Below are 284,920 nucleotides of genomic sequence, written 5' to 3'. Positions count from 1 at the left end.
GGTTTCAGTGATGCTGGTGGAGATGGGGGTGGTGGGAGTGATGCTGATGGAGATGGGGGTGGTGGGAGTGATGCGGATGGAGATGGGGGTGGTGGGAGTGATGCGGATGGAGATGGGGGTGGTGGGAGTGATGCGGATGGAGATGGGGGTGGTGGCAGTGATGCGGATGGAGATGGGGGTGGTGGCAGTGATGCGGATGGAGATGGGGGTGGTGGCAGTGATGCAGATGGAGATGGGGGTGGTGGGAGTGATGCAGATGGAGATGGGGTTGGTGGGAGTGATGCTGATGGAGATGGGGGTGGTGGAGTGATGCGGATGGAGATGGGGGTGGTGGCAGTGATGTTGATGGAGATGCTGATTGGGTGGTGGGAGTGATGCGGATGGAGATGCTGATGTGGGTGGTACAGTAGAAACAGGGCTCCGTTCGGCTCTCAGCTGGTCTGGGGCTGCAGCCAGCTCCCTCCAAGCCCGGCCATGCAGCTCGCACTAGGTTCCAACCTCAGATCATCGTAGACACATCTGTGTTGATTTCCCAGGTGACGGGCCACCCGCTACCTATGTAGCCAGTAAATAAAGATGACAGCGAGCCCTTCCATGGCCACCCGCCCAAGGCTGTGGGAGGGCGCCGGGCCGGGATGCTCTAAAACTACAGATTGATTTAAGGAGCCTTTGCCATTTACTAGAAATTCACGTCAAATGGGAAGACTTATTGGGGGCCAGTGATTCTAAAACAATAAATACAGAAGGCGTGATGTCGAGACCCATCCCATACAAAACTGCCTGGGCTTCTAAAGGAAAAACAGAGAGAAAACCCACCACCTACGTGCCATCCCTCCCAGTCATTTATAAACACCCGGGCAAGCTGCGGTCCTAGCTGATTTTTACTCAGGGTTTCTACAGTTCTGTGAGAGTAAAAACAAAAACAACAAAAAAAATTTTTCTTGCGGTACTAGGGGTTGAACCCAGGGGCATATGTGTATTACTTCTGAGCTACATCCCAGCCCAATTTTATTCTTTATTTGGGAACCGGGTCTCACTAAGTTGCAGAGGGCCTCACTAAATAGCTGAGGCTGGCCGCGAACCGTGATCCTCCTGTCTCAGCCTCCCAAGTACTGGGATTACAAGCGTGCGCCCACATGCCTGGCAAAAATAAATAAAAATAAATTTAATTAATTAAGTAAAGTAAAATTTAATCTTTTATTAGTGCAAACAAAGAAGCCTAGGATTTTTTTTTTAATTGCCTAGAAACAAGGGTCAGAAGGTTACGAACTATGTGAGTGGCGGTCACCTCTCCCAGGGACTGGAAGTATAGTGCAATAACTGGAGCTTTCTGATAAGGAAAAGCACATTATCTTCCTTCCCAATTCCTGATTCACTTCATTCTTTTTTCCCCTTCGTAAGACTCTTTTTTGTTGCGTTCTAAGGCAGATAACGACTGTCATATACTAATTATCCTCAGGGAGAGGTTGGAAAAGGTCCAGAGCACACCCTCGGATCCGGAGCGGGACTTGCCAATGATTTCTGTGGATACATTTGGGGCTGATCTCACCCTCATCCTCCCTCCAGCACCATCAACATAATGAATGGCGCGACTCCTCTCTAGCCCTGCCGGCGTGCATAGCAAAAAGGAGCCGTAGCGGGGGATCCTTGCTTCTCTCTGATTAATGGGTAGTCGGGACTCAGAGCCCTCCCGTTGTTTTCTTTAGATTAGGAGGAAGTGTGCTAGAGAGGAGTGGAGGCCGAGGGGAAAGAGCCGACATTTTGGATCATGGTGGAAAGAGTCACTGTGGTTTAATTTTTTTTCTCACTGTTCGCTCCACAGACAGAAGGACTGGGCTGTTGAGAGCTTGGGCTTGGGGCGCGCTAGTCCTGGGCTGAGTTTTTGCTCGGCTAAGAGGGAAAGTCACGGAACCCCCTGCTTTAGTCAGCTCTGTGGTTGCTGTGGCCAGAATCCCCGACGGCTCAAGATGAGGAAAGGTTTATTCGGTCACTGTTTCTGAGGCTCGGTCCAGAGCCGACTGGCTTCGAGGCAGAAGCCGGAGTGGCAAGGTGTCGTGGAGGGATACCGCTCTCATGTTATGGTGCAGAAAGCAAAAAGACAAGAGTTAAGGGAGTCAGGAAATATATGGTCCCCAAGATCCCACCCCGGTGACCTGTCTACTCCCCACCTGTGAACCTTGCTGCTCCGGGGACACGCTTTCAACACAGGAGCCCTCGGGAGGACATTCCAAACTCCAACCGTAACACCTTCTTGGGCTCAGCCTCCTCTCCGGGAGATGGAGTCATGTAGCCCCCATCTCATGGGGTTGGTGCCAGGATTAAATACCATAACGCTGACAGCCGTTAGCAAAGGCTCTGCCTCCCACACGCCACTGTGCATATGATGCTGCTGGGACGGGTCTTCCTGGGTCCCCAGAAAGCCTGGTCAACCCCAAAAGGGGGCCGTTCAGACCAGCCCTGGTTAACTAGACACTAAAAGGTAGAAAGAGAAGAGCTGCCTGAGGATGAAGGACAGAGGAGATGTTTGCAGGTTAGTGCGGCCATGATTAAGAGAAGCCCTGGTGTACAGACACTTCTAGAAAGGGTAATGGAATTACAGCTCTCCGGGGTTGAACTCAGAATGGCCTTTAGAAATCTGGGGTCTGATTTTCTAAGGGGGTGTGGTAAGCTATGGCGAGTGATTACCCCCAGCTCAGACCGTCAAGCAGGATCGATCATTATAACTCCGCTGTTCTCCAAGTGTGATCCCAGCCACACCTACAAGTTAGAAGAACAGAGCCGGGCGTGGCGGCGCACGCTCGTCATCCCAGCATTCGGGAGGCTGAGACAGGAGGATCGCGGTTCACAGACAGCCTCAGCTATCTATTTATTTATTTAAAAAAAAATAGGGCTGAGGGTATAGCTCAGAGGTACAATGCCCCTGGGTTCCATCCACAGTACTGCAAAGAAGGAGGAGAAGGAGAGGAAGGAGGAGAAGGAGGAAGAGGAGGAAGAGGAGGAGGAGGAGAGGAGGAGGAGGAGGAGGAAGAGGAAGAGGAGGAGAAGGAGAAGGAGGAAGAAGAGGAGGAGGAAGCGGAGGAGGAGGAAGAGGAGGAGGAAGCGGAGGAGGAGGAAGAGGAGGAGGAGGAAGAGGAGGAGGAAGAGGAGGAGGAGGGGGAAGTGTTTCGCGCAAGAACACACAACCTAAACCTTGTAGATCTTTACAAACTGCAAGTCATTTGGGCCCACAAGGAGCTTCTAAATCTAAGTAGCCCGTCGGCCTATTATGAAAGGTCTTCTAGATACCGGTGCCAAATGCAGCTGAACCAACCTAATAGTGGGTTTATTTACTCTGTGGTGTCCTTTTACTAGAGATAAGCGCTAGGAATTAGAGTTGGCTTTTCATCCCTGCAAACAGGGTAGCCAAGAAAGAAAGCTGAAATGAAAGGTGTTAATCTTCTTACTCTCATCAAGCGGGCTCAGGCTCGGGAGCAAACCCGATTAAAGAGCTGTGTGAAGCCAGGCGTGGTGGCGCACGCTCGTCATCCCAATACTAGGGAGGCCGAGACAGGAGGATCGCAGGTTCGAGACCAACGTCAGCAACTTAGTGAGGCCCTCAGCAACTTAGTGGGACCTTGTTTCAAAGTAAAAAAATAAAATAGGGCTGGGGGGTGTAGCTCAATGGCAGAATGTCCCTGGGTTCAATCCCCAGTGCTGCTCACCCAGAGTTTTTTCTTTCCCTTTTCCAAAGGGATGCTACATAAAGGTCATACGTCATGGCTCCAACATCTTAAAGAAATGCCGTAGACGTGACCTTGGATTGCAGCTCTTGCTCGCTGGAGCGACGCTCTCCATTTTGCATTCTCTCTCTGGAGCCAGCACCTGTCTATTTAGTGCATGAACCAGTGAGCGAATATATAAAGCATCCTAAATACCGTTCAAGAATATCCTCTCTGGCCAGGCGCGGTGGCGCACGTTTGTAATCCCAGTACTTGGGAGGCTGAGACAGGAGGATCAGAGGTTCAAGTCCAGCTTCAGCGAGTCAGTGAGGCCCTCTGCAACTTATTGAGACTCTGTTTCAAAATTTAAAAATTATTTATCCCATTATGATGTATGAATACAGTGCACCAATAAAAAAATTTAATAAATAAATAAATAAAAATTAAATAGAGCTGGGGTGTGGAGCTCAGAGATAGGACGCTCCTGGGGTTCCACTCCCAGTAACACACACACACCCCGTAACACACACGCAAAATATCTGTTTAAAATGCCTGGAAAAGAGAGTCATTTTTTCCTCAGTAACCTGAACCAAATCTATAATAAGGAACTCACTCTTTTTCCTTCCTTCCTTCCTTCCTTCCTTCCTTCCTTCCTTCCTTCCTCTGTGCCTCCTTCCCCCCCCCCTCTCTCTCTCTCTCTCTTTCTTTCTCTTCCCTCTCCATATTGGGGATGGATGGACTTCAAGGCCATTCTGCCTCCAAACTATATTTTATTCCAATTTTTATTTCAATTTATTCCAATTCTTTTATTTCAATTTATTTATTTTTTTGTGGTAGTGGGGATGGAGCCCAGGGGCATCCTACCTCCAAGCTATACCCCCCCAGCCCTATTTTATATTCTTTATTTTGAAACAGGGTCTCCCTGAGTTGCAAAGGGCCTCACTTAGTAGCTGAGGCTGTCCGCGAACCGCGATCCTCCTGTCTCGGCCTCCCGAATGCTGGGATTACAGGTGTGCACCACCACGCCCGGCTACCCCTTTTTAAAGTACTAACAAACTCTGGACCACGTTCTCTGTTGAGAGTTTTCCAAGAAGTGTTTCATTTAATTTGCAAACGTGCTCTCAGCTGACGGTATCATTCTCTCCCTTTACGAGCGTATATACTGAGGTCAGAGAATAGGCACCCCCAGACAGTGTGCTTATGAGCAGAAATTAGAACACGCACCCCAAAGCCACCTGCTCGCGGGCAGAAACGCCATCTCTCATCTCTGGCCTAGGCTGACTCCAGTCAATGCTGCAGAATCCTCCATTTCCCTTTCTCTGGGGCTGGCGGGGCTCCGGTTGCTGAGCGGGAGCACTTCGTGGTGAGTCATGAATTCCCTCTCCTCCTCCTTCGCGGGGAGACTCAGCTGGGGGAAGACGCGTATGTCGACAGCCCGGCCTGCCCGTTCCCTCTATCCAGGGGATTTTCCTTTATCTCCTTTCAAGTGGGTGAAGTTTATCTCCATATTTCGGCTCTGCAGAATTCTTGCTCCACCAGACCTCTTTTTCTTTGGACAGAAAACCGGAAAGAGATACAAGATGCCGTCAGGAGGTGACGGTGCAGAAGACTCCACGTAGATAAACTCGAGAGGGGAGGTAGCGTTGTGTTTAGATTACGTATCAGACCGCATTCCCTGAAACTTGCCGTGTTAGGAGCTGCGGGCTGTTCCCTGATACTTGTTTTTCCTTCTTTTCTAGTAAAAGAGATCTAATTTTTAACTCGGTACCTGGCCAATAATAACCGAGACTTTTGCTTCGCAGAGTGGGGGCCACATAGTTGGGGCCATGGGCCTAAATTCCGGCCAAAAACCCATAAATGGAAGCATCGTAGGGCAGCTCCGCAAACTTTTCTTCAAAGCCTGTTGCCATGTTTCCTTTTTCTTCTCTTCTTTCTTGGTGGTGGGTGGAGCTGAGGCAGCCATCTTGGGCCATGGCGGCCTGTGAATGGAGTCCATACACCGTGAAGTAAGATACAGCAGCCTGGGTCCCTGGGGCCTTAGGGCCTTCACGGAAACCTCATGCTGTCTACCTCCAGATTTGGGCATGAGAGAGAGAAAGCGTAATCAGGTTTAATCTTGTGTACACCATTGCTACCTGGTTTGAGGTCAAACCTGATCCTGATTGACGCCCAGGCCAACAGCGCTCAGTAGCCCTCGGTGTTTATGGCCTGTGGGTCCGAGCATCACCGTTCCACCAGCCTCACGGTGGAAGCAGCTATTTGCCTTTGAAGGCCCGGGCCTCTGATGGAAAGAGGGGTTATTTCTCGAGGGCTGGGGAGTTACGTAATCAATAGATTAAATACGCAAAAACTGGCCGGGCGTGGTGGCGCACACTTGTAATCCCCGCGCTTGGGAGGCTGAGACAGGAGGATCGCGCAGGTTCGAAGCCAGCCTCAGCTACTTAGGCTCTCAGCAACTTAGTGAGACCCTGTTTTCAAATAAAATATAAAATAGGTCTGGGAGTATAGCCTGGAGGTAGAAAGCCTCTGGGTTCCACCCCCAGTACCAGAAATAAATAAATAAATACCCCAAAATGAAAAATAAAAGCTTCAATAGTCAGTTCCGCTGCTAAATAAAAGACAAGCAAGATAGTCACCTAGGATCTAGAGAAATAGCAAACAAAATATTACGTGAAACAGGCCAATCAGACGCAGAATGTGGAAACGAGCGAGTTGGCGTCACGAGATCTTTCTAGAACGACTCATTTCTGATCCCTGAGATGTGCGAGCCGGGCGAGAAAGCGTGTCCAGATTCCCCCTCGCCCTCCCCGTCCACCCTACACAAGAGCGAGTCTCTACCTGGGGTATCATAGAGGCATAGGTACCACGTCGCACAGTTCCTGTTTTTTAAAATTTCCTTTCTTGGCTGGGCACGGTGGCTCATGCCTGCCATCCTAGTGCTTGGGAGGCGGAGACAGGAGGACCACAGGTTCAAGGCCAGCCTCCCCTACGTAGTGAGACTTTGAGCCGTTTAGTAACACTCGCATCCAGATACCGCCTTGGCGCTCAGCGTCTCCCGCCTCCCTCCCAAAACCCAAACAAGCGCCCACCGTCCGGAACGGCCGACCAGCTCCTGCCGCGGCCAGCAGCTTCCTTTCTCCTCGCCCAGTTCCCTCCCCGAAAGGGAATATAAAACGTTTTTAAGGGCTGAGAACCTTCAAAACAAGCCATCATTTAGAAGTAATGGCTGCTTGTGCTAGGGACATAAATAAAACCCATGCCAAGCTGAAACACATAAGGTCTGTGTAAAAGCCTCTTCTCTCTACATGTCCCCGAAGATTAATTAAGGGCAGGACGACTCCTCCAGCTACACTGATTAAACGTATAGCTCAGGGTCAGGCTGGAAGTGATGCTTACGTACCTATACATGCAATGTGCCCGCAGTGATGGGTCTGTTTATTTTACTTGCGACAATATTTCTAGAGTTAAGTCATTGTTAATCTACGGCTGGCAGGAGGAGGGACCACCCAACTCTCCAGCCGGCAGGCCCGTCTCTTCTCAACTTGGCGGTATTACCATCTTCTCGCAATCGCGCAAGCTCCCTTAAAGCTCGGGATGGGCCAACATAACGCGGTCTGCAAGCCGGGCATGGTGGTGCGCGCCTGTGATCCCAGTGCTTGGGAGGCTGAAACAGGAAGATCACAGACTTGAGGCCAGCCTCCTCAGCTTAGCAAGACCCTTGGCAATGACTGAGACTGTGTTTCGAAGTAAAAATAAAATAAAATAGGGCCGGGGTGTTAGCGTGGTGGTAGAATGGCCCTGGGTTTAATCCCCAACTACCGATAAATAAATAAATAAATAAATAAATAAATAAATAAACAAACTACAGGCTGGGCGTGGTGGCGCACACTTGTAATCCTAGCATTTGGGAGGCTGAGACAGGAGGATCGTGGTTCTCAGACAACCGCAACTACTTAGTGAGGCCCTTTGCAACTCAGTTGAGACCCTGTTTCAAAATAAAAAGAATAAGCCGGGTGTTGTGGCGCACGCTTGTAATCCACGCGCTTGGGAGGCTGAGACAGGAGGATCCCACAGGTTCGAAGCCAGCCTCGGCTACTTAGTGAGGCTCCCAGCAACTTAGTGAGACCCTGTTTCCAATTAAAGTATAAAATAGGTCTGGGAGTATAGCCCGGAGGTAGAAAGCCTCTAGGTTCTACCCCCAGTACCACAAAAAAATTAAATTAAATTAAATTAAAATTAAAATAAAAAATAAATAAAAAGAATAAAAATTAGGACTGGGGTGTAGCTCGGAGGTAGAATGCCCCTGGGTTCCATCACCAGTCCTGCAAAAAATAAAAAATAAAAAATAAATTAATTAATTAATACACAAAGAGCTGGAGTACAACTTGGAGGTAGAAGGCCCCTGAGTTCATTTGCCATTATTACTAAAAATGGATATCACAGTCCGCACAAGAGCACCTGCTAAAAACCAGGCCCCAAGCTGGGCACGGTGGCGCACGCTTGTAACCTAGCATTTGAGACAGGAGGACCGCGGTTCGCGGCCAGCCTCAGCAACTTAGTGAGGCCCTCTGCATCTCAGTGAGACTCTGTTTCAAAGTAAAGAATAAAAAAATAGGGCTGGGGGTGGAGCTCGGAGGTAGAATGCACTGTCAAAAAAAAATTAAATTAAATTAAAAAAGAATAAAAGCCAGGCCCCGCACTCAGACCTCGGTTCCCTCCCATCCCACCCGCAGAGAATCGAGGGCGTCTCTCTCTCTCTCTCTCTGAACTTCTGTTTACACTTTCTACCTGTGGTCGGCTGCATTTTCCTGGAAGCTTTTTTGCTTTCTTTTGTGTGTGTGTGTGTGTGGTACTGAGGATGGAACCCAGGGGCTTTCTATTTCTGGGCTATACTCCCAGGCCTATTTTTAAAATTTTATTTGGAAACAGCGTCTCACTAAGTCACTGCATCTCACCGAATAGCTGAGGCTGGCTTCGAACCCGTGCGATCCTCCTGTCTCAGCCTCCCAAGCGTGGGGATTACAAGCGTGCGCCACCACGCCCGGCTTTCTAGAAGCCTTTTGGGAAGCAATAAACTCTTTCTGGAAACAGAGCTTCCACTGAGGCTGTGGCGGGCGTAGACCTACACTACAGAACCCCGGCCAGCCACAGGCGGGGCGCTGGGCTCCCAGGCTCAAGCCTCCCCTCTTCCAATCACCGTTCAAATCAAGCCTGCAGGAGACTGGGAAGGGAATATTTATTTCCCCTTCTCACAGGTAAGGGAAACCGAGTATCAGAGATCTGGGAAACTGTGGCTGCGTTCATACAGCTAGACGGGTGGAATCTGACTTCCACGCCCCGCTCTTTTGGGTACCAAGCTTGTACCCCGAGCTCTATCCCGCTGTCTCTGGGTCCACTCTGCTGCCCTGTGACAAGACCCCCGCGTGATCAGGGGCGGCCGAGTCCCATCTCTGGCCCTGTCAGAGCCCGGACACATTTGTGGGTTGTTAGCAAGCACAAGGTTTTTCGGCTGTTTCTCCTTGGCTGTTCTCTGGCCTTGGTTCTCAACCTTCGTCTGAGCCATGTTTATTAGTAAAACTCCTAGGAGGTTTTTAAGAAGCCGGTCATAGTTCCAGACTGACCACGCAGATCTAAAACAAGTTGGTTGACGCAGCGCTAAAGAAAACAGGCTCTAGCCAAGCATGGTGGCGCACGCTGGTTATCCCAGCATTCGGGAGGCTGAGGCCGGAGGATCGTGGTTCGAGCACAGCCTCAGCTACTTAGTGAGGCCCTCCGCAACTCAGTGAGACCCTGTTTCAAAATAAAGAATAAAAAATAGGGCAGGGGGTATAGCTCGGAGGTCGAATGCCTCTGGTTTCCATCCCCAGACCCACACAAAAAAAAAAAATTATAAAAAATAAAGAAAACAAGCTCTTTAGGGAGAGAGGAGGAGGAGCCAGGACCCAGCAGATCCGAGCAGGTGGGAGGCCGGGGTTCGGATCCACAAAGCACTTCCACTCTTGGATTCTTCTTCTCCATAAAGGATTAGTTAACTTGTGGGGCAGTAGGGAGTGCTAAAGGAGATCACCAAGGAAGGCCAGAAGAACGTCACATAATAGAGGCTCCATCGCTGGCAACCGGAGTCACCGCGGCGCCCCGCCTCACATTCTGTACATCACTGTTGATAACAGTGGTGCTGACTGGCCGTCTCTTGTCAGCCAGCTATATTCCAGGCACCGCTCTGAGCCCTTCATGTATCTTAAATCTTTTTTTGTTGTTATAGTTGCTATTGTTTAGTACTAGGGACTGAACCGCAGGGGCATTCTACCTCTGACCTACACCCTCCCCCCCAAAAAATAAGTGAGCTCACTCGAGCAGTTTTAAAGATGAAATGATGATGTCATGGTTGTCAGGACAACTGTGGACCAACCGTGGAAGAGCAAAGCCAAGCGTAACCGGCTCCGGTTCTGCCTCTCAACTCGCATCCGCACCCCAGGTCCAGCCATCACCCCAGTTACCCCCCAGACTTCAGCAGAGACCTGCCTGCTCGGGAAAGCCTTCCCGGGCCACCCCAGTCGTCGGGGTCTCTGGCCCCTCTGGGACACCGTAGCATCCTTCCCAGCTTTATAAGCCCCTTCTCCCTCCCCCTGTCCAATCTGTATTCCCCCCCCCAACCTCCAGAGCAGAATGGAGATCCAGCCGGAATCCCCAGAGTTCACCATTCTTCATGATGTTTAAGCACCCTAGTAAATACTTATAAAATTAAAATGGTACCTCTGGATACTATAAACTATGACTTTTTTTTTCTTTTATTTTTTGTTTTGTTTTGTTTTTTTTTTTTTTTGGTGGTGGTGGTACTGGGGATGGAACCCAGAGGCATTCTACCTCTGAGCCACACCGAAAGCCCTTATTATTATTTTTTGTTTGGTTGTTTATTTGGTTTTTTTGTTTGTTTGTTTTTTGGTTTTTTGCAGTACTGGGAATGGAACCCAGAGGCATTCTACCTCCGGGCTACACCCCCAGCCCTATTTTACTTTTTATTTACTTATTGCTATTATTATCATTATCATTACTGCATTACCGGGACTGGAACTCAGGGGCATTCTATCTCTGAGCTACACCCCAGCCCTGTTTTTTATTCTTTATTTTGAAACAGGGTCTCACTGAGTTGCAGAGGGCCTCATTAAGTAGCTGAGGCTGACTGCTAACCGGGATCCTCCTGTCTCGGCCTCCATAATGCTGGGATTGCAAGCATGCGCCACCACGCCCGGCTGTTGGTTTGTTTTTGAAACAGGGTCTCGCTAGGTTGCTGAGAGTTTCACTAAATTGCCGAGGCTGGTTGTGAGCCCGCGATCCTCCTGTCTCGGCCTCCCAAGTACTGGGATTCAAAATTATGAAACAAAATTCTTAAAGGTGAAGGCTCTCATGCTCTGGCAGGAATATAGACGACTGGGGGAGGGTACTGGCCAGTCTGTTTCTGTAGGTCACTTGTCCTAACAATGTGGGAGCGTGGAGAAGTCTTAACAGTCCTGGCTTTCAGGACATTCTTTTCCGTGATGATCCCAAATGGCTCTTCTGTCATTCACGTCATTCTGCTCTGTCTGGTTTTCTTGTGGAGAAAATGCTCAGGGGCGCAGTGATAATTATGATATCATCCTTGAGCTGTCTTCCCCCTGGATTTAATAACACTGGCTTCTTCAGGTTTTCCCCTATAAAAAACATCTATTAATTTTTATTGCTTTTTTCTTTTCTCTATATTACTCATATCTTAACTCTTAGGTTGAAACCTCGTAAGGAAAGGGAGGACGTCTGAGGTTCATATGCTAACCTTTATTCTCTAAGGGTTGAGGGACAGAAAATAAAACCTGATCCGTCCCACCTACAAAGTAAGGAATAAAATAAGGATTCAGTAAGTGGTCATTTGGTCATAGTTAGTCCATATATTCTTTTTTTGTTTTCAATGTAGTAGTAGTAGTAATAGGAATTAAATCCAGAAGTTTTCTACCTCTGGGCTGCACCCAGAGCTTTTATTGTATTATTATTATTGTTATTATTATTATTATTTATTATTATTATTATTAATATTATTATTATTATTATTATTATTATTTTGGTGGTACTGGGGTTCCTGGAAGCCCTTCTACCTCCAGGCTACACTCCCAGACCTATTTTATATTTTTATTTGGAAACAGGGTCTCTTAAGCCAGCGCGGCTGGCTTCGAACCTGCGCGATCCTCCTGTCACCACCTCCCAAGTGCGGGGATTACAAGTGTGCGCCACCACGCCCGGCCTCTATTTTATTTTATTATTTAATTTTATTATATGCTACTGAGGATTGAATCCAGGGGCATTCGGCCTCCAAGCTACACCCTCAGTTCTATTTTATTTTATTTTATTTTTTTCTTCAGTACTGGGGATAGAACCCAAGGGCATTCTACCTCTGAGCTATACCCCCAGCCCTATTTTTGTTGTTGTTGTTGTTGGGTTTTTTTTTTTTTTTTTGGTGGTACTGGGGTTCCTGGAAGCCCTTCTACTTTAGGGCTACACTCCCAGACCTATTTTATATTTTTATTTGGAAACGGGGTCTCCTAAACCAGCACATCTGGCTTCGAACCGGCTCGATCCTCCTGTCTCCGCCTCCCAAGCGCGGGGATTACAAGTGTGCACGCCCGGCCCCAGCCCTATTTTTTATTTTTTGTCTTGAAACAGGTCTCACTTAGTTTCTGAGGGCCTCGCTAAGTTGGTGGGGCTGGCCTTGAACCTGTGATCTTCCTGTCTCAGCCTCCCAAGTACTGGGAGGTTCCCATGCTGAGAGGCTGGGGATGTAGCTCAGTGGTTGAACACGAGCTTTGTATGTGGGAGGCCCTAGGTCTGATCTAGAACCACAAAAATAAGTGGAGAGAGAGAGAGAGAGAGAGAGAGAGAGAGAGAAAGAGAAAGAACGAACTTGTTTTTCTTTCCACAAAGTTCTAGAAGACAAAGATGATATATATCTTTGTTTGGCTTAAGCATAGACAGAAAGATGTCAGAATTCACTCTACATGTTTCTGAATGGTCCCATTTCAAATACTCTAACCTGGTGTCTTCATGAGTAGACACATAAATATCTTATCTATTTCCTAAATTTGGCCTCAAAATACATGGTCAGCCTCCGTAGGACGTCAGACCTCCGGGTGGGGATGTTCCTATCAGGAAGCCGGGCGGAGCGGAGGCCCCTCGAAAGCCAGAGGTCTGCTCCTCGACCCTAGGACGTCTTTGTGAGTAGATGCTACTTCTGTCACCTTTTACAGATAAGGAATTTAAGACCCAGAAACTTCCACGAAATGGCCCGGGGTGCGCGAGGCGGGGAGGCAGGGAATCCCACGAGCCTGTCTCATCTTAACTCTGTGTCCGGCTTCAGGCTCTGGAAGAGCTGATTGTTAGGTTGCACTCATGTTTAGGTTTCTTCCGTGTGTGTTTTCATAAATCACCTGACCTAGCGCCATACAAAGAACAGCTTCTCAACGGTCCCTCGACTTTGACCCTTTCCTACTGTGTGGGCAGCACCGTAAGGTGGATGCTCCGGCCAGCGCTCTGATGGTGTCTAGGGGAGCTTTGGACGCGCAGGTCCCCGGCAGCCAGGATGCCCTGGGCAGGATGGCAGATACAGCTCAGCGAAGCCTGTCTGTAGCCTCCTGCCTTCTAGAAAGTTCCCTGTAACCGGCTGAGAGGTACAGCATGTGGTTACTGTTCTGAGAAAAGGGGTGTATGCAAAAACCACTGACTGGGCTCCTAAGGAAACTCGCCTCTGGGGACAACACGCGTGGCCTGGCCGCCCCCTCGGCCTCTCCTCCTGTCCTGTCCTGACTGGAACGTTCAGTGTGCCGTCCGGAGGTGCTGTAAGTGTTTTGTGACCATGAGATCACACACCCCGAGAATAAAAGCCACCTGTTTATGATGCAGAGCAGAGAGAAAATCAGCTTGGGTCCCTCTGCGTTGCTCACGCTCCGTGGTCGACCTCGGAAGCCTGCCTCCAAAGCCTCTGTCTATCAGGGCAGGAAGATCACGTGCCGGCAATCTCCTGGTCTTTGGACTTCTTGTCACCGTTCCCTAGAAATACCAGCACGCTTGTGCACACGATGACACACACATATCTTTCGGTGGAAGCTTGCAACACCCTTAATGTCTGTGAGACAGGAGCCCGCACCCGGCACTTAACCAGATCCACACCCACCGCTCTACACAGATCCTTCTCGAAAACCCTGATATCAGGGAAGGAAGAGGGAAAACTTCTGCTGTCCCTCCAACACTACTTGGATATATCTTTAAGACACAGAACAGTTTGGCAGCACTATGAAGAAAATACACCAATTTTAGGGAGAGAGAAAGAGGAGGAGATTCAAAACTCAATTAGAATGAACTTAAAATGAACTAGAAGCCGGGCGTGGTGGCGCACGCTTGTCATCCCCGCGCTTGGGAGGCTGAGACAGGAGGATCGCATGGGTTCGAAGCCAGCCTCGGCTAATTAGTGAGACCCTGTTTCCAAATATAGTGGAAAAAAAAAAAAAAGGTCTGGGAGTACTGGGAGTATAGCCCAGAGGTAGAAAATCCCCTGGGTTCTACCCCCAGTACCACAAAAAATAAATAAATAAATAAATAAATAAATAAATAAATAAATAAATAAAATGAACTGGAGCTGGGAGTGGTGGTACACACTTGTAATCGCAGCATTTTGGAGGCGGACAGCCTCAGCTACTTAGTGAGGCCCTCTGCAACCCAGTGAGACCCTGTTTCCAAATAAAGAAGAAAAGCCTGGCGTGGTGGCGCACGCTTGTCATCCCCGCACTCGGGAGGCGGAGACAGGAGGATCGCGCAGGTTCGAAGCTAGCCCCGCGTGCTGGCTTAGGAGACCCTGTTTCCAAATAAAAATGCAAAAATAGGTCTGGGAGTGTAGCCCGGAGGTAGAAGGGCTTCCAGGAACCCCAGTACCACCAAAAAAAGAAAGAAAGAAAGAAAGAAAGAAAGAAAGAGAGAGAGAGAGAGAAAGAAAGAAAGAAAGAAAGAAAGAAAGAAAGAAAGAAAGAAAGAAAGAAGAAAAAAATAGGGCTGGGGGTGTAGCTTGGAGGTGGAATGCCCTGCGTGTTTTGTAGATAACGTTTTATCAGAATGCAGCCATGCCCATGTGATGCTTATAAACCACCATGCAGCCAGGCGTGGTGGCTCACGCTTGTCATCCCCACGCTTGGGAGGCAGAGACAGGAGGATGGCGCAGAGAAGCAGGGATGCCTGGCCTGCAGCCACAGTATGGATGCACCCTCGCTTGGGTCACGTCCCAGTCAGATGTCCCAGCCCCACCGGGGCCCCAGGTCCGGTCTGGAGGACGCCCTGGCTCCTGAGTTCTTAGTAGTCATGGGGGATGAAGGCCGCTGCGTGCCTGACCCCACGAGCCCGTCCCTGTGAGTGAAGAAGGAATAGAATCTAGGAAGTGAGGCGGACACTTAGAAAAACACCACAGCGCCCAGTGTAGAAGGTGAGCGGTCTTAAAAAGAAATAGGGCGGAGGCAGGGAGGCTGTTTTCCTTTCTCCTTTAGTGGCGCAGCCGCCCACCCCAGACCCTGCGGTCCCTGCTCTAAAACCACACCCAGACCTGCAGAAAAAATTAAGAGCAGGCTTCCGCCTCAGGAAGCCCATCCCGTTTGCTCCAGATCTTTCTAGTTTAAAGGTTGTCTCCTCCTTTCCTTCCTTGTATCACCCCCCCAAGATCTTTGGGGGTCTCCAGAGAAGAACTGGACTGTCCAGCTCACTCACAAGGCCCCCGGCTCCCATAACCACGTGGAAGGCGCCACCAGGCCCGAGGTGAGCAGCAGGAGATGGGGCAGAGGGCCCTGGATCACCTCCAGGTCCGGGGGGAAACGGCGGAGCTATAATTACCCGGGAGGATTTGAATGGAAGCGACTATTTTAGAACCTGAAAACATCTCCCCAGCATCCGTGGACTCACTTTCTGGAAAGTCCCTTTTATTTTTTTTTAAACCAACCTTGTGTCTTCATCATGCAGTTAGGATGTCTGTGGCGGGGACATTTCCTATCAGGAAGCCTCTCAGGAGAGAGAGGAAGGGAGAGAGAGAGAGAGAGAGAGAGAGAGAGAGAGAGAGAGGGGGGGGGGGAGGAAGAAAAGAAGAAGAAGAAGGAGGAGGAGGAGGAGGAGGAGGAGGAGGAGGAGAAGGAGGAGGAGGAGGAGGAAAGGAGAAGGAAAAGAGAAGGGTGAGACCGAGAAGAGAAAGGAAAGAAGGAAGAAGAAGAAGAAGAAGAAGAAGAAGAAGAAGAAGAAGAAGAAGAAGAAGAAGAGGAGGAGGAGGAGGAGGAGGAGGAGGAGGAGGAGGAGGAGGAGGAGGAGGAGGAGGAGGAGGAGAAAAGGGTGAGACAGAGAGAGAGAGGAGAGAAGGGAAAGAAAGAGAGAGAAGGAAAGGAGAGAAGAAGAGAAGAGAAGAGAGAACACAGCATGTGTGCCCAGGTTTACCACATTGGTTAATTGGGGTCCTGGCACTCCTAGCAGGCACCAAGAGCTTCTTAGACTCATTCCTTTGAATGCAGACCAGTGACTACTCTGCCCAAAGGGCATCTGAACAAGCCCTTCTCCCAAAACTCCCACAGCTCACAGAATGACATCCGGGGAAGTCAGGCCCTGGAGGAGTTATTCCCCACTCACAGATGGAGAAACATCTCCAGGTAGATCCAGGACCACAGAACCATCTCCAGGTAGAATACTACATACTAGGTGCACTCTGTTTAAGATTGGAATTTGCCAGGTGTCATGGCACACGCCTGTAATCCCAGTGCTTGGAAGGCTGAGACAGGAGGATCATGGTTCTCAGCCAGCCTTAGCTACTTAGTCCTTTGTAACTCAGTGAGACCTTGTTTCAAACTAAAGAAAAATAGGGCTGGGGGGTGGAGCTCAGAGGTAGAATGCCCCTGGTTCTATTTACAGTACCATTAAAAAAATAAAAAATGAAGGGCTGGAGGTGTTGCTCAGAGGTAGAATGTCCTGGGCTCAATCCCCAGCACCAAAAAGAAAAAGATTGGAATTTGATTATGTGGTTAGAAAACAAAAATGTTTAAAACTCAGGAGCGGATGGGAGGGGAACCCAACAGCAACTCAATGCCCATAAGTTGAAAATTTTTTGGCTGGAAATTGTTTTCTTTCAGAGTTTGGAATATGTTACTCCAAGCCCTTCTGGCTTTCATGACTTGGTTTGGGAAGTCTAGAGTGATTCTAATTGGCTTGCCTCTGAATGTCACTTGGCCCTTTGTTTTTGTTGCCATTAAGATTCTCTGCTTGGCTTCCACATTGGTCATTTTGACAATTATGTGGCGTGGGGATCCTCTTCTCCGATCCTGTCTAAAGGGAGTTCTATAAGTTTCCTGGACCTGTGTATCGACCTCTTGCTGTATGTTTGGAAAATTTTCTGCCATTACTTCCTTTAAGGGATTGTTGATCCCTTTGGTTTCACCTTATTTTCCTTCCTCTATTCCAATTATTCTTAGGTTAGCTCTCTTAAAATGGGCCCATATTTCTTCAGTGTCAAATTCCTGCTGTCGGATTTTTTTCCTAAGTTATAAACTATGCGTTCATTTTTTGGAGTGCTCATCTTCTAGGAGCGAGATTCTATTCTCCATGTGGTCTGATCGATTGATTTTAGTTTGAATCGAGGCCTTTACTTCAATGATTGCATCCTTTATTTCTTTTAGACTCTCTCTGAATTCTTTTCAAAGGTCCTGTATTATTTCTACAGTTATATTCCTGATTTGATCTTCTAGAGATCTCTGAATTTCTGTGTTATCAAGTTCTGATGTTGTGGGTTGTGGGCATTCATTGCTCCATTGTTATTCCTCTTTCCCATGATTTCAGAAGTTTTTGCCTTCTCTGGGTTCTTCCATGTGTCACTACAACTTCACTTAGAGTGCTCTGGATCTGGAGTCTGTGGTAATCTCATTCACCACTACTCCTTTCCTGGGTTGTATCGCAAAGTCTCAGACCCAGAGAGTTAATTGAGGCTGCATGAGACCATGGGGGTGCTGGGCTGGGCATTTTCCCATGGGGAGCTGCAACTAGGGTGTGGTATCTCTGCCACCACTTCTCCTTCAGTGGGTTGGACTTCAAAGTCTCAGACCTAGGGAGATTTTCAAAGCTGCGCAAGTCCCTGGGGTACGGTACTGGGATTTCTCCTTTAGGGGCCGCAATTTCACTCACGGTTGTTGAGTGCGTTGATCTGTAGCTGTCGCGGACTCCATGCCCTCGCTGCAGCCGCTGGCAATATGGCGCGAATGCCACACCTTTGGCCATCAGGCTGACGTATATCTTTTCTGGTTTTGAGCTCCATTCTGAGTCCCTGAAGGACGTGCTGAGCTTGGCCACTGGGAGTTTTAGACGTCCTTTGCGCTGAAAAAAAACTGCTGAATTACACCCAGATGATCCGCAGCTGCTCACTTCAGCTCCTTGTTTACCTTTCCTCTCTGGAGCCTGATGGGTTGTTGAGTGAGCCGGTCTGGAGCTGTCGCGGACGCGATGAGCTCACTGCCGCTGCTGGCAGTATGGTGTTACTGCCGTGCCCTCGGCCGTGAGGCTGGCATATTTCTTTTCTGGTTTTGAGCTCCGTTCTGAGTCCCTTTCTTCTCTGGAGCCTGGTACTGTGAGGGAAGATGACGCCGCCGGAATGTGGGCTGGTTTCTTTTCTGGTGTCTGGTTGTTCTTGTAGCCTTCTTTTTCTCTGTCCCTTGTATTTACATTTCTTATTTCTCTGCTGATGGTGTTTTCTGGTATGAAAAGTGCTGATTTTGTGGCAATAGAGATCGATTTTTAACGGGACTTGTAAACGCCGCTTTTCTCGGTCGCCATCTTCCCGGAAGTCCTCAATGCCCATAAGTTGAAATCAATGCTAAATAACAACCTGTAAAAGCACTGGTTCCCAAAAAGAAAGAACAAGTACCTAACACGAAGCGCTTGCGGCATGCCTGGAAACCAGAGGTCTGCTCCCTGCGCGTCACCATGGCAGTATTAAAAGGCTCTTGGATGCCGGGCGTGGTGGCGCATGCTTGTCATCCCCGCGCTTGGGAGGCAGAGACAGGAGGATCGATCGCGCAGGTTCGAAGCCAGCTGCACGCGCTGGCTTAGGAGACCCTATTTCCAAATAAAAATGTAAAAAATAGGTCTGGGAGTGTAGCCCGGAGATAGAAGGGCTTCCAGGAACCCCAGTACCACCAAAAAAAAAAAAAAAAAAAAAAAAAAAAGGCTCTTGGTGCACAGTTCTGTCATGTCATGTCACACATCTGATATGCAGAGCTTTAAAAAAACAAAACGTATTCCTATTTAGAATTTAAGCCTGACTAATGTACACATTACAACTCTTACCAAACTGCTCTTGGATTTAGCGTAAAAGCCATTTCTGACTAGCAGCAGAGCACACAGCCTCTGAATTGCAAGGGAAAAAAAAAAAGCCAAACTTATGATGTATCTACGTTCATAGCCACACAATTCACAGTTGCCGAACTATGGAACCAGCCAAGATGTCCATCAGCAGATGGATGGATTACAAAACGATGGGATACGTACACAGTGGAATTTGACTCGGCCGTAAAAAAGAACAAAATTACATCATTTGCAGGGAAATAGATGGAACTGGAGAACATTATGCTAAAGGAGATTAGTCAGTCACAAAAAGTAAGAAATTGGATGTTCTCCCTAATATGCAGAAGCTAGGGAGAAAATGGGTCATACGAAGAGGAGAAACCATAGATGAGCAAATAAGGCGACGTAACTGAGGGGATGGGAGGGGGAAGAGGGACATTCCCTACTGTACACGATGTACACTCCCAGACGCATCAAAGTCAGTCACTCAGCCAGACATGAGAAGGAGGAAGAGTTGGGAATTGGGGAAGGGCTAACTGAGTGATGTGGGCCATTGTTCCATCCCCAGTACCGCAAAAAAAAAAAAAAAAAAAAAAGATATACGACTACAATGCACCAATAAAAAAATTTTAAAAAGCAAGAAAAGGCCAAGAGCCAGCAATCACGTGAGCAGAGCATATCACAGGGCCACCTCGCTTCCTAAGGGCCCCGCCATTCAGCCACTGGTGAGTGCCGAGTCCCCGAACTCTGGGGCCTCCTGAGACCCGCCACCTTGCAGCACCACCACACCAGAAGTCCCCTTGTGCATGAGTGGTGCTGGGGACAAGTGGCCTCGAGATACAGCTGACCCCAGGCAGCACCCGCGGCCCGCACGCTCCTGCCGGTCCCAGCCAACTGCTAAGCGTTCGTCTGTGCCCACGATTATGTTCCAGTTTATTCTCCATACCATCCCAGCAGAACAGAAAACCCAGGAGCGTCAGGACTTTGTCCTCTTCCTCCCTTCCCACTTCTTCAAAGAGTGATAGCAAGTAAGCAGAAGCTAGATATTTAGGGAAAAGAAGAAAGGAGGGAGGGAGGGAGGGAGATCTCCCTTCTCCGTCTGTGTTTCCAAACTGGCACCATGGTGGTTCTCAGGTATGTCTATTGACTGGCAGCTGTTGATTAGAAAAAGGAATAATAAACAGGCATTGATTAGATGTACGCCTGTAATCTCAGGACTTGAGAGGCTGAGACAGGAGGATCGCAGGTGTTGAGGCTGCCTCAGCAACTCAGTGAGACCTTGAAACAGCAAGATCCTGTTTCAAGATAAAAAAATAAATAAATAAAAAGGGAGTTTTTAAGTATAGCTTAAATACTTAAATATGATTAAGACAGTATGTTTTGTGCTATGTATATTTTGCCACAAATGTTTTATTATCAGCTTGAACAGGAGATAATTATTATTCCACCCCCCTCTTTTTTGGTACTTGGGATTGAACCCAGGGGTTCTACCTCTGAGCTATACCTCCAGCCCCACTTTTTTGTTCTTTTGATAGTAATGGGGATGGAACTCTGGTGCATTTTACCTCCTGGCCAGACCCTCAGCAACTTAACAAGACCCTATTTCTAAAAATAGAAAGGTCTAGGGGTTAAGTCGGGCGTGGTGGCGCACACTTGTAATCCCAGCATTCGGGAGGCTAAGGCAGGAGGATCGCAGTTCGTGGCCAGCCTCAGCTACTTAGTGAGGCCCTCTGCAACTCAGTGAGACCCTGTTCAAATTAGAGAATAAACCGGGCGTGGTGGCACACGCTTGTAATCCCCGCGCTTGGGAGGCAGAGACAGGAGGATCGCGCAGGTTCAAAGCCAGCGTGCTGGCTTAAGAGACCCTGTTTCCAAAAATTAAAAAAAAAAATAGGTCTGGGAGTGTAGCCCGGAGGTAGATGGGTTTCCAGGAATCCCAGTACCACCAAAAAAAACAAAACAAACAAAAAAAAAAACCAACAACAACAAATTAGAGAATAAAAAATAGGCCCAGGGGTGTAGCTCGGAGGTTAAATGCCCTTGGGTTTCATCCTTAGACCTGCAAAAACAACAACAAAAAAAAAAGGTCTAGGGGTATAGCTTGGAGGTAGAATGCCCCTAGGTTCAATTCTCAGTAACACACACACACACACACACACACACACACACACACACACACAGTATAATGTAGTATAGTCTAGTAATTAAATAAAAATGTCAGCAGTCTCAATACCTACACCTCATTTGGTAGTTATGTCAAACACCTACATTTGAGATTCCACAGACAGGTCACTTGGCCAAAGGACCCTGGTGGCCCCGCTGTGCTGGGCTGAGACACTTCCTCCTGACTGACAGATGGAGCCAGAGCCTGAGAGGTCATCCCTAGTTCAAGGTCAACCCGGGAGCAGAGCGACCCCGGCATTCCCATCCTCCAGTATCAAATCCCAAGCCTGCCCATTGCACCGGCCCGCAAGATGACATTCCTGAGTGCCACAGGCTCGTTTTCCCATCTCTTTTTATTATCTGCTTTACTATTCAAAGTCATTCTATACTGAAATGAAATTTCTTCCTCCAACACTCATATAAATAAAATGGTCTTTAAAAAAAAAAAAAAGCCATGAATTTTGAAGGCCGCTTTCCTCCGAAAGCGGCCCCTGTGCCACCTGGCAGCCCGGGCCCAACTTCAGGAAATACAACTTAATTTAATGGGGTGCCAGGAATCGCACTTGGGACGAATCCAAGCATGTTAATATAGAGTTTCCGACCAGATGGCATCCGCTGGCTCCTCGGCCCAGCCTCGTGCTAGGCAGGGTTGCGTTTTTCAATCACTCGAGCAGTAACTAAAGAGGAGGTCATGGTTTTGATCCATGTAAGAGCCGGTTTCCCTTGCTCAAGCTCCGGGACGTTATGATTGGCGCAGGGCCACGGCAGCCCCATTTCAAGCTGCGGAGCCAAGCGGGGTGGATGGATCGGCACAAATCCATTGCCGGGAGCCAGGCATAAGAAGTCAAGTCGGGCCGGGCCTCCGCTCTTAGCCAAGGCCCCTGTGAAATCATCGAGCACGCCAGAGCACACGCTCTGGATCTCAGACAGTCTCGGATAAGTGAAGGGTGACAGGGGATGGTCCTAATTCATTGCTAATCGACTATTAATAATGAACCTCTGCAGGGCGTGGTGGCGCCCGCTTGTCATCCAGCATTGGGGAGGCTGAGACGGGAGGATCGCGGTTCGCAGACGGCCTCAGCTACTTAGTGAGGCCCTCTGCAACTCAGCGAGACCCTGTTTCAAAATAAAGAATACAAAATCAGGCTGGGGTGCATTCCATCCCCGGTACCAAAATAATAATAATAATAATAATAATAATAATAATAATAATAACAATAATAATGAGGAGGAGGAGGAGGAGCCTCTACTATAATCCTGGCACTGTTCTAAGTGGTATGGATATAGCAAGAATCCAAAGACCTATATAAGTTACAAAGATCAAATACCATTCTTGCCGGGTGTGGTGGCGCATGCCTGTAATCCCAGTACTTGGGAGACTGAGACAAAAGGATCGCAGGTTCGAGGCCAGCTTCAGCAACTTAGCAAGGCCCTCCGCAACTTAGACTGTTTCAAAATAAAAAATAAAAAAGGACTGGGGTTGTAGAATGCCCCTGGGTTTGAGCCCCAGTAACACAAATACACACACACACACACACACACACACACACACACACACACACACCATTCCTGCCTTTGGAATCCCCACATATAAAATTTAAAAATAGGTTAATTGTACACATTTGTGTATAAAGCATATAAAACACTGACTAGAGCCGGGCGTGGTGGCGCACGCTTGTAATCCCTGCGCTTGGGAGGCTGAAACAGGAGGATCATACCTGTTCAAAGCCAGACTCAGCTACTTAGTGAGGCTCTCAGCAACTTAGTGAGACCCTGTTTCCAAATAAAATATAAAAACAGGTCTGGTAGTATAGCCCGGAGGTAGAAAGCCCCTGGGTCCCATCCCCAGTACCACCAATAAATAATAAATAAATAAATAAATAAATAAATAAATAAATAAATAAATAAAACACTGACTAGCATTCTCTTAAGAGAATATAAAGCCAGGCGTGGTGGTGCACACCTGTAATCCCAGATCTGGGAGGCTGAGACAGGAGAATCGCAGGTTCAAGACCAACCTTGGAATTTAGTGAGACCCTTACAAACTGAGTGAGAACCTGGTTCAAAATTTAAAAAATAAAAAAGTGCTGGGAGTGTAGCTCAGAGGCAGAATGCCCTGTGCTCAATCCCCAGCACCACCAGGAAAAAAGAGCAAAAGAGGAAGAAAAAGAAAAGATGCTTAAGTGCTGAATACTGTGAGCTACTATTATTAAGAAATTTTCAAGCAGGGCGTGGTGGCGCACACTTGTAATCCCAGGACTTGCGAGGCCCGAGACAGGAGGATCGCAGGTTCAAGGCCAGCCTCGGCAACTTAGCAAGGCTCTCAGCAACTCAGACCCTGTTTCCAAGTAAGATATAAAATCAGGCTGGCAATGTAACCAGTGTAATTTAGAGGTAAAATGCCTCACGGTTCAATCCCCAGTACCAAAAAAAAGAAATATTGACATTTCTTCTAATGGAGCATTGGCCTTCTCTTTTTTTGTATACAAAAACAAGGGGTATACGCTTAGAAAACCCCAGAAGAACGGAAGCCTGTTTTCTTTGGTGTTGCTCGTGGGAAGGCAGGATTCATGTTGTCAGCGTGGCCGGGCGTGAGGATCTAAGGGTCGCCTTCGCTCCGTGCACGTGGGCCCAGCACGCACACTCTGTGCTCTCCGGGGGATCTGAGCAGAAGTACGTTCCGTCAGGTCATTTTTGTTTTTCAAAAGGTAAGTACCACTTGTAAGCTGTGAGAATCTAGGTCATGAGAAACTGGGTCGCTTTGAAGTTTTCCCTCGAAAGAGTTTTAAACTTTCCCACAGTAAAGTTTGTGTTAGAAAGAGCGGAGACAGCCTCCAGACGGAAGGCCGGCACACGGGACAGACAGACGCAGCCTCCTTCCCTCCCTGCCCTGGGGTCCCATCCGTTTGGAGGTATCAGCTCGGCTCGGGTGTTAGCTCATGAACTTAGGAGGCAGACCTGGCTCTCAGTTCTGGCTTGGAAAGTTTCTGATCGGAAGTTCCTGCAGGAGGTGGGCCAGTCTCTCAAATGGTATCTTCTTTGAGATGGGAAAAATATCCATTATACGTGAGAAATAGATAACCGCGTGTAAGAACCTTTGGCTGCAGGTTTTAGGCCTTAATGCCCTTAGATGGTAATTTTCGGCATAGACTGCGAGCTTCAAAACGCACCAAGCTTAAAATATACAAGAAGGACCAAAGCAGTATTCTAGCATCCGACGGGACCCTCCCAAGCGTGGCTTCTGCCTTCGCAAAGGGACGCGCGGGACCTGTAGCTATTTCAACGTCGCCAAACGTGTCATAAAATCCTCACTCGGCAACAAGGCGTTCGGACACCTGAATCCATTTAATCAGGGCCAAGCCTGAACCCTCAGACGGCAGTCTCGTCTTGTAAGAGTGCTTTTGGCTTCAAACCACTTCTGTTTCTGCGGGGAAGCAGAGGAAAACTACGTTTTAAAGTAATAACGGGCGTAAATAAGAATCTGTCCTTACAGGCCGTTTCTTTCTGTTTACCTGGCACCCTCGTGCTGAGCGCTCGCCAGGCACACCTCAACTGGCGCAGCTCTTGGAACTTGGTAACTATTAGAAAGTGGAAAGAAAGGTCTGTGGAGCCGCCATGTTTAAAGGCCGCGCGGTGCTGGGTGTGGTAGTGCCCACTTGTAATCTCAGGACGTGGGAGGCTGAGGCAGGAGCGTCGCAGGTTCGAGGCCGCCCCTGGCAACTGAGAAAGGCTCCGTTTCAAAAGAAAAAACAAATTAAAAGGGCTAGGGTAGAGCTTGGAGGTAGAATGTCTCTGGTATCAAAATAAACAGGTAAATAAGTGGCATCACGGGAAAGGAATCTCCCAGCCTCCAAATATTGGTATATATACATATATATTTTACGTAAATATATATGTAGCATATTAGAGTGTTTATAGTATTTTGGGGTGCCACTGTGTGGCATCCCCTGGTGAGAAAAATGGGAAGAGCAATCCCCAGGCACACCATTTTTGCATATCATTCCTTCATCCTGCGAACATACGTCTATCATGTATCTATCACGGTATGACGGGTGCTGATAAAGAGTAGGAATTAAAAGCCCTGTTCCTGCTTTCAAGGACTCCGTAGTCCAGTATGAGACAGACAACTAAGGTAAGATTAAAAATGTGCGGTTCCGAATCGTGACGAGAGAAGTGGCCTCCAAGCTCCACCCCCAGCCCGCTCTATATTTTTATTCTGAAACCAGGTCTCACTAAGTTGCTGAGGGTCTCACTCAGTTGCTAAAGCTGCTCACAAACCCGTGATCCTCCTGTCTCAGCCTCCCAAATATTGGGACTACAAGCGTGCACCACCGCACCCACCAAATTCAAATATCTGTAACGATGGAAGAAGAGAAAGATGAACATAGAGCGGGGATGGAGGGGGAGGTGTTAGATGTAACCTCAGGTTTCTGGCGCCATCGAAGATGGGGGTGCCATTTACTAAGGTGGGGGGGGGACTATAGAAGAAATCAGAGTTGTAATAGAAGAGAAATAACTCAGTTTTTTTTTTGGGGGGGGTCTTGGGGATTGAGTCTGAGCTACGCCCCCCAGCCCTTTATATTTTTCATTTTGAAACATGTTTCTCTAAGTTGCTAAGGTTGTCCTAGAACCTGCAATCCTCCTGTCTCAGCCTCCCAAGTAAGTACCAGGATAACAGGCATACATCTGGTTTGAGATGCCTTAGATATGGCCATGTGGAAATAGCAAATAAGTTGACTTTCTTTCTTTCTTTTTTTTTTTTTTTTTTTGGTGGTACTGGGGTTCCCAGAAACCCTTCTACGTCCGGGCTACACTCCCAGACCTATTTTTATACTTTTTTTATTTGGAAACAGGGTCTCTTAAGCCAGCACGGCTGGCTTTGAACCTGCGCGATCCTCCTGTCTCTGCCTCCCAAGCGCGGGGATTACAAGCGTGCGCCACCACGCCTGGCATAAATTGACTTTCTGAGCCTTGAATTCGCTCATATCATAAGAGTAACTGGATTATTGAGCAAATATTGCTACTAGGCATCACTGTAAGAATTTTTTGCATACCATTTTATCAACCCTATGGGTAGCAAAGGTTAACATTCATCCTTGGAAGTCCCTTGATTTATACATAAGTTGGCAAATTAAGGGCTAAGGGTATCATTCTAGTCCTCAAAATATTTTCAGTACAGGAAAACGTTTCTGAAAGCTACCAGTAATATTATACTTTTGCCAATCAAACAGAGTAAGTCAGTACCCTAAGGAGATCCCAACTCCCAGGTCATCAGAAGTTTTCAAAATTGTGTTTACCATGTGGGAAAAGCTTTCTTGGGTTTTCTGTTAGAAAATATCCTGAGCCGGGCGTGGTGGCGCACGCTTGTCATCCCCGCGCTTGGGAGGCGCAGACAGGAGGATCGCGCAGGTTCGAAGCCAGCCGCGCTGGCTTAGGAGACCCTGTTTCCAAAAATAAAATAAGTCTGGGACTGTAGCCCAGAGGTAGAAGGGCTTCCAGGAACCCCAGTACCACCAAAAAATAAATAAATAAATTATATATATATACTATTTTTCTTCTTCTGGTTTAGATAAAATAGCAGCATTTTTCCCCAAAGAGACCACTCTTTAAGGTGATCTTTAGAAACAGTTGAGCATTCCAAGACAGACTTCTGCCTTTTGTCTTTCCTGCTCAGCCACCCCACCCTCCATTTTTCTTAACCACACCGTACAGTGTCTTCCGCACGCTTTCCCGCTTTCCCACGTTCACAGATGCTGCTGCCTGTAGCCGGGAAGCCCGAAGGAACTGAGCAACTCCCTCCCGAGTGCTGTGACGGGCGGGCCAGTCTCTGCTAGTCGTGACAGGTGTCTGCGAGCAGTTTTGCTAATTGGGCCTGCGATACCCCTGTTACCGTGAGCCCCTGCGGTGTGAGGTTCCCCCTGGGCCTCAGCAAGGTGACGTTCCAGTTATAAATTCAGTCACAATATCAATTCCTGGTGGCGTATATTTGTAACGCAGGCCGGGCCTAGAGTTTTTTTGGTTTTTTGGTTTTTTTTGGTGGTACTAGGGGTGGAACCCAGAGGCTTTCTACCTCCGGGCTATACTTCCAGACCTTTTTTTTTATGTATATATTTTATTTGGAAACAGGGTCTCGCTAAATTGCCGAAAGCCTCGCTAAGTAGCTGAGGCTGGCTTCGAACCCGTGCGATCCTCCTGTCTCGGCCTCCCAAGTGCGGGGATTACAAGCGTGCGCCACCACGCCCGGCTTTGGGCCTAGAGTTTCAAGGTTGACACAAATCAAGTACTTTGTTCGGTGGACAGGATCTGCTCAGATGAGAGTCTGTGGAGACAGATGATCTCGTCTTGGTCTTGGGGGGCTTTCTTCCAGTTGTTTATCCCTCCCCCCGCCCCCAGAGCCCTAAGTCTGGGGACAACCTGGTCCTCATAAGCGTACTTTTTTCCTTCTCATTACTGAAGGTGCGCGTCCATCTGCAGCGGGAGAGATGCCATCCCAAGTCGCCCGCTGCAGTATGTTTTATGTTTTTTGTTGGGTTTTAGACTTCCAGATACCTTCGGAAAAATAAAATAAATAAATACAGGACTTGCAGAATTTCTGAACCCCGCACTCGGCTGGACCCCCTCCTCAGAGTCAAAGGCGTTTCCTGCCCCCCCCCTCATTACACAACTTCCTTTCTGTTCTGGCAGTGGCTTGGGATTCCCCGCCTCCCCAGGGGAGCAGGAGGTCAGGAAGCTTTGAGCAGGATGAAAAGGCCCAGCTTCGTGCTGGCCCGCAGGTCTCCATGACGGGCCCCGCCACGAGGTGGGTCCTGTGTGGTGGAAAGTGTCCCCTTCCCCACCCAGGCCCAGGTCTCTGCCACGTGGCAAGGACAGCTCATCAGAGAAACATTCGCTCCTCTCCACGTCCCCCAAAACACTGCTCACCCAGAGACCATCGACTGTACAATTTCACCTAAGATGCCCACAAAGTGGTCTCTGATGCCAACTTCAAAGTAGGGACTGTTTTAACTTGCAACGTTTTATTTATTTATTTATTTATTTATTTATTTATTTATTTACTTTTGCGATACTGAACCCCAGGGGCATTCTACCTCCAAGAGCTCCACCCCCAGCCCTATCTATTTTTCTTATTTATTTATTTATTTATTTATTTATTTATTTTATTGGTGCATTGTGATCATACATCACATGGGAATACAAGACTTGAGAGGATATACAAGCACACAGCATCCAATCAGCCCTCATCCAGCCCCCATCCCATTCCCTCCCCCTCCCTCCATCCCATGCTTGTTTGTTGATTAACTTTGATACATTTGTTTATGTACTTCCTGCGTTTTAAAGGGGCTCCATCCTCCCCTATTCCATACCCTCTGATTGGTCGCCTTAGTTGCTTCGCTATGCCCTATCTATTTTTCATTCTTTATTTTGAAACAGGCTCTCACTGAGTTGCAGAGGGCCTCGCTAAGTAACTGAGGCTGTCCGCAAACTGTGATACTCCGGTCTCAGCCTCCCAAATGCTGAGATGACAAGCGTGCGTCAACGCGCCCGGTTTGCAATATCTTCTTTATGGAGGAAAAATAACCTTCTTTATGGAAGGTAGTATTCATAGTATTTGCACTTCCACAAAAATAGATAATTGAGCCGGGCGTGGTGGCACACGCTTGTCATCCCAGCACTCGGGAGGCTGAGACCGGAGGATCGCGGTTCCCGGACAGCCTCAGCTACTTAGCGAGGCCCTCTACAACTCAGTGAGACCCTGTTTCAAAATCAAGAATAAAAAATTGGGCGGGGGGGGTGTAGCTCGGAGGTCGAATGCCTCTGGGTTTCATCCCCAGACCCGCCAAAAAAAAAAAAATAGATAATCGATTTTATTTATTTATTTATTTATTTGTATGGTACTGGGGATTGAACCCAACGATAGTCTACGTCTGAGCTACATCCCCAATCTTTTTTCTATTTATTATTTTTGGTACTGAGAACTGAACCCAGGAGCATTTTACCACCAAGAAAAAAAACCAAGCCTTTTTATTTTTATTGATTTTTTAATTTATTTTGAAACAGTCTTGCTAGTGACTGAGGGTCTCGCTGAATTGCTAAAGCCGACCTCAAACCTGTAATCCTCCTGTCTCAGCCTCCCGAGTTCTGGGATTAAAGGCGTGTACCACCGTGTCCTATAATAATAATTTCCCAATACACGAACATGCACAACGGCCACAGATTCACTAGAAATCTCACATTCTACTAATTGTAGGACTTATATCTCCTCTCCTTCTACTTCCTAACTCAAAATTTTAAATTGTGTAACTCCTGGTTTTGTGTCTCTACTAGTTACAACTGAATGATTTGCTACTCCTAGGACACCCTTGTCCAGTTACCTGTTTGGAAACTAGTCTGATTTAAGTCTTAGGACAGAACTAACCTTGACTGAGCTCAGCCTGTGACACCCAGCTCTATGCCCAGTACTTTTAACTCGCACTTAGCTCCTTTAACCGGTAACGCACAGTGAGCTCGCAGGCATTTCCACACTGGTGGTATATAATTATTTTTAATCGCCAAAGTAATGCACACAGCTGGGAATGGTGGTGTATGCTTATAATCCCAGTCCTTGGGAGGCTGAGATAGGAGGATGGCAGGTTAGAGGCCAGCCCTAGCAACTTAGTGAGGCCCTCTACACCTTAGTGAGACTGTTTTAAAATCTTAAGACATAGGACAGCCGGGCGTGGTGGCGCACGCTTGTCATCGCCGCGCTTGGGAGGCGGAGACAGGAGGATCGCGCAGGTTCGAAGCCAGCCGCGCTGGCGTAAGAGACCCTGTTTCCAAATAAAAATATATATAAAAATAGGTCTGGGAGTGTAGCCCAGAGGAAGAAGGGCTTCCAGGAACCCCAGTACCACCAAAAAAAAAAAAAAAAAAAAAAAAAAAGAGACATAGGACTTAGGATGTTGCTTAGAGGTTGAATAACTCCTTGGTTCAATCCGTAGGACAGTACAACAAATATATATATGTATGTGTGTGTGTGTGTGTGTGTGTGTGTGTGTGTGTGTGTGTGTGTAAAGTAATGCATGCTTATAAGAACATGTAGCAAGAATGAACATGAACTGGGGGAGGAGTTACAGACCCACACCTTAAGTAATCACTGTTGAGCCGGGCGTGGTGGCGCACGCTTGTAATCCCTGTGCTTGGGAGGCGGAGACAGGAGGATTGCACAGGTTCGAAGCCAGCCTTAGCTACTTAGTGAGGCTCTCAGCAACTTAGTGAGACCCTGTTTCCAAAAACAAAATATAAAATAGGTCTGGGAGTGTAGCCTAGAGGTAGAAAGTCCCTGGGTTCCACCTCTAGTACCACCAAAAAGGAAGGAAGGAAGGAAGGCAGGCAGGCAGGCAGGCAGGCAGGCAGGCAAAGTGGTACAGGTTAAAAAATCAAATCTTTTTAAACACGTATTTACTATTTCACTGTTTTACTGTCCCATAGTCCATGCATGATTATAAATTTTAGTAAGCATATTAAAATGCATTCAAATTAATAAATGGGTGAACTGGGTATGTCCTTCAGTGATAGAGAACTGGCCTAGCTGTGTGAGGCCCTGGGTTCCATCTCCAGCACCAAATGCAATGAAATAAAATAAAATAAATGTGGTAAACATATCTTCTCATTTTCCTTCCACCACACAAAAACAAAACTACTGAAACACAAATGTCATGAGTTCTGTATATACTTTTGTGTGTGTGTGTGGTACTAGAGAAGGTACCCAGGGGCGTTCTACCTCCAAGCTACACCCCCAGCCCTATTTTTTATTCTTTATTTTGAAAGAGGGTCTCACTGAGTTGCAGAGGGCCTCACTAAGTAGCTGAGGCTGTCCACGAACCGCGATCCTCAGGTCTCAGCCTCCGTAATGCTGGGATGACGAGCGTGCGCCACCACGCCCGGCTCTGTATACACTTTTAAAAGATAGCCAGAGGAGTTTGGGGAGAAACATGGGAAGGAGCCACATCCCTCTCCTCAAACACAGAACCATCACTCGTCACTGGCAGCAACTCGGGTGGGAATCGCTCTTTGGCCCAGCGTATGAGTTTGGTACAGCTGCTGTAACAAAAGAACACGGTGGACAGCAAAGACAAGCCGAGCTCTGCCTCCCCGTCCTGGAGGCTCAAGTCCAGGGCCACGTGCTGCAGCCTGGGTCTGTCCCAAGGCCTCTCTCCCTGGCTCACAGATGGCCGTCTTGTCACCGTGTCCCCACACGGCCTTTTCTCTCTCTGAGTGGACACATCTCCGTCTAAACTCCCTTTCACAAGGGCTGCGGCCTTACTGGCTGAGGGCCGGCTCACGCGCCCTCATTTGGCCCCGGCACCAAACCCAGGCACAGTCTGAGTTGCTGAGACCTCAGCGTCTGAATCTGGGGGAGACACAGTCTGGCCTCGGTCCCTTCCTCAAGAGTAGCAGTTCCATCTCCCCTTTCCCCTTCCCTTCTAGATGTCTGATTAACAAAGAATCTTCCTTTTAAAAGAAAGAAAAGAAAACCAGATGTGGCTTGTCTTTAATACTCACTCAGCCTACACCATCAAGAGAAAAAAAATAAAACCTTTTTTAAGTTTATTTTTTTATTTTTTTCATTTAAAGTATCAGATCACCACTGCATTGGGCAGGCGTTCAAATCTTGGGCAACATCTCAGAACAGCGAGGGCACAACTTTTGCACTAAATTCCTTTAAGAAACAACCCCAGACTTAACTGCAATTTCCAAAAAGGGGAGAGAGAGAAGAGAGGAGAGAGGAGAGAGGAGAGAGGAGAGAGGAGAGAGGAGAGAGGAGAGAGGAGAGAGGAGAGAGAGAGGAGAGAGGAGAGAGGAGAGGAGAGGAGAGAGGAGAGGAGAGGAGAGGAGAGGAGAGAGGGAGAGGGAGAGAAGAGAGAGAAGAGGAGAGGAGAAAGAGAAAGAGAAAGGGAGAGAGAAGAGAAGGGAAGGGGAAAGGAGAGGAGAGAGAGGAAAGAGAGAGGAGAGAGGGGAGAGGAGAGAGGAGAGGAGAGGAGAGGAGAGGAGAGGAGAGGAGAGGAGAGGAGAGGAGAGGAGAGGAGAGTTAAAGAAGGAAAGAAAATCTAGAGAAAAGAAGGAAGTCAAGACAGACAGGAACAGTCGTGGTGGCATAGCCTCTAAGCCCAGTACTTGTGAGGCTGAGACAGGAGCATTGCTGATTTCAAAGCAGCCTCAGCAACTTAGAGTCTGTTTCAAAATTTAAAGAAATAGAAAGGGCTGGGGGTACAGCTCAGAGGTAGGCCTGTCCTAAGTTCAATCCCCAGTATGAAAGAAGGAAAGAAAGAAAGAAAGAAAGAAAGAAAGAAAGAAAGAAAGAAAGAAAGAAAGAAAGAAAGAAAGAAAGAAAAGAGAATGCTAATAAAATAAAAATTAAAAAGCCACTGTACACCCCTGCAGCCATTCTTTTAAGCCAGCAGCCTCTACCATCCTTTGACAATCTCTGAATTGTCCCAGATGGGCCCCAGATTTAAAAAAAAAAACTATTTTTTTTGTCTTGGCACCTGATTACAGTGTTTCCTACTTCATGCAAACACCTAAAAACCTTCCCTGAGATGTATGCCTAATTCAAAAACACCAAGTGAAATAAAACCCTTAACTCTGTAGAAGGCCGTCGGTTGGACATGGCGCTGGTGCGGCGCCCCCTCTGCTTTGAGGAAATGGCCCCAGCCCTTCTGTGCCTCCATCTTTGCAAGAGACTCAGAGAGTTCATTTCCCTTTCTATATCTTTTTGTGAAATCTGATCCACTTTGTCAAAGGTTACCTCCCCGGGGGTTCCGGTTCCCTGGAGGATGGAGGGGGAAGTGGCAGACAGGTACCATTTTTTCTGTGTGTGGTGCTGGCTATTGAACCCAGGGGCACTCTACCTCCAAGCTACACCCAGCCCGATTTTTTATTCTTTATTTTGAAACATGCGCTCACTAAGTTGCGGAGGGCCTCGCTAAGTGGCTGAGGCTGGCTGCGAACCTATGATCCTCCTGTCTCAGCCTCCCAAATACTGGGATTACAAGCGTGCGCCACCCAGCCTCCCAAATACTGGGATTACAAGCATGTACCACCATGCCTGGCACCCCAAATTTATTTTTTTTTATTTTTATTTTTTTTTTGCAGTACTGGGAATGGAACCCAGGAGTATTCTACCTCTGAGCTACACCCCCAGCCCGTTTTTTTTATTCTTTATTTTTATTTATTTTTGTTTTATTTATTTATTTATTTTGTTGTACTCGGAATAGAACCCAGGGGCATTCTAACTCTGAGCTACACCCCCAGCCCGATTCTTTAGTCTTTATTATTTATTCATATTTATTTATTTATTTATTTATTTACTTAGTGGTACTGGGGATGGAGCCCAGGGGCATTCTACCTCCAAGCTCCACCCCAGCCCTATTTTTTATTCTTTATTTTTGAAACAGGGTCTCACTGAGTTGCCAAGGGCCTCACTAAGTAGCTGAGGCTGTCCTCAAACTGCGAGCCTCCTGTCTCAGCCTCCCAAACGCTGAGATGACAAGTGTGCGCCACCACGCCCGACTTAAATATATCCTTTCCTTATCCCATTTTACAGGTGAGACTGGAGGTTCAAAATTCAAGGTGTAGGCACAAGGACTAGTCCCGGTCATCGCACCCTGAGCACGTCCCATGAATCTGACCCAGCATCCCTTAACCCTCCAGGGCCAAGAACCGATGCAAACCAGGGTACAGTCGACTTCGGTTGACCTCCACCGGGAATTTCGTGGTCCATTACTCTGGGCTCTGGTGAACGGTTTTGTTCTTTTCTTTTAGAGAAGATACCCAGAAACTAAGTGAGGAAGTGAGAGAGAGAAAGAGAGAGAAATATCAATCTTCATCAGCGAGTTATTTCCTCCCGAGGGACTTTTTAATCATTATTGTAATGAGACGCTTTTCTTTTGCCAAAGTCTGAGCTAAGGTTGAGAGCCCAACTTTAACTGGAGAAAGAAAAAAAAAAAAAACATGCCTTAAAGAGGAGAGGTTGTAAATGACCCAACAGCCTGAGGATTCATGGTCCACTGCTTTCTTTTTTTTTTATTTCTCCAAGAGTTTCCTGATGAGCCACCTGGGATTACCTAGACTAATGCATATTTTTTGGGTTTACCCAAACCCTGAAGTTACAGGCGAGAGGAAATTTAATAAGCTGGGGGAGATGAATGCATTAGACAAATGTAATAAGATTTGTTCCGATGGTGGGTCAGGCAAGCTTATATGCTTTAATTGAAAATAATCTTTGCCGGGCGCGGTGGCGCACGCTTGTCATCCCCGCGCTCGGGAGGCCGAGACAGGAGGATCCCACGGGTCCGAAGCCAGCCTCAGCTACTGAGTGAGGCTCTCGGCAACTTAGTGAGACCCTGTTTCCAAATAAAATATAGAATAGGTCTGGGATTATAGCCTGGAGGTAGAAAGCCCCTGGGTACAGCCCCTAGTACAAAAAAAAAAAAAATCTTACAAATGAAGCCTGTAACTACATACAAGACCCACGCAGAAAACAGACGAATTTTAAGTTATATCCGATGGCGTATACTTATTTGTAGTGCGTGATATTTTTGGATATCTCTTTGGCTCCCCTTTAAAATCAGACTCAAAAAAACCGTCATCTTTATTGCTGAAGCTTTCCATGACACATTCCAGCTTTGTGCCTCTCTGTCCCCGATCTTCTTACCAAACTCTGTACTTCCTCTCCTGCCTTCTCTCCTTGTCTTTATTCGAAATATTGCTTCCACCTAGGAATCCTTCTCTATTCTTCCTTCTCTTTCTTATTTTTTTGATGGTACTGAGGGTGGAACCCAGAGGCTTTCTACCTCCAGGCTATACTCCCAGACCTTTTTTTTTAAATATATTTTTTATTTGGAAACAGGGTCTCACTAAGTTGCCGAGAGCCTCACTAAGCAGCTGAGGCTGGTTTCGAACCCGTGCGATCCTCCCGTCTCGGCCTCCCAAGCGCGGGGATTACAAGCGTGCCCACCACGCCCAGCCCTTCTCTTTCTTATTTTTATTTGTGTGTTGTATTTATATATCATCGTAAGGTTCAGAGTGACAGACACCCATGCACACAGTGCTTGGCGGGCTTCCTTCCGGCTCCCACCCCTCGGCCTCCCCTTCCCCATACGTAATATTAAAACTGTAGCCGGGCGTGATGGCGCACACTTGTCATCCCAGCCTTCAGAGGCTGAGACTGGAAGATCGTGGTTCTCGGACAGCCTCAGCTACTTAGGCCCTCTGCAACTTGTGAGACCCTGTTTCAAAATAAAGAATAAAAAATAGGGCTGGGAGCTGGGCGCGGTGGCACACGCTCATCATCCCCGCGCTTGGGAGGCAGAGACAGGAGGATCACGCGGGTTCGAAGCCAGCCGCGCGCGCTGGCTTAGGAGACCCTGTTTCCAAATAAAAATGTAAAAATAGGTCTGGGAGTGTAGCCCAGAGTTAGAAGGGCTTCCAGGAACCCCAGTACCACCAAAAAAAAAAAAAAAATAGGGCTGGGGGTGCAGCTCGGAGGTAGAATGCCCCTGGGTTCCATCCCCAGTACCGGAAAAAAAAAAAATTGCTATTGATAATGCCATATGTGCACAGAGCATCATTTAAACCATTTTCTTCATCCAAATCTCCCTTTCTCCCTCCCCACCACCCTCCCCAATCCCCTTCCTCTGTTCTACGGATTTCTCTCCTCCTTTATCCGAAGTCCTTTTTATTTTCCAATCTCTCTCTAGCTTCCACATATGAAAGAAAATACACATAAGGCCCCGGACCTTCTGAGACTGGCAGATCTCACTCAGCACAATGTCCTCTGGTTCCATCCAATTTCTGGCCAGTGTTGTCATTTTGTTCTTTATGGCTAAGTAAAATTCCATCATATATATATTCACGGTCTCATCATCCGTTCATCTATGGATGGATACCTAGGCTGGTTCCATAGTTTGGCTATTGTGAATTGTGCTATTATAAACACGGAAGCCGGGTGTGGTGGCACATGCTTGTAATCCTGGTGTTTAGGGAGGCCGAGAAGGGAGGATCGCAGGTTCGCAGCCAGCCTCAGCAACTTGTGAGGCTCTCAAGTTAACTCAGTGAGAGCCTGTTTCAAAATAAAGAATAAAAAACCAGGTTGGGAGTGGAGCTCAGGGGTAGAATGCCTCTGGGTTCTATCCCCAGTACCGAAAATAGAAATAAAAATAAAAAATAAACACAGAGCCGGGGGTGGTGGCGCATGCTTAGAATCCCAGCATTCGGGAGGCTGAGACAGGAAGATAGCGGTTCGAGGACAGCCTCAGCTATTTAGTGAGGCTCTTTGCAATTCAGTAAGACCCTGTTTCAAAATTTAAAAATAGGGTTTAGGGTGTAGCTTGGAGGTAGAGTGTCCCTGGGTTCCATCCCCAGTACCACAAAAAATAAATAAAATAAAATAAAATAAAGTAACATGGATAATGATGGATCACTATATCTTGGCTTCAGTTCCTTTGGAAAGATACCCAGGATGGTATGGCTGGGTCATATGGTGGTTCTGTTTGCAGTCTTTTGAGAAATCTCCACACGGATCTCCATCAAGACTATATCAATTAAAGTCCCACCAGAAGCATAAAAGGAACCCTATTTCCCCACAACCTCACCAGCATTTATGATTGTTTGTATTCTTGGTTGCTGCTGTTCTAGTTGGCATCTCGGGGTAGTTTTGATTTACATTTCTCAGATTGCTAATGATGTCGAACATTTTTTAGATATTTAGTATTTCTTCTTTGGAGAGGTATCTGTTCATTTCAGTGGCCCATTTTGGATTGGTGTGTGTGTGTGTGTGGTACTGGGGTTCCTGGTAGCCCTTTTACCTCCAAGCTATACTCCCAGACCGATTTTTTATATTTTTATTTGGAAACAGGGTCTCTTAAGCCAGCGCGGCTGGCTTCCAACCTGCGCGATCCTCCTGTCTCCGCCTCCCAAGCGCGGGGATGACAAGCGTGCGCCACCGCGCCCGGCTTATTTTTTATTTTGAAACAGGGTCTTGCTAGGTTTGTTGAGGGCCTTGCTAAGTTGCTGAGGCTGTCCTCAAACCTTCGATCCTCTTGTCTCAGCCTCCCAAGTAGTGGGATTGCAGGCCACCACCTCTGGCTTCATTCTTTTTAAACAGTTGAGTGGTTTTATATTGTTGACTGTTAGACATTTAACCAGACTCACTCTGATAAATGTTTACCTTTACCTTTTGCTATTCCAGACAACATAGCTGTGAATGACCCCGTAAACATAGTACTTTATTCACAGACAAGATACTGTGCATGTGAGTTACATTGCCAGGTTACTGTGTTCAAGGTTTTTTTTTTTTTTTTTTAGTGTTCTTGCAAATATTATCAAAAAGAGAAAAAGAAATAAGTGAGTGAGAGAAAGAAGAGAAAAAAAGGCAAAATTTGACAACTTAATGAGTCTGGTGGTTATTTATTAAATGGTAAAAATATCCTGGGATGCAATCCTTGAAGTTCCTGGGTGTTCCCCCCCCCCCTCCCACAATGTCCCTGGTCTGTTTAAGTATTTAAAAAGTTCAAAAGAGCCGGGCGTGGTGGCGCACGTGTGTCATCCCAGCATTCAGGAGGCTGAGACAGGAGGATCGCGGTTCGCGGACAGCCTCGGCTACTTAGTGGAAGCCCTTTGCAACTCAGTGAGAGCCTGTTTCAAAATAAAGAATAAAAAATAGGCCTGGGGGGTGTAGCTTGGAGATAGAATGTCCCTGGGTTTGTGCAGTCCTCAGTACTGGGGGGGGGGGGAGTTCAAAAGATCAGGGGCAGAGAAGAAAATAGATGCTAAAGTCCCAGTGGCGGCACCACCTGAATCCCACAGTAGCCCTGTATCATGGTCTGAAATCCTAAAGGGGAGGGAAGGTACCTCAGAACAAGAAGAGCTAAGCGTTGAAGCCCCAGAGGGCATGCTACACATTTTCTCTTCACAAATTCAAAATGAAAACATGTTTGGATATGGGAACTGATTTTCCAGACTCTAAATCATCTACAATTATTCAAAATTTTCAAAACCTAATTTTTCAAAACCTAATTTTTTTTTATGGTACAGGAGATTGAACCCAGGGGCATTCTACCTCCGAGCTACACCCCTGGCTCTAGTTTTTAATTCTTTATTTTGTAACAGGGTCTCACTACGTTGTGGCAGCCTCACTAAGTAGCGGAGGCTGTCCACGAACCCGCGATCCTCTTGTCTCAGCCTCCCAAGCACCGGGATTACAAGATGCGCCACCACCCCTGGCTTCAAAACGTAAATTTAACAGTGAATCTTTTCTTTTTATTTTATTTTATTTTTTCTAGAAGAAGTTGATTCCATTTACTTTAAGAAACCTTTTCTACAAGCATGCTGACATGGCCAGGTGCAGTGGTGCACACCTGGAATTCCAGTCCCGGGGAGGCTGAGATAGGATCACAGGTTTGAGGGCAGCCTCATCAAATTAGCAAGACCCTCGGCAACCTGGCAGCAATCTGTAGAGACTCTATTACAAAATTTAAAAGTAAAAGAGTAGGGAGTGTAGCTTGGAGATAGAATGCCCCTGGGTTCAATCCCCAGTGCAAAAGCAAAGGTATGGCTCAAGCCAACCTGTGCTTCGACTGGCGTCTCCATCGGTACCCGCAGACCCCCAAACCCAGCATCCTTTACCTGCTCTATGAGAGGCCAAGGTCTGAAAAATTTTAAATCTCAGTGACTTTTCAGAGCTGTGTTTTAGCACAGTACCTTGACTAAGTTACGACTCAAGGCTCTGGGGAAAGAAGCTATATCTCTGGAATGCTATTTTATTCTATTTATTTATTTTTGGTGGTACTGGGGGTGGAACCCACGGCTTTCTACCTCCGGGCTATACTCCCAGATCTATTTTCTTTTATATTTTATTTGGAAACAGGGTCTCACTAAGTTGCCGAGAGCCTCACTAAGTAGCTGAGGCTGGCTTCGAACCTGCGCGATCCTCCTGTCTCAGCCTCCCGAGCGCGGGGATGACAAGCGTGCGCCACCACGCCCAGCTGAAATGCTATTTTAAACACACTTGCTTTGCAGAAAAACTCACAGAGGAGTAATGACCAAGCAATTCTTCCCTCCCTTCCTCCCTTCCTTCCCTCCCTCCTTCCCTTCCTCCCTTCATTCCTTCCTTCCTTCCCTCCCTCCCTCCTCTCATCCCTTCACTCTAGTTCCTGCCCTCCTCTGGGTGTAGGAAGTGTGCCGGGAGGGACACTGCCTGTGGTTACCGAGTGGCGCGCTAACCCAGCAACCAGAAGGCGGTTTGAATGGTATTATCTGAGATTCCCTCACAAAGTAAAAAATGCTAGTGCATGCATACATTAGCTTCAGAGTTGACAGTAATCACTGACATTTGCAAATGACCTTTTAAAGTGTAAACGACTAAAACACTGTGGCAGTTAAACGTGTACATCATCCAAAGGTCTAATTTTTTTTATTTATTTACTTATTTATTTATTTACTTATTTATTTGCGGGTCTGGGGATGGAACCCAGGGGCATTCTACCTCCAAGCTACACCCCCCAGCCCTATTTATTATTCTTTATTTTGAAACCGGGTCTCACTGAGTTGCAAAGGGCCTCACTCAGTAGCCGAGGCTGTCCGCGAACCGCGATCCTCCCGTCTCAGCCTCCCGGAAGCTGGGATGACAAGCGTGCGCCACCACGCCCGGCTTACTTTTTATTTTAAAACAGGGTCTCACTAAGTTGCTGTAAGGGTCCCCAGAAAGCACAGTCCAGGGGTTCCCAGAAAGCACGTGTTGGACCCCGAATCCCGACGCACCAGTGTTGGGTGGTAGGCGAGAGGTACTGCGGCTAGGAGGAGAACTAATACCATTTTTGCAGGAGCCGATTCCTTGCAAAATGGGTCCTGGTCCCTTCCTCCGCTCCTTTTCCGCTCGCCCTGCACCGTGCGGTGCTCTCTGCCGCGTTACGACGCAGAAAGCAGCCCTTGTTAACAGCCTCGCCGTGCTCCCGGGCTTCTGGGTCCCCTGCACCGTGAGGAACTCGCTTCTCTGTCCGTGGCAAATAACTCGGCCTCTGGGATTCAACAGAGCCGCACGAGGGGAACCCAAACCAGCCCTGCGTGCTCTCTCTGTTCTTGTTTCATAACGAGGTTAAATATTTCAAGTTGTATTTTTTTTCTTTTATGGCCTGTGGACTTTGAGTCATAATCAAGAGGCCTTCCTTATGGTGCCGATAGAGTTTTTATCTTCTCCCATTTCCTCTGGGCTTCCTTTTCCTTTTTACATTCAATCCTTGATTCATTTGGTAGGGGCGACGTGTATGTTTAAATGAAGTGCGGGGCTCACCCCGCCGTGTGTCTGCGTGTGTAGTGTTTTGTTTATTTGTTTGTTTTGTCAGATAGCTACCAGGTCGTTTCCTTGGTAACGGCTGGATGGGGTGGCCTATGCTCCCAGTCTGTTTGAGAAACCATCTCTATCAGAAACCAAGTCCTCACAGAGCCATCTCTGGATTCCCTCGTCTCGTCCATCGGGCTCGCCCTGCACCCGCAGCCCAGCATTGCCCTACGTAATTATGGAAGGTTTACATTCTCTGTCAATATCTGCTACTGATGCTGGATTCTCCACCCTGCCCTTCACCTCATCCATCTTCCCAGAATAAAGCTTTGGATCGATACGTGTCACTCAAATAAAACAAAAATAACAGGGGGGAAAAAAAGTCAACCAACCAACCAGCCAAGCAAAAACACTGGTGCGTGTACCAGGATCCCAAGCATTTGATAAGCTATGGCAGGGAGAGGGGACGTCTTCGTGATCTTCACTCGTGAACTCGCACCTGCAGGGCCATCCTTAGTTTACAATATTATTCACATAGACCTGCGCATTCCTTTGTCGTGTCCGTAACAAGTGGTTTTTGTTGCCGCTGTCTGTGGGGTTTTGTTCATTCCTATTTGTCTGGTTGTCATTTGTTTATCAGGAAGCGCAATTCCTACCTTCTAAGTCGGGGACTCATTCTCAATCCCCACCCCACCCCACCATAACCTCGGTCATCATGTCCCGTCAATTCTCCATTTTTTTTTTTTTTTTTTTTTTTTTGGTGGTACTGGGGTTCCTGGAAGGCCTTCTACCTCCGGGCTACACTCCCAGACCTATTTTTTTTTTTTTTTTTTTTTTTTTTTTTTTTGGAAACAGGGTCTCCTAAGCCGGCACGGCTGGCTCCGAACCTGCGCCATCCTCCCGTCTCCGCCTCCCAAGCGCGGGGATGACAAGCGTGCGCCACCACGCCCGGCTTCAATTCTACCTTTAATGTGTATTTCAGATACGTCTGGTTCTTGTCAGCTCCACTCACACCACCCTCGTTCGACACACTTTGATTTCTCATCTGGAACCATGCCTTCGTTCCCTCAGCCACTCCGCAGCCAGAATGGTCTTTTTAAATGCAAAGACAAACATTTTCTTCTTCTGTTTCATGTTGCTCTGACAAAGTACCCGGGGCTGGGTGATCAGCGAAGCAAAGAGGTTTAGTTAGCTCACAGGGCTCACAACACGGCTCCAGCACGGGCCCAGCTTCTGGTGAAGGTCAGAGATGAGAGACTGTACAGGTGTGTGGGTCGGGGAAGGGAATCGCATGGCCGAAAAGGAAGGAAGAACGGAGAAGCCCGCTTGGTTTATCACAGCCCATTCTCGGTAACTCACCTCCTTTCATGGGAGCCACACACTGATCCCTTCCTAAGGGCGACTCTCTCTCTAGATCGGAAAAGCCCCACCGCCTCTCAGCACCGTTACCTGGGAGACCGAGCCTCAGCGCGGGTTTTGGCAGGGGCAGACCACCTCAGAGCCACCGTGAGCATTCCCTAGCCCCTGGCCTGGGATGTGGCTGTGGCCTCCCCTGGCCCCTGGCTGCTGCTGGCGGCTCCAGCCCCGCTCCAAACCCTTGCTTCCTCGTTCCCAGAGCTTCAGCCAGGATTCCTTGGGTTCTAGAGCACGCACACCACCCTCCTTCCCTAGCTCCCTTTAATCTGTTTTGAAGGACTCAGAACTGTGTTCAATTCTGGATTTGTTCATGGAATTGGTCTCACTAAGTTGCTGTAAGTCCTGCCGAGCTGCTGAGACTGGTCTCCAAGCTGTAAGCCTCTTGCCTCAGCCTCCCAAGTACTGAGATGACAGGTGTGCAGCACCATGCCTGGCTTCACTTTTCTATTTTTTAAGGCCTCTGCCACTCCTGGACCCAAGGACCAAAGTCTCTGATCAAGGAAGGAATCTCTTCTCTATGCCAACCTCCGCATCGCTGGAAAAGGGTACCAGAGAACACACAGAAGATCCTCAAGGCCCAGGTACATATTCAGAAATAAATAAGTTAGCCCCATAATGGTCTATAAGCACTGACTTGAAATTTTTTACATAGGTGAATTTGTGTTGACTACTAGCAGTCAGGCATGCCCACCACCACGTTGAGGGTGTTCCAAAGAAAATAATATCAGCAAACCCTTGCTTTTTTTTTTTTTTTTTTTTTTTTGTAGTACTAGGGATTGAACCCAGGGGCATTCTACCTCTGAGCTGCACCCCCAGCCCGATTTTATTTATTTTTTATTTATTTATTTTTGTGGGTCTAGGGGTGGAGCCCAGGGGCATTTGACCTCTGAGCTACACCCCCTGCCCTGTTTTTTATTCTTTATTTTTTTGAAACAGGGTCTCACTAAGTTGCTGAGGGCCTAAGTAGCTGAGGCTGTCCACGAACCGCGATCCTCCAGTCTCAGCCTCCCGAATGCTGGGATTACAAGCGTGCGCCACCACGCCCGGCTCCGATTTTATTTCTTATTTGGGCCTCACTGAATAACTGAGGCTGGAGGTGAATCTGAGTTCCTTCCGTCTCAGCCTCCCGAGTACTGGGATTACAAGCATGCACCAACCACCACACCCGGCTTAAACACTTGCTTTTTGTAAGTGTTCCTTCTGCATATAACTCCACAGCGGCTAAAGTTGATTCCAGCTACACAGCTGTGAACGCCACCAACAGGGACCGTCAGATCTATTCCTCGGGCGGAGAAAAAGAATAGCCACCGCAGAACTGATTATTTTGGCCAACGTCCGATAGGAACTTGACAAGACATTAATTCCCGGACTCATGTTTCAGGAAGCAACTAGTTTGTGTTGTTAATACAGCGATACCGCGGCTCTCCATGGTGGACACTCCCTTCCCAACTGGCACTAAGCTGGTGGCGCATGATCTCGTTACCACATCAGGTTGGTACAGGCGACACAGTAACATCTATGCACGTCTCAAATCCATGCACATCCGCTTACAGAATGGACGTCGTATCCCCTCCCAGCGGCCCCCCAGTCCCAGCCTGCTGCTCCTGCTGGTCACAGGAGCCCAGATGATTTGCAGACTTCTTTGAAAACTTCCTTTGCCGAGGGGGCCCACGTGAACTCATCCTGGGGATTCAATCTGTACAACAAGAAGGCAGGTGCTGTTTGTAGAAGCAAGGGCCACAGCCCAGCTTGAACAACACGGAGACCCTGGCCTGAATTTGGGGCAAAGAGGTTCTAAGAATGGGTGCGGCCAAGAGACCGCTGGAGAAAGACCAAAAATCAGCCTCTAGTAATGTGACTCTGTGCTCTGGGGTTCTAGCAAAGCATTCTTTTCTTTTCTCTTTCTTTCTTTCTTTCTTTCTTTCTTTCTTTCTTTCCTTCCTTCCTTCCTTCCTTCCTTCCTTCCTTCCTTTTTTTTTTTGCAGTACTGAGATTGAATCTGAGGCATTCTATCTCCAAACGACACCCTCAGCCCTATATTTTTTATTTATTTATTTATTTATTTATTTATTTATTTATTTATTTATTTTTGGTGGTACTGGGGTTCCTGGAATCCCTTCTACCTCCGTGCTACGCTCCCTGTAGAACTATTTTATACTTTTATTTGGAAACAGGGTCTCCTAAGCCAGTGAGGAGCTTCGAACCTGCACGATCCTCCTGTCTCCGCCTCCCAAGCGCGGGGATTACAAGCGTGCGCCACCACGCCTGGCTATTTTTTTTTTTTTATTCTTTATTTTGAGTCAGGGTCTCACTGAGTTGCAGAGGGCCTCACTAAGTAGCCGAGGCTGGCCGAGAACCTCGATCCTCCTGTCTCAGCCTCCCAAATGCTGGGATGACAAGCGTCTGGCTTAAGCATTCTTTTCTTTAACCCCAGCTGGACTGAGGTCCAGAATCCCACAGTGGCCACTGAACCCCTGAACCTCATTTCTGCTGCTCGATCTCAATTCTCCTGATATCTGAATTCTACTGGGCCTTTCGCTACTGGAAACTGCATCTGTGAGCTTCACAACTTAAACCTGATAAAACATAAAACAGCCTGGAGGCGCTATAATGTCGTAGATGAAGAGGGTCCTGGAACCCAAAAGCCAGGCTGGGCTACGGGCTCGCTGTGGGATTTGGTGCAAGTCACAAATCGCCTTTGTACACTTATTTCCTCCTCGGCACAGTGGAATTATCTGTCTCATTGGGTTGGCAGGAGGATCAAAACTAGTATTATATGTTGTTCCTGGAAGTGAGTATAATAATAAGTACTATTAGGCCAGAAAAGCTACTCAGCATTATTAGGAGAGGTGTTTAATTTAAAAATGACTTTTTTTTTTTTTTGGCTGGGTGTGGTATCGCACACTTGTAATCCCAGTTCTTGGGAGGCTGAGACAGGAGGATCCCAGGTTCAAGGACAGCCTCGGCAAGTAGTGAGATTCTCACCAACTTAGCAAGACCCTCTTTCAAAATAAAAACAAAATAGGGCTGGGGTGTAGTTCGGAGGAATAAGGCCCCTGGGTTCAATCCTCAGCACCACAAAAAAATAAATCAATAAAAATAAAAAATACAACCGGGCATGGTGGCTACGCTTGTAATTCCAGCATTTGAAAGGCTAAAACAGGAAGATCGTGGCTCAAGGCCGACCTCAGCTACTTAGTGAGGCCCTTTGCAACTCAGTGAGACCCTGTTTCAAAATAAAGAATAAAAAATAGGGCTGGGGGTGTAGCTCAGAGGTAGAATGCCCCTGGGTTCCATCCCCAGTACTGCAAATAATAATAATAAATAATAATAATAATAATAATAATAATAATAATAATAAGGCTGGGGGTATCATTCGGAGGTAGAATGCCCCTGGGTTCCATCCCCAGTACTGCAAATAATAATAATAATAATAATTAATAATAATAATAATAATAATAATAAGGCTGGGGGTATCATTCGGAGGTAGAATGCCCCTGGGTTCCATCCCCAGTACTGCAAATAATAATAATTAATAATAATAATAATAATAATAATAATAATAATAAATAGGGCTGGGGGTATCATTTGGAGGTAGAATGCCCCTGGGTTCCATCCCCAGTATTGCAAAAAAATATTGATGAAATAACTACTATGTAGTTATTGGAATATATTAGTTAAGAAGACAGACTTGTCCTTTTTAGATTTAAAAAGCCACCAGGAAACACCAGGAACCAAACTAGGACAGGAAATTCTAGGCTCAGGGGGACATTTGCTACATCTCAAGATACCCACGACTTATCCCATCCCATGAGCGCCCACCTCTAGCAAGCGTCTATGTCAAATGCACACCTGTCGAAAATAATGTCGTATTCTCACACAAGTGTATTGCTACCTAGCGTGGCCTTAGTGTAACAATGGTGTGGGACCCAGCTGGAGGCCCAGCCCTCCCGAATTCCATTTGTAGTGAAGATGTCGAACTCCAGACCGGAGGATCTCATTTTACAAGATACTAGAGGAACTGGGGTGTCGGTGTGATGGCACACTCCTGTGACCCCGGTACCTGGGAGGCCAAGACAGGAGGTTCAAGGCCTTACAGGTTCGAGGCCAGCTTCAGCAACTTAGTGAGACTCTCGGTAACTTAACGAGACCGTGTTTCAAATAAAAAAATAAGAAAAACTGAGCCGGGCATGGATGCACGCTTGTAACCCCGGTACTTGGGAGGCTGAGACGGGAGGATGGCAGGTTCGTGGCCAGCCTCGGCTATTTAGTGAGGCCTTCAGCAGTGTAGTGAGACCCTGTTTCAAAGTAAAAAATAAAATAGAGCTGGGGGGTATAGCTCAGAAGTAGAATGCTCCTGACTTCAATCCCTAGTACCAAAGAAAAGAAGGAATAAGAGGGAGAAGAAGAGAAGGAGGAGGAAGAGGAGGAAGAGAAGGAGGAAGAGGAGGAAAGGCTATCTTAAGGCTATTTAAGTATCCTAAGGATACTGTTTCAAGGTAAAAATAGCCGGGATTGTATCAGGCTCTGCAGTTTTGGCAACGCATTGACTATGGTGAGAAACAGCTGGAGAGAGACCCTGCTTTACAGATGTGCCAGGAGCTACCTAGACCCACCTGACGAAAGCCATTCAGAACCTTAGATTGAGCGCAAGAGAGACCGATGTCCTTACAGGTCACGTTTACGGGGCCGAGCAGAAAGGCTGGATGCCCAGGCTGCCGGGGATACTGCAGACACCGAGGCTGAAATCATCGCCGCAGAGACCCAGCTCCGCACAGCCTGGTCCTGGGGCGCCGGGCCAGTCACCCCGGGTCGCTCAGCCCTGTTTTGGTAAGTGAAACCCAAAATCCAGGCCTGCTCTCAGGATCAACCAGCTGGCACCAAATGGGAACGCTACAAAGAGAATCTAAGGGTGTAAAAGGAACCTGTGTTTGCGCACAATTTCGTCACATAAGGAAGAGAAGAAAGAACCGTAATGAATTATTATTATTATTATTATTATTATTATTATTATTATTATCATTATTGAGTGGGTATTTTAAACAGGGTCTCCCGAGGTTCCTGAAAGTCTTGCTAAGTTGCCGAGGCTGGTCTTGAACCTGTGATCCTCCTGTCTTGGCCTCCCAAGCACCGGGATTACAGGTGTGCACCACCACACTCAGCTCAGTGAATTTTCTTGAATAGCCACGATTTAATACCAGCCTTTAAAAACCTCAGCCCATTGCAGGCACCGTTTCCCATCTGTACGCTGTGTATGCAAAACCCCAGGGAAACAGACCATGGCAATGTGAACCGATTTCGGTTAGCAATTTCTTTGGGGAAGCCCAGCCTTCCCAAGCCATTTTTCCCACTACCATAAGAAATGTATGTATTACTATTTTCAGAATAACTGGCACTTTTAGCCTGTTGCTTTTGGGTTCGCAATGATGAGTATTGGGTATTTTTTTGTCTTTTGTTTTTTGGTCCTATGTGGTAGACTATCAAGCAACAGAGAGACCAGGTCTAGAACACTTGGGAAAATTCATATTTCAAATATGAAAATTCATATCTCTTGTTTAGCAAAAATTTATTTATTGATCAAATTGCCATACCCTTTCTTTCTTTCTTTCCTCCCTTCCTTCCTTTTTTTTTTTTTTCAGTACTAGGGATTGAACCCAGGGGCATTCTACCTCTGACCTACACCCCCAGCCCTATTTTTAATTCTTTTTTTTTTTTTTTTTCAGTACTGGGCATTCTACCTCCAAGCTACATCCCCATCCCTACTTCCCTACATTTTTTATTCTTTATTTTGAAACAGGGTCTCACTAAATTGCAGAGGGCCTCACAAAAATAGCCAAGGCTGGTCACAAACCTGTGACCCTCCTGTCTCAGCCTCCCGAGGACTGGGATTACAAGCATGGGCCACCACGCCGGCTTCTATTTTTAATTCTTTATTTTGTTTTATTTTATTTTATATTTATTTATTTATTTATTTATTTGCGGGTTTGGGGGTGAAACCCAGGGGCATTTGACCTCTGAGGTACACCCCCTGCCCTATTTTTTATTCTTTATTTTGAAACAGGGTCTCACTAAGTTGCAGAGGGCCTCGCTAAGTAGCTGAGGCTGTCCACGAACTACGATCCCCCGGTCTCAGCCTCCCGAATGCTGGGATGACAAGCGTGCGCCACCACGCCCGGCTATTTTTAATTCTTTATTTTGAAATAGGGTCTCACTAAGTTGCGGAGGGCCTTATTAAGTAGCCGAGGCTGGCTGCGAACCGGCGATCCCGCCTCCCAAAATATCTTTGCTTTTGAAATTAGCACACCCTCTCTCTCCCTGGGAGTTAAAGGGGAAAGGACTTTTATTTATTTATTTATTTATTTTTATTATTATTATTATTTTTTTTTTACTTTGGGTACTGGGAATGGAACCCAGGGCCTTTCTACCCCCCGGGGCTATACTACCAGATCTCTTTTGTACTTTTATTTGGAAACAGGGTCTCACTGAGTTGCGAGAGCCTCACTGAGTAGCTGAGGCTGGCCTTGAACCTGCGCCACCCTCCTGTCCCAGCCTCCCAAGCCCTGGGGATCACGAGCATGCACCACCAAGCCAGGTCAGGGGAAAAGGACTTTCAAAGCACATTCAGGATCAAACATTCAGTGTCCCTCTGTCCCTCTGTCTCACACCCAACCTCCCTCCCTTTCTCCCTGGCTTTCCAAAGCGCCACCCACGGCCCAGCGGGGAGGTCCGTGTCGGGGGTAGGCGTCCTCTGGAGGTAGGTGCGGGAGGTGGGGGTCCTTTGAAGTGCTCGGAGCCTCCCCCAGCATCCCGGGCGGAAGTGCCCGAGGTCCGCCACCTCTGGCCGGCCCGTCCCCTCCCCTGCGGGAGGAGTCCCCGCCCCTCCGCCGCCGGGCGCTGTTCCTAACCTTTTTTGGGCCGGGGACCAACGCGAACCTGCGGACCCTCTCTCCAGATGGGGGCAGACACTGGAGCCAAGCGCAGCTTTCAAATGTTGCGTAACTGGCCCGAGTCCACGGATTTGAGATCGGGGTCCGAAATGCAGAATTAAGAACCGGGCTCCAAGGCCCTGAGTTAGACTTTCACTGGGGGCCATTAAGTGGAAAGCGCGCGCGCTTAGCTCAGGTGCCAAATCTCCCCAGTGAGAGCCCGGGGCGGGGCGGGAAGGCGCTCCCAGCCTCGCTCCGGGCCGCTTTCACTCTTAAGAAATCCCCCCTCCCAAAAAAAAAAAAAGGGAGAGAGAGAGAGAGAGAAAGAAAAAAAAAAAGGCCGAGCCCGGAGTGCTAGGACTCCCTATGGCTGAGAGGAGGGTCGCAGGTTCAACACCCACCGGCCTCGGCAATTTAGCAAGACCCCCCCTCCCCCCATTTCAAAATCTCAAAACAGAAAAGTGCCGGGGGCTGTAGCTCGGAGGCAGAAAAGCCCTGGGAAGTAAGAAGGGAAGAAAGAAAGACAGACAGACAGGAAGATTGATTCCAAATACACCCCCCCCAAAAAAAAAGAATCCCCCAAAAAGAGAACTGGTAAGAGATGGCGACAGAAGAGAAAGGAAGAGGGAGGCGTGTAGGAAATAGAAAGGGGGTACAGTAGGAAGGGGAGGGGGACTGGACTTTTCCAGGAGGAGAGGTGGGGAGGGGCGGGCCTGCGGCGCCCCGGGGCGGGCGGGGGGAGGACTTTCTCCACTCCAGCTCCCGGGGGCAGGGAGGCTCCGCACACCCCAGGGATCACCATCCACACGGCCCCAGCCCAGCCCGGGAGGAGGGGACCGGTCTGCAGGAGGCGGGCGCGACCCGCTGCCTCCTCCCCTCCGCTCCTCCTAGGGGCGTGCACCCGGCTCCTCGAGCTCAGGACCGGCCCCCGCCCCCGGGCCCCCCATTCAAGAAGCCGCCCGGGGACCCGCGCCGGCACAGGGCGCCCGCCCCGCGCCCCCGCTGGACATTATGCCCCGGCAGGCGGCAGCCCTGCTCGGCCGAGCGCGGGCGGGCCCCTGAAGTCCCCGGGGCGGCTCGCTGCGGGCGGGGCCGCGGGGTGGGGGGCACCATGCAGTTTGTATCCTGGGCCACACTGCTCACGCTCCTGGTGCGGGACCTGGCGGAGATGGGCGGCCCCGACGCGGCCGCCGCCGTGCGCAAAGACAGGCTGCACCCGAGGCAAGGTAACGAGCCCCCCCCTGCACCCCGAGTTCCTAGAAAGAGCCCCCCCCCCGCCCGCCCTGCAGCCCGGGTCGCCCCGGCCCCTCTGCTGGGAGACGCCAGAAGCCAGTTCAGCCACCCCCAAGCCCGGGCTTCCACCCTGGTCTTCCATCGGGTCCTCCCCACGCCCCAAATTAAGATGACTGGGTTCCCGGAGTTGGGGGGGGGGCGCCAGATAGCGCCCGTTTTGCTTTATTTGATTTTTTTTTGGGGGGGTGTCCTGGGCTATCTCACAAAACTGGACTCTCTCATTGTCCGACTCCCAGCGGACGGCCCCCCTCCCTTAGTAGGTCTTAAGCAAGTATCTGTGCGCCCACCGACCCACGGACACCCCAGAAAGAGGGACAGACAGGATGGGCTCGGACGGGCTAGAAAAGAAGCCGGGGCCAACTGGCCGGCCAGCCCTGGAGGCTGAGCCGAGTGGAGGGAGGAGGGCGGTGGGGGCAGGGGCGCCCGGCCCCGACCCCCGACCCCCGACCCCCCACTTCTCTCCGCAGCCCGGCTTCTGGAGACCCTGAGCGACTACGAGATCGCGTCCCCCGTGCGCGTGGACGCGCTGGGAGAACCCTTCCCCACGAGCCAGCACTTCAAAAGGAGGGGCCGGAGGAGCACCGGGAGGAGCACCGACTCCGCTGACCCCCGGCCGGCGCCCTCCTCCCACTCCTCCTCCTCCTCCCGGGCGCACTACCGCCTGGCCGCCTTCGGCCAGCAGTTCCTCTTTAACCTCACCGCCCACGCCGGGTTTATCGCTCCGAGGTTCACCGTCACCCTGGTCGGGGAGCCCGGCCCCAACCAGACCGAGTTTTATTCCCAAGAGGAGGCGGCGGGACTCGGACACTGTTTCTACCGAGGGCACGTCAACTCCCAGGTGGAGCACGCGGCGGTCATCAGCCTCTGCTCGGGCATGGTAAGTGGGGGCGCGCGGGGCCGGGGACCCTGGCCGCAGCATCCTCCGCCGGACGCTCCCCGGGGCTCCTGCATTGGGGGGTTACTGGCTGGGTCCGATCGCCAGGACCCCGTGCGGTGCCCCCCACCCACCCCCCGGGCGTGGGGAGCCTGCTAGAGGCTGGGGTGCACTGCCCCCAACGCGGCGGCCTGGAAGAAGTCGCTTTCCAAACTCGGAGAAAGTTGCTGGGATTGTGGTTTCTTGCAACCCACCAACTTGGCCGCCGGGGAGCGGAGTCGGGGTGAGGGCTGACAGCCCCCCGCCGCGGGCGCCGGGGGTCTGGGTGGGTGGGGGGCTTCCTTCTGCCCCGGGGCACCTGACCCCCGCTCCCCGCGCGGTCTCGGGGGCCTCTGCACGCGCGGGGTCCTGCAACTGAACCGGACTGACAGGGCGCAGAAGAAGGATGGGCCTGGGCTCCGGGGGCGGGGACCGAGGGCGGAGCTGCCCGGGGCCGGGGGTGGAGGCTGAGCCAGTGGGGGTGCAGCGCGGTGCGACTCTGCACCCTGCTGGCGGGGTGGCCCGGGACGCCGGAGCCGTATTTCTTCTGTAACCCTGGTGGTGGGGGTCCAGAGAGTCGAGATGGGGGATCTCCGGCGCGCACTTCCCCAGGGAGGATGGGCAGGGCGGTCCCCTCCCGGCCGAGCCAAATCCGTGCGCACTTAGCACCCAGGTTGAGACCCGAACCCCAGCTCGGGTGACCCTTTCCCCCCAGGCACGCGCCCTCCCTCGCCCCCCGGGCATCTCCCCCCTCTTCTCGCTCTTCTGAAGGCCTAATGTAAGGTTCTGGCCCCCACGACGTGGGTCCTGGACCTTCCCCAGCAACGTGCGTTTCTGCCACGCGCGTGTGACGCAGAAACTTTCCCCGGGACCGGCTCTGCTGGCTCGCCCAGTGGGCTCTTAAGCCCAGGGTCCTCGAGCCGATTACTGCTCCCTCGAGGACCCCCCTTTCCCCGTTACCTTTTCCAAGCGGGGGGGGGGGTCTTGGGTACTCACCCCCAGGTGCTGGCTCAGCTGCACCCTTGGCGCGCCTGCACGTCTCGGCTTGGGTCGGGGGACCGCTCTTCAAAGGGGAGACCCATGCTTAGCTTGTAGACCGGGAAGGGGGAGGTCCACCCTGCTAGGGTGTGGGGAAGGGGGATGAGCCCCCGGCTCGACGCCCCAAGAATCTCCCCGCTGCATCGTCGTTGAGATTGCGGGGAGGCGGAGACCGCAGTTTGGCGAGGGGGAGGGGCGCGTGAGTCATCGCAGTCCCGAGACCCGGGGCCTGGAGAGTCCCGCAGGTCTTTAAAAGGGTCTGGGGTAGGGGAGCAGCAGTCCGGGCGTCAGTGTCCAGGGAGCATCCCAGCGCCTTCAGATCCCAAGGTAGCGACCCCGCCGGCCCATCTCCAGGACCCTAGGCGCGGGAGCGCTGCGTGCGCACGTCTAGTTTATAAACACTCCTTACTCCTCCTCCCGTCTCCGCCTCCCCACCCGCTGTATAAATATTTGGCTGCGTAGGACCTCGATTGCCATTGGCAGTCTTAGGGGGTAACGCACACGTGGTCTGTTTGGGAAACTGGGAAGCCGGGGTCTCCGAGTGTGGGGGTCCGCGTTTATATTGTTAAATTGTATTTAATTTGTCATGCTAAAGATATGCCCCGCGGGAGCTCGGTGTCTTCAGCCCTTAACCCATCCCCCACACACTCCCCCGTTGCTTTCCCTGGAAAACTTTTCTTTCCCCTTGAGAGGAGACTTTCCCCAACCATTTCTGTCCCCGTGGCCTCACTATGATTCTAATGCTTGACCCAGACAATCTCTCACTTTATAGACAGGCCCCCCAAATCAGTTATTCCTGAACTCCAGCCCTGGATGGCTTCCTACTTTCAAAAGTCCCTACCTTCTCTCTTCTCTCTTCTCTCTTCTCTCTTCTCTCTTCTCTCTTCTCTCTTCTCTCTTCTCTCTTCTCTCTTCTCTCTCTCTCTCTCTCTCTCTCTCTCTCCCTCTCTCCCTCTCTCCCTCTCTCCCTCTCTCCCTCTCTCTCATTTTTCCCTAAGAAATATTTCCATCAGGCATCTCTGATTTTTTTTTTTAATTCCCTATCGCACCAACCACTACCAGATTAGTGATGCCGGCACCTATCACCACCGGCTCAGGTGTTTCACAGAACTCTCTTGCTCTGGGGAACAACTCAAAGCTCTTCCATCCCAGATCACCCTTCCTTTAGCCTGCCTTTTCATCTCTTCCCCAGGAGGCCCCAGGGCCCTGCAGGGAGCCTCACCTCCTCTCCCAGCCCTCTTGAGGTCTCGCATCTGACGCAGGCTCATTATCCTTCACGTCTGAATTCCATACACTTAGTACAGATATTTGAATCAACCGTCACCTTAACTAAGAAAGGGTGACTCTGAGACCCAGCCCACTATTTGCGAATCAACAGCAAAATTCCTTTTGCCACCTGATTGCCGCCAGTTCTGTGAGCTGTGGCTGGGACTCAATAAGCACTTTATGTATGCCTTATTCCATCCAGATCTTCCCGTTCCTCTGGTAGGGAGACTGAGGCTTTGGGCTGCAGGCCTGCAGGGTTGGAATTCACCCTGTCTTGGCTAATGCTAGCTTGTGCCCCTAAAGAGAACTCTAGGGCTCTTTTATTTTTTTATTTTTTGTGGTGTTACTGGGGTTCCTGGAAGCCCTTCTACCTCCGGCCTACACTCCCAGACCTGTTTTATATTTTTGAAACAGGGTCTCTTACACCAGCGCGGCTGGCTTCGAACCTGCGCGATCCTCCTGTCTCCGCCTCCCAAGTGCGGGGATTCCAAGCGTGCGCCACCGCGCCCGGCTTTAGGGCTCTTTTATTTAAAGGACTGGACTACCATCAGAATCCTCAGTTTTAGAGTCAACACCAGCAGTGTCCAGCTTCCTCTGTAGCACTGAAGGGAGACTTAGTATCAACCACTTCTGCCTTGATTTCCCCATTTACCAATCACAGGTGGTGGTCCTCACCAGATACGTCCCCGGGCTCTTTCTTGGTTTTCATATTTCTGGTAGGTTTCGTGTGTTGTATTCTCCTCTGTCCTGAGCTCAGAGGACTCCAGAGTTGTATGTTACCAACAGACACAGGTGCCTGGGTGGCAATAAATGTATTTGCGAGCTTCTCCTCCAGTAACCAGCCACGCTGTCTCTTAGACCACATGAGATCTGTCTTCTAAAAACCAGAGCCTCCTGGATTATTTGGGAAACTGTTTTTAAAATATAGATTCTGATATCTGGGTGTGGTGATGCACTCTTGTCATCCCAGTACTTCACACACACACACACACACACACACACACACACACACACACACACGACTCTAGCCAGGCAGGGTGGTACATACCTATTATCTCAATACTTGGGAGGCTGAGAGACAGGAGAATTGCAGGTTCCAAAGCCAGCCTCAGTAACTAAGCAAAATTTTAAAAAAAAATTTTTTTAAGGCTGAAGGTATAGCTTGGAAGTAGAATGCCTCTGGGTTCTTACTGAATGCCCCAGTAAAACCAGTCGCAAGAAAAAGACCCAGATTGTGGACCTCAGCCATATACATTTTGAATCTTTGGAGATAGGATGGCACCCTAAATCCCATTTTTAAAAATAACTTCCCAGGCCATTTGGATGTCACCTGGTTTGGGGACCCCGCTTCGTAGCCTGTTGTTTCTGCTACCTTATCATGCGTGAGAATTCCTGGGGTGCTTATTGAAATATTGGGGCCTGAGCCCTACTCCAGAGATTTGGCTATAGTAGATCAGACTTGGGGCGCAGTCCTTTGAATTTCTGCTGCTGCTGCTGACCTTGACCTTCGGGGACAGTCGTTTCTCTTGTGGTCAGGGAAGGGTAGGAGCCTTCTGATGACTTTCTAGCGTGGGAAACCGGGCAGCGGAAGAATAGAAAAGGGCTGGATTTCTTCCCTTGGGTACCATCCCCTGGCGTAGCCGGGAGAGCGTCCCAGCATCCTGTGCGTCTTGCTTTGGGTGGTTCAAGCTTAGACTTCCTCGGTCCATTGGCAAAAATTGTTGGTACCTAAGGAAGGAAAGAGAAAGACCGACCCTTCTTTTGTGCTTAGAGTGACCGTGACCGGCAAAAGCAAGTTGAGTTGTGACCTGGTTGTTAAAAGGCCAACGCCGGCCACACCAGGGACCCCTGAGGGGTCTAAGCCCCTACCAGGCGCCTCGTCAAGCACTTTATTTGCATTCTTTCTTTGGAATCTGCACAACTGCCCTTTCCAGAAAGCATCTTTATCAATGAGATTGCAAACAAGCTGAATCTCAGTGCAGTTAAGAAACTCATCCGAGGTGGGCAGGCAGGTGCTAGGGACCCCCGTGGATGCTGAGGTTGACTGACTCCCAAACCTTGCACAATATTATCCTTTTGCAAAGGGGAAGGGCGACGAGAGGACCACGGGCCAGGGCTCCAGGCGACGCCATCCCGGGCGCATTGCGGCCACAGGTGCTTTCTGAATTTGCCCCAGTGACGGCGGCCCGCCGGTCCTCGGGAACTCACACTGGCGCCTCAATTTCCAGCCAACCCTGCGCTCTACACCTGTCCTCCTGGTGTGGTTGGGACTTGAGCGCCGGGGAGGAGACAGATTCAAACAGCAGGTGCAATGTGGGAAAAGCAAATCAAGATCAAAGATGCCGACGTGAAAAGAGAGAAAACGGGCCCCTTGGCCACCTCCATCGTTTTCAGTACAAGCGGCCCTCGAGGCCAGGGGCTCGATGGTGAGGGTTCTGCCTCCGCTTGGGATTCTCCCTGCTTTTCTTCCACCTGTTGGCCGGGCCATGTTGAGTCAACCTCTCGTCCCTCTTCTTTTCCAGCTGGGTACCTTCCGGTCCCATGATGGGGATTATTTTATTGAACCACTCTTGTCCGTGGATGAACAGGAGGATGAAGAGGAGCAGAACAAGCCCCACATTGTTTACAGGCACAGCGCCCCCCAGAGGGAGTCGTCGACTGGAAGCCGAGCCTGTGACACCTCAGGTATTTGCTTCTGGCTTCAGTCGGGACCTGACGGGTGAGACCATTGGTCCATGGGCCATGCTTGGAGGATGTAGCTCTTGGGAGCAGCATCTCTTAGAGGATGTAGCTATTGGGAGCAGCATCTCTTGGAGGATGTAGCTATTGGGAGCAGCATCTCTTGGAGGATGTAGCTATTGGGAGCAGCATCTCTTGGAGGATGTAGCGCTTGGAAGCGGCATCTCTTGGTTACCGACTTGTGAGCAATTGCACGGCTCCTCTTTGAAGCTGCCAGAATTTATGTCTAAGCTCGAGTGAGTTCTGGAGGCTTTCGTAGCCGTTTCTTTCATCCGCGGTTGCTTATATTTTCTTGGCATCTTCTGTTCATTGTGTTTTGGTTCTGTAGGGTTGTTGTTGGTGGTTTTTTTTTCATATCAAGTTGCAAAAATGTCTTAAAAATGGAATTCACAAGAACTTCTATGGGTCTGTGGGGATTTTCCCCAGCAGGTTCAGTTCTGCTAATGTCCTGTGGTTTCAGGAAAACAAAGGATAAACCCGGGAGTCGCACCGTCGGGGGTCAGTCAGATCCCTGCGTGCTAGACTCCTTTCTGTTCTGACCAGGTGGCTGCAGGCTTGGAGCTGGTGTGTCTGGCTGTTGTCAGGGATCCGTCACTCTGGGTACCTGGAAACGTTCATCTTGACTGTGTCCTCCATCTACGGTCTTACGGCCACCTCTCGCTGTCTCCTAAGCCTGGGTGCTTTCTCCCCAATGATAGGTTATTTTCAGAATCACCCCTCTTCCTGGACCCATGTTTTAAGCTGTTTGTTAAAAGTGCTTTGTAAATAATCTATGGACTTCCTGTTGCCAGAAGTATATGTTTTCCCTCTGTTCTTCGTTTTTTTAAAAAATTGCATTAAAGCCAGGTGTGGTGGCGCACGCTTGTAATCCCCGCGCTTGGGAGGCGGAGACAGGAGGATGGCGCAGGTTCGAAGCCAGCCGCACGCGCTGGCTTAGGAGACCCTGTTTCCAAATAAAAATGTAAAAATAGGTCTGGGAGTGTAGCCCAGAGGTAGAAGGGCTTCCAGGAACCCCAGTACCACCAAAAAAAAAAAAAAACCAAAAAAAAAATTGCATTAAGACGCAGGAGTTCTTTGCGGTATCACTAAACATCACCAAATTTCCAGACCCACGGGGAGTTTCCTCTTATGCTTATCAGAAGAGCGCTCGCATCATCTTTTGTTGGTACCAAGTTGTTCCTCGGGGTCAGCGCCTGGCATCCTCTTCCCTCTGAGAAGTATTATTTCCGAAGTGAATCCTGGGCCAGGTGCTTGGGAGGCTGAGGCAAGAGGCTTGTAGGTTGAAGGCCGGCCTCAGCCACTAACTCTCAGCAACCTAGGGAAACTCTGTTTCAATACAAAAACGAAAATGAAAACTGGGGATGGAGCTGGGAGGTAGAATGGCCCTGAGTTCAATCTCTAGTGCCACAAGTTAAACAAATAAATAAACAAAGCAAATTCATTTCATAAAAGAGCATGATAGCTGTTCCTTGTCTGGAAGGAGCCCAATCTCAGAGTGCAGGTTTTTGTTTTTTTTTTTTTTTTTTTTTTTTTTGCGGTATTGGGAGTAGAAACGAAACCAGGAGCACTCTACCTCTGAGCTACACCCCCAGCCCAGCCCTTTCTTTTACTTTTTATTTTTCGGTACTAGGGATGGAAGCCAGGGGCACTGTATCTCTGAGCTACACCTCCAGCACTATTTTTTAGTCTTTATTTTTTGAAACAGAGTCTCACTGAGTTGTGAAGGGCCTTGCTAAGTAGCCGAGGCCGTCCGCAAACTGTGATCTTTGTGTCTCCTCCTCCCAAATGCTGAGATTACAAGCATGCACCAACACGCCCAGCCCCCCAGCCCTATTTTTTATTCTTTATGTTGAAACAGTGAGTTGCAAAGGGCCACACTAAGTAGCTGAAGCTGGCCGGGAACTGCGATCCTCCTGTCTCAGCCTCCAGAATGCTGGGATGACAAGCGTGCGCCACCGCGCCCGGCTACCAGTTATTAAAGGCCTCTTTAATTAAAACTGGTACCTTTGGGAGAGGTCTGCCAACCGAGGGAAAAGGGACTGATGACCGAGCAGCAGAGGCAGGCAGTCAGCAGAGTTACGGTAGGCAGAGTCGCATGGCAGAGAGAAAGTGAGGGTATTTATCTTGAGGTGGAGGGTATTTATCTTCTGGTAGTGACGTGGGAACGCTGGTCCTCTCTCAACATCTGGAGTCTGCCCCCAGATGTTGGGAGTCTGGCAGCATCCCCACTCTGGCTTCCGGGTTCCGCCTCCTGTCCCTGCTGTGGGGTCTCATGGGGGAAGGGAGGGACCCGACCTATCACCTCCCAAGTACTGGATTACAACTGTGAGCCACCCCGCCCTGCTAAGGCTCATTTTAAAAAACATATCAACCAAGTTTGTGCACATATGATTTTCTGGACTTGAGGACAAGTTATCCTCAGATTCTGTAAAAAAAAAAAAATACAAGAAATGGAGAATTTAATTTTTTTGCACTCTCAGGGATTGAACTCAGGGACATTCTACCTCTGAGCTACACCCCCAGCCCAAGTTTTTATTTTGAAATAGGGTCTCACTAAGTTGCAGAGGGCCTCACTGAGTTGCTGAGGCTGACCTTGAACCCGCGATCCTTCTGCCTCAGCCTCCCAAGTACTCCCAGCTTGGAGCAGAGAATTTTAAGAGTAAAGGTAGAGAACACTCGATGGAAGATGCCTTAATTTTTCACAACGGCCTGTTTGCGTTTCAGTTCTTGTTGGAGCCCGCAAATGGCACCTCTCGGTCGCCTATGCCAACCCTTCGCCCTCCTCCTGGTCTGTTGCCAGAGACCAGTATGGCTCAGCCTCCCTCCGCCCTGTGAGATGAGTCGGGAGCCCCGCCGTGTTTGATTGGCTCTTCCGGGGGCTGCTGGACCACGCCACTCTGGTTTTCTTCCTCCAGCTGCTTCTGCGCCCCAGCTTTGAATCCAAATACCAGAGACTCAGAACAGTTGGAAAGAACCTTCCAGCAGGGCACAGTTCACCGGTCCCCTTAGAAGGGCACACCGGGGGTCTTAGATATCTCCACAACCAGGTGTCCGCCTCTGCAGAAAGTCAACATAGCTTTGGGGTGGGATAAGCCCCTTTGGCCAGAGAGAAAAAGGGCTGTCTACCAGAATTGACCTGTTCAACTTTGATACTAATAGCAAGGCGTCTCCACTAAACTTCTGGAGTGCCAGGGGTTGAGGGGAGGCTTTTACAGGTTTAGATTCTGCTAAAGCAAACCTCTCTCTCAGGCGAACGGGATGGAGCCAGAATCCGTGCTTTTATCATGCGAGCTCCGAGCGGTTCAGGGCAGCTCACTGGGAAAATCTCTGCTGAAAGTAGACTTAAGGCCGTCGTCACCATCCACCGCCTGACTCCTGCGTTCTCTGGACTTGACTTTCTGCGTCGATACTCCCTTCTTGTTTCTCGATGGATAATTGAGCGTTTGAGCACAACTTAGACAAAGAAAGATTTGTTTAGCTCACAGTTCAGAGATTTCAGGGGCCATTCCTTCATTGGCTGGCTCCCAGGCAGGAACCGGGGTGGCAGGGTTTCAGGGCGTGATGGTGGAGGTGGAGAAAGGGAGCGGCTGGGACATCGAGGGTCTCCAAGGCCCCGCCCGCCCCTGCCGCACCCTGCCTCTGGACCTGGCTGCGCTGGGGACCGTACTTTGAACACGTGACCTATTCACAGGTTGTTCTAAAAAGTGAGCTGGACTTTCTGGTAGGTCCTGGTAGGTCAGCGGAGGCAGGGAGAAGCCCGCTGATGTCCATTATGTTGCCGGGGCCTTGAAGACGCTGATGACCTCTTACTAAAATCTCTCCCCTGTCCTCCCATCTCAGCAAAATCAGCTTTTGTTTTTCTTGTTGTTCTTCTTCTTCTTACTAAAGAATTATATGTTCTTTGATCCACAAGCTTCTTTTTATTTTTTTTGTGGTGCTGGGGATGGAACCCAGGGGCATCCTATCTCTGAGAGATACCCTCAGTCCTATTTTTTATTCTTTATTTTGTTTTTTTTGTTTTGTTTGGTTTGGTGGTACTGGGGTTCCTGGAAGCCCTTCTACCCCCGGGCTACACTCCCAGACCTAATTTTTATATATATTTTTAAATTTATTTGGAAACAGGGTCTCTCAAGCCAGCGCGGCTGGCTTCGAACCTGCGCGATCCTCCTGTCTCCGCCTCCCAAGCGCGGGAATGACAAGCGTGCGCCGCCGCGCCCGGCTATTCTTTATTTTGAAACGGGGTCTCACTGAGTTGCAGAGGGCCTCACTAAGGAGCCGAGGCTGTCCGCGAACCGCGATCCTCCCGTCTCAGCCTCCCGATTGCCGGGATTACAAGCGTGCGCCACCACGCCCGGCTGCACAACCGCTACTTGTAAAGGAAGTAATTGAACTGTTGTGAAAACAAATTTGGGGGCCACGCTCATACTATCATAGCAGAAAAACAGAGAAAACCTAAGTGGAGGACCGTAGCACAGTAGATCAATTATGGTGTGAACCTATGACAAATTCCTATGCATAGATTATTAAAATATTTAAACTACTTAAAATAATGGCATAGATTTATGGAAATAAAGCAGATGATGGGCTAGTACGTGTGATAGGATCTTGCAGGGGGTTTTTTTGTTCGTTTTTGTGGTGCTGGGGATTGAACCCAGGGATATTTTGCTTCCGAGCAAAATATCCTTTTTATTATTTTTATTTATTTATTTATTATTTATTATTTTTATTATTACTTATCCTTTTTATTATTATTTATTATTTACCCTGAGTCCTTTTTATTTCTGAGTTTGAAACAGGAACTCACTGAGTTTCTGAGGCTGGCCTTGAATCCGCAGTCCTCCTGTCTCAGCCTCCCAAGTACTGGGATTCCAGGCACACGCCGCCACTACACCCGGCTGACCTCAGTTTCTAGGAATGATAAAGTGTGTATGTACGTGACTGTCTCACAAATCAATCAGACACAAAGGCGTCGGTACGTGAACAGTCATTATTCCTGGTTGCAGGGGACAGTTTTACTTTGGAAGCTCTGCGCCCTCTCCTGCTGTGACCCTTTTGCTCCGATTCTCTGATGTTTCCATAAATGAGAAGATACGGTGACGGGAGATGGAGTCACAGCCTGGGACCCCTGCCGCTTGCCGCTGGAGACCGGCAGCCCAGGTCCCTTGAACTAGAGACGGGCAGCCTGTCTGTGATCAGAATGAAGCAGTGTTCATAACCAGACAGGTTCAAATCCGACCTTGCAAGCTGGGCGTGGAGGCGCACACTTGTCATCCCAGCATTCGGGAGGCTGAGACGGGAGGATCGCGGTTCGCGGACAGCCTCAGCTACTTAGTGAGGCCCTCTGTCACTCAGTGAGACCCGGTTTCAAAGTAAAGACTAAAAAATCGGGCTGGGAGTGTAGCTCAGAGGTAGAATGCCCCTGGGTTCCATCCCCAGTACTGCAAAAATAAAATTAAAATTAAAGTTAAAGCCGGGTGTGGTGGCACACGCTTGTAATCCCCGCGCTTGGGAGGCAGAGACAGGAGGATCACGCTGGTTCGGAGCCAGCCGCGCTGGCTTAAGAGACCCTGTTTCCAAATAAAAATATAAAATAGGTCTGGGAGTGTAGCCCGGAGATAGAAGGGCTTCCAGGAACCCCAGTACCACAAAAAAAAAAAAAAAAAAAAAAAAAGTTAAAATTAGACTAAAAAATAGGGCTGGGAGTGTAGCTTGGAAATACAATTTAAAAAAATAAATCTGCCTTCTGTCTACTTGTTTTGGGCACCAAGAGGCCAAGCTGAGCCTCCGTCTCAGCCCAACTAAATAGCCTCCTGCCTGAGGCCTGGTTTTCAGATGCCCGTTTTTTGGTCTTCACTAAGCACCGGGGGGCCCTGTTTATTTCTTGAGTTCTTGTGTGCAGATAGGATCACTGCTGTTTGCTTCACATCCGTGATCACAGGCTGTACATCCATCCATACTGTCGACTAGGAATTCCTTGTCCTGTTTCACAGTTGGGAAACATGACAGCTCAGAGAGGTTGAGCCACTTGCCCGACGTCACACAGCTGGCAGGAACGGGCCCGAGCCTGGACTCCAGATCCATTGCTTTGTGCATGACGCTGTGGGCCAGGGTGCATGGGGACCGCGGATGGAAGCAGCCATCGAGAAAACTGTCTAAGAAGTTTCCAGAAGATCTTCTTGGACTGCCATCTCATTTGGAATCCCCGCAAGATCTGCGATGGCCGGCGTTTGTCGAGCCAGTATCCTGTGGCGGGCACGGTTCCGAGTGCTTCCCGCGGGTTAGACAGTGTCATTCTGAGACCCTGAAGTTGACTCATCCACAGTCCCTGCTAAGAGACCCTTTCCCATGACTCTTTGTCTACTTAGAGGGTTTTGCTGGTCTGTTTCTTGGTGGACTGGACTGTATTCATAGAAATTGTGTGTGTGGCCGGGCGCGGTGGCGCACGCTTGTCATCCCCGCGCTTGGGAGGCGGAGACAGGAGGATGGCGCAGGTTCGAAGCCAGCCGCGCTGGCTTAAGAGACCCTGTTTCCAAATAAAAATGTAAAAATGGGTCAGGGAGTGTAGCCCGGAGGGTTTCCAGGAACCACAGTACAACAACAACAACAACAACAACAACAAAAGGAAAGAAAGAAAGAAAGAAAGAAAGAAAGAGTGTGTGTGTGTGTGTGGTGCTGGGGATTGAACCCAGAGGCTTTCTACCTCTAAGCTACACCCCCAGGCCTCTTTTATTTTTACTTTACAACCGGGTCTCCCTAAGCTGCTGAGGCTGGCCTCGAACCTGCGATCCTCCTGTTCTAGCCTTCCAGTGCCCTGATTACAGGCATGTATCACAATACCCTGCCATATCATTTCCCTTGGCAGGTAGGATTTGGAAAAAAAAGAAAAGAGCAAAAAAGAGCCACCTGTGTGGAATGCGCTTTGTTTTGAGGGGGGCTGCCCGCACTTGAAATTCCCACCAAGCCGCCAGCGACTCCTGTCTCCAGAGGGCCGGCTGTTAGAGTCGCCTTGTTACTCATTAACCGCTTGGCTCCCATTAATAATGTAGCATCGATTCGCTGATTTGATTAGCTTTCCTGCCATTTGGGCCTGAATGGAGCCCAGGAGCCTCCTGCGGGGAGCGGGGGCCTCTCCGGGTCCATGGATGCCGTGGCGGGGCGGCTCGAGGGTCCTGCCTGGGCGCCGGCAGGCTGGGCCACCTCCTCCTTCTGCGGCCTCAGACCTGTTCCCTCAGTACAGGGGGGGAAAATTCAGGCTTAGGATTGCAGAACTCAACCCAGAACTGCCTGGCAGTTGAGAGATAAGGGTCCCATCTCTACTTTATTCTTTGGCCTTAATTTCTTTGACTCCCCTTTTTTTTATAATCAGATATTTTGTGTGCGTGTGGTACTGGGGTTCCTGGAAGCCCTTCTACCTCCGGGCTACACTCCCAGACCTATTTTTACATTTTTATTTGGAAACAGGGTCTCCTAAGCCAGCGCGCGCGGCTGGCTTCGAACCTGCGCGATCCTCCTGTCTCCGCCTCCCAAGCGCAGGGATTACAAGCGCGCGCCACCGCGCCCGGCTATAATCATATTTTTTTAAGAACACTATAGCCGGGTGTGGCGGCGCACGCTTGCCATCCCAGCATTCGGGAGGCTGAGACCGGAGGATCGCGGTTCGTGGACAGCCTCGGCTACTTAGTGAGGCCCTCTGCAACTCAGTGAGACCCGGTTTCAAAATAAAGAATAAAAAATAGGGCAGGGGGTGAGGTCAAACGCCCCTGGGTTCCATCCCCAGACCCGCTAAAAAAAGAAAGAACAATATATATATATATATCCTCCAGCCACTTTGTGTCAAATAAATAGAATAAGCAAGGGCCTCTGGTACCCATTGCAAAATATTAGAAAATGACTGTTTTCAGTAACCGAATTCTTGAACTTGTTTCTCTGGCTTGATCTTTATGACATTTATATAAAAATCCTGCTTTCCTTTATAAACAGAAAACATCGGTATTAATAGTGCACTGCTCCAATAAACTATTTGAAGGATAGTAAAACCGAAACTTCTAATACAGAAACTATTTCTCCTTTCATTTATTCACTTGGGTTTTTACTTTAATCTTGTTTTATAGAAACATTTTATTATGAACATCCTTAAGTAGGCATGAAAGCAGAGACATCAGTAAAATAGCCCCCAGAAGAAAGACATCCGTTAGCTTTTTTTTTTAATTAAAAAAAATTTTTTATACTACAGATTGAACCCAAGGGTATTCTACCTCCGAGCTATACTCCAGCCCAATTTTTGTTTTTTCTTTTGAAACAGGGTTTCACTAAGTTGCTGAGGCCTCCATCCTGCAATCCTCCTATCTCAGCCTCCCACGTACTTGGACTCCAGGTGTGCGCCCCCACGCCTACCTGAATTTTTTTCTTGTTGTTATCGTTGCTATTGTTAAAATTGCCGTTTTCATTCTAATTTTAGTCGGGCTTCCTGTGACTCTTTCTTTTCTAAGGTTTTAGGTTTTGCTTTATCTTTATTATGATACGCTCAAGCTGCCTTCGGAGGCCAGTCCCGAACCCCCGAACACAGAGCGGTTCCAGGGCCCATCGTCCCAGCAGCCGCCCAACCCCAGGGCCTTCCCAGTCTCCTGCCCATCAAATGCCAGGTGTGGAGGCACGGGCCTGAAATCCCAGTACTTGGGAGGCTGAGATAGGCGGATCCTAGGTTTGAGGCCGGCCTCGTCAACTTCGTGAGACTCTCAGCCTGTTTTAAATTTATTTATTTATTTATTTATTCATTTATTTATTTATGGTGGTGCTGGGGATGGAACCCAGGGGCATTCTACCCCAGAGCTACATTGCCAGCCCTATTTTTTTATTCTTTATTTTGAAACAGTCTCACCAAGCCTCTTCTGAGGGCAGCTCCCCAATGACCTAAACACCTCCCCCTAGGCTCCGCCTCTTAAAGGTAACACCACCTCCGTAACTGGCTTTGGTGGCTTTTTGCCCTTAATTAATCACTTTTATCTTATAAAAACATAGGATCATGTGCATTTTTCATTCCTAGAAGGAACTTTAGGAAGAACTTGTATTCTAGTTCCTCTCTCTATGAATAAAGAGGATCGAGGTCTTGTAATATTGGAACTAAGTCAAACAGCACCGTTGGATCTAAATTCCGAGTACTGTCTTCTGTCCGGGGCATAACACAAGGAAAGTCACCTGCGATCGGTTCCTGGGAGGTGATGTGCAAAAGAATGGCGGCAGGGAGGCTCACTAAGTTGCCGAGGGTCTCACTAAGTTGCCGAGGGTCTCAGTAAGTAGCGGAGGCCGTCCTCCAACCTGTGATCCTCCTGTCTCGGCATAAAAGTACCAAGATGACAGGCGCGCGCCACCGTGCCCAGACGTCTTGTTATATCTCTAGGAACGTTTCCGTCCGCGCCCCCGCCACCTCAGCAGGCCAGGACCCCATCCCTTCGCCAATCGTGTGGTTAAACACGTGTAAAGTGGCTTCGCGTCTGTAGGATTCCTCAGAGCTTTCAAACAGCTCACGTGCGTGCAGAGAGCTCCAGATGTGAAGGCTGTACGGAGCGTTTAGCAAACGGAGTCGGTTTGTGTTTATAAATATCTTCTGGCCCTCGTGATCCATAAACTGGTCTCACGGAAACCTTGTTCATAAAGGTTCAGGGCCGCCAAAAAGGGAGTCCCTGCAGCCGGCATGATGGCTCTGGGCCCTCAGTGAGCGGGAGCACGTGACCTGGAGCACTCACCTATTGATTGACAAGCCACAGCACATTTGCTTGGATTCCTCTTTCTTTCTTTCTTTCTTTCTTTCTTTCTTTCTTTCTTTCTTTCTTTCTTTCTCTCTCTCTCTCTTTCTCTTTTTTTTTGTGGCGGTAATAAAGATAGAACCCAGGGACATTCTACCTCTGAGCTATACTCCCAGACCTATTTTTTTTTAATATTTTATTTGGAAACAGGGTCTCACTGAGTTGCAGAGGGCCTCGCTAAGTAGCTGAGGCTGTCTGTGAACCGTGTCCTCCTGTCTCAGCCTCCCGAATGCTGGATGACTCGCGTGCTCCACTACGCCCAGCTCAAAATGGTTAGGGGATCCTTCCTGCGGGCCACACCCTGTGCTGAGGGAATTTAGCTTACTTTTATCTCTTTTCAGCTCCAAATTTCCCTGTGAGATCTTTACTCTTGCTGGATTTTGTTGTTATTATTGTTTGTTTGTTTTGGTACTGGGCATTGAACCCTGGAACAGTCTATCCAGTTACACTCCCAGCCCTGTTTGTTTGTTTGGGTTTTTTTGTTGTTGTTGTTGTTATTTTTTATTTTTATTTTTATTTTTTGGTGGTACTGGGGTTCCTGGAAGCCCTTCTACCTCCAGGCTACACTCCCAGACACCTATTTTTTATATTTTTATTTGGAAACAGGGTCTCTTAAGCCAGCGTGGCTGGCTTCGAACCTGCGCGATCCTTCTGCCTCCGCCTCCCAAGCGCGGGGATGACAAGCGTGCCCACCTCGCCCGGCAGCCCTTTTTGTTTTGATACAAGCTTTCGCTAACTTGCTGAGGCCGGCCCCGAACGTGCGATCCTCCCATCTCAGCCTCCCAAGTGCTGGGATTTCCAGGTGGGCACCACCACACCCGGCCGCTCTTATTAACCTCATTTTACAGAGAAGGAAACTGAGGCCTGAGGGGCAATAAATTGCCCCCAACGGGCAGCTGGAATGGAATGAGAACAGGCCTGAGAACCGGGTGCGTCTGGTCCCAGCGTCCAGCCGGGACTCCGGTCCAGCCTCCATCCCTCTCTCGGCTCACGGGAGCGCAGCAGACAGGCTCTAGAATCTTCCCTTTGACCCCGGCCCAGCTAGACCACGAGGTCACGGGTGGCTCCGTGCCTTCGGGAAATTCGGTTAAATTTTGATCAATCCTATGAGAGCGGGGAGCAATCATTAACTTGCCGGCGTCACCCGCTAACCTGAGCGACCGCGCCCAGCTCGCCCAGCTGGGAAACACTTGGGTGGAAAACACCAGGAAAACAGGGCCTGCCTGCTACTCTCTGAAATAATAATAATTCCAGTTCTTCAGTACTGTACTGGGTGTTCTATCCTGTCACGTGTGAATTAAGCTCATTGAAAACGTTTTTTACCACGCATCGCCAAGTAGTGTTTAGATTTATTTTTGGTTATGTGCCAGACCGCGGTGGTGTCCCCCTGAAATCTCAGCAACTAGGACGGCTGAGACCGGAGGATTGCAGGTTTGAGGCCAGCCTCAGCAACTGAAGGAGACCCTATCTCAAAATAAAAGAAAGTGGGGACATAGCTCAGTGGTAGTGGGTTCATTTGGTCCTCAGTACTAAAAAAAAAAATGGCTGTGGAGTCTCTTTTGAGTAATGATATCATCCTAAGTTTTTATAAAACTTTATTCTTTTATAAAAACATGTTTTATTCTTTTTTTAAAATTGGTCTTTTTACAATTCCCCTGAGCCAGTATCTTATATAAAATAGGCACTCAAGCAAATAATTTTAGGGCTAGGTGAGGTGGCGCACACTTGTAATCCCAGCATTTGGGAGCTGAGACAGGAGGATTGTGGTTTGAGGACAGCCTCAGCTACTTAGGCCCTTTGAAACTCAGTGAGACCCTATTTCAAAATAAAGAATAAAAAACAGGGCTGGGGGTGGAGCTCCGAAGTTAGAATGCCCCTTGGCTCCACCCTCAGTACCACAAAAAAAAAGAATTTTAAAATTTCAACTTATAATTTATAAGAAAATTCTATGTATAAGCTCTTAATTTCTCAATTATCCTTAAGGTGACAGAGGGAAGGGGTAATGAAACCCAGGGATATCCTACCTCTGAGCTACACCCCAGCCCTATTTTTTATTCTTTATTTTGAAACCGGGTCTCACTGAGTTGCCGAGGGCCTCACCAAGTAGCCGAGGCTGTCCGCGAACCGCGATCCTCCGGTCTCAGCCTCCCGAATGCTGGGATGACGAGCGTGCGCCACCACGCCCGGCTTGGCAACAAGTATTTATACGCCCATATAAATAAAAAGGGCTGGAGGTGTAGCTGAGAGGTAGAACATCCCCTGAATTCAATCACATACACACACACGCGCAGAAAGAAAAGAGCAAAGCAAGCTGAGGGCAGCTTGGCGCAGCCCCCTGGCCTCTGGCGGGCAGCCTCCGCCTCGTCCCGCAGGATGCTGAGGCCGGGCCCCGAAATTGAAGCCAGGCCTCTGCCCAGCGCCCCACTTCAGAGCGTAAACAACCTGTGTCCTGGAAGTCGCGATTCTAAGCCAGAAAACTGTTTGTAATCCATTTGCACAACTCACGCTACCTTAAATGGTTTCTTTTACTTCTTAACGTTGTGTAAAAATAGAAATAAAGATGGCGCCCTGGGCACTCATTCCAGGCGCTTGGCGCGTGTAGTAATAATTTCCTCAAGCCAACTCTATGGAACAGATTCTGGGTTTTTTCTACTTAAATAAAGAGTAGGGAGTGAGCCGACGTGCCCCGGGCCAAATAGGACTTGGATCTGGTCTCACGCCCTTTACCCGCTTTGTTACCAGAGCGCTGGCTGCTGGTGGCGGGGTGGGCATTACCACTTTCTTTGGGGACGGGGGGGGGGGGGGGGCAACAAGGTCAAAAGCCTTGACTCGGGTCCTTGGACGACCATGTTGGAACCGTCGTGCTCCTGATGTGAGCGGAATCGCACGAGTACCTGCCGGAGATTTTTTTTTTAAACATCCTGAATTTATTTACACACATATGTGTGGTTTCTATTGCCGAATAACCACACTCTTCTCCTAGGGCAAATGTGCCTTTGATTCCCAGAGAAAACAACGTGTTATTTTAGGATTCGAACTTGGCCAGGTGTCTCATAAAGCCATAAGTGAAGGGGATTAATTTTTAAAGACTTGTCAGAGACGGAGAGGCAGGAATGAATGATGTTCTGATTTCTACATGTGTTATTTGAACTTCAAGAAGAGGCCAGAAGATGGGCCGGCCCCTTTGGGAAACGATTTGATCGATCCTCAAAATGTTGAACAGGGTTGTTCCGTGACTCGGCGTTTCTACTTCTGTGTACGTATCCAAGAAATGGAAACCTACCCACCCAGGACCTTCCGCATTCCCGGAGCTTCCTTCGGTTGGGTCGGCCGATGTCCGCCCGTATGTTCACCAAAGGCAGCGTGGTGTGTTCCATACGGCACAGGATTTGGCAATAAAGAACAACAAAAGCTAGGTGTGGTGGCGCACACCTGTGATCCCAGCCCTTGGGAGGCTGAGGCAGGAGGGTTGTTGGCTCAAGGCCGGCCTCAGCAACTTGGCGAGACCCTATTTCTAAATAAAAGAGTAAAAGAGGGACAGGGGTGTAGCTCAGAGGTAGAATTCCCCTGGCTTAATCCCTAGCACCAATAAAGGAGAAGGAGGAGGAGAAAGAGGAAGAGGAGGAGAAGGAAGAGGAGAAGGAGGAGGAGAAAGAGGAGGAGGAGGAGGAAGAGGAGGAGGAAGAGGAGGAGGAGGAGAAAGAGGAGGAGGAAGAGGAAGAGGAGGAGAAAGAGGAGGAGGAGGAAGAGGAGGAGGAAGAGGAGGAGGAGGAGAAAGAGGAGGAGGAAGAGGAAGAGGAGGAGAAAGAGGAAGAGGAGGAGGAAGAGGAGGAGAAAGAGGAAGAGGAGGAGAAAGAGGAGGAGGAGGAGAAGAGGAGGAAGAGGAGGAGGAGAAAGAGGAGGAGGAGGAGGAGGAGGAAGAGGAGGAGGAGGAAGAGGAGGAGGAGGAGGAGGAAGAGGAGGAGGAGGAAGAGGAGGAGGAGGAGGAAGAAGAGGAGGAGGAGGAGAAAGAGGAGGAGGAAGAGGAAGAGGAGAAAGAGGAGGAGGAGGAGAAAGAGTAGGAGGAGGAGGAGAAGAGGAGGAGGAGGAGGAGGAGGAAGAGGAGGAAGAGGAGGAATATGAGGAGGGAGGAGGAAGAGGAGGGGGAAGAGGAGGAGGAGGAGGAGGAAATGATACTTAAATACTGATACGCGTGCTCCCACCAGGATGAACCTTGAAGACATTACGTTGGGGGAGGAAGCTGGCAAAGAGCGTCATGTGGTGAGGCTCCATTGATGAAATGCCAGAGGAGGCAGCTCCACAGATATAAAACAGCCCTTGGTGATTGCCAGGGACGGGGAAGGGGGAAGACAGCATGACTGCTTAGAGGGATAGGATTTCTTTAGGGGACAATAAAACTATTTTAAAATTAGATAATGGCAAAGACAGCACGAGTCTTTTTAGTCAAAACCACCGAATTATATACATTAAAAGGGTGAATTTAACGGCATGTAACTTTTACCATAATGAAACCATCATTGAAATGTAATAATAAACACAGAACTATGTTTTAGGGGCCGGGGAGGGGGAGAAGAACAAGAATACCCAGACCACTTGTGCTTTCCACAAGGGTGAAATTTCATTATTTAACCCATTCTTATAAATCTGTTAGCAAAATGAGCTTACAAATGCCCGAAACACTAGCCTGAGTCCATTATGCTAAAAGGTCACTGAAGAGAAACATGGACGACCTTCCTTTTATTTTAATGGTGTGTGTTCCCTCCGTGGAGATCATTTTCTGCTATTGAGATTCTATTCAGAGGCAAGGAAACTGAGTAGGTTTATGAGATCTAGGCTCCATTTTTATGCCGTTTCTAATGCTCAATTCAAATTTGCTCGCTCAGAGGGTTAACGTGCTAGAAACTAGTTGGGCTAACCAGGTGAATAAATATGATTCTAACTCAACAGGAGTCAAAAATAGATGGACGACAGACTGAGGAGCACTACGGATTAGAGGATGTAGCTTTCAGCTCTGAAGAAGCACTTTGGCCCCTGCATTTTTATGCCACACATGGTATCCTGAATAATTCTTTTGGTATACCTATTCTGTATGAATGAATATTATAGAGTAGAAATATTAGAATATTTTGTGAGTTATTCTTAATTAAATTTGGCACCCTTATGTGATTTATTTATTTATTTATTCATTTGTTTATTTATTTATTTATTTTTGGTGGTACTGGGCTTCCTCAAATCCCTTCTACCTCCGGGCTACATTCCCAGACCTATTTTATATTTTTTATTTGGAAACAGGGTCTCTTAAGCCAGTGAGGCGGCTTCTAACCTGCGCGATCCTCCTGTCTCCGCCTCCCAAGCGCGGGGATGACAAGCGTGCGCCACCACACCCGGCATCAAATTTGTTTAAATAAATGTATCCTGTCTTCCAAGGAACAGATCGTATTTTAGGTGAGAAAACAACCTTCATGGATGTAAAAGTGTATAAGTCATGCAAAGCACCTTGGCCAATCACAGTGTAATGAAGTGAGAAAGCTAAATACAGAAAAAAAAAAAGGGAAAGCCAATAAGTGATCCCTGGCCATGCCGCAGCACAGTCGAGGGGAAATCAGAAAACACAGCGAGGTGAATGAAAATGGAGACATAGAGCCCGGCGTGGTGGTGCACGCTTGTCATCCCCGCGCTTGGGAGGCAGAGACAGGAGGATCACAGGTTTGCAGCCAGCCTCAGCTGCTTAGTGAGGCTCTCAGAAACTTAGCGAGACCCTGTTTCCAAATAAAAAATACAAAATAGCCGGGCGTGGTGGCGCACGCTTGTCATCCCCGCGCTCGGGAGGCAGAGACAGGAGGATCGCGCAGGTTCGAAGCCAGCCGCGTACACTGGCTTAGGAGACCCTGTTTCCAAATAAAAATGTAAAAATAGGTCTGGGAGTGTAGCCCAGAGGTAGAAGGGCTTCCAGGAACCCCAGTACCAAAAAAAAAAAAGGAAGAAAAAAATTTTTTAAATGGAGACATAAGCTTATGGGGTACTGCTAAAGCCTTGTTTCGAGGACAATTGGTAGCCATAAACATCTATGTTGAGAAAGAAGCAGGATCTGAATTCAGTAGCCTAAAGACACTTGAGGAAGGAAGAAAAAAATAAACCTCAACAGAGCAGAAAGAGGGAAATAAAGATTAGAGCAGAAATCATTAGAGAACAAAATTAGAAAACCACAGAGACTTAAAAAAAAAAAAATCTCCAAAACTTATCAGCCGGAATACATCGGATCAAGATCTTTTCAGAAGGCCCGAAGTAAGCAGTATTTCTCAAGAGGTCGGTGACATCTTTTCTTAACACACTCAACAACATTCAACGTTCGACCCGTACCATGCAGCTGTTATAAAAAGCAACTCTTGAAAATATATACCAGGAAACTGTCTTTTTTTTTTTTTTCCCCAATTCAGATTCACTTCGGAAACTGTCAACCGAACGAGAGCCCATTTCAGTCCCTGCCGGTGCGAGACCTTGTATTATATATTATCACCTAATATAACAACCTCTTTCGGTGCCTGTCCTCTAGTGGGTGCTTGATTCATTATCTATTCTTATATTTGTTTAATAATTTAAGAATCGTAATAGAAGTGGTCTCAGGATCTGAAAAGAGCGTGCGAGATAATATATATTATATATTATCACCTAATATAACAACCTCTTTCGGTGCCTGTCCTCTAGTGGGTGCTTGATTCATTATCTATTCTTATATTTGTTTAATAATTTAAGAATCGTAATAGAAGTGGTCTCAGGATCTGAAAAGAGCGTGCGAGATAATATATATTATATATTATCACCTAATATAACAACCTCTTTCGGTGCCTGTCCTCTAGTGGGTGCTTGATTCATTATCTATTCTTATATTTGTTTAATAATTTAAGAATCGTAATAGAAGTGGTCTCAGGATCTGAAAAGAGCGTGCGAGATAATATATATTATATATTATCACCTAATATAACAACCTCTTTCGGTGCCTGTCCTCTAGTGGGTGCTTGATTCATTATCTATTCTTATATTTGTTTAATAATTTAATAATCGAACGGTACCCCAGGTACCCAGATGACATTGATATACGTGCCTACTTGAAATAAACTTAAAAGAAAGACTAGAAGAAAAATAGCGCTGAGTGCTCCGGTGTGTCCGGCTTTGGGCGAGTCGCGCTCTCTCTAGTTGGAATGCGTGCACCCTGTTGGACGGGTTGGACAGATTTCTCTGTTTTAGTCACCAAAAGGCTCAGGTTGGGGAAACGTACAGCGTGACCTGGGGTGACTGTTCTGTGTTTTAGCAATCGCTTATACAGCGGTCAAGTGTTTGAGCCTTTCAAATGCGAAGGCGCTCTCCCTGTTGTTTGCATTTCCTGGTATTTATGTGGCGAGTTCTGTGCTTCAAGTCCTAGCCGCTTCCACATACTCCTCGGCTGTACGCTTCTGTGGCTTCCTCTGGGCTACAAGTTGGTGGAATTCAAGCTTTAAAGAGCACGTAAGCGCCGATAAGCAAAATAACCGATTAATTCTTGTTCTTACTCAAGTGTTTTGTTTTGGGTTTTTTTTTTGGTCTTGTTTTGGCTTGGTTTTTGGTGCGTGTGTCTGTGTGTGTCTGTGCACACGCTGGGGCTTGAACCCAGGGGCATTCTACCTCTGAGCTACACCATATCTGGAAACAAGATCTCACTAAGTTTCTGAGGCTGGCCTCGAACCTGCCATTCTCCTGTCTCGGCCTCCCAAGGCCTGAGGTCACAGGTGTGCACCACCGTGCTCGACTTCAAAGACTATTTTGGCGGCCAGCCTGATGCCTGACTATCCAAGCGTTTGATTAATGGTGGTGTAATCGTTGAATGGTGCTTCTTGAAATTTCAGTGTGACTACAGGTCCCCGGGAGGTTTTGAATTCAGATCCCGGTGGGGTGAAAGAATTCCATTTCTACTGCTTCTGGGTTCTGCTAGGGCTGATCTGTGGGCCACACTTTCAGCGGCAAGATCCTGGAGAACCCAAGAAGCCTAGCGAGGGCTGGAGATGCCCAGCTAGTTTGAGCTTATAAATCACAGCCCCAGCCGCCCATGCACTTGGACACACTAACAGAGTACTTAATACAGTGGTTAAAAATCCAGAGGGACCGAGGAGTGCCGTGCCCATTCTATTTCTAGTATTCGATTATAAGGTAATAGAAGACCTCATTGGCATCAAGGTTAAGATATAGTGCTGAAGATTTTCTATGATTATGATTATGATTTTCTATGGTTTCTTTATATTGAATGTTAGCCTGCCCGTCTCTCAAACCTATTTTTTCTTCTTTCTTTCTTTCTTTCTTTCTTTCTTTCTTTCTTTCTTTCTTTCTTTCTTTCTTTCTTTTGTAGTACTGGGGATGAAACCCAGGGGCATTCTACCTCCAAGCTATACCCCCAGCCCTATTTTTCTTTTTTTGTGTGTGTGTGTGTGGTACTGGGGTTCCTGGAAGCCCTTCTATTTCCGGGCTACACTCCCAGACCTATTTTATATTTTTATTTGGAAACAGGGTCTCTTACGCCAGCGCGGCTGGCTTTGAACCTGCGCGATCCTCCTGTCTCCGCCTCCCAAGCGCGGGGATGACAAGCGTGCGCCACCGCGCCCGGCTCTAGTTCCATTTTTTAAGAACACTATAGCTGTGTTATAGGCCCACCACCATTCAAGGCCAGCCTCAGCAACTTAGTGAGACCCTGTTTTAAAATAAAAAGGAAGCCGGGCGTGGTGGCGCACGCTTGTCATCCCAGCACTTGGGAGGCTGAGACAGGAGGATCACAGGTTCACAGCCAGCCTCAGCTACTTAGTGAGGCCCTCTGCTACTCAGTGAGACCCTGTTTCAAAATAAAGAATAAAAAAACTAGGGCAGGGGGTGTAGCTCGGAGGTCGAATGCCCCTGGGTTCCATCCCCAGACCTGCAAAAAAATAAAATAAAAAGTAAAATAGGATGGGGAGGTAGGCCCAGCTTTAGAACGCCCCTGGGTTCAAAACACACACACACACACACACACACACACACACACACACACACACACACACACACAGAGTCATTTCCCTTAACTCAGTCCTGATCTTCTAATATTTCCCAGGCGTGTTTACCAAAGCTTCCCAGGAAGGCTGGTCTCCAAGCCCTGAGTCCCTGGCATGAACGCAGGTTGAGTTCCCCCTGCAGAGGCTGTAGGATGCTTTTCATATGAAGTTCGGCTCCAGCGGCACCGTCTTGAAATGTGTCACGTGTGTGTGTGTGGAACTGGGGTTGGAACCCAGATGCATTCTACCTCCAAGCTTCACCCCAGCCCTATTTTTTATTCTTTTTTTTTTTTTTTTTTTGCCATACCAGCAATGAAACCCCAGGGAATTGTACCTCTGAGCAACACCCCCCAGCCATATTTTTTCAGTCTTTTTTTATTTTTGAAACAGGGTCTCCCTGAGTCGCAAAGGGCCTCACTAAATAACCGAGGCTGTCCGCAAACCGCGATCCTCCTGTCTGTCTCAGCCTCCCCAATGCTGGGGTTGCCAGCGTGCGCCACCACGCCCGGCTATCAAATGAAACTCTTAAAACGAACGAGATGCGGCTTGACGTGTAACGGGCGCCCTCTGATTCATTCCAGAACGCCGAAGCGGCCACAGGAGAAACCGGAGGAAAACCAGAACAAGAAAATGGGGAGAAATCAATAACCTGGCTGATGATGTGATGCTCTTACGCAGCGGCCTAGCAACCAAGGCGTCCCCGGCCCCTGGCAACGGGACAGACGGCACCGGGGAAAGGGGCGCCCACAGAAGGACCAAACGTTTTCTGTCCTACCCACGGTTTGTAGAAGTGATGGTGGTTGCAGACAGCAGGATGGTCTCGTACCACGGAGCAAACCTTCAGCACTATGTCTTAACCTTGATGTCAATTGTAAGTACGTTCAAAAGAAGGCGCTTCTCCAGCTCGCCGAGTGTGTCGATGGGGAACGGGTCCTGCGGGGCTGGGGAGGGTCATCGGGTCTAAAGCGCAAGTCACTGAAGAGGCCCTAGGAGCACCCATGGGCGATGCTGAGTGTTTATTCTGTGCTAGACAACGCGCTTCTTACAAGACATGACTTCGGATTTTCCTGGCAACCCTGCGAGGTTGGATGTGCACCCCCAGTTTTATGGGGGACGGATGCTCAGAGGGGTGAGGTTGGGTTAGGCCACCTGCCGGTGCTCAGGGACAGCCAGCAGGTGGCTCGGATGCTGGATGCTGCGTGTGACCTTTGGCAGATGCAGCCAGCTGTGGCCCTTGAGGTGATGCTGTGAGCCACGGTCACCCACAATCCTTTGCTCAACGCAATCGCTCAGCTCTAGCCTCTTATTTGATATTCCAGTTAAGTAGTCCTGGGGCCAGGCCTAGGGCCCTTTCTCTTTTTCTTCTCCCACTGATATTGAATCAAAACACAGGAAATTTGCATAATTTTAAAAAAGATCAAACCAAACACTGTTGATAAAAAAATAAATAAATAAAATAAGCTGCCTTCTCTCTGCTGCCTCCCCAGAAACAAGCCCTGTTAAAGGGTTTTGCCGATTCACACCAGCCGTGCTCAGTAGAAATATAAAGGCAGGCCGGACGTGATGAGGCACGCCTGTAATCCCAGCCCTTGGGGGGCTGAGACAGGAGGATCGCCCGGGTTCGAAGCCAGCCTCAGCTACTGAGTGAGGCTCTCAGCAGCTTAGTGAGACCCTGTTTCCAAATAAAATATGAAATAGGGCTAGGAGTATAGCCCAGAAGTAGAAAGTTCTACTCCCAGTACCAATAAATAAATAAATAAATATAAAGCCAGCCACAAATTTTATTCAATTTTTTGTAAGTACCTTTAAAAAAACTGAAATAAAAAGGTAAAGTGAGTTTTAGTAATATATTTGGTTTTATATTCAAATATTACCATTTCAAACATTATTAGTGAGATTTTACTTACTTTTTTGTACCGTCTTTCGAACGCTATAAAGTTTTGTGCTCACGGTCTGTCTCAGTCTGGGCCACCGCGGGCCAGCGGCCACTGTCTCGGACAGTACAGCTCCAGACATTTTTTTTTTCTTTTTTGTGGTACTGAGGATTGAAGCCAGGGGCGCTCTGACCCTGAGCCGCACCTCCAGCCCTGTTCTATTTTTTTTATCTTGAAATAGGGTCTCCATAACTTACCATGTGTTGGCCTTGAAGCTGCGATCTTCCCGTCTCGGCCTCCCAGGTCCTGGGATCACAGACACATGTCCCCGCACCCACCAGCTCTAGACATTTCTTAAGCAAATGTGCGTGTCTATGCGGCTAGCCTTGGTGTGTGTGGACCCCGCATCCGTGGGTTGGACATATTTGGGAAGCAGATTGCATCTGTACTGAACACATTCAGACACTCCTCTTCTTCCATGCTCTGAAAATACAGCACGACAACTACTTACATAGCCTTGATGATGGATTAGGAATTACAAGTCCTTTAGAGGTGATTTTAAAGTGTACAGGAAGGTGTCCGGTGTGGCGGCCCACGCCTGTAATGCCAATGCCAGTCCCTGGGAGGCCAAGCTAGAAGGATGGCAGATTCCAGGCCAGCCTCGGTGATTTAGCAAGAGCATCAACAACTTAAAGAAACTCCATTTCACATTAAAAAAAAAAAAAAAAAAAAAAGCCGGGCGTGGTGGCGCACGCTTGTAATCCCCGCGCTTGGGAGGCGGAGACAGGAGGATCACGCAGGTTCGAAGCCAGCCGCGCGCGCTGGCGTAAGAGACCCTGTTTCTAAAAATAAAAAAGTATAAAATAGGTCTGGGAGGGTAGCCTGGAGATAGAAGGGCTTCCAGGAACCCCAGTACCACCAAAAAAATTAAATTAAATTAAATTAAATTAAAAAATAGAGCCAGGGTGTAACTCAGAGGTAGGATGTCCCTGAGTTCAATCCCAGGAGCAAAAACAAATAAAAATAAAATATCAGGAAAATGTAGGATTTGTTTTTGTATTTTCAGGATCAGGAGTTGAGTCTAAAGGACTGGTACTGCTGTGGTATATTTCCAGCTCTTTCTTGTTATTATTGTTACTATTTTAAAAAAATATTGGTGTATTGTAGTCATACATCTTTTTTTTCTTTTGCGGGTCTGGGGATGGAACCCAGGGGCATTCAACCTTTGAGCTACACCCCCAGCCCTATTTTTTTACTTTTTATTTTGAAATAGGGTCTCAGTGAGTTGCAGAGAGCCTCACTTAGTAGCCGAGGCTGTCCGCGAACCGCGATCCTCCGGTCTCAGCCTCCGGAATGCTGGGATGACAAGCGTGCATCACCACGCCCGGCTTAGTCATACATCTTAATGGAGGCGAAGACAGAGTGTCAATAAATTTCCTAGCCCACCCTTGAACTTGACCCTCCTGCCTCAGTCTTCCAGGTAGCTGGAACTATGGGTAGGAACCGCCATGCCTCACTAACATTGCACCATTTTCTATCAGAGACTTGAGCATCCTCGGATTTTGATGTTGTTAGAATTCCTGGAACTGCCGGGCGCGGTGGCGCACGCTTGTCATCCCCGCGCTTGGGAGGCGGAGACAGGAGGATCGCGCAGGTTCGAAGCCAGCCACGCTGGCTTAAGAGAACCTGTTTCCACATAAAGTTAAAAAATAGGTCTGGGAGTGTAGCCCGTGGGAGTGTAGCCCGGAGGTAGAAGGGCTTCCAGGAACCCCAGTACCACCAAAAAAAAAAAAAAAAAAAAAGAATTCCTGGAACCAACGCCCTATGGATATCAAGAGATAATCGTCTGACTTTTGTAGACAGAAAAGAATGACCTGTGGCCTCTGTGGAAATAGTAGAGACTGTTCCCTAGAGACCTCTGGCACTCATTTTAAGCCTGAGCATGACATTTCTTTTTCAAGACTGGCTCTAATTTACCTGAATCAAAATTTATTTAATAAAGTCTCCAGACAAACTGAAAGACGTACAACGCTTGGGAATGTTGAATTGGAGAGGTCTCTTCCCTGCCATGGCCTGGGGGGACCCTCATCTTTCCCCCACTCCTGGGAACCAGTTTTCTATGTTACCCCAACTCTGTCTCCTTCGATTTCCTCTCTCTCTCCTGCCTTGCTCAAGTTCCTAGTGGCCGATCCTCTCCCTCCCATGCGGAGGGGGAACAAAACCCGGTCCAGCTTTGCACAACCCGACTTCATGCCCCACGCCATCATTTCAGATCTGTCACAAGAACTCTGACTTACAAAGCATGGGCGTTGAGGGTCAGATGGCCTCAGCTGAGAGTTCTAGCCCTGTGACTCTGCGCTGGACAGCCTTGCAAGAGTTATTTGATTTCTCTGAGCCTTAGTTTCTTGATTTTTATTTATTTTTATTGTTTTATTTATTTATTTATTTATTTATTGCATGGGGATTGTGATAATACCTAACCCAGAGCTTTGGTGTCGAGACTCACTACAAAGGCATATGCAGGTTTCAACAAGCAACTTATCCAAAATTAACCTTAACACCCATCATTAACTATAGCAAAATAAAACCAGAGCAGACACCCAGCTTCTCCAGGGGTCAGCGGGAGAGTCTGTAAACCCAGGACTTCAAATGGGAGAAAAGAGTGTGATGCGGGGTTAGTATTCAAATGTTTGGGTACCAAGAACTATTAGGTGGCCGCGCACGTCCAAAGGATACCTGGGGATTGAACAACTTGGGTGAATTCACTGTCAAACCCAACTGGCCTCTATGAATTGGCAAAAGAGACTTTAAATAAATGTGTGTCGAGTGAGTGAGAATTCAGAACCACAAAATGCAAGCGTGTCATGAAACCTAGAAAGAGATGGAGCCCAACCTAAGAGTGAATTGCTTTTTGCCTGCTCAGATTTTGCAATTAACTTTGAAAAATTTATCTCGGTTGCAGGTAACCTCTATCTATAAAGACCCAAGTATTGGAAATTTAATTAATATTATTATTGTGAACTTAGTTGTGATTCATAATGAACAGGTAATAAAGTTTTGGTTTTTCTTTTTTCTTTTTCTCTCCTTTCTGCTATCTGTATCCGAAATGGCATGTCGAATTGGTGTCGGTACCGTAGACCAATCAGAATTCTTTTCTGTATTTAGGAAGGACCTTCCATATCTTTTAATGCCCAGACAACATTAAAAAATTTTTGCCAGTGGCAGCATTCCATGAACAACCCCAGCGGGATCCAACACGACACCGCTGTGCTCATAACGAGGTAGATGGAGCCGTGATTTCCTCAAATCTTCTGTTCCCGGGTCTGTTGGAAGGGCGGCTGGGCCCCTCATCTCGATGGCCAGCCCTGCTCGGGCTTCTCAGACGCCATTGTCCTTTGAACTGGATGATTCTGTGTGGCAGGGCTGCCCTGAGTATTGCAGTATGTTTATCAGTATCCCTGGTCTCTGATCCCTACAAACCAGTAGCTCTCTCTCCTCTCAATGGCTCTAGCACTGCCGGATGCCCTCCTGGGGAGAGAGAGGGTGAGGAATTATTTTCCTGCTTAAGAACTACTGATATGCCGGGCGCGGTGGCGCGGTGGCGCACGCTTGTCATCCCCGCGCTTGGGAGGCAGAGACAGGAGGATCGCGCAGGTTCGAAGCCAGCCGCATGTGCTGGCTTAGGAGACCCTGTTTCCAAATAAAAATGTAAAAATAGGTCTGGGAGTGTAGCCCGGAGGTAGAAGGGCTTCCAGGAACCCCAGTACCACACACACACACACACACACACACACAAAAGAACTACTGATACCTAAGTGCCGGGGAAAGAAGAAATGTGTGAGCTGCACATGGCGGCGCACGCTTGGGATCACGGTGCTTGGGAGGCTGAGACAGGGGGATCGTGGTTCTCTGACAGCCTCAGCTACCTAGTGAGGCCCTTTGCAACTCAGTAAGACCCTGTTTCCAACTAAAAAGTAGAAAATAGGGCTGAGGTGTAACTCGGAGGTAGAATGCCCCTGGGTCCAATCCCAAGTGCCACAAAAAATAAAATAAGTAAAAAATAGAAAAATAGAGCTGGGTGGGGGTGTAGCTTAGAGGTAGGATGCCCCTGGGTTTCGTCCCCAGTACCGCAAAAAAAGAAGAGGAGGAGGAGGAGGAGGAGAAATGTGTTAAATAGGCCTGGAAGTAATTTCATAAGAAGTAAAAAATATGGAGAAAGAGAGAGAGAAGGTGTGTGTGTGTGTGTGTGTGTGTGTGTGTGTGTGTGTGTGTGTTTTCCTGGAGATCGAACCCGGGGGTTTCTACTTCTGAGCTACAATCCTCTCCCTATTTTATTTGGAAGCAAGGTCTCCCTAGGTTGCTGGGAGTCTCATTAAGACCGAGACTGACCTTGAACCTGTGATCCTTCTCTCCTGGCTTCCCAAGTACTGGGATTACAGGCATACACTACCAGGCCTGGCTAAAATACAGGGTGTTTTTTTTTTTTTTTTTTTTTTTTGGTGGCACTGGGGTTCCTGGAAGCCCTTCTACCTCAGGGCTACACTCCCAGACCTATTTTTACATTTTCATTTTGGAAACAGGGTCTCCTAAGCCAGCGCACGGCTGGCTTCGAACCTGCCCGATCCTCCTGTCTCTGCCTCCCAAGCGCGGGGATGACAAGCGTGCGCCACCACGCCCGGCCAGGGTGTTTTTTTTTTTAATGTGAAATCTCCCAGTTTTTAGACTGTGGTTTCTATTTAAGACATTATACCAGGCAACACAGAAGAATGTTGGCCGAGTTTACCTCCCATCATGGGCTACCTCTGGGGTTTTTTTGTTGTTGTTTGGGGTTGTTTTGTGTTTTACAGTGCTGGGGGTTGAACCCAGGCCCTCTCTAGTCCTTTAAGTGAGAAGCAAATAGCTCCTTCTAGGAATGTTCTCAGAGTCTGTAAAAAATTTCAGTCACTTTCTCAAGGTATGGGGGACATCTTGGTTGGAGAGGTTTCTAACTGCCTGGTGGTTTCCGGGGGCAGCGGCAACAAACGTCTTCATGGGACTTCTTGAACCTTAAATCAGCGCTTCGAGCTGGGTGTGGTTGCACACACTTGTAATCCCAGTACTTGGGAGGCTGAGACAGGAGGATCGCAGGTTCGAGACCAGCCCCTTAGGAACATAGCTAGGTTCTCAGCAACTTAGCGAGAACCTGTTCCAAAATAAAGAATGCAAAAGAAATAGAGTTGGGAGTGTACCTTGGAGGTAGACTGCCCCCCAAAAATAGGGTTGGGAATGTAGCTTGGAAATAGAATGCCCTTAGGTTCAATCCCCAGTGCTGCAAAAAAAAAAAAAAAAAAAAAGAATTGATACTTCCCACGATTTTGGGAGGATTGCAGAAACCACAGCAGCACGCGTTTGTGATTTTCTAACCCCTTGCCTGAGATGCGTGCTGTGGGGCATGCCCGGACGCGCTCCAGCTGTCACTCAGCTTGACCTCTCCCCTTTGGTGACATGGAGGCCTTTTTCCTTTCAGGCAGGACATCTGCAGAGCTCACGACAAGTGCGATACATTAGGTGAGTCCTCTGGGCATCGTCTCCCGGGGCTGAGACGGCCGCCGCGCGCTTCTGTGCCAAGCCATGTCTGCCTTTTAAAGTAAACCTTGTTGTTTTCTCTCTTTTGACCTTCTAATAGGTCTGGCAGAGCTGGGGACCATTTGTGACCCCTACCGGAGCTGCTCCATCAGCGAAGACAGCGGGCTCAGCACGGCGTTCACCATCGCCCACGAGCTGGGCCACGTGTAAGTCTCCCCCGTGATCTCGCTGAACTCACGGGAGCCCGAGCCGGGGCGCCATTGCATTGCATCAGCGACCACTCAGCTAACTGGAGAGCTGAGCTCCTGCCCGGGTCGCGGCAACGTTTCAGGGGTGAAGAGCCTTGAGATGAATTAGGAGAAAGGCCTTTGACTGCAGAGGATGAGGGGGGCCCTTTTTTTGTGTGTGTGAGTCTGGGGGTGGAACCCAGGGGCATTTAACCTCCGAGCTCCACCCCCTGCCCTATTTTTTATTCTTTATTTTGGAACCGGGTCTCACTGAGTTGCAGAGGGCCTCACTAAGTAGCCGAGGCTGTCCGCGAACCGCGATCCTCCCGTCTCAGCCTCCCGAATGCTGGGATGACAAGCGTGCGCCACCACGCCCGGCTAACTTCAGAGGACCGTACCTACCCTCAGACATAGCTCCCGCGTCTTTGGTAGAAAGGGTGATGTTATTTGATTTCTTTATGCTTGCCACTCTGACTGGGGTTAGATGGAATCTCAGTGTAGTTTTGATTTGCATCTCCCTGATGGCCAGTGATGAAGAACATCTTTTCATGTATCTATTGGCCCTTTGTATCTCTTCTTTTGTGAAGTGTCTATTTAGTTCATTTGCCCATTTCTTGATTGGGTTGTTTGTTTTGCTAGTGTAGAGTCTTTTGAGCTCTTTGTATATTCAGGATATTAGTCCCCTATCAGAGTGGTGGCTGGTAAAGATCTTTTCCCATTCTGTAGGCTTCCTCTTTAAGTTATTGATGGTTAAAAAAAAAAAAAGAAAGGGTGATGTTAAATATGAAATATCTAATAATATTCTTCTTTGTTCCTGGAAACTTTACATAGGGGAAACTTTTTCCACTGAAGGAGAGGATGTCTTAGAACACAGAACTTTCCTATGTCCACCTCTTGGTCTAGGAGGGTCCCCAGTGTTGACTTGGCCTTGAGACTTTTCATAGGTTCAGGACATTTCTGACTTTAGTTGTACAGGGCTGTAACTCAGACAGTGAGCCGGTGAGGACAGTAAGCTCTGTCTTACAGGGAGGAGGATGGACAGAGATACAGAGAGGGAACCATTCCCCAGGCGTGCTAAGTGGCTTCCGTTCTGGGGTGGCTTCCCCTTCTGTTCTGTTGAGACAGACAGAGCCAGATCCGAGAACATCACAGCCGATCACAGAGGCTCTCCTCACTTCCGATCTGCACGCTTTTCTTTCTGACACAACGACATTCTATATTTGTTAAGTAATTATCTCAAGAAACGGCCTCAGTATAATATAGTTGTATATGTGTTTGTGTATCAGCTGTTGACTCTATTTAGACCCAACATTATCAGGTAAGCAAGCTTTATCATCCAACTGGTTGTTTGTTTGTTTGTTTTGTGGTACTGGGGATGGAACCCAGGGACACTGTACCTCCGAGCTCACCCCCAGACCTATTTTTTTTAGTTTTTTTAAATTTTGAAACAGGGTCTCCCTGAGTTGCAAAGGGCCCCGCTAAATAGCTGAGGTCATCCGTGAACCGCAGTCCTTCAATCTCAGCTTCCCAAATGCTGGGATTACAAGCGTGCACCACCATGCCCGGCTCATCCTACTATTTTTTTAGAACACTTTATATGCAGGGTACTGTGCTAGGCACAGAGAGACATGTGTGTATACAGCACGCACACACACATATACACACATATGCAAATACATATTCACACATGTGCACACATGTACGCACATACACTCATGCATATGTGTGTATACATACACATATGCATATACACATACATATACATACATAAACATGTACAGAAATGCACACATAGACATATACGCATACACATGTAGACACACGCACTTGGTGATCTACAGCTTGGTTCAACAGGTAACGTGTATGTTTCTCAATTAATTGTTTTCACCCACATTTTGAGAGCACGCCCCTTTTCCTCTCTCCAAAGGAAGTCCTGAGATGACCAGTACTTAAAACGCAGAGCAGGCCTGGCTCCCCGTTGAGCAGTAGTGTCAGGACGGGCGTAGGCAGCGTCTCCTCTGTCCTTATGACCCCTAAGTCACCTTCATGAAATACAAGGACTCCTTGAACACAGGTCCAATTCCAGGTCCCCCGCCCGAGTTGCACCGTGACCCTGATCAAATGGTTAAACCCCTCCCTGCTCAGGGCCACATCTGCAGAAACAGTCCAGCCACCCATGGGCATCAGCTGGGCGCAGCTCCAGGATGCCCGGGGATACCCAGACCCATGGGTGCTCCAGCCTGGGCTATAACGAGGCAGACACTTTGTGTATCACCTGCGTGCATCCTCCTGGACACATCGTCATCCCTACAGGATGCGATGAAATCTAACGCAATAGAGATGGTCAGTGGATGGCTGTCCAGAGGATAATGGCCCAATGCTCGGTATGGAGGTCATATTTGTTTTGTGAATATTTCCCACCTGCGGCTGGTGAAGTTGGTGGGTGTGGGGCCCGCAGCAGCAACGGGCCATCTACCCTGTGCTCCGGGGCGACTCTGTGATTAAATGAAAAAGCCAGCCGGGCGTGGTGGCGCACGCTTGTAATCCCCCGCGCTTGGGAGGCGGAGACAGGAGCATCACGCTGGTTTGGAGCCAGCCACGCTGGCTTAAGAGACCCTGTTTCCAAATAAAAAGTATAAAATAGGTCTGGGAGTGTAGCCCGGATGTAGATGGGCTTCCAGGAACCCTAGTACCACCAAAAAAAAAAAAAAAGAAAGAAAGAAAGAAAGAAAGAAAGAAAGAAAGAAAGAAAGAAAGAAAGAAAGAAAGAAAGAAAGAAGGAAAGAGAAAGAAAGAAAGAAAGAAAGAAAGAAAGAAAGAAAGAAAGAAAGAAAGAAAGAAAGAAAAGAAAAGAAAAAGCCATCAAAACACTGAGCTCGCTTCCTGGTACACTGCAGATGCTCTGAAGTCTCCGTTATTATTGTTTAAGACACATTCAGTTCACTTTTTTTTGTTGTTGTTATTTGGCCTTTGCAAGGTGCCTGATGTTGGAATGAAAATACATTTCCTTAACTTGTTATGATGAGATAAACCTGATTTTCTCAAGTCACGGTGAGATGGAGAATAAATACCAGCGCAGAGAAGCGAGCTGAGATTTGAGCTATTTACTCTTTTGGGATTTGTTAGCGTAGGCCTCGACCTGGCCAATGCAAATGGGACCTGGAAGCTGGGATGGCTATTCTTTAGATTAAAAAAAAAAAAAAAAGAATAGACAGGCATTGAACGCTATTGCTAAGCCCCACCAAGGCAGATCGAGCTTTTCCATCTCTATTGTACTGGGGATTGGACCCAGGGCCATTCTATCTCCGCGCCAACCCCAGCATTATTTTATTTGGTCAAACAGGGTTTTGTCAAGCGGCTAAAGTTGGCCTCAAAACTGCCACCCTCCTGTCTCAGCTTCCCAATTATTGAGATTACAAGTATGTGCCAGTATACCTAGATGGTCTCGTTTAAAACAAACAAACAAAATAAACACAAAGCTGGGCACGGTGGCACACGCCCGTAATCCTTGTACTTTGGAGGCTGAGACAGGAGAACTGCAGGTTCTAGAACAGCCTCTGCAAGTAGTAAGACTTTCATCAACCTAGGAGGCCCTGTTTCCAAATAAATAAAAATTGGGCTAAGGGTATAGCTCAGAGGTAGATGCCTCTGGGTTCCTTCCCCAGTACCCCACCACTGCCACCACACACACGCACACTTACACACACACACACACACACACACACACACACACACGTGCGCACGCACGCAAGAGAAATTAGGAGAAGACGCTAGGTTTTTCTCATCTCAGCTTTTCTTTTGATATAAGGCAGGCCCGCCCACTTGTGATTCACTTCTTTCTGTACTCAGCACGATCGAGTAGAAGGAGCTGTTCCCTGAGTGTGAGCTAGACCCTTACTTCAGGCTTGTGATGACCGCAGTCCTCTGGACAGAGAGGAGGTGGCTCTTCTGACGTTGTCACCGGGTGGATAACTGGCCCAGGCCCACAGTTGCCACACGGGCCCTGGAAGTGGCCGTTGGGGTTGAAGACACGGCTCCCTCATCATCGGCTGCCTGGTCCCCTAGCTGAGCAGAGGATGGCCAGTGAGGATGCTCAGGGGCAGAGCGGGATGCTTGAGGACCCTCTTGCTCCTGTCTTTCAGGAAGCCCGTAGCCATCACTGGTGTTGGTGTCTGCACAGAGCTCGCGGCCCGCTCTGCCGTCAGCCAATTGAATGGGAGCCTTTGGCTCCGGGCTCGCCGCTCTCTTGCACGCCTTTGACGGAGCGCACGCTCCGCATACCTTCACGATGACGCACCTGCGTAGGGGTATCATTTGTCAACCCAGCCCCCGAAGGGGAGATGCCAAGACTCACCAGGAGCCTTTTATTAGAAAACTCCTGGCTGCGCTTTCTGACACTGACTCTATTCACAACGGTGGCCCAACCCGCCTCCTTCTTTCCCTCTAAATTGCCCTTGCTGAATTATTAGGAATTCCAACGACTGCATTTTTAGCACCAGCTGCAACACATTCAGAAAAGGCCGCGTAAATAAACGGCCTTGTGTGTGCCCCTTTTCAACTTATTTGTTCATCAAGGGCCCTTTATAAACCGGGTGTGGTGGTACATGCCTGTAATCCCAGCACTTTGGAAGACGAAACGGGAGGATGGCAGGTTCGAGGCCAGCCTCAGGAATTGAGTGAGACCCTGAAACAGGCTATTTATGCTTGAACAAAGGTTTTTATTTTTCAACATGAAAAGTAGAAAGGGGTAGGCTATACCTCAGAAGTAGAGTCCCTGAGTTCAGAACCCAATACCAGCCGGGCGTGGTGGCACACGCTTGTAAAAATCCCAGCATTCAGGAGGCTGAGACAGGAAGACAACAGTTTGCGGACAGACTCAGCTACTCAGTGAGGCCCTTTGTAACTCGGTGAGACCCTGTTTCAAAAATAAAGAATAAGCCGGGCGTGGTGGCGCACGCTTGTCATCCCCGCACTTGGGAGGCGGAGACAGGAGGATCACGCAGGTTCGAAGCCAGCTGCGCTGGCTTAAGAGACCCTGTTTCCAAATAAAATATAAAATAGGTCTGGGAGTGTAGCCCGGAGGTAGAAGGGTTCCATTCCCAGTACCACCAAAAAAAGAAAGAAAGAAAGAAAGAAAGAAAGAAAGAAAGAAAGAATAAAATATAGGACTGATGGTGTGGCTTGGAGGTAGAATGCCCCTGGGTTCCATCCTTAGTACCACACACACACACATACACACACACACACACACACACACACACACACACACACACACAATGTCCCCCCCAAAAAACACCTTTTATCTTACTCTCTATCTTGGATTATTTTGAGTCTTACTCTGTTCACCTGGATCAGGGTTTCCATCCACCATGTGGCCAGTTAAAAATATAGTAATAAGCCAGGCATGGTGGCGCATGCTTGTAATCCCCGTGCTTGGGAGGCTGAGACAGGAGGATCGTGCTGGTTCAGAGCCAACCTCGCTGGCTTAAGAGACCCTGTTTCCACATAAAAAAAAAAAAAGGTCTGGGAGTGTAGCCCGGAGGTAGAAGGGCTTCCAGGAAACCCAGTACCACCAAAAAAAAAAAAAAAAAAAAAATATATATATATATATATATATATATATATATATAGTCATAAATATATAGCGTAGCGGCCAGTTAAAGTCTCTTGGCTTAGATGCGCTGACACAATTCTAACATGGCGCCTGGGTGTTTATTGACGCAGTGTCCTTCTTGTCCATACGCCTCCAGGTTTAACATGCCTCACGACGACAATAATAAATGCAAAGAAGAAGGCGTCAAGAGCCCCCAGCACGTCATGGCGCCCACGTTAAACTTCAACACCAAGCCCTGGATGTGGTCAAAGTGTAGTCGCAAATATATCACGGAGTTCTTAGAGTAAGACGCCAACTTTCTCTTCCCGTCTGGCCTACATGGAGCAAACTAGTTGTGAGAAAGAAAATACAGGCCAGCATTCCTCCTGAGTTGTTATTTTTGTTGACATTCCTTGGGGGAGGAAACAGAACCTCTGACATCTGCGCGGCTCGGAGCCTCGCCAGTATTTAGCCGATTACCGACAGAGCTAAAGAAAAGGCCGGGATCTTACAGGGAGTGTATGAATGTAACTGCTTTGGGGGTAAAGCCTTGAGATTGGCCCAGCTCTTGGATGAGGGGCTGTGCTTATGATGTCATGCAAATATTTCTGTACTTCTAACTTAGTGATTTGGGGCCTAGGAAGGGGCCGGATGATGGCTTGAGCCAAAGAGGATCACGTGGGTGGACAGGAATCACAGCAGCCCCCGTGGTGTTGAATTGAGGGCATCCTGTCTCTTTCTCTCCCCCTTTTTCTTTCTTTTCTGATCCTTTTTTTTTTTTCTTATTTTATAGCCTCCTGCTAGGCTGCTCAAAGATCCAGTTACATTATACGCTGCCCTGTGCCTTCCCTCCCGGAAGCACGCAAGGTTCAGTGATCGCCCCGAGTCCCTGAGTGTATATTTCTGCAACCACAGGGGAGAGGGACCTTGATTAATTACAGCTCCTCCTGGGGTGTGCAATTCCCAGGAAAGGTGTTTACCAAAAAAAAAAAGCCAAAGTACCAGAGAGTGATTGTTTTTCTCCTTAAGCAAGTGACGCTTTCTTTCCATAGACTGATTTATCCCCTCAGCTCCATAGCAAACATTTGCTAAACACTTGTTGCTAAGGACCAGCCCTGCTTTCGCTGGGGTGGAAGGTGAGGCCGTCTTGGCCCCCGAGAGGCCTACAGTCTATTGGGAAAGATAGTCGAAAATAAACAGATAATTGCCCCCATATGTGATCGAGGCTATGATAGGTCCCTCCGTCTTCTTTATCTCTGTTGCACGCATAGCTTTTGATTCTAAAAAGTCTGAGACAGGAGGATCGCGGTTTGCGGGCAGCCTCAGCTACTTAGTGAGGCCCTCTGCAACTCAGTGAGATCCTGTTTCAAAATAAAGAATAAAAAATAGGGCTGGGGGTGTAACTTGGAGGTAGAATGCCCCTGGGTTCCATCCCTAGTACCGCACAAAAGAAAGTCTGCCCCCCCACCAATATAATTTCAGCCTTGGGATTTGACCTTGGGTGTAAAGAATAGATCCAAGGTCACAGGCCTGTCTTGGCTGCCATGGGGTTGGGGGGTGGCCTTGGCGTTGGTTGGGAGCCCGGGACAGGCCTGTTAACACCTGTGTGTTTTGCTCCCCTCAGCACGGGGTATGGTGAGTGTTTGCTCAACGAACCTGAATCCCGGCCCTACCCGCTGCCCTCCCAGCTGCCAGGCCTGCTGTACAATGTGAACAAACAGTGTGAATTGATCTTTGGGCCTGGTTCTCAGGTGTGCCCCTACATGGTAAGTGTCTGGGGGCTGTTTCTGCCCTTCTCTGTTGATTTGGGATTTCTCACTCTAATATTAACCACATGAGGAAGGTTCAGAGTGACTAATGACCACAGTAATCCCGAGGGTAGGAGAATCACCCGGTCGTGGTCCTGGCTTGCTTGATCTCAGGTTACCATCCTGACGACCCAGAAGGGAGAGGCCGCCAGGATGTGCATGGATAGGCGGGAAGATGAGAGGCGACGGGCTGGTTATCAGGGGCTCAGCTCTTTCCTGTCTCCAGCAGCAGCAGCCTCACCACCAGGACCCCAAACACCCGATGACCACAACTACCACAGCTACCACCACTTCAAAGGGAGGGAGATGGCTTTGCTCACGGTTTGGGAGATTTCAGTCCATAGTCTTATTTTATGCCGGCTGCCAAGTGGGGACCGGGGCTACAGGTCCTCAGGGCATAGTGATGGGAGACAGAGGGAAAGCAGAGAGTTTGCTAATCAGCTCATGAGGGCAGAGGGGAACTGGGAGCTGCAGCAGCCCGCCCCCCAAACACTGCGCCAGGCCAATGGACCCTAGCCCAGTACAGTAGTCCCGCCCCCATCATGGCTGCGTCATCTACCAAAGGAGGTCAGGGGACATGCTAAATCCAAACCCCAATGCTGTCCTCGTCTCCTTTCTTGTTCAAGTGACCTAAATTGTAAGGATACTTGAAGATTCTGGAAAGGTCAATCATGAGCTGAACCCGGGTTCTCCGGTTTAACTTTAAAGGTTGTGTCCTGCCGGGCGTGGTGGCGCACGCTCGTCATCCCCGCACTCGGGAGGCAGAGACAGGAGGATCGCGCAGGTTCGAAGCCAGCCGCCCGCGCTGGCTTAGGAGACCCTGTTTCCTAAATAAAAATGTAAAAATAGGTCTGGGAGTGTAGCCCGGAGGTAGAAGGGCTTCCAGGAACCCCAGTACCACCAAAAAAATAAAATAAAAATAAAATAAAATAAAGGTTGTGTCCTGTGACCACCTGGGACCTCAAATCTCATCCAGGGGGTCAGCTCCGCTCTGGGGCCGTGTGATGTTTTGGTCCCAATGTCCTGGATGATAAAAATATTATCTAGTGGTAATTGTGTGTAGACAAACAGAAATGTGTCTCTGTGGGCCGCCCTGTTCAGTCACTTAGAGGCAGAGTCTGTGTGTGTGTGTGTGTGTGTGTGTGTGTGTTGCTGAGACAGTTTTAAAAGGCTGTGTGATGAATTAAGTCCATGGAAATAATAAAAAAAAATTAAGTGACTTTGTCCCTAATAATATTCATGCATGTGGTACTCATGATAATACAAATTAAAAGTCATTGCGATGCCCAACAAAAGGAAGGCTAAACAGATTTTAGGGTCTTTGGCCAGTGGAATATTACATCGCAGGTGAAAGTGATCTATATTGGGAACATGCCCTTGCCATCTAAACCTAACAAGATAAACAGCCAGGTAGAGTGGCACAATGCCTCTCATCCCAGTACTTGAGAGGCTGAGACTCGGGAGGATTGCAGGTTTGAGGCCAGCCTTAGCAATTTAGTTAGATTCTCAGTAACTTAAGTTTGGTTTTTTTTTTTTTTTTTTTTAGGTACCGGGGTGGAACTCGGGGATGTTCTGCCTCAAGCTACACCCCCAGCCCTATTTTTTATTCTTTGTTTTGCAACAGGGTCTCACTGAGTTGCAGAGGGCCACGCTAAGTAGCTGAGGCTGGCCGCGAACTTGCAATCTTCCCGTCTCAGCCTCCCAAATGCTGGGATTACAAGCGTGCGCCACCATGCCCGGCTGAGATTCTCAGTAACTTAGACCCTGATTGAAAATATAAAATAGGCCGGGCGTGGTGGCGCACGCTTGTAATCCCCGCGCTTGGGAGGCAGAGACAGGAGGATCACGGAGGTTCGAAGCCGGCCGCGCGCGCTGGCTTAGGAGACCCTGTTTCCAAATAAAAATGTAAAAATAGGTCTGGGAGTGTAGCCCGGAGGTAGAAGGGCTTCCAGGAACCCCAGTACCACCAAAAAAAAAAAAAAAAGAAAGAAAGAAAATATAAAATAGGGCTGGGAGTGTAACTCAGAGGTAGCATGTCCCCGTGTTCAATTCCTAGAAGGAAAAGAAAATAAAAGTGTCTCCGGAGCTGCCCTTTCTAGCCCTTGGAATATTGCATCATTTATCCAACCGAGGGGGGTAAAAAATCTCTTTCCAAGCTACCTTACGTCACTGGGAAAACTTGAATAGAAAATAATTCCTGCTTTTGCTCCATGGTGCCATCTTAACCTCTTGTGTCTCCGTTATCTTGCCACTGAACCGAGTAGATGCAGTGTAGACGGCTCTGGTGCAAAGACGTGGATGGAGCCCACAAAGGCTGCCGGACGCAGCACACGCCCTGGGCCGACGGGACGGAGTGCGAACCAGGAAAGGCAAGTAACCCCCCCCCCCCCGTCCTGTCCTGTCCTGCGACAGAAACGCACAGGTTCTAGAGATGGCGGTCACCTGCGTTTAGAAGAGAATGCAGCCCTTGTTAGCACGCATACTGTTTTTGCAAAGAGGGAGGTATTGCTTGCTATTAAAAATCTGACGAGGAGACGTCACACTAGCGATGCCAGAGCTATCACCGCGGCCTCCATATGAGACAACCCCTCAATTGAAGACCTTCCTGTGCGATGCGCCTTTTGGTTTACGGGGCAGTTAGTGGGCAGTAGTGCTTCTTTTTCTCCTCTCTCTCTCTCTCTCTCTCTCTCTCTCTCTCTCTCTCTCTCTCTCTCTGTCTCTCTTTTGGGAGAGGCGCTGGGAGCTAATTATTACACCAACAGATCATTTTAGAACCTAGTGTACCCACTGGCTGTGATTCCAGGCTTTCACCAGCCTGCGCCGTTCCCTTTAAGGAGCGGTGATGTCACCTGGTATCCCTCCAAATCCGGATTCCCACACGCCGGTCGTAATGGTTCCCACTGGCTTCTTAATAACTAGACAACCGCTTGTGTGGCCCGGCGATGGCAGCGTCCCAGGGCACCCGGGAGGATGATTAACTAGTCCTTCTGTGCTGTGCGTCTGGGCAAACAGTGGCGTGTTAGCGATATTATCATCACCCCCTCCCCTCGTATTTGGTTACAACGAGTTTTAGGAATGAATTAGAATTTTTTTGTTTTCAATCTGTACAGATAATGGCAGTCAGTCATTTACCAGAGACACAGTCCCTGGACTTTATTTCTGAGACTTATTTACCTCACCGGATTTCCTTTTTTGCAGTACTGGGGATGGGACCCAGGGGTATGCCTCTGAGTGACACCCCAGCCCTATCTTCTTTTCTTTTTTTTTTTTTTTTTTTTTTTTGTGGTCCTGGGGATGGGCATTCTACCTCCGAGTAACACTCCCAGCCTGTTTTTTATTCTATATTTTGAAACAGGGTCTCACTGAGTTGCAAAGGGCCTCGCTAAGTAGCCGAGGCTGTCCATGAACCGCGATCCTCCTGTCTCAGCCTCCCAAGTCCGGGGAATACAGTTGTGTGCCACCACGCCCAGTGTGTTACACACAGTCAGGCGTGACCTGGGAGTCCTAGACACAGGGACCCAGGCAGCTGTCGCCAGGGGATGGGAGGTGACAGTCAACATAACACCTAGTCAGCACCTTGGTGGGTTGGCTTGGATTCCGCCCCGCCATTCACCTAACTTCAATTGAATCCATTTGATCTCAGCAAAAATCACTGGCCTTTACCTTGTAGTTCTTAGTTCCATCTGAGACACCCACCCACGGTGTCTATTTTGAGCACAAGTCTTGGCTGGAAAAGCCACAACAAAGAAGAATTCACCAGAATACGACCAAGGGACTTATATTTGCTAAAAGTCCATCACGGGGCTGGTCCCCAGCTGATTCCGTAAGGCGGGAAAGTAACCCGGGGGAGCCTGCGGGGGTCTTCCTCTAATCTTCTGGTTTTTGCAACAGAGCAGGGGAGGAGGGGCTGCCGGGTAATCTCAGGGGGAATGGTAGGAGCCGAGGAAGCTGGCGAAAGCTTTGGGGAGAGCCTGCTGGGCACAGAAGAGGCTCCGGAGGACGGGCTCCCTGAGCTGTTGGTGAAACAGTTGTGCAGAGAAAGGGCCGGGCACATTTGTCATCGGATTCTAGAAGAGTGGCGGCGTCTAACAGCTTTGATTAAGTGTGTGTGTGCGCATGTGTGTAAATACTCAGGGTATTTATGCATTTTTCAAATGCCAAAGAAGGTGGATATGTTGGCGCAGACGTTCTTTGTGATTTCTCCTGCCCCGTGTTGATTTCACAGAATTGGCAGCGAGTGCTTTTTCTCCCCGTGTGCCAACAAAGTCTGACTCGTTCTGCAGCTGGGCTCATTTTTTTCCTTCGCTTTTTGTTTCTCCCCCCCCCCCCCTTTCTCGACTTCTCTCTGCCCGGTTCCCTCAGCGCAGCCTGTCTCGGCCTGCTTGACATCATGTTCTTTTGATGAACGACTCACTAAACGTCTCTTTCCTCCGTTCTCTCGTGACGGCCATTAACGTTTACATTTTAACCCTCTTTTCGGAGCCGGAGGTTCGTAACTGTGGTTTCAGGCCGTCTTGGAACCAAACCGATGCGCCCCGTCTCCTTTGCCGCCCCCTTCAAAAGACGCTGGCGTGGGAGATGTCAGCTAAATGGTTTTGGACACTTTTAAGAAAGGCTGATTCTATTTTGGCTCTGGATCCAGAAACCTCTGCATTCTTTGGTTTGATGTCATGGCGATTCCCAGAGGTAATTGCGATCTGGCCAATTTGCCGAAGAAGACAGATATTTCCCAAACAGCCCCCATTTCCAGCCCGGGCTGCCCCAGACACTCACCCTGTTCTTCTGAGGCACTTTTTCCCTTAGGGGCTCATATTGCTAGGAAATATTCCATCTGTGCTCCCCCTCCTTTTTTTTTTTTTTTTTTTTGATACTAGAGATTGAACCCAGGAGAGTTCTACTTCTAAGCTCACTCCCCAGCCCTTTTTATTTTACTTTGTTTCGTTTTTTGTTTTGAAACAGGGTCTTACCAGGTTACTGAGAGTCTCGCTAAGTTGCTGAGGCTGGTCTCCAACCTGTGGTCCTCCAGTCTCAGCCTCCCAAGTACTAAGATGACAGGCAGGCCCCCCGCACCTGGCTGCAGACTGGTTTTTAGTAAGACATTTTCTTGAAAAAAAGGGAGAACTGATAAAGCTTTGTTTTTTCCTGAGGTTTTTGATGGTACGTCAAGGGAATAATGGTCCCTTTGGAGTTTACTCTCGTATGAAAGTCTACAAAAGAGAGACAGAGATATCAAGAAACTCACGTCTGAAGTATCAGGAGGAGAAAATAAGTCTCCAGGAAGCTTCTCATTATTAAAATTCATGAATAGTCATAGGGGATTTTCAGTCTGTAGAATCTTTCTTTTCTTTCTTCCTTTCTTTCTTTCTTTCTTTCTTTCTTTCTTTCTTTCTTTCTTTCTTTCTTTCTTTCTATTTATTTACAGTACTGGGGATGGAACCCAGGGCCATTCTACCTCTGAGCTACAAACCCAGCTCTATGTTTTATTCTTTATTTTGAAACAGGGTCTCACTGAGTTGCAGAGGGCCTCACTAAGTAGCTAGGGCTGGCTGAGAACCGCGATCCTCCAGGTCTCAGCCTCCCAAGTGCAGGGATGACAAGCGTGCGCCGCCACGCCCGGCTTGTAGAATTTATAAAAGTGCACCTGGCCGCCGGGCGTGGTGGCGCACGCTTGTCATCCCCGCGCTCGGGAGGCGGAGACAGGAGGATCGCGCAGGTTCGAAGCCAGCCGCGCGCGCTGGCTTAGGAGACCCCGTTTCCAAATAAAAATGTAAAAATAGGTCTGGGAGTTTAGCCCGGAGGTAGAAGGGCTTCCAGGAACCCCAGTACCACCCAAAAAAAGTGCACTTGGCAACAAGATTTGAGGGCTGAATTTGGGCATTATCTGTGAGCTCAAAGGTGTATTAGTTAGGAATTTCGTTCGGGTCAGATCCGATGATTGTATTATCTTATAAGCAGATTGCCTCTTTTTCTGACCTAAAAATCTGATCCGTGAGGTAGGCAAATGATGGAGCTGTTGCATCAGCACCATTAAGGCACCGGAGTCACAGGCCGGCCCTGGCTTTCTGCCGTGTTGTCCTACACAAATGGATGTCATCCTCTGGGTCACAAAGTGGCTACCGTAACTCCAGCCATGTGACCTGCCTTCCCAGCAGAATGAAATAAATGCAAGCTTCCTAAAGACCTCCACACAAACCCCACACGGTGAATTCTGCTGGCCGCCTCTACTGATAAGACAGGACTTGGTCAAAGTACAGGTCCTGCTACCCGGAAGGCAGAGGAAAGGAGGTGTCGGGGAGCCACCTGCCGCCCGGCTTGGCCTCAGCATCTGCTCTGAGTCCTCAGAGTCGGTCCCGGTGAGAGGTGACCTGTGGGAGGCGCGGTGGGGTCCCCGACTGTCCTCGGCCTGGCCGGCCTCACGGGCGTGGCAGGGATCCAGCCTCCAAAGCCTTTTCCATTGCTGCGGGAAGAACGAGAGCCCCACGTCCTAGCCTGCTGTGAGGAGGGCTTAACCCAAGCTCGGACAGCCCTGCAGAAAGTGCAGAGGCCAGGAGCTCCCGGAGGTGTCCGGTAGTTTAAAAATTTGGAATACTGACGTGTATAATATGTATACGTATTAAAATACATATATGTAATAGAATACATATTCTTATTTTAGTATAGGTCATATACAGTTATACATTATCTAATATTTCTGTGTTTACATTATATTATGTCATAATCATATTATCTCATATATTAATATGTCATATACTATATATAATTATAATCATAATATCATGTGTGATATTTTATTTAGAATTACAAATTTATAATCATAACATCACACAATATTTCATGATGTATAACATTATCGTGGAATGTTTTTATATTCACATTATATTATACTATACTATATGCCATGGTATATTCTATATTCTATATATTATGTGGCATATAATGTATCACATATTATTATATTGTGTATTATATAATATTTCCACATGTTGCATATATATTATAGAATATTTTATATATTATATATTACACAATACTTTCATGTTACACACATATAACATTTTCCATGTTACATATGCATAGTATAGAAGATTCTTATATATTATATAATGCTTTCCTATATTGCACATGTAGTCTGTAACATTTTCCATGTTACATATACGTATTATAGAATATTTTCATTTATTATAGAATATATTCATGTGTTACATATATGTTAGGTGACATTTTCCATACGTTACATATATGTATATAGTGTTACATATATGTATATTGACTTTTCATTTATTACACATGTATTACATCATATTTCCACGTATTATGCCATGGCTGGCCTCACACTCCTAGGCCCATTCTGCCATAATGTATCATATATTATTTATTCTCTTCCATATTCCTTTCTTTGTTCTGATGTCACTCTCTGTGTTCAGTGCACACCCTGTATGTCACCCATCATGGGCGCCCTGGGGCCCTCGGGCTTCACTCAGGTCACACAGGCCCTTACACAGGGCCCTGGGGTGACCGCGCGCCCTCCTTTCCGCCTCCTCTGGATCCACAGCGGTCCCTGGGGTCTGCGAGGCTCGGCCCCGGCACTCAGTATCTGGGTGTCTGGAGCAGTTCAGGACTGGCGCTTGGGGTCGGGGCGCGGGGCCTGTATCGCCTGTGTTGCACCGGGGACGATGTCGGTCCTGCTGTTTAAGTCGCATCCCGGGGCCCAGGGCTGCGCGGTGCTCGGGCTTCTTGTCTCCCGTTATCCTCGGGCTGGACGATGCTGGCCGGCAGCCATTCCCCACTCCTCAGCAGTGGAGGGCGCCTGCACCTGGCCGGAGGCCACAGGGCTGCTTAGACCCCCTTACCTGAGCCTGAGTCCCTCTGCTCTGTCCCGGCCCACAGTCTGACCTGAGATGGGCGGAATACACCCAGGTCCCAAAACCTTAGTATAAAAAAAAAAGGAGAATGACAATTTTATTCTCGTGTGTGTACGTGTGCGTGTGTGTGTGTGCGTGTGTGTGTGTGCGTGTGTGTGTATGTGTGTGGTACCAAGGATGGAACCCAGGGGCATTCTACCTCTGAGCGACACCCCCAGCCCTATTTTTTATTCTTTATTTTGAAACCGGGTCTCACTGAGTTGCAGAGGGCCTCGCTAAGTAGCTGAGGCTGTCCGCGAACCGCGATCCTCCTGTCTCAGCCTCCTGAATGCTGGGATGACAAGCGTGCGCCGCCACGCCCGGCTTGGAGTGATTTTTTATATTGATGATAGGTAGACATAATAATGTTTTACATATATTGGGCTAAATACATTAAAATTAATTTCAGGGGTTTCTTTTCTTTACAGATTTTTTTTAATGCAGCTTCTCAAAATTTTTATATCACGCGTGTAGCTCATTTACATTTCTGCTGGGTAAGGGGGCTCTAGACCCAGATGCCCTCCTCTCTATTTTTTATGTTCATCTTGGCAGTCACTGTAGAAACATCTATAAAGTTGATCTCCAGGGAGCAGGTGGCCACCACAGCCTTGACCCTTCTTGGGTTCCGAAGTCTTCAGAGCTCAGCTGCAGAATTTTTTCAGCCAAGGAGAGAGATGTCCTTGGCTTCTGTCCAGGAACAATTACAGGGGAGGAGGCAGGAAGCTGGAGAAGGCTAGCTCGCCCTCCTCAAACAGCTGTCCACCGAGCCCAACGCGACGCCGCACGCCTGTCATCTCAGTCCTGGGGAGGCTGAGACAGGAGGATCCAAGTTGGAGGCCGGCCTCAGCCACTGAGCAAGACCCTCAGCAAAACCCTCTTTCAAAACTAAAATAAGAGCCGGGCGTGGTGGCGCACGCTTGTAATCCCCGCGCTTGGGAGGCTGAGACAGGAGGATCGCGCGGGTTCGAAGCCAGCCTCAGCAACTTAGTGAGGCTCTCAGCAATTAGTGAGACCCTGTTTCCAAATAAAGTATAAAAAATAGGTCTGGGAGTATAGCCCGAAGGTAGAAAGCCCCTGGGTTCTACCCCCAGTACCACCAAAAAAAAAAAAAAAAACTAAAATAAAATGAGGCTGAGGGTGTCGCTTGGAGGTAGAATGCCCCTGAGTTCAATTCCTAGTACAAAAACAAACAAATAAATAAATAAATGGTTTTGAAACAGGTGTCCAGCGGCCTCCACGGGGGGAGCCACCCTTCCCAGGAAGCGTCCCCTGCCCGCGCCTCTCCGCCCGGCCTCCCTGCCTCCGCCTGTCCCCTCTGCTGCTCTGTCTGGATCTGTCCCCACGGCCCCCACCCGTTCCACTTGAGAGATCTGAGGAGCCGCGGGATGCCCGTCCTGCGGCCGCCGCCCCCACCGCCCCATTGTCCCCTGCCCAGCGACCTCAGCTCCGGGTCAGGGCTTCGACCCCCAACAATGGCCGAGGGTCGAAATGGGCTTCTTTGCTCCCGGTCCTGCTGAGGAATTTTGTTTAGTTTCTGTCTTGTTTTGTTTTTAATATCATGGCCTTCTTTCTGCTCCAAGCTGGAGAATCCGAAGCCATTAGTGACAACAACCCAAAAAAAAAAAAAAAAAAGTAATAAAGTTTAGAGCATTCTTGCTTGGGTCCATTTTGGCTTCTGTCTGATCCTAAGTGCTTTCTTGGAATGAGTTTATAGGGATCGTGTGACTAGCTTCCCTGGCCCCCTCCCCTGCACCCCCACCCTTTAATTAAAATTGCATTTTTTCAAATCCATAGGGAGCCAAAGAGCGTTATATACAACCAGGCCTGCAGCATCCCCAGGCCCCGTTAATGGAGATTCGATGTGCAAATCCTGTAACTCCTCTTGGCCCTGTTCGCCACCGATCTGCCCCCTTTTCCCTCCACATTTTTCCAAGTCTGTAGACTAATTGAGCACTTTCAGGGCTGGCCAGGGGGCTCCCTCTGCCAGTCTGGAACCAGTAGCTCTCTTACATTTGCTGGTTTTTTGTTTTTTGTTTTTTGGTTTTTTTTTTTTTTTTTTTTTTTTTTTGGTGGTACTGGGGTTCCTGGAAGCCCTTCTACCTCCGGGCTACACTCCCAGACCTATTTTATATTTTTGAAACAGGGTCTCTTACGCCAGCGCGGCTGGCTTCGAACCTGCGCGATCCTCCTGTCTCCGCCTCCCAAGCGCGGGGATGACAAGCGTGGCCACCACGCCCGGCGTGCTGGGTTTTTTTGTTTTTGTTTTTGTTTTTCTAAGCAAGCTCTACATGGAGACATAGCCTAAAATCTGTTAGTGTAAGATTAAAATTCCCTCCAGTGTCCGTCATTTATAAAGATGGTACCTTTACAGCATTTCAAATCCACACATGGGAAAAAAATTACTGTAGGGTAGCTGGGCGTGATGGTGCATGCCTGTCATCCCAGTACTTGGGAGGCTGAGGTTCGCAGGTTCGAGGCCAGCCTTAGCAACTTAGCGAGGCCCTCTGCAACTCAGTGAGACCCTGTTTCAAAATAAAAGAATAAGCCAGGTGTAGTGGCACACACTTGTCATCCCAGCATTTGAGAGGCTGAGATAGGAGAATCGCGGTTCGAGGCCAGCCTCAGCTACTTAGTGAGGCCCTTTGCAACTCAGTGAGACCCTGTTTCAAAATAAAGAATAATAAAAAAAAAATAGGGCTGGGGGTGTAACTCAGAGGTAGAATGACCCTGGGCTCCATCCCCAGTACCTGGAAGGAAGGAAGGAAGGAAGGAAGGAAGGAAAGGAGGGAAGAAGGAAGGAAGAGAAAAGAATAAAAAATAGAGTTGAGGGTGTAACTGGGAGGTAGAATTCCCCTGGGTTTCTTCCCCAGTACCACAGAAAGAAAGAAAGAAAGAAAGAAAGAAAGAAAGAAAGAAAGAAAGAAAGAGAGAAAGAAAGAGAGAAAGAAAGAGAGAAAGAAAGAGAGAAAGAAAGAAAGAAGAAAGACTTAACAGAGGGCCGAGGGTGTGGCCCAGAGGTCTACGCCGGCCCCATCCCCAGGGCCACACAACATAACACTTGCCGTCGGGCGTGTGGACGAGGACGGCTGGTTCTTCGAGGGCTGTCAGCACCAAGCTCTGCTCACTGTTCCCTTATTAAATACAGCACTGCAAGTTTGGGTTTTGTGTTCCCAAAGAAATGGATGTTCCCGTGGTCGACGGGTCGTGGGGGAGCTGGAGTCACTTCGGAGCCTGCTCGAGGACCTGCGGCGGTGGCATCAAGATCGCCGTCCGGGACTGCAACCGGCCAGAGTAAGTCCCTCGGCCGGCCGCGGCGGCCGGTCGGAGGAGCTCCTTCCCCACGGGCGCTCTAGCTGGGGGCCGGGGAAGAACTCGGTCCAAGTTAGAGAGCGGACTGCTCTTTACAATTTTAGTTCTGACGCTTTTGTTGAGGATTCTTCATCAGACTGAGGTTCCCCATGATAGGAACGTAGGTGCACGGGCGCTTGGTGTGTTTCCTCGCCGGGTCCCAACCGGCTCCTTCTGTTCCCGGTACATGCCATTAAGATCGGCATTGGTGGCTTTGTGTATGTGCATAGCATTATTTGAACTGCGCCCTTCCTCAAATCTCCTTCTCCCTTCCCCGTCTGTCTCCCCTAAACACTCTCCATCCCACCACTGGTCTCTCTCATTTATTTATTTATTTATTTATTTATTTATTTATTTATGTATTTTTTTGGTGGTACTGGGGTTCCTGAAAACCCTTCGACCTCTGGGCTACACTCCCAGACCTATTTTTCATATTTTTTTATTTGGAAACAGGGTCTCTGAAGCCAACGCGTCTGGCTTCGAACCTGCGCCATCCTCCTGTCTCCGCCTCCCAAGCGCGGGGATGACAAGCGTGCCCACCACGCCCGGCGTTTCTCCCCCTTTATCTTAAGCCCCTTTTTATTTTCCAGTTTCTCCCGAGCTTCAACATATGAGGGAAAGCACGTGGCCCTTCACTTTCTGAGACTGGCTGGTCTCACCTAGCAGAGCATTCTCCAGTTCTGTCCACTTTCCTGCCCGTGACTTAATTTTGTTCTTCTTTCTGGCTGAGTACAGTTCCACTTTGTGCCCATACCACAGTCTGGCCATCCGTGCATCTGTTGACGGACACCTAAGCAGACCCCCTAGCTTGGCTATTGTGAATTGTGCGACTGTAGACATGTATTACTAGAACTTTCTGCCTTGAGTTCTTTTGGAAAGATTCTGAGGAGTCGTATAGCTGAGGGTTCTCAGGAACCTCCACACTGATCTCCTTTAGCCGCCGTGCTAACTTGCAATCGCACCGACGGAGCTTAAGGATTCCTCTTTACCCTCATCGTCGCTGGCATTCATGAGTGTTTGTGTTCTTAATGATTGGAGCAGGTGGGTTTTAAGGGCTTCCTAGACCCATGATGCCCCAGGTACTTCTTCTCTGACTTACTGTATTTCTTTCCGGATCTTCTGTTACTATTTCTTGTCTACCAAGCGGTCAGTACTTTTCTCTTGGTGGGCCTGTTTCCCAATGTTAATAGTCATTCACATGCCACACACCCCCACCCCCAGAGCTTGAGATTCCTTGTAAAGTGGACGGGGGATTTTTCACAAGGAAACCAAAATATAGGCGTATTCATCCAGACTGTAGATAAATGCACCTGCTCTAGCCCAAAACTCAGACATTAAAAAACCTCACAGACCCTCCGGAGGCTGCATCAGTAGCTCCCGGGTCAGGAAGGACAGCTAAGACGCCTGAGGTTCCTGTCCCACCTGGCAGGGTCAGATTTGCAGAGGCTGGCCTCTCAAGAGAGTTCTGCCATGACACTGGGCAACTGGCCACCTCCCCTGGGCAGGACTCACAGGTCCCAGGAAGGCCGGGGGTTTTGCTTTTCCCTGCATTGATTATGGCAGATGTGTTACATCTGTTGGGAATGTGGATATTCAATCTTTATGATAACTAAGGACATCTAGCTCTACATGCATGCGTAAGCAGAAAAAGAAGTCGTAGTTTGCATGGTGGTTTCGCGGGCTGGAAGCCTCTGGGGTCTTACCTAGCTTTTGGATGTAGAAACCAGCCAGGCGCTGTGGCGCACGCTTGTAATCCCAGCATTCGGGAGGCTGAGACAGGAGGATCGTGGTTCGTGGACAGCCTCAGCTACTGAGTGAGGCCCTTTGCACTCAGTGAGACCCTATTTCAAGGTAAAGAATAAGCGCCGGGCGTGGTGGCGCACGCTTGTCATCCCCACACTTGGGAGGCGGAGACAGGAGGATCGTGCAGGTTCAAAGTCAGCCGCGCTGGCTTAAGAGACCCTGTTTCCAAATAAAAATATAAAAAATAGGTCTGGGAGTGTAGCCCAGAGGTATAAGGGCTTCCAGGAACCCCAGTACCACAAAAAAAAATAAAAATAAAAATATGATAAAGAATAAAAAATAGGGCTGGGGGTGTGGATTGGAGGTAGGTGTCCCTGGGTTCCATCCTCAGCACTGCAAAAAAAAAAAAAAAAAAAAAAAAGGAAGAAAAAGAAAAGAATTGTTACAGTCCCTGAAAACAGAAAGCAGTAACACCAGTTCTGTAGGGGAGGCAGAGAAAATCTCTCTTCTAGGGCTAATCTTTTGCTTTTAAATGAGATGGGTTAAATTTTTTCTTTTTTCTTTTCTTTTTTTTTTTTTTGGCGGTACTGGGTATGGAACTCAGGGACATTCTACCTCCGAGCTATACTCTCAGCCCTATTTTTATTTATTTATTTATTTATTTATTTATTTATTTATTTATTTATTTTGTGGGTCTGGGGATGAAACCCAGGGGCATTCAACCTCTGAGCTACAGCCCCTGCCCTAGTTTTTATTCTTTTGTGTGGGAGGGGCGGGGGGGGTTCCTGGAAGGCCTTCTACCTCCGGGCTACACTCCCAGACCTATTTTTTATAATTTTATTTGGAAACAGGGTCTCTTAAGCCAGCGCGGCTGGCTTCGAACCTGTGCGATCCTCCTGTCTCTGCCTCCCAAGCGCGGGGATTACAAGCGTGCGCCGCCGTGCCCGGCTTTATTCTTTATTTTGAACCAGGGTCTCACTAAATTGCAGAAGGCCTCACTATGTAGCTGAGGCTGTCTGCGAACCGCGATCCTCCTGTCTCGGCCTCCCAAGTACCGGGATTACAAGCGCGCGCCACCACGCCCGGCAAGGTTAGATCTTAAAATAAGAAACTGGTGGATATGGAAAAAATAGATGGCAAACTACTGATTCCTGACTTTGCCTCTCACCATGGCAACTGCCTTTGAAATAGGACCAGAAAGGCTATCCAGGGCATGTGTGCTTTGTCCACAAAGACAAATTTCATTTGGGGCCATTAAAAAAAAAAAATAGCAAAGTTTTTTTTTTTTTTAAGTATTTAGCTTGGACGAACTTTTTCAAAATGTTGAGAATTGCGTACTCTGGAAGAGCCATTAAGTAATAACGTAAAGGCACCCGCACCCATAGTGTGCCCTGGAAGGGTCTTTAAGGATGGGCTCAGGATGTGAGGGCGAGCTGGCGCGGCATCACCCCAGTGATCGCCAGGGTGGATTCGGCTGCTCTGGCCTGGCTAGGCGGGCGTCCCCTTCCTCCCCTGCGCACTCGGTGGAAGAGGACCACCTTCCCCAAATAGAGGAGGACCGGTCTTCAGCCAAGGGTGTACGAGTGGCTGCGCTCCCCTGCTAGAACCTCCAAACAAGCTCCCGAGGTCCATTTGGAGAAGTGGGGGGCCAAGACTCCAGACACATCCAAAAGAGGCACTGCACGTGGCAGTCTGCCTTTCTTAAAAAAAGAAAAAAAGAAAAGCCGGGCGTGGTGGCGCACGCTTGTAATCCCGGTGCTTGGGAGGCAGAGACAGGAGGATCGCGCTGGTTCGGAGCCAGCCTCGCTGGCTTAAGAGACCCTGTTTCCACATAAAAAAGTTAAAAATAGGTCTGGGAGTATAGCCCGTGGGAATGTATCCCGGAGGTAGAAGGGCTTCCAGGAACCCCAGTACCACCCAAAAAAAAAAAAAAAAAAAAGATGGGTTCACTGAGCGGGGCTCTGTGGCACACGCCTGTAATCCCGGTACTGGGGAAGCTAAGACAGGAGGATCGCAGGTTCAAGCCCAGCCTCAGCAATTGAGTGAGACCCTCAGCCATTTTGTGAGACTCTTTTTCAAAATTAAAAAAAAAAAATAGCTCAGAGATAGAATAACCATGGGTTCAATCCCCAATACTACAAATAAAAGAAAAAAAGAAAAAGGAAAAAGAAACTTCTAGAAATAACCTAACTCTGTCTGTCCCCATTAACTGTAAATAAACGCAGAAGTTGATATTTCTTTTTTTTTCCTTTATTCTTTTTTCTTTTCTTTTTTTTTTTTTTGTGGTACTGGGGGTGGAACCCAGAGGCTTTCTACCTCCGGGCTATACTCCCAGACCATTTTTTTTTTAATTTGGAAACAGGGTCTCACTAAGTTGCTGAGAGCCTCACTAAGTAGCTGAAGCTGGCTTCGAACCCGTGCGATCCTCCTGTCTCGGCCTCCCAAGCGCGGGGATTACAAGCGTGAGCCACCACGCCCGGCAGAAGTTGATATTTCTGTTCAAACCATTTGAAGGCTAAAGTGTTAGCTTTCCTGAAGGTAGAGTATACCACACTGCAAATGATCTTTGCAAAAACAATTCCTCCTTAACGTGGGCCGTGTGTCATCCTGAACTTTCTCCACGTGTGAACAGGCATGGTTGTGGAAATGTACTTGAAGGGTAGCTCCAGCAAGCTGAGCACGGTGGTGCATGCCTGTGATCCCCAGATTTGGGAGGCTGAGAGAAGAGGATTGCAGATTCAAGGCTGGCCTCAGCAAGTCAGCGAAACCCTCTTTCATTATAAAAAAAAAAGGGGGGGTGTGGTTATAAGACCAAGGTAGAATGCCCCTGGGTTCAATCCCCAGTACAATAAATAAATAAATAAATAAATAAATAAATAAATAAAGCCCCAGCTTGGCTATACAAAGTAGTAATTAATCTCACAATTTTCTTAAATCTTTTCCATCCGTCCATATTCAGCATGTAATCTCTTTAAAGGCTCTTAATAGTTGGAAAATGTGGTAACTATTATTTCTAAAGCCAAATTTCCTATAATTTTCAGTATTTGCCTACATGGAAAAATTATACTCCTACCCAGCTGAATTATTAAATTATAAGATTAATTTCCCCCTCCCCAGCCAAAAGGTAAATTCATTTGGCTTAGGCTTTCCCCGTTACACATGCGATCCAGCAGAAACCATGTTATCCAAGATGGAAGAAAGACCCCATAGTTCAAAAGGGCACATTTACATTTCTTTTTTTTATTTTTGTTGGTAGTGGGGGTGGAACTCAGAGTCTTTCTACCTCCGGGCTACACTCCCAGACCTATTTTATATTTTATTTGGAAACAGGGTCTCACTAAGTTGCTGAGAGCCTCGCTAAGTAGCCGAGGCTGGCTTCGAACCTGCGCGATCCTCCTGTCTCCGCCTCCCAAGCGCGGGGATGACAAGCGTGCGCCACCACGCCCGGCCACTTTTACATTTCTTAAAGTCACATTAACAGTTAAAGCAGAAATGATTATCTGCCTTTTCATAAAAGCAAAGAAGCCACAGACTGAGTTTTGGTGGTGGAAAGAGGTCTGTCTCAAGAGAGAGGGGGTTGGAAGAGAGGCCAGGACCAGTGCTCCCAGCCAGGGAGAGCCGGGACGGCCTCTCAGCCAGTGCTTCTCCGTTGCTAGGTGACCCGGTCCCCTTGACAACAGAGCAAGGATGCTCCCATCTGCCTCTCAGCGTGGCTGTGCACAGAGATGGGAGTTGGACACTGTCTTGGTGACCACAAGAATAGCTCAGGAATCAATCCACCTTTTTCCACAAGGAGCCGGCTTCTACAAACACTTCCAGCTCTGCCAGCTGTACGGTTCCTGGGTGTTGAACCTACGCAATATGGCTGTCCTCCAGTCAAACCTTATCTATAGATGCCGAAATCTGAATTTCATGGCGGTGTCCTGTGTCATGAGATAGGCTTCCTTTTCAGATTTTTTTCGATGGCCTTTCAGTGTCATAATCAGTGTTAGCCTACGAGCTGTGGAAACACAGGCAGCGGGCCAGATTTGGCTCACGGGCTACGTTTTGCTGGACGTCGTAATGCCCAAACATTTATTAAGCACTTACTGTGTGCCCGGTGTTATTCAAGCGCTTCTGATGTTCTAAACCAAGTTAACCCTCCCTACAGCCCTGTGAAGTAGGGAATAGTGCCATGCCCCTTTTACGGAGGACGACACCGAGGCTGGGTGAGATGGCTTTCGTCGGCCTGAGATTGTTCCATTCCAGCTGTTTCCTGGGTTCATGTTTATAACCCTCCACCTGACGGCCTCTCGCGTATGGTGTTGTTTATAATAAGAAAAGTGGCTTTCATAGAAAGAAATCAAAGAAAGCTATTTCCCAGCTTCTCCAGAGAAGGTTTGGAAACAGAAGCCACTCTCCAGTAACAACTATTTGTAGTCTAGAGAGGTGCAGCTGCTCTGATAAATCCCAAGAGCCAGCTGAGGCCTGTCACCTCCGAGAACAACAACTAACCAACCAACAAACAAAAACCAACTTAAAAATGTGTATTTCCACCGGGCGTGGTGGCACACGCTTGGGAGGCGGAGACAGGAGGATCGCGCAGGTTCGAAGCCAGTCGTGCTGGTTTAAGAGACCCTGTTTCCAAATATAATTAAAAATAAAAAGGTCTGGGAGTGTAGCCCAGAGGTGGAAGGGCTTCCAGGAACCCCAGTACCACCAAAAAAAAAAAAAAAAAATTAAAAATTGTATTTCCAAAAGCCGGGCATAGTGGCGCACGCTTGTAATACCAGTCCTGGGAGGCTGAGACAGGAGGATCGTAGGTTCAGAGACAAAATCGGTAACTTAGCAAGGGCTTCCATAACTTAGTGAGACCCTGTTTCCAAATAAGAAATAAAATCGGGCTGGGAGTTTAGCTCAGAGGTAAAAGGCCTCTAGGTTCAATCCTCAGTGCCACAAAAAAAATTCTTTTTGTATTTCTGGCACCATCGTCCATTGCGAAAATTAACGAGATTCCGTAAAGATAATTTCCGAGCAAGGAAAATTGAACGGGGTATTCCTAGTGGGGTCCATTGGAAACAAGTTTCATGGGCCTGATTGGTTGGTTATTCATGTGTATTCCGTGATACTTTATGTCTGAGGATAGAGGGGGCCTTGGTGCTGAGCAAAGAGCTTGGTATCTAGGAAACCAAGGCTACATCTCTGAGAGCGGGGAGAAAAAGGCAGAAAACTTGGGCAGATGTCAGTCCTGATTATATTAGCTGTGTGACCTTGGGGGAAGTACTTAACTTCTCTGAACTTCCTGGTCCTTGGAATAAAAGGTCCTCCTTGGCCCTACCTTTGAGCAAGAAATAAAAGTGTCTTGTCTATTCCAGTGTACACTGCGGATACAAAGCACACGGTCTTAATAGTGTTTAATGGGGAGACATTGAACCAGACCCTGCTGGCTTACGCTCTATTTTACATTCTTAGATACAGTACTCTTCATGATAAATCATGACAAATATTAGCTGGGTACGGTGCTGCACACGCATAATCCCAGCACTTGGGAGGCTGAGGATGGAGGATTGCAGGTTTAAGACCGGCCTCAGCAATTTATTTTTTACTTTTTATTTTTTGGTGGTACTGGGGTTCCTGGAAGCCCTTCTACCTCCGGGCTACACTCCCAGACCTGTTTTATACTTTTTTATTTGGAAACAGGGTCTCTTAAGCCAGCGCGGCTGGCTTCGAACCTGCGCGATCCTCCTGTCTCCGCCTCCCAAGCGCGGGGATTACAAGCCTGCGCCACCACGCCCGGCCAGCCTCGGCAATTTAACAGGAGCCTCGGCAACTTAGCGAGACCGTGTTTCAAAAATCAAAACACAAAAAGGGTTGGGGTTGTAGCTTGGAGGTAGAATGTCCCTGAGGTCGATCGCCAGTACCAAAAAAAAAATTGTTTTTTAAAGCGAATATTGATCAGATCCTTGCTGAGCCCCTAGGAGCCACAGCAGACCTAACAGGTGACAGCATCGTCTGTTTCGCGTGTGAAGGGTGGAGCTCCGAGAGCCAGGTAGCTTATTCAGAGTGTCCCAGCTTTAACTGCAAAGTCCATGTATTTAACCACATTCTGCAAACCTCTGGCCCAAGGGGCACATTTATAACAGTATGGGGGAAAGCTTCCCAGCTCAGGCACTGCAGGAGCATTCACGTCCAGAGCTGGAACTCAGACAAAAATGGATAAAATCAGGCCAGATGTGAGATCCTAGTAGCTCCCGGAGGCCGGCACCTGCTGGCTGCGCTCACTGTAAAGCTGGCAGAAACTGGAGCTCAGGGAGGTTAAGAACTTAGTCTAAAGACACACGGTGAGGTGAGACGCAGACCGGAGCCCTGCTCCAGCTCCCGCGGTCTTAAGCCTGCTCTTACTCCGTGCTTGTGAGAGTTAGTGACTGCGGATTGATTCCAGGGGCCTTATCCCTCTAAGCAACACCCCCAGGGACTTTTATTTTGAAACAGGACCTCGCCAAGTTTCCCAGGATAAGCTTGAACCTGCCAATTCCCCTGTCTCAGCCCCCCAGGTACTGGGATTACACCACACCCACCCTCATTCTATCTATCTTTCTGTGTTTTATGGACCTACACACATTTTCCATTCCCTGAAACCCAGACAGACAGACAGACAGACACTTCTTACAATCAGAACTTCTCTTAATACTACTATCCTGACAAATTCATTGTAAAGAAAAGTGGACGCTTTTTCGCTCTGGGTCTCCCGGGGTAGCTGGGCATCTAGGCTGCCCCGGAGCTGGAGAGAGCCCCGTGTTGGGTGGTGCTGGGATCCCCCAGGTGTCCATGAACCTGGCCAGCTGCTGGCTGTTGGGCAAGCTACCCTCTGGGTCACATCTGGAGAGGACGCGTGCAGGGCTGCGTGCTGAGGATCCATTGCACGGGGATTGTTTATAAAGGGCACCCTCTGCTGTCGTCCCACCCAGGGGCTGGAATCAGTACGCTGGCTTCGACTTCTCTTTATTTGCCGGGCGCGGTGGCGCACGCTTGTAATCCCCGCGCTTGGGAGGCAGAGACAGGAGGATCCCGCAGGTTCGAAGCCAGCCGCGCTGGCTTAAGAGACCCTGTTTCCAAATATATATATATATTTGGAATATAATAAAATAAATAAATATATATATATAAATATATAAATATATAAATAAATAAATATAGAATAAAATAAATAAATAAATATAGAATAAAATAAATAAATAAAATTATATATATAGTAGGTCTGGGAGTGTAGCCCGGTAGTAGAAGGGCTTCCAAGAACCCCAGTACCCCCCCAAAAAAATCAATTTATTTATTTAAATTTTGAAACCAGATCTCAGGGGTCTTAAGTTGCTGAGGCTGGCTGCAGACCTGCCATCCTCGTGTCTCAGCCTCCCGAGTCCCCAGGTCACAGGCGTGCGCCACAGTACCCAATCCCTACACTAACCGTACACATTGCCGACGGCCTGGCAAGGTGGTAACATCCCAGGTTACAGATTTCCGTGCTGGGGCTTGGGGAAAAGGCCGAGGTTCATTAAATGGAAACGCTCCATTTGAATATGTGTATACATGTGACTATAACATTGTTACCCTGGACAGTCAGCATTGGGAAAGAGGGAAGATGGGTGGCGGGGGAGGGCACCAAGTCCTGTGAGAACTGATATCAAATGATCGTATTTGATAACTGATACAATTATCAAATACGATGCACATTAGACGTGAAACTATAATGCACCAATAAAATAAAAATTTTAAAAAGTGACCCCCAAAACAGAAAGTCCCGGATGCAAGAGAGACGTGCAGAGAAACGCAGTCAAATGCAGTGTGTGCAGTGTGGGTGTTCCCTCTCTCTTTCTCAGGCCAAAAAATGGCGGGAAGTACTGCGTGGGACGGAGGATGAAGTTCAAGTCCTGCAACGTGGAGCCCTGCGCCTCGCAGACGCGGGATTTCCGGGAGGAACAGTGCGCGCACTTCGACGGCAAACACTTCAACATCAACGGGCTGCAGCCGAGCGTGCGCTGGGTGCCCAAGTACAGCGGAAGTGAGTGCACGGCCGGGGTGAGCGAGCGCACACCCCGGGTTGCGTGAGAAGTCACACCGGGTTGCGTTTCTCCTAGTTCTCCTGAAAGACCGCTGCAAGCTGTTCTGCAGGGTGGCCGGGAGCACCGCCTACTACCAGCTGCGAGACAGGGTGATCGATGGAACCCCGTGTGGTCAGGACACGAATGATATCTGCGTGCAAGGCCTTTGCCGGGTAAGTCCCAGGGACCGTGCCCCCCCACTCCGCTGTGCCCCTGCAAACCTGGGACTTCCTTGATCAGATGGCAATTGCAGTGGTTCCCAAAGCGTGGTCCCTGGAGCAGCGTTTGCACCAGCAAACGTCGCCTGATTCGACTGTATGGTGTGTCCAAATTTTTTTTTTTTTGCGGGTCTGGGGATGGAACCCAGGGGCATTCGACCTCCGAGCCACACCCTCTGCCCTATTTTTTTTTTTTATTATTTTTTAATTTGAAACCGAGTCTCACTGAGTTGCAGAGAGCCTCACTAAGTAGCTGAGGCTGTCCGCGAACTGCGATCCTCTGATCTCAGCCTCCCGAATGCTGGGATGACAAGCGTGCGCCACCACGCCCAGCTTGGTGTGTCCAAATTTGAGCTGGGCGCGATGGCGCATGCCTGCAATCCCCGGGACTCCGGAGGCTGAGGCAGGAGGATCTCCAATTTGAGAACAGCCTCAGCAGCTTAGTGAGACCTGTCTCCAGAAGCAAAATAAAAAGGGGTGAGGGCGTAGCTCAGTGGTAGCACGACTCCGGGTTCAATCCCTGGTACCCAAAGAAAAACTCTTTGAGAAACACTACCTTAGTTTTTCTTGACATCTTTAACATCTCTGGGAGTCTGTACAAAATGTCCCCCGCAATGATTGACTAGAGTAATTTACATGCAGGAGTGTGTGTGTGTGTGTGTGTGTGTGTGTGTGTGTGTGAGACTGGGGATGGATGGAACCCAGGGGCATTCTACCTCTGAGCTACACCCCCAGCCCTATGTTTTATTCTTTATTTTGAAACAGGGTCTCACTGAGTTGCAGAGGGCCTCACTACGTAGTAGCTGAGGCTGTCCGCGAACCGCGATCCTCCTGTCTCAGCCTCCCGAATGCTGGGATGACAAGCGTGCGCCACCACGCCCGGCTCTACACGTGGGATTCTTTAGTATAGCCGGGTGCCGAGGTTAGAACCAAGTGCTTCTGATAGCGAGTTTTCCGGCATGGATAGCTGTGTTCCAGAAGGATGTCGGGAGTGAGACCTCAGTCACCACAATTGCTCCCCCCGAGACACACCTGCTAATTATTCTCAGAAGCTCCTGACCCGCTGCCGAGCATCTCTGGAGGCCGCAAGCCCTTTCACTGTTAGTAATGATTCCGGTCGGGAATCAGTGCTGACCCGGCCGGCCTCTGAGCTGATGGATTTGCACCTTGCGTGCGCTCCGAGGGTGCATCAGACTTGCAGGTGGGTGGGATTTGATTGCAAGAGCCGGAAGACCTTCACCTGCATTCCTAGTGCCCGACTTGCACTTCAGCAAGAACTCCCACGCGGTCTACACCACAGGGATGCACTGAGTTGCAAAGATGGGTTCACAGGATGGAGCGGCGTGGACCAGTCTCGGAGCTCTTTTCTTGGCCCCTTGTGGCTACCAGAGTCTGCCCAGACCTGGTCTGTACTGCGTTAATACGTGCCAGATGCTGGGGGCCAGGGACGGCGCCTCAGGCTTCAAACCGGCCATCTGCGCTCCTGCTTTGTCCCGCCTGTATACCCAATATTTAAACGCAAGGACTTCATGTGAACTGGCATTTTCCAATTTATCTTGTAAAAGTTGGGAAATAAGTTCTTGGTTTTTGGGTTTGTTGTTTTTGTTTTTGTTTTTGGGTGTTTTTTTTTGTTGTTGTTGTTGTTGTTGTTTTTTTGGTGGCTCTGGGGGTGGAACCCAGAGGCTTTCTACCTCCCAGACCTATTTTATATTTTATTTGGAAACAGGGTCTCACTAAGTTGCTGAGAGCCTCACTCAGTAGCCGAGGCTGGCTTCGAACCTGTGCCATCCTCCTGTCTCAGCCTCCCAAGTGCGGGGATTACAAGCGTGCGCCACCATGTCCGGCCCTAAGCTCCTGTTTCTAAATGGTAACAGTCACCTGGGGGTGGACAGTGGCTCCCCCTGAAGGTGGAACCTGGGCTCTTTAAATAGATTTAGTCAAGCTGAGCACAGCTGGGCACACCTGTAATCCCAGCATTTGGGAGGATCACAGTACACGGACAGCCTCAGCTACTTAGTGAGGCCCTCTGCAACTCAGTGAGACCCTGTTTCAAAATAAAGAATAAAAATAGGGCTAGGGGTGTAGCTCAGAGGTACAATGCCCCTGAGTTCAACCCCCAGTACTGTAAAACAGAAACATAAACAAAAAAGGATATAGTTCATACCACTCCTTCCTGGCTTTTTTTTTTTAATTCCTGAGCAATTTGTAGTATTTGTTGTTTATTTCCACACCAGTGCTTCTAAAAGGTTTCTCAGAAGATGAAGAACCTGTGCAGTAAAAGTGCCATCTCTGACTCCATAGCTCCAGTGGGTCCCATGATGCTGTGGTCCTAACAACACCAAGGACGCCCTGGCTACTGGTGCAAGGACCACATTTTTAAAAACCAAGGTTGAGCCGGGGGGGGCGTGGTGGCGCACACTTGTCATCCCAGCATTCGGGAGGTTGACACAGGAGGATGGTGGTTCGAGGACAGCCTCAGCTACTTAGTGAGGCCCTCGGCAACTCAGCGAGACCCTGTTTCAAAATAAAGAATAAAAAACAGGGCTGGAGGTGTAGCTCGGAGGCAGAATGCCCCTGGGTTCCATCCCCATTACCACAAGAACAACAACAACAAAATACCAAAGCTGTCCGCGATCTGAATTCTCAACCCTGGAGAGTTAAAAGGGGCAGAACTTTCTTGTTCTTTGAATGCGCGTGTTTGGGAGAAACACATTACTTCCTTTATTACTTTATTATCGCTTAAATACTTACCATTCCTTCCACATGTTTTCTTTTTAAAAGCAAGCTGGATGCGATCATGTTTTGAACTCCAAAGCCCGGAGAGATAAATGTGGGGTGTGCGGTGGCGATAATTCTTCATGCAAAACGGTGGCGGGAACGTTCAACACAGTCCGTTATGGTAAGGCTCCGCTCCTAAGATCTGGGAGAAGGAAAAGCTTAAAAATTGTTAACTGAGCCAGGGGCGGTGGCGCACGCTTGTAATCCCAGTACCTGGGAGGCTGAGACAGGAGGATCATGGTTCGTGGACAGCCTCAGTTACTTAGTAAGGTCCTTTGCAACTCAGTGAGACCCTATTTCAGAATAAAGAAGAAGCCGGGCGTGGTGGCGCACGCTTGTAATCCCCGCGCTTGGGAGGCAGAGACAGGAGGATCGCGCAGGTTCGAAGCCAGCCTCGCTGGCTTAAGAGACCCTCTAAATTAATTAATTAATTAAAAACGCTGCTAATTGAGAAATAATAGCAACCAGGAAAACTTAAACATTTCTCAAAACAGTGTCCTGTAGGGTCTGTTAAGAAATAGAGGGATGCCGGGCGTGGTGACGCACGCTTGTAATCCCTGCGCTTGGGAGGCAGAGACAGGAGGATCACGCAGGTTCAAAGACAACTGTGCTGGCTTAAGAGACCCTGTTTCCAAATAAAAAAAATATAAAATAGGTCTGGGAGTATAGCCCAGAGGTAGAAGGGCTTCTAGGAACCCCAGTACCACCAAAAAGAAAGAAAGAAAGAAAGAAAGAAAGAAAGAAAGAAAGAAAGAAAGAAAGGAAGGAAGGAAGAAAGAAAGCAAGCAGGGCTGGAGGTGTAGCTTGGAGGTAGAATGCCCCTGGGTTTCATCCCCAGTACCACAAAAAAAGAAAAAAAAATTATTGACTGCTTTGGAATCTGTCTAGGTGTTAATGTAATGTCACGCATAAAATCAATCCGGTCACAGTGCAGGACCCTCCTGGTTATCAGGCACCTAACAGCGAGAATCATATTTCTTTGTCGACCACCTTTTGTCGTAGTCTCAGAGAAAGCTATTCAAAGAAATACTGAATTCCCGGTACCTTCTTTTTCAGGTTATAATTACGTGGTCCGGATTCCGGCCGGTTCTACCAATATCGACGTCCGGCAGCACAGTTTCTCGGGGAAACCGGAAGATGATAACTACTTAGGTAAGACGGACGCACCATTTGCTGGCATCCCGGTTTTCTGGGTAGTCGATGTCCACTCCTTCCTCCTGTGGTACCCAGCTGGGGTTCGGATGTCACACATTTTCATGAAAGAAGTTGATATGGTTACTCATGGTTTTCTTTTACTCCTGTAACCTGCACCCTCTGAATATTGATTCGAGGGCTGTCTACTCTGCCATCTCCAGCAGCAAAGGATTTACTCTGGATCTGACAAAATAGAATGACTCCAAGTCACATTTTTTTTCTTCTTTTTTTTCGTGGTACTGGGGATGGAACCCAGGGGCTTTCTACCTCCGGGTTACACTCCCAGACCTATTTTCTATTTTATTTGGAAACAGGGTCTCACTGAGTTGCCGAGAGCCTCACTCAGTAGCTGAGGCTGGCTTCGAACCTGCGCGATCCTCCCGTCTCAGCCTCCCAAGCGCGGGATTGCAAGTGTGCGCCACCACGCCCGGCCTACAAGTCACATTTTGAAAGGACTTATCCCAAAAGCGGAATATCAGATCATTACTCATGATGTGTGGGGGGTTTTTTGTTGTTGTTTTTGTTTTTTTGGTGGTACTGGGGTTCCTGGAAGCCCTTGTACCTCCGGGCTACACTCCCAGACCTATTTTATAGGTTTTATTTGGAAACAGGGTCTCTTAATCGAGCGCCGCTGGCTTCGAACCTGCGCGATCGTCCTGTCTCCGCCTCCCAAGCGCGGGGATGACAAGCGTGCGCCACCACCCCGCCCGGTATGATGCGTCTTTTGAAAGATCCGTCCTTGGGTAACTAACTTGCACATGTTTCATTGGAGGCATTATTTGACTTAATTTGTCTATCAGTCCCGACGAGGAGCAGACTACTGGTGGGTCTGTTCAATCATTTATTGTACTTGATTACTCTAAAAGATACTGTTAGTGGTAGGTATTTTTCTCGTGTCATTGCCAGGATGGCGGCTTTGTTTCTTTATGAATTCCTTGCCTTTAATTAGGGATTAATTCGCATCCATTTCTTATGTGTAACCACACAGTACATTCCTATTTATGTCTTTTATTTATTTATTTATTTATTTTTATTTTTATTTTTTTTTTTGTGGTACTGAGGATTGAACCCAGAGGCACTCTACCTCTGAGCTACACCCCCAGCCTGATTTTATTTCTATTTGGAAACAGGGTCTCGCTAGGTTGATGAGAGTCTTTCTACTTGCTGAGCCTGGCCTCGAACCTGCGATCCTCCTGTCTCAGCCTCCCAAATACTTGGACGACAGGTGTGTGTGCCACCATGCCCGGCGCTTTGCCTTGTATTTAAACCACAACACATCAGAGATCCTGTGTTGATTTTTAGCAGTCTGCCCAGGCCAGTCCCACATTATTCGTCTATAAACGGCTGTATATTATGATGACATTTTGCCCAAGTGCCCTTTTAAATAAGATGCCGGGAACAATGGCAGGAAAGGATCCCCGGTCGCCTGGCACCAACACCCACCCCGCGGTAGCGCCTCGCCGTGCTTTAGATTTAGGAAAAATCAGGCAGCCCTGCTGGAAATTCTCTTTTCTCTCAGGGTCATTGTTCATCCCATTTTTAAAATGTATTATTTTTATTTATTCATTCATTTTTCTTTTTTTTTTTTCTGCAGTACTAGGGATGGAACCCAGAGGCATTCTACCTCTTAGCTACACCCCCAGCCCTATTTTTTATTCTTTTTTTTGTGTGTGTATGGTACTGGGGGTGGAATCCAGAGGCTTTTTACCCCAGGCTACACTCCCAGACCTATTTTATACTTTATCTGGAAACAGGGTCTCACTAAGTTGCAGAGGGCCTCACTTAAGTAGCTGAGGCTGGCCGCGAATCTGCGATCCTCCTGTCTCAGCCTCCCAAGTACTGGGATTACAAGCATGTGTCCCCACGCCCAGCTTAAAATGTACTTATTTTTTACTTAATTTACTTAATTATTTTTATTGGGGCATTATAATTATGTGCAGTAGAATTCACCTGGGACGTATTCGTGTGTGCACATCACATAATCTGCTTGGTCTCCTCCCTGGCACCTCCCTCTCGCTCCCCTCCTCCTGAGAGCTGACTTCTAAGTTGAGTTGATCCTTTTTTCATGTCAGAAGGGAGAAGGATTCTCTCCTATTCTTCTCCTTCTGGAGAAAAATCATCTCTGTCCAACTAGCGGCCTCATCTTGGGTTCAACTCGATCAGCCCGTGTCAGGTGCCTGGGTTTGGAGAGGGCATCCCAGTAGCCTCTCAGTCTTCACTGGGGGTTTCTTTTCTTAACCTGCTTGTAAAGGAGAAAAACAAAATTAAAGAGGCTGTGTCATCTAGGACGTGCAGCCTGAGCCACTGAGCTCTTTACTTAGAATATCATGGGAACGTCACCAATTGGCCTCCCAAAGCGTCTCTGGACACAGACGGGAAGATACAGGCGTTGATTACAAGTCAAAGCCCGTGGTAGGGGATAGGTGAGATCTCAGAGCTTTTGAACCTCACGGTGCTTAATTAATTATTTAGAAAAAACTGAGCTGGAATCCCTGTCATCCCAGTTCTTGTGAAGCTGAAACGGGAGGGCCGCAGGTTCGAGGCCAACCATGTACGGAAACCCACTTTTATTTTATTTGAAGATAAAACATAAAATAGGGCTGGGGTTGTAGCTCAGAGGTGGCAGAGAAGAGTTCTAAGCCTGCGCCGTCTCGCCAGAGTCCCGGCTCTGCCATCCGTTGCTAAGCAATCTTCATCCTTAGCCCTCGTGGGCTTTGAAAAGCTGAGTCGAGCCACGCTCTTCCGGTGTGTCTGGATGAGGGGGCCAGTTTCCTTGGAGAGGGGGCCTCCGCAGGGAAGGCAACCCAGGGGCTGGGCTCCTCTAATCGCATTAGCGAGAGGTCGAGTGGGTTGAGCGGGAGGCCCTTGCCTTCAGGAAACGATTTATTTGACAAGGTGCCAAAGCAGAAAGTCCCCCTACCTTTTCCATGAGCCCCTCCCCGCTGTTGGGTTCAAGCCAAGCTGGACCTGAGCCACCGTGTCCCTTTCTCTTTCGGGGAAAATCCAGCCACTTCAGAGAAACTTACGCGTCTCCAAGTTGCTCAGCCCTGGGTTAATTATGGCAGTGTGCCGGAGCCTGCCGGCAAAAGTACGGGCTCTGAAGAGAGGAGTGAGGATGAAAAGAATTTTAGTCAATGAATTTGATTCATAGAATACTTCATTCTGTCATGGAAGGATCGCCAGTACACTCCCGGGTCCATATCTCTACTGACCGATGCCGGTTTTATCGCTCTTGTCCTATTTATTTATTTATTTATTTATTTATTTATTTATTTATTTATTTATGTACTGGGGTTCCTGGAAGCCCTTCTACCTCCGGGCTACACTCCCAGACCTATTTTTTAACTTTATGTGGAAACAGGGTCTCCTAAGCCAGCGAGGCTGGCTCCGAACCAGCGCGATCCTCCTGTCTCTGCCTCCCAAGCGCGGGGATGACAAGCCTGCGCCACCACGCCCGGCTTATCGCTCTCGCCTATTTATACCGTTCTGGTCAACCAACCCTCGTGACGTCACCACCTGTGCGCGTAACAGTCAAACCAATCAATCCCTCCTGGGCTTCTCTCAGACGTTGAACTTTCCATGACCCCAAACCTTATTGGCTCTGGGCAAAGGACAGTCAGAGGTATTCTGAAAGGGAAAACCTTAATGGCTCCCCACAGCAGTGATAAGACAGAAATCAATTCTCTATAAGATTAAGACAGAATTTCATTCATCTGAGGAATTTATGTATATGTTGGGGCCAAACCATTTACCTTTTTTTTTTTAAATATTTTGAAACAGGGTCTCACTAGGTTGATGAGAGTCTCACTACTTGCTGAGGCTGTCCTTGAACCTGTGACCCTCCTGTCTCAGCCTCCCAAATCCTGGAATTATAAGCGTGCGCCACCGTGCCCGGTGCGGATCATGAGAGGGGTCTTTGGATTTCATCCTCTAAGCTTCTCTATCATTCTTTTTAGGGGAGAAATGGCCCCAAATTGGCATAAACAAAAGAGAAAGCCTGATGCGATCATTGGGTGGACCCCCAGAATTCACCCAGAAGATATCACTGCAGTGCAAATGTGAAAGACCAGTGTTGTTACTTAACGTGTGAAAGAAACGTGCAACATTTTAACCGCCCCTCTTTGAGGAGAGCCTCAGTCATCCACGTGGCTAGCACACGGCTTGGCTTGAGGGGACCGGGTCATTTTGTGGACAGGGTATCAGCGGCCACTGTGGAAGCGACCCGCTTTAGGGAGTGGCCCCCTCAGGATGCCAGGATGCCATGGAAACCACCTCCCTCGCCTCGGTCAGTGACCCGGTGAACGCCCTGTGTCTTGTGTGGCTGCTGAGTCTCAGGCTACGGGCGGGATCCACGAGAGAGACAGGACTGCGGGAGGTTCCCACCGCCCGGGAACAGCCTCTGAGCCCGAGCTCTCTGTTTTTCTCGTCTTGAATGTCACATCCAATCCGTCACTCCTTCTTTTTTAATGTCCACTGAACACAGGCTAAGGGTGGGCATCACTCTTGGGTTTGCAAAAATGGATTTATTTTTTCTTTTGCAGTACTGGGGATAGAACTCAGGGGCATCCTACTTCCTTTTTTTTTTTTTTTTTTTTTTGTACTGGGGTTCCTGGAAGCCCTTCTACCTCCGGGCTACACTCCCAGACCTATTTTTTTATTTTTGGAAACAGGGTCTCTTAAGCCAGCGCGGCTGACTTCGAACCTGCGCGATCCTCCTGTCTCTGCCTCCCAAGCGCAGGGATGACAAGCGTGCGCCACCACGCCCGGAATTTTATTCTTTATTTTGAAACAGGGTCTCACTAAGTTGCAGAGGGCCTCACTGAGTAGCTGAGGCTGTCCGCGAACCGTGATCCTCCGGTCTCAGCCTCCCAGATGCTGGGATGACGGGCGTGCACGACCACGCCCAGCACACTTGCTGTTTTGCTATACACACGCATTGTGAAATAATCGTCCAAACGACGATAATCAGCATATTCATCTCCTCACGTAGTTGTCGTGGCCATGAGCGCACGGTGAGAATCTGGAGACTGCCCTCTTAGCACATGGTTACCAGCCGTGCCATCCACCGCGTCTCCATAACTTACTCCTCTTTGAAACTTGGTACGTTTAATCAATACCTCTCTGTCCTCCTCCTTTCAGCCTCTCACTTGTGAGTTTTACTTTAATTTTTTAAATTTTTATTTACTTACTAACTCCTTTGGTACCAGGGAATTGAACCCAGGGGCATTCTACCTCTCAGCTACATCCCCCGCCAAACCCCTTTTTGGTTTTGGTGTTGAAGCAGGGTCTCACTGAGTTGATAAGGGTCTCGTTAACTTGCTGAGGCCGGCCTCGAGCCTGCGATCCTCCTATTTCAGCCTTCCAAGTACTGAAATTACAGGCATGAGCTGCTGGAATTACAGGGATGAGCCACTGTCCCTGGATGAGTTTTACTATTTTAGATTCCGGAATTGATCTCTCTCCCGGTCGTCATCTGGCCAATATTTTGACACTTGATTCAGGAAGTTTTCCAACATTGCTTTTTTTTAACTTCACGAATTCTCTCATCTTTTGCAAGATCTGGAGTAGATGTATTCATTCTTCAAAGATAAAAGTGTTTTTGAGCACCTGTCCACGTGCCGGTTAAGAAGCTGGGAGGTGGGCTGGGTGCGATGGCAGACACACCTGCGATCCCAGGACTTGGGAGGCTGAGACAGGAGGACCACAGATTTGAGGACAGCCTTAGCAACTTAGTGAGACTCAGCAACGTAGTGAGACTGTTTCTAAATAAATAATTAAAATGTCTTGGGGTATGTCTTGGAGGTAGGATACCCTCAGATTCAATTCCTAGCACTAAAAAACAAAAAGAGGAGGAGGAGGAGGAGGAGGAGGAGGAGGAGGAAGAAGAAGAAGAAGAAGAAGAAGAAGAAGAAGAAGAAGAAGAAGAAGAAGAAGAAGAAGAGAAAAGAAAGGAGAAGGGGAAGGGAGGAGGTAACCAGGCTTGGTGCACAGGCCTATAATACCAGTACTTGGGAGGTGGAGACAGAAGGATCACAGGTTCAAGGCCAGCTTCAGCTACTTAGCCAGATCCTGTTTCAAAACAACAAAAAAATAAAGAAAAGGACTGGGGGTATAGCTCAGAGATAGAGCGCCCCTGGGTTTAATCCACAGAACCATAATAACAACAACAACCTGGGAAGTTGGGGTGAATAAAACAGCAGCAGCACCCTCAGCATCGCAGGGCGATATTCGTATCCACGCATAGTCAAAGTACCGTAGAAAAAACTTGAGTGGGGAAAGGGCGAGGCACATGGGGCTATGCCGGCCGCGGGAGAGGTCTGCTCGGGCAGGTTTGTGGTGCTCCCCACGTGCCCCAAGTCCTCTCGGGCCGTGAGACATCTTCCAGCAACCAGTGTGTGCTATTTCTGTTTCTGGGGCCAGGGGTTTGGGAGCAGATCCCCCGTGTGGGCCTTGCTTGGGGTGTGTGCCGAGTTGGAATCACATCGGTGGCGATCAGGGCTGCGGTGTCATCCGAAGGCTCTGCCGGGGTGCAAGGCCTCACCTCCAGAGGGCTCCTCAGACCACTGGCTCAGGTCCCCGTTCTTCACCCTGAACAAGGAGCCTGGGCGCGGCCATCCTCCCAACCTGGCGGCAGCCTCTCCGGAAGCCAGAGATGAAAAGGAGAATGAGACAGAGCCTTTTGCCTTTGACCTGGTGTGGGAGAGGCCCCCTGTCATTTCAGTATCCTATGGGAGAAGAGATGACAGAGAGAGGGGCCGGTCCTGTATAGAAAGACACCGGGGTCATCCTTGAGGCTGCCTGGACAGGGGGCCTCGCTGGAAAGGTGGCCTTTGAGTATCACATTGATGGTGAATGTTCAGCTATTGACATTTGTCAGACGAAGACTTAGCCAAGACGCCGTAGGCTCAACTAATTATGAGCCATATATCAAGGCGTTCATGTAGAGGCCGGGCGCGGTGGCGCACACGTGTAATCCCAGCACTCGGGAGGCGGAGACCCGAGGATCGCAGCTCGCTGACAGCCTCAGCTACCGAGTGGGGCCCTTCGCAAATCAGTGAGACCCCGTTTCAAAAATTAAAAGACTAAGGCCGGGCGTGGTGGCGCATGCTTGTCATCCCCGCTCTTGGGAGGCTGAGACAGGAGGATCTCGCAGGTTCGAAGCCAGCCTCAGCTACTTAGTGAGGCTCTCAGCAACTTAGTGAGACCCTGTTTCCAAATAAAATATCAAATAGGTCTGGGAGTATAGCTTGGAGATAGAAAGCCTCTGGGTTCCACCCCCAGTACCACCAAAAACAAACAAACAAACAAATTAAAAGACTAAAAAATAGGAGCGGGGATGTAGCTCAGGGGTCGAATACCCCTGGGTTCCATCCCCGGTACCGCAAGAAAAAAAAAAAAAAAGAGATGCTAACATAGGTGAATCAATAATTGATGTGGATAGTTTTGCCGTGGGAAGCCTGTAGTCCACAGATATCGCGGGGCTGGTATTCGTATCCACGCATAGTCAAAGTACCGTAGAAAAAACTTGAGTGGGGAAAGGGCGAGACACACGGGGCTGTGCCGACCGCTGCTGCTCGGCTGAAGACCAGCGAATTCTCTTTTCTCGTTGACAGCTCTGTCCAGCAGTAAAGGGGAATTCTTGATCAACGGAGACTTTGTCGTCACCATGTCCAAGAGAGAAATCCGCGTGGGGAACGCCATGATAGAGTACAGTGGCTCCGAGCAGGCGATAGAAAGAATCAACTCCACTGACCGCATCGAACAAGAGCTTTTGCTGCAAGTAAGAGCCTGGCCGTGAGCCCACGGTCCTTTGCGTCTGCGCGGAACGACGGCCTTGCGAACACCTCTCTGGTTTTCTTCACACATCACAGGTGCTGTCCGTGGGAAACTTATTCGGCCCTGACGTGCGTTACTCGTTCAATATCCCAATTGAAGACAAGCCTCAGCAGTTCTACTGGAACAGCCACGGGCCCTGGCAGGCGTGCAGTAGACCGTGCCAAGGTACCCGCTTTGTGTCTTGGTTTTCGGGAATCTGAGGAGCTTTGCGTTTGTTTTTAAAGCACTGTGTCCGTCAGCATTTTATCACTGTGACCATAATGCTTCGCGAGACCAGTTTGGAGAAGGAATGGTTTCTCCGGGTCTGGTTTCAGAGGTTCAGTCCATAGTTGGCCGGCTCCGAGGCAGAAACATCATGGCGGTGGGGTGTGGCAGGGGAGAGTTGCTCAACTCGTGGCGGCAGGGGAGGGGGATGGGGAGAGAGAGAGAGAGAGAGAGAGAGAGAGAGAGAGAGAGAGGAGAGAGAGGAGAGAGAGGAGAGAAGAAGAAGAAGAAGAAGAAGAAGAAGAAGAAGAAGAAGAAGAAGAAGAGGAGGAGGAGGAGGAGGAGGAGGAGGAGGAGGAGGAGGAGGAGGAGAGGGGAGAGGGGAGAGGGGAGAGGGGAGAGGGGAGAGGGGAGAGGGGAGAGGAGAGAGAGGGAGAGAGGAAGAGAGAAGGAGGAGGAGAAGGAGGAGAAGAAGGAGGGAAGAGAGAGAAGAGAAGAGAGGGAGGGAGGGAGGGAGAGAGAAGAGAGAGAGAGGGAGAGGGAGAGAGAGAGGAGAGAGAAGAAGAAGCAGAAGAAGAAGAAGAAGAAGAGAGGGAGGGAGGGAGAGAGAGAGAGAAAGAGAGAGAGAGGGAGAGAGAGAGAGAGAGAGAGAGAGAGAGAGAGAGAGAGAGAGAGAGAGGAGAGGGAGAGAAGGGATAGGTAGAGCTCACTCCAGTCCCACCCCACCTGCCCAGAGTTCTCACCCAGTAAATTCATTCAAAGTAGTAATCCAGCAAATGGTCTAGTCCATTGATAAGGTTAGTGCCCCAGTTTGATTATTTTACCTCCGACCATTCCTGCAGGGCCAACAGAACTTTGTGAGAATATTCCAGATATAAGCCATCACAGACAGCCAAGAGGCAGTCGGAGACCCTCTCTCCCCCCCGCACACCCTCTCCTCTCCTTTCTCTGCATCCGCCTGGTCCTTTGGGTTGGCAAGCTGGGCTTTTTAAAGTGATCCTCCTGACTCAGCCTCCCAAGTACTAGGATTACAGGCGTGTGTCGTCACACCCAGCACTACCACGTGTGTGTGTGTGTGTGTGTGTGTGTGTGTGTGTGTGTGTGTGTGTGTTTTTACTGGGGATGGAAGCCAGGGGCATTCTACCTCTAAGCTATACCCTCAGCCCTATTGAAACAGAGTCCTTCTAGGTTGTCCCAAGTACTGGGGATTACATGTGTGTTCTACAATCTACTTTTAAATAAAGGGTTTTTGTTTTGTTTTGTTTTGTTTTGCCAGGAGTGGTGGCACACACTTGTAAGCATAGCATTTGGGAAGCTGAGATAGGAGGATCTTGGTTTATGGCCAGCCTCAGCTACTTAGTGAGGCCCTTTGCAATTCAGTGAGACCCTGTTTCAAAATAAAGAATAAAAAAATAGGGCTGGGGTGTAGCTCAAAGGTAGAATGCCCGTGGGTTCCATCCCTAGAACCTCAAAAAAATTATATATAAATAAATAAATATAAAGGTTTTTTTTAATAACACAGCCATAGTAATTTATCTATTGTCTGTGAGCAGCTGCTTTTACCCTGTATGACAGTTGAGAACTGAGTCAGAGAGATGGCCGACAAAACTGAAAATGTTTACTAATTAGCCATGTACCAAAAAAAAAAAAGTTCACCAAAGCCAGGCGTGGTAGCACACGCTTGTAATCCCAGCATTTGGGAGGCGGAGACAGCAGGATCATGGTTCGCAGACAGCCTCAGCTACTTAGTGAGGCCCTCGGCAACTCAGTGAGAACTTGTTTCAAAGTCAAGAATAAAAATTAGGGCTGGGGGGTATAGCTCGGAGGTTGAATGCCCCTGAGTTCCATCCCCAGACCCACACACACAAAAAAAAAAGTTCACCAATTCTTCGTCTACACAATACATGGAATAGGTCATTTTATCTGAATAATTGTCTTGTCCTCTCTGCTTAGGGGAGCGGAAACGCAAGCTCGTCTGCACCAGGGAATCGGATCAGGTCCCTGTTTCGGATCAAAGGTGTGACCGGCTGCCCCAACCAGCCCCCATCACCCAAGCATGCGGAGTGGACTGTGACCTGAGGTGGGGCCTCTGTTTCCTCCCTGTCTTCACTTCTTCGTGGAGAGGGTGTGGGGGGAGTCGCAGGAGGGGCGCTGGACTTTAGCTGTGCTTAGTCTCCATCACGCTGGAACCCGTCATCCAAGACACACGCCTGCGAATTTCTTGTTTTCCTAGAAATTAAAAGTAGTTCATAGGGAATGGCGCCTGCCCAGAAACCCTCTTGCCTCATCCCCAAAACAGTAGGTGCTGCGTTTACAACTGAGTCTTATCTTCTGTGAAACTTTGCTTTAAAAATCAACAGAAGGATGTTGGGATTATAAGGGTGGTGTGCACCATTGTATCCCAGCGTTCGGGAGGCTGAGACCGGAGGATCGCAGTTGGCGGCCGGGCTCAGCTACGGAGCGAGGCCCTCTGCAACTCAGTGAGACCCTGTTTCAAAATAAAGAGTAAAAAAAAATAGGGCAGGGGTGTAGCTCGGAGGTAGAATGCCCCTGGGTTCCATCCCCAGTACCAAAAAAAAAAAAAAAAAAAAAAAAGATGGGGGGAAATCAACAGAAAGCTGAGCATGGTGGTGCATTCCTGTAATCCCAGTATTTGGGAAGCTGAGGCAGGAGCATCACAGGTTTGAGGCCAGCCTCAGCAACTTAATGAGACCCTGTTTTAATATTAAGTTTTTGTAAGGGGTTGGGGGTGTAGCTCAGAGGTAGAATGCCCCTGGGCTCAGTCTGTAGTCTGTCTGTCTGTCTGTCTGTCTGTCTGTCTCTCTCTCTCTCTCTCTCTCTCTCTCTCTCTCTATATATATATATATATATATATATATATATATTCATACCTCCAGGTATGATTATACGTGCCCGAGGGTCACCGGTTCAAGGACAGCCTTTGCAATTTAGTGAGACCCCCCAGCAATTTAGTGAGACTCTGTCTCAAAATAAAAAATAAGACTGGGAATATAGCTCAGAGGTAGAATTCCCTTGGGTTCAATTCCCAGAGCCTTCCCACAAAAATAATATAGCCATCACCTGGTATTAATCATGTGATTAATAATATGATTGATTATTATTAGTCAATCATAATAGTAACAGCTACCTTTTGTCTGTCCAACACCGCACTTGCCTTGCCCTACCGAGTGCTCCAAGCATCCCTGTAGGACGGATCCTGTCTTCATCTTCCACAGAGGAGGAGCTGAGACCCCATGGGGTGGAGCCACTCACGAGGGTCCCTTAGCTAACAAGTGTCAGAGCTCCCATCCACATCTGACTCTTCCTGACTACAGCTCATCCCCTCCTTCTAACTAGAAACGACTTCACCATGCCTGGGCAAAGCCACAGCTTGATTTCGTATGGCAGCTGGGTGCTATTCTAAATTTCCTACCCAAGCCACACGTGGTGACGCACGCTTGTCATCCCAGCATTTGGGAGGCTGAGACAAGAGGATTGTGCAAGTTCCAAGCCAGCCTCCACTACTTAGGGAGGCCCTTTGCAACTCAATGAGACCCTGTTTCAAGATAAAGAATAAAAATAGGGCTGGGAGTGTCGCTCAGAGATAGAATGCCCCTGGGTTCCATCCCCAGTACTGCAAAATAATAATAACAATAATAATAATAATAATAATAATAATAATAATAATAATAAAAGTTCCCTACCCAGAGGAAGTCACCATTTAAAAATATTTAGTTTTTCTGAATTCAGTTCTGGGAGATGAGCTTGGGCGAACCAGTGTGCTTGTGAAGCTCAACCCGCCGTCTCCTTCCCCATTCGGAGATCCATGAGGCCGATCGACATCCTCAAGGCCCTGAAAAGATGCGCATAGTCTAGCAACCTGTTGGATTTAGTCATTCTCAAAACCATTTAATCCCACAGCCACCCCCACGCACAGCCACGTAGACATAAGCACACATTTGTCCCGTTTCCACTTGCTAACAAACTCATTGGCATATGCTTTTCTGAAATGTAATCATTAAGTCGATTTATGTGATATTTCCCATGAAACGAACTCACCCATAGAACACTGTCCGGGAAGAGGAGGGGAAGCAGTTGCTGTCATTTCCAGCAGTGCTTTTCGAAGGAGGCACTCAGCCTCCCCACACAAACTTCCAGGCCCCGTACTCGGATCCCAGGAACGGTGGGGACATGGAGCCCGAGCTGCAGGGTGTTTCCCTGTGGCCACAGGACGCCCGCCTCCCTGGTCTTGGGTGGAAATGAACCTTTCCACGAGGAAACGGTGACGGAGGCGCAGAGTAGGTGGCCAGGCATCAAAGTGCAGATGAAAGTTCCAGCTGCCGGTTTTTCAGGGCGGCCAGAGCGGGCAGGAAGCGAGACTCGGTCCCTGCTGAGCCGTGGCAGGATGAGATAAAGCCTTGCTTCCAAGCCCGCGTGTCCCTCCCCCGGCTGAGTGTCACTCTACGGAAGAGAAAAAAAATCTCACACTTTCTACCGGTCACCTCCGACCTACTTCGAGCATTTTGTCAGAAACTTCATGCCAGTAGGTGGCCTGTGCTCCCCCAAACAGGTGCACTGGGAACGGCTCAGAGAACACTGGAAATCTGCCAGCCACCCAGCTTGCGAGCAGGACAGATAAGGCGTCCCTCGAATAAAGTAGGTACAGACAGGACCTTTCTGTGGATTTGTACATCTGACCGACAAAAGTCGCCTCGAGGTCATTTATTTAGACTAGTCTTTCAAATTAGGCATTTTCTTTCTTTTTTATCATGTTTTTGGTGCACCCGGGGACACACCTCCAGCCACATCCGACTGACTTGGGTCTCCACCCAAATAAACCCATGGATTTACCCGCTACTGAGATTACAACCCTCATGACTCCACTGTCTTAATAAATGAGCCCTTTAGGGGACATTTTATTTTTTTGTTTTGTTTTTTTTTGTGGTACTGGGGTTCCTGGAAGCCCTTCTACCTCCGGGCTACACTCCCAGACACCTATTTTGTATTTTTATTTGGAAACAGGGTCTCTTAAGCCAGCACACGCGCCTGGCTTCAAACCTGCGCGATCCTCCTGTCTCTGCCTCCCAAGCGCGGGGATTACAAGCGTGCGCCACCACGCCCGGCTAGGGGACATTTTATATCTAACTATAATATGTATCTACCACAGTTTCTTTATAACATTATCTTCCTGGGACATTAAAAGAAACCAGTACTTAGTCAGCACCTACTGTGTACCTAAGAAAGTTCTATTATAGGTACTGGGGATAGAAAGGTAACAACTTGTAGGTTCAAGTCTAGTTTTTTGTTTTGTTTTGTTTTGTTTTGTTTTGTTGGTGGCACTGGGGTTCCTGGAAGCCCTTCTACCTCCGGGCTACACTCCCAGACCTATTTTATATTTTTATTTGGAAACAGGGTCTCCTAAGCCAGCGCGTGCGGCTGGCTTCGAACCTGCGCGATCCTCCTGTCTCTGCCTCCCAAGCGCGGGGATTACAAGCATGCGCCACCATGCCCGGTATGAATTCCAGTTTTTTTTAATTGTTTAAATTCAGATTGACTGTATCAGGGAGAATCTACACAAAAATCTATACAAAAAGTAGGACTAACCTCTGGCTATCATTCTATGACTTCCACGTACATTGACAGCCATGAAAAAGACATGGATAGTCAGTTTAAAACTGGGCGTAGTGGCGCACGCTTGTAATTCCAGCATTTGGGAGGCTGAGACTGTAGGACTGCTATTTGTGGACAGCCTCAGCTACTTAGTGAAGCCCTCTGCAACTTAGTGAGACCCTGTCTCAAAATAATAAATAAATAAATAAATAAATAAATAAATAAATAAATAGGGCAGGGGGTATAGCTCGGAGATCAAATGCCCCTGGGTTTCATCCCCAGACCTGCAAAAAAAATAAATAAATAAAATAAAATTGGGCCAGGCATAGTGGTGCACACTTATAATCCCAGTACTTGAGTGGCTGAGAAAGGAGGATCACGGTTCGCGGACAGCCTCAGCTACTTAATGAGGCCCTTTGCAACTCACTGAGACCCTGTTTCAAAATAAAGAATAAAAAAATAGGGCTGAGGATGTAGCTCCGAGGTAGAATGCCCCTGGGTTCAATCTCCAGTACTGCAAAATAAAATAAAATAAGATCTTAGTAACAGAGTTTGGCTTTGAGCTTTGTGATATTTAAGGAAGGAAAAAAGAGCACACCTCTTCCACCAATTGGTGAAAACAATTATATTTAACAGAAATGTTGGCTTTTCCCATGCACAGGTGGTACGTTGCCGGCAGGAGCGAATGCAGTTCCCAGTGTGGCTTAGGCTACCGCACGTTAGACATCTACTGCGCCAAGTATAGCAGGCTGGATGGGAAGACCGAGAAGGTGGATGACAGCTTCTGCGGCGGTCACCCCAAACCAAGCAACCGTGAGAAGTGTTCAGGAGAATGTAACACAGGAGGCTGGCGCTACTCGGCCTGGACTGAAGTAAGTTGGTTCTTACACGGAGTCTTCTCAACTGCTACATCTGATTAGTAGATGGTGGCTCTTAGCAGGGTTGTGTCATGAAGCCCTGGGTAGTGCTAGGTGGGGGAGAGAGAGAGAGAGAGAGAGAGAGAGAGAGAGAGAGAGGGAAGAGAGAAGAGATGGAAGGAGGGAGGGAGAGAGGGAGGGAGGGAGGGAGGGAGAGAGAGAGAGAGAGAGAGAGAGAGAGAGAGAGAGAGAGAGAGATCTGTGATTGATTTATAGTGCCTGACCCCATTCGAGCTCTGTGGGAAAGAAACCCACGATTGATTGGTAATGTCTGACCTGGGCAGAGCAAGTGGTTAAACTAATAAAGCAGTTACTTTCCCACCCCCCAAGGGTGTGGCTTTCCTATGCCAGCAAGCTGCTACGGGCTTCATTATAAATCTGGTAAATAAATCAAGAGCCCCCAAAACATTCCCCCCATATGCTAGAGCTGGCCAGGGTTGGTTGGTTTTTAAGGGTTGGAAAAGACCGCGAGATCTCGAGCCTGCTTTATCAGAAACTTAGCAGTGGTTTTATGTGATATTTTTGTCCGTATAGTGCTCTAAAAGCTGTGGTGGGGGAAGCCAGCGGAGGAGGGCCATCTGTGTCAACACCCGCAACGAAGTGCTGGATGATCGCAAGTGTGCGCACCAGGAGAAGGTCACCGTTCAGAGCTGCAGTGAGTCCCCCTGTCCGCAGTGGAAGTCGGGAGACTGGTCAGAGGTGAGCCGGGAGGGCTGTTGTCCCCAGTTCTGGGTCCCCCCAGGCCTGTCTAAGGCTAAACCTGCCGAACCCTCTCCCCCGGCCCCTGGAGGAAGCCACCCTCTGTGCCTGCCCTGTGACCGAGTCCTGGAGAGGGTCAGCCTGCTGGAGACCTCGGGGGCACTGTGGGCTAGGCTGTGTCGCCCACCAGAGCAGCTCCTGTGCGGGACGTTGGCCTCACAGTTCCACATCCCCCTCCTCGTTGAGCCCCGGCTAAGTTGCTGAATGGAAACTGGAGATGTATTGATCACGAGGCTGTATTAGTGTAGACCTGAGTCGGCTTCCTACTTCCTAGTTTGAAATAGAGAATTCCAGTGCAGTGATGGGCTGGTCTGACTTAAGCATCCTGTTGCTGAGTGTTCCTGGTCCTGTCTGTCTGTCTTTTTCTTTTTCTTTCTTTCTTTTTTTTTTAACAGGGTCTCGCTGAGTTACAAAGAGCCTAAGTAGCTGAGGCTGGCCACAAACCGTGATCCTCCCGTCTCAGCCTCCCAAATGCTGGGATTACAGCGTGCGCCACCACGCCCGGCCCTCTCACCCCTTTCTTTATGAAGCACAAGACAGACCCTCTCTTGCTTGTGCCTCAGAATATCAAGAGAGAGAAGGTCTGTCTCCGTTCTTGGCCTGTTGTTCACTACTAATGTTGCCCAGTGTTAAAAAAAAAAAAAAACCAGCGAGATTCTCCCCAAGAGGGCGACTGACCCCACCTTCTTTAAGGGGCTGCACGAGGAAGGGGACAGAGGTTCCCGTGAACTGGCCAGGTCAGAGTGTGAGGAAGAAGGGAATGTCAGCCACAAGTAATCCATCCAAGTTCTGCCACCCAGGAAAGTGAAGTCTTGCCCCTCCCTTCTGCCCTGGATGGAGTGGGAATCCGCAAAGGATACTGTCTGTGCTGTTGGTGGACAGGTGACAGTGTAAGCGGTGGCCAGTGGCCAGTTCCTGGACATACTACTGGGCAGAGCCCAGTTTGACCTGACTTGCAATTCCCCACACTTAACCCCCACGCTAGGAAACCATGAGTATTGTTTCTTCAATATTTTAGAGCAGGATGCTTGAGTTTAGTATGCATTTAAAATGAGTTCAGAGAAGCCAGACGTGGTGGCGCACGCTTGTAATTCCAGGACTTGGGAGGCTGAGACAGGAGGATCGCAGGTTTGTGGCCAGCCTCAGCTACTTAGCGAGGCCCTCCGCAACTTAGTGAGACCCTGTAATCCCAGCATTCTGGAGGCTGAGATGGAAGGATCACGGTTCGCAGACAGCCTCAGCTACTTAGTGAGGCCCTTTGCAACTTAGTGAGACCCTGTTTCAAATTAAAGAATTAAAAATAGGGCAGGGGGTGTATGTAACTCAGAGGTCGAATGCCCCTGGGTCCCATCCCCAGACCCACCAAAAAAAATAGGGCTGGGGTTGTAGCTTGGAGCTAAAATGCCCTGGGTTCCATCCCCAGGACCCCCCTGAAAAAAAGAGAAAGAAAGAGAGAGAGAGAGAGAGAGAGAGAGAGAGAGAGAGAGAGAGAGAGAGAGAGAGGAGAGATTGGGAGTGTAGCTCATAGGTAGAATGCCCCTGAGTCCCATCCCCAGTACCGCCAAAAAATAAAAATAAAAATAAAATGAGTTCTGCGGCTATCAATCCAGAGAGAAGGGGAGAGAGAGGAGGAGGAGGAGGAGGAGGAGGAGGAGGAGGAGGAGGAGGAGGAGGGAGGAAGAGACCGAGAGAGAGCAAGGGAGATGTGGTGGGGAAGGCCCACCCGCTTGTCAGTGCACCGATGGCATCAGCCCTGACTGGCCCCTGCTGTCTGTTCCAGTGCTTGGTCACCTGCGGGAAGGGGCACAGACATCGCCGGGTCTGGTGCCAGTTTGGTGAGGACCGGCTGAGCGACAGGACCTGTGACCCCGAGGCCAGACCAGCCTCCACGCAGACCTGCGAGCAGCCGGATTGTGCGTTGTGGCAGGCCGGTCCCTGGGGACAGGTATTTCCAACAATAAGAGCCTTAAACTACATTCTTTCCTCCTTATCTGGAGAGGGCCGGCCGGGGGACATTCCAGGGAGGGTGGGGGGACGGGGGCGTGGCGCTGGGGTTTCCCTGGGAGCTGGCCGGCTGCCCCCCTCCCGGGGGATGACTACAGTTACAGGCCCGTGCGCACGTTTCAGCCTGGATTGAACCGCTTTAAATAAATCCGCGACAGACTCCGCGTCTGGCTGATGTTATCTTCGTGTGTGTGTGTGTGCGTGTGCGTGTGCGTGTGCGTGTGTGTGTGTGTGTGTGTGTGTGTAAGCCTGTTACAGAATCGGATCCACTCCAGCGCCCTTGGCAGGAAGGGCTGGGCCAGACTTGGAAGGGATATTTCAGCTCCTGACGTCACAGTTCCGAGGCTTACCTCTTGTAAAAGAAGTCAGACTCTTTAAATGTCATTAATTAGATCAAAGGCTACAAACATCAGGCTTAAAATAGATCTCAGAGTCCTCCAATCTTATAGGGTTTTTTTCTCTCTCTTTTTATTTTGGGGGGTGGGGGAGTACTAGGAATTGAACGCAGGGGCATTCTACCTCCCAGCAACACCTCCAGCCCTTTTGATTTTTTTATTTAGAAACAGGGCCTCGCTAAGTTGCTGAGGCTGGCCTCAAACCTGCCTCAGCCTCCCAAGCCCCTGGGATCACAGGTGTGCGTCACTGAACCAGTTTGAATTGTTCTGTTTTCTTTTCTTTTTTTTTTTTTTTTTTGGTGATACTGAGGATGGAACCCAGGGTCATTCTACCTCTGAGCTACTCCCCCAGCCCTATTTTTTATTCTTGATTTTGAAACGGGGTCTCACTGAGTTACGAAGGACCTCACTAAGTAGCTGAGGCTGTCCGCGAACCACGATCCTCCTGTCTCAGCCTCCCGAATGCTGGGATGACAAGCGTGCGCCGCCACGCCCGGCTCTTGAACTGTTCTTAAAGGACAGCGTCTCCTGGAGCTTGGCTTTACTCCTGCAGCTCAGTCCTTCCTAATATAGAAACAAAACATCCTGCCGTTCTGCGGACTGTTTCAGCAGCACGCGGAGTTCCCAGCAGAAGTCCAGCAGCCGTCTCTTGTCACTCACGTAACATCTTAGCTCCCTTGGCCCCGACCAGCCGCAGCCCTTCAGTCCTGGCGCCTCCATTTTTATTTCCAAATTTGCATGCCATAAATAGAAGCAGCTTTGCCGGCCATAGTGGCACACGCCTGTAATCCCAGACCTGGGAGACTAAGACCGAAGGATTGCAGGTTCGAGGCTAGCCTCAGCCACTGAGCCAGACCCTGTTAATAAATATAAATAAATAAATAAATAATAAAGGGCTGAGGGTGTAGCTCAGAAGTAGACACCTCTAGGTTCAATCTCCAGTACTAAAAAAAAATAATAATAACATTAAAGTAAAATAAAAAGAAGATAAACTGCTTTCTTTTCTTTTTTCTTTCTTTTATTTATTTATTTATTTATTTATTTATTTTTTTGTGGTGCTGGGGATTAAACCCAGAGGCATTCTATCTTTGAGCTACACCCCCAGCCCTATTTTACATTCTCTTATTTTGAAACAGGGTCTCACTGAATTGCAGAGAACCTCACTAAGTAGCTGAGGCTGGCCTCGAACCTGCAGTCTCCTGTCTCAGCCTCCCAAGTACTGGGATTACGAGTATGCGCCACTACTCCTGGTGTTGTTGTTGTTGTTGTTGTTGTTGTTGTTGTTGTTATTGTTGTTGTTAGATACTAGAGTTTTGAAAAAGTTGATTTACCAGCTTCTGCCAGTTCGGCGGAGGGACTAGTTCTTGGGGCCTCTTACTCTGGAAGGCTGTGACATCATCGCCTTAACTTGCTATTTCTTGAACTACTTTTTTCAGTTTCAGAACAGTTTTCCATTTAGCAGACCCATTATTTCCGTTATCCCAGAATGCTGAGATGCATTTTAACTTTTTGGCTCTTGCATTTCTAGGTGCTTTCCAACAAAATGTTGACACATCCTGTGGAAAAATATCAATGCAAACTCCACTTATTTCTTGAGAATTATTTTTCAGAGGTGCTGGACTAAGTACCTGTTTTAGCCCCGTGCGGTGCTAGGTAGAGTGAGAGAGAAGGTGTCCCCTCCTTCCTGGAGTTCACAGTTGAGGAGATGAAACTCATATTAGTTAGCTTTTCATCTCTGTGTCCAAAATACGTGACAAGAACAACTTAAAAGAACCAAGGTTCCGATTGGTGTGGAGATACAGAGGCTCAGTCCACGGTGGGCCGGCTCCATTGCGCTGGGCCGGAGGTGAGACTCAACACCGCAGTCGAAGGGCACGGTGGTAGAAAGATGTTCCGCTCATAGCAGCCAGGAAGCAGAGAGAGGGAGAGGAAAAGGGGCCAGGCACAGATACAGTCCCCAGTTATACCTCAGCCTATTTCCTGCAAACTTAACTGTCCTGCCTACAGTTTCCACCTCCTCCCAGAAATCTACTCAGCTATCAGTGGAGAAATTCACTGATAAGGCAGAGCCCTCCTGACCCAATCATCATCTTAAAATCCCACTAGGGGTCTGGGCGTGGTGGCGCACGCTTGTAATCCCAGCATTCGGGAGGCTGAGACAGGAGGATCGGGGCTCACAGACAGCCTCAGCTACTTAGGGAGGTCCTTTGCAACTTAGTGAGACCCTGTTTCAAAATAAAGAATAAAAAATCGGGCCTGGAGGTAGAATGCCCCTGGGCTCCATCCCCAGTACCTCAAAAAAACAAAACAAAACAAAAAACAACTGGGCATGGCTGCATTGGGGGGAACCAAACCTTTGACACATGAGCCTTTGAGGCCACATTCCCTGTTCAAGCTTTAACTACCCTCTACAAATAGGATTCGAGTAGGAGGCTAAAATGGTTCAAGAGCCATCATAATAACCGGTCAGCACAGTCAGCACAGAGCAAATGGCCCGCCGTTTCCCGACGCCCCAGGATAGCACCTCTCTGGCCGACTGCGACGGGAAGGCTTCCCTCTCGCAGGATAATGTGGGGCGAGTGGGAAAGAGTTTGCTGAGCGTCCTGTCTTCTTCCCTCCCTCCAGTGCAGTGTTACTTGTGGACAGGGCTACCAGCTCAGGGCAGTGAAATGTGTCATTGGGTCCTACATGTCAGTGGTCGACGACAGCAGCTGCAATGCCGCCATGAGGCCCACGGACTCCCAGGTGAGTGAGTTCTCGTCCTCCCAGGTGAGTCCTGCATCCTCCCGGGGATCGCTGTGGAGACAAGAGGCAGAGCCTCCCCGGGGGCCAAACCAGGCGAATCTTCTCATAGACGAGTGTGTAGGCCCTGCAACGGGACGGTTAAACTACTTGAATGTACCAATGTATTGCCTTTAGAATCTAATATTTGGTTCTACTGGTTTTATTTAAATATACGTAGGTCTGCGCTGGGCGCGGTGGCGCACACTTGTCATCCCCGCGGTTGGGAGGCAGAGACAAGGAGGATCGCGCAGGTTCGAAGCCAGCCGTGCATGCTTAAGAGAACCTGTTTCCAAAAATAAAATAGGTCTTGGGAGTGTAGCCCGGAGGGAGAAGGGCTTCCAGGAACCCCAGTACCACCAAAACAATAAATAAATAATAAATAAATAAATATACGTAGGTCCGATTTAGATTCTTACTGGATGAAAAATGTTAGTTTGGTCTAATTTCTTGAACATGGATTTTTTTTTAATGGTCTCGTGTGTGTGTGTGTGTGTGTGTGTGTGTGTGTGTGTGTGTGTTACTGGAGATTGAGCCCAAGGCATTCTACCTCTGCGATACGCCCCCAGCCCTACTTTATTTTTTTATATTTATTTATTTATTTGTGTGTGTGTTTTGTTGGGGATTGAACCTAGGGCCATTCTACCTCTGAGCTACATCCCAGCCCTATTTTTTTATTCTTTATTTTGAAACAGGGTCTCACTGAGTTGCAGAGGGCCTCACTAAGTAGCTGAGGCTGTCCGAGAACCGCGATCCTCCTGTCTCAGCCTCCCAAATGCTGGGATTACAAGTGTGCGCCACCATGCCTGGCTTCATCCTTTTTTTTTAATGGTATCTGAATGTTCTAAATGACGCCTGGTAAATGTTAGCTGTGACATCCGAGACATCCATTAGTGAGGGTTTACCAACTCCCTTAGACACGCAGGACGTAATTTCTCTCAGCTCTTCCAAAATACCCCATTTGACGGTAGGACTGCTTCTGTGGATAATTTCTTCAACTTTGTGAAAAACCCCTGTGGCTTTCTTTGGACCACAAGTAAAGGACGAGGCAGGGTGCAGAGGCCAGGATGGGTCGGTCCCGTTCAGAACCAAGCCCCAGCCTTGGGCCCCGTGCCTGCCAACTCTCGGGCATGGGATTCATGTGTGTTCAATCAAGGAACGGGTACCAACCGTGAGCCTAGAGCTTGTCTTCCATCTGTGGATCTTGGAATATTAGCCACACGTGAGTGACTCCGTTCTTGTTAGGGACTTCCTTGGAGTGGCTGAGGGATTCTGTACGGGGTCTGGGCATTGGCCTGTTGAGTGCACCTGTTATAGCTAGCTTGGCCTTCAGGGTCTGGGATCTTATCTTTAGGTGAACTGGGGGTAACAAGCTCATGATTGGCAGCTTCCTAATAGGAGACTAAGCAAACTGTGAAAACAGAACTTGACCTCAAGAATTTTTTTTTTCTTTTTGCAGTACTGGGGCTGGAACCCAGGGGCATTCTACCTCCAAGCTACACCCTAGCCCTATTTTTTAGTCTTTTTATTTTTATTTCATTAATTAATTTATTTATTTATTTTGTGGATCTGGGGATGGAACCCAGGGGCATTTGACCCTCGAGCTACACCCTTGCTCTATTTCTTATTTTATTTTTTTTATTTATTTATTTATTTATTTTTTTGGTGGTACTGGGGTTCCTGGAAGCCCTTCTACCTCCGGGCTACACTCCCAGACCTATTTTTACATTTTTATTTGGAAACAGGGTCTCCTAAGCCAGCTCGCGCGGCTGGCTTCGAACCTGCGCGATCCTCCTGTCTCCGCCTCCCAAGTACAGGGATTACAAGCGTGCGCCACCACGCCCGGCTCTTATTCTTTATTTTGAGACAAGGTCTCACTGAGTTGCAGAGGGCCTCACTAAGTAGCTGAGGCTGTCCATGAACCATGATCCTCCAGTCTCAGCCTCCCAAATGCTGGGATTACAAGCGTGCGCCACCACACCCAGCCAGACCTCAAGAATTTTAAAACATTAACGATCTTAAAATGTTCTCTGGCCCTTTCCAGGTAGATGCATCCCTTTACAATATTTTTTTTCTCTTGTCACCTGAGCAAATGAATAAATATGGCTTTTAAAACTCTTAAGAAGACCTGTATTAAAGCCATATTCAAAAATATTGGCTTTAGCCTGGCGTGGTGGCGCACGCTTGTAATCCCCACGCTTGGGAAGGGGAGACAGAAGGATTGCGCAGGTTCGAAGCCAGCCACACTGGCTTAAATAGGTCTGGGAGTGTAGCCCGGGAGTAGAAGGCCTTCCAGGAACCCCAGTGCCACCCAAAATAAATAAATAAATAAATAGGGGCTAGCCTGGGCAACTCACATGGGAGCCTGTCTCAAAATAAAATGGTTTTGGGATGTAACCCTTGGGTTCAATCCCAGTACTGCAAAAATAAATATATAATAAATAAATAAGTAGGTTCATTTGCAATTAATTAGCTCTCCTCTCCATCCTTCCGCATCCAGGACTGCGAATCAGCACCTTGTCAGCCTCCCCCGGCCTCCCCAGAAACAAGGAACACGTACAGTCCGTCAAGGACTCAGTGGCGCTACGGGTCCTGGACTCCGGTAAGAGCTTCTCCCTTCCGCGTGGAGGTGGGGGACGCCATCACAGCTCGCAGATCACAGATCACTCACCTGCCCATTTTTCTCCCTCTCCCAGTGCTCAGCCACCTGCGGGAAAGGCACCCGGATGAGATATGTCAGCTGCCGGGACGAGTCGGGCTCGGTGGCCGAGGAGAGCGCCTGCGCCAGCCTGCCCCGGCCCCTGGCCAAGGAGGAGTGCTCGGCGACGCCCTGTGGCCGGTGGAAGACCTGGGACTGGAGCCCCGTAAGCAGCCCCCTGGGTGGGGGGCACTGAGGGCCTGGGTCGGGGTCCTCCGAGTCAGTGGGGGGTGTGGCTGTGCCAGACTTTCTTTGGTTTTCAGTATTAATTCAAATATTTTTATTACTTAAATTATTCTGTTCCTGGTCAAGGGTGCAGGGGATTTTAGTCTAGTGTGAGAGGAGGCACTTTTTAAAAAAAAAAAAATGTCTTGGTTTCTTGTTTTGTTTTTAGTACTGGGGATGGAACCCAGTACCTCCGAGCTACACCCCAGCCCTATTTTATTTAGTCTTTTTATGTTTTGAAACAGGGTCTCACTGAGTTGCAAAGGGTCTTACTAAGTAGCTCAGGCTGTCAGCGAACCATGATCCTTTCTTTTTTGCGATACTGGGGAAGGAACCCAGGGGCATTCTACCTCCGAGCTCCACCCCCAGTCCTATTCTTTTTCTTTATTTTGAAACAGGGTCTCACTGAGTTGCAAAGGGCCTCAGCTACTTAGGCCCATCGAACGGCGATCCTCCTGTCTCAGCCTCCCGAATGCTGGGATTACAAGTGTGAACCACCACACTCAGCCTCTAAGTCTGTTTTTTAATCACCTGGTTGAGAGCTTGTCCTGATGAGATGATTGGACATCCCGGGGGTCATGGGATCATGCTAGCGCATAAGTAGGTTTGCAGAGACCAAAGGACGCAGAGAAAGAGAGAGAGAGAGAGAGAGAGAGAGAGAGAGAGAGAGAGAGAAAGAGAAAGAATGACCCTGTCACTCTGAACCTGGGCATCCATCCATGCTATGGAGATGCTCAGTGGGTCTTGGTTTCTTTCCACAAGTCAGAATTCATCTCCATCGCCAGGAAGCCAGTCCCCTCTGCTCACCAGCACCAGCTGTGAGTTTTTACACACGTAGACAAACCCTTTTTTTTTTTCCTTTTTTTTTTTTGCAGTACTGGGGATGGGACCCAGGGGCATTTTACCTCCAAGCTACACCCCCATCCCTGTTTTTTATTCTTTATTTTGAAACAGGGTCTCACTGAGTTGCAAAGGGCCTCACTAAGTAGCTGAAGCCGCCCATGAACTCAGACCCTCCTGTCTCAGCCTCCCAAATGCTGGGATGACAAGCGTGCGCCACCACGCCCGGCTAAGACACAGAGCCTTTTCTGCTGCAAAACCCCCCAGAGTCCAGGAAATGGCTTAAGTTAGGTTAACACAAAGATTAGATTTCTCAGTATCAGAAAATGGAGCCGGGCGTGGTGGCGCACGCTTGTAATCCCAGCGCTTGGGAGGCAGAGACAGGAGGACCGCGCAGGTTCGAAGCCAGCCGCGCGCGCTGGCTTAGGAGACCCTGTTTCTAAATAAAAATGTAAAAATAGGTCTGGGAGTGTAGCCCGGAGGTAGAAGGGCTTCCAGGAACCCCAGTGCCACCACAAAAAAAAAAAAAGAAGAAGAAGAAGAAGAAAGAAAAAGAAAAGGGATAGGAATTGCAAGAGACGGAGCCCCATCAAACTGTGTCAAAAACCCAGCCCGCTGCTCGCTGGTTGGATGACCTTGAACCTCATTTGTCTGACCTTCTTAAAAGACCCAAGTGAACGCCTCCTTTGTAAGGCCGGTGTGAGGAGGGCTCGCCGCATCTGGTAAGCTGCACAGAGCAGCGGATACTGGAGGTGTTCAAATAGAGGCTCAGTAAATAAACTAGGGAGACATGGTATTAGCCGCAGTGCTAGAAGGAAGTCGGGCAGAATAAGGACGTGAAGACGTGACGGCTCCAGGAATCCTTCCTGTATGTGCAGGACCCAGGAAGCCCTGAACCTGAGCAGGAAGGACCTGCAGGTGCACGGAGCCGTGAGTTGCAGTGAAAGGCACAGGACTGTGAGGTCCCCAGATGGGCTGTTCTCTGCATGTTCTAGAAGCATCCTTAAGGCCACTGTAGCGGAGTGCTCCCAGGGGGGCTAATAGGGACCCGCAGTGGCTACGCCGTAAGGATTTAGACTGTTGTTCTAGGAGACTCTGGCGGTCACTGGAGGGATGCGTGGGGAGTTTGATTTCTCTTTCCAAGGGCCGTGTTGGGTGATGCTTCAACTACAGAGGTGGGGGTGGGGAGCGTCAAGGTCACACGCAGGAGCCCAGCCGAAGGGTCATGACTACAATCCTCCTGGCAAGAGAAATTGGCATCTTGGACCAGGGAGGTGATGGAGGAGTTAGAAGTAGCTGGACCCGGGCTGTTTTTTTTTTTTTTTTTTTTTTTTTGCACGGCACTGGGGATGAAACCCAGAGGCATTATACCTCTGAGCCACACCTCCAGCCCTGTTTTGTATTCTTTATTTTGAAACAGGTCTCACTAAGTTGCAGAGGGCCCCACTAAGTAGCCGAGGCTGACCACAAACCTGTGATCCTCCTGTCTCAGCCTCCCAAGCCCAGGGATTACAAGCGTGCGCCACCACGCCCGGCTCTCCTGGGCTGTAGTTTTGGACCTGAGGTTGGCAGGCTCTCTTGAGGAGACCTGACTATGAGAAGGGAAGAAAGCGAAACATCAGGGATGATTCCAAGACTCCCGGCTGGAGCCCCGAGAAAGGATCGGGCCGGCCGCAGCCCTGAGACCCGCCAACCCGTGACCCTCTCTTCTTTCCGAACACAGTGCCCCGTGACGTGCGGGCAAGCCAAGACCACCCGGAAGGTGGCGTGCGTCGATTTCAGCGACCAAGTGATGGATCCGAGCGAGTGCTCCCCGGATGGGATGCCGGAGACCAACCAGGACTGCTCCCTGCCGCCCTGTCCTCCCCAGAGCCCAGACGGCAGCTTAGCTCAGCCCCCTTTCCAGAACGAGGACTACCACCGGCCCCGGAGCGCCAGTCCCGGCCGCACCCACGTGCTGGGAGGAAGCCAATGGAGGACGGGTCCCTGGGGCGCCGTGAGTACCCTCTGGGCCTCTCTTACTCTGCTTCCAACCTGTGGCCCCAGGGAGGGCTGGGGGAGGACTCCCAAGGTAGTGATGTCCAGTTTCACTCATGAATATGTGACGTGGTAGACTCCCTAAAAGACTGCCCCCGGCCATACCGCCAGAGGTGGATGGAGTGGGGAGGGCTATGTCACTACCCCGACGGGAGCCGCGGTCCCTCTGGGAGGGATTGTGAAAGCCGGGTAGCCGTGCCTGGAGGGGAAGAGGGCCGAGGGGCTTTTCCCAGAGGACATTTCCGAGAGGAGCTTGGCGCCCTGGTGTATCACCCATGAGCTCATCGTCCTGCATTAGAGAAAAATGCACTTGTAGGTAAAATTGGAGCAGAGGACAGAGATATCAGCACCGGGGGGTTATTAGCACAGGCCCTGAGGGAAGGCGCCTCCCTCTTATTTTTTGTTTTATTTTATTTCTAGTGTGTGTGTGTGTGTGTGTGTGTGACTGAGGATGGAGCCTAGAGGCTTTCTACCTCTGGGCTATACTTCCAGACCTATATTTTATATTTTATTTGGAAACAGGGTCTCACTAAGTTGCTGAGAGCCTCACTAAGTAGCTGAGGCTGGCTTCGAACCTGCGCGATCCTCCTGTCTCAGCCTGCCGAATGCTGGGTTTGCAAGCTTGTGTCACAATGCCCAGCTTCCTTTTTTTTTTTTTTTTTTTTTTTTTGGTACTGGGGATGGAACCCAGGGGCATTCTACCTCTGGGCTCCTCCCAGACCTATTTTTATTCTTTATTTTGAAACAGGGTCTCACTAAGTTGCAGAGGGCCTCACTAAGTAGTTGAGGCTGGCTTCAAACCTGTGCGACCCTCCTGTCTCAGCCTCCCAAATGCTGGGATTACAAGCGTGCGCCACCACACCCGGCTATCCTGAAAATTTTTTTTTAAATAATTAAATACAATGACACAAGTAAAGTGTTTTGTGTTCTGCCTAGCACCGAATAAGAACTTAGCAAACAGCTATAGACAGTGGGCTATTGTCAACCATAGGACATGATGGTCATTAGTATAATCAATCAAATTAGGAAATTAGACCTGGCAAAGTATCTAATATTCAAAGAAAATTAGCGTTTGGATGCCTTGAATTATTTTACTAAATGATTTTCCAAAACAAAACAAAAAATACTGTGGCATCCTGACATATTTAATGGCATCCAGGAAGGATTCGGTAATAGAGACCCCGGGTAGGCGCATGGTTCGAAGTGATATGCTAGGTACTCTGGGGTCTTGGTTTTAATTATTGACTATTAGTTCCCTCATAGTAACTGGTAATTTAGTAATCCCAGTACTTGGGAGGCTGAGGCAGGATGATCGCAGGTTCGAGGACAGCCTCAGCAAATAGTGAAACTCTCATTAACCTAGTGAGACCCTGTTTCAAAATAAAAATACAGGGCTGGGGTGTAGCTCAGGTGTAGAGGTTCAATCCCCAGTACCGCGCATGCGCACGCGCGCACAAACACACACACACACACACACACACACACACACACACACATTAGAAGGAATTTTTATGTTTTCCACCATGGTTATATTTCAGTGAACACGGTATAGCGTTCAATACAGTGCACTTGGCTGTGAAAACTAGTCGGCCGCTGAGCATTTGTACCCAAAAGCATGGGCCACGTGAACAACTGTGTGTCCAGAGCCTTCGCCATCCATGCTTCCCACTTTAAAGCCTCCCTTTGTCTGAATTTAAAAACATTGAGGTCAAGCCGGGCGTGGTGGCGCACGCTTATAATCCCCGCGCTTGGGAGGCTGAGACAGGAGGATCGCGCGGGTTCGAAGCCAGCCTCAGCTACTTGGTGAGGCTCTCGGCAACTTAGTGAGACCCTGTTTCCAGATAAAATATAAAATAGGTCTGGGAGTGTAACTTGGAGGTAGAAAACCCTGAGGTTCCATCCCCACTACCACAAAATAAATAAATTAATTAATTAACTAAATATTTAAAAATAAAAAGATAGATGTTTTAAACTGGGCGTGGTGGTGCACGCTTGTAATCCCAGTACTTGGGAGGCTGAGGCAGGAGGCGTGCAGGTTCGTGACCAGGCTCAGCAACTTAGTGAGGACTTTTGCAATTTAGTGAGACCCTGTTTCAAAATAAAAATATAAAAATAGATCTGAGAGGTTTCCAGGAACCCCAGTACCACCAAAAAAAAAAAAAAAAAAAAGATTAAAATAGGGCAGGGGGTTTAGCTTTGAGGTAGAAGGCCTCTGGGTTCAATCCCCAGTACTGCAAAAAAAAAAAAAAAAAAAAAAAAAAAAGATTGAGGTTCTGAAAAAATAAAGTAAAAGGTGATCAGGAAAAGTAATTATAGTATTTTTTATTTTTCCTAGTTTAAAAACATATCAGGCTGAGTATGGTGACACATGCGTGTGATCCTAGTACTTGTGAGGCTGAGACAGGAGAATCACAGGTTTGCAGCCAACTTCAGCTACTTGGTGAGGCCCTCCGCAACTTAGCAAGACCCTGTTTCAAAATAAAGAATGAAAAATCGGGCTGGGGGTGTAGCTCGGAGGTAGAATGCCCCCCGGGTTCCATCCCCAGTATCACACACAAAATAAAAATTTAGGCTGGGTGTGGTGGCGCATACCTGTAACCCTACTGCTTGGGAGGCTGAGACAGGGGCTTCGCAGGAGACCAGTCCTAGCAATTTAGTGAGACCCTCAGTAACTTAGTGAGACCTTGTTTCAAACCAAAAACATAAAAAGGGCTGGGGGTGTATCTCAGAGGTAGAACACCCCTGGGTTTAATCCCCAGGGCCAATAGGAAAAAAAAAAATCTGAACTCACCCGTGATATGTGTATTCCAGTGGCAGCACGCCAGGAGGGTTTTTTGATTCTTTTGTTTTTTCTTAACATGTTGCGGCTATTCTTACTTAGGACTATATTTGGGGAGGTTGTACCCCTATAAGTCCCCATGATTCTGTCCTTAGGCAGAGATCCCTGTTAGGGAGGGTTGGGTAAGCTTTTTGCAACAATGGGCAATACTGTCATTTTCTTTATTTGCCTGTTTGGGGGGGTTTGGAAGGTTCCCGTCCCCCAAGTGAGGTTTAAATTGGACAGTGTAATTTTTTTTTTTTTTAACCTCCCAGGGGAGCGAGATTGCTACGTGCGTCTCTGCACGGTCTGGGGCTTTCGGGAAAGACAGGAGCGCTCCCTCAGGGAGCTTACCATTTTATTGGGGGCAATAAAGCTCCAGGTAACAGCATCAATGAATGACGCAAGATTGTCCGAAATAGACATTACAACTCCATTTACGACCGGGAAGGCCCTTCCCAACATCCCAAGTCCTTATCCCCCAAGTTTTTTTTTTTTTTATTATATGTTGTTTAAAAATAAAAAGCAAATGTTTTCAGTTTGAGAGTAAACATACTAGAACCCTCAGAGCATAGAAGTAGCTTTTTTTATTTTTTATTTTTTTGTGTGGTACTAGGGATGGAATCCAGGGGCATTCTACCTCCAAGTTACACCCCCTCCCCCAGCCCTATTTTTATTCTTTATTTTGAAACAGGGATTCACTGTGTTGCGCTGGGATTAGGAGTAGAGATTTTGGAAAAAAAATAAAAAGAAGTAGAGATTTTGTAAATCAAAACATCTGAATGTTTTCTTAGACATAACTAAGTGATTCGTGTTTCTGATTTAAAAACTAAACACAGAGCCAGGCGTGGTGGCGCACGCTTGTAATCCCAGCATTTGGGAGGCTGGGACAGGAGAATCGCAGTTCACGGACGGCCTCGGCTACTTAGTGAGGCCCTCCGCAACTTAGTGAGACCCGGTTTCAAAATAAAGAATAAAGTATAGATCACGGGGTGTAGCACGGAGGTCAGATGCCTCTGGGTTCCATCCCCAGACCCGCAAAAAAAAAAAAAAAAGTAAACCCAGAAGCTGGGCATGGTGGCACACGCTTGTAATCCCAGCATTTGGGAGGCTGAGATAGGAGGATCGAGGTCATGAACAGCCTCAGCTACTAGTGAGGCCCTTTGGAAGTCAATGAGACCCTGTTTCAAAAAATAAATAAATAAATAAATAAATAAAAGACTAAAAAATAGGGCTAGGGGTGTAGCTTGGAGATAGAATTCTCTGAGTTCCATCCCCAGTACCGCAAATAAAAAAAGAAAAAAGTAAACCCAGTATACAATGAGAATATAGCTACAGATTACAGCTAGGGTCCATTTTGAAATCACTTAGGATTTGACCAAGGGCACCAGCAGCGGATCCGGACTGTGGTTGATCGCAGCCCGCAGGGAGATCCGCTCGCACCTCGATGAGGCAGACCTGCCCGGCAGTTTTGCAATTAACACCGGTTTGAGCAGCTCAGGCCTCGGAACTGAGGGCTGAGCGGGGCTTGCACATCCACTTTGCGGTTTGATTCATTCCTAAGAAATACACCGCTCTGGGCACCAGGCGGCTGTTTTATAGGCACCCCGAGCTTACAACTGAAGGGTCAGAGCAGAGGCTGCTGGCAACACCCCCCTTCCCCCAGATAAAAAAAGAAGATGTAAAAAGATGAGGAAATTATGGGATGGGAAGCCAGTGTTTGGGGAATCATGGAAACGCAGACATTAACCCGGGAACGAGGACCCCGCCCGGACCGCGCAGCAGCCCAGAGGGTCTTCACCGTGGAATTCAGTAAGTTCACTGAGGAGAGAAAAATAAACAGAACCCGTCTTGTGGCCATTAGCCACTGAAGTCCAGGCTCTTGTAAAGGGAGGGGCCCTTCGCCTGCTAGGAAGTAAGGGCTAAATGACATTCCGCGGGGCTTTCTGGAGGATTGAATGAGTTCCTGTGGACACTTCATCTCAACAGCCAGCAATTCATTAAGTCAGTAACCCGAGCTCTGTTGAAACGGAAGTCAAAGGCCCGCTCCAAATAATCTCTTGAGAGGTTTTGTTAGGTGTGTGTGTGTGTGTGTGTGTGTGTGTGTGTGTGTTTAGGGCAGGAATGGGGGAGGGTGCTGGGGATTAAACCCAGGGGCTTTCTACCTTCCAGCTACATCCTCCGCCAGCCCTATTTTATTTTTTATTTTGAAACAGGGTCTCACTAAGTTGCTAATGGTCTCACTAAGGTACTGAGGGCCTCACTGAGGCTGAGGCTGGCCTTAAACCTGTGATCCTCCTGTCTCAGCATCCTAAGTATTGAAATTGCAGACATGCGCTTCCATGCCCGGCTAGCTCTTTTTTTGTGTGTGTGTGGGTCTCTGGAGATGGAACCCAGGGTCTGGGACAGAATTCCAGCATTCAGGAAGCTGAGACAGGAGGATTGCACACAGGTTCGAAGCCAGCCTCAACTACTTAGGCCCTTCGCAACTCAGTGCGACCCTGTTTCAAAATAAAGAATAAAAATTAGAGCCGGGCGTGGCGGCGCACGCTTGTCATCCCAGCATTCGGGAGGCTAAGACCGGAGGATCGTGGTTCCCGGACAGCCTCAGCTACTTAGTGAGGCCCTCTGCAACTTAATGAGACCCTGTTTCAAAATTAAGAATAAAACATAGGGCAGGGGGTGTAGCTTGGAGATCAATGCCCCTGGGTCCCATCTCCAGACCCGCAAAAAATAATAATAATAATAATAATAATAATAATAATAATAATAAAAATTAGGGCTGGAGGTGTTGCTCAGAGGTAGAGGCCCCTGGGTTCCATCCCCAATACCGCAACAAAAAGAAAAAAGAAAAAAAAAATCTCAGGACAGTATCACTCCTTAAAGAGCTTTATTGGGAAGAAAGGCCTCTTTCCCGGCCTCCAAGGCGCAGTGTGCGTGCACGCTAAACAGGGTCACCGTGGGGCAGCTCGGGCTCTCCCCTGTCTCCTTTCTCGTCCTTCCTGGGGGTCACATCTGTCACATCTGTCTCTGAGATGGGGAGAGGCTAACTTGCTGTGGGTGCTCAGTGTTCCAGCACCTGCGCCGGCGGCTTCCAGCGACGCGTCGTGGTGTGTCAGGATGAAAATGGATACCCGGCCAGCGACTGCGTGGAGAGAATCAAACCCGAGGAGCAGCGAGTCTGCGAGTCCGGCCCTTGCCCTCAGTGGGCCTACGGCAGCTGGGGTGAGGTGAGAGCCAGCGCCCCCTGTCGGCCCTTCGTGGAAAGGGAGCTACCGCCCCAGCTCCTGTTATTACACCTATTTTAATAAGAACAGCTGAAGCTGGGGCGTGGTGGCGCACGCTTGTCATCCCAGCATTCGGGAGGCTGAGACAGGAGGATGGCGGTTCGAGGACAGCCTCAGCCACTTAGTGAGGCCCTCTGCAACTCAGTAGACCCTGTTTCAAAATAAAGAATAAAAAATAGGGCTGAGGGTGTAGCTCGGAGGTAGAATGCCCCTGGGTTCCATCCCCAGTCCTACGGGAAAAAAAAAAAAAAAAGATCAAAAATTTAAAATTTTGCTAGGCGTGGTGGCGCACACTTGTAATCCCAGCGCTTGGGAGGCTGAGACAGGAGAATCACGCAGGTTCAAAGCCTGCCTCCGCTATTTAGTGAGGCTCTCAGCAACTTAGTGAGACCCTGTTTCCAAATAAAGTATAAAATAGGTCTGGGAGTATAGCCTGGAGGTTTCACCCCCGGTACCACACACACACACACAAAAAAAAGTTAAAAATTTTAAAATAATTTTTAAACCTTTTTATTTTTAAATTTAATAATTATTTTTTAATTTAATTATAGAATAGCTATTGTCTTTTAATTTTAGCCATTTTCTTGCTAATAAGAGACAGCTTGGGGAAGTCGGGAAAGACTATTCATAAGTATCGGTTTAAATGATTTCTTAACTAGCCTCTGGTGGTGAAACATGGATACTTTTGAGGTGATGGGAATTACGCGTTCAATTAGAGCATGGAATTCTTCCCGTCTCTGTAGTTCTGGGGTGTTTGTAGTACACATCTGTTCCCGTAGCATAACATCTCCCCTTATTCTAATTCCTTTCGAAGCTGGAATGAACAGAATCTTGCTACCGTGCCGAAGTAGGCCTCAAACCTGCACTCCTCCTCTCTGAGCCTCCAGAGTGCTAGGCTTATGGGTGTGCCATCACCCCCGGCCAAAACGGCGTGTTTATTTATTTTATTTATTTATTTATCTTTTGCGGGTCTGGGGATGGAACCCAGGGACATTCACCTCCGAGCTCCACCCCTCAGCCCTATTTTTTATTCTTTATTTTGAAACCGGGTCTCACTGAGTCGCAGAGGGCCTCGCTGAGTAGCTGAGGCTGGCCGTGAACCACGATCCTCCGGTCTCCGCCTCCCGAATGCTGGGATTAAAAGCGTGCGCCACCACGCCCGGCCAAAATGGCGTGTTTAAATCCTGAAGTGATCATCGGCTGTGTATTCGCAGATGGCGAAATTCTTTAGCTGTTCCCCTTCTGGGATTGCCTGCTGCGGCTGCTTAAAGGGAAGCAGTGTTCAGAATGCACAGCACTGGGCCCGCTTCCTGCCCCCGGCGCTCTCCAGCTTTGTAATGCTGGCAAATAAACATAACCGTGCCAAATGTCCATGTCCTCCTCTGTAATTGGGAATGGTAATAATTGTATAGTGTTCGTAACTGTTCCGTGAGATGATGTCTGTCAGATGTTTGGCACCAAGCCATCAGTCAACTAATGGCTGGTGCGGTAATACAGTACACATTATCAGTGTTCAGAATAATTACTGACCGGGCGTGATGGCGCACGCTTGTCATCCCAGCATCCGCGAGGCTGAGACAGGAGGATCGCAGGTTCGCAGGCAGCCTCGGCTACCTAGTGAGGCCCTCTGCAACTCAGTTTCAAAATAAAGAATAAAAATAGGGTTGTAAGTATAGCTCGGAGGTGGAATGCCCCTGGGTTCCATCCCCAGTACCACCACTAATAATAATAATAATAATAATAATAATAATAGTGATTATTATTGCCAGGTGTGTTGGCACGTGCCTGTAATCCCAGTATTTGGGAGGCTGAGATGGGAGAATCATAGGTTGAGGTCAGCCTCACCTACTTAGACCCTATGCAACTTATCACAACCCTTGTTTCAATATTAAAATAATAATAATAGCCGGGCGTGGTGGCGCACGCTTGTAATCCCCGCGCTTGGGAGGCGGAAACAGGAGGATCGCGCTGGTTCGAAGCCAGCTGTGCTGGCTTAAGAGACCCTGTTTCCAAATAAAAAAATTATAAAAATAGGTCTGGGAGTGTAGCCCGGAAGTAGAAGGGTTTTCAGGAACCCCAGTCCCACCAAAAATAAAAATAAAAAATAAAATAATAATAATAATAATAATAATAAGAAGAAGAAGAAGAAGAAGAAGAAGAAGAAAAAGAGGAGGAGAAGGAGGAGGAAGAGGAGGAGGAAGAGCAGCTCAGGTTTAACCTAGAAGTAGAACTCCTGCGTTTTAGTCCTGGTCCCAAGACCAAAAACTAAAATAAAATAATTACTGGCGATTATTCCATGGAGTAAGGGCCCCTGCTATGCTAAATAAATAGAAAGGTTTAGCGACTTGGTGCTAAGTGTTGAAACAAGAATATGCGTTTCTACGGTTGAATCCACAGGAACAGCATGTCCTTAAGGCTTATTAAGTAGTTCTGCCATGACCGCAAACACTGATCAGATGAAACGTGGCAGTCAGCAGCTGGGGGACCCCGGGCCTTCAGTCCCTCTCCTGGCGTGGTGACCAGCGCCCGTGCCGCACGGTTCCCTGCTTGGAAGCCCGGCGGTCACGGGCGGCCCTGGCAGGGACTTTTGTTGACCGTTAGATCATCTGGACAGCTTTGAGGAAGGGGAAGCCAGACTTGGGGTCTGATCTTGAGAGTTTCCCAGAGGCCTCGCGGAGTTCAGTCCCGTGGGACTGAGGATCCGGCTTCCGTGACTGGAGCCCGGCCAGGAGAGCGCGCACGCTGGCCAGGGTGCTGCTGCCAGCGAGCACACAGATCCTTCCAGATTAGTGGGAGACCGGCCTCCCGCGGCAGGCGACCCGCAGGTCTGTGTTCCTGGATCTGAGCGAGGCTGTGCTGTTCAGGAAATACAATTTGTTCCTGCCTCGGAAGTTTGGGTCCTGCCAGGATTGAGGATTCACCCAGGGTTTTCGCCACAGATCCCTTCCTAATCTCGTAGTCCTGAGATTCAGAGACAGTAACCGCGGTTAGCATCCTAAAGGCGTACAGAAGTCAGAATAGTCAGAACAGAAGAATCATGGACAGCTTCTCAGAAGGAGCCGGAACATCGGGTCTGGGATGCAGCTCACTGGTAGATGGCTTTCCTAGCGTGTCTGAGGCCCCGGGTTCCAGCCCCAGTACAGGGGGGAACATTACCCATACCTGCTAGGAAGATTGTCAGCGATGCCGTCCTGTATGGGCGTAGTATTGCATGGTGTGTTTTCTACCTTAAGCCTATTTTTTTCTTCCTCTCCTCCCTCCCCCCATCCTCTTCGGCTGTTTTACTGATTTTATATTTTTCTCTCCCTATTTTCTCTCTGACTTCCACGTAGATTTGAGAGAAAACCTATATCCCCGACTTTCTGAGCCCGGCTGGTGATGCCCAGGATAACGTTTTCTAGTTCTGTCCCTTTTTCTGCAAAAGGACAGGATTTTTGTTCTTTCCATCTGAGTTCAACTCCGCTGTGTGTCCCTACCACTTTTTCTTCATGATGAATTGACTTTGACCAAGTTAATGGACGCCTCTGAACTACAGTGGCCCCAGCTGTAAAGCGACACCAGTAATTATGCTCTCCAGCTGATAGCTAATGTACATCAAAGCCCTTTGCGCAGGTGTAGAGGAAACCCTCAATAAATGATACCTGTGAACCGGGCGTGGCGGCGCACGCTCGTCATCCCAGCATTCGGGAGGCTGAGACCGGAGGATCGCAGTTCGCGGACAGCCTCGGCTGCTTAGTGAGGCCCTCTGCAACTCAGTGAGACCCTGTTTCAAAATAAAGAATAAGCCGGGCGTGGTGGCGCACGCTTGTCATCCCCGCGCTTGGGAGGCGGAGACAGGAGGATCGCGCAGGTTCGAAGCCAGCCGCGCTGGCTTAAGAGACCCTGTTTCTAAATAAAAAAATATAAAAATAGGTCTGGGAGTGTAGCCCGGAGGTAGAAGGGCTTCCAGGAACCCCAGTACCACCAAAAACACAAAAAAACAAAAACAAAATAAAGAATAAAAAATCGGGCAGGGGTGTAGCTTGGAGATTGAATGCCCCTGGGTTCTATCCCCAGACATGTAATCGATCAATCAATCAATCAGTCAATCAATAAATAATACCTGCCACCCATGTAGGAAGGCTCTGGTCCCTTGATAATTTGACTCGGTTTCTCTCAGCCTTACCTTGCCCGATGCTGTAATAGTGTTCGGCTAAGCCGAGTTTCTCATGGGGACGGGGAATTTGTCACCGGCCATCCAGACAAATGACGACCGCCTTCTCTGTCCTTCTTCCAGTGTACAAAGCCCTGCGGTGTTGGTACACGCACGAGACTGGTGGTCTGCCAGCGTTCCGACGGTGAACGGTTCCCAGATCTGAGCTGTGAGGTCCTCGACAAACCCCCGGACCGCGAACAGTGCAACACGCACCCTTGTCCGCAAGACATCACATGGAGCGCTGGCCCGTGGAGCTCGGTACGGCCCTAAAGGTTCATATTTATTACGCAGCCCGTCTACTTCCCGGGGAGCGCGGGGCAAGAGCGTCTTAGGAACCGGGCTGTGGATGGTCGGTGATGTCTTCCAGGCTGTCGCCCGGTAGACGTTTTGTGATCCTGCCAAAGTGCCATTAGAGAACCCGTGTACCTCACAGGGACTTAGTACCCACAGGTAGCTTCCTAAAAAAAGGATGTGCATAAACCCATACGGTGATCCCAGCAGACAGCTCACTGGCAGACGGTGTCTCTTTTTCTAAGCCGTGTAGGTTGGGCTTTATTTTTTGTTGTTGTTGTTTGTCTTTTGGGTTTTTTTTTTTTTTTTTTTTTTTTTGGTGGTACTGGGGTTCCTGGAAGCCCTTCTACCTCCAGGCTACACTCCCAGACCTATTTTACCTAAAAAAAAAAAAATTATATATATATATAATTTTTTTTTTGCAGGTCTGGGGATGGAACCCAGGGGCATTTGACCTCCGAGCTACACCCCCAGCCCTATTTCTATTTATTTTGAAACCAGGTCTCACTAAGTTGCAGAGGGCCTCACTAAGTAGCCGAGGCTGTCCGCGAACCGGGATCCTCCGGTCTCAGCCTCCCGAAGGCTGGGATGACAAGCGTGCGCCACCGCGCCCGGCTATTTTATATATTTTTTAAAATTTGGAAACAGGGTCTCTTAAGCCAGCACGGCTGGCTCCGAACCAGCGCGATCCTCCCGTCTCCGCCTCCCAAGCTCGGGGATGACAAGCGTGCCCACCGCGCCCGGCTTAAGTTGGGCTTTAGACGAGAATATTTCTGCTTGTTGAAGCCAAAGCAGTTTCTTTTTTCTTCTTCGGTGACTCTAATTGGTCTCTGTGTGACTCAGGTACAGTGTCACCACAAAGCCTGTGTGTACAAAATATTCAAATTGTCTGAAGCCCCATCGACAACCTTTTTTTAATTTATTAAATTTTTAATTTTTTTAATTTTTTTTTTTTTGCTCCGGTCCAAATTGTTCTTCTGTCCCTTGCCAATGTGTAAATCCAGACACTGGCCACTGACGCACGACACGGTGAGCCCAGGTAAATACCGTGCAAAATCTTGGGGCAGCTCTTGGCAAACAGAAGGCTCAACCGTGTGGAAACAAGGGGTTGGCTAAGCTGCGCCATAAGCTTGAGTAAACGGGGAGAATGTTCCCATAAATACGTTAATTGTGCGGGAGCTGGATTTAGGGTCACCGGGTCACACCCAGAATTCTTTTTTTTTTTTTTAATTTACTGTGGTTCAGTATGGTGGTTACCTACTTCCTGTTGTGATTTTTCGTGATATTTTCCTTTCTCCAGCCCACTGTATTTTTCACAAGGGAGGCTGAGACAGGAAGATCAGAGGTTCGAGGCCAGCCTCCGCAACCTAGCAAAACCTCCAGCAACTTAGAGACTTTGATTCAAAATAAGATAAATAAAAAGGGCTGGAGGTGTAGCTCAGTGATAGATTTCCTCCAAAAAAATTTTTTTTTAATTTTTTTAATATAATGCTGGGGCTATGTGTGTATCTGCATGTATACACATATACATATGTGCATAGACATATACATGCATATGTACTAACTTCCAGAATATTCTCTTCCTAAATATACACTCAGTGTAGCTCAACTTTTTTTTGTTGTTTTATGGGCAGAGGATCACCACCTTCCCCCATAGTTTAAAAGCTTAAAGGCTTACATTGTAAATATGAACTGCTGATTATTTTAGCTGAAGACATAAAATTTATTTACTATAGTTCTTCTTGGGCCTCCATACAGTTTTCTGAATCATGAAAGAGGAGAAAGAGAGAGAGAGAATAAAATTCTAATCCTCCGGTGTACGCAGAAGCAAGTGCCCAAATTTTAGAAATACTGTAGCTACCTGTGCGTTTCTTTATCTCTCCTTTTTAAAGTGATTATTTGAACATATATTTAAACGTCTTTAGAATCTTCAGAGCAAAGCTACTCCTAAAAGTCTTTTAAATTGTGATTTTTTTTAAAAAAAAAAGTTAAATCCAAAGCTTTTTCTTTAGGAAGATACGTCTGTGATTCTATTTCTTTTCCTCTATTTATGTGTGAGTGGGCAATCTTCCCGATTCTTAACCGTAGGATTTTGATTTTGACTTTACGCGTATTTCCACGGGCGATCGGGTACAGCCGCTTAGTGAGTCTGAATTCAAGCATACCTCAGTGAATTGTGTTGATAGCCATGAAGTCGCTTCCACGGTGCTTTGTCATTGTTACTGACAGCGTAATTTCCAGTGATTAAAAAATACATTTGAGGTGCTAACGTGTCGCTTTCAACGGAAGGCAGCTTAGGAGTAGCAGGTATCGCTGCTGGGGTTTGCACGGTCCTCCCCGCGGAGCACTCTCCATCAGTTTCTACCCCGTCCTGGAAGCAGTTACTGTGAGGCGCGGCAGCCCTCTCCAAGGTCAGAGAAGGCCTTCTCCAAGGTCAAAGTAGACATAGCCTTCTTCCATGTTACTAAAGAAAAGTCGTTAGAAAAGCCCAAGTCACTGCCGATGTGGCCGCCTGAGTCTAAAATGAGACGTGTGTGAACTCACCCATTTTAGACGGTTCGCTGGTCCTGGTTCCAATCCAAGCAGCCACGCCTAGTGTTTTCTGGATATTTTGAGAAGTGCAGATGTCTATGTTTATATAATATATGAGGCTTAACTCACGGTCGTGTAAAACACCCGGCAAAGAGGCAGCTTCTTCGGTCCTCGTTAAGTCCTTGGACTTGCCTGGCACGGTTCCTTTCTAAATTAAGGGGCCCCTGGAGATCCAGAGGGACAGAGGGGGACGGGCCCTGGAAACGTGGACCGTTCTAGAGCGAGCGAATGCATCCAGAGGACAGGAGCAACCCAGTCTGGGGGTGACCCCGGGCACCCCAGCCGCCCCGCGGTATCCCTTTGTGATCTTGTCTGTGTATTCCTCTGCTAGCTTGTCCATTTGGAGGCTGCGGTCCTCCCTAGGAGAAATTGCCTGTTTGGGTTTTTCCTGACAATCCTAAAGGTCTCTGAGCCTTGCTTTGAGGCGCTCAGACTATTGCGTTTCCGGCCCTAATAATGCAAATTTCCGAGCTCATGACGGAACTGCGCTTCGTTTCTGCCTGGCCGACTTAGGAATTTCTGTCTACCTCATATTCATAATAACGTTTGCGACTCCAGTAGGTAGGAAGAGAAAATGTGATGGACGTCGGTGTTTTAGAACCTCCCTTCGTCTGTCTCGAGAAAAAAACAAAAAAAATAAAGATTGTATATATAACTGCCCTGTTTCCTGGACGCCGTGTTAAGCAGCCACGCCTAGTGTTTTCTGAATATTTTGAGAAGTGCAGATTTCTATGTTTATATAATAAAGCATATTTATTTTTTTTCATGTTATTTAATTTTATACGCAATGTTTAAAAAATCAGTGTTTCTCGGCAGACTGTAAAGGAGGGTAGGCCATGTGACTTAGAAATGAATGTATATGTTTCTTTTGATTTTAAAACGGATACTCTTTTGATTTTGTAAATTCTTTCCCCATCTGTACCAATCCCTCTTTCCTCCCCTCAAATCTAGATAGCCAAGTACCAAGCTTTGTGTAACCTGGAGAGTCTAAAGTGTCTATCATAAAGGGATATTTTAAAAATATTTCTGAATTGGAAATGATGCTCAGTTACATAAACAAAAATATATGAGGCTTAACATTTTGTTGGGTATTTTTTTCTAATACCTTTTTCCTGATTCATTGAGTCTCGACGATGAAATATGAATTTTCCTTTCACTGAATTTGTAAATGGTGATTAAACACGGCCTGAAGACCCCAAAAAAGTGATTAGAAGAAATGGTTCTGGAACCATAAAGGTGCAAATTACAGGAAAAGGCAGATCGAATGTGTATAAATTTGATTACACCTTTTTCTTTGCAAACAAAAGGCTTACACTAAGCCGGGTGTGGTGGCGCACACTTGTAATCCCAGCACTCGGGAGGCTGAGACAGGAGGATGGCACGGGTTCGAAGCCAGCCTCAGCTACTTAGTGAGGCTCTCAGCAACTTAGTGAGACCCTGTTACCAAATAAAGTATAAAATAGGTCTGAGAGTGTAGCCCGGGGGTAGAAAACCCCTTGGTTCCATCCCAGTACCACACACACACACACACACACACACACACACACACACAAATACGATTTTATCTAGTTAGGGGGGATAGTGCCAAGCTTTTGACTCTAAAAAAAATCACACAAGGTGCATATATATTTTTATAAGTATATTTTTACAAAAACGAAAGTATCTTAAATGTACTAGAGAACTTTTCTTTTTTTTTTTTGGTGGTGGTGGTACTGGGGTTTCTGGAAGCCCACCCCCAGACCTATTTTATATTTTTTTATTTGGAGACAGGGTCTCTTAAGCCAGCGAGTCTGGCTCTGGACCAGCGCGATCCTCCTGTCTCAGCCTCCCAAGGGCTGGGATTACAAGCGCGCCCACCGCGCCCGGCTAGAGAACTTTTTTAAATGCAGTGAGAGTCACAGTACTGGGATCTATATACTGTAAGAAAAAATAGGCCGATGCTTTTTTTTTTTTTATCCTAACAGCGTGGCAGGCGAAATTTCAGCATTTCTCTGAGTCTGGTGTAGATTAACGCCCTGTGAACTGCTCGTCTCTTGTGTATTCGGAGCAATGACAACGTTCTCCTGCATTTATTTCATTAGACACAAAAACCTAGCTGGCTATAAATACTCCTCCTAGTCATTACAGTAGTTATATCCCTCCAAGAGGCTCTGTCCTTGCCTTCTGGCAGCTCTCTATTTCAGGATAGCTTTATACATTTCTATTTATTGCTGCTGATACTAGGGAGTAAGCCCAGGGGTGTTCTTTTCATTTTGTCTTTATTTATTTATTTATTTATTCATCTATTTATTTCTGCGGTACTAGGGATGGAACCCAGGGGCATGCTACCTCCGAGCTACACCCCCCAGCCCTATTTGTTAGTCTTTTTATTATTTATTTATTTTTTTATTTTATTATTATTATTATTTTATTTTTTTTTTTTTTGGTGGTACTGGGGTTCCTGGAAGCCCTTCTACCTCCGGGCTACACTCCCAGACCTATTTTATTTTTGGAAACACAGTCTCTTACGCCACCGCGGCTGGCCTCGAACCTGCGCGATCCTCCTGTCTCCGCCTCCCAAGCGCGGGGATTATGAGCGTGGCCACCACGCCCGGCTGTCTTTTTATTTTTGAAACAGAGTCTCACTGAGTTGCAAAGGGCCTCACTAAGTAGCCGAGGCTGGCCGAGAACCGCGATCCTCTGGTGTCAGCCTCTCAAATGTTGGGATGACAAGCGTGTGCCATCACACCCGGCTTTTATTATTTTTATTTTTTAAACAGGATCTCGCTAGGCGTGGGTGGTGGCACACGCTTGTCATCCCAGCATTTGAGAGGCTGAGACAGGAGGATCATGGTTCGCAGAGGCCCTTTGCAAGTCAGTAAGACCCTGTTTCAAAATAAGAATAAAAAATGGGGCTCTGACGTAGAATGCCCCTGGGTTCCATCCCCTGTACCGCAAACACACACACACACACACACACACACACACACACACACACACACACACACACAATCTCGCTGAGTGACTAGGGTCTCTTCAAGTTGCTGAGGCTGGCCCCAAACCTGCAATCCTCCTGTCTCAGCCTCCCAGATCTTGGGATTACAGGTGTGTGCCAGTGAGCCCGGCTGATTTCTGAGTGGATGAGTTTAAAAAGTCCACCCAGGGAAGATCAGAGCGTTGAGGGGGTGTTGGACTCCAGGAAGGAATGCGTGTCTGCCCCTCCCTGCCTGGTGGTATGGAGTTGTCCTTCTGGAACTGAAAGGGAGGGAGCTTTGGGAGTGGGAGGAAGAGTTGAGTGTGAGAATTGCGGGGAGTGAATCCTGGAGATCAGCAAAGCAGCTGGGGAAGGTTTATGTTCTGGGGTGGGGGAGCAGACTTCTCTGCATCATTCCTTTAAAAATCAACGGCATTAGGCTGAGACAGGAGGATCGCGCAGGTTCGAAGCCAGCCTCAGCTACTTAGTGAGGCTCTCAGCAACTTAGTGAGACCCTGTTTCCAAATAAAATAGAAAATAGGGCTGGGAGTATAGCCGGGAGGTAGAAAGCCTCTGGGCTCCACCCCCAGTGCCACACACACACAAAAAAAAAATCAAAGGCATTTATTTTATAACAAATACTTTTTAAGTGCCTGTCTTGGGCTAGGCCCGCTTCAGGGCCCTAAGGACAGAGAAACAGACCAGGTAAAGCTCTTTATGCCCATGGGCAAAAGGAAAGTTTAGTATCCAATGAAGAAAACTAAACTCAGGGAATGATAAAACCCATCCTCTATTTTCCTGGCAGCCTCCACTATGAAAACAAAACAAAAATAAAGATTGCTATTAGGGTGTATGGCTGCATGGCTGCTGGTGGTGTTTGTTCACTGAATATAAATTAGCAATCCTGGCCAGTCATTTTCAGTCAGAAATGTCCTCTGGCTGAGAGCATGGAAAATTTAAAAAACTCCTATCAAGAGACTGTGCAGGCCGGGTGTGGTGGCGCGCGCTTGTCATCCCAGCACTTGGGAGGATGAGACGGGAGGATTGAGGTTCGTGGACAGCCTCAGCTTCTTAGCGAGGCCCTCTGCAAACTCAGTGAGACCCTGTTTCAAAATAAAGAATAAAGCCGGGCGTGGGGGCGCACGCTTGTAATCCCCGTGCTTGGGAGGCTGAGACAGGAGGATCGCACAGGTTCGAAGCCAGCCTCAGCTACTTAGTGAGGCTCTCAGCAACTTAATGAGACCCTGTTTCCAAATAAAATATAAAATAGGTCTGGGAGTATAGCCCGGAGTTAGAAAAGCCCCTGGGTTCCACCCGCAGTTCCACAAAAAAAAAAAAAAAAAAAAAAATATATATATATATATATATATATATATATATATATATATATATATATATATATAGCTGGGCGTGGTGGCGCACGCTTGTAATCCCAATACTTGGGAGGCGGACACAGGAGGATCGCACAGGTTCGAAGCCAGCCTCAGCTACTGAGTGAGGCTCTCAGCAACGTAGTGAGACCCTCTTTCCAAATAAAATACAAAATAGGTCTGGGAGTGTAGCTCAAAGGTAGAAAGCCTCTGGGTTCTATCCCCAGCACCCCCACACACACACCATATATATAATATATATTATATATAATATATAATAGTTATATAATATATAATAATAAAAATATATAATATATAATAATATTATATAATATATAATATATATAATATATATATAATAGGGCTGGGATGTAGCTCAGAGATAGAATGCCCCTGGGTTCCATCCTCAGTACTGCAAAAAAAAAAGAAAAAAAGGAGAGAGAGAGAGAGAGGAGACTGAGTCAGCCAGACATGATGGCACACACCTGCAATCCCAGTACCTGAGAGGCTGAGCCAGAAGGATCACAAGTCAAGGACAGCCTCAACAAATAGACTCTCATCAACCTAATGAGACCTTGTTTCAAAATAAAAATTAAAACTGAGGCTGGCCATGTAGCTCAGTGATAGAATGCCCCTGGGTTCAATCCCCAGTACCAAATAATAATAATAATAATAATAATAAATAAATAAATAAAATTAGCTGGGCGTGGTGGCGCACGCTTGTAATCTCTGTGCTTGGGAGGCAGAGATAGGAGGATCGTGCCAATTCGAAGCCAGCCGTGCTGGCTTAAGAGACCCTGTTTCCAAATAAAAAGTATAAAATAGTTCTGGGAGTGTAGCCCGGAGGTAGAAGGGCTTCCAGGAACCCCAGTACCACACCAAAAAAAATGTATTTAATTGGATTACTCTAAATTTTAAGTAGCCCCCTGTAGCTGATGGCTACCATATTGGACAGGACAGCCTTGGGCAATGCTAAGTCTTTAGAGATCAATCATAAGCTAGCCGAGAAAACAGACTTGTAAAATAAATGGGAAAGCTGGGCGTGGTGGTGCACACTTGTAATCCAGCGTTTGGGAGGCCGAGACAGGAGGATCGTGGTTTGAGGACGGTCTCAGCTACTACTCAGCGAGGCCCTTTGCAACTCAGTGAAACTCTGTTTCAAAATAAAGATTAAAAAATCGGGCTGAGGATGTAGCTCGGAAGTAGAATGGCCCTGGGTTCCAGCCTCAGTACCACAAAATAAATAAATAATAAATAAATAGGGACAAAATCCTATAAATACGGGACACAATCCTACGTCCGCATGTCAGGGGTCCTAGTGTAGGATGCCCGGACTCTAGTGAAACATCTCTAGCCTGTCAACTGTCTTGTGCCTTTGTTTTGCAAAATTTCAGTGGATGTTTCCCCACAGCTGGGCACTAGAAATACCGAGGAGGGTAGCAAGACAGGCCATCAGAAGCAGCTGTCGTAGGGTGGTAACCCCAAGGCTGCCCTGCAAAAGCAGCTGTCAAAACAAGGGTCACTGTTGCGTGGCTCATAGTTCAAGCATCGTGGCGATAAGTTCACTTGAGGGGAAAGCGTGTTTACGGGGCGGAAAGGGCAGGGCTTCATCTCTTGCTTTAGAGGACCAAGCTGGAAACCACCAAGGAGCCACCTCGTAGCAGATGGAATTCCCAGAGATCACTCTCTCTCTCTCCCTCTCCCTCTCCCTCTCCCTCCGTCCCTCCTTCTCTCTCTCTCTCTCTCTCTCTCTCTCTCTCTCTCTCTCTCTCTCTCTCTCTCTCTCTGTGTGTCTTTGAAGGAGAAGTTTTAAGACAGCAGACAGCACCCTTCCCTGTTGACTGAGCCCGGCAGGGTACGTGAAGCAGATTAGCTTTAGACCGGGCTCCGTTGCAGAGACGCGCCAGAAAAATCGGAGTTGATAGCTCCTGTTATTGTTTAACTCGGCTCATCTCATCCTCCGCGGTGCTCAGAAACCCCCACCACTTCATTCGGTCACAGGTCCTCCCCAGGCACTGGCTGCAAATTGATATGTCATCCGTTCTCGTTAGGCCCCCACACGGACACGCCTGCATCACACTCCAGTCCCACAGACCATCTGTTTCTTCATTTGCTGTGTTCATTAGTAGAAACACTGAGAGGTTCCTCCTAATGATTCTCCCAAGTCACTTCCTTCTGAGTTACCTCAGAAAGAGAATCAGCGGATAGTTTGTGATTCCCCAAGAGAGCGGGTCTTCGCCGGCTTAATTTGGGACAGTGCGTTGTCTCCGTCATTATAGCGAGGACTTTGAGTTCTTCAGGTAACAATCACTTAGACCGTGGGACATCTGCTTTGTGCTAGGAATTATCCTCAGCGATATCCCACGTTGTCTGATTGGCTCTTCCTCACCTGTTAAGGTCAGTACCATCAGGGGAACCCACTCAGTGGTCCTCGGGGTCACCCCGTTATGAAGGAGCCAGACCAAGGTTTGAACACAACTTTATCTCCCAATCCACTGGTTTAAGCTAGTCAGGGTTTAGTCAATGAAATAGTAAAATGTGACCTCTATGGAAAGAGGCTATCACAAGTTAAAATTTATCTCAAGGGATCACACACCTGTAATCCCAATACTTGGGAGGCTAAGACAGGAGGATGGCGCAGGTCCGAGGCCAGCCTCAGCTACTTAGTGAGGCTCTCCGCAACTCAGTGAGACCCTGTTTCCAAATAAAGTATAAAATAGGTCTGGGAGTATAGCCCGGAGGTAGAAAAGCCCCTGGGTTCCACCAATTAAAAAACAAAACTCATGTTATCCCAGATTGTAATGACATAAAACATTCTGAAGTTAATTGAGCCCTTTACAAATTTTGTTCAGGAAATAAGCCGAGAAAATCAGAGACGAATATGAGAAAACTGTTCCTCTTAAAACTAAACCGGGTAAAGTACAAGACTTGGAGGTCTGAAAAGATGTGGAGGGAAAACTCATCAGTGCGTGTTAAGCACACACCGGGTGCTACTTCTGACATCTGAATAAAGAGAAACGGGAGAAGTAGAGGTTCGAAACCCACGCGCTTCCGTTGATCCAGTCGATCTTGGGGTAATTAGGCTGATAGATTTTAGTAGATCCAGTTAGGGGATCCCACAGCTGTTGGCATTGATGAAATCTGTTAAGAGTAGAATGCCAGGGATTCTGGAAAATGATGACATTAAAATGTATTGAAAATGATCTCCCACTAATAACTCTCAGGCCGAAAGAGAACGCACTCGGTGCATGGAAACGTCACCCAAAGTATTACTTGAGCTACAAGCCACTGTGGGGGTCGAGCTCTTTTACCAACGGGGGGCTCGTTCGTTCCCCCGTTAGCAGGGCACCTGCCGCCTTGAGCGCCGCCCCCTCCTCTCCCCTCAACCTCCCAGCTACTGCGGGGTGCCTTGAAGAGAAAAACAGGATAGGTCTGCATCTTTGCAATTGCCAAGACGAAGAGAGGAACGCTTACAAACCCCAAGGGCGACGTGCCTGTATAAATGTACAGCACTTTGAACTTTACTATGGCATTCAGTTACCGTGCACCGAAGTATAAAAAAAGAGTGTACACCCCTGGGTACAGTGGTGCACACCTGTGATCCCAAGATCCCAAGGTGAAGACAGGAGGATCACAGGTTCGAGGCCAGCCTCAGCAACTTAGCAAGACCCTCGGTACCTTAGCAAGACCCTGTTGCAAAATTTTAAAAAGCCAGCGTGGTGGCGCACGCTTATCATCCCAGCACTCGGGAGGCCGAGACAGGAGGATCGCGGTTCGTGGCCAGCCTCAGCTACTCAGTGAGGCCCTCTGCAACTCAGTGAGACCCGGTTTCAAAATAAAGAATAAAAAATAGGGCTTGGGGTGTGGCTCGGAGGGAGAGTGGCCCTGGGTCCCATCCCCAGTACCGTAAATAAATAAATAAATAAATAATAAATATAAAAAGTAAAATGGGGCTGGGGGTATGGCTCAGAGGTAGAGCATCCCTGGGTTCAATCCCCAGGACCATAAATTATAAATAAGTAAGCAAAAAATAAGGCTGGGGATGTTGTTTGCAGACAGAAAGCTCCTGGTTCAAGTCCCAGTCCAAAAAGAAAAGAAAATTTAAAAAAAGCTTGTTTGCCAAATAAGCCATTTATTTAATTGCTCCGAACCTTCCTTTTTCTTCTGCCCGATGAGACCTGCGGTTAAAATTGGTTGCTTGACTCAAAGCAGGTTTGCAATAAACAAGGTTGACAAAAATGAATGAGCCCGGCTACCCCTGGTCCAAAAATCACAATTATCACACCGGTCCAAAAATACAGAAATAAAGAACTAACTGTTTGAAGGAACTCATTTAGAAGATGTAGGCTTGTTTGGCGTATCAATGGCGGCACAGTGTGTACAGGGAAGCTCGAGTCTCGGGGGCGATGCCGTCCTGCGTCTGATTTGCTCTAAGGTGGGCGGGCAAAACGCGAGCCGCGGTAGCATGTATTCAGGCGGGAGGAGCAGGTTGGGTAGATCGCTGGCCTGTGGGGGGGTCTCTAGATACGGGGAGAAGGGAGATCTTCATGATATTCTTGTAGTTCTTCTGTAACTGAGATTTTTCAAAATATCTCTGGAGGGGGGAAAAAAGCATTCACAAATCTATTAGGGACATGTGTTTTCCTTCACAAAGGAATAGGGAGCGGGTTTGGATTTATTGGGGGACATGCAAACCTGCAGCATCTTCGGAAGAGGCTTCTGGAATCCCAGCTTGCTCCCTCGTGCTCTGTCCTCTCTCCTCTCTCCTCTCTCCTCTCTCCTTTTCTCTCCTCTCCCTCTCTCCTTTTCTCTCCTCTCCCTCTCTCCTCTCCCTCTCTCCTCTCTCTCTCTCTCTTCTCTCTTCTCTCCTCTCTCCTCTCTCCTCTCTCCCTCTCTCCCTCTCTCCCTCTCTCCCTCTCTCTCTCTCTCTCTCTCTCTCTCTCTCTCTCTCTCTCCCTCTCTCTCCCTCTCTCTCTCTCTCTCCATGCTAATAGCAAAAGTTGAGCCTCTCCTCCGTTTTCCTGGACTTTTCCGCACCATTTTCTCTTCCCTGGCCGCTGCTCTCCTCCTCCTGCGCCCCTCCCACCCAAACAGCTGAAATGCTTCTGAGAGTAGCTCCTGTTTTGCTTTCCCTGGGTTCAGGACAATCCCAGCTTTCATTGCTATTAAATCCTAGTAAACATCTGGCCGCGTGCCGAGCCCCCTTTTTTTAATCCACCGCACCCCTCCCCCTCAATGGAGTCCGGATTCCTTTGAAAGCTAAAAGACTTTTCCCAAAACTTGTGTTCGTGTTTTTTGTTTTGTTTTTGGTTTTGTGGTACTGGGGGTGGAACCCATTACCAGCTTTTCTACCTCCGGGCTATACTCCCAGACCTATTTTTTACTTTATTTGGAAACAGGGTCTCACTAAGTTGCCAAGAGCCTCACTAAGTAGCCGAGGCTGGCTTCGAACCTGCGCGATCCTCCTGTCTCAGCCTCCCAAGCACGGGGATTACAAGCGTGCGCCACCACGCCTGGCTTAAAACTTGTGTGTTGTTTGTTTTCTTTGAGCTGCCTAAAAAGCCCCTCACCCAGCCACCAATCCTTGCTTTGCGGGTCGAAGGGTCTCTGAGGGACTCATCCTGTCTTTCTCTGCAGTTGTCTTTAAATCGGGACCGATATATACAGATCCCGGCAGGTGGAGGGTCACCGCATGAAGTCAGGGCGACAGCGCGGGGCCCAAGAGCCTGCTTGCTCCTTGGGTTGGAGAACTTGGTGGTTGGGGGGTTGGGGGTGACTTAGTGCCCATTCATGTGGTACACGTCACGTTCTCTGTAGACGGGGTTTCCTAACCTGTCTAGGGCCGGTCCTCTACAATGTCAATAAAAATCAGGACAGTTTTAGCCGGGCGCGGTGGCGCACGCTTGTAATCCCCGCGCTTGGGAGGCGAAGACAGGAGGATCGCGCAGGTTCGAAGCCAGCCTCGCTGGCGTAAGAGACCCTGTTTCAAAAATATAAAATAGGTCTGGGAGTGTAGTCCGGAAGTAGAAGGGCTTCCAGGAACCCCAGTACCACCAAAGGAAAAAAAAAATCAGGACAGTTTTGAGAATATATTGCAGGGCTTGCTAGGAACTTTCAGCATTCAGTGTTTCTCAGTGATGGGGGGATTTTTGTCCTTTAGGGGACCTACAGCAATGTTTGGAGACAGTGCTGGTTGTTACAGATCGGGCTGGGAAACTTGTGGTAGTGGCCAGGGATGTCAGTGCCACCAGCGATGACAGCAGACCTCCAGTAATAAAGAATTATTTCATCTGGACGTGGTGGCGCATGCTTGTAATCCCGGCATTTGGGAGGCTGAGACAGGAGGATCGTGGTTCGAGGATAGCCTCGGTTATACTACTTAGTGAGGCCCTTTGCAACTCAGTGAGACCCTGTTTCAAAAATAAAGAATAAAAATTGGGCGTGGTGGCACACATTTGTAATCCCAGCATTGGGGAGGCTAAGACAGGAGGATCTCGGTTCGAGGACAGCCTCAGCTACTACTTAGGCCCTTTGCAACTCAGTGAGAGCCTTTTTCAAAATAAAAAATAAAAACAGGGCTGGGAGTGTAGCTCAGAAGTAGAATGCCCCTGGATTCCATCTGTACCACAAAAGCTGGGCCCAGTGGCACATGCCTGTAATCCTAGTACTTGGGAGGCTGAGCCAGGAGGATCACAGGTTCAAGGCCAGCCCCAGAAACTTAGTGAGATCCTGTTTCAAAATAAAAACAGAGAAGTGTTGGCGGTGTAGCTTAGAATTAGAATGCCCCTGAGTTCAATCCCCGGTACCACACACACAAATCAAAACATAAAATTAATGCCAAAAGTGAGGTGCCTAGTAAGGAGAAATAAGCCCCCCCACTTAGAAATTAAATTGATTTTTTTTTTTTTTTGCGGGTTTGGGGATGGAACCCAGGGGCATTTGACCTCCGAGCTATAGCCCCTGCCCTATTTTTTATTCTTTATTTTGAAACCGGGTCTCACTGAGTTGCAGAGGGCCTCACTAAGTAGCTGAGGCTGTCCGGGAACTGCGATCCTCCAGGTCTCAGCCTCCCGAATGCTGGGATTACAAGCGTGCGCCACCACGCCTGGCTAGAAATTAAATTGAATAGACGCAACCGCTCGCTCTGGACTGAGGAAGCGTTATCAGGAGTTCCTACCCCGGGAGAGTTGAATCTCCCTCAAAATATTCTGTGAGACCCCGGGGAAGCCACCAGGGTCCAGTCATCAAGGATGGGCCACAAATAGGTGTGGACGTCTTACTAGAGTGTGAATTGACACACCGACAACTAGCATCCCTCTCCTTGGGGAGGGTAGGAGAGGAGGAAGGTTCTACGGCTGTATGCAAACATGGCCGATATGATCAACAGACATTTTTCAGGGCCTCTTTGGCAAGAGCGAGCAGCTTTGTAAAGAATGATGTTAGCCAGGTATGGTGGCACTTGCCTGTAACCCCAGTACTTTGGGAGGCTGGCCTAGGAGGATGCAGGTTCAAGGCCACCCTCAGATACTTAGTGAGGCTCTCAGCAACTTAGTGAGACCCTGTTTCCAAATAAAAAATAAAATAGGGCTCAGAGATAGAAAACCCCTTGGTCCAATTCCCAGTATCACAAAAACAGTTGTGGGTTTTGTTTTGTTTTGTTACTAGGGGTGGAACCCAGGGGCATTCTACCTCCAAGCTACACTCCAGCCCTATTTTTCTTTCTTTCTTTTTCTTTCTTTCTTTCTCTTTCTTTCTTTATTTATTTGTTGGTGGTACTGGGGTTTCTGGAAGCCCTTCTACCTCCGGGCTACACTCCCAGACCTATTTTTACATTGTTATTTGTAAACAGGGTCTCCTGAGCCAGCGCGCACGGCTGCCTTCGAACCTGCGCGATCCTCCTGTCTCCGCCTCCCGAGCGCGGGGATGACAAGCGTGCGCCACCACGCCCGGCCTTCATTCTTTATTTTGAAACAAGGTCCCACTGGGTACAAAGGGCCTCACTAAGTAGCTGAAGCTGGTCACAAACCGCAATCCTCCTGTCTCAGCCTCCCAAGTGCTGGGATTACGAGTATGTGCCACCATGCCCAGCTACAAAACAGTTGTTTTTTTGTTGTTGTTGTTTTGGTTTGGGTTTTTTTTTTTTTTTTTTTTTTTTTTTTTGCGGGTCTGGGGATGGAACCCAGGGGCATTCGACCTCTGAGCTACACCCCCAGCCCTATTTTTTATTCTTTATTTTGAAACCGGGTCTCACTGAGTTGCAGAGGGCCTCACTAAGTAGCCGAGGCTGTCTGCGAACCGCGATCCTCCTATCTCAGCCTCCCGAATGCTGGGATGACAAGCGTGCGCCAACATGCCTGGCTAAAACAGTTGTTTTCTAAACCATAAGTGTGCTTAGTTTTGGACTGAATGGACACAGAAGGTTAGAGAGAGAGGAAGAGTTATTTATTTGATCTGCACATCTGCAGAATGTTTGTTTGAGCCTTAAACTATGCTTGTGGGCTGCGTGGCTCTCGGGTCTGGGGGACGCTCCGCGGCCTGCACTCAAGGCCTGGTACCTGCGCCTCCCTCCCCTGAGCCCGGGCGCTTTCCTCGGTGCTGGGACTGAACCAAATGCCAGGAAGACCCGGAGCTCGTCCGGTTTGCGTTCTAGTGTGTGGTGGGGGCGACTCACAAATAACAAGGAGAAGAAAAAGTCAAATACATATTTGGGAAGGAGGTGAGGAGCGCCACAGGCAACTGGACTAGGGAGAGGGAGAGGGGCTGGCAGGCGAGAGGGGCAGGAATTCTTTTAAAGAGGTTTGGGGAAAGTCTCCATTAATATGGTGTCATCTGAGTCGGGCGAGGTGGCGCACGCTTGTCATCCCAGCATTGGGGAGGCTGAGACGGGAGGATCGCGGTTCGTGGCCAGCCTCAGCTACTTAGGGAGGCCCTTTACAAGTCAGTGAGAGCCTGTTTCAAAATAAAGAATAAAAAAATAGGGCTGGGGTTGTAGCTTGGAGGTAGAATGGCCCTGTACTATCCCCAGTACTGCAAAAAAAAAAAAAAAAAAAAAAAAAATATATATATATATATATATATATATATAGTGACATTTGATGGGCGTGGCGGCTCATGCCTGTCATCCCAGTACTTGGGAGGATGAGATAGGAAAGTCACAGGTTGTAGGCCAGCCTCAGTCACTAAGCGAGACCCTGAGCAATGCAGTGGGACCAGTTGCAATATAAAAAATAAATAAAAAGGGTTAGGTGTGTTGCTCAGAGATAGAATGCCTCTGGGTTTAATTCCTGGTATCAAAAAAGAAAAAAGTAAGTAAGTAAATAAATAGATAAGTTTTATAGTTGAGTGAAGATATAGGAAAATCTGAACGCAGCCAGCGGGGACCCTGGAGGGGTGCGCTGCAGGTTGAGACGCAGAGATGGAGCCCGTCAGGACAAAGGGAGCCGCATGGCCGGCCTGGGCGGGTGGGGCAGGTGTGAGCTCACAGAGGGAGAGTGGGACGCAGGTGGACTGAGGGCAGGGAGAGGAGGAGGAGGACGGGACCACTGGCGGAAGTTCTGAGTGGGCCAGGAAGCCTCGGGGTGGGAGCACAGGCTGAGCAGGGGCTTGATTTTGTTTTAAAAGGCTGGCTGGCTCAGGGCGTCCGCCAGGAGGTGGCCGCAGCAGCTTGGATGAGGAGGGCCGTGGCTGCCTGGGGAGGCGGGAAAACCCGAGGGGGTGCCCATAGTGGGGGAACAAGAGAAAGAAAGGGATCCAAATGGCTCCAGGTGTTATGGGCCGGAATGCTGTGTGTTCACGGATGGAAATGGAGACGTCCGCAGGCAGGATGGATGCCTAGATCAAGTCAGGCTTCTGCTTGGAGCTGGAGGCTCGCTATCGCCATTCATTCAAGTTCCTGTGAACTGAACCGGCCACAAACCCTCCCAGAGTATGAAGCTGCCCGAGACAACAGAGGAAGACGTGGCCTCCGCCCGGCCATGTCCAGCTGGTCGCCAGACCCTGTTCAGAACTCCCGCGCTCCTCTGCCTCGGCTCTCCAGTTCCCGTTTGAATAAATCTCAGAGTAGCGGAGACATAATTTATTATTAAGAGAGGCATTGACACGTACTTGGGAGGCTGAGACAGGAGGATCGCAGGTTCAAGGCCCGCCTCAGCAACTTAATGAGACCTTCGGCCACTTCGTGAGACCCGGCTTCAAAAGAAAACATCTGAAAACCATCGAGAAGAATTTTCATCACTTCTAATGCCAGGTCCCCAGTGTTGCGAGCCATTTACATCTTAGCTGTGTGTGTGTGTGTGTGTGTGTGTGTGTGTGTGTGTGTGTGTGTGTGAGCGAGCACACGCGCGTTTCCTTTCCTTTGCCCTTTCATGGGGACAATTTTGAGCCACTTTCTTACCAAAAACTGGGCAAGAGGAAGAAACAAAGAAAGACAGGAAGATCTCAAATAATGTCTAGGAAGAGCCACCGTGCACTCTCTCAGCTTGAAGCAGAGCAATTCGCCTTTGGAGGATTGGGCACCTGATGGAATCATGGTCAGAATGACCTTGACTGGGCATCTGATGGAATCATGGTCAGAATGACCTTGTACCCTCCTGTTGAAATGTATTTCCCTGGATGCAGGCGCAGATATTTATGTGCATCTCGGTTATACACAAAGCCCAGGGATTGCATAAGCTGCTTTTCAAAAAAAAAAAAAAAGTCGTAAATTAATCATTAAAGTCCGTCCCTTGTGACCATGAAGAATTGGCTCCAAGACCACCCAGGTACCAGAATCTACACAGATGCTGAGTCCCCTACAGGAAACGATGGAGTGAGCCAGGCGCAGTGGTCCACACGAGTAATCCCAGTACTCGGGAGGCTGGAGAGTCACGGGTTCGAGGCCTCGGCAACTTAGTGAGACACTGTTTCGAAAGAAAACATAGCAATGGCGGAGGATGTAGTGTGAATGCCCCTGGGTCCGATCTCTAGGTCCAATAAAATAAAATAATATAGCCGGGCGTGGTGGCGCACGCTTGTAATCCCCGCGCTTAGGAGGCGGAGACAGGAGGATCGCGCAGGTTCGAAGCCAGCCGCCCGCGCTGGCTTAGGAGACCCTGTTTCCAAATAAAAATGTAAAAATAGGTCTGGGAGTGTAGCCCGGAGGTAGAAGGGCTTCCAGGAACCCCAGTACCACCAAAAAAAAATAATAATAATAATAATAAAATAATATAATATAATATAAACAGCAGATGGACTCTTGGAGAGATCTTTGAGAAGAGAATGAGGTTTAGGGTCCGGAAATTGGTTGAATCCAGAAGAATCTGGAGACAAACCTCATAGATTGATTTCTGCAGCCACGTTCTTGGAGGTGGCCCAAGTTTCCCAAGTCTGTCCCTGCGCACCCTGGCAGGGACACGGGTCACATCTACATACAGAGACTGCTCCAGTACCGTCACCTGCTAGCTGGCTCCAGGTTGCCTGAGCCAGCCGGCCCAGAGCTGTGGCCACTGCCCTTCACGTACCAAGAGACATGGGCCGCTGTCCCCAGCAGCGGAAGCCTCGGCATCAGTTCCTCACTCAGACACATCTTCCATCACCTTTGATACTGTGAAGAGGCGGGTCCTGGGGCAGGTCTCTCACCTGTTCCTCTCCCGGCTTCCAGCGGCTCTCTGGATACTCACATGTCACGCACAGGGCGGGTCCTTCTGCCACCTTCCTCTCTCCCCTGAAAAATGCCAACCTCGTCGTTCTGCTGAATTCAGGTGTTAAAGAATCATCTGAGCCAGGCGTGGTGGCGCACGCTTGTAATCCCAGCATTAGGGAGCCTGAGACAGGAGGATCACAGTTCATTGACAGCCTCAGGTATTTAGTTAGTGAGGCCCTCTGCGACTCAGTGAGACCCTGTTTTAAAATAAAGAATAAAAAAAAAATAGGGCTGGGGGTGTAGCTCAGAGGTAGAATGCCCCTGGGTTCTGTCCCCAGTACCGCAAAAATAAACAAAAATTTTAAATAAAAAACAACAACAATAAAAATCAAAAGGGCTGGAGGTAGAATGTGCCTGGGTTCAATCCCCAGTACAAGGCCAGGAATGGTGGCGCACGCTTGTAATCCCAGTCCTTGGGAGGCCGAGACGGGAGGATCACGCAAGTCCGAAGCCAGCCCCAGCTACTTAGTGAGGCCGTCAGCAACTTAGTGAGACCCTGTTTGCAAATAAAATATAAAATAGGTCTAGGAGTGTAGTCGAGGTAGAAAGATTCTGGGTTCTCTTCCTAGTACCACCAAAAAAAAAAAATCTCGAGTACACACACACACACACACACACACACACACACACACACACACACACATGCCATACCTTGTGTTTGCTTTGCAGCAGATGAGTTATAATGCCAGGATTTAAGGTCTCGGACCTTCATTAGTGAAAAGTGTTTAACACCCATCTGTGCAAAGCTCCACATTCCAACGTCCCCCGCAAAGGGCCTTGCAGAAACAAAGCCACAAAGCCCAAGCGTTTGGAATGCTGACCTTGTGCTTGTCTAAGTGACAGGCAGAGATTACGTCGTTGGGAGCAACATTGTTCACAGTTGGGTCAGAAAAAAGAAAAAGAAGAAGAAAAAATCAATCTCTTAAACGAGTTGGGTTGTTTCCCAAGAGCAAAGAGCCAGCGTCCTTGCGAACTCAGAGGCTGTTTCAGCTGCAAAGTAAAGGAATTAAATGTTCCCGAGAGCAAGGACTCTTGGACACATAGCCAATAAATAACCGGTCCTGGGAGGCACAGCGAAAGACCTGTTATATCTCAGTGACGCACGCTGCAGTCAGTCAACTCTGGCCTGCGAACGGACTGCCAATGGTCTGGCAGAATTTTCTTTTGGAGTGGAAGGGCAGAACCCTGTGTTTATTTGACACCAAAATGCCCACATGGGGAGCATCCCTTGTCTCTGATAGTGACACCTGTCTCTGCACCGGGCTTCGCTGGGTCTCTGGGATGATCTGATGATAAGATGCTATACGTAAAGTTTTGGGGTGCTGCGTGGCGCACACAGATGTGAGGGGGCTGAGCCTTTTTCTGTCTTTTTATTTTATTTTTTGCAGTACTAGGGATTCTACCTCCGAGCTAAATCCCCAGCCTTATTTTTTTTTTATTCTTTATTTTTTGAAACGGGGTCTTATTAAGTTGCAGGGGGCCTCACTAAGTAGCGGAGGCTGGCCGTGAACCTGTAATCGTCCTGCCTCAGCCTCCCAAGTACTGGGATGACAAGCGTGCGCCACCATGCCCGGCTCTAACTGTCTTTTTAAACCATTGCTTTTAGATTGTGTCCTCTAGTGACCTCCGCCAGTCACTCAATAAGAGCCCTCTCTTGGACTGGTTGTGTCTTGAAATAAAATAATTTATTCCTAGGTATGCGCTTGCTTTGAGTTGGCCCATGCTCATTTGAACACTCTTAAGACAACTGTGTTCCTCTACTCCTGTGAAACAAATGTTGTCACCTGTGATTCCATAGCCATCATCATCGTCTTCTTCTTCCTTCTCCTCCTCCTCCTCTTCCTCCTCCTCCTTCTCCTTCTCCTTCTCCTTCTCCTTCTTCTTCTTTGTGGTACTGGAGATTGAACCCAGGGACGTTCTACCTCTGAGCTAGACCCCAGCCCTATTTTATTTCTTATTTTTTAATAAATAAGGACCTTTGCTGAGGACCTCCCTAAGTTGCTGAGGCTGGCTGTGAACCTGACATCCTCCTGTCTCCGCCTCCCAAGGACTGGAATTACAAGCGTGCGTGACCACATCCGGCTTCTAGATTCTTTATGTCCAACCCATTTCTTTAGCTTATTTTTTTTTTTTTTTTTTTTGGTCAGGTGTTTTTGTTTTGTTTTGTTTTGTCTTTTTGGAATCGGAGATCAAACTCAGAATGCCGCGCCGGCAAAGCAGGCGCCTGGCCACTGAGCTACATCCCGGCCCCACGTCCAGTTCATTTTCTTCAGATAAATATATCCTTAAGTCCCGGTGCTGTTTCTCCCAATATTCCCCATCTCTTAACATGGTGGCAAATGTTACCATGATCTATCCAGTTGCCCAGATTGGGAGCCTGAAGGGACCCCTTGATCTTCCCTTCTTTCCTGCCCTCACAGACAATACATCACATATATCGGCCCTGCTTCGAGGCAGTGCGCCTCCAGCCCAGCACTTGTCCCCACCCAAATGCTCTGCTCCCTGCTCCAAGCCAACATCGCCCCGGCCAGCGCAGATGCTTCCTGACTGGCTTCTCCAGTTTCTGCTCACGTTTTATCTATGGGCAGTCTCCACACAGTAGCCAAAGCAGAACTGATGGTTTTGGGTGAAGCCTTGGTCTTACCCTGAATTCAAACTTCTCACACCAGGTGTGGTGGCACAGGCCTGTATATTCTGCTGCTTTGGGAGGCTGAGACAGGAGGACCACAGGCTGAAGGCCAGCTTCAACAACTTAGTGAGAAGACTCGGCTTTATTTTATTTATTTATTTATTTATTTATTTATTTATTTATTTGTGGTACTGGGGTTCCTGGAAGACTCGTCTTTATTTTATTTATTTATTTATTTATTTATTTATTTATTTATTTATTTATTGGTGGTACTGGGGTTCCTGGAAGCCCTTCTACCTCTGGGCTACTCTCCCAGACCTATTTTATATATTATTTTAATTTGGAAACAGGATCTCTTAAGCCAGCACGGCTGGCTCCGAACCAGCGCGATCCTCCCGTCTCCGCCTCCCAAGCGCGGGGATGACAAGCGTGCGCCACCGCGCCCGGCAAGACTCGGCTTTAAATAAAAAATAAAAAGGCCTGGGGGTATCGCGCCAAGGTAGAATGCTCCTAGGTATAATCCCCGGTACAAAAACAAACAAACAAACAAAAACACTCACAGAGCTTTTCGGGGATTTCTCATTTTATAGAAATTCATGTATGGAAACTCATTTTATGGTCTCTGAGGTTCCTTGGCCTGGCCCAGGCTATCCCTCTTCCAATCCACCAGCCACTGGGCTCACAGGATCAAATCAGCGAATAATGGTGTATAGCGTGTATCCCCACCATTGCTCGAGTAGCGTAAGCCGGGTCCTCAAGCTCTGTGTGGGCGGGGACAATGGCAATTTTGTCACTCCTCTATCTGCAGGACTTTATGTACTTTCAGTAGGTACCCAATAGATGCCTGTTGAATAAACAAGCCGGCTCCTCCCAAGCTCTCCCAGTATCCCCTACATCATGTTTGCTTGTAGTTAACACTGTTAAATGTTAAAAATCAGTCGCCACTCATGGGGATTATTTGCGAGAGTCATTAAACCACATTTAGAGATCTGCAGGGATACTCCTAAAACTTCATCCTTAAGCCTCTGGAAATTATACCTCAATAGCCGGGTGTGGGGGCGCACGCTTGTCATCCCCGCGCTTGGGAGGCTGAGACAGGAGGATCGCGCGGGTTCGAAGCCAGGCTCGGCTACTTGGTGAGGCTCTCGGCAACTTAGTGAGACCCTGTTTCCAAATAAAATATAAAATAGGTCTGGGAGTATAGCCCGGAGGTAAGAAAGCCTCTGGGTTCCACCCCCAGTACCACCAAAAACAAAATAATAAATTAATAATAATAATAATAATAATAATACAGAATAAAAAATAGGACAGGCGGTATAGCTCGGAGGTCGAATGCCCCTGGGTTCCATCCCCAGACCCGCAAAATAAATAAATAAATAAATAAATAAATAAATAAATAAATATTTTTTTAGAAAAAGAAAATTATACCTCAAGCCTTCACATACACCAGCGCGCTGTGGATTGAATGATGGATATTTTTGTTGGGGAATAGTCGTTCATATTGAGCTCCTAGTCAGATGTGGTGGCGCGCACTTGTAATCTCAGAACCTGGGAGACTGAGACAGGAAGAAAGCAGATTGGTGACCAGACTCGGCAATTTAGTGAGGCCCTCTGCGACTTAATGAGACCCTGTTTCAAGATAAAGAATAAAAAATAGAGCTGGGGATGTAGCTCAGAGGTAGAATGCCCTTGGGGTTCATCCCCAGTACTACAAAAAACAACAACAACAAAAATAAACATGGACTTCTTTCTATACCATACACTATTAAGATTTCCAGAATAACTACTCAAAATCATAGTATTCAGAGATAAAAGTAGCCGGGCGTGGTGGGGCACGCTTGTAATCCCTGCGCTTGGGAGGCGGAGACAGGAGGATCGCGCAGGTTCGAAGCCAGCCGCGCTGGCTTAAGAGACCCTGTTTCCAAATAAAAATATAAAATAGGTCTGGGAGTGTAGGCCAGAGGTAGAAGGGCTTCCAGGAACCCCAGTACCATCAAAAAAAAAAAAAAAAAAAGATAAAAGTAGCTGGGCGTGGTGGCACACGCTTGTAATCCCAGCATTTGGGTGGCTGAGATAGGAGATAGGGTTGCAGTTTGTGGACAGCCTCAGCTACTACTTAGTGAGGCCCTTTGCAACTCAGTGAGATCTTGTTTCAAAATAAAGAATAAAAAACAGGGCTGGGGGCATAGCTTGGAGGTTAAGGCCAAATGTATTAATATACATATTTTTGTCAATTCTTTACCAGCTACTGTTGAAATTTTTACAATGGTTTGTGTTTACTGGAAGCACTCGCCTGGCACATTTATGAATGGCGTTAACTCTGAACCCGCTTGGTAATCACAGTTGAATTAATATTAAGCTCCTCCTGTTCCATGGGCCTATTTATCTCTGTGGCATAAAAGGGCACTTGGGTAATTTAAGCTAACAAGATCACCAAGTTAGCCAGAGAAACAGGAAATACTGAATGGCGGGAAATGGCAGGTTACATCTATTTTCATTACGTGTTCACATCTCGGTCTTCATTCTTAAATTCATTTTTCCCTCTAAAAAGCAAGGCCATTCTACTGGGAAATATTGTGCTTGGAAGCCAGAACCAGTAGTTATCTTCTAAGCAGTAATGACTTCTATAATCGCTAATGAGGCTCGCCTTCCCGCCTGTCCTACAAAGAGCTGTCATATCAAATTCTTGTCCCGACCCCATGGGCACTTTGATTCCTAGAGCTTTCTGAGAAACCTAATCCGAAATCACAGTCAGAGTTCTTAGACGTGAGCCGACAAGGTCACATTTAAAACAGTCCAATGAGCCGAGGGGTCAAGGTAGAAAGGCGGGGCCTCCCTGGGCAATTATCAGACTTACCTGCCTGCTCCTGTTTCCTGCAAGGAAACCTTTTCCACTTCTTCCCCCTGAATGGAGAAACTGAGAGCTTTATCTCTGGGAAATAGCCGAAGAGTTTCCTCAAAGCATTTAATTAAGAAACTGGGCACAAGCCGGGCGTGGTGGAGTACTCCTGGAATCCCAGGACTTGGGAGCCTGAGACAAATCGATCAGCCTGAGACAGGATGATCAGAGTTGTGAGGCCAGCCTCAGCCATTCAGTGAGGTCCTTGAGGTCCTTCACAACATAGGGACATCCTGTTTCAAAATAAAAAAAGAAGAATAAAATAAGGCTGGGGGTATAGTTCAGAGATAGAATGCTTCCTCTGGGTTCAGTCCAGGTAGTTAGGAATGAGGGGACGGAGGAGTGATTGTGTTTTGGAAATACATTTTTTTTATCCCAAACAAGACCTGACAGGGGAGTTTCTCAAAGATGTATCTTAATATTGGGGGTCACAGTAATTTCAGGTTCATGAGTGCTTTTTTTTTTTAACCTAAATGTTAAGATTTTCCCATGCTCTTGAGGGAACCACAAGAGTGGTTATTAATTAAGTTTGCCATTCAAAATTTGCAGCTGGGCCGGGCGTGGTGGTGCACACTTGTAATCCCCGCGCTTCGGAGGCAGAGACAGGAGGATCGCGCAGGTTCAAAGCCAGCTGCACTGGCTTTAAGAGACCCTGTTTCCAAATAAAAATATAAAATAGGTCTGGGAGTGTAGCCCTAAGGTAGAAGGGCTTCCAGGAACCCCAGTACCACCAAAAATAAAAAATTTTTTTAAAAACTTTGCAGCTGGAAGCCGAGCGTGGTAGTGCATGCTAGTAGTCCCAGCATGTGGGAGGCTGAGACAGGAGGCTCGCGTTTATGGCCAGCCTCAGCTACTTAGTGAGGCCCTTTGCAACCCACTGAGACCCTGTTTCAAAATAAAGAATAAAAACTAGGGCTGAGGGTGTAGCTCAGAGGTAGAATGTCCCTGGCTTCCATCCCCAGTTCCAAAAAAAAAAAAAAAAATTTGCAGCTGGGTGTTTATCCAGTTCCCTTTCTACTCTTTGCCCAGCCTTAACATATTATCCAAAATGGCACCAGGGAAAGAAGGAAGGAAGATGTAACATTTAAATTGAGCTGGGGCCAGGCGTGGTGTCACACGCTTGTAATCCCCGCGCTTGGGAGGCAGAGACAGGAGGATCACGCAGGTTCGAAGCCAGCCGCGTGCGCTGGCTTAGGAGACCCTGTTTCCAAATAAAAATGTAAAAATAGGTCTGGGAGTGGAGCCCGGGGGTAGAAGGGCTTCCAGGAACCCCAGTACCACCAAAAAAAAAAAAAGAAAAAAAGAAAGAAAAGAAAAGAAATTGAGCTGGGGAGTTGTGAAGGAGGTAGCCTAGTTATCCAAAGCGGCTTTAATCACTGGTGCCTTCGGGCAGGTCTGCCGACCATGGGGGAGGGACCGATGAGCAGGCGGTCAGCAGAGTCACGTGGCAGAGCGGAAGTACCGATGCTTAAAGCGGGGGAGGGGGAGGGTCAGGGGGGCTGGCAGTGTGGGAATGCCGATTCTCTCCCAGCACCTGGAGTCTTGTGATGCCTGGAGTCTGTCTCGTGATGTTTGGAATCTCAAGGCACCTGGATTCTCACGATATCTTCGCTTCTGGCTTCCGGGGTTCCTCCTCCTGTCCCCGCTGCCGGGTCTCGTGGGGGAAGGGAGGGACCCGACCTATCAGAAGGCAGATGTGGTGACTCACTGGACATGACTGTGACCCTTCACGCTGCGGGTTTTTTGGGGGAAATTCCGTGTGATTAAACAACAACAACAACAACCTTGCGTTACTTTATATTGCAGTGCTCCGTCTCTTGTGGCCGAGGGCATAAACAACGGATGGTTTACTGCATGGGTAAAGATGGAAGCCATTTGGAAAGTGATTATTGTGCTCACCTTCCTAAGCTGCCTGGGCTCAGAAAGTGCCACAGAGGACGCTGCTCCAGGTGGAAGGCAGGAGCGTGGAGACAGGTGAGCCCGGACCCTCACCCCTCGCTTCCTCTCCTGGCGCCCCTAATCGGACGCCAGCTGGGGCACTGGCTTCTCCACATGGTTTTGGCTTTACAGAGGGGAGTTCAAGACTGGGACAGAGGGAAGAGTCTTGCCCTAGATGGTCCGGATACTCACTTGCCTTGTGTGACCCTGGGCAAATAGGATCTATCCTGAGAGCTTCGGCTCCCATGGATGACCGCAAGGATGAATTCTGCGGGGTGACAGGTGTCAGACGTCTGTCTAGCAGAGAGAGCAGCCCCTCGGCACTTGGCTGGTGGCTTTGGTTATTATTTACCACTCACACAATCGCTGATGGTCTAAAGCTGACTGTGGTCACAGGGTGGGAAGTTAGTCAGAAATGGCCCGGGAAGTTCTTGAAGGAAAGGCCGTCGATATCAAATACTAGGAAGTATTTCTCTGCCCGCTGGCTCATTTGCCACAGAGACAGGGGAGCCCAAGAGAGAGTCCGCTGTCTATATCTGGCCACGTGACAACGTGTGATTTGTTTAGCCTCCCTGAACCTCCTTTATGTGGCTCTGGTGAGGATCTGATGTGGGAATGCTTGCCAAGCACTATGTTTTGATCAGGGCTTTTGAATCCATAGGTCCCAAGAATAATATCGTACTTGGATGCATGTAAGATATGCATTGGATGGGGGGGTAAGGAACCCAAGATAAGCATTCTAAACATTTCCATATCCACTAATTCTAAACATTTGGTAAGCCGGACAGCGTGGGTATGAGAGGTTCTCTGTTAAAGTTGGAAAAGGAACTTTAAAATAAAGTTTCTGCTTAGCCAGACGTGGTGGCACACACCTGTAAGCCCAGTACTTGGAAGGTTGAGATAGGAGGATCACAGATTTGAGGGTCAGCCTCGGCAATTTAACGAAGGCCTCAGCAATGTAGGGAGACCCTGTTTCCAAATAAAAATGTAAAATAGGGCTGGAGGTGTAGCTCAAAGGTAGAGTGGCCCTGGGTTCAATCTCCAGTACCACCAATGGGGAGAAAATAGCTTCTGTTTATCTATAGACACTAGGTAGTGAACACAAACTGAAATCATTCCTATTACTTGAACATTTTTGCTCTAACTTATTTGATGGTGCTAACTTAAAATTAACAGGCTCGCCAGGCGTGGTGGCACACACTTGTAATCCCCGCGCTTGGGAGGCTGAGACGGGAGGATCGCACAGGTTCGAAGCCAGCCTCGGCTACTTAGTGAGGCTCTCAGCAACTTAGTGAGACCCTGTTTCAAAATAATGTATAAAATAGGTCTGGGAGTATAGCCCAGAGGCAGGAAAGCCCCTGGGTTTCACCTCCAGTACCACACACACACACACACACACACACACACACACACACAAATAACAGGCTCAATGTCTTTTGGGCATGGGGGATTAAACTCAGAGGCATTCTACCTCTGAGCTACACCCTCGATCCTATTTTATTTTTTACTTTGAAACAAAGTCTCACTAAGTTGCTGAGAGCCTCACTAAGTCATTGAGGCTGGCCTCCCACCTGCCATCCTCCTGTCTCTGCCTCCCAAGTACTGGGATTACAAGCGTGCACCACCACACCCGGCAGGCTCGATGTCTTCTAAAGTATTCTGTATGCAATGCCGAGCCCTCTCTCTGCTGAGCGGAGTCCATGATTTTCTACAATATTTCTCATCCTCCTACGCCACAAAGACTCACGGGATGGCTCCGGAGGATCAGTGGAAAACCGGGTTGAGCGTGGGCAGCCCCTGGAATCAATCTTTCCAGAGCCTGGATCAGGCCTCCTGGGCCCCAAAGGAGTTTGGATTGTAGCCACGTTAACATGGTCGGGGGTTGAAGATCTTGTATTCCAACATGACTGGTGGAAAATTCCTCCAGAAACCTGGGTCCTCCTTCCGTGTCCTGAGCTGTTTTCCCTGTCCTGTTCCCCACACTTCTGAACATGGTTCTGTGCCACCCACGTGTAAAATACGGCGCATCCTTCTCAACACACTAACCCCCTACCTCTCTGGTCCTTTATGGTCGTGAAGCATGGGTTGGGGCGGAGGGGGGGATTATTTATTTTCATTTTACAATCAAAGAATCAGCGCCTGCCACAGCCAGATTCTCCTCCCTCCGGACCTCATCCCGGGCATGCTGTCACACTGGTGGTCCTTCTCAATGGTTTCTAAGTGACCACTGCCATCTTTTCTTTTTTTAATAAGTTGTTATTTTATTTATTTATTTATTTATTTATTTATTTATTTATTTATTTATTTGGTGGTACTGGGGTTCCTGGAAGCCCTTCTACCTCCGGGCTACACTCCCAGACCTATTTTTGCATTTTTTATTTGGAAACAGGGTCTCCTAAGCCAGCGCGCGCGGCTGGCTTCGAACCTGCGCGATCCTCCTGTCTCTGCCTCCCAAGCGCGGGGATTACAAGCGTGGCCACTGCGCCCGGCAGGATTTTTTTTTATGAAACTGGCTGACCCTATGTTTGGGACATAAATGTTGACTATTATTATTTCCTCTTGATGGATTTTTTTTTTATTTTAAGTAGTACTGGGGATGGAACCTAGGGTCCTTCTATCTCCGGGCTACACTCCCAGACCTATTTTATATTTTTTATTTGGAAACAGGGTCTCCTAAGCCAGCGCACGCGGCTGGCTTCGAACCTGCGCCATCCTCCTGTCTCCGCCTCCCGAGCGCGGGGATTACAAGCGTGGCCACCGCGCCCGGCTGACCACTGTCATCTTTTAACTTCCGGCCCTTTCATCTGGGGAGCTAGTCACTCCCCGCAGAAGCAGCCTGCAGCTCGCATTATTTAAGACGCCACGCTGATCAGCTCGCCCTCTTGTAAGATGTTTATGCTCCGTTACTCTTCTTTATGTCCCTTGGCTTCTACTAATCTCTTTGCATTTCTCCCTGAATATTAAGCTCAGGAGCATGTAAATAATGCCCACTGTAAAGGCCAATTTCCCCGCTAAAGAGACGATTCAAAGAAGCTTTTGCTCTTCCTTGGTAAACGCAGGGTGAGTTTTACTCCCATCCTATGATCTTGGGGAAAGCTTAAGGTTGCTTACAAACCTGGGATGATTCGTTTTAAACCCAGGGAATGCCGGGCGTGGTGGCGCACGCTTGTCATCCCAGCACTTGGGAGGCTGAGACAGGAGGATCGCACGGGTTCGAAGCCAGCCTCGGCTACTGAGTGAGGCTCTCGGCAACTTAGTGAGGCCCTGTTTCCAAATAAAGTATAAAATAGGTCTGGGAGTATAGCCCGGAGGTAGAAAGCCTCTGGGGTTCCATCCCCAGTACCAAAAAAAAAAAAAAAAAAGAAAAAGAAAAAAGAAAAAAAGCCAGGCGTGGTGGCACATGCTTGTAATCCCCGCTTGGGAGATGAAGACAGGAGGATCACACAGGTTTAGGTTCGAAGCCAGCCGCGCCGGCTTAGAAGACCCTGTTTCCGAGTTTAAAAAAAATAAAAAAACATATATATATATATATATATATATATATATATATATATAATATATATAATAGGTCTGGGAGTGTAGCCCAGAGACAGAATGATTTCCAGAAACCCCAGTACCACACACACACACACACACACACACACACACACACACACAGAAAACTTGTCTCCTTTGAAGACTATTTGAGTAAACATATTTTTGTGATGGTCTCTGGCTAGGCTTATAATGTCCTATTTTGAGTCTGTAGCCATGAATTATCACAACAGGCAAGACAGGGCCCTGCATGGGTAAGATTTGATTTTTGCAATTTAGAATCCTACCGAAAATAATCAAACCCAATGGTTGACGGACAAACACAATCTGCATGATTAAAGATTCTCGGCTTCCTCATGATGCAGTGGTCAATAGGAATATCCCTCAGGCAAGAATTCTAAACAAGAATAATGATTGCTCATTTGCAACACTATGTGGGCAATTTTATATCTGGTCCTTCTGGTTTTTTTTTGTTGTTGTTGTTGTTGTTTTCTTATAGCAATAGTCTAGTCGGCTAGTCTTTAAGGCAAAAGAATAATTAGTGTTATTTTTCATTATGTCAAAATGTCTGATAATAAGATACATAGAAATTGGGCATGGTGGCGCACACTTGTAATCCCAGCATTTGAAAAATGCTTAGTATAGAGACAAGCCCTCAACTGGGAGTGATTTTGTACCCCATGGGACATTTTTTTTGTTTTGTGTGTGGTACTGGGGATGGAATCCAGGGGCATTCTACCCCCGAGCTACACCCCCAGCTCTCTTTTTATTCTTTATTTTGAAACAGAGTCTCACTGAGTTGCAGAGGGCCTCAGAAGTTGCTGAGGCTGGCCTTGAATCACGATCCTCCTGACTCAGCCTCCAAAATGCTGGGGTTACAAGCGTGCGCCACCACGCCCGGCCTCATGGGACATTTGACAGTGTCGGTAGACAGTTCAGCTTGTCACAGCTGGGGAAGGGTAAATGCAACTGTTATCTAGTGGGTACAAACTCAGGATACGGCTAAACATTCTGCGGTGCCCACCACCAAAAAAATTCTTGGGTTGAGAAGTCTGTATATAGCCTGGCATAGAGTCAGCGCTTCATAAAAGTGTGCTATTTTTTTTTTCTTCTTATTATTATTATTATTATTATTTTGGTGGTACTGGGGTTCCTGGAAGCCCTTCTACCTCCAGGCTACACTCCCAGACCTATTTTTACATTTTTATTTGGAAACAGGGTCTCCTAAGCCAGCGCACACGGCTGGCTTCGAACCTGCGCGATCCTCCTGTCTCTGCCTCCCAAGCGCAGGGATTACAAGCGTGCACCACCACGCCCGGCCAGTTATTCTTATTTTTAACAGTTGGTTGATGTTGTCAATGTTTCAAACTCCTGGTTTAAAATAATGCCACCAATCCCCGCGCTTGGGAGGCGGAGATTGGAGGATCGCGCAGGTTCGAAGCCAGCCTCGCCGGCTTAAGAGACCCTGTTTCCAAATAAAATTTTTAAAAAAGAGTATAAAATAGGTTTGGGAGCGTAGCCCGGAGGTAGAAGGGCTTCCAGGAACCCCAGCACCACCAATAAATAAATAAATAAATAAATGTAATAAATAAATAAATAAATAAATAAGTCGGGCATAGCACATGCTTGTAAGCCCAGTTCTTGGGAGGCTGAGACAGGAGGATCTGGATTGTACTCAGCCTCAGCTACTTAGTGAGGCCCTCAGCAACTCAGTGAGACCCTATTTCAAAATAAAGAGTAATATATCAGGCCGGGGGTACAGCTCGGAGGTAGAAAGCCTTTGAGTTCAATCTCCAGCACCATACACACACACAAATAAAAAATATAAAAGGGCTGGCTGGGGTATAGCTCACAGATAGAATGTCCCTGGGTTCAATCCCTAGTACTACCAAAAAAAAAAAAAAAAAAAAAAAGAGTTTTCATTTACTTAATAACTTAAGAGTATTATACAGGCTAAAAGTACTTACCATGTTTTCTTTTTCTTCTTCTTTTTTTTTTTTAGAATTTCATTGGCACAATGTAACTATACTTCGTAGTGAGATGTACCCCACTTTGCCACGCCTCCCTCCCTGCACACACCAGCGACGTAGACAGTAATACCTTCATATGCAAACAAGAAACCGACCAAATGATGTTCTATTCATCCTTTTAAACTTTTTTTAAGGTTATTTAAATCTTCTGGGATTTTGAATCAGCATCACCCCTTTGCTAAACCCGGTGTTTGCAACACCTTTACTTTCTTTTGCATTTCTTTGGATACATTATCCTGGAAATATACTTTGTTTTTAGTCTATTTGGGAGCCCAGATTAGAGTAGCCCAAGGGCCTTTTGGTGGTTTTTGCTAGTTGCTGGTGATGTGGTTGTTTGAAAAAAAAACCCTGTCATTTGGGATTAACCATGCTACGGTTGCTTTTCTTCCAGAATAATCCTTGAGCAGTAATATTCACACAGCTCTCAGGAGCAGCCAGTGGTCATTCTCTGGAGTCAGGACCTCGGCGGGTGTGCGGTATCCCCCCCCCCCCCCCCGTTCCACCCAGAACATAATGACTTTCAAAGTCTAGTTGCTTGTGGGTCACAGACTAAGTCAATCCAATTAATACAATTACACCCAAACAATAGTAGCAATGTTGATCTGAAATAGTTTTGTCTCTTGGGCTAAGCTTTGATGTGCAGGGAAACTCCCTTTCTGCTTTAGATTCATTTGAAACAAGACGATTTCCCCCTCAGCCTGCCACAAAGTAGCACCTGTTTTTCTTGACATCTGAAACAGGAGCCGGAAGATCCTTGATAGAAAATATCCATTCGCCTCTGAGAGAGCTGGATGGTACTGCAGGTTAATTAGACTAGAATGCCTCCCTGGTTTAAATGAGCCCGATTTTGTTCTTTAAGAATATAAATATTGCCGGGCGCGGTGGCGCACACTTGTCATCCCCGCGCTTGGGAGGCGGAGACAGGAGGATCGCGCAGGTTCGAAGCCAGCCGCGCGCGCTGGCTTAGGAGACCCTGTTTCCAAATAAAAATGTAAAAATAGGTCTGGGAGTGTAGCCCGGAGGTAGAAGGGCTTCCAGGAACCCCAGTACCACCAATATATAATATATATATATATGAATATGCCTTTAATATATGTTAAGCTTGTTGTCTCCTCACCATACAAACTAACAGAGTCTGACTTATCACAGAAAAACTGGTAATAATTCTTAATAGCCAAGTGCAGTGATATGTATGCTGTTCTTCCCAATCAGATATTGCCTTTGGTTTCCGACTGTCAAAACCTTAATAAAGACAATAATTCTTGGCCTGCCCATAAGTGAGATTATGAAACCCAGCAACGAGGAAGCCATTAAAACATTAATTTAGAGGGGAGTTAATTGCAGATTTAATATGGTGTTTCGCAATTTGGTCCACAAAATGTTTCAGCATGATTAATGGTATTTTCCAAGGGCTTAACACAGTAAGCCCAAGGAAAAATTTTTTTCCTTGTCAGCCTTTATTCTTCAGCTACTCATCAGAGGTTGTAAATAGACACAAATACTTTAGTGAATTCCATGTCTAAGGGGAAAAAAAAAATCCCCCATCTCTAGGAATAGGAACAAGAAAAAGAAGAAACTATAAAAAAATAATTCTGCTTCTATGGCCCTAAACTTCAAAACTCTTCTCTGGTTTGACATTTAATCTGCTAAGACATTTTTCTTCCCGGTACCCTACTTCCCAGTTTTCAAGACCTGAAATCCACCATGACAGAAATCACCCAGGATTTTCATTTCACGCCTTGGCGTTATTTCTAGGTTCTGCTAAATATTCCATCGCCCTCTCGCCTTCCAATCCTTTTCCATCCCTGGGAGACGTTTGTTCACTTTATAGACTCCGCCGCACCTTCTTAGCCTCCTCGCCTCCCAGCGTGGATAGGCAGGGTTTTCAGATTTCAGACAGAAAAAACCTTGACTCCCATTCGTGGGAAAGGAGCCATCCCTCGGAGCTATGATGGTGGCAGGGCTAGGCACGCGTGCCCTCCCCGCGACCCTCCACCCGCTTTCCCCAAGGCTCCCACTTACCCCGTCTGTCTTCCTAGTGCTCCGTGTCATGTGGCCAAGGCGTGCAGCAGAGAGATGTCACCTGTCAGATGGGAACACACAAAATAGCCAGAGACACGGACTGCAGCCCAAGCGACCGCCCAGAGTCCCAGCGCGCCTGCCAAGCCCCGCCGTGTCCTCTCTACGCCTGGAGGGCGGAGCCCTGGCAAGAGGTGAGTCCGCCCGGGATACAGGATGCTGTGCACCTGCCGCCGGGCATCTCCTCGGCCCCGCCAGCGCCATCCCTGTCCCCAGGACGCTGGCCAGGCCAGCTCCGGGGTGACCTTGCTGGACCCCTTCCAGAAGCTTTGCTGTCGAGGCGGGGCTGCCACTTTTCGAAGGATGGGGGAGCGTGCGTTGATTTTAAGCAGATCCTCTGACCCTGAATGTCCCAGGTCTGACTGTATCAAGGAGTTTTCACAAGCCTCTGGTCAGATAACTTTCACAGGAGGAGGAGGCGATGGGAGGAAGTTTTTAAATCCATGTAGCCAGATTGGGCCACTCTGTATTAATTTGAAGAGGCAGAAGGCGGACTTGTAGGTAGAACCTGCCCCGGGCTTTTCCCCTTTCTGCATCTCTGGCTGTCAGGTGGAAGAGGGTACTCATGTGGAACCCTGATTAATTAGTGAAGGGTTTCTAGAGATCTGAAAAAGGGAAAGGACTCAGTCGATGCAGAAAGAACCTGGACTTATCCCCCCCACACACACTCCAAGTTAATGTTTGGCTAAGGAAAACACTAAGCATTCCTAGGAAAACATTCAGCTAGGAAGAAAAGACGTTGGCAGGAGGCAACCTCAGTTTCTGAAACAGAGTATTTAATCACAGAACATTCCCTCTAGGGGAAATTAGAAGGCAGAACCATCTATACTGGTGTCAGAATAAATTTATTTATTTATTTATTTATTTATTTATTTATTTATTTATTTATTGTGTGGGTCTGGAGATGGAACCCAGGGGCATTTGACCTCCGAGCTACATCCCCTGCCCTATTTATTTATTTATTTATTTATTTATTTATTTATTTATTTTGAAACAGGGTCTCACTGAGTTGCAGAGGGCCTCACTAAGTAGCTGAGGCTGTCCACGAACCGCGATCCTCCGGTCTCAGCCTCCCAAATGCTGGGATGACAAGCGTGTGCCACCACGCCTGGCGAATCTAGAATTTTTAGAATAAAAAAAGTAATGCCGGGCATAGTGGCGCATGCTTGTAATCCCAGCATTCGGGAGGCTGAGACAGGAGGATCAAGGTCTACAGACAGCCTCAGCTACTTAGTGAGGCCCTTTGCAACTCAGTGAGACCCTGTTTCAAAATAAAAATACAAATTAGGGCTGAGGGTATAGCTCGGAGGTTGAATGCCCCTGGGTTCCATCCCCAGTACTGAAAAAAAAAAAAAAAAAGAGTAAGCCAGGCATGGTGCCACACACTTGTAATCCATTTGTAATCTCAGTACTTGGAAGGTTGAGACAGGAGGATCACAGGTTTGATCCTCCAGCCTGGGCAACTTAGTGAGACCCTGTTTCAAAATATAAGTAAATAAGCCGGGCGTGGTGGCGCACACTTGTAATCCCCGCACTTGGGAGGCTGAGACAGGAGGATCACACGGGTTCGAAGCCAGCCTCAGCTACTGCGTGAGGCTCTCAGCAACTTAGTGAGACCCTGTTTCCAAATAAAGTATAAAATAGGTCTGGGAGTATAGCCCAGAGGTAGAAGACCCCTGGATTCCAGCCCCAGTACCACCAATAAATAAATAAATAAATAAATAGGATGGGGGTATAGAGCTGGCTATGGTGGTACACACTTGTAATCCCAGCATTCAGAAGGCTGAGACAGGAGGATTGGAGCTTGCAGACAGCCTCAGCTACTACTTAGTAACGTCTTTGCAACTCAGTGAGACTCTGTTTCAAAATAAAGAATAAGAAAAATCAGTCTGGGGGTGTATCTTGGAGGTAGAATGCCCCTGGGTTCCATCCCCAATACCAAAAATAAATAAATAAATAAAGACTTTCTTTGTGTGTAGGGGGAGGGAGTACTGGGGATGGAACCCAGGGGCATTCTACCTCTAAGCTACACCTCCAGCTGTACCTCCAGCCCTATTTTTGTATTCTTTATTTTGAAACAAGGTCTCACTAATTTGCAGAGGGCCTGGCTTCAAACCTGCTATCCTCCTGTCTCAGCCTCCCAAATACTGGGATTACAAGCGTGCACCACCACGCCAGGCTAGAATAAAAACTTTCTAAAGTGCTCTTTAGAGCACTCAAGCAAACTGATTTTATGCGTAGCTGTCTTGCAAGGCGTGGTGGCTCAGGCCTGTAATCCTGGTACTTGGAGGCTGAGACGGGAGGATCGCAGTTCGTGGACAGCCTCGGCTACCTAGTGTGGCCCTCTGCAACTTAGTGAGACCCTGTTTCAAAATAAAGAATAAAAAAATAGGGCTGGGGGTGTAGCTCAGAAGTAGAATGCCCCTGGGTTCAATCCCCTGTGAAAGAAAGGAAGAAAGGAAGGAAGGAAGGAAGGAAGGAAGGAAGGAAGGAAGGAAGAAAGAAAGAAAGAAAGAAAGAAAGAAAGAAAGAAAGAAAGAAAGAAAAGGGCTGAGGGTGTAGCTCAGAGATAGACTGCCCCTGGGTTAAATCCCCGGTGCCAAGCCAGGCGTGGTGGCGCACGCTTATAATCCACACGCTCGGGAGGCAGAGACAGGAGGATCGCACAGGTTCAAGGGGCTTAAGAGACCCTGTTTCTAATTTTTTTTAAAGTATAAAAATAGGTCTGGGAGTGTAGCCTGGAGATAGAAGGGTTTCCAGGAACCCCAGTACCACCAAAAATAAATAAATAAATCCCCAGTGCCAAGAAAGAAAGAAAGAAAGAAAGAAAGAAAGAAAGAAAGAAAGAAAGAAAGAAAGAAAGAAGGAAAGAAAGAAAGAAAGAAAGAAAGAAAAAAGTATATGTGGGGACAGAAATGTCCAGACTCTTCATATCTGGCTTTAAAATGAGCTTTGAAAATAGAACCTATTGGCCATTTAAGGCCTGTTTGTCTTGGTGGTTTTTGTCTTCGGTCTTTCTTAAGACATGGACACGGCGCCCAGGGCCCAGGGCCGTGGAGTTTCACGTTCTGTTCTGTCTTTTCCGTCTCTCCACTGGTGACGTGGCTCCAGAAATCACACCTTGGAGAAAGTCAACAGCCGCAGAAGGCAGAGCCTGTGAATATCACCGGGTTTCCTTCTCCTGTGGTTAAGGGAGTGCACCGAAAGCTATATTCGAAAGTATAAAGAGACTTGATTACCGTCTTTGAGGGAAGACAATTTCTACCTCTGCCCTTAAATGATCCGGTTCAGCCGGTCACCCCACGGCCTACCTCCCTGGCTGAACAAAATGGTCCCTGAAGAGTTTATTTTCGGGCTTCTCCACCCTCGGAGTTGGGCTGTTATCTTCCAACTCTGTTAATTTCAGCACATTTAAAAGCCCACACAGCCTGTGCCCGGGGGGCAAGCTACTTTATTTAGCCCGGCACTGCGCTGATTTTCTTTCTAAATTATAGCATATGTTGAAATTCACAGAGGCCAATAGTGGTTATCTATACATTTGATAGTGTGTGTGTGTGTGTGTGTGTGTGTGTGTGTGTGTGTGTGTTTTCTGAAAGCTATAGTGACATTTGAGGAGACCTTTTAGAAATTGCAATAAGACTGCTTGAAACATCCTGGCTGGTTTTCAGAACTTTCTAGATCATCTTCCAGGACGGGTGAAAGAGACAGAAGTTGCAGGGGGCTGGGGAGGAGGATTGTCATCAAAAGCTACGAAACCCCAATGGCACTGGCTGGGCTTGTTTTGTAACCATGCATCCCCTGTGGCCTCCTGGGCTTTAAGATCCCCCAAACCCGGTCACAGGAGGGTTTTCAGAGCTGCTGTTGACTAATTCCAAAGCTCCAGGCAAGTCACTTATTTACCCAGCTTAATTTTTAATTTTCTGAAAAGTTACATTCAGGGAAAAATTTCCCAGCTCCCTTCTCTACCTTTAGCAAAATCGCTTTTACAGTCATTAATCATTTTTGAGACCGAGGGAGAAAGCAGCCAGGAACCATGTTTCTGCTCCAACAGCACCTATGGACACAGGTTCAAGCCTTGTGGATTAGTGGAAAGGAGCAGAAATGGGAGTTGGAGCCCAGATTCTAGTATTCAAGAATCTTCCCCTTCTCCAAGCAAGCCCTGGCTTTCTAAGGCCTTGCCATCTCTATGGGGAGCTAAATGTTTCTTCTGCAGAGATCTGTATATTGAAAGTTAATTTTTTTTTTGTTTGTTTGTTTCCTCAACATTCTGCAGCCCTCTAACTTGTTTTTGTTTTTTGGTTTTTGTTTTTAATGAAAATACAAGCCGGGCATGATGGTGCACGCTTGTCATCCCAGGACTTGGGAGGCTGAGAAAGACAGGAGTATCACAGGTTTGAGGCCAGCCTCAGCTACTTAATGAGGCCCTTTGCAACTCAGTGAGATGCTGTTTCAAAGTAAAGAATAAAAAATAGGGCTGGGGGTGGAGCTCGGAGGTAGAGTGCCCCTGGGTTCCATTTCCAGTACCTCAAGAGAGAGAGAGAGAGAGAGAGAGAGAGAGAGAGAGAGAGACAGACAGACAGACAGACAGACAGACAGACAGACAGACAGAGACAGAGAGACAGAGACAGAGAGAGAAAGAAGAAGAAGAAGAAGGAGGAGGAGGAGGAGGAGGAGGAGGAGAGGAGGATGAGAAGAGGGGAGGGGAGGGGAGAGGGGGGAGAGAGAGGGAGGAGGAAGAAGAAGGAGGAGGAGGAGAAGGAGAAAAAGAAGGAGAAGAAGAAGGGAGGGGAGGGAAGGGGAGGAGAGGAGAGAGAGGGGAGGAAAGGGGAGAGGGGGGAGATAGAGAGGGAGGAAGAAGAAGAAGAAGGAGAAGGAGAAGAAGAAGAAGGGAGGGGAAGGGAGAGGGAGAGAGAGAGAGAGGGGGAGAGAGAGAGAGACGGAGGGAGAGAGAGATGGATGCCATCACTCCACTATAGTTGCCCTCTTACCTCAAGAAAGTAGAAGAAACCTCCCAAACCACTAAGTTAGGGCTAGGGGTGAGCTGAGCCAACCTCCAGCTCTAGTAGAAGCGACTTGCTCCCCCAGGCTCACCCCATGGGGGTTTTAAGATATTTTCAGGTTCCAGGGACCTGTTGAGGAACTCGGCATTCCAGATAGAGATCTGCTTCCAAATCAGGAATTTGAAGTCTGCAGAGGTTCATTTTAAGTTTGCGGATGTCGGTATGTCACAGAACATACCAACGTAGTCCTTCTGCTGCCTAAGAGAACAGAGTGGCGCCCCCAAAGGCACAGGGCATACCATACAACCCAGTGATTCCACTCCAGGAAATATACCCCAAAGAATCAAAATCAGGTGTTCAAATCTGCCCCTAAACACTCACAGTGAACTAGACAAGGCGGGGCAAAGCTGTCATCCCAATACTTGGGAGGCTGAGGCAGAAAGGTCAAAGGTTCGGGGACAGCCTCAGCAATGTAGCATGACTCTCAGCAACCTAGTGATACCCAGTTTCAAAGCAAAAATAAGTAAATAAAACCTAGGGCCGGGTATGTATAGCCCAGAGATAGGTTTGATCCCTGGTACCACAAGAGAAAAAAAATATATATTTATATGTAGCATTATTAAATATATTGATTAAAATATTATTTGTAGCCGGGCGTGGTGGCGCACGCTTGTAATCCCCGCGCCTGGGAGGCGGAGACAGGAGGATCGCGCTGGTTCGGAGCCAGCCTTGCTGGCTTAAGAGACCCTGTTTCCAAATAAAAATAAAAAATCAAATAGGTCTGGGAGTGTAGCCCAGACGTAGAAGGGCTTCCAGGAACCCCAGTACCACCAAAATATATATATTATTTGTATTTATTATATATTATTATATATATAATTTTTTTCACAATAGCCACAAGGGAAGCAACATGAATGTCCATCAAGCAGATAAATAAATAAACAAAATGCTCAAAATGTTGTTACTGGATCGGCCCAGGCAACAGCGGGGCGTTTCATCCCAGGGGTAAAGGATCCAGAAACAGGCCTGGGTATGGGTGCTGGCTGCCTCACTGCAGCTACCAAAGCTGTCTAGTGTGAAAGCGCCGGGTGGACGCCAGGGGTGCTTTAGACAGAACAGGCGCTGCCGACCTCAGCCACGTATCACCAAGGCGGGACTTCTAGGCTGGAGTTTGCTGTTGGCTAACCCAAGACAGACGAGGACTTTGAGGACAGAAGGACAGCCGTCCTAGGGCAGAATACACTGCCTGCTGGCTCTCTTTTCCCCTCCTGGCTCACAGGAATAAACACATGACCAGGGACAAGTTACCTAGGCTCTCCAAGACCTCCATCTTTAAGGAGGTTCAGAGTTCCAGAGTCCTCATCTGGAAAATGGGGACTGTAGGTAAGGCCAAATCTCACTGTCCTCCTCCTACTATGACTACTTTTCCTCTTCCTTCTTGTCCTCCTCCTCCTCTTCTTCATCTTCTTGTTACCTGGCTTCTTTTTTTTTTTTTCCTGGTGGAGGGGGTAACCGGGGATTAGAGCCAGGGGAGTCCTCTACCACTGAGATACCTCCCTAACCCATTTTATTTTTATCTTGAGATGAGGGTCTTGCTACATTGCCATAGCTGACCTCTAACTTGAGGTCCTCCTGCCTCAGCCTCCGGAGTAGCTGGGGTTACAGGTACACGCCACAGCACCAGGCTGTCACGTACCCAGCTATCCATGTGCGTTGAGTCTTGGACTCAAACAGGAGAACAGGAAACTGGCTCTTAGGGTCAGCTCTCCTCCGGCCAGGACTCGGTCTGGGCTCTGTCCTCGGGAGGGACTTGAGGAACATTTGCTGAGATCCAGGTCAGAGTGTCCGTGCTTGGAGCGGGGGCGGCCGCAGGAAACTCTTTCTGTCCTGGTGGGCCTTCTTTGTCCTTTATGATCTGTTCAGGTGGCGGCATTCCTAGTTAGAGGTGTTTGGACAGCAATTGCTAACCAGCTACGGGACCTCCATCTTAAAGGAGGTTCAGAGTTCCAGAGGCTGTCAAGGAAACGGGCTTTGAGGGCCTTTCCAGCCTCAGATCCACTCAGTCTATGTAAACATGCAGACTGCCACACATGCACAGGCCATCCACCCGCTAGAAGCAGCATCAGGCGGCCGGGTAAAATAAGGAGCCCGTTCTGAGCAGGGCGTAGTGGTGCGCAATGTAATCCCAGTACTTAGGAGGCCACGACAGGAGGATCTGAGGCACAGCCTCAGCAATTTAAAATACATTTGCTGGGCGTGGTGGCACACGCTTGTAATCCCCGCGCTTGGGAGGCAGAGACAGGAGGATTGCGCAGGTTCGAAGCCAGCCGCGCACCCTGGCTTAGGAGACCCTGTTTCCAAATATAAAAAAATGTAAAAATAGGTCTGGGAGTGTAGCCCGGAGGTAGAAGGGCTTCCAGGAACCCCAGTACCACCAAAATAAATAAATAAATAAATAAATAAATAAATAAATAAATAAATAAATAAAATACATTTTGTCAGGGTCGGGATGTAGCTCAGTGGTAAAGCAATTATCTTACATGTGCAGTGTCCTGAATTTGATCCCCAGTACCTACACACACACACACAAACACACACACACACACACACACACACACACACACACACACACATATCTATCAAGCTTGAAATCCATTTTGTCTCATTGGCCCAGAGCTGGAGCATCCATAAAAACTTAACTAATATAATTATATAATGCAGAATACAGTTACATTATAATAAGAATGTAATTCTACTATAATGAATAATTATAAAATTATAATCTAAAATCAGGCATGGTAGCGCACACCTGTAATCCAAGGACTTGGGAGGCTGAGACAGGAGGATTGCAGGTTCAAAGCCAGCCTTGACAGCTTACTGAGGCCCTTAACAACCTAGTGAAACCTGTTTGCACATAGAATTTTTTTTTTTTTTTTGCAGTACTGGGGATGAAACCCAGGGGCATTCTACCTCTGATCTATATCCTCATCCCTATTTTTTATTCTTTATTTTGAAACAGGGTCTCACTGAGTTGTAGAGAGCCTCACTAAGTAGCTGAGGCTGAACACACACTACAGTCTCGTGTCTCCGCCTCCCAAATGCTGGAATTACAAGCTTGTGCCACCACGCCCGGCTTGCACATAAGAAATTAAAAAAAAAAAAGAAATCAGACTGAGAAGATAACTTAGAGGTATAATGCCTCTGGGCTCAACCCCAGTACAAGAAAACATATACAATTAATATTAATATTAATATTAATTTTATATTTTATATTAACATTAATAATTAATATTAATGTTAATATTAAAATTTATATTAATACTTATATTAATATAATATGATTTATATGAATTGTATTATGCTACAATATGTAACTAATATTATAATAGGAAAATATTAATGTAATACTATATGTACACTCCCAATTATGATATCCAGCCTATTTTAATGCACCTGTGTCAACGTAGTTAAAATAGTTGCAGAATTAAAAGCTTTAATTCTGCTGGGTTTAAGGACTGGACAGCTGGGTCACCATGTCACGGTGGCCACAGGACATTGGAGGCCACCCCTCTGTCCCGGCGATTACCACCCTGAAAGAAAGTTTGTCTTTCTCTGCAGTGTACCAGGACCTGCGGCGAGGGCACGAGGCACCGCCGGGTGCTGTGCGTGGATGCGGACGGAGGCGAGGTGCACAGCGCGTACTGCAAGGCAGACGAACAACCTGAAGACAAGCAGCCCTGTTCCTCCCCCCAGCCCTGCGAGTACCTCTGGATCACGGGAGAATGGTCAGAGGTAGGTCCCTGGGAATGTGTGGCCGCTTCTGAGAGCCGCCGCGGGCACAGGCAGGACCAGCAGCTGGGACCTTCCTCCCAGTGCCGACCCGAGAACCAAGCGTTTCCAGACTGGTCCCTCAGTCTCCTGCACCAGAGACCCACAGGAATGGACTCCGTGTCCTGTCAATACGATAAAGAAGGAATTATTACAGGGGCTGTGACTTCACAGGCTGCTTTGGGTGTGGGAAGAAGATCAATAATAAGAAAACGTTTTAGCTCCAGGAAGACAGTAGGGAGAGGCGGGGACTGTGGCCCATGAACACATACAAAGGAAGCAGGCTTTCTCCCTTTCCAGATGACACGGTGCAGAAATGTGGGTCTCCTCCTCCCCGGCCTGATTTTTTAAGAGAGGACAAAAATCTGGACTTCTGTAAGAGATCTCCCAAACTGGAAATGTAGCTCGAACTTTTTTTGTTCAAAACATTGTGCAGGCCAGGTGTGGTGGCGCACGCTTATAATCCAGTACTTGGGAGGCCCAGATAGGAGGATCCGGGTTCACAGGCAGCCTCAGCAGTGAGGCCTTCTGCAACTTAGTGAGACTCTGTTTCCAAAAAAGAGAATAAGCCAGGCATGGTAGTACACACTTGTAATCCCACCATTTGGGAGGCTGAGACAGGAGGATCATGGTTCACGGACAGCATCAGCTACTACTATTTAGTGAGGCCCTTTGCAACTCAGTGACACCCTGTTTCAAAATAAGGAATAAAAAAATAGGGCTGGGGTGTAGTTTGGAGGTAGGATGCCCCTGGGTTCCATCCCCCGGTACTGAAAACAAACAAACAATATTGTGCAGACCCTGGCACAGTGGCACATTCCTGTAATTTCAGTACTTGGGAGGGTGAGATAGAAAATCTTAGTGAGACTGTCTGCAACTCAGTGAGACCCTGTTTCAAAATAAAAAATAAGCCGGGCGTGGTGGCGCACGCTTGTAATCCCTACGCTTGGGAGGTGGAGACAGGAGGATCGCACTAGTTCGAAGCCAGCCTCGCTAGCTTAAGAGACCCTGATTCCAAATAAAAATATAAAATAGGTCTGGGAGTATAGCCCGGAGGTAGAAGGGTTTCCAGGAACCCCAATACCACCAAAAATAAAATAAAATAAGCCGGGCGTGGTGGCGCACACTTGTAATCCCGGCGCTTGGGAGGCGGAGACAGGAGGATCGCGCAGGTTCGAAACCAGCCTCGCTGGCTTAAGAGACCCTGTTTCCAAATAAAGTATATTAAAAAAAGAGAGAGAAGGAGTCAGGTATGGTGGCGCATACTTGTAATCCCAGCATTTGGGAGGCTGAGACAGGAGGATTGTGGTTCCCGGACAGCCTCAGCTACTTAGTGAGGCCCTTTGCAACTCAGTGAGACCCTGTTTCAAAATAAAGAATAAAAAATTGGGCAGGGGGTGTGGCTCAGAGGTAGAATGACTTCTGAGTTCAATCCCCAGTGCCACAAAAAAGAACTGAAAATGGCACTACCCAAACCGGTGACTTTTGACCACTTAGATATTGGTTTCTTGTTTAACAAATCTTGCCCTACAGGAAGAAGATAATTTTCTGGAATCTCTGAGGAATCTCCAGTATCTGTTTGTCCTCAGAGTCTTCTACACACAGGGCCTACCTAGACACCTTCTGTTATTAATAAGACAACATTAATAAAATGATTAGCTTACTTTTCAACCATATATATATATATATATATTTTTTTTTTGGTGAAACCCAGGAACTTTTCTACCTCCGGGCTATACTCCCAGACCTATTTTATACTTTATTTGGTCTCACTAAGTTGCTGAGAGCCTCACTAAGTAGCTAAGGGTGGCTTTGAACCTGTGTGATCCTCCTGTCTCAGCCTCCCAAGCACGAGGATTACAAGCGTGCGCCACCACGCCCGGCTAACCTTATATTTTTAAAGATGAAAAGTCTGTGACATCAAGCCGGGCGTGGTGGCGCACGCTTGTCATCCCCGCGCTTGGGAGGCGGAGACAGGAGGATCGCGCAGGTTCGAAGCCAGCCGCGCTGGCGTAAAAGACCCTGTTTCAAAAATATAAAAATAGGGCTGGGAGTGTAGCCCGGAGGTAGAAGGGCTTCCAGGAACCCCAGTACCACACACACACACACACACAAAAAGAAAAGTCTGTGACATCAAAAACAGCTGTCATTTGCCCAAAAGAACCTCCCCTTGAAGGGGGAGGGGAGTCGTGGTCTGATCTTGCAAACAGACTTGCAGCCAGGTGAGAGTTCAGACCAGTCCTTGATGGTGGGTGTGAGTGTTATGAGTCTTATTGACACAGTGGCAAGAATGACGGGTCACACTTAATGCCTTTGGCCAGTACTCGGTTTATATTACAATGCTCGTAACAGCCCCATCCTTCTCTAACTAAGCCACTGGCCAGATAGCCTTTGGTTACCGGAGGCATATGGGTCTCCGCGGGTAGCCTAGGTTCAGGATTGCGGTCACAGCCGTCGTCGATGGTCGAGGTCAGATGCTCGAGGTCGGGAAGTCAAATGGGGATGAGCCCAACTGGCATTTGGAGGAATCATCCAGCAGCTACCAGGGGCGCCCCTGGCCGGGCTAACTTTCAGCCTCTTAGAGACAGTTGGGACAGAGCCGCCGATCTAGCCATTTGCTAGGTCTTATAAACCCTAAATTGATGTCACTGATTACGTAGACTCGTTGCTTGGCCGCCATCTTGCTTTCCCAGCTGTTTCATCTTACGGACACGTGTCCGGGATGTGTGTCCGTGACTCCGTCCTTATCTCGTCTCCCAGTTGTCCCATCCTGCGGATGTGTGCCCAGGGTGCGTGTCTGTTAATTTGTCTTGGGCATGTCAGTTCCATCCTTCTTCCGCCCCATTTTCTTTGCCCATCTGGCCGGTCCACCTGTCCCTACACTGTGCCTATATCCTGACATATATTTCACAGACTCACTGACATTTTCGACGTATATTTTGTATGCTCAGAACAGTGAGGCAGAGCTTCCAGCCATCGTGGACGGGGCTGGGGGGGGGGGGGTCAGGCTAAGTATTTGCATTTCACGCTCAAATTGCAGCCTCTGGGGTTGGCTGGGGCCCCTCTTCTCATCCTCGGTAAGCTAGGGGAAGCTGGGTGTGCCCTCCCGCTGCCGGAGCCACAGCAGGTGATGAATGGGCAGCAGAGCCGAGGGCGGGCTCCCGCTGCATCCTGCACCATGCGTGCATGCGCGCGCCGTGTAGGAAGAGCAGGGGCTCTTAGCGGTCCCCAGCAGCATGCGCCTCCCGCGGTGCGTCTCTTACAGTGCTCGGTGACCTGTGGAAAGGGCTACAAGCAAAGGCTGGTCTCCTGCAGCGAGATCTACACCGGGAAGGAGAACTACAAGTACAGCTACCAGAGCGCCCTCAACTGCCCCGGCGCGCGGCCGCCCAGCGTCCACCCCTGCTACCTGGGCGACTGTCCTGTCTCGGCCTCCTGGAGGGTTGGCAACTGGGGGAGCGTAAGTCCACGAGGGACCCCGAAGGCTGGCCCCCCGCCTCGTCCTGAGCCCGCCCGGCCACTGGGTTCTCCCCAGTGCCTTTGCTTTACTGAGAAGCAGGAGTTAGTTAGAGCCTTGAACTGCTGATGGAGACGGGGCCTTCTCCTGCCTGGCAGGACAGCCTGGCGCTTAGAAGCCAGACAGGCCCGAACTGAACCCAGGGTCAGCTCACCCCCAGGCTAACCTCAATTTGCTTATCTCTAAAATGGGTGGTTGGAGGGTGTGATGGAGCATGCTTGTCATCCCCGCGCTAGGGAGGCTGAGACAGGAGGATGGCGCAGGTTCGAAACCAGCCTCAGCTGGCTTAAGAGACCCTGTTTCCAAATAAAATATAAAATAGGTCTGGAAATGTAGCCCAGAGGTAGAATGCCTCTGGGTTCCATCCCCAGTGCCACCAAAAAAAAAAAAAAAAAAAAAAAGAATAAAAAATAGGACTAGGGGCCAGGCTTGGTGGCGCACGCTGTAACTCCCACGCTTGGGAGGTGGAGACAGGAGGATCGCGCAGGTTCGAAGCCAGCTGGCTTAAGAGACCCTGTTTCAAAAAAATATAAAATAGGTCTGGGAGTGTAGCCCGGAGGTAGAAGGGCTCCAGGAACCCCAGTACCACAAAAAAAAAAAAAAAACAGGACTAGGGGATGTAGCCCGAAGGTAGAATGCCACTGGATTCCATTCCCAGCACCACACACACACACACACACACACACACACACACACACACACAAAAAAAAGATTGTGTGTATGCCAGGCATGGTGGTGCACGCCTGTGATCCCAGTAATTGGGAGGCTGAGGCAGGAAGATCACAGGTTCGAAGCCAGTCTCAGCAAGTAGTGAGACTCTCATCAACCTAGCAAGACCCTGTTTCAAAATAAAGATAAACTAGCCGGGAGTGGTGGCACATGTTTGTAATCCCAGAATTTGGGAGGCTGAGACAGGAGGATTGCGGTTTGCAGCCGGCCTCAGCTACTTAGTGAGGTCCTTTGCAAACCAGCCTGTTTCAAAATAAAGAATAGAGCCGGGCGTGGTGGAGCACGCTTTTAATCCCAGCATTTGGGAGGCTGAGACCGGAGGATCGCGGTTGGCGGACAGCCTCAGCTACTTAGTGAGGCCCTTTGCAACTCAGTGAGACCTGGTTTCAAAATAAAGAATAAAAAATAGGGCAGGGGGTGTAGCTTAGAGGTTGAATGCCCCTGGATTCCATCCCCAGACCTGCAAAAATAAAAAAAGAAAAGAATAGGCAGGGGGTGTCGCTCAGAGGTCGAATGCCCCTAGGTTCCATCCCCAGTAACACAAAATAAATAAATAAATAAATAAATAAATAAATAAATAAATAAATAAATAAATAAATAATAGGCCTAGGGGTGTAGCTCAAAGGCAGAATGTCCCTGGGCTCAATTCCCAATACCACATGCCAAAGAAATTGTATGCGTATATAATTATGCATAATTTTCTCCATAGGGGTAAAGTGTTTTATGCATGCATATTTACATTTACACGTGCTATCTACGTGCAATGCACAAAACGTAAATGCCTACCTATAAAGCTCGCTAAATGAGCGCCGTTTGTGGTCTGCGCGGCGGCGTCTGAATCCTATGCTCTCCGTGACAGGGGCTCTGAGCTCCGCTCCCCAGAGCCGGGGGCACTGACCCTGACTTCCCTTGCAGTGCTCCGTGTCCTGTGGCGAGGGGCTCATGCAGAGGTCTGTGCAGTGTCTCACCAACGAGGACCAGCCCAGCACCTTGTGTCCCACCGGCCTGAAGCCGGAGGAACAAAAGACCTGCCGTAACGTTCACAACTGTAAGTTGCCCGACCGACTCGTGTTGTCCAGCATTAAGAACCAGGGCTCTTTCTTTGTGTCTTTGTCTGCCCATTTTATTTTATTTTATTTTTGTGTGTGGGGGGTTTGGGGGGGGTCTGGGGATGGAACCCAGGGGAATTCAACCTCGGAGCTACACCCCTAGCCCTATTTTTTAATTCTTTATTTTGAAACATAATCTCACTGAGTTGCAGAGGGCCTAAGCAGCTGAGGCTGTCGGTGAATGCAGATCCTCCTGTCTCAGCCTCCCAAGGGCTGGGATTACAAGCATTGCCACCACGTCCAGCTAATCTGCTCTTTTTAGAGAATGCAGCCTCATAGCTGGGCATGGTGTTGCACACCGCTAATCTCAGTCTTTGGGAGGCTGAGACAGGAGGATCATGGTTTGCAGACAGCCTCAGCTACTTCGTGAGGCCCTTTGCAACTCAGTGAGACTCTGTTTCAAAAAAAAAAAAAAAAAAGAATAAAATATAGGGCTGAGGGTGTTGCTCAGAGGTAGAATGCCCCTGGGTTCCATCCCTAGTATAGCCAAAAAAAAAAAAAAAAAAAGGACTCTCCCCCACCTTAAAACGTCTCGGTGTGGCGGCCAGCATCGTCTCTTGTGTCTGTGGCGATTGCACGTCTCGGAGCATCTCACCCCATTTCTGCCATCTGTGCTTGCTAGGTGAGTTTCCCCAAAACTGCAAGGAGGTAAAGGCCCTCAGTGGCGCCGGCGAGGACGGGGAATATTTCCTGACCGTCAAAGGGAAGCTTCTGAAGGTGAATGTGGGGAGCGGGCGTCCTTTGGGGTCTGCTGTAGAGGGTGCGATTGCAGCCTCCCGCAGGTGCCTCGAGCATCCTCCATCCGCTGACCTCTGGGTACCCTTCAGGTGTTCTGTGCTGGGATGCATTCCGACCATCCCAGGGAGTACGTGACGCTGGTTCATGGTGACTCTGAGAACTTCTCCGAGGTTTACGGGCACAGGTAGGAGAGCTCGGGGAGCCCAGGGGGGCAGCCGGGGCGTGGAGGCGCCCGCCCGCAGTACCAGTACTTGGTTGGGAGGCACAGGTTCACAGCCAGCCTCAGCAACTGAGTCAGTCTGTCAGCAACTGAGCGAGACCCTGTTTCCGAATAAGAAAATTAATTAATTAATTAATTAATTTAAAAGCCAGGCGTGGTGGCTCACGCTTGTAATCCCAGCATTCGGGAGCCCGAGACCGGAGGATCACGGTTCGCGGCCAGCCTCAGCTACTTAGTGAGGCCCTCTGCAACTCAGTGAGACCCTGTTTCAAAGTAAAGAATAAAAAATAGGGCAGGAGGTATAGCTCGGAGATCCAATGCCCCTGGGTTCCATCCCTAGACCCACACACACAAAAAAAATTAACCTAAAAAATAAGGCTGACCCCAGCCAGGCGTGGTGGCGCATGCTTGTAATCAGAGCATTTGGGACGCTGAGATAGGAGGACTGCAGTTCGAGACCAGCCTCAACTACTACTTAGTGAGGCCCTTTGCAACTCAGTGAGACCTGTTTCAAAATAAAGAATAAAAAATAGGGCTGGGAGTGTAGCTAGGAGGTAGAATGTCCCCAGGTTCCATCCCTAGTACCGCAAAATATAAAAACAATAAGAAGGGCTGGAGGTGTAGCTCAAAGGTAGAATGCCTCTGGGTTCCATCCCCAGTCCCGCAAAAATAAATAAATAAATTAATTAATTAATTAATTAAAATAAAATAAAATAGGCTGGGGATATAGCCCGGAAGAAGGCCCTAGGTTCCATCCCCAGGGCTGGGGGAGGGGGAGAAAGAAGAGCCCGGTTGCTAGGAGGTTTCCCAGGGAACCCTCCCATCCTCACTGACTGACCCTTCTCTCCCTGACCTTAGGTTGCACAACCCGACAGAATGTCCCTACAACGGGAGCCGCCGGGATGACTGCCCGTGCCGGGAGGACTACACAGCCGCAGGACTTTCCAGCTTCCAGAAGATCAGGATAGACCTGTCCACCATGCATATCATTAGTGAGTCCCCGGAGGGTCGGGAGCCGGGGCGCGCCCCCGTGCCTCCATCAGCGGGCACGCGCGTCCCCCACGTGGGCAGGGGACGAGGCCAGAGGAGGAAGGCACATGGCTGAGCTCCGGGGAGCAGGGCTTTGTCCTCTGTGTCCCCGGTGCCTGGACAGCACGTGGTACAGGGAGGGCGTGCCGCAGATGGAGGAGGAAGGAGGGAGAGAGAGGAAGGGAGGGAGATGGTGCTGGGAGTTCATTAAAGCAGTACCCTGGCCGTGTGGGGACTCAGAACAGCACCCCCAAAAAAATATAACACGGGGATCAAGACCTCAGGGTCAAAAAGGCGTTAGCCAGGCACGGGGTGGAGGCAGAATTTTCCAGAGCAGTCGCAGCAGCATTGCATACAGAACCCCAAAGCCCAGGGGATCTTGTGGTGGTGCTCCCCACCACCACCACCCCCAGCTGCCACCGGGCCCAGGCGCCAAGGAATCCTAGCTGGCTGTCAATTTACAGAAGTAAAATGGAGTGCAGAATTACCTTTTCTAAGAAGACCGAGTGTGGATCGGTTTCCTACTCCGGCCCTCGCTGTGTTTCTGTAAGGGACATTAATCACAGGCGCTGTTCAAGACAGCTAAAATATCTCAACGTATTACCTTGCATAGAGGAGAAAGAGAAAGCATGAATAATTAATTTTCCCTCGTTCGCATGAAACCCATAATATAGGCACTGCTTGCCTCTCCGGGTCGATGAAACTTGATTTGTACCAAGAGGTTTTTAATTGCCTTCAGCTAGACTGACTAGAGTAAAAGGCAGAAGGTCTGCAGTTTCTTAGAAAAACAGCCTAGCGAAAACCTTTTAACTAAAGGGGGGCAGGGTCCCCCCCCCTTTGATTGCAGAATGGGGATCCCACCCGCCAAAGTATGGTTCACTTCAGAAAGAATAAGGCCTTTGCCCATTCCTCAAAAACAAGGCAGAGCCAGGTATGGTGGCACACACCTATAATCCCCGTAATTGGGAGGCTGAAACAGGAAGATCACAGGTTCAAGGCTAGCCTCAGCAAACTTAGCGTAACCTTGCTTTAAAAAAAAAAAAAATAGCCAGGCATGGTGGCGCACGCTTGTCATCCCAGCATTGGGGAGTCTGAGACTGGAGGATCGCGGTTCGTGAACAGCCTCGGCTACTTAGTGAGGTCCTCCGCAACTTAGTGAGATTCTGCTTCAAAATAAAGAATAAATGCCGGGCGTGGTGGCGCACGCTTGTCATCCCCGCGCTTGGGAGGCAGAGACAGGAGGATCGCGCAGGTTCACGCTGGCTTAGGAGACCCTGTTTCCAAATAAAAATGTAAAAATAGGTCTGGGAGTGTCGCCTGGAGGTAGAAGGGCTTCCAGGAACTCGAGAATCAAAAAAAAAAAAAAAGAAAAAAAGAATAAAAAATAAGACTGGGGTACAGTAGCTTGGAGGTAGAATGCCCCTGGGTTCCATCCCCAGTTCTACTAAAATAAAATAAAATAAAATGGTTGTACTTGGGGATAGAATGCCCCTGGTTTTAGTTCCTAGTACCATAAAAAACCCCAAAAGATTAAAATCCCCCATTTGGGCCGCTTGTCAACCCCAGTATTCTTCTCTATTGAATGACTCCTGCATATCTCCAGCTCTGGGTGAGCATCTGGAGTTGTCAGAGGGTTAAAAACCCCAGCTCTGGGTCAGCATTGTTTTTATTGGCTAAAAAAAAAAAAAAAAAAAAAACACTAAAAACGACAAGCTAGCCCCAAACTTGAGAAACTGCCATTAATAATTTCAAGATGTGGGTCCGCATGCTCCGCTTTGGGCGGTCGTAGCGCCTGGGCCACCGGAGGACAGAGGCCGCCTCGGGGAATCGTTCCGAGGAGGTTGGAAACCCTCCTGGGTCCCTAAGCCTGGGGCGCAAGGAGGCAGGAGGCCCGCAGTCACGCGATGACACATGTGCCCCCGGGGTCCGCGAATTTAACTAAGTGGGAACCGATTTCACTGTCACGTTAAGCCCTCCTGGGCTCACAGGCCGAGCGAGGAAGGACCAGGGGGGCGGCTCTCAGGACCGCGGGCCGGAGGGGGCAGCCTGCATGTCTATTCTTTCGTTTGTGACACGCTGAGTTTCTACCCCATCCCTCCTGTGTCTATTATCCTTCTTCCTGTCTCTTTCCTCCTGAATATCCCGTCCCTTCCCTGCTCCTCCTCCCCTTAACAAGCTGGTGGATATTTAGTCACTAGCCTTCTGCTTAAGAACTCGATAAGTATAGTCCAACTATTCTGAAACTCGAATATTTCTACCCCACAGCCACAGACTTGCAGTTCGCAAATTCAAGAGAAGGCCACCCGGTCCCCTTTGCCACTGCCGGAGACTGCTACAGCGCTGCCAAGTGTCCCCAGGTACGTGCTCAGAGACAGGTGTCCCGGGTCTGTCCTCAGAGCCATGGCCCCCAGAGGTGTCCTCAGAGCTTCTCCTGTTCTGCACGCAGCGAGAAGTGTCCTGTAGGATGGTAAAAATCTTAGAAACAGATTAGACGTTGGGTAACAAGGGCCTGACTCTGGCTGGGCGTGGTGGCAGGTGCCTACAATCTCATTATGTGTGAGTCTGAGGCAGGAGGATTGCAGGTTTAAGGCCAGCCTCAGCCATTTGGTGAGGCCCTCAGCAATGTAACAAGACTCTGTTGCAAAATAAAAACTAAAATAGAGGTAGGGGTATATATTCCTCAGAGGTACAATGTCCCTAGGTTCAATCCTTGTGTGTGTGTGTGTGTGTGTGTGTGTGTGTGTGTGTGTGTAAATTAAAGCCAAGCATGATGGCACATACCTATAATAATTCTAGTACTTGAGAGGCTGAGACAGGAGGATCACAGCTTAAAGGCCTCAGCAATTTAGCAAGACACAATTTCCAAAGAGCAAATTTAAAATATAATTGTTCTATAGATCAGAGGTAGAATGCCCAAGAGTTCAAACCCCAGTCTTGCCAGGTGGAACACTGCTTGTAGAAAACAGAGTCTCGCTAAGTTGCTGAGGTTGGCTGTGAACCTGAGATCCTCCTGTCTCGGCTTCCTAAGTACTGGGATTGCAGGTGTGTGCCACCACGTCCGTGTGTATGTTTGTGTGTGTACTGGGGATGGAACCCAGAGGCTTTCTACCTCCGGGCTACACTCCCAGACCTATTTTATATTTTATTTGGAAACAGGGTCTCTTAAGCCAGCTGAGGCTGGCTTCGAACCTGTGCCATCCTCCTGTCTCAGCCTCCCAAGCGCGGGGATGACAAGCGTGCGCCACCACGCCTGGCTTAAAACTTTGCAAGACTTAGATGAGCTCTTTTGACTCTTTTGCTGTTTCCCTCAAATAATCTCATCAAATCAGCACACCCTCCGGCTAGGGACGGTTCTTATCCCTAGAGACTCACAAACGCCCATCTCTGAGGGACGCGTGGCCCGTGGAGGAGAAAGACAGGTGAACAAATACCCATGATGTGATAGTATATTCTAGAAATCCTCGAGGACTGAGGCTGGGGCCTCTGTTGGTGCCTTCGACCCAATCCCAATCAATAAAGTTTGCAGGTGTTCAGGCCAGAAGGCAAATTTACCATCACCCCTTCAGCGGGTCCCGCCCGGCCGGCCTCCGCAGAGCTGTGGCCTGCTGCACACGCTCTAACAATCTGCCCACGCTGGTTTTGCAAAGCCGGCCAAATGGCCTTTGCGAGAAGCTCCTTACACACTTGGGAGACAGAAGGGGCATCATAAACGGGCAGGTTCAGGCCGGCTGTGGGGACGCACATTTGTAATCCCAGCACTTGGGAGGCTGAGACAGGAGGATCACAGGTTCAAGACCAGCCTCGGCTACTTAGTGAGGCCCTCCGTAACTTAGTGAGACCCTGTTTCAAAATAAAGGAATTTAAAATCAGGCTGGGGGTATAGCTTGGAGGTAGAATGCCCCTGGGTTCAATTCCCAATACTACAAAAATAAATAAATAAATAAATAAATAATAAAAAGGGAGCCAGGTGTGGTGGCGCACATTTGGAATCCCAGTACTTGGGAGGCTGAGACAGGAGGATCGCAGGTTCATGACCAGCCTCAGCTACTTAGTGAGGCCCTCCAGAATTTAGTGAGACCCTATTTTATTTTTTTGTGGTACTGGGGGTGGAACCCAGGGGCTTTTCTACTTCTGGGCTATACTCCCAGACCTATTTTATACTTTATTTGGAAACAGGGTCTCACTAAGTTGCTGAGAGCCTCACTCAGTAGCTGAGGCTGGCTTCGAACCTGTGCGATCCTCCTGTCTCAGCCTCCCAAGCGCTGGGATTACAAGTGTGCGCCACCACGCCCGGCTGTGAGACCCTGTTTTAAAATAAAGAACAAAAAATAGAACTGGGGGTGTAGCTTGGAAGTAGAGTGCCCCCTGAGTTCAAACCCCAGTACTGCAAAAAATAAACTAATTAAATAAATAGATAAACAAATAAATGGGAAAATTCTGCTCAGGAGAACTTGGCCCCAGTTTTTCCTGGGGTCCTCAGGAGGCCTTCACAAAGCTGGGGTCACACTCTCTCTCGGGGGAATGTCCCGCTTCGCCCGGGACATTCTGAAGACCAGGCTTTGGGGTGATGTGTTCAGAATCCCAGGCCCTTTCTCCCTAGCATGGATGGATTTACCCCCCATCCCCCAAGACCGGGCTGAAGACAAACACATCTGAGTTTTCTTTCAGGGGGAGTGTTTTCTCAGCCCCGAGCTTTAAAAGAGCCATTGCTAAACAGTGTTGAGAGGAGAAAAGGAAACTCTCCAGGGAGAAAAAAAAATAAACAAAAGAGCCTAATGGCAGAGGGGCCTTTCCTCCATTACCAAGGAATGAAAAGCCTTTGAAGTCCCGTTTCTTGGGAGCTGTGGAGGGCTTCACAGGCACGCTCGCTTTGGACTGCCCCCGATGCCTGGTCGATGGGTCCGTCCAGCCTCTCTCCGAGGTCTCAGGACTTTCTAGTTTCTCTGCACAGCCTTGGGGGCCAGGAGCAAATAAAAGGTCATTTGCATTTGTTTGTTTGGATAATCACAAGACAATTGCACCCAGGGATTGACTTGCTAAATTCCCAACAGAGAAAGAAGCAGGTTGCTAAATGGGAACCCCAAAGCCACCCCAGGGGCCCGATTTGCACTTTCTCTCCCCAACCTGTTCCTCAAAACCAGTTCCTAAAGGTTTCAATTCCTTAGACCTTTACTGGGCACCTACTATATGGGGGGGGAACGATGTGTTTTTCAAGTCAGTTTCCGGGGGGAAAGGTTTGTGAGACGTGCCGTCTTCCATAGCTTGCCATTTGAGCTACTGAGTCCCTGGGAGTCAGGGCGGGGTCCCTGAAGGGATACAGGAGAGAGAGAGAGAGAGAGAGAGAGAGAGAGAGAGAGAGAGAGAGAGAGAGAGAGAGGGAGAGAGAGAGAGAGAGGGAGAGAGAGAGGAGAGAGAGAGAGAGAGGAGAGAGAGAGGAGAAAGGAGGAGGAGGAGGAGGAGGAGGAGGAGGAGGAGGAGGAGGAGGAGGGAGGAGAGAGAGGAGAGAGGAAAGGAGAGGAAAGGAGAGAGAGAGAAAAGAGAGAGAGAGGAGAGAGAGGAGAGAGAGAGGAGAGAGAGATGCTGACCTGATCATTGTGACTGTTGATGCCTGTTGATGCCATACCATCTGCTGAGTGTCCGCTGCCCTTAGGCACAGCTCAGCACCCCCGTGCCCCCTGCACGCCAGCCCCCAGCATCCTCGGCAGTGAAGACTAGTGATCAGAGTGGCTGGGGACCTGCGGGACCCACAGCCCGTGCACCGCAGGGCGAGGCTGACGTCTCCCCTTGTCGTCCGCTTGCAGGCACGGCCGGCCGCTGCAACATTTCCTTCTGGCCAAACAGAACACGATCCCTTCTCCTCCTCGGTCAAAGCACATCTTTTGCAAACCTCTAGAGCATGCACAACTCTTAATCACTTTACCTCTGCTAAATTAAAAACAGGTGGTAGGTAGTGGCTCCAGCTCTGAGGCCTTATTAGACCTTGGAGATAAGGCCGTTAGGGAGAAAGACGTCCCAGAACAGAGCTGAAAAGGACACTGGGTCTCGGCTCCTCTGTCTCCGCTCGGCTTTCTGGGTTCAAGTGATCACCCAGACTGCAATTCCCTGAGGCCCGTCCCCGAACCAGAAAAGGCGGGGGACGCTGAAGACAGTCCCCTATCGCGTCCGGGTTTGACAAGCACGGATGCGCTGAGACAAGGGAACCCTGATGAGCTCCGTCACTGTCAGGCTAGAAGCAGGTCAGCCACCTGTGATCTCCGTACCTGGGAGGCCGCGAAGGAGGATCCCAGGTTCGAAACCAGCCTCCACGACTTGGCCAGACCCTCGGCAACTTAGTGAGACCTGATTTCAAATAATAATAATAATTACGATAATAATAACAAGGGCTGGGGATGTAGTTTAGAGATAGAACATCCCATTTTCAATTTTCAATATAAAAGAGAGAGAGAGAAGGAAAGAAAGGAAGGAAAAGAAGAAGGAAAAGGGATGAGAAGATGAGAGAGGAATAGCCAGACCAGTGGCTGGACCTTCTTTTTATTTTTTTTAATTTGTATTTGTATTTTTATTTTTTACAGTACTGGGGATTGTATATCCAGGGGCTTTCTACCTCCGAACTCCACCCCCAGCCCTATTTTTTTTTATTCTTTATTTTGAAACTGATTGAGTTGCAAAGGGCCTCACTAATTAGCGGAGGGTGTCCGTGAACCTCGATCCTCCTGCCTCAGCTTCCCAAATGCTGGGATTAAAAATGTGAGCCATAGCCAGGCGCGGTGGCGCACGCTTGTCATCCCCGCACTTGGGAGGCGGAGACGGGAGGATCGCGCAGGTTCAAAGCCAGCCTCGCTGGCTTAAGAGACCCTGTTTCCAAATAAAAATATAAAATAGGTCTGGGAGTATAGCCCGGAGGTAGAAGGGTTCCAACCCCAGTACCACCAAAAAAAAAAAAAAAAAAAAAAAGAAGCGTGCGCCACCACGCCCAGCACCAAAGCCACTTTTAACATACCTCCTGCTCTGGGCAGGAGCTGAGTCCTCTGCCTTCTGCCTCTGTGTAGTCATCTGTGCACATGAGGGCTGGGAAAAGCCAGGCTGCTCGCTGCTCCAGGTGGCGTGAGGTAGGGGAGGAGTCTGGATAAGCCCGACCTCCCCCCAGGGCCTCTCTCCCTTCATTGCCTTAGACCTGGGGGGCTGGATGGTTCTCTGCCATGGCCCTGAGCTGAGACTTGGAGGCTATCATGCCTTAGAAACTTGGGGGCCCAGTGGAAGCTGTCGTACCCTCTCCCCTGCCACGAGTCGCCATAACTAAAAATGTCTCTGTACAGTGTCGCACCCCCCAGAGGCCAAGTCAGCCCAGGGTGGACAGCCACTGACCTCCGTCACCTCCCTGGGTAGGAATCCTCTTTGTCTCCATTTAATGTTTGTGGAATCATAATATCCAAAGGGGTTAGTACATTTTTGTGGCCGGGCAGGGAGAGAGAGACCCCCCCCCCTAATCTGCACTAAGGCCCGGAAGTACCCATCGAGCCCCTAGGATGTAATATTTATGAATTTATTGGCTGGTACTAGGGACTGAACTCGGGGGCATTTGTTTTGTTTATCTTTTTTGATGGAACCGGGGATGGAATCCAGGGGTATTGTGCCTCCAAGCTAAACCCCCAGCCCTGTTTTTTTAAGTCTTTTTTATATTTGGAACAGGGTCTCACTGAGTTGTGAAGGGCCTCACTAAGTAGCCGAGGCTGTCCACGAACCGAACCGGGATCCTCCTGTCTCAGCCTCCCGAATGCTGGGGTTACAAGCGGGGCTTTCATATTTATAATATTTATAATATTTTCATATTTATTAATAGTCTACCAAGGCCAGATGCGTTAACAGACATCCATAGTCTTTGCCACTACTTGAGAGGCTGACACAAGGAGATCTCAATTTCAAAACCAGCCTGGGCAACTTAGGGAGACTTTGCCTCAAAATATAATAATAAGAGTTTTACATCCCTGGGTTCAACCCTCAGCGCTTTACCGCACACCAAAGTCTATCAAGTGCCGCGTGTATGTTAGGAACCACAATTCATAGGAGCCGGGCGCGGTGGCGCACGCTTGTGATCCCCGCGCTTGGGAGGCTGAGACAGGAGGTTTGCACGGGTTCGAAGCCAGCCTCAGCTACTTAGTGAGGCTCTCGGCAACTTAGTGAGACCCTGTTTCCAAATAAAATATAAAATAAATCTGGGAGTATAGCCCGGAGGTAGAAAGCTCCTGGGTGCCACCCCCAGTACCACCAAAAAAAAAAAAAAAAAAAAAAAGGAACCTTAATTCATATACATAAAGCAATAGCGGTCCCCGGTCCCCTCAAATACTGTTATATTGTGGAAAGAAAACACTTGCAAAGCAATTATAAAAAGCTGGCCGGATGGCCACGGGTTTTGGTTCCTATTTGTTTGATTGCTTGCTTGTTTCCCTCTGCTACTGGGCATTGAACCCAGGATTTTTTTTTTCTCCCTCTGACCTATCGCCCCCTTTTTTTTCATAGTTTTATTTATTTATTTATTTACTTATTTATTTATTTAATTTATTCATTGGTGGTACTGGGGTTCCTGGAAGCCCTTCTACCTCCGGGCTACACTCCCAGACTTATTTTATACTTTTTAAAATTTGGAAACGGGGTCTCTTAAACCAGCGCGGCTGGCTTCGAAACTGCCTGTGCCTCCACACTCAACTTTCCATGGTATGGATAACCAAACAGAGTTTCTGAGAGGCTAAAAAAAAATTAAATAAATAAAATAAAATCAGGATTGCCGGGCGTGATAATGCACGCTTGTCATCCCAGCATTTGGGAGGCCGAGACAGGAGGATGGTGATTCCTGGACAGCCTCAGCTACTTAGTGATGCCCTCTGCAACTCAGTGAGACCCCGTTTCAAAATAAAGAATTAAAAAAATAGGGCCGAGGGTAGAGGTCGGAAGTAGAATGCCCCTGGGTTCCATTCCCCAGTATTGCAATAAAATAAAATAAAAATAAAAATAAAAAAATCAGGATCGAATTGTTGGTAAAAGAGCTATAAACTCAGGTTCGGATCTCTCTGTCTCTGTCTCTCTCTGCCTTGTAGGAGATTGGGTTTTTTTTTGTTTTGATTTTGTTTTGGCGGAGGCAGGGGTATGATTGTTTTGAGTCCAGGAGCCTCTGGTGCAGAGGGCCAGCCTGCAAGCATGCGCAGGTACAGTGCTTTCAACTCTGAAACCAAACCGCTGCCCCTGCAGGAGGAAGGTCCAGGAAGAAGCCACCCCGGATGCCTTTTGGGGGGCCTGGGATACCGACAGAGAGCTGGAGAGGGGGTCTCTCTGCACCTCCCGGGCTGCAGGCCCTTGGAGGGCTTGGCTGGGCCTCTGGCGCCCTCTGCCGGCCGCGCCGGGCAGCGCCCGTCTTTGAAGTCCGGCCCCGCTGGGCTCAGCTGGGCGCCCCGGGAGCTGCAGGCCCGGGGAGCTTTGGCTGCCAGATCTTGTTAGAAAAATTACACTGTGGCATTTCGTCCCTCAAAGAATCCGATAATTGTGTGCAACGTCGGGCTTCCGAGCTGGGGAGGCCAGGCGGAGGCGGTTGAGAGCGAGGGTTGGAAGTCTGGAAGTTGCAAATTGATCTGCCTGCATCCTGAAGGAGATAATCGCCTCCTCTGGGCCTCAGTTTCCCCATCTGTAAAGAGAATCCAACCCCCGCCCTCTTCCCAGAGCTCTGGCGAGGGGGAAATAGATGATGCGGGGATAGCAAGCGCCTGGTCCCGAGAAAGCAACCCCAAACGCCTGCCGTAGTGAATCACCCTCATAACTCATTAACAGCCCCTTTCTCTCCAAGTGGCTTCCGCGCCCCGGGGAGTCAGGAGGCTGAAGTCCTCTGTGTCGGCCATTTCTTCCAGGGTCGCTTTAGCATCAACCTTTCAGGAACCGGCCTGTCCTTGACCGAGTCCGCCAGGTGGATCTCGCAGGGGAACTATGCAGTCTCCGACATTAAGAAGTCTCAGGTAAGCTGCCTGCCTTTCTCTTAATAACTACTGGGGGGCGGGGAGCCTGCTTTTCCATGTCCCCAGGCCATCTTGCAAAGTCTAAACCCAACGTGGTGGGTTACCCGCAGTACTTAGGAGGGTGGCAGGTTCGAGACCAGCCCCCCGCCACGTCATGAGACCCTCAGCAACCTAGTGAGACCCTGTTTCAAAATGTAAAAAAAATAAATAAATAAATGGCGGGCGTGGTGGCGCACGCTCGTCATCCCAGCATTCGGGAGGCTGAGACCGGAGAGGATCACAGTTCGAGGACAGCCTCAGCTACTTAGTGAGGCTCTTTGAACCTCAGTGAGACCCTGTTTCAAAATAAAGAATAAAAAATAGGGCAGGGGGGTGTAGTTCGCAGGTAGAATGCCCCTGGGTTCCATCCCCAGACCCGCAAAAAAAAAATTATTTTAATTTAAAAAATTAAAAAGGCCAGGGTGCAGCTTAGAAGTAGAATGCCGCTGGGTTCCATCCCCAGTACCTCGCCCCCCCCCCAAAAAAAAAGTCTAGAACTTAAATCCAGCCAGGGTGAAACCTCTGTGTGAGTGGTACCGTGTCCTGGGGTCCTGAACCTGAGCCATCGGGACGTCCTCACCACACGCTGGGATTTTTTTTGCAGCCACTCAAAAGAGACTCGCTTTTCTGAATCTAGGACTAGGAAGCCACCTCTTCCTCCCTGCCTGCCTTCCTTCCTCCTCCCTTCTTTTCTTCCTTTCCCTCCTTTGATTTATTTTGGTCCTGGGGATTGAACCCAGCTGGGTCGTTTTGGTTTTTTTTTTTGCAGTACTGGTGATGGAACCCAGGGTCACTCTATCTCTGAGCTGCACGCCCAGCCCTATTTTTTATTCCTTACTGTGAAACAAGGTCTCGCTGAGTTGCCGAGGGCCTCACTAAGTAGCTGAGGCTGTCCGCGAACCGCGATCCTCCGGTCTCAGCCTCCCGAGTGCTGGGATGACAAGTGTGCGCCACCGCTCCCGGCTCTACTTTTTTAAGATATGACACTACTAAATTGCCCGGGCTGGCCTCAAACTGGTCATCCTCTTGTCTCAGCCTCCAAGTCTCTTGGATTAGAGCGGTGCGTCACTGTGCCCAGCAACATATTTATATTTTTAAAACCATATGTTATCTAAAATTCAGAGTTAGCTGGGCTTCCAGTACTTTCATACATTAAATGTGACAGTCCTATCAAAAATACTTCTACCTAGTCAAAATTAGGATATAAAGAAGCAAGGGGGAGTGGCAGCGCACTCCTGTGATCCAGCACTTAGGAGGCCGAAACTGGAGGAACCCAGGTTGGAGGATGGCCTCAACAATGGGGTGAAACCTCAGCAACCTAGCAAGGCCCCATTTCAAAACAAAAAATGTCAGCCGGGCGTGGTGGCGCGCGCTTGTCATCCCCGCGCTTGGGAGGCAGAGACAGGAGGATCGCGCAGGTTCGAAGCCAGCCTCAGCTACTTAGTGAGGCTCTCGGCAACTTAGTGAGACCCTGTTTCCAAATAAAGTATAAAATAGGTCTGGGGGTATAGCCCAGAGGTAGAAAGCCTCTGGGTTCTACCCCCAGTACCACACACACACACACACACACACACACACACTAAAGAGTCAGTTCAAGCTCCAACCACCCTTCACCCCCAAAGGAAGAAGATACCCAATTTTTACCAGGGGGTGGAAGGGAAATCTGGTTCCTGATCTGTTTTTCTAAGTGCCAGGGTTAATTGTGTGTTTGTGTGTGTGTGCGTGTGTGCGCATGTGTGTGTGCCTGTGTGTGTTCCCTGCCACACTCTTCTTCTCCATCAGAGCCTATCACTGACCTCAAATCTGATGAACTACGTGGCCATACTGATTACTCATAATTTGACCTTTAAATATTTCTTTCACCCTGAAAGAACCAGAGATAGCACCGGTGCTTTATTTATTTATTTATTTATTTATTTATTATTTATTTATTTATTTATTTTCGGTGGTACTAGGGGTGGAACCCAGGGGCTTTCTACCTCCGGGCTATACCCCCGGACCTATTTTATATTTTATTTGGAAACAGGGTCTCACTAAGTTGCTGAGAGCCTCACTAAGTAGCTGAGGCTGGCTTCGAACCCGTGCGATCCTCCTGTCTCAGCCTCCCAAGCGCGGGGATGACAAGCGTGCGCCACCACGCCCGGCAACACCGGTGCTTTAGAAGTGCCCTGAAATTACACTGTCAGTCTCCTTCTATCCTGGAACTCTACCTGATGGGGTATTATTTTTACTGAAAAATAAAGTCAGGCTATTTTTTTTTATCATGTACAACATGATATTTTGAAATAGACATTGTTTCAGTGACCCAGAATGCAAAGAAAATCAGCTGTCCGCAACGTGGGTGCAAGAGACCATTTATGTAAACTGTACCACCCCGAGTTTGAGATGCAAGTCTATGAGCTAGTGTCAATTAAGGCCATTTTCACCAGAAACTAAAAAGAACAAAGACCGTGAGCGCCACCTTCTGGAGAGAGAATGGTAATTGCATGGGCTGTTCCCCAAGCTGGACAGAACTGGGTTGACAACTGTCAACATTTTTGTATTTTTTTTTTTAATCTTGCTGTCCTATGACAGTTCAAAGAGTCTAAGCTCAGAATTAATCTCCAGAGCCCGTCGAGCACACCTCAGGAACATCGGGAGGTGGGCGTTGGCTCCAGCTCCCAGTGTGTGGGCCCGTGTGGGGGCCGGAGCAGCGCCCCCAGGGCTGCTCTAAAAAACAGGCCTAATGCATCGGAAAAAATGCGAGGTGTTTTCTTCCCTAAGTTACAGTCAGAATTCAGTTGTTCCAGGCCGGATGCACTGTGCAGGCCAGAAGCCCACGTGACTTTATTTAAACCAGCATTCCCCTAGAGCAGCAAACTGGGGAGAGAGAGAGAGAGAGAGAGAGAGAGAGAGAGAGAGAGAGAGAGAGAGAGAGAGAGAGAGAGAGAGAGAGAGAGGGAGAGGGAGAGAGAGAGTGTGTGTGTGTGTGTGTGTACAGCGGATCAGCTGCAGGCTAATTCAAACCGGGTCAGTCCCCGCCTCCTCCGAGCTGGAGACAGGCCAACTGGGCGAGTCTCTACCACTCAGCTATATCCCCAGCCCCCGGACATGCTGGTCTCTCCAGGAGGGGCCAGAAAGGTCCGTTTCCAACTGTTTCCAGGGGATGTAGATGCTTCTGGTCTGTAGCCATGTTTTCAGAAACACTGACCTAAATTAAACCAACCGCAAAGCCCTTTTTTCAAAGTCACACCTTTTAATTGTCCCAGTGACCAGTGTTCCTGGGACATGCCGTGGGAATTGCACAATATCCTGTGCCTACTCAGAACTTGCTGCCATCTTGCCCCGGGGTGGAGGCACAGTTCCTCTGCGTGCCAGTTACAGTACCCCTTTTCCAAGCAGCCCTGCTTTGATTCATCCCCCAGATAAGTACTTCCTTTGCTTTTCTGTAACCGAGAGAATAAAGAAACAAGAAAACCTCACTTTTCCAAATTGGCTTGGCCATAAAATGTTTTCTTCATGAAAAACTTACAGCAGCTGGGATTGATGGCGCATGCCTGTTATCCCAGCTCTAGGGAGGCTGGAACGGGAAGATTGCTGATTCAAGACCAGCCTGAGCAACTTGGTGAGACTCTGAGCGAATTAAACCCTAAAATTTTTGTTTAAGGGTTGAGCTGTAGCTTGGAGGTAGAGTGTTCCTGGGTTCAATCCCCAGTACCAAAAAGAAAACATAAGACTAAAATCCAGCTATAGCCTTTCAGGGTAGAACTGGATCTCTAGCACCACTGGAAGACAGAGATAGTATCTTGCTACTGGGGGCAAAACTGGTGGAAAGAGGTCTCAGTATCAAGTTCACGGTTCTCTCCCTTGTACGCAAGGGAGATGTTAGAGCTCTTTCTCCTACTTTTACTTAACAAGAATAAGCATGGTTATCATTCAGATACCGTAGTCCCCCTTTTCCTCCAGGACATCAGAGACCCCAGTGGATGCCTGAAATCTCAGATAATACCACATCCTATGTAGACTAGGTTTTTATTTATACATTTATTTCTATGATGGAGTTTAATTTATAATTAAGGATCAGTAAGAGATTAACAGCTGCTAATAATGTAATAGAATAACTATAAGATATACTATGATAAAAGCTGTGTGACGGAGGTCTCTCCCTCCACACATCTTATGTGCTGTCCTCACTCACCCCTTCTGTGCCGACGTGAGATGATACAGGTGATAAGATGAGTCATATTGCCATGGTGATCTTGTGCTGGGCTACTAAAGAAGGGTCATCTGAACACAGCATTATGGTGCTGTGATAGTTGACCTGGTAACTGAAATGACTGTTATAGTTGATCTGGCAACTGAAATGACTACTGGGTGGCTGATGGGAGGATGGCATATACAGCATAGATACTTAGGACAAAGGGATGATTCGTGTCCTAGGTGGCACAGAGTACGATGGCAAGAGATTCCGTCATACTACCAGGACGGCGCACAGTTTAAAACCTGCAAATTGTTTGTTCCTAAAATCATGTGTCCATGCATTAGTTTCTCAATGGACTGTTTTTTTTTGGGGGGGGGGGCTGGAGGTGGAACCCAGGGGCATTCGACCTCTGAGCTATACCCCCCTGCCCTATTTTTTATTCTTTTTTTTGAAACCCGGTCTCACTGAGTTGCAGAGGACCTCATTAAGTAGCTGAGACTGTCCGCGAACCACGATTCTCTGATCTCAGCCTCCCGAATGCTGGGATTACAAGCGTGCGCCTCCACGCCTGGCAAACCAGAACTTTTTACGTTACATTTCTTTTTCTTTTGGGTACTGGGGTTTTGAACCCAGGAGTATTCTATCTCCAAGCTAAAAACCCAGCCCTTTTTATTTTTTATTTTAAACAGGGCCTCGCTAAGTTGCCGAGGCTGTCCTCGAACCTGCAATGTTCCTGTCTCAGCCTCCCAAGCACTAGGATTATAGGTGGGTGCCACCACATCTGGCTTACTTTTCTTGTTTTTCTTTTTAATTTTATAATTACCCAGACTTTTGCTCATCTTCAGGAAAGCAAGCTGTGATGGAAACCCATACATACAAATGCCTTCATGGTAACAGTAGCCGACACTGAGCACATACATTGGGCCAGGTACTTTGGTACTTTGCTAAGCACTTCAAGCACATTATCTCACTTATAGCAGTCACGTGAGGGAGACAGTTATGATCTCCATTTCTTAGATGTCCCAGAAAACCAAGGCTTAAGGAAGTTTGTTTAAGGAAACGTTGCCAGCCCAGGCAGTCTAATCAGATTATCTCCTCTGCTCGTGAGGAGAGATTAGGGAAAGCGGAGCTGGGACAGTAGAGTAGACATTTTTATCTTATTGACATCCTAAAGCCTACCAGCCCTACACCGATGCCCAGTAAGAAAGTTTCTGGCTAGAGGACCAGTTGGCCTGGCATCAAGTCCAATTGGTCTTGGCACAAATTAGTTCTAGAACTAGCAACAACTCCCCCCAACCAAAGAAAACCAGAACCAAGTGGTAGTGGATTTCACTCTGGCCGTTTTCATTTATTAGCAAACATATGTGTAGTATCACGAAAAGCCCTACACTGTTCTGGGTTCTGGATATGCTCAGATTTCAAAAAGATGCCGGCCTGGTCATCATGAAGGTCATTCTAGCAGAAGGCAGATATTCAAAGAATTTCCTAGATTGGGAAAGTTTCTCAGGTTTGTGGCCTTTGAGCCAGGAGAATGTTGGGTGGTGCAGAGACTGGGAGCACTTCTCACCCAGAAAACTTTTAACCTTGGCCCTGAGCTGAGAAATCAAAATAAAACTTTATCTCTGCTCAGCAATTGTGTAGTAGGACAAGTCAAGGTATTCCGCTTCTAGTGCTCAGAGAAAATTCACAAAACTGATGGTCAAGTCCAAAATAGCGAATGATGTTTGTCATTGACAGAACTACTTTTATTTCTTTATTTTTATTTTTTGTGGTACTGGGGTTCCTGGAAGCCCTTCTACCTCCGGGCTACACTCCCAGACCTGTTTTATATTTTTATTTGGAAACAGGGTCTCCTAAGCCAGCGCGCGCGGCTGGCTTCGAACCCGCGCGATCCTCCTGTCTCCGCCTCCCAAGCGCGGGGATGACAAGCGTGGCCACCACGCCCGGCTCATGCCGCACAGTTTCAACCACTATCCGTTGTCAGGCACAGGGCTGTTTGTTCCTATGGGTTAAACCCAGTTCCTCTTACATGCTGGGGAATTGTTCTGCCACCAAGCGACACCCCAAAGCCACTCAGAAAAATAGCATTGAAGCTCTTTCTTTTATTCGTCTTAATAGTATATACTGATAATAAATAAATAAGATGTTAAGCTCTCAAAGCACAAATGGAACTCAAAACACTGTCAATTTCAGCTGGGTGTGGTGGCAGATGCCTGTAATCCCAGTACTTGGGAGGCAGAAACAGGAGGATTCCAGGTTCGAGGCCAATTTCAAGAATTTAGCAAGACTTTGGGCAACTTAGACCCCGTTTCAAAATAAAAATATGGCTGTGGGGGTTGTAGCTCACAAGTATGATGTCCCTGAATTAACTAAGTACCCCTCCCCCCCAAAAAAAATCTGAAATTTAGTGTCAGTGCAATCTGTAATACTTTGAACATCGGGATAAAGCCATAGACCTATTGCAGCTTCTAAATTCTGTTATTACAGAATGAAAGCAGAGGTAGATTTTAGGTAAACAAATGCGTGGCCGTGTAACAACAAAACTTTATTAGTCGACACCGAAACTGGAAGTTCACGTAATCATCACGGGTCAAGACATTCTCGTCTTGGTTTTCATTCGATCAACTGTTGAAAAATATGGCAACCATTGTCGGCATGCCAGCCACGCAGACACAAGCCGTGGGCTGGCTTTGGCCCAGAGGGCGCGCTCTGCCAACCTCTGTGTTAGATCGCTGGGATTCGTGTCACCCCCGAAGGCCCACTGGCCCCAAGGGCCAGAACAATTCCCCTGAAGCATGTCGCAACCCTGGGCGCATTAGCCGAGCAGGTGTTCTCAGACGATACATCTCTCTGCAGGATGGTACCCGAGTCCTCGGGAAGTGCGGTGGTTACTGTGGGAAATGCACTCCATCCTCTGGTACCGGCCTGGAGGTGCGAGTGGTATAGCTAAGGTGAGTGTTCTGTCTGTCCATCTGTCCAGCAGTCCCTTGCTCTCTCTTCTCTCTCCCAGACGGGGTTACTGGTGAACATCTTGAAGCTGGCCTTTCTCTCCCCGCTCACCTGTGTTACAGGTGAGGCTGTCTGGCTTCCACTCTGGAACTTGTGGTCCCTGGGCCTTGAGCATCGCATTTCCCTGCGTTGCCGACTTAGAATGCTGAATGGCCTTCCCGCCTCATTTGGTCTCTGCTAGATCTAGGGATATGTATTTTTATTGATTTTTTTTTTTCGGGTGTGGGGATAGAACCCAGGGGCATTCGACCTCCGAGCTACACCCCCTGCCCTATTTTTTATTTTTTATTTATGTATTTATTTATTTATTTATTTTGGTGGTACTGGGGTTCCTGGAAGCCCTTCTACCTCTGGGCTAACTCCCGATTACAAGCATGTGCCACCACACCCAGCTTTATATTTTATTTTGAAACAGGGTCTCATTAAGTTACTGAGAGTCTTGGCTCACTTGTTGAGGCTGGTCTAGGATTTTTTTTTTTTTCCCGATACTGGGGATGGAACCCAGTGGTTTTGAAAAAGTGGAACCCAGTCCTTTGCAGAAGTGGAAGCCAGCGCCCTCAAAGACCTTCCTAAAGGTCATCCTGAGTTCTCCTGGGAGAATCCAGGGACACCCTACAGCAAAGCCGGGGTTCTCCATTACTGCACAGCACGCCCCGGTGACCAACAACATCAGCATCACCTGGGAGCTTGCTAAAAATGCAGCCCCAGTCCCCGTGCCCATAAAATCAGAACCTGCATGTAACAATACCCACAGGAGATGCCTGCTTAAAGCCTGTGAGTCCCGGCTGGACTGCATTATGCTGGAGCGTGCGCCCTCTGCTGGACGAGGGACGGAACTAATCGCTGTTGGTTTTTTTCTTTTTCTTTTTTCTTTCTTTTTTTCGGTGGTACTAGGGCTGGAACCCAGGGCATTCTACCTCTGAGCTATACCCCCAGCCCTATTTTTTTTATTCTTATATTTTGAAACAGGCTTTCACTGAGTTGCAAAGGGCCTCGCTAAGTCGCTGAGGCTGTCTGTGAACCCGGATCCTCCTGTCTCAGCCTCCCGAATGCTGGGTTTACAAGCGTGCTCCCCCACGCCCGGCCAAAGGAAATATATTATATAACCAGCATGCCCAAGTGGTGTTCCCGCTGCAGGTATGGCTGGATGGAGGCTCAGCTCCGGTAGAATCAGCATATCTGCCTCTTAATAACGTCATTCTTAGGCGGCTCATCCTTGAGTCTCAGACAGCTCTAGAGTAACACTGTCTTTATAGCCTTTATAGTCCAAGGAAATACCACCAGCCTCCATCCTGCAAAAAATACTCTGGGAGGCTGAGACAGGAAGAGCCTGGTTCACGGCCAGCCTCAGCTACTCAGTGAGGCCCTTTGCAACTCAGTGAGACCCTGTTTCAAAAATAAAGAATAAAAAATAAGGCTGGGGGTGTCACTTGGAAGTAAAATGCCCCTGGGTTCCATCCCTAGTACTGCAAGAAAAAATTAAAAAGAATACAAGTAAGCTGGGCGCGGTGGTGCATGCTTGTAATCCCAGCATTTGGGAGGCTGAGACTGGAGGATCTAGGTTCGCGGACAGCCTCAGCTACTTAGTGAGGCCCTCTCAACTTAGTGAGACCCTGTTTCAAAATAAAGAATAAAAAAATAGGGCAGGGGGTGTAGCTCAGAGGTCGAATGCCCCTGGGTTCCATCCTCAGACCTGCAAAAAAAAATTATATATATATATATATATATATATATATAATATATGTATTATTTGTGTATATAAACCTATGACATATCATAAATGACATATATCATAAATGACATATATCATATTTATGATATACACATTAACATAACATATATCGCTGGGCGTGGTGGCGCACGCTTGTAATCCCTGCGCTTGGGAGGCAGAGACAGGAGGATCACGCAGGTTTGAGGCCAGCCGCTCTGGCTTGAGAGACCCTGTTTCCAAAAATAAAGAATAGGTTTGGGAGTGTAGCCTGGAGGTGGGAGGGCTTCCAGGAACCCCAGTACCACCAAAAAAAAACCCACAACAAAATAAAACCCATAACATACATCAAAGTATATATATATATCACTTTTTAAATATGGAAAAAATAATAGTGTTGTTTTAAAATTACGTATGTAAAAATACATGGCTTACCTACTCTATGGCATTGCTGGGTTTTTATTTTATTTTGTAATCCAGGTGCTCTGCGACAGAAGCCACGGTGGACTGATGAATTACAGCGATACCTCCACCTTGAGTCCGGGTGTGCGCATGTGTGAGAACTCGTGTGCGTGTGTGAGTGAATGCGTGTGTATAGATATGTACATATGCACATATATATTATATATTTTATATATATATACAGGTTGAGCACCCCTGATCCAAAAATCTGGAATCTGCAATGGTCAAAAATCTGAAATGTTTTGAGTGCCAACAAGTTACCACAAGCGGTAAATTTTTCATATCATGAAACCAAAGTTGTTCTGTGCACAAAATTATTAAAAATCGTGTGCAATGTCACCTTCGAGCTTTGTGTACAGGTGCATATGAAACATCAATGATTTCCTGTTTAGATTTGGGGGAACCTATCTCCAAGGCTATCTCGTTATATGTATACAATTGTGAAATCTAAAAAAAAAAAAAAAAAAAAACTCTGAAAACACTTCTGGGCCCTGTAGAATAACCAAATGATGTAAAGTTATAATATTTATGTTGGAAATTATTTATTGTGGAGCCGGGCATGGCGGCACATGCCTGTCATCCCAGTACTCGGGAGGCTGAGACAGGAGGATCGTAGGTTTGCAGCCAGCCTCAGCAACTTTAGCGAGGCCCTCAGCGACCTAGTGAGACCTTGTTTCAAAATAAAAAATAAAATAGGACTGGGGGTGTAACTCAGTGGTAGAATGCCCCTGGGTTCGACTCTCAGTGCCACAAAAAAAAAAGAAATTATTTATTGTGATATAATATCAGATCACTGCATTTTATGTACTGTACATTATATATAGCGTTATGACAAAAGTGATCCTTTATAGTCACGGTACACCATTGTTTACTTTTTATCTGTACGTGTTTTACTTTTTTTAAAAGCGTCATTCATGTTTTTAAACAACCTAGCCATCGTCAAGGTGCTACGAGGATCGTATAAGGGCGTTTTTTTGTTGGGTTTTTTTTCGACATTTCTAGAAAAGTATCATTAACCAGTCATTATCATCAGCTAATAAGTTAGTTACTGCTATCACAGATTGTACCAACTATCAATTATATATTAAGTATTCCGTTTCATGTGATCTCTGGGAAAATAAATCTGCCGCCTTGGTGCTAATAGTGTCTGGGTGTAAGTGAACTTTCAGACGCAAAAACAGAAACACTTAAAGAGCCACAGAGGGACGGTTTTCGGTGGATGGGATCGCTCAGATGGAATAAAGCCAGCAACTCGCCCTTCTGTCGGGACACGTGTGCTGTGGGTGGAAGCTGGACAACGTTCTCGGCTTCTTTGTTGTTGATGTCCTTTGCGGCAGCCCGGGGTGCTTGGGTCTCTCCACAGTCGTGCAGGGGGGGGAACGACATCCAGGTTTGCTCTTGGCGACGCGGAGGACGTGTAGCACCCCCTCGGCACACCTGGAGAAGTTCCAGGGCACCATCAGGGCCGCATCTATGTGACAACCTGGGCAGAAGAGCCTAATACTGTGCAAGTCACCTGTCGTTATCTGTGTTACGTGAAAAAAAAAAAAAAAAGAACCGTGGAAGAACCGCGCACGCTTGTCAACCCTGTACGCGGGAGGCTGAGACAGGTGGATCGCAGGTTCGCGGCCAGCCTCAGCTACTTAGTGAGGTTCTGTGCAACTTAGTGACGCCCTGTTTCAAACTAAAAAAAGACAAGAAAAGGGAACTGTAGACTGCAAGATGCCAGTGTCTTTCTGATCTTCCATGAATCCGCAAGTTCTTTCTTTCCAAAATGGAAATGTTGTAGCCATTGTCTCTCTGTCCTTGGCTCCAGCTGAAGAGAGTCTATCCCCAATGGCCTCTGGGAGATACTTGGTTTCACAGACTCCCCCCACTCCTCAAAACCAAAGAGATTAGGAAAAAACCTGGCAGTATTCTCCAACCCCAAGCAAACGCCAGAGTGCACCAGGCAAAGGTGTATTCAGTGTATGAATAAGTATTGTTCTCCATTATTAATACATTGTGAAAATATATTATGAATAAATACCTTGACCACATCCACACTAATTACGTTTTCTGTGCTTTCTGAACTCTGGATTCAGGTTGGAATAAGAATGTCTCTAGGTTTTATTTATTTATTTACTTACTTACTTATTTATTTATTTATTATTATTATTATTTTTTTTTTGGTGGTACTGGGGTTCCTGGAAGCCCTTCTACCTCCGGGCTACACTCCCAGAAAAATAAAAAAATATATACAGAAATAACTAAAATTGCCAGATTGAAAACAGGCATGGTGGTACATGCCTGTAATCTCAATGGGAAACGGAGACAGAAGGATTGCAGGTTCAAGGCCAGCCTTATCAACTTAGTAACACCCTGCTTCAGAGTAAAAATAAATAATATGCCAGGCGTGGTGGCGCACGCTTGTAATCCTAGTACTTAGGAGGCTGAGACAGGAGGGTCGCGCAGGTTCGAAGCCAGCCTCAGCTACTTAGTGAAGCTCTCGACAACTTAGTGAGACCCTGTTTCCAAGTAAAATATAAAATAGGTCTGGGAGTGTGGCCCAGAGATAGAAGGCTCCTGAGTTCATCCCCAGTACCAAAAAAAAAGAAACAAAGAAAGGAAGGAAGGAAGGGAGAAAGAAAGAGAAAGAAAGAAAGAAAGAAAGAAAGAAAGGAAGGAAGGAAGGAAGGAAGGAAAGAAAGAAAGAAAGAAAGAAAGAAAGAAAGAAAGAAAAAGAAAGAAAGAATAGGGCTGGGGGTGTAGCTCAGAGATCAAATGCCTTTGGGTTAAATCCCCAGTACTACAAATAATAAATAGAGTTAGAGATGTAAATTGGACATAGAATGACCCTGAGTTCAATTCCCAGTGCCAAAAACAAATTCTTTTAATTGCCAGATTAAGAAGAGAGAAAGCTTAATTTCCTCCTTTACAGTTGTAATTCTAGAGACAGAGAAGGATGGGACTGTCCACAAGATCACTGGTTTTTTTTTTGTTGTTGTTGTTGTGTTTTTTTTGTTGTTGTTTTTGGTGGTACTGGGGTTCCTGGGAGCCCTTTTACCGGGCTACACTCCCGGACCTATTTTTATATTTTTTATTTGGAAACAGGGTCTCTCTCTTAAGCCAGCGAGACTGGCTTCTAACCTGCGCGATCCTCCTGTCTCCGCCTCCCAAGCGTGGGGATGACAAGCGTGGCCACCACGCCAACATGGTCACTGTTTTTATCACCCAAATTATGTGAGGTGGCTCCCCTGCCTGCGTGTTGGTAAATAAATGGGCCCACGCACCAGGAGGGTTAAGTGGGGGGTTGGGGGCTTGATTGCTCAGTGTAGAGAACAGTTTCTACCTCCGGACTAACGCAGTCATGACGTGAGAGCTATCCAAGCAAGCCTCATGGTGACTGACTGTACCTGGGCGTCCTCCAAACAGCGGGCCCTTCTCCTCCAGCGTCTCTTCTCTTGCCCATGGCCTGCAGACAGAGTAGGTAATAGTCAATTTATAGGCCAAGAGACAGAGCCCCGCCCATAGGTTCCAGCTCACACAGCCAGTAAGCGACAGTGCTGGCTCTTGGTGGTCACGTGGCTACCTCTGAACCAATCAGAGTGTGGGGGCGGGGCTGCCTGGCTCGCGTTGAGTCACGTGACGGGCTACATCAGCAGGAAGGTACTGGTTCCCAGAAGAGGAGGGCTCTGCTGTCAGAAAGGGGGCGGAGAGACCACAAAAGGTGGCCTGCTCATCTGCTCGTCCAGATGATGCCTGTCGCATAACCGCTAATTTCTAGACACATGGGATGGTGTCTGGTGAGGGCTGTCTTCCTGGCTGTAGCCAGGCCTCTTCTTTTTTTTTTTTTTTTTTTTTTTTGTGGGTCTGGGGATGGAACCCAGGGGCATTCAACCTCCGAGCTACACCCCCTGCCCAATTTTTATTCTTTATTTTGAAACAGGGTCTCACTGAGTTGCGGAGGGCCTCACTAAGTAGCTGAGGCTGTCCGCAAACCGTGATCCTCCGGTCTCAGCCTCCCAAATGCTGGGATGACAAGCGTGCCCACCACGCCCGGCCAGGCCTCTTCTGACTCTGCCCTGTTGGCCTTTCCCCTCTTTCTCTCTCTCTGTCTCTGTCTCTCTCTCTCTCTGTGTCTGCGCATGCAAATGCCACTTCCTCTTCGTGTAAGGACCCTGATCCTATTGAATTAAGCCTCCCTTTACCTGCATCATCTCATTATAACACTGTCTCCAAATACTGTCACCTTGGGGATTAGGGCTTCAATCTTCTATGAATATTAATTTTGAAGATTAGGGCTGCAATATATGGATGGGGAGGGGCACAGTTCAGTCCATACAGAGGCTGTAGGAGATCCCCACCCCAACCCCAGGGGAGGCAGACATTAATTTCTCTCTCCTGTGGAGAGGGAGGCAGGCACCCTGGGCCTGGTGGGTGACTCTACTCGGATCTCAGCAGAGGACTTTGGCTTCTTCTGCTTGGTTCCTCGGCCATTCTCAAAGGCAGTGGCCCGGCCTTGCCATGTCTCCATTTAATCTAGGAGGAAGCTCCAGGGAGTGTTTTGTTAGGTGGTTTTTAAGAATCCCATTCTTTTTTTTTTTTTTTTTTTTTTTTTTTTTGGTGGTGGTGGTACTGGGGTTCCTGGAAGCCCTTCTACCTCCAGGCTACACTCCCAGACCTATTTTTTACATTTTTATTTGGAAACAGGGTCTCCTAAGCCAGCGCGCGCAGCTGGCTTCGAACCTGCGTGATCCTCCTGTCTCTGCCTCCCGAGCGCGGGGATGACAAGCGTGCGCCACCGCGCCCAGCCTTACCCGCTATCTTGAGATTTACCCTGGGCTTGGCAAGGGTGATTGGGATTGACGAGTCTGGGAGTCATCAGTCTTCGGCCAGGCTGAATAGGGCCAGCGATGGAGCCTGGTCTGGAAGGGGGAGAGGGGGTCCCTCTGTGTTGAGGCAACTGGGGCTCACCACTTTTCAGAGAGCAATCACTTTTCCAGTGGCCATCCTGGCTGCATGCTGGGCACTCTGGCTGGTGGGTGTGGCTGAGGGTAGTGCTTAGCCAGCGTCTTTCCTTGCTGCACTTGAAGCAGGCTCCCGGAGGCAGTTGTGATTGCTGTCCTCCCCCCTGAGGTGGCACTTGTCACCCAGAGGGCTGAGCCACCACCACTGCTGCAGGGCTGCTATCAAAACCTGGGCTTGCAAATCTGCCTTTTGGCAGAGCCAGATTGTATGCTCCACTTCAGCCTGTTCCTCTTGGAGACTTTAAATGCCATGCTCACCAAATCTCGAATAGGGGTCTGAGGGTTGTCCTCTGCCTTTTTAATTTTTTTTTCTGAATTATCAGGAGCCAAAGAAATGAGTTGCCAACGCCACCTATCCCACCTCAGTAGATGGATCTAAGCCAACATAGAAGGCGAAAGCCTCCTGAAGCCAGTGAAGAAAAATACTGGGTTTTCATCTGGGCCTCGGGTGATTTCCTTAAGTTTATCGTAGTTACCTGCCTTATGGGAAGCAGCCCGCCTGCTGTCCAGGAGGCATAAAATCATATGGTCTCTCATTTTTAATCCCTCGCACCCACCTTTTGGGGCTGGCTAGTAACTCCAGTGGGGATGTTCAGAAGGTACTGTGTCTGCTCCAGTAGAAAGGGCAGGGTTAGTCAAATGGGCTTGGTTGGCTCGCTCTCAGCAGCCTTTAAAATAGATCCTGTTCAGCTGGGCGCGGTGGCGCACGCTTGTAATCCCCGCGATTAGGAGGCAGAAACAGGAGGATCGCGGAGGTTCGAAGCCAGCCGTGCTGGCCTAAGAGACCCTGTTTCCAAATGAAGTGTAGCCCAGAGGTAGAAGGGTTTCCAGGAACCCCAGCACCACCAAAACAAACAAACAAAAGATAGATCCCATTCATCAGGAGTTAAGGCAGAGGTTAAAATAACATGAAAAGCCTGCCATGTGAGATTGTACGCTTGAATAATATATTGGAATTCCTTAATAAAACCAGATGAATTGGTGGAAAAGAACCCAGTTTTCTATCAATTTGAGCAAGGTCCAGGAGGGAGAAAGGGACATGGATGCAAATCACGCCCTCTGCACCGGCCACCTTGCAGAGCGGGGCCTAAAGAGAAGGGGGCTCCTTGGAGCAGGTATGGTGGCTTATGGGGGAATCCAGGGAGGGTAAGGGTTGCTCCCTTAAGGGTGAACAGCAGGGGGAAAGGAGCAGGTTGGGATGAGAGGCCGTCTTAGGGTAGGGTGTTGTAACTTGGCAAAGTCCCAAGATGGTGGTTGTGACCCAGCCGAATTACAAAATGTTGGCTGATGGGAGAGAGGGGTCAGAATGTCCCTAGCCAGTAGGACTTGGGCATTGGACCAGTGGGCACAAACAGAGGGATGGGAGTGCAAGAAAAAGAAGGCCTGGACATCAAGAACTTCCACCCATTTACCAGACCACTTAAAAAAGTCGCTGAGAGCGGTCAGGATATTAAAATCCAGAGTTCAGTTTTCAGGCCACCGAGACCCATTATCCAATTTGTACTGAGGCCATGCAGTGTTACAATAGAAACAAAGAAGCTCATGGCACAAATCCTCCGATAGCCCCCGGGTCCAGAGATTAGCGAGGAGGCCAGCCAGCGGGGACCGGGGGTCTACTTTGGAATGTTGGCTTCCCATGTCTAGTCTGCAGGCAGGAATGAAGAACAGGAGACAGGCATCCTCGTTATCCTGATCAGCGTCCAGGAACAGGGCCAAGAGGATGGGAGGGACGTCTCCACTCCCTTCTCAAGGCCAGAGATCAACCTGGTTGTCCTGGGGGAACTCTGACACAGCTGTGTATTTGGACAAACAGAGAAGCCGGAGGCAAGGACCTGCTGACCAGAAGAAGGGAAGGAAACTCACCCTGTCTGAGAACGATAGGTCCAATGAAGGGTTGGAGAGCCCAGGTTCTAGGGAGTAAAGAGGAGGGCTCCATTCAGAGCCCCGGTGGAGCCAACAGGGAGTCAGAAGGGCTCAGGGAGAGGTAAAATAAAAATAGAAAAAATTAAAATATACCCTCCAGGGTTCAACACCAGATGTAATTTTGAAATTGAGTCGGGGGTCGAAAAGAAGGCAAAATGCAGCAAAGGAGTGTGATATTAGGCCCCTTTTATTAAATTGTGTCACTCTCAGTCAAGGTCTGCAGACCGATATTGGGAGGGGGTATCGGTCAGCAGAGTTGCACCGTAGAGAAGAATTGGGGGTATTTATGTAGCCGGGGTCTTGGGGTGAGGCTAGCAAGGTGAGAGAATGCCGGTCCTCTCACGACATTTGGAGTCTGCCCCATGACAACTGGTCCTCTTGCATTTAGAGTCTGCCCCATCTCCGCTTCTGGGTTCTGGGGTTCTGTCCCCTGTTTAAGCTGCAGAGACCCATGAGGGGAGGGGGAAGGACTCGACCTATCACAAGCTTCTTGTAGAGCTTACAAAATACATTCTTTATATTTTGGGCTCCCTTGAAGCCCAAGCAGAACTAATGGCTTTAATTACTAGCCCACATATTTCAAAACGGTTTTCACATCAGGAAGCCAGTGTTGGCTCCCCACCAGTTGCGCTCCTTGCCCACCCCAATCCATTGCTAGGATCTGGTTTTTGGTCCATTTGCTAGGCTGGTTTTCAGCAGCAATTTCTATTTCCTCCGCTCTCTGTGTGTGAAATCACTTACGACTCCACTTTTCCTCCGAATGAAAGGGCCCCTGGGTAATGAAAATGCATTCTAACCCTCCCTGCTACCCAAAAAACTCAAGTCAGTTGTGCACTCACGTTGACTGGAAGTGCTCCATGTCAGCTAGAGACCACAGAGGGCTGGTGCCACAAAACAGCCTTTGTGAGAGACGGGAATGAGAGGTGTGCTGGACTGGACACCCCACTTTCCTCTACACCTACATCCTAGTGTTTGAAACAGATGGGAGAGTATTAAATAAATACTCATGAACTCAGAAGGAACTTAGCAAGGCACTTTACTTCTGTGCACCATAAATCAGGCCAAGCACGCCACAGGCAGTTCAGCTCCTTTTTGTTCTCCTGACCAGTACCCCACTGTGTCATCCCCCATTGGCTGGAATTACAGGCATGCGCCACCACACCTGGCATCATATTTCTTAAATATGGGTTAAAATCACATACCACCAGCCATGTAATGGGATTCAGTCCTGGGCCTTCTGACTCCCGAGCCTGGGCTGTTAACTCTACAGAGCACAGAAGCATGCTCTCCCAAAGTGCAGGTTGTTCATGCATGTGTTCATTAATTCACTCATTCATTCATTCCTTGGGAAGGATGTGAGTGTCCTGGGGTGGTATGAAAAGTAGGGCTGTATAGCTTACCAGAAGATTGGAAAAAACAAGTACAAAAGCCGAAATAGAGTAGTAGAAGCAAAGGAACCTGCTTTCAGTACAGAGGGATTCCCGGAGGGGGCGGCAGTGTGGGTACCTTGAGGACCAGAGAGTAGAAGGAGTCGGAGCTCTCAGACTGCCCCCAAACCCTTAGATCGGAATTTTCCTAGGATCTTGGGCCTCTTGCATGTTGCATCAGGGATGAGGGTTTGAAAAGAATTTCCAAGACCATGAGTAAAGGTGCAGGTGAACTTCATTAGGAGGAAAGCACGTGCTGCACAGGTATTAGTGTGGGCTGGATCTTTGCTCAGCCCTGATGTAAGCCTAGACTGCCCCCTTGAGCATGGAGGTGCAGAGAGAGCAGCCGGCCTGGGGAGGGCACAGGACTGCCCCACAGGACCGTCCCAGGCATACGAGAAGTCTTCTTGGTCCTTTCTGCTGAGAGCCTGCAACCCAGGGCCCACCTCTGTCTTGGTCCAGCACCATCAAGTATAGGTCGTTAAATGGATTATAATAAGCTGGGCGTGGTATTGCATGCTTGTAATCCCAGCATTCAGGAGGCTGAGGCCAGAGGATCATGATTCATGGACAGCCTCAGCTACTTAGTGAGGCCCTTTGCAACTCAGTGAGACCCTGTTTCAAAATAAAGAATTAAGCCAGGCATGGTGGCGCATGCTTATAATCCCCGCACTTGGGAGGCAGAGACAGGAGGATCGCACAGGTTCGAAGCCAGCTGTTCTGGCTTAAGAGACCCTGTTTCTAAATAAAAAGTATAAAAATAATAGGTCCGGGAGTGTAGCCCGGAGGTAGAAGGGCTCCCAGGAACCCCAGTACCACAAGATAAATAAATAAATAAATATAAAGGGTTAAAAAATAAGGCTAGGGTTTAGCTCAGAAGTAGAATGCCCCTGGGTTTCACCCCCAGTTACACACAAAAAAGAAAAAGAAAGAAAGAAAGGAGAAAGAAAGGAAGGAAGAGAGAAAGAAAGAAAGAAAGAAAGAAAGAAAGAAAGAAAGAAAGAAAGAAAATAGTGCAAGGGACATAAATTGGAGGCCGAATGTCCATGGGTTTAATCTTCAGTACCACAAACAAACAACAAATTATATCTTGGCTTTTAAAGTTAATGATTAATTTATTAGTCACACATATAAGAAAGAGCCAGAGTAGCCTAGCTGTGTTTGGCAGTACATGCTTGTAATCCTAACGACTTGAGAGGCTGAAGCAGGCTGGACAACTTAGTAAGATGCTGTCTCAAAGTAAAAAAATAAAAGGACTGGGAGTGTAGCTCAATGGCAGAGCACCCCTGGGTTCAATCTGTAATCCTGGAATAAAAAAAGAGCAAGGTTTGAAGCTCAGCTTACACACCTATTTGCAAGTCTCAAAAATGTGAGCCATCAGCTGGTCATGGTACAACAAGCCTGAAATCTCAGTACTTGGGAGGCTCATACAGGAGGATTGTAGGCTTAAGGTCAGCCTCAGCAACTTAGTGAGATCCTGATTCAACAAGCCTGAAATCTCAGTAGGCTTAAGGTCAGCCTCAGCAACTTAGTGAGATCCTGATTCAAAATTTAAAAAAAAGAATTTAAATACTTGGTTTGATAAGAAAGAAGAGACAGACCAAGATGGCGGAGATGGCAGCAGCAATGGTGGCCATATTCAGGAGAGGTAGATAAATCCAATCCAACCCACCTTGAACTGTTGAAGAAATCTTCCCCCCAAAAGACTACTCCTATCCCACATGCTTGGGAATTCTGGACAACATACTATGTAAGAAAAATGCTCAGGAGGAGGGCCAAGATGGTGACGGCGGCAATGGCCAGTATCAGGGAGAGTCAGGTAGATTCATTCTAATCCACCCTGAACTTTTGAGGAAATCTTGAAAGTAGACTGCACCTGCCCCACATACTCAGAAGCTCCGGACAACATACTATGTAAGTGAATGGTTGGAAATAGAGTTAGGGGGTTTAGCAGGGAGGTAAAAACACCAGCCAGGTTACCAGAGATCGCTGATTTGGACCTGGACCCTCCGGAGAGCCAGCCGGCCACGGGAGAAGGGACCAATGGGCCACACGTCTACAGAGTTGCGCATAGTCCTGATCGGCCGGCTGAGTCACGTGGCAAATAAGAGGCACTGCTGTTTTATAGGCACGCTGATTCTCTCACGACATCTGTACCATCGCAATGTTTGGAGTCTGGAGGCACCTGGAGTCTCGCGATATCTCCACTTCTGGCGTCTGCTGCAAGATCACTCATGGGAGGGACCCAATTTATCATCCCGGCCTTTTGGTGATAATGGGCGGAGATTCGAATCTCGAACTACTTCCTGCTGTCAACGGGTGTCATAGGGGCCCCCTTGGCCGGGAGAGGTTGGGTCCTCCGGAAGCGGGCAGGTGGGAGTATGGCTGCTGTGGGAGTCAGAGGTTACCCTGCACAGCTTGGTGTTGTGCGTTCAAGGAGACTTTAACAGACGAAGAACTATTAAAAGAAAAGGCAAATCGTGAGAGCAGGTCCTGGGAAAGGCAGGAGCCCATCAGCTACTGGCCCTTGCCCAGAAGGGAAGGAGCCCAGCAGCTGCTGGACCTTGGAGCCCTTTGTGATATGAGGTAGACTGTCACTAGATTTATTAATATGACAGCAGTATTTTTCCTGAGAAAGCATGCTATTGGGTCAGGAGCATCAGTAATGGGTTTTAGAGTTTAATACTTATGGCTGTCTGCATCCGGAGAGGGAGAGCACCGTACTATGTAAACAAGTGGACCTGCTAAAAATAAAAGCATCAAAGACAATTATGCCAAGAAAAATGAAGCTTAGTGGGCCCCAACATTGTACAAGAGAATTCGTCATGAGGCTGTTGTAGCGGAGCCCTTTTTAGACTTGGCCTGAGCTTCAGGCAGAGCAATTTTGTCCTGTAAAAGAGGGCCTGTAGTGCGTAGGCATGAGACCTTGCCCTCAATTCCCCTGTACCAAGATCGGGAAAGAAAAACTAGAACCTGAAAGGATGGAAGGACTGAGCAGGTAACCAAAAAGGAGACTGGCTGACCCACTACCTGGAGAGTTACCCTGGGCTGGCAAGGAGGATGGATGGAGGTTGAGGGGTCAGGAGCCATCAGTCTTTGGCCAGGCCAAGTAGGGCCAGCGGCGGGCCTGGTCTGGAAAGGTGGTCCCACTGCGTTGAGGCACCTGGGGCTCACTGCTTTTCGAAGGGCACTGTTCCAGTGGCCCTCCTGGCCAGCACAGTCTGATTGGTGGGCGTGGTCTTGCTGCACTTGAGGCAGGCTCCTGGAGGTAGTCATCATTGCTGTCCTCCACCCCTAGGTGGCGCTCCAGAGGGCTGAGCTGCCGCCACCACCAGCCACCAGGCAGCTACCAGGGATCTCTGTTTTGACAAAGTTGGAGTGTATACTCCATCTCTGCCTGTTCCTCTCTGGAACTTTAAACGCCATGGTAACCAAATCTCAGATAGGGGTTTGAGAACCATCATCAGCCTCTCTTAATTTTTTTTGAAAGCCAGGCGTGGCGGCGCACGCTTGTAATCCCAGCATTCGGGAGGATGAGACAGGAGGATCGCAGTTCGCGGACAGCCTCAGCTACTTAGTGAGACCCTCTGCAACTCAGTGAGACCCAGTTTCAAATTAAAGAATAAAAAATAGGGCAGGGGCTGTAGCTCGGAGGTAGAATGCCCCTGGGTCCCATTCCCAGACCCACAAAATAAATAAATAAATAAATAAATAAATAAATAAATAAATAAATAAATTTTTGAAAAGGCTCCTGAGTTGGTTCTTTAAGGGAGGAAGGCAGGAGGAACAGAGCGGGTTAGAGTGGGAGGCTGTCCTGGGATAGGATGGTGACCGGGGTGGTGAGGAGAGAACCTGTAAATCAGTGTCTGCAGAAAGCAGTGCCTACAAGCCAGCCCGGTCAGACTGGCATCCACGTATCACCACAAGATGGCGACTGTGCCTGTGACTCAGCAAAAGGGCAGGCTGGCGCAGGCCACCATGGCGACTGCATCACGTCTTGTGTAATGTCACAAGATGGCGACCTAGATGGCGACTGTGACGTCACCAGGCAGTGACTATGCGCCATCACAAAATGGCGGCTGGCAGGATAATGGCAGCTGATGGGGGAGAGCATTTGGAGGGATGGGAATGCAGGGGGAAAAAAACCTGGACATAAAGACTTCCAAACATTTACCAAACCGCTTACAAAGTTGTTAACCATTTTTGGGCCACTGTAACCCATTTCCCAACTCATATCAAGGCCAGACAGGCACTCAGGACATAAGTCCTCTGCTAGTTTGGAGGGTCGACTTCCCATAAGTGGTTTGCGGGTGAAAACAAAGAACAGAAAGTAGGCGTCCCCATTTTCCTGCTCAATCGTTCGGAAACGGAGGTTAAGAGATCAGGAAAGACATCTCCATCCCTTCTCAAAAATTGGAGGATGACCTGGTCATCAGGAGGGTGGTCCCAGTGGACTGGGGGAGACAGTGGGTCACAGAGTGCTTGGATTTCGGGGTCCCATTGTACTGGAAGACCCAAGTCCAGAATCCACTAACCAAGGGAAGCAGAGGGAGCTTACTGGAGTGAAGTGTTGCCAGCCAGCGCTGGCTGTGGCAGAAGCGCTGAGAAGCTGCTGGGGGCGTGGTGGAGCCGGGCTGGCGCTGGTGCCCGTGCCTGGTGTGGGCGGCACTGGTGGCTGGCAGCGGGCAGAATCAAATGGTGACACACAAGTGGTAGCACATGAACGGTGGCGTGCAGGTGGTGTGGCTTGCTGGGCCCGCGGCGTGGAAACAAAATGGCTTCCAGGTGCATGGAAGATGCTGAGGCTGGGCCACCGGGTGTACTGCCAATGAGCCTGGCTCGGGGTAGATGGAGCGGAGCAGCAGCAGAGGTCCTGGCCCCTGCAAGCAGTCGGCAGGCTGAGCAGGCGCCAGCAGCTGCGGTGCGTGCATACCCAACGAGCCTGGCTCAGGCAGGTACAGCTGGTGACCTGGTGGCTGGCAGAGCCTGCAGTGGCCTCATGGAGCCTGCAAACAGCAGTGGAATTGGAGCCTGTGTGCCACAACGGTGGCAGCAGTGGCGGCAGCAACAGGCAGAGCCACACCTGCAAGCCAAGCACCAGCATGGGACCTCACAGTCGAGCTGCTGGTAGGTCAGAGAGTCCGGGGCTCAAAAAGAGCGGAAAAAAATGGGTGGGGGGAGGGCAGGAACCCCCAAATTCTCCCAGGGTCGGCACCAGAGGAATAGTTGAAAATAGAGTCAGGGGGTTTAGGAGGGAGGTAAAAACACCAACTGGGTTGTCAGAGACAGCTGATTCGGACCCGACCCCTCCGGAGTCAGCCGGCCATGGGGGAAGGGACCAACGGGCCACACATCTGGAGAGTTGCGCACAGTCATGATTGGCCAGCTGAGTCACGTGGAGGATCAGAGGCACTGCTGTTTTATAGGAAGGCCAATTCTCTCACGACATCTGTAGTATCACGATGTTTGGAGTCTTGAGGCACCTGGAGTCTCGCGATATCTCCACTTCTGGCTTCCGTGTTTCTGCTGTGAGATCACGCAGGGGAGGGACCCAACTTATCAGTAAGAAAAATGTTCGGGGCACATCAGAGGGAGCCCTGCATAGTCAGATCGGCCAGCAGCGCGCGTCCTGGGAGCCAAGGGTGCTCCTGGCCACCACGCTACTCTGCACAGCGCCGGGGCTGGTACGCTCAGAGCAGCAGAACCCTCTCTCCATGGTGAAGCTGTGGGCCTCTGCTCTTGGCGGGGAGATAAAACACATTGCTAATAAGTACTTGGGCTCCCAACTCCTGCAAAAGACACATACTGTTTTGTTTTATTAAAAAATATTGAGGAGGGAGGAAGATGGCGGCAGCTGCAATCACCGCTGCAGCAGCAACCACAACCGCAGTGGTGATGGTTAGCAGTGGCCAAATAGGACATGCATCCCCCTGAGAAACCCTGGACAACAGATTTTGATTTAACAGCTGATTGGGACAACACACAGAAACATTTCCAGTCATGACTTCCTATCTGAAATATAGGAGAGAAAAGGGAAAATGGTGGAATTAGAGGCAAGATGGCAGCACGGCACCCACCACTGCAAGAAAAGTGATTTTTGGAGGGATATCCCAGAAGAGATCAGAAAGCAGACTGCTCCAGCCACACATGCACAGGAATACTTAACAACATATCCTAGGAGAGACCAAGAAGGCGGTGGCGGCGGCCAGTATTCAGGAGAGGCAGACAGATCCAACCAAATCCACCTTGAATTTCTGAAGAAATCTCTCCAAAAGTAGACTGTTCCTGCCCCACATGCTCAGGAACTCTGAAAAACATACTATGTAAGAAACAGTTTTGAGGAAATGGATCAAAATGGTGGTAGCAGCAGTGGCCAGTATTCAGGAGAGGCAGACAGATCCAATCCAATACACCTTGAATTTTTGAAAATATCTCCCCAAAAGTAGACTGCTCTTGCCGTACATGTGCCGGAATTCTAGACAACACACTATGTAAGAAAAATGTCTGGGACAAGTTGGAGGGAGCCCTGCTCCTATTGCTGGGCCAATTCACTGCACCAGGTATCCCGGGAGACCTCAGCTCATGGCCACTGTGCTCCTCTGTACTGCGCTGGGGGATAGGGTATACTTGGAGCAGCAGATCCTACTCTCCATGGTGAGGTTGTGAGCCTCTGCTTTCAGTGGGGAGATAAAAATCCATTGCTGCTAGGGAATTGGGCTCTCAGCTTCTGCAAATGACATGTGCTGTTTTCTCCTACTAATATACATACATATATATATATATATATATATATATATATATATATATATATATATATATATGAAAATGGGAGCCTCTATAAACATCATGCCCACAGTGACAGGAACCAGGGCCTGCTGGGTAGTGAGGCCAGGTCTGGAGCCAGTGAGGCTGAGCCCAGAGCCTGCCATGGGGTGAGGCCAGGTCTGGAGCCAGCGAGGCTGGGCCTGGAACCTGCCATGAGGCAAGGCCAGGTCTGGAGTCTATTGCATGACAGACCTGGAACTAGGACCTAGAAATAGGGCAGGGGGTATAGCTCGGAGGTTGGAGGTCAAATGCCTGGGTTCCATCCTCAGATCCACACAAAAAAAGTGTGACTTTGCTAGGTGTGGTGGCGCACGCTTGTAATCCCAGCATTAGGGAGGCTGAGCAGGAGGATCGCGGTTCAAGGACAGCCTCAGCTATTTAACTAACCCTTTGCAGTTCAGTGAGACCCTGTTTCAAAGTAAAGAATAAAAAACAGGGCTGGGGGTGTAGCTCAGAGGTAGAATGCCCCTGGGTTCCATCCCCCGTACCACAAAAACAAAAACAAAATGTGTTACTTAGCTAGCAAGGTCAGGGGGCTGCATGGTAGAAGCTTACTTTGTCTTTGGTTTTATTTTTATTCTTAAAGTTTAAAGCATGCATTTTTTCCCTGTGTCCTTGGTTTTCCTTATCTCTGTCTGCTAGAAGTTACTTGCTATGTTGAAACTTGTTCTATAATAAAGACAAGAAAGACACAGGAGCTGGGTGTGGTTGTGCACGCTTGTAATCCCAGCATTCAGGAGGCTGAGACCGGAGGATCACAGTTCGCGGCCAGCCTCAGCTACTTAGTGAGGCCCTCTGCAACTCAGTGGGACCCAGTTTCAAATTAAAGAATAAGCCAGGCGTGGTGGCACACGCTTGTAATCCCTGTGGTTGGAAGGCAGAGACAGGAGGATCGCGCAGGTTCAAAGCCAGCAGCGCTGGCTTAAGAGACCCTGTTTCCTAATAAAAATATATTTTAAAAAATAGGTCTGCCCAGGCGTGGTGGCACATGCTTGTAATCCCTGTGCTTGGGAGGCTGAGACAGGAGAATCGCACAGGTTCGAAGCCAGCCTCAGCTACTCAGTGAGGTTTCCAGCAACTTAGTGAGACCCTGTTTCCAAATAAAATATAAAAAGGTCTGGGAGTATGGCCCGGAGGTAGAAAGCCTCTGGGTTCCACCCCCAGTACCACAAAAAAAAAAAAATAGGTCTGGGAGTGTAGCCTGGAGGTAGAAGGCCTTCCAGGAACCCCAGTACCACCAAAAAAACCCAAACAAACAAACAAAAATTAAAGAATAAAAAAACCAGGGCAGGGGTATAGCTTGGAGGTTAAATGCTCCTGGGTTCCATCCCCAGACCCCCCCTCAAAAAAATGAAAGACAGGAATATAATCTTTTTAAGTATAGGGGTTTGGACTATAACTATCTTTTGTTATTAGTCATTAATATTAGGTTAATATAGCTTGCTTTGTTCATCTTTTAACTTTAGTCTAAACTATTGTGAGGATCCATATAATTCTTTTTTCTAAGCGTTCATGTCTGTGTTTTAACATTCACTGTTCAGCTGGGCTAACAAGCCAACTTTTAGCTGATCAAGGTCAACCCTGGCTGCAGCCCTTGGCTGACAGCTTAGAGAGAGAGTAAAGGATTTTATTGCTCTTCCTAAGTATGAAAACTTGTTCTTATTAGCAATTAATACTTCCCTTAAGCCAGGCATGGTGGCACACACTTGTAAGCCCTTGGGAGGCTGAGACAGGAGGCTCACGGTTCACGGCCAGCCTCAGCTACGTAATGAGGCCCTTTGCAACTCAGTGAGACCCTGTCTCAAAATAAAAAATTAAAAAATAGGGTTAGAGTGTAGCTTGGAGGTAGAATGCCCCTGGGTTCCATCCCCACTACTACTACTACTACTACTACTACTACTAATAATAATAATAATAATAATAATGCCCTTATTAGCATCAAAACAGGCTCAATCCTGCTCATTCCTCCCCGTGTCTCCTGAATGGTTTGGGAGCAAATGGCCCAGCTTCCCCACTACCTCTGCCTCCTCCAGCTCTGTCACCTCGCCTGTCTGTCTGTCTGTCTGTCTGTCTGTCTGTCTGTCTGTTTCTCTCTCTCTCACTCTCGCTCTCTGTCTCACCACCTACCTGGCCAGGCTCTGCGTGAATCAGAGAGAGAATGTTATCAGCTGAGTGTTTTTTTGTGTTACTGGGGATGGAACCCAGGGGCATTCTACCGCCAAGCTACGCTCTCAGCCCTGGTTTTTATTCTTGATTTTGAAACAGTCTCACGGAGTTGTGGAGGGCCTCAGTAAGTAGCCGAGGCTGGCAGTGAACTGCAGTCCTCCTGTCTAAGCCTGGCTATTTTAAATTTTTATTTTTTTGTAACAGGGTCCCACTAGGTTGCTGAGAGTTTCACTACTCGCTAAGACCATCTCAGCCTCCCAGGTACTGGGAGTGCAGGTGTGTGCTGACTTTGAGATCAAATTCCATCCATATAAAGAAAAGCCCTAAGCCGGGCATAGTGACTCACGCTTGTCATCCCAGCATTCGGGAGGCTGAGACAGGAGGATCACAGTTCGCGGACAGCCTCAGCTACTCAGTGAGGCCCTTTTGCAACTCAGTGAGACCCTGTTTCAAAATAAAAAATAAAAAAACAGGGCTGGTGTTGTAGCTAGGAGGTAGAAGACCCCAGGGTTCCATCCCCAGTACTGCAGAAAGAAAGAAAGAAAGAAAGAAAGAAAGAAAGAAAGAAAGAAAGAAAGAAAGAAAGAAAGAAAGAAAGAAAAGGAAGGAAGGTCCTGTGCTCTCGGAAAGCTGCAGCTGGAAGACCCTGGCACCATGGGCTAGAATGGAAAGGAGAGACCAGGAGAGGGCGCTTTCTCTCTCTGCCTGTAACAAAGGCAGCCGGGAAGATTTGAGCAAAGTTAGCGTCATTCGGGTTTCCCCTGAGTGCTAACAGGAGCTGAAGTGAACGTGTCTATCTGAATGCTCAGACAAGACGTATTTATTTATGTATTTATTTATTTTTATTTTTGCAGTACTGGGGATGGAACCCAGGGGTGTTCTACCTCTGAGCTACACCCCCAGTTCTATTTTTTTATCTTTTTTTTTTTTTTTTTTGGTGTGTGTGGTACTGGGGGTGGAACCCAGGGGCTTTCTACCTCCAGGCTATACTCCCAGATCTATTTTATATTTTTTTATTTGGAAACAGGGTATCACTAAGTTGCTGAGAGCTTCACTAAGTAGCTGCAGCTGGCTTCAAACCCATGTGATTCTCCTGTCTCAGCCTCCCAAGCGCTGGGATTACAAGCATGCACCACCACACCTGGGCTTTATTTATTTATTTATTTATTTATTTATTTATTTAGTAGTACTGGGGGTGGAACTCAGGGACATTGCACCTCCAAGCTACACCCCCCCAGCCACATTTTTATTCTTTATTCTGAAACATGGCCTCATCGAGTTGCATTAAAATGTCTTGCCTAAGCCCGGCGCGGTGGCGCACACTTGTAATCCCAGCATTCGGGAGGCTGAGACAGGAGGATCACGGTTTGTGGACAGCCTCAGCTACTTAAGTGAGGCCCTCTGCAACTCAGTGAGAACTGTTTCAAAATAAGGATAAAAATAGGTCTCGGGGTGTAGCTCAGAGGTAGAATGCTCCTGAGTTCCATCTCCAATACTAAAAAAAAAAAAAAAAAAAAAAAGACATTTTAGATCAGGTCTTCCGAGGACACTCTGGATGGATCTTTCAGCAAAGAACACTGGACCAAATGATGTAGCCAGAAGTGACCAGCAGGGGGTGCGCCAGGCTCAGAAATATGCATCGCTGGGCGAGCAGCAGAACTTGCTGTTTCCTGCGTGTCCTAGACAGAAAGATTCATTCCAGAAGCAATACTTTCGTGAACCTTACCAAGCGGTTACTATATGCCAGGCACCATGCCAAGCACACTGTGCCTGTCTTCTCATTGAATCCTCACAGAGCTACAAGACCGTGCCGTGAGCATCCCGGCTGCCTTCTATACCCTGAGTTAGAAGTGGGTTGGCTGCCGGGCGTGGTGGGCACGCTTGTCATCCCCGCGCTTGGGAGGCGGAGACAGGAGGATCGCGCAGGTTCGAAGCCGGCCGCGCATGCTGGCTTAGGAGACCCTGTTTCCAAATAAAAATATAAAATAGGTCTGGGAGTGTAGCCTGGAGGTAGAAGGGCTTCCAGGAACCCCAGTACACACACACACACACACACACACACACACACACACACACACAGAGAAGTGGTTTGGCAATGTCACCCAAAGGTGGCAGCGCTGGCCTTGGGCCTCTCGCCCATCTGACCCACAGGCTCGTGGCCACTTCTCCTGGCAGAATGGACAGCTCCTTGGCAGCCCCTTCTTGCCCACGGTGAGGGTATTACTTCCTTGGAGAGATGTGCTTGGCTGGCGGAGTCACCAAGCTGAGCAAAGGCTTTGAAGTCCAACTTGCTTGGCCTAGCTGCTCCCTGGGGTTCTACCTCGGAGTGGCACCTCCAGCCCTCTGTGCTTTTTATCCTGAAACAAGGCGTTGCTGAGGCTGGCCTCAAACGTGTGGTCCTTTTGGCTCAGCCTCCCAAGTGTGCACCATTGTGTCTGGCTCCACACATTTCTCAGTTGCAAAATGATATGGACAGGTCTCTGGACCTTGCACTTGAGCAAGGGCCAGTGGGCAAGTTGCAGGTATTTAATAGTGAACTTGTGCTCCTGCTAGAGGTAGTGGCCGTGTTTTCTGCAGAAGAGGATTGTGCTGGTGGGTGCTGTCTTGGCGTTCCTCTGAGAGTAACTTCTTCTCTGACTGGATTGGGAGAAATTTGGGTACTATGCTTATTTTGTTTGCTTTTCCCTTTTTCTGTCCTGGGGATTAAGCCTGGGGATATTCTATCCCTGAGCTACACCCCAGCCCTTTACATTTTATTTTTTTAATTTTGAAACAGGGTCTCTCAGTGTTGCTGAAGGCCTCACTAAATTGCTGAGGCTGCCCTGGATGCCTTTTTTTGAGACAGAATGTTACTAAGTTGCTCAGGATGGCCTGGAACCTCTGATCCTCCGGCCACAGCCTCCCGAGTAGCTGGGATTACATGCATACACCATTAAGCCTGGCTCTTCTTACTTCTTAACTCTGGGGCTTGCACTCTTAACTCCTCCTTCAGCCAAAACATGTTTAGTGGCCTTTTACAAGATGCAAGGAGAAATACTAGGAGCAGAATAGAAAAATGCAAGTTAGACATTCTAGTTTCTAGCAACCTTCCCTGTTAGCAATAGGAGCTCGATGAACATTGGATACCCAAATGACACATATCTGATAAGTAAAATAAAAAATTATGTGAGTAAAATAAAAAATAATGTGAGTACGGTGGAGTGTGAAAAACATGAGAGAGGTCCGGTACACGTAAAGTTTTCATGTAAAGTTTTAATGGCACAGCTCTCCCGGGGATCAGGGCGAGGCACCGTGGGGCCCGCGCGCCTGTCCGAAGCTTGAGGACGCGGGCTCTCCTTTTCAAGGCATGCATCTCGCGAGATGGGGGTTTTACTCGTGGGAACGCCCAATTCTCGCGGGGGTTTCAGCCCCTCCCTTGCCCTGCAGAGGTCATGTGACACAAAGTCACATGAGTGCAGGACCCAACTTATCATCCCGGCCTTTTGATGGTAGGGATAATGGATGACGATTGGACCCTCTAGCTTCTTCCTGCTGTCAAGGGGCGTTGTCAGGGGCCCCAGGCCGGGAGGAGTCAGGAGTCCAGTCCCCCAGAAGGGGGTGCAGGTGGGTGCATAGCTGCAGTGCGAATTGGAGGTTACCCTGGACAGCTTAGTGATGTGCGCTTGAGGAGGCTTGAACAGGCAAGGGCTATTAAAGAAAAAAACAAATCGTGAGATTGAGCAGGCGACCAAAAAGGAGATTGGCTTACTCAGTACCTGCAGAGCTACCCTGAGCTGGCAAATAGGATGGAGGTTGAGGGATCCAGGAGCCGTAAGTCTTCAGCCAAGCTGAGTAGGGCCAGCGGCGGAGCCTGGTCTGGAAAGGTGCTCCCCCTGTGTTGAGGCACCTGGGGCTCACCCTTTTCCAAGGGCACTGTTCCAGTGGCCCTCCTGGCCACACGCCGGGCACAGTCTGATTGGTGGGCGTGGCTTCACCCCACTTCAGGCAGGCTCCTGGAGGTAGTCGTCGTTGCTGTCCTCCACACCTAGGTGGCGCTCCAGAGGGCTGAGCCGCCACCGCCAGCCGAAGGGCGGCTACCAGGGATCTGCTTTTTGGCAAAGTCGGAGTGTACACTCCATCTCCGCCTGTTTCTCTCTGGAATTAAAACTTTAGATGCCATGTTAAGGTTCTGTCAGCTGCAACGGACCTACACTCACACACAAAGAGCGCGTCCCGGGGTACTGGAGATGCCGACAAAACTTATCCAAATAACTGGAACTTTTGGAAAAATTCCCCATGAAGGAGGACTGCTTCTTCTCCACATTCTTAAGAATCTTGGACATCACTTGTAAGGAGAGGGTTTAGCGGAGACCTAGGAGAAAGGCGGTGTTGGAAGCGGACTCCGCGATGGCGGTGGAGACTTGTATCCAGGAGAAGCAGAAATCGGATTCTACCAACCTTATTTTTTGGAGAAATTACACCAAACGAAGAATGCTACCGACGCGCATGCTAAGGAACACTGGACAACATTCAGAGTGGAAAAGGAGCTTGGGAAAGATTTGAAATGGTGGAGGCAGTGACAATGGCAGTGGCAAGTACTCAGGGGAGACAGAGATCTGATGCATTACACCTGGAACCTTTGAAATAATAACCCCAGAGGCAGAATGCTACGACCACACACCCTCGAGAACGTGGGACAAATGGCTGGGCGAAGAGGGTGCTCAGATTGGAGCCTGCTGAGGGGTGAGGCCGGCGACGGACACAGCAAAGCTGGGATTGGAGCCTGCCATGGGGCAAGGCCAGTGCTGGGGCCTCTGAGGCCGGGATCGGAGCTTGCCAAGGGGTTAGGCCGGTTCTGGGGCCAGTGAGGCCGGGATCGGAGCCTGTCATGAGGCAAGGCCGATGCTGGGGTCTTCGAGGCCAGGATCAGAGCCTGCCGAGGGGTTAGGCCAGTGCCAGGGCCAGTGAGGTCGAGATCAGAGCCAGCTGTGAGGCAAGGCCAGTGCTGGGACCAGCAAGGCTGGGATCAGAGCCTGCTGACAGGTTAGGCCAGTGCTGGGGCCAGTGAGGCTAGGATCGGAGCCTGCCGTGAGGCAAGGCCAGTGCTGAGGCTTCCGAGGCTGGGATCAGAGCCGGCCATGAGGCAAGGCCGCTACTGGGGCCTCTGAGGCTGGGATTGGAGCCTGCCAAGGGGTTAGGCTGGTGCCGGGGCCAGCGGCCGGCATTGGAGCCTTCCGTGAGGCAAGGCCGCAACTGAGGCCTCCGAGGCTGGGATCAGAGCCTGCCGAGGGATTAGGCCAGTGCTGGGGCGAGTGAGGCCGGGATCAGAGCCTGCTGTGAAGCAAGGCCAGTGCTTGGGCCTTGAGGCTGGGATCGGAGCCTGCAAAGGGGTTAGGCTGGCGCTGGGGCCAGCGAGGCTGGGATCGGAGCCTGCCATGATGCAAGGCCCCTACTGAGGCCTCCGAGGCCGGGATTGGAGCCTGCCGAGGGGTTAGGCCGGTGCGAGGGCCAACGAGGTTGGATCGGAGCCTGCCTTGAGGCTAGGCTGATGCTGGGGCCACCGAGGCCGGGATTGGAGCCAGCTGAGGGGTTAGGCCAGTGTCGGGGCCAGCAAGGCCAGAATCGGGGCCTCCCATGAGGCAAGGCTGCTGCTTGAGCCAGCAAGGTATGGATCAGTCCACCGGGTAGCCAGGCCACTATTGGGGCTGTCAAGAGTGGGATTGGTACTTGCAATGCAGCATGCACATAGAAATATCGCAGAAAATAAAAACCAGATGCTTCCCCTAATCAGCAATAACTAGGAGGCAAGGGGCAACAGGAAGAGGTTGAGTTATAGAAAGGGCCCTATAGTTAAGCAATTAAGGTGATGAATCAGAGGGTTTGGAATAGGGAAGGATGGAGCCACTTTAAAACTCAAGAGGTAAGCCGGGCGTGGTGGCGCACACTTGTAATCTCCACACTTGGGAGGCTGAGACAGGAGGATCGCGCAGGTTCGAAGCCAGCCTCAGCTACTTAGTGAGGCTCTCAGCAACTTAGTGAGACCCTGTTTCCAAATAAAATATAAAAAAGGTCTGGGAGTATAGCCCGGAGGTAGAAAGCCTCTGAGTTCCACCCCAGTACCACCAAAAAAAAAAAAAAAAAAAAAAAAACCCACAAGAGGTACATAAACAAATGTATCAAAGTTAATCACCAAACAAGCATGGGATCGAGGGAGGGGGAGGGAATGGGATGGGGACTGGATGAGGTCTGATTGGATGATGTGTGCTCGTATATCCTCTCAAATCTTGTATTCCAATGTGATGTATGATTACAATGCACCAATAAAAAATAAAAATAAATTAAAACAAATAAATAAAATGCCTGGAGCCAGGCATGGTAGTGCAGGCTTGTAATCCCAGCATTCGGGAGACTGAGACAGGAGGATCGTGGTTCACAGACAGATTCACCTACTTAGTGAGGCCCTTTGCAACTGAGCGAGACCCTGTTTCAAAATAAAGGATAAAAAATAGGGCTGAGGGTGTAGCTCAGAGGTAGAATGCGCCTGGGTTTCATCCGCAGTACCACAAAGTTTTAAAAATAAATAAAATGGGCCTGGCGTGGTGGCACATGCTTGTAATCCCCGCACTTGAGAGGCGGAGACAGGAGGATCGCGCTGGTTCGGAGCCAGCCTCGCTGGCTTAAGAGACCCTGTTTCCAAGTAAAAATATAAAAATAGGTCTGGGAGAGTAGCCCAGAGGTAGAAGGGTTTCCGGGAACCCCAGTACCACCAAAATAAATAAATAAATAAACAAATAAATAAAATGCCTGGAGTCACTCCTGCCACCTGCTAAGCTCTCCATGAGTTTTAGGCGACACTCTTAATCTGTGGGCTTGGCTGTGACAATGTCCAAACTGCACATTCCACAGAGGGCAAGCCCTTTCTCTTTTCTCATCCAGGTTTCTAGGTCATGGGGTCCATGAGGCTCCTGGGGCAGTTTAGAGAGACCTCCCAAAGCATCACCCTGAAGGAGCTAGAGGGGAAACCCACCTGGAGCACTGTGGCCAGTAGAGCAGTCACAGCCAGGACTCGAGGTCGAACTCAAGGGTTAAGCTATACCCAGCCTTTTTTTTTTTTTCCAGTACTGGGGATGGAACCCAGGGGCATTCTACCTCCAAGCTACACCCCCAGCCCTATTTTTCATTCTTTATTTTGAAACAGGGTCTGAGTTGCAAAGGGCCTAAGTAGCTGAGCCTGTTTGTGAACCATGATCCTGTCTCAGCCTCCCAAATGCTGGGATTACAAGCATGTGCCACCACGCCCAACTACCCCAGCCCTTTTTATTTATTTATTTATTTATTTATTTATTTATTTATTTATTTATGTTTTTGTGGTACTGGGGGTGGAACTCAGAGGCTTCCTACCTCCGGGCTATACTCCCGGACCTATTTTATATTTATTTGAAAACAGGGTCTCACTAAGTTGCTGAGAGCCTCACTAAGTAGCTGAGGCTGGCTTCGAACCTGTGCGATCCTCCTGTCTCAGCCTCCCAAGCGCAGGGATTACAAGCGTGCGCCACCACGCCTGGCTATTTTATTTTGGAAAAGAATAAAAGGGTCTTGTTAACTTGCTGATGCTGGTCTTGAACCCGTGATCCTCCTGTCTCAGCCTCCCAAGTATAGAGATTTCAGGCGTGCACCACACCTGGCTGTGAGGGCATTTTGGATTTATATTTTCAGCTTTCTACGGTCTTTCCTATTCATGAATCCACACTGTGCTTTCCTGTATTTCTCTTGCTTACCTGAGTTACACTGGGCGAATTTCTGTTACATGGACCCAGGAGAACTTCTACTAGATATTTTAAACTGGTAACTGAACTCTACAAGGACACAGTCTCTGTGGGTCTCCCAGTGTGTAATATACAGCCTGGCATGTTGAAGGGACTCAATATCTCAATATTTATGCCTTCTCAGTTGATATTTTATAGACTGAGAATTATCCCGACCTGTGAATTTGGATTATAGTTTGTGAGGCGCGGGGCCTGCATGGTCGTAGGGTCAGTCATTCATCTGTGGATCCACTGACATTCATTCTAAATACCTGCTCCAAGCAGCTTTTCGTCACCGTGACCAAAACACCCAAAAAGAACAACTTGGCAGAACAAAGCCTTAATTTGGCTGATGGTTCAGAGGTTCAGTCCATGGTCACCCAGCTCCAAGGCAGACACATCATGACAGCAGGGTGTGGGGATGGAAAGCTGCTCATGGAGGCCTGAGGCAGGGAGGGGGAGGGAGGGAGCAGAGGCTGACACAGCCCCCAAGGCCACATCCCCAGCTACGGTCCTGGTGGTCTCTGGCATGGGAAGACACACACCAGCAAGCAGCATCTCTTGGCATGATCGGTGAGGGATGAATTGCAATCAGAAGTTTTAGCCGTGTAAGCATGGGAGTGCAATGATGGGAAGACCTGAAGTTGCAAGAATGTGATAATGTCTCGATGTCAAAAGAAATGTGTGGGAAACTCATACATTAACCTGTGATTGTGATGGGGTTGCAGACTTTTTGGTCCATGGAGAATAACAACTCAGAGGCCGAGTCAAGACATAATAGGTCTGTTTATTCACCGGTGAGGCTTAGAGAGCAAAGCTCTGGGCTGAGCCCCCGAGCTCAGAGGATGCAAGTTTTTAAATAAGTTGCTAATAACTGAGACCTGATTTTATTTTATTATTTTTGGTGGTACTGGAGGTGGAACCCAGAGGCTTTCTACCCCGGGATATACTCCCAGACCCATTTTATATTTTATTTGGAAACAGAGGGTCTCACTAAGTAGCTGAGGCTGGCTTCGAACCTGTGCGATCCTCCTGTCTCAGCCTCCCAAGCGCGGGGATTACAAGTGTGCGCCACCACGCTTGGCTGATTTTATTTTAAAAGACCCTAACTATTATGCCGGGTATGGTGGCACACACTTGTAATCCCAGCACTTGGGAGGCTGCGACAGAAGGATTGCATGGGTCCAAAGCCAGCCTCAGCTACTGAGTGAGGCTCTCAGCAACATAGTGAGACCCTGTTTCCAAATAAAGTATAAAGCCAGGCGTGGTGGCGCACGCTTGTAATCCCAGCGCTTGGGAGGCTGAGACAGGAGGATCACACAGGTTTGAAGCCAGCCTCAGCTACTTAGGCTCTCAGCAACTTAGTGAGATCCTGTTTCCAAATAATATATATATATATATATGTAAATAAAAATAGGTCTGGAAGTATAGCCTGAAGGTAGAAAGCCTCTGGGTTCTACCTCCAGTACCACCAAAACCAAATCAAAACAAACAAAATACAGCTAAGGGTTAGCTCAGAGGGAGAATGCCCCTGAGTTCAATCCCCAGTACCATAGGGAGGAAAAAAAAAAAAAATTAAGTCACCTCATCATTTAAGTGTAAAAATTACCAGTGCATAGTCCAGAGATATACCTTAAGAGTGAGCCACTGGTAAACACGTATATTCCTAGGGTTCAGATTATTTCCTTCACCTTGGGTGCTTTTGCAGTTTTCCACACAGGCATTTGCACCGAAGTTTTCGTATTACTTGTCTTTAGAGGATTCCACTCCATGAAGAATCCCACAGGCCTTGGAATCTGTTTGTTAAAACGGACAACTTCCTTGGACTTTTCACAGTTGTACGGTTTTGATCCAGTGTGCTTCCATGAACATGGAACAACTGGAGACTTCCGCACATCTGTTTTAGTCAAGGTTTCTCCCCATACTGAGTTCTTACAAGTCTGTGAATTGGTCCAAGTTTGCTGGGACATCCCTCCGAGCTTTACACTGATAGTTGCACTCTCCATGATGCGTTCTCCTGTGACAGCGAAGCCTTCCCACGGTGTCTATTTGGGGTTACGCTCCTCTGTGAGTTCTTTCATGTTTATGCAAATGACTGGATACTCTGAAGGCTTTCCCACACTGCTCACACGCATAGGGCTTCTCACCTGAGTGAATCCGCTCATGGATCTGAAGGGAAAAGAAAGAACTAAAGGCTTTCCCACATTGCTTACATACATAGGGTTTCTCTCCAGTGTGAGACCTTTTATGTATCTGAAAGGAACTAGAAAAACTAAAAGCTTTCCCACACTGCATACACACATAGGGTTTCTCTCCAGTGTGACTCTTTTCGTGTCTTCTGAGGGAATAAAGAGAAGAGTAGGCTTTCCTACAATGCTGACATGCATAAGGTTTCTCTCCGGTGTGAATTCTCTCATGTATCTCAAAGCTTTTGGAAGAACTAAAGGCTTTCCCACATTGCGTACACACATAGGGCTTCTCCCCAGTGTGAATTCGCTCGTGGATCTGAATGTACTGGGAAGAACTAAAGGCTTTCCCACAGTGCTTACACACGTAGGGCTTCTCCCCAGTGTGGATTCTCTCGTGTATGTGAATGTAACTGGAAGAACTAAAGGCTTTCCCACATTGCTTACATTCATAGGATTTCTCTCCAGTGTGAATTCTCTCATGGATCTGAATGTAACTGGAAGAAGTAAAGCCTTTCCCACATTGCTTGCATATATAAGGTTTCTTTCCAGAGTGCGTTCGCTCGTGATTCTGAAGGTAACTGGAAGAGCCAAAGGCCTTCCCACATTGTTTACATACATAAGGTTTCTCACCAGTGTGAGATCTTTCGTGTACCTGGAGGTATCTGGAAGAACTATAGGCTTTCCCACATTGCTTACATACGTAGGGCTTCTCTCCAGTATGAATTCGTTCATGTATCTGAATGTAACTGGAAGAACTAAAGCCTTTCCCACATAGCTTACATACGTAGGGATTCTCCCCAGAGTGAATTCGCTCATGGATCTGAAGGTAACTGGAAGAACGGAAGCCTTTTCCACAATGCTTACACACATAAGGTTTCATTCCAGAGTGAGTTCGCTCATGATTCTGAAGGTAACTGGAAGAACTGAAGGCTTTCCCGCAGTGCTTACATACATAGGGCTTCTCCCCAGTGTGAATTCTTTCATGGATTTGTAGGGAACTGGAACGACTGAAGGCTTTCCCACAGTGCTTACATTCATGGTGTTTATTTCCATTGTGATTTTCTTCAGGCTTCAAAAAGCACTTGGGAGAACTGAAGGTTTCCCCCTGTTCCTTATGTTTATCAGATTTCTTTCCATATTTTAAATTCACACACGGTTTCTGTCCAGACTGAGCTCTGTGGGGCTCACTTAAGGATAAATGACCAGGGAGAACTTCTCCACACATCTGCCTCCCACCTGGAGGAGTTTTCTTCCTAAGGATAGGATCTGGAGACCAGCTGAAGATTATTCCATATTCACTACCAAGTTTATGTTCCATGAATCCTTCTACCACTTGACTTCTGTAAAAAAAAAAAAAAAGAAAAGCAGCACATTACTAGTGGTTATGTTTATTAATGATATTCCAAAAGAAATGCTGGTTTTATGCTGTGTAGGAATTTTTTTAACATTAGTGGCAGGAAATATCTGCAGGATAGATCTAGGACAGTTATTATCAAAGTAGTAATATTTATATCAAGCCTTTCTTTCTATCCTGCCTTTTCATTTTGTGGTACTGAGAAAGTAACCTAGCACCTTGGTGGTGAATGCTTGTAATCCTAGTACTTGGGAGGCTGAAACAGGAGGACTACAGGTTCAAGGCTAGCCTTAGCAACTTAGAGAAGCTCCAACAACTTAATGACACCCTGTATCCAAATTAAAAATAAAAAGGGTTATGGATACAGCAATACAGCAATGAGGTAGAAGGCTCCTGGGTTCCATCCCCAGCATTGCCAAAAAAAAAAAAAAAAAAAAAGGGGGATTCTACTTTCTGGAAAAAGGATTCCCAGTAGGGTTACATCCATAGTATTTTTTCCTTTTTCTTTTCCTTTTCCTTTGTGTGTGTGTGTGTGTGTGTGTGTGTGTGTGTGTGTGTGTGTGTGGTTTTGAGGATTGAACCCAGAGGCATTCTACCTCCTAGCTACACCCCCCAGCCCTATTTTTTATTCTTTTTTTTTTTTAAGGTCTGGGGATGGAGCCCAGGGGCATTCGACCTCCAAGCTATATCCTCTGCCCTATTATTATTATTATTATTTTTTTGTGTGTGTGGTACTGGGGTTCCTGGAAGCCCTTCTACCTCTGGGCTACACTCCCAGACTTATTTCTATACTTTTTTTGAAACAGGTTCTCACCAAGTTGCAGAGGGCCTCACTAAATACCTAAGGCTGCCCATGAACCATCCTCCTGTATCAGCCTCCCAAGTACTGAGATTATAAGTGTGCGTCACCACACTGGATTTTTTTTTTTTTATACAAAGTCTTGCTACTTTGCTGAGCACTTCAAACCTGCACTATTTCTGTCTTAGTTTCCCAAATAGTTATACTATAGGAATGTGCCACCATGGCCAGCCTTTAAATTAAGAGTAAACCAGGAGCATTCTACCACCGAGCTACACCCTAGCCCCAGCCCTTTTATTTTGAAAAAGGGTCTATGTTTCAACCAAGGACTCTCTAAACCTTGCCAGTTGCTGAGGCTGGTTTCAAATCTGTGATCTTCCTATTGCAGCCTCCCTAGGACTGGGATTACAGGCCTGTTCCAGCTTCCTGGTCGGTTGTTTTTTTTTTTTTTCTTTCTTTTTTTTTTTTTTTTTTTGATACTGAGGATGAAACCTAGGGGCATTCTACCTCCAAGCTATGCTCTCAGCCCTAGTTCTTATTTTTTATATTTATTTATTTATTTATTTATTTTTGTGGCACTGGGGATAGAACCCAGGGGCATTCTACCTCCAAGCTACATCCCCAGCCCTATTTTTTATTCTTTTTCTTTCTGAAACAGGGTCTAAGTTGCGGAGGGCCTCACTAAGTAGCTGAGGCTGTCCACGAACTGCGATCCTCCGGTCTCAGCCGCCCAAATGCTGGGATTACAAGCGTGCGCCACACACTCGGCTTCTTCCTGGTCTTTTTAATTGAGTTTTAGAAAGGGTTTCCCTTAAGCTACCAGGCTGGCAAAAAACTCACGTTCCTCCTGCCCAAGCCTTCCAGACAGTTGAGATTATAGACATGAGTTATCACACCTGATTCATATCGGGTTTCATAATAATACTCTTTCCCAGTTAACTATTTGATTACACTGACTATTGATATCAGATTGAAAAACACTTCCATATACTATATGCAAAATGTTAGAGACTAAATTGTTTTGGATTCTGAAATGCTCTCATAATGAGCGACCTCAAAGATTTGTCCCGGTCTAAAACCAAACATTTTTGTATCATCTCCACCTTATGACCAAACCCTGCCATGTATAATAATACTGTACATGGAACAACATGTATGTATACTGAATTCTCAGAAAAACTGGACTGAAGGTGTTGTGCTGGTTTTTGAGATGTTTCTAATGTCGAAATATTTTTGATTTTTTATTTACAATTAGAAAACTTCAACCTGTCTGCAGTTTTCGATATAGCTGAGATTAAATCCATTTTAAGTCGCAGGTATTTGAATCAGCTGCTTAGCTGTTGATTTTTCTTCCACTCTAAGATTCTTGAGATTCATTCCTTTTAATCTTTCTCCTTTTTCTTTCTTTTTTTGGTGTTTGTGCTTATAGAGATTGAACCTAGGAACATCCCACCTTCAAGCTACACCCACAGAACGGTGTTGTTGTTGTTGTTGTTTAGAAACAGGGACTCACTAAGTTGCTGAGGCTGGTATCCTTCTGTCTCTACCCCTCCAAATACTAGGAAGACAAATGTCCACCACCACACCAGGCTCCTTGCTTTCTTCAGTGAGTGAACATTACCTTAGACTCCTCCTGGAACTCTTGTAGCCATCTTTAATGTTCTGCTCTTCCTGGTCTTGGTCTGAAATGTAGACCCAGAAGGATCATTATGAATTATTACAACAATCCATAAAAATTATTCAACTCTAGCCTGAGTGCATGATATAAATAATGAGATGATGCCTGCTCTATTTACCAAAATGTTTCCTTTCAATATTTCATATCGTGCCACAGCGCTGATGAGCAAGAACCACGTGCACTCCATTGACTAAGGAGGGAAGGACGCCACCCTTACCTACACAGGCCAGGTGCCTCAAGGTTTCCTGCATCACGTCGCGGTAGAGGTTCTTTTGAGATGGGTCCAGCAAAGCCCACTCCTCCTTGGTGAAGGTCACGGCCACGTCCTCAAAAGCCACCAACGCCTAAAACATGTCACATATTTCTAGGATGAAAGGTGAGCCTGAGATCACTGCAGATCTACGCCAACTTCATAAGACGTTCACACGATGCTCTGTCTCTAAATGTCCCCTCCATGTCTTGCTCAGCACGCTCTTACGTCCCATCCATTCGTTCCTACATCTTCTCCCACAGCAATTCTGACGGGAGGCTGAAACTATTTGGTACTTCCACAACAGAACAACAACACCCCCCCCCACAAAAAAACCTTTTATGAAGTTTAGAGGTAGCATGCCCCTGGGTTCAATCGCAGCAGAATGAATAGATAAACAAATTTATAAATTTAAATTTAAAAACTGGCTGCGGTGGCACATACCTGTGACCCCATCCTTGGGAGGCTAAAAGACGAGGACCACACAGGGGTGAGGCCACCCACAGAATGTGGCAAGATTCACAGCCGTGGAGTGAGATCCTGATTCAGAAAGAAAAATCTAGAAAGACGAGGATATAGCTTAGAAGTAGAATGCCCTGGGTACAATCCCCAGTTATACGAATAAATAAAAACGTAAATAAAGGAGGGCTAAGCATGTAGCTCAGAGGTAGAACACGCCTTCATTCGCATCCCAGTACTACGCGTTCACTCCAGAAGGAAAGAAAAGCTCATCAATTGACCTGTGTGGTGATTCCATAAATAAATTTCTTCTTGATTTCTTTTTCTTTGTATTCGAGACTGAACCGAGGGGCATTTTACCCCCAAGATACACCCCCAGCACTTTTCACTTTTTTAATTTCGAATGGATCACTGACAAATCCTCCAGTGTCTCACTCACTTGCTGAGGCTGGCCTCCAGACTGCAATGCTCATGTCTCAGCCTCCCAAGTGCTGGGACCACAGCCATGCACCACTGCGCTCAGCTAACTATACTGTTAAACAAATAATTTATTTGAAGAATTCTCTTGGCTTCTTTAGAAGCCATCATTCTATCCACTTAGTTGTAAGCCAGAAAATCACCATCTTACATGCAAATTTTGAAAAAAAAAATTCTTAGCTAAAGAGGTAAAATGCTTTTGTGTGTGTGTGTGTGTGTGTGTGTGTGTGTGGTCCTGGGGATGGAACCCAAGGGCTTTCTACGTCTGGGCTACACCGCCAGATCTACTTTTTTATATTTTATTTGGAAACAGGGTCTCACTATAATGCTGAGAGCCTCACTAAGTAGCTGAGGCTGGCTTCGAACCTGTATGATCCTCCTGTCTTAGCTTCCCAAGCCCTGGGATTACAAGCGTGCGCCACCACGCCCGGCTTTAAAATGCTATTTTATAGAAAGAAGATTCTACAAAGAAAGCCACAGAAAAGCAGCTTAGGAAAGCCCAGCCTCAGCAACAGTGCACAGGAGAACACACCTCAGAAGGCCACACAGGACCCTGAGCTTAGATGGAGACACTCTCACTGAGCAGCTGCAGCCCAGGGGCCTCAGGCCCAGGAGGGAGGGAGGGAACCTGAGCAGCAGGAACTGAATTCTGGGACCTCCACACCCCACATTCCCCAGCACTCACCCAGAGTCAGGTGTAGGTTCTGACCTGAGGGATCTTGCTGACTCCCAATCTGTGGGCTTTGCTGGACACCCACCCGTTCTCCAACACCACCTGGGTGCCCCACCATTCAATCTGACACCACCCAGAGTTAACACCGTCCTGACAAGTTCAGGGCTCAGGTGGACCACACTGTCCCTGCAGATGCCGTGCAGAGCGTGAGCTTGCTCTGACAGCTACCAGACCCCAGCCTCAAGTTATAGGACAGCATTCAAGTAACTTGGTGAGCATAAATTCAGGTATCACTTAAAAGGGAATTATGATTAAAAAAAAATCAAAGACTTTTTTCAGTACTAGGGATGGAATGGAATCCAGGGGCATTCTACCTCTGAGCGACACCTCCAGCCCTATTTTTTATACTTTATTTTGAAACAGGGTCTCACTGAGTTGCAAAGGGCCTCACTAAGTAGATGAGGCTGATTCAAACCTGCGCAATCCTCCTGTCTCATCCTCCCAAATGCTGGGATTACAAGCATGTGCCACCATGCCTGGATCACTTTTTTTTGTTTGTTTGTTTTGGTGGCACTGGAGATGGAACCCAGAGGCATTTTACCTCTCAGCCACACCCTCAAACCTATTTTTTCTTTATTTTTAAAAAAAAGGTCTCACTAGCCGGGCGTGGTGGCACACGCTTGTAATCCCCGCGCTTGGGAGGCAGAGACAGGAGGATCGCGCTGGTTCAGAGCCAGCCTCGCTGGCTTAAGAGACCCTGTTTCCAAATAAAAAATATAAAATAGGTCTGGGAGTGTAGCCCGGAGATAGAAGGGCTTCCAGGAACCCCAGTACTGCCAAAAAAAAAAAAAAAAGGTCTCACTAGTTGCAGAAGGCCTCACTAAGTAGCTGAGGCTGTCCGAGAACCACAATCTCCCTGTATCAGCCTCCCAAGTACTGAAATTACAAGCATGGGCTACCACACCAAGCTTCATGGGCATTTCTGTGGAATTTCCAAAGGTTTAAGGATCTCTGGAAGCCCAGCATGGTGGCACATGCTTGTAATCCCAGCATTCAGGAGGCTGAGACTGGAGGGTCACGGTTTGCAGACAGCCTCTGCTACTTAGGGAGGCCCTTTACAACTCAGTGAGACCCTGTTTCTGGAGGTTCCATCCTCAGTACCCCCAAAAACCAAAAAAGGATTTTTGGGACAGAATCAGAGACAAGGACCAAATTTTTATATTGTTATTTGTGTGTGTGTGTGTGTGTGTGTGTGTGTGTGTGTGTTACTAGGGGTGGAACCCAGGGGCTTTTCTACCTCTGGGCTATACTCCCAGACCTATTTTTTTATATGTATTTTACTCGGAAACAGGGTCTCAAGTAAGTTGCTGAGAGCTTCACTAAGTAGCTGAGGGTGGCTTCAAACCTGTGTGATCCTCCTGTCTCAGCCTCCCAAGTGCTGGGATTACAAGTGTATGCCACCATGCCGGGCTTGTTGTTGTTGTTATTGTAAGAGAACTCAAAGAAACACTCAAATTCTCAGTAAACAGTAGTGATTAACGATCCCCACCTCCAATGCTTTGTGATCTGGAGAAACAAACTACTGTATTCAAACACATTCCCTATTACACTTACAGGATGTCCCATTTTGATCTCATGATAAGGCCAGACGAACACACATTCTAAATTCACACTTTTTTTTCCTAAAAGATAATTAACTGATTGGCATAAAGAAAATTCTTTTTTTTTTTTTTTTTTTTTTTTTTGTGGGTCTGGAGATGGAACCCAGGGGCATTTGATCTCCGAGCTATACCCCCTGCCCTAATTTTTATTCTTTATTTTGAAACCGGGTCTCACTGAGTTGCAGAGGTCCTCACTAAGTAGCTGAGGCTGTCCGCGAACCTCGATCCCCCGGTCTCAGCCTCCCGAATGCTGGGATTACAAGCCCGGCCAAGAAAATTCTTGTTAAGCAAGTTTTCCTTAAGTTTCTCTCCTCCCGCCAGGCCTCTGATCTTTGACCCACTCTCACCCTGAGCAGCACACAACCGCCTTTACAGGCATCCTAAACAAGCTGACACCAGGCAAAACCTTCTCAGGTCTAGGGTCTGACGTCACCACCCCATGGCCCTCTCTTCCCTCATCTTCTTCCTGGCTAGAAAGAACAGTCCTCTCTGCCGCCCACTGAGAAGTTTGCAGACCTCACATCTGGCCTTTCCCCTCCTGCAGCATTCCTTCCAGATCAAGTCATGTTCCTTTTCTCTTTTCATTCATTCTCTTTCCTTCTTTCTTGTCAGAGAAGCCAGCCCGTCTACCCTCCGCTCCCTCCCCACCCACATGTGCCTGCGGACTGCTTTCTGATAAGTCCGGCGATATGTGGGTTTATGTCATGATATTTAGGGAGCCGGGCGTGGTGGCACACGCTTGTCATCCCAGCATTTGGGAGGCTGAGACAGGAGGATCTCGGTTCGAGGACAGCCTCAACTTAGTGAGGTCCTTTGCAACTTAGTGAGACCCTGTTTCAAAAGAAAGAATAAAAAATAGGGCTGGGAGCAGAGCTTGGAGGCAGAATGGCCCTGGGTTCCATCTCCAGCACCGCAAAAAAAAAAAAAAAAAAAAATTAGGGCTGGGGTGTAGCTCGGAGGCTGAATGCCCTTGGGTTCCATCCCCAGTACCGTAAAAAAAATTTTTAATATATTTATATATTTTTTATATTTTTATATAAATATTTATATATTAATTTAAACATTATTTATATATAAAATATGTGCTTGTATATCCTCTCAAGCCTTGTATTCCAAAGTTATGTATGATTAGATTACAAAAAATAAATATATAAAATTTAATAAATTTATATATATTTTATATATTTATATAAACATTATATATAAAATATGTGCTTGTATATCCTCTTAAGCCTTGTATTCCAAAGTTACGTATGATTACAAAAAATAAAAAATATATAAAATTTTAATATATTTATATATATTTTATATATTTATATATTTATATATTCATAAAAACATTATATATAAAATATGTGCTTGTATATCCTCTCAAGCCTTGTATTCCAAAGTTATGTATGATTAGATTACAAAAAATAAATATATAAAATTTAATATATTTATATATATTTTATATATTTATATAAACATTATATATAAAATATGTGCTTGTATATCCTCTCAAGCCTTGTATTCCAAAGTTATGTATGATTAGATTACAAAAAATAAATATATAAAATTTAATATATTTATATATATTTTATATATTTATATAAACATTATATATAAAATATGTGCTTGTATATCCTCTTAAGCCTTGTATTCCAAAGTTATGTACGATTACAAAAAATAAAAATATATAAAATTTTAATATATATTATATACTTATATATATTTATATATTAATACAAACATATTTATATATGCATATTATTTATTAAATATATATAAATTAAATATATAAATATATTTATATATTTGTTTATCTATATATATTTATATAAAATATATATATTTATTTATTTAGGGATTTACTGACGACCTGAGGGTCGCGGAGCTGAGGCCCTGCTTCCAGGCAATTAGAGGACTCGGGGAACCCTGCGTGCCCGGGAGGCAGGAGGGATGGACACCCATCCGGACACCCATGCTGCGGCCGCCCCCTCGCCCGTCCCTCCAGTGCGCCCACACCGGGGTCCGCGCCTGGCGGACGCGCCGAGGGCGGGAGGAGCGAGGCCGCGGCCGGCCGGGGCTCGCCGGGTCACCAGCCCCTCCCCGGGTCCCCAGGCCTCACCATCTTTGCTTGGCGCCGCCCAGATCCCGCCCAGGGTTTCCCGCTCCAGGGCTGTCACGGCGCGATGGCGTCAGGGGCCCGCGGCCCCGCCGACTGCAGCGGAGACGCGGCCCCAAGTATGGCGGCGCGGATGCGAAGGTCTCGGGAGAGGTGCTCGCCCCGCCCCCCGCCGCCTTCGCACCCGATTGGACAGCTCGCGCCGGGCCTGGAGCCGCTTATTGGGTCATAATGCAGGCTCCGCCCCCTGGTAACTAAGTGACCAGGAAGCGATCGGTACCCGGCCGGGAGGAGCCCGAGACAGCTGCCGCCGCCGCCGCCGCCTGCTTCAAGCCTCTTCCTTCCCAAGCCCAGACCTGGCCCAGATGGCGGGATTTCTGCATCTAAGTAGGAGTGGCTCAGGGCTTTCCAGAACGGGCACCTTCTTCTTGCTAAGGGGCCCATAAGGTGCTCAGAGAATTCCAACACGCTGTCCCATGGCCACAAGCCCTGAGCGCAGACTGACCACTAACATGAATCCCTACTGAAATGGAGCCCCGCTGTAAGGGAGCTTGTCTCAGGACCAGGATGTGATTCTGGCACAAAGGATGGCACGCTGGGAGCTCACGATGCCCGTCAGTCCCCTCCTCGCAGCATACAAACTCCCTCCATGGCTGGGCATAGTGGCGAACGCTTGTAAGCCCAGCATTTGGGAAGCGGAGACCGGAGGATCACGGTTCGCGGACAGTCTCAGCTACTTAGTGAGACCCTTTGCAACTCAGTGAGACCCGGTTTCAAAATAAAGAATAAAAAATTGGGCTGGGGTGTAGCTCAGAGGTAGAACCATCCCCAGTGCCATTATAAGAAAGAAAGAAAGAAAGAAAGAAAGAAGGAAAGAAAGAAAGAAAACCTCCCTCCTTAAGCACCCAAAATTTCAGCAAATTCTCACATGTCGTCAATTTAAAGATCAGACCTAAGCTGGGCGTGGTGGCGCACGCGTGTAATCTCAGTTCTTGGGAGGCTGAGACAAGAGGGTCGCAGGTTCACAGCCAGCCTCAGCAATTAAGTGAGGCCCTCGCAACTTATTGAGACCCTGTTTCCAAATAAAAGAATAAAATAAAATAGGTCTGCAGATATAGCTCAAGGTTAGAATGTCCCTGGTTTCCATCCCGTGTAACACACACACACACACACACACACACACACACACACACACACACACAGTCAGACCTAAAGAAAATGGCAAGTTCGCAAACCTCTCCTCCAGGAGACTAAAAGAGTCTTCCACTAAGACTGACCTTCATACGATTAATTTACAGTGGGACCTAATTCCTAAAATTCTCTTTAGTTAGAAGTGAAAGGTCATGTAATCAACGCCTAGAAAAATTGCCAGTGGAGCTAAGCATCATGCTTAATGCGATTATCCTAGTACTTGGGAGGCTGAAACAGGAGGATTGCAGGTTTGAGGCCAACGTTGGCAATTTAGCAACACTGTCAGTAACTAAGCAAGACTTCAGCAACTTAGTAAGATCTGATTTAAAAATAAAGCAGGGCGTGGTGGCACACGCTTGTAATCCCAGTACTCAGGAGGCTGAGATCGGAGGATCGCGGTTCAAAGACAGCCTCAGCTACTTAGGCCCTTTGCATCTCAGTGAGACCCTGTTTCAAAATAAAGAATAAAAAATACGCTGAGGGTGTAGCTTGGAGGTACAATGTACATCCCCAGTACAGCATTAATTAATTAATTAATTAATTGAAAATTACAAATGGTTGAGGGGTTGTGGGAGCTCAAGGGTAGAATGTCCTTGGGTCCAGTTCCTAGACCCACAAAATAAATGAATAAATAAATAGCTATCAATGAATCAGACACGTCACAAAGAATTTATAGCCATTGATCTTTCTAATTGTTCCAGAAAACTAGTGTTCTCAACTGTACTGTCTCCTCTCTGAACATCAATCCACTTCAAGCCCACAAATACAAGTCCACACGTACTGTGTCCTTATTTTTATGATAAAAATATAATAGTGAACAGCGGTCAGAGTTGTGATAAGGGAGGCTCAAACATGGACTGAGACAAGAGGATCACAAGTTTGAGGACAGCCCCAGCAATATGAGCCTCTTTGCAACCTAGGGAGACCTTGTTTCCAAACAAAAAATGAAAATGGCTTGAAGTGTAGCTTAAAGGTTGAATGCTCATGAGTTTAAATCCCAGTAACAGCCGGGCATGGTGGCGCACGCTTGTAATCCCCGCGCTTGGGAGGCAGAGACAGGAGGATCGAGGCCAGCCACTCTGGTTTAAGAGACCCTGTTTCAAAAAAAAATTATATATATATATATATTAGGTCTGGGAGTGTAGCTCGGAGGTAGAAGGTCTTCCAGGAACCCCAGTACCACCAAAAAAAATAAATAAATAAATCCCAGTAACTAAAACACACACACACACACACACACACACACACACACACACACACCTGTAAAGTATGACTGGCAACATAGTATAAACTCTGTGCATCATTTTGTGCATGGAGAGGGATTGAGGCTGTCATCTGAGCATTTCTGTTTCCACCTCCAGTACTACCCCAGCCTGTGTCAGTCAGCAGCTGCTCCTGTGTAGACATGGACCCTGGGGATGCTGTGGACAGCTCCGCCTGATGGGATTGGCCATCATGAATTTTGGTGAAGAGCAGGTGTCGCACATCACTTTTCCCATTGTGTCAGATCCACACCTCCTCCTTTCTGTATCCTTGGTGCACACTGCCCTATTCTCTCTTCTCATTTGAGCCAACAGATGTGTGACTGCATTCTACTTCTGAACTATACTCCATCCCCTTCCACCCCCCTTTTTTTTTCATACTGGGAATTGAACCCAGGGGTTTCTACCTCTGAGCTAGACTCCCAGCCCTGTTTTATTATTTTGAAACAGGGTCTCACTATGTAACTCGATCCAGCCATGAAACTGCAACCCTTCTATCTCAGCCTCCCAAGGACTAGAATGATAAGCAAGGGCCGCCATGCCCAGCTAACCCCATCCCTTTTAAAATTTTTATTTAGAAACTGGATCTACTAAGTTGTCAAGGACCTGGCTAAATTGCTGGGCCTAGACTAGAACCTGTGATCCTCCTGTCTCAGCTTCCCAAGTACTGGAATTATAGGCAAGCATCACCATATCTGGGCTCATGCTCATTTGATATAGACACAGATTAGGGGCTGGGAGTCTGCAGTGATAAGAACAAAGGGCTTATCTGCCCTTTGCTTCTCCTGGTTCCCTTTGGAAAGCTCCCCGTTTTCACATGATACAGGGTCAGAGTTGTGATAAGGAAAGCTCAAGGGTCTACAGAGCTTAGTGTCTCAGCCTCCCAGGTACTGGAATTTCAGGCATGCACCACCACACCCAGCCTTACACACTTCTGACACAGAATGTGTGGGCTTTCTGCACGCCTAAAACCAAGTCTCCACCTCTCCAGAGACCACGCAGGTGTGGAACAGGTCCACTGAGTTCTGACACTCCTGGAACTGCTGTCTTGCTAAACTAGTTTAAAGGGCTTAGTCCCTCAAGAAGGCCCTCACAACAGGTGCAAGTCACAGGATTTGGGGCCCAGGGGACCCTAACTTCTGCCTTACTTGAGTATGATGTCAAGATCTCATATCTTGCCCTACAGTCCTCCCCTCCTGTCATATTTGATCATGTGTTAAAAGGACTCAGGACTCAGGAAAACACGTTGCTTCCTATTGCCTGTTCATGAAAAGAGAACCCAAAAACCTCAGCGTGGACGAGGCACACAGGGCACAGTATTGGGTAAGGACAGGTGTGAAACTTTCATGTCTCTGTTTCAGTCCCGCTGTCATTTGCACTCAGGAAGAAATCTGTGATTTTTTTTTTTTTTTTTTTTTTGGTGGTACTGGGGTTCCTGGAAGCCCTTCTACCTCCGGGCTACACTCCCAGACCTATTTTTACATTTTCATTTTGGAAACAGGGTCTCCTAAGCCAGCGCGCGCGGCTGGCTTCGAACCTGCGCGATCCTCCTGTCTCCGCCTCCCAAGCGCGGGGATTACAAGGGTGCGCCACCATGCCCGGCTTAGAAATCTGTGAATCTTAAAAGAAGACACTTTAGGTAATCTACTAGAAAAGCGGTTTAGGAATTTGCAATTACTTTAAGTCAGATTTTTTTTGTGTGTGTGTGTGGTACTAGAGGTGGAACCCAGGGGCTTTTTACATCCTGGCTATACTCTCAGACCTATTTTATACTTTATTTGGAAACAAGGTCTCACTAAGTTGCTGAGAGCCTCACTCAGTACCTGAGGCTGGCTTGGAACCTGTGCCATCCTCCTGTCTCAGCCTCCCAAGAGCTGGGATTACAAGCGTGCGCCACCACGCCGGGCAGGTCAGATCTTTAGGCTGACTCCAAGTGAGAATTTGCTGAAATTTTAGGTGTTGAAGGAGGGAGCTCCCATACTGTGAAGAGAGGACTGCTGGGCATGGTGAACTCCTGAGTTCCATCCTTTGTGCCAGACCTCTTTGCTGGTGCCTAGGCAACCGCCATTCCAGCAGGGCTCCATCTCAAAGATCAGAGGCCTGGAGGAAGGCGAGGAACTTTAGGGAAGCTTGCTTATCAGTGCTGAAGCCAGCTCCAGTCCAGCAGGGCTGCGTGTCCTTAGTCTGTGCCCAGCGGTTGTCTCCATGGGACACTGTTGGACACTGAGCACATTCTTGGCCTCATATCCAAGGAAAAGATGCTTAAAGAGCCCACTAAGTGCAGGAAGAAGTGCAGGAAGAAGCAGGTTCCCCTCTGGAAAGCCCGGAGCTGATCCTGTTTAGACATAAAGACCCCGCAGCTGGGCGGGTCTGGGCCTGGGGAGGGAAGGAGGCCTGGACAGGGTTGTGCCGGCTTCAGTTCTGGCCCCTCTGACCCCAGCGCAGATAGCTTCCTGGTTACTTAGTCCCCAGGGGCGGGGCCTGCATCACTATCCAATTAGAAGCTCCAGGCCTGGCGCCAACTGTCCAATGAGGAGCGAGGGCGGCAGGGGGCGGGGCAGCAACTCTTCTAGCAGAGTTTCCTTTCTCCTCCGCCATACTTTGGCCTGAGTCTGGCTGCGGTGAACATCTATTGCGGGCTTCAGTCTCCTTCCCTGGGGCAGCCGCTGATGCTGGAAGCCCGGGCAGGACTCGGGGTGCGGGAAGCCGGAGATGGTGAGGTGGGGACCGGGGCGGGGTGTGGCCGGTGAGATGGCGTCTGGCCTCCCCCAGCCCGGCCTCGCCCTAGTCCTTGGCCTCCCTGGCTATGGCGGGCGGAGGGCGGCTGGCCAGTCCCTCCCGGGCGGACACGATCCCCGAGGTGTCTAAGGGTCTGGAGCAGCAGGGTCCCGGTCTCCAGGCTGTCCCTCATCGGGGCCATGAAATCCTGAAATATCTTGACCTGAACCTGCACAGCCGGACTTATCCCCGGGAGGGGCCGCACGCACACGTGGCTGGTGGGAGGAGGGGAGGCAGGCGGCCTCTGCTCCATCAGAGAAGTGAGGATGAGAGGAAGAGGAGAGGAACCTGACTTTATCATTGGAAAATAAAAAAGTAAAAAGTGAGGGGTGTAGCTTGGGGGTATAATACCCTGGGTTCAATCTCTGATACCCAGGAAAAGAAAGAAAAAAATAAATTTGCACTTGGGAGGCTGACACAGGAGGACTGCTCAGGTTCGAAGCCAGCCTCAGCTACTGAGTGAGGCTCTCAGCAGCTTAGTGAGACCCTGTTTCCAGGTAAAATATAAAATAGGTCTGGAATATAGTCCGGATGTAGAGATCCTCTGGGTCCTACCCCCAGTATCACAATAAATAAATAAATAATATGAGCCAGGCATGGTGGCGCACGCTTGTAATCCCTGCACTTGGGAGGATGAGACGGAGGGATTGCGCAGGTTTGAGGCCAGCCTCAGCTACTTAGTGAGGCTCTCAGCAACTTAGTGAGACCCTGTTTCCAAATAAAATATAAAAGGGACCTGGGAGTATAGCCTGGAGGTAGAAAGCCTCTGGGTTCCACCCCCAGTTACCACAAAAACAACAACAAAAATAAATAAATAAATAATATCAAGAGCAGGACATGGTGGTGCACGCTTGTAATCCCAGCATTTGGGAGGCTGAGACCGAAGAATCACTGTACAAGGCTCAGTGAGACCCTGTTTCAAAATAAAGAATAAAAAAATAGGACTGAGGTGTAGCTCTGAGGTAGAGTTCCCTGAGTTCCATCCCCAATACTTCAAAAAAAAAAAAAAAAAAGGAATACAAAATAGGGCTGGGGGTGTAGCTTGGAAGTAGAATGCCCCTGGGTTCCATTCACAGTACCACTAATAATTAAATAAATAAATTTCAGTAGGATAAATATTGATGTAATCATCATAGAGGTGAATAAATAGGCTTTTTTTGAGTGAATGTGTGGTGTTGGGAATTGAATAAAGGGATGTTCTACCTCTGAGCTACACTCTTAGCTGTAATTTATTTGTGTTTTTATGTATTTGTATAACTGGGATTGAGCCCAGGGCATTCTACTTCTAAGCTATAGCCTCATCTGTGTGTGTGTGTGTGTGTGTGTGTGTGTGTGTGTGTGTGTGTGTGTGTGATACCAGGGAGAGAACCCAGGGGTATTCTGCCTGCGAGGTACCTCCAAGCCCTATTTGGGGGGTTGAGGACTAGGGGTGGAACCCAGGTCATTCTACCTCTGAGCTACACACCAAGCCCTATTTAAAAAAAAATTTTTTTTTGAAACAGGGTCTCACTGAGTTGCAAAGGGCCTCAGTAAATAGCCGAGGCTGTCCTTGAACCACGATCCTTCCATCTCAGCCTCACAAATGCTGGGATTGCAAGCATGCGACACCAAGCCCAGCTCATGTGAACTTATTATGAAGTTGGTAGAGATCTGGAGTAATGTGAAGCGCACTCTTCATGCTAGCAATATGTCATTGTTTTAGGTGTTGGTGGCTTTTGAGGATGTGGCTGTGACCTTCACCAAGGAGGAGTGGGCTTTGCTGGATCCATCTCAAAAGAACCTCTACCGCCATGTGATGCAGGAAACCTTGACGCACCTGGCCTGCGTAGGTAAGGGTGGCGTCCTTCCCTGCATTAGTCAATGGAGTGCACGTGATTCTTGCTCATCAGGGCTGAGGCGTGATTTGAAATGTTGAAAGGAAACATTTAGTAAATTACCAGGTAGCATCGCATTATTTGTATCACACATTCAGCCTAGAATATTATAATTTTTGTGGATTGTTGTAATAATTCATAATGATCCTTCTTGGTCTACATTTCAGACCAAGACGAGGAAGAGCAGAACATTAAAGATGACTACAAGAGTTCCAGGAGGAATCTAAGGTAATGTTCACTCACTGAAGAAAGCAGTGAGCCTGGTGTGGTGGTGGACATTTGTTTTCCTAGTATTTGCGGGGGTCGAGACAGAAGGATCCCAGGTTCAAGACCAGTCTCAGCAACTTAGTGAGTCCCTGTTTCTAAATAAAATATGAGAAGTTCTGTGAGCCGGGTGTGGTGGTGCACGCTTGTAATTCTAGCATTGTTGAGGCTGTGACTGGAGGATCACGGTTTGCCAACAGCATCAGCTGTGTAGTGAGGCCCTCTGCAACTTAGTGAGATCCTGTCTCAAAATAAACAATAAAAAATAGAGCAGGGGGTGTAGCTCAGAGGTCAAATGCCCCTGGGCTCCATCTCCAAACCTGCAAAAAAAAAAAAAAAAAAGTTCTGTGATTGAAGCTTGAAGGTGAATGTTTTTGGGTTTAATCCCTATAATCACACAAACACCAAAAAAAAAAAAAAAAAAACACAGTGAGAAATAGGTACATGTGGTGGCGCACACTTGTAATCCCAGCATTCAGGTGGCTGAGACAGGAGGATCACAGTTCACGGACAGCCTCAGCTACTTTGTGAGGCCCAATGCAACTCAGTGAGACCCTGTTTCAAAATAAGGCCGGGCATGGTGGCGCACGCTTGGGAGGCAGAGACAGGAGGATCATGAAGGTTCGAAGCCAGCCGCGCTGGCTTAAGAGACTCTGTTTCCAGAAATAAAAAAGTATAAAATAGAGCCGGGCGTGGTGGCTCACGCTTGTAATCCCCGCGCTTGGGAGGCGGAGACAGGAGGATCGTGCAGGTTCGAAGCCAGCCGGGCTGGCTTAAGAGACCCTGTTTCAAAAATATATAAAATAGGTCTGGGAGTGTAGCCTGGAGGTAGAAGGGCTTCCAGGAACCCCAGTTACAAAAAAAAAAAAGTATAAAATAGGTCTGGGAGTGTAGCCTGAGGTACAAGGTCTCCCAGGAACCCCAGTACCACCAAAAAAAATAAATAAATAAATAAATAAGGAATAAAATATAGGGCTGGGGGTGTATAGCTTAACAGGTAAGCAAATGATTCCATAACTACACCTTAAAATGGATTTAATTGCAGATATATCTAAAAATGCATACAGGTTGGACTTTTCTAATTGTGAATCCAAAATCAGAAATACCATGTACAATATTACACATGTCAGGGTTAGGTTGTAAGGTATAGATGATACAAAAATAAGTTTTGTTTTTAGACTGGGACAAATCTTTGAGGTAGCTCATTATGTAAGCACTTCAAAATCCAAAACAATTTGGTCACTAACATTTTGCATATGGTTTAGTCAGTATAATCGAATAGTTAATTGGGAATGTGTATTATGAAACCCAATATGAATCAGATGTGCTGGCTCATGTCTATATTTTTAACTGCATGCAAGACTTGGGCAGAAGGAATGTGAGTTTTCTGCAGGCCTGGCAGCTTACGGGAAACCCTGTCTAAAACTCAATATAAAAGACCAGGATCCGGGCGTGGTGGCGCACGCTTGTAATCCCCGCGCTTGGGAGGCGGAGACAGGAGGATCACGCAGGTTCCAAGCCAGCGCACTGGCTTAAGAAACCCTGTTTCCAAATAAAAAAAGTATAAAAATATAGGTCTGGGAGTGTAGCCCGGAGGTAGAAGGGCTTCCAGGAACCCCAGTACCATCAATCAATCAATAAATAAATGAATACCAGGAAGCTAGAGCAGGGCTGTAATTGCAGGACTAGGGGGGCTGCAACAGGAAGATCACACACTTCAAAGCAGCCTTGGCAGTAGTGAGGCTCAGAGAGTCCTCTTTGAAACATAGACCCTGTTTCAAAATAAAAGGGCTGGGGCTGGGCTGTAGCTGATTGGCAGACTGCCTCTGGATTTTTTTTTGGGGGGGGTTGTATCTGGGATAGGAACCCAGGGCATTCGACCTCTGTGCTACACCTCCTGCCCTATTTTTTATTCTTTATTTTGAAACCGGGTTTCACTGAGTTGCAGAGGGCCTCACTAAGTAGCTGAGGCTGTCCACGAACCGTGATCCTCCGGTTTCAGCCTCCCTAATGCTGGGATTACAAGCATGCGCCACCACACCATGCTTTCTGGATTTAATCTTAATTTAAAAAGCTGGCTGTGGGTGGCACATGCTTTTTTTTTTTTTTTTTTTTGGGTGGTACTGGGGGTGGAACCCAGAGGCTTCCTTCCTCCGAGCTATACTCCCAGCCCTATTTTATATTTTATTTGGAAACAGGGTCTCACTAAGTTGCTGAGGCTGGCTTTGAACATGTGCGATCCTCCTGTCTCAGCCTCCCAAGTGTGGGGATTACAAGCGTGCGCCACCACGCCCGGCTCGGCACATGCTTATAATACAAAAACTTGGAAACCTAAGACAGGAATAGTGTATGTTTGAAGTGCTCAGCAAATTAGCAAGATTTTGTTTCAAAATAAAAAGTAAAAATGCCTGAGGATTTAGCATAGAGGCAGAATACCGCTGGATTCAACCCTAGTACAAAAAAAAAAGAGAAGGCTGTAGATGTAGTCGAGTAGTAGAATCATTTTGTTGTTGTTGGTGGTGTTGTTTGTTTGTTTTGGGTGATGCTGGGGATGGAACCCAGGAGCCTCCTACCTCTGTGCTACATCCATAGCGCTTTTTAGTTTTCATTTGGAAATAGGGTGTCACTAAGCTACTGGAACTTGTCTAAGTTGCTGAGGCTAGCCTTGAACCTGCCGTCCTCCTGTCTCAGCCTCCCAAGTCCAGGGATTCCAAGAATTCGCCACCCCGCCAGGTAGTAGAATGCTTTAGTATCATGTACAAGGCCCTAGGTTACATCCCCAGTACCACAAAATGAAAAGACAGGCTAGAAAGGATTGTTAAAAAGAGAAAGGCCTGATATAAATACTACTGCTTTGATATTAACTCTCCTAGATCTCTCCTGTAGATCTTTTCTGCCAATAACGTTGAAAAATTATTAGACAACAGAAAACCATTAAGTCTCATGGAATAGCATTAATAAACATATCACTAGTAATGTGCTTCTTTTTCTTTTTTACAGAAGTCAAGTGGTAGAAGGATTCCTGGAACCTAAACTTGGTAGTGAATGTGGAATACTCTTTGGCAGTTCTCCAGATCCTAAGTCTAGGAAGAAAACTCCTCCTGGAGTGAAAGCAGGTGGAAGGCAGACGTGTGGAGAAGTTCTCCCTGGTCATTTATCCTTAAATGAGCCCCACAGAGCTCAGTCTGCTCAGAAACCGTGTGTGAATTTAAAATATGGAAAGAAATCTGATAAACACAAGGAACGGGGGGAAACCTCCAGTTCTCCCAAGTGCTTCTTGAGTCCTGAAGAAAATCACAATGGAGATAAACAGCATGAATGTAAGCGCTGTGGGAAAGCCTTCAGTCGTTCCAGTCACCTCCAAATCCATGAAAGAGTTTACACTGGGGAGAAGCCCTATGTGTGTGAGCACTGTGGGAAAGCCTTAAATTATCCCAGTCAACTTCAGATACATAAGCAAAGTCACACTACTGAGAAGCCCTACGTATGTAAGCATTGTGGGAAAGGCTTTCTTTTTTCCAGTTACCTTCAGATACATGAGAGGATTCACACTGGAGAGAGGCCCTATCTGTGTAAGCACTGTGGGAAAGCCTTTAGGTATTCTAGTCATCTTTACAGACATGAAAGATCTCACACTGGATATAAACCCTATGCATGTAAGCAGTGTGGGAAAGCCTTCTCTGATTCTTATTCTCTAAGAAGACATGAAAGGTGTCACACTGGAGAGAAAACCTATGTGTGTAAGCAGTGTGGGAAAGGCTTTATTTATTAGGAACCTTCACGCACATAATCGAAAACACACTGGGGAGAAGCCTTATGTGTGTAAGCAATGTGGGAAAGGCTTTAGTTCTTCCAGTTACCTTCACATACGTGAGCAAATTCACACTGGTGAGAAGCCCTATGTGTGTAAGCAGTGTGGGAAAGCCTTTAGCTCTTCCAGTTACCTTCAGACACATGAGCAAATTCACACTGGGGAGAAACCCTTTGTATGTAAGCAATGTGGGAAAGCCTTTACTTTTTCTAGTTCTTTCTACAGACATAAGAGATCTCACACTGGAGAGAAACCATATGTATGTAAGCAGTGTGGGAAGGCCTTTAGTATTTCCAGTTACCTTCACACACATGAGCAAATTCACTCTGGTGAGAAGCCCTATGTATGTAAGCATTGTGGGAAAACCTTCAGAATGTCCAGTCATTTGAATAGACATCAAAAAACTCACAGGAGAGTAACCCCAAAGAGACACCACGGTGAGGCTTCACTATCACAGAACGCATAGTTGAGAGTGTGACTATCAAAGCTTTGGGGATGTTCGTAAAAATCTTGGACCAATTCACAGATAGGAAAGAACTCAGTCTGGAGAGACACCTTGAAGTGCAGAAGTCTCCAGTTGCTCTCCATGTACAGATGTACAGTGATCAGAACCTTGCAACTATGAAAAGTTCAAGAAACTGGTCAATTGGAACAAATATTTTCCACGTCCTGTGAAAATTCTACATGTACTGAAATCCTCTAAAGAAAAGTAATATGAAGACTTTCGTGCAAACAATGTGTGATGCACACTCCAGAAAACACACAAGGTGAAGAAGATAATCTAAAACTTAAGAAGATACAGTGATTATCAGTGGCTCACTCTAGATCTTTGAACTATGCATTGATAATTTTTACACTTCAATGATGAGGCAACATAACTTTTAAGTTTTGTTTTGGAAATAGTGTATGAGTTTGATAGGTGGGGTGCTTAAAATCGAATTGAGCCAATGATTTCTTTCCTCTTTCAATTGTATTTTGGGCCCAGGTAAATTAAAATCCTTTTTGGAGGCCAGGCGTGGTGGTGCACGCTAATAATCCCAGCATTTGGGAGGCGGTGACAGGAGGGTCGCAGGTAGCGGCCAGCTAGCCTCAGCTACTTAGTGAGGCCCTTTGCAACTCAGAGACTCTTTAAAGAAAAAAAAGAATAAAAACTACTCCCCTGGGTATACCTTGGTGGTACAATACCCCTGGGTTTTATACCCAATACTGCCAATAAATAATTAATAAAATTCTTTTTGCAATATTAAAGAAGTAGGTCTTTTTTTTATTATTTGTTGAGCTGATCATAGATGACCATACCGTACCCTGTCTCAAAGCAGAGCCGGCATTTGAAAGGTTCAAACTGGCTGTTTCCTACTCTTCCCAGCCTGCTGTTTGGCCTCTTCTGCTTGAGCCCATGGGTCAGCCCGGGAATGAAGGTGAGAAGAGGCCAACACTAACAACCTTACAGACCTTAACACTCAGCAGGCCACGGGCCTGGGAGAGCTGAAGGAAGATAACCAGCATCCTCTCACAGAGATGCTACAAAGCGCCGGCTGTTGGCCTGGTGCCTTAGCAACCAGAGAAGTAAGAGGAGATACGACACCCTATCATCAGTGTAGTATTCCAGGGTCAGCAGCTGCTCATTTCTGTTCCTGTCTCCAGTACCAGCCCTGCCCTGTGTCAGCATCTGCTCTTGTGTGGACATGGACCCTGGGGATGCTGCAGGCGGCTCTGCCTGGTGGGACTGACCATCACAACCCTTGTAAAGAGCAGGTGTCGCACATCACTTCTCCAGTGGCTAAATGATTTGGTTCATGTTCTGTGTGCCCTTCAGGTTGGGCGTGAGATCCTGGGACCTGAGATTTAACTGCTTTGCAAAACAGGTGTCTGGATACCTCTGTTTGATGTCATTCCCAAATGTAAAACAGGCTTTTTTAATATTTAATTTATATATTTATTTTTGCAGTACTGAGGGTAAAACCCAGGGGCACTCTACCTCTGAGCAATACCACAGCAGTAATTTTTTTATTGATTTGATTTAATTACTGTATTTATTTTTGGCGGTACTAGAGATAGAACCAGGGGGGTTCTACCTCCGAGCTAACTCCCCAGCCCTATTTTCTATTCTTTATTTTGAAACAGGGTCTCAGTGAGTTGCAAAGTATCTAACTAGTAGCTGAGGCTGTTTGCAAATCATTATCTTCCTGTTTCAGCCTCACTAATGCTTTGTGCTACCACGCCCAGCTTTAAAACAGCCTTTTTCAGCCGGGCATGGTGGCATGGTGGCGCACGCTTGTAATCCCTGCGCTTTGGGGGCTGAGACAGGAGGATCGCACAGGTTCGAAGCCAGCCTCTGAAAATTAGTGAGGCTTTGGCAACTTAGTGAGACCCTGTTTCCAAATAAACTATAAAATAGGTCTGAGAGTATAGCCCGGAGGTAGAAAGCCCCTGTGTCCTCCCCACCCCCCGTACCACCAAAAAATAATAATACTAAATAAACAGCCTTTTTCTATACAGACCAATGTTCTCTTCATCCAGTGAGTGATGCAGTGAACCCCCTCAAGCCTCGCAGATTCTCCCAGATTGAGAGAGGGATCTGCGCATGAGCACAGATATATCCCATCTGGATTTTTTCTATGAGTGGATCAACATCTAAAAGAATTCGCAGTTACTCCCCTGTAAGCACAGAAGGAAGCACGGGTGCTTCCAGGTGGCTGCTCTTCCTTCTGTGCCTAAGCTCACACTGTTCCCTCTGTAGCACATGCTGTTCCCCATCGCCTGCACACCCCTTGTCCTTCAGTGTCCTCTGGGGAAAATGACCCCAATTCCATGAGTGTGGTCAGGTCCACACCTCCTCTGTCTGTATTCTTGCAGCACACCGCCCTGTGTTGTCATTTGCAACAAAAGATGTCTTATTGCGCTCTCCCTCTCGGCTATACCCATTCTCTTTTTTCCCCCTTTTTTGGTAGTGCAGATTGAACCTAGGAGCTTTACCTCTGAGCTCCACCCCCAGTTCTACTTTATTATTTTGAAAGATGGTCTCAGTAAGTTGCTGCGTCTGGACATGAACCTGCGATTATCCTGTCTCAGCTTCCTAAGTACTGTGATTATAAGTAAGGGCCACCACCCCTGGCTAACCTCATCCCTTTTATATTTTTATTTAGAAACTAGATCTATTAAGTGTTTGATGGCCTGGCTAAATTGCTGAGCCTGGGTTTGAACCTGTGACCCACCTGTGTCAGCTTTCCAAGTACTGGATTACAGGCAAACGCCACTATATCTGGCCTCATGCTCATTGGATACAGACTCCCATGCGCGGGGATTACAAGCGTGCGCCACCACACGCAGCCCACTGAGTTCTGACACTTCTGAAGCTCGTGTCTTGCTCCACATCCCTCAAGGTGGTCCTCACATTAGATGCCAGACACAGGTTTGGTGTTTTTGTTTTTGTTTTTTGGTGGTACTGGGGTTCCTGGAAACCCTTCTACCTCTGGGCTACACTCCCAGACACCTTTTTTTAAAAAAATATATATTATTATTTGGAAACAGGGTCTCAAGTCAGCGCGGCTGGCTTCGAACCTGCATGATCCTCCTGTCTCCGCCTCCCAAGCGCGGGGATTACAAGTGTGCACCACCACACCCGGCGATCACAAGTTTTAGGGGCTCAGGTGACCCTCAATTCTGCCCAACTTGAGTACCATATTAAGATGCCAAGGTCCTGCCCTCCAGCTTTCCCTTCCTGTTACATTTGATCATGTGTTAAAATGACTCACAGAGCCAGGGGTGGTGGCACACGCTTGTAATCCCCGCGCTTGGGAGGCTGAGACAGAAGGATCGCACAGGTTCGAAGCCAGCCTCGGCAGCTTAGTGAGGCTCTCAGCTACTTAGCGAGTCCCTGTTTCCAAATAAATATAAAATGGGTCTGGGAGTATAGCCAGGAGGTAGAAAGCCTCTGGGTATACTCCACCCCCAGTACCACCAAAAAAAAAAAAAAAAAAAAAAAAAAAAAAAAACTCACAGGACTCAGGAAAACACTTGGCTTACCATTGCCTGTTCATGACAAGGGACAGAACCCAAGAACCTCAGTATGGACGAGGTTCAGAGACATGTGTGGAACTTCCAGGTCTCAGCTGAGGTCCCGCTGTCATTGGTACACATAAGGAAAATCTGATTCTTAGAGGAAGATCCTTTAAGTAGTCTCCTGGAAAAAACGGTTTATAAATTTTTCCATTTTCTTTAGGACTGATCATTAAGCTGACTCCAAGTGAAATTTTAGGTGTTGAAGGAGGGAAAGTTTCCATACTACGAGGTGGGGGCTGCAGGGCTGGCGAGCTCCCTGAGTTCCTTCCTTTGTCCCAGAATCCTTTGCACAAAGAATGGGTCAAAGATCAGTGGCCTGGAGGAAGGAGAGGAATTTAAGGGAAGCTTGCTTAACAGTGCTGAAGTAAGGTCCATTCCAGCAGGGCTCCGCGTTCTTAGTCTGTGCCCAGCCGTGTCTCCATGGGACGCTATTGGACACTGAGCACATTCTTGGCCCCATATCCGAGGAAAAGATGCTTAAAGAGCCCACTAGGTGCAGGAAGAAGCAGGGGTTGCTCTGGAAAGCCCTGAGCTGCTCCTGCTTAGACACAAAGACCCCGCAGCTGGGCGGGCCTGGGCGTGGGGAGGGAAGGAGGCCTGGGCAGGGCTGTGCCTGCAACCTAATTGGCGACTCTAGCCCAGCGCAGATCCTTCCTGGTCACTTAGCGCTCAGGGGCGGGGCCGGCATCACTATCCAATCAGAGGCTCCAGACCGCAGCGCGAGCTGTCCAATGAGGTGCGAGGGCGGCAGGGGCGGGGCGGCAACCTCTTGCGGAGTTTCCCTGCTCCTCAGCCATACTTCAGCCTGAGTATGGGCCGCAGTTAACCTCCCTGTTGGGTTCAGTCTCCTTGGCTGGGGCAGCCGCTGACGCCCAAGCCGGTGCAGGACTCGGGTCGTGGGAAGCGAGAGATGGTGAGGTGGGGAGGGGACCGGGGCTGGGTGGGGCGGGTGAGATGGCGCCCGGCCTCCCCCAGATTTATCACCTCGAGGCGCTGCGGTGCACGCTTGTAATCCCAGCATTTGGAGGGTGAGACAGGAGGATCCGGGTTGGAAGCCAACCTCAGCAACTTAGTGAGGCCCTTTGCAACTCAGTCAGACCTTGTTTCAAAATAAATAATAATAAGCTGGGCGTGGTGGTGCACACTGGTCATCCCAGCATTCCGGAGACCGAGACAGGAGGATCATGGTTCAAGGCTCAATGAGACCTAGTTTCAAAATAAATAATAAAAAAAAAATAAAGCCAGGCGTGGTGGCACACGCTTGTAATCCCAGCATTCGGGAGGCTGAGACCTGAGGACCCCGTTCGCAGCCAGCCTCAGCTGGCTGGTTCCAAAATAAAGAACAAAAAATAGGGCAGGGGCTGTAGCTCACAGGTCGAATGCCCCTAGGTTCCATCCCCAGACCAGCAAAAAAAGAAAAAAAAAAGAATTAAAATAAATAGAGCTGGGGGTGTAGCTCAGAGGTGGAATGCACCTGAGTACCATTCACAGTACTGCAAATAAATAAATAAATTTCAAGAGAATAAATATTGATGGAATCATCATAGAGGTGAATAAATAGACTTTTTTGAGTGAACTGTGGTAGTGGGAATTGAGTGAAGAGGTGTTCTATCTCTTAGCTACACTCTCAGCTGTAATTGTATTTTTCTGTATTTGCTAAAGTGGGATTGAACCCAGGACCTTATACTTCTAAGCTATATCCTCATGTATATGTGGGTGTATGTGTATGATACCAGGGATAGAACCCAGGGGTATTCAACCTGCGAGCTACATTCCAAGCCCTATTTAGGGGTGGTGGAACCCAGGTCATTCCACCACTGAGCTACACCCCCAGCCCTTTTTAAAAATTTTTTTATTTTGAAACAAGGTCTCACTGAGTAGCAAAGGTCATTACTAAGTACTAGCTGAGGCTGTCCATGAACCAATATCCTCCTGTCTCAGCCACCCACATGCTGGGATTACAAGCATGAGACACCAAGCCCAGCTCCTGTGAACTTCTTATGAAGTTTGTAGAGATCTGGGGTAATGTGAATCTCACTCTTCATGCTAGCAATATGTCATTGTTTTAGGTGTTGGTGGCTTTTGAGGATGTGGCTGTGACCTTCACCAAGGAGGAGTGGGCTTTGCTGGATCCATCTCAAAAGAACCTCTACCGCGATGTGATGCAGGAAACCTTGAGGCACCTGGCCTGCATAGGTAAGGGCGGCGTCCTTCCCTCCTTAGTCAATGCAGAGCACGTGGTTCTTGCTCATCAGGGCTGAGGCGTGATTTGAGATGTTGAAGGTAACCATTTGGTAAATATACCAGGTGTCATCACATTGTTTATATTAAGACATCTACCTAGAATTTAGTAATTTTTGTCAATTGTTGTAATAATTCATAGTGATCCTTCTGGGTCTACATTTCAGACCAAGAACAGGAAGAGCAGAACATTAAAGATGGCTACAAGAGTTCCAGGAGGAATCTAAGGTAATGTTCACTCACTGAAGAAAGCAATGAGCCTGGTGTGGTGGTGGACATTTGTTTTCCTAGTATTTGGGGGGCTAGAGACAGAAGGATCCCAGGTTCAAGACCAGCCTCAGCAATTTAGTGAGTCCCTGTTTCTAAATAAAATATAAAAAGTTCTGTGAGCCGGGCGTGGTGGCGCACACGTGTAATTCCAGCATTTGGGAGGCTGAGACCTGGAGGATCGCGGTTCACAGACAGCCTCAGCTACTTAGTGAGGCCTTCTGCAACTCAGTGAGACCCAGTTTCAAAATAAAGAAAAAATAGGGCAGGGGGTGTAGCTCGGAGGTCAAATGCCCCTGGGTTCCATCCCAGACCCGCAAAAAAAAAAAAAAAAAAAAATAGAGCAGGGAAAGCTGGGCGTGGTGGCGCACACTTGTAATCCCTGTGCTTGGGAGGCTGAAACAGGAGGATCGCACAGGTTCGAAGCCAGCCTCAGCTACTTAGTGAAGTTCTCAGGAACTTAGTGAGACCCGGTTTCCAAATAAAATACAAAAATAGGTTTGAGAGAATAGGCCAGAGGTAGAAAGCCTCTGGGTTCCACTCCAAGTACCACGAAAAAAAAAAAAAAGAGAGAGAATGGGATGTAGCTCAGAGGTCAAATGCCTCTGGGTTCCATATCCAAACCTGCAAAAAAAAAATGTTTTGTGGGTGTAGCTTGAAGGTAGAATGTTCCTGGGTTCAATGTTTGCAAACATACACCAAAAAGAGAGAGAGGGAGAGTGGCATGTGGTGGTGCACACTTGTAATCTCATCACTCAGAAGGCTGAGACCAGAGTATCACGGTTTGCTGACGGCCTCAGCCACTTAGTGAGGCCCTCGGCAACTCAGTGAGACGCTGTTTCAAAAGAAGAAATAAAAGAAATAAAATAGGGCTGGGGATGTAGCTTGGAGGTGGATTGCCCCTGGTTTCCATTCTCAGAGCAGCAAAAAAGAAAGAAAGAAAGGAAGGAAGGAAGGAAGGAAGGAAGAAGGAAGGTAGAAAGGGATGAATCTCAAGAAACCTAAAGTAGAGCCGGGCTTTGTGGTGCACACTTGTATTCTCAGCATTTGGGAGGCTGAAACAGGAGAATAAGATTTTGAGGACAGCCTCAGCTACTGAGTGAGGCCCTCTGCAACTCAGCAAGACCCTGTTTCAAAATAAAGAATAAAGCTGGGCGTGGTGGCGCACACTTGTAATCCCCGCCCTTGGGAGGCTGAGACAGAAGGATCACGCAGGCTCAAAGCCAGCCTCAGCTGGTTTAAAAGACCCTGTTTCCAAATATATAAAAAAATAGGTCTGGGAGTGTAGCCTGGAGGTATAAGGCCCCCTGGGTTCCATCCCCAGTACCACCACCAAAACAAACAAACAAACAACAACAACAAAAAACAAAATAAAGAATAAAAAATAGGGCTGGGGGTGTCTCTCAAAGGTAGAATGCCCCTGGGTTCCATCCTCAGTACCACACACACCAAAAAAAAAAAAAAAAAACACCTAAAGTAGAAAATAAATTAACAGGTAAGCAAATGATTCCATAACTGCAACTTAAAATGGATTAAATTGCATATATATCTAAAAATGCATACAGGTTGGACTTTTCCATTTGCGAATCCAAAATCAGAAATACTTCAACATTAGAAACATCTCAAACACCAACATAACATGTTAAGTCCAGGTTTTCGGATGACTAAATATAGATACCTGTTGTCCCATGTACAATATCATTTACATGTCAAGGTTTGGTCATGCGGTATACATGATACAAAAGTAAGTTTTGTTTTTAGACTGGGACAAATCTTTGAGGCAGCTCATTATGTATGCATTTCAAAACCCAAAACAATTTAGTCCTAACATTTTGCATATGGTTTAGTCAGCGTAATCAAATAGTTGATTGGGAAAGAGTATTATGAAATCTGATATGAGTCAGGTGTGATCGCTCATGTCTATAATCTCAATTGCCTGCAAGGCTTGGGCAGAAGCAACATGAGTTTCTCCAAGCCTGGCAGCTTATGGGAAACTCTGTCTGAAACTCAATTAAAAAACCAGGGAGCTGAGTGGTGTATTCATTTTGAGTCACCCCCACATACCATTTTGGCATGGGGCTGTATTTCTATTTTCTGTAATTCTGTCTTTCTAATACACTTCTTTAAATCTTAAAAAAAAAAAAAAAACAGGGATCTGAGCAGGCAAGGCTCAGAAATTCCTGGTTGAAACATAGACCCTGTTTCAAAATAAGCCAGGTGTGGTGGCGCACACTTGTAATCCCCACACTTGGGAGGCTGAGACAGGAGGATCGCACAGGTTCAAAGCCAGCCTCAGCTACTTAGTGAGGCTCTCGGCAACTTAACGAGACCCTGTTTCCAAATAAAAATATAAAATAGGTCTGGGAGTATAGCCAGGAGGTAGAAAGCCTCTAGGTTCCACCCCCAATACCACCAAAAAAAAAAAAAAAAGCCAGATGTGGTGGCACCTGCTTTTAATCCCAGGATTCGGGAGGCTGAGACCAGAGGATCGTGGTTCGCAGCCAGCCTCAGATACTTAGTGAGGCCCTCTGCAACTCAGTGAGACCGGGTTTCAAAATGAAGCATAAAAAATAGGGGAGAGGGTGTAGCTTGGAGGTCGAATGCCATTGGGTTCTATCAAAAAAAAAAAAAAAAGCCGGGGATGGTGGCGGATACTTGTAATTCTGCTGTTGGGAGGCTGAGTCAGAAGAATCACACAGGTTCAAAGCCAGCCTCAGCTGCTTAGTGAGGCTTTCAGCAACTTAGTGAGATGCTGTTTCCAAATAAAATATAAAAATATAGGGCTGGGAGTATATCCTGAAAGTAGAAAGTGTCTGGGTTCCACCTCCAGTACCATAAAAATAATAAAAAATAAAAAGGATAGAGGACATAGCTTAGAGGTAGAATACTCCTGGGTTCAATCCCCATCCCCCCTCCAAAAAAAAATGCCGTGGATGGAGCCAAGTAGTAGAATCCTTTTTGTTGTGTTTTGTTTGTTTGTTTTGGGTGATGCTGGGGATGGAATCCAGGAGCCTCCTGCCTCTGTGCTACATCCATAGCCCTTAGTTTTAATTTGGAAAAAGGCTGTCACTAAGCTGCTTAAATTCTCCACCTTGCTGAGGCTAGCCTTGAATCTGCAGTACCCCTGGCAGCCTCCCAGGTCCTGGCATCCAAGCTTCGCCACACTGCCAGGCAGTAGAATGCTTTTGTATCATGTACAAGGCCCTAGGTTACATCCACAGGACCACAAAAGGAAAAGACAGGCTAGAAAGAATTGTTAAAAAGAGAAAGGCCTGATATAAACACTACTGCTTTGATAATCACTCCCCTAGATCTATCCTGTAGATCTTTTGTGCCATAATGTTCGAAAATTCCTACACAACATAAGACCAATAATTATCATAGAATAGCATTAATAAACACATCTCTAGTAGAGTGCTTTTGTATCATGTACAAGGCCCTAGGTTACATCCTAAGTAGCACAAAATGAAAAGACAGGATAGAAAGAATTATTAAGAAGAGAAAAGGCTGGGAGTGGGGGTGCATGCTTGTAATCCCAGCATTTGGGAGGCTGAGACCAGAGGATCGCAGTTCGCAGACAGCCTCAGCTACTTAGTGAACGCTTCGCAATTCAGTGAGACACTGTTTCAAAATAGAGAATAAAAAATTGGGCATGGATCAAATGCCTGATATAAATACTACTTCTTTGATAATATTCTCCTAGATCTATCCTGTAGATCTTTTCCATAATGTTCAAAAATTCCTACATAACATAAAACCAGTAAGTCTTGCGGCAGACTGGCTCAATCGGAATGGCCGTGAGTCCGCTCGAGATCAATTTATCTCAGAAAGATGGGGAAGGTTCGGGTGCCATTCTGCAGCCATCTATCTGCAGCGATTCTTTCCCTTCTATGAAATAAATTCCTTTAAGTTCCTATTCACGGCGCTTCGGGAAAGAATCTGACATGGACAAAAGCTTCTTGAGCAATTGACACTTTATTACAAGAACCCAGAAAATTTATATCCTTCACCAGTGAGATTAATAGTAGAAAAAAGAAAGGAGTGCAATCACTGCAAAACAATAGTGAATGACATGTAAACAAAGTAAAAAAAACTAGTCCGGCATTCAAGAGATTAGCTCCTGATCTTCTCCGGATCTTGCAGCAGATCTAGCTGCCCTTGCAGACAGGCAGCTCCAAAGGGCAAATTCCAGAAGACACAGGCAGGCCCAGGGCTTGGAGAATAGGCCTCTCATGGAATCTTCTTTAACTTTTTTGGAACTTTCCATCTCTAAAGATATGGTGATCCAGCGGGATGCGATGGAAGTCTCCCAGGTGTTGTCCACATTGCCTTCTAAAGTCTGAAAGCTTAAGCAAGCTCACAACACAGTTTGGCAGATAACCACTAAAAATAACATGAAGTTTTTAGATTTAGTTGTCAAATGTACTTCCCTAGCTGCAGAGCACTTTTCCTCAAACGATAGGCTTATTAGAAACCTATTCATCTTATAAATAATCCATATTCCTATCACAGATCCTTTGCAATATCCTTTTCTTTTCTGATTACCCTGATTCTCTCTTTCCCATATAGGACAGTCTTCGAATAAGCTCTTCTTCATACAAAAATGCTTTCTTATTCTCACCATATTTCCTTTCTTTCACACTTACACATTTATTATATCTGTCCTTTGTTCTGACATATTTATTTCTTAGCCACGTGGAGCCTCCCTGTCTCAGGCAGCGCTCATACTGGGTGTAAAGGTCAAGAATCTCCCTAACCTTCAGCTCTATTGTATTGGGCAGTATTAGCTGCTCATAAACTAGGCTGCTTTGATGTCACACACAAAGTTTATCTTCTCTGTATCTAGGCAGGATCACAAGGAGAGGGGTAAACAGAGGCACCGGGTTGCCTCCCTTTTAGGGCTTTTATTGTAAGTTAATGATTAGAATGAAGGTCAGAGATAGAGGGGAAATCTGCATTTTGTAATTGCTGTTATTGGAATGTTTTCCACAGCATCTGAATTCTGACTAGATTTTATTACCATTTGAGCAAAGCCGAGGATGTTTAGAGGCTTAGACAAATTACCAGAAAGTTTGTTTTCCATGGACTCAGTTTCTCTCACAGTCCTGATCTTACATCACCGGAGCAATTCATGTGGAAAGTTAAAAGAATCATTACCAAAAGAATAATAGTTATGAAAGAATATCTAAGAGTGGGGGAGTACTTTGGCCAGAGACAACACTTCCTCTTGGGGCTTTTGCTCACTTTCAGGCCCAGCCAATTAACTGCGTGGGAGATCATCACGCAGATGCCGAGGAGGAGGAGGTAATCTCGGCAAAGTCTCATGGAATGCCATTAATAAACACATCACTAGTAATGTGCTTTATATTTTTCTTCTTCGCCTTTTTTACAGAAGTCAAGTGGTAGAAGGATTCCTTGAACCTAAACTTGGTAGTGAATGTGGAATACTCTTTGCCAGTTCTCCAGATCCTATCCCTAGGAAGAAAACTCCTCCTGGAGTGAAAGCAGGTGGAAGGCAGATGTGTGGAGAAGTTCTCACTGGTCATTTATCCTTAAATGAGCCCCACAGAGCTCAGTCTGGACAGAAACCATGTGTGAATTTTGAATATGGAAATAAATCTGATAAACATAAGGAACGGGGGGAAACCTCCAGTTCTCCCAAGTGCTTTTTGAAGCCTGAAGAAAATCATAATGGAGATAAACAGCATGAATGTAAGCAGTGTGGGAAAGCCTTCAGTTATTCCAGTCAGCTCCAGATCCATGAAAGAGTTCACACTGGGGAGAAGCCCTACTTATGTGAGCACTGTGGGAAAGCCTTCAGTTGTTCCAGTGACCTTCAGAAGCATGAGCGAATTCACACTGGAGAGAAGCCCTATGTATGTGATCACTGTGGGAAAGCCTTCAGTCGTTCCAGTACCCTCCAAATCCATGAGCGAATTCACACTGGGGAGAAGCCCTATGTGTGTGAGCACTGTGGGAAAGCCTTCAGTTGTTCCAGTGACCTTCAGAAGCATGAGCGAATTCACACTGGAGAGAAGCCCTATGTATGTGATCACTGTGGGAAAGCCTTCAGTTGTTCCAGTGACCTTCAGAAGCATGAGCGAATTCACACTGGAGAGAAGCCCTATGTATGTGATCACTGTGGGAAAGCCTTCAGTCGTTCCAGCACCCTCCAAATCCATGAGCGAATTCACACTGGGGAGAAGCCCTATGTGTGTGAGCACTGTAGGAAAGCCTTCAGTCATTCCAGTTACCTTCAGAAGCATGAGCGAATTCACACTGGAGAGAAGCCATATGTGTGTAAGCACTGTGGGAAAGCCTTTAGGCGTTACAGTCATCTTTACAGACATGAAAGATCTCACACTGGATATAAACCCTATGTGTGTAAGCAGTGTGGGAAAGCCTTCTCTGATTCTTCTTATCTAAGAACACATGAAAAGTGTCATACTGGAGAGAAACCCTATGTGTGTAAGCAATGTGGGAAATCCTTTACTACTTCTAGTGCCTTCTGCAGTCATAAGAGATCTCACACTGGAGAGAAACCGTATGTGTGTAAGCACTGTGGGAAAGCCTTTAGTTCTTCCAGTTATCTTCGGACACATGAGCAAATTCACTCTGGTGAGAAGACCTATGTATGTAAACACTGTGGGAAAGGCTTTAGTTCTTCCAGTTACCTTAGCATTCATGAGCAAATTCACAGTGGGGAGACGCCCTATGTATGTGAGTAATGTGGGAAAGCCTTTAGTATTTCTAGTTCCTTCCATAGACATGAGATCTCACACTGGAGAGAAACTGTATGTAGGTAAGCAGTGTGGGAAAGCCTTCAGAGTATCCAGTCTGTTGATTAGACATCAAAGAACTCACACAGGAGAGCAAGCCCAAATATACACCTTTTGGAGGCTTCACTATCACAGAACGCATAGTTGAGAGTGTGACTCTTAAAGCTTGTGGGAATGCTCAGAGAAGTCTTGGACCAATTCAGATATGAAAGAACTCAGTCCGGAGAGAAACCTTGAATAAAAGTGCCGAAGTCTTCAGTTGCTCCCCATGTCGAAATCCACAGTGATTAAAACCTTGGAACTTGTCAAGTTGTAACAGATATTTTCCACTTCCTGTGGAAGTTCTACATGCAGTGGAATCCTCTAAAGAAAAGTAATATGAAGACTCCAGTGCAAACAGTGTGTGAGGCACACTCTAGAAAACACAAAGGGGAAGAAAATTACCTAAAACTAAGAAGATATTCTGTTTATCAGTGTCTTACACTTAAAGTAAATCTTTAGACTATCCATTGCTATTTTTTTTTTTGCAGGTCTGGGGATGGAACCCAGACGCATTTGACCTCAGAGCAACATTCCCTGCCCTTTTTTTATTCTTTATTTTGAAACAGGGTCTCACTAAGTTGCAGAGGACCTCACTAAGTAGCTGAGGCTGTCCGCGGACTGAAATTCTGCAATCTCAGCCTCCCGATGCTGGGATTACAAGCCTGCACCACCACGTCTGGCTACAGGCAACATAATTTTAAATTTTGTTTTGGAAATTATGTATGAGTTTCATAGGTGGGGTGCTTTAATCAGGGCATTAATTCTTTTTCTCTTTCAATGATTACTTTTTGGTCCCAAGTAAATTGAAATTCTTTTTGCAGACCAGGCGTGATGGTGCATGCTAATATTCCCAGCATTTCGGAGGTGGAGACTGGAGGGTTGCAGTTAGTAGACAGCCTCAGCTACTTAGGGCCTTTGCAACTAAATGAGACCCAGTTTCAAAAAAAAAAAAAAAGACTAATATATGGGGCTGTGGATATAGCGCAGTGGTACAACCCTCTCGATGTTATAACCAGTACCACAAATAAATAAATAAAAATCTTTTTGTAGTATTAAAGAAGTAGTGTTTTTTTTAGTTCTTCTGTATTTGTTGAGCTGATCATAGATGACCATACCATACCCTTTACCAAAGCAGAGCAGGCATTTGAAAGGTTCAAACGGGCTGCTTCCTACTCTCCCCAGCCTGCTGTTTGGGTCTCTTCTGGTTGAGCCCGTGGGTCAGCCTGGGAATAAAGGTGAGAAGAGGCCAAAACTAAAACTAAGAATTACAAGCCTTAAAACTCACCGGGCACAAGCCTGGGAGAGCTGAAGGAAGATAACCAGCATCCTCTCACATAGATGCTACAAAGCACCAGCTGTTGGCCTGGCGCCTTAGCAACCAGAGAGGTAAGAGGAGCTACAACACCCTATCATCGATGAAGGGTTCCCGGGTCATCAGCTGGTCATTTCTGTTTCTGTCTCCAGTACCAGCCCTGCCCTGTGTCAGCAGCTGCTCTTGTGTGGACATGGACCCTGGGAATCTGCAGGCGGCTCTGCCTGGTGGGATTGACCATCACAACCCTTGTAAAGAGCAGGTGTCACACATCACTTTTCCAGTGGCTAAATGACTTGGTTCATGTTCTGTGTGCCCTTCAGGTGGAACGTGAGATTCTGGAATATAGACCGAGGAGGTGTGGATCTGACCACACTCATGGAATTGGGGTCATTTCCCTGGAGGACACTGAAGGACAAGGGGTGTGCAGGCGATGGGGAACAGCATGTGCTGCAGAGGGAACAGTGTGAGCTTAGGCACAGAAGGAAGAGCAGCCACCTGGAAGCAGCCATGCTTCCTTCTGTGCTTACAGGGGGAGTAACTGAATTTTTAAAATTGTTGATCCACTCATAGAAAGAAATCAAGTACTGCAAAAATAATAATAAATAAATAAATATGAAAAAGGCTGTTTTACGCTTGGGAGCAACTATTAGACAGAGGTATGAAGAAATCTGTTGGAAAGCAAAGTTAAATCTCAGGTGATGTTGGGTATGAAAACAGCGGGACAGTGCCACTGAGCTGAACCCGGAGCCCTATTTTTTATTCTTTTTATTTTTTTAAAA

The 284,920-nt window shown here is 48.0% G+C and overlaps 1 protein-coding gene across 1 annotated transcript; it reads left to right on the top strand.

The window, feature by feature from the left end:
- Nucleotides 1–49,992: 49,992 nt before the first annotated feature.
- On the top strand, nucleotides 49,993–258,487 carry ADAMTS9 (ADAM metallopeptidase with thrombospondin type 1 motif 9; the record flags this gene model as incomplete). The annotated part of the gene is made up of 41 exons (XM_080715587.1): nucleotides 49,993–50,107; nucleotides 50,642–51,051; nucleotides 55,914–56,076; nucleotides 75,565–75,854; nucleotides 80,023–80,138; nucleotides 82,364–82,404; nucleotides 82,523–82,628; nucleotides 88,400–88,546; nucleotides 89,867–90,008; nucleotides 92,315–92,419; nucleotides 101,097–101,242; nucleotides 110,896–111,077; nucleotides 111,154–111,290; nucleotides 114,117–114,234; nucleotides 115,170–115,265; nucleotides 122,921–123,087; nucleotides 123,179–123,308; nucleotides 125,301–125,427; nucleotides 129,619–129,829; nucleotides 130,409–130,573; nucleotides 132,414–132,578; nucleotides 135,658–135,777; nucleotides 138,314–138,415; nucleotides 138,510–138,677; nucleotides 141,300–141,572; nucleotides 147,500–147,661; nucleotides 151,995–152,171; nucleotides 178,134–178,301; nucleotides 185,869–186,042; nucleotides 194,527–194,700; nucleotides 198,002–198,196; nucleotides 199,898–200,030; nucleotides 200,714–200,808; nucleotides 200,919–201,013; nucleotides 201,908–202,041; nucleotides 204,344–204,435; nucleotides 211,972–212,076; nucleotides 219,152–219,235; nucleotides 219,306–219,366; nucleotides 256,505–256,562; nucleotides 258,145–258,487. 41 exons carry the CDS (start codon nucleotides 49,993–49,995, stop codon nucleotides 258,485–258,487), a joined length of 6,192 nt encoding a protein of 2,063 aa, XP_080571713.1.
- Nucleotides 258,488–284,920: the final 26,433 nt, after the last annotated feature.

Source organism: Muscardinus avellanarius (assembly GCF_963383645.1).
Source record: "Muscardinus avellanarius genome assembly, chromosome: 18".
In the NCBI taxonomy this organism is placed as follows: Eukaryota; Metazoa; Chordata; class Mammalia; order Rodentia; family Gliridae; genus Muscardinus; species Muscardinus avellanarius.
Note: the sequence above shows the minus strand (reverse complement) of the source record. Positions and strands in the feature narration are given on the sequence as shown.